Here is a 227,506-nt window from a genome sequence, read left to right on the forward strand (position 1 = left end):
CATATTTCACTCGTAGAGGAGAGAATTTCAGCGGTTAATTAAATAACTTGTTTAATCAGTCTGTGCAAAGGTCCTTCCTTCTGGAAGATGCTTTGTAAACTGAAGGAGCTACTCAACAATACAAAAAGCCATGTAGATAAAAAGCCAACAGCCCAAAACTTCAACCAAACCAACCCCAGTGTGCGTTCAGAGACAGGCTTGGTTTTTACCGCAGGGGCTGCCTTTGCACCGTCTGCGTCTGGTCAGCGCTGAGCACCGAAACGACGAGAAATTGCAGAAGTCCAGCAATAAACAAACACAACTTTTCTAACCTGAATTAGACTATCAGGCTGGTTTCCAGTAGGTTCCTTACCCCAAACAGCATCCTCAGGACTCTTGCAAGGTTTTGCTGGATTTGAATAAAATATCCCACTCTCAGCAGCATTATTCAGAGAATACTGCAGACCCATCTGCGCGTGCCTCGGCGCTGTATCTGGAGCCTCACCGCCTCGCAGCCCCCGGTTATTCCTTTCTGTCACAGACACTGAGACACACCAGCATTGCAGGACTAACTAAAACCTTCCAAGATCTCTCTTCCTTCCTCTTATTTCTCTTTAGAGGTCAGTAAGGTCTCTCCTAAGCCCAACTTCCCATCTATTTCCAATATTGTTTCTAATTTGTTCTTTCTCTTCTGCACTGACAGGCAGATGGACGCTATATTCAAAACATCCTTCCTCGCCAGTCTCTTTTTTTGCAATGTGGCTTTAGTAAATCCAAGCCAAAATCTGTGCGTGCCAAGTTTGTTTCTAGGATTTCCCCCTGAAGATACACCTCGTCCAGGGAAAGGGTTCCAGCTCCTCTTGCATCTTGGCAGAAACAACAGAATCCACCTGCCTGCGTGATTCAGCAAGATATTCGCAATATGTTCCAGCCAGATTCGTGCACCTGGAAACAGGGGGAACGGACAGGTTTCCAGGCAGTGCTCTGAGTCCCCTTGGTAATGCTGCTTTTAATTGAACGGTCACATTTTCCTGCATCCTCGGCAGAGCTGCCTGCTTCACCTCTGCCCTCCCGCGCGTGCACGTGGGAGGGAAGGGCATCCAGCTGGTTTCCTTCCTTTGAATGCAAACAGCACAATCAGCTGCAAAGTCTCCTGAGATACATCTACGTAAACAGGGTGACACAAAAGCAATGTATAGCCGCTAGCGCTCCTGTTCCTTCTGTGAAAAACAAATCCTTGCACAAGGACCTCAGTTAAAGCTGGTGTGAGGGTCTGAGCTATAGCTTATTTAATTCTCCTGCTCCTGCAAGGGACACAAGTCTCCTGACAGCCTGAAAAGGCTTTGCTCTCCCTTAGTGACTTTTCTCTCTTCCCAGAGCATTTCGGCAACAACCCCCTGGAGAGATCCTCAGTCTATGGGAGACTGGTGCTTTCTTGAGCAAGTACATTCCCACGCTGGACATAAGAAGCATCTAACAGGCCTGGATGCCATCTCCTCCTTCTTCTCTTGCCCGAAGCTACTCCCTTGGCTGTGTACCTCGCATCCGCCTTGCCAAGACCTCTCCCTCTTTCTGCTCTTGCGACAGAAATTGCATGTTCCCTTCAGAGCCCCCTTACCCAAGTTCTTTCTTTTTTTCCAGGCATCTTTTGTACTTGTCATCATGTGCTCACAGCAGCTGCCATCCCAGCTGCCCCAAAGGGCCATTCCAGCAGCGAGAGACCGTTATGGCCCCTGCGAACCCTCTTACTCTGGGTCCCACTAGCAGAGCTCAGCAGGCTGGTAAAGCGGCACTGACAGCACTGATTGCTGCCGAGGTGACGCTGAGAAGCTTTAGTAGGTTCAGCATCCTGCTTGTCGCAGGCAGAATTGGACTCAGTGGCGGGAAGCCGCCCGCAGAGAGCCTGGAAATAGCTCCTCTGCAGGCCCCTCGCTCGTGGCCGCGGCAAGACAGGGTGTAGCAACAGTGTGTGTTTCATCAGGGAGGAAAACCAGCCTGAAGAACCCAAACCACAAACTTAGAAAAAAAAGCTGCATCTCGAATCACAGGGAAGATGCTGCAGCATTTCTTGAAAGCGTACTCTGTCTCTTCAACAATAACGTTTGATGTAAAATACAGTGTATTGCAGGAACCAATGAGCGGGAAAAGCTGCAGGCCCTCGAGTTGATTCATGAGTCTTCAGCCTCGGCATCGCCGTGCAGCCGATCTATTTTATTATTCAAACACACCACAAACACGAAGCAATCCCACAGGATAGTTTTGAATACCTTCCGTGTGAGATTGTTAGACTATGTGACATTAAAGACATTTTAGCAGTCTGATAAAAACTAGGCCTGAAGTATTTTTTCTTCATGCCGCTGTTTCATAGCTCAGTTTCTTATTTGACAATGAACATGCGTTCACACGCATGGCACGCTCTGCTGCTTCTAAAACCACCTTTATTATATTGTTCAGTTAGAAATTTCTACAGTTGTGCATCTACTGTCACCAGATGAAACTCAATGTCTCATTAAAATAACCTTGGCTGTTCTTCCTCTTAAGAGTACAATGCAAACAGATCACATTTTCTAATCCTACGTAATACCTTATGTAAAACCACTTAACATTCCTTTTAAGGCTGGGACCCATCCAGACGAAAGATGCTGCATAAAAGCACATTCCTTAACACGCTTGACCAGAAAAGCAACGTGGTCTAGGGTGGAAAATACAGAGTGGGAATCGGTGTGTGTTCAAGAGTACACGCCTGGCAGTGTTCAGTGTTGGGCCATGTCTTGCACCGTACGCTTTGCACAGCTCATTTACCTCCATTTTTCTAATCGTGAAATGGCAATAGTAATACAGTCCCGGTGCTGCTATTATTTATGTACACTTTCCAGCAGCGCTTCCAGCAGGGACTGAGAGCCGGCTGGGGAAGGTGGACTGAAGCTCGGCTCCCGAGGCAAGCTCTGAGAGCTCTCTCTTCACCACTGGCAACGTGGGACGGGAAACTACACCTCCAGGTGGGAAATGAAGCTTAACCCAGCAAGAACAAAACAGTGGTCAATACAGGAGCCTTTGCATTAAATTGCAGTCGTCGGGCGGCCCTTGGATCTGTAAGACGTTCTAGGAGGCCAAGACTTAATGCACCATCTGCTACTAGAAAATGAAACGGCCTCTTTCCTGTGCTGTCATCTGATGGCTTGTCGAGAGCAGCAAATTGGTAGAGTGAAAAGCGGCGTTCGAACCCTCGGCTGAGGAAGAGAAAAGAAAAAGGACGCAAACAGCTCGCTATCAGGAGTGCAGGAAGCTAATTTATGGGGGGAGAGGTAATTGTTTTGTTAAAAACCGCTTGAGGAAATACAGCTCCCTAAAGGGTAAATAGTTTCTTCTTTATTTGTTGGGTGTTCAGGAAAACTTGCGTATTTATTTTGGAGAGAACCTACAGGATGTAGAAGGCTTTCAGAGTACAAGGGGAAATTAAATGTGAATCTCTAAGTTAGCAGTCTGTCTCTCTGGAAGCAGAACAGTTTGCATTTTGGAACCTGCTTCTGACACACACTGTTTCAAATGAGCCCATAAATAAAAACCCAATAAAATCAAATGCCGCTACGCAATTCCCAAGAGTCTGCATATGTTGTCTTTGAGTTTAACCTAAAGCAACACACCGATCCTCATGAGTTATGCTACAGAGCCTGTGTTTTGAAGGAAAAGCTTATGCAATCAGCATCGCTGTTTCAGGTACTTCCATGTGGGATTTCTAAATGTGCTGGAGTAAGCTTAAAACCCAGACTCCATTTTAAACTGAGAATCAGTACCCAGCTACTTTGTCGATAGACTATATTGGACTGCATGGGCTGCCTGACTGCCAAAGAGGCAGAATCTGTTCTTAAATAACCAATCCAGAGCCCTGAACACCAAAGAGACTTGTACATCTGGCATCCATTTAATTTTTTTCTACCTAACTTTTGCAAACGTATTTCCTGCATTGAGTATGTGGTATTTTTTGCGCCTAGAAAATCACACCTCCTTTTAGGCCTTAATGACTTTACATGCAGCGAATACTACTGCTAATTCCAGCATTCCTCTACTCCGTATCCCCACCTTTGGTTTTGCTCAGAATTTCAGCTGCCTTGCTGAAAATAATTGTTCTCCAAAGAGGGAAAGGCAGATGCAGAATAGTTTCCATCTTGCAGTTTCACAGAAGCTTTTTTGACTTTAGGAGCCCAAGGAGACAAGTCCCAACAAGTCCGAGCTAATTCTCGTGTGACTATCATTGCACTGGCTGCCCACAAAGCTAAATACAGTGGTGCGTGATTAGCCCGCGAAAAGGATTACGTGTTGCGGCTGCAAGGTTGCAATCCAGATTGCAAAGGATGAGACTGACTGACCCAGGGAATCCTACCCAGTCCGCGTCCCCGTTCCCCCCAGCTGGTACATCCTCCTCTTCCTCCTCCTCTTGCACCTCAGAGACTCTCTGGGAGCAGGTCAGCCTCCGGCGCTCAGCTCGGAGGGGGGTTTTGCCATGGCAGCTGTGACAACCCCTACCAGGATGTGCACGAAGGAACAGCTCTGGTGTCAAAGATCAAAAGCTCAACCTGGTGTTTGGCAGAAGCATACATACGGATATAAATATAGCTAATATACATGTGGTGTAGGCAAGCTGGGGGCTTTCCTCCTGCCTCAGACTAAGGGGCACAGGCCAAAAGCCATGCCTGCCCCCCGACTTGTCTCTCCACAGTGAAGACATGGACCTGTTGGAGCAGGTCCAGAGGAGGGCCACAAAAATCATCAGAAGGAGGGAACACCTCTCCTGTGAAGAAAGGCTGAGAGAGTTGGGGTTGTTCAGCCTGGAGAAGGGAAGGCTTTGGGAAGACCTTATTGCAGCCTATCAGTACTTAAAGGGGGCTTATAAAAAAGATGGGGACAGACTTCTTAGCAGGGCCTGTTGTGATAGGACAAGGGGTAGTGGTTTTAAACTAAAAGAGGGTAGATTCAGGCTAGATATAAGGGAGAAATTGTTTACGCTGAGGGTGGTGAAGCCCTGGCCCAGGTTGCCCAGAGAGGTGGTGGATGCCCCATCCCTGGAAACATTCCAGGTCAGGCTGGACGGGGCTCTGAGCACCCCGATCTAGTTGAAGATGTCCCTGCCCACGGCAGGGGGGTTGGACTAGATGGCCTTGAGAGGTCCCTTCCAACCCAAACTATCCTATGATTCTATGAGCTCCGTGACATGGCAGCCCCGGGCTCACCCGTAAGTGGAGGGTCACGGTGGGCACCTCCAGGGCAGGCAGCGGGGCCTTCAGCCCTGCCAGGGCCCACCTGCACCCCTGGCCCTGCCTCAACCGGACACAGAGACACACACCCCCCCCCGCCGCAGGGCCCCCGGGGAGCACCCGCGCCACGTCCCGGGTCAGCGCGGGCCGGCGGGCAGAGCCGCGGGGCCACTGGCGCCGGGGCAGCGCGGCCTTGGGGCCCGACCCCGGCCGCCGCGGCTGAGGGCCGGCGGGAGGGCGGCGCACCCCGGTGCAGCGGCGGGCAGCCGCCCGGTAGCAGCCATCATGACACAGGTTTTACTAACGCCGAGAGGCGGCCCGGGCCCGCGGCCGGCGCGGGGCGGGGGCAGGAAGGCGGGCGGGCAGGAGAGAAGGGAGGGGAGGGAAGGGAAGGGCCGGGCCGGGCCGGGCCGGGCCGCGGCGGTGCCGTCGGCCGCGCCGTGGCGCTGCGGCGTCGCGGAGGCCCGCTGCCGTCCCGTCCCGACCCGACCCGTCCCGGCTCGGCTCGGCCGGGCGGTGCGTGCGTGGGGGCCGGGGCCGCGGCGGGCAGCGGGGCCGCGGCCGGGGAGGAGCGCGGGGCCGCGGCGGGAGGAGGAGGAGGAGGAGGAGGCGGCGGCGCTCCCTCTCCGGCGGGACAAAGGGCTGTGGGCGCGCAGGTAGGAGCCGGCCCGGCCTTGCTGCGGGCCTGGCTGCGGGCGGGCCGGCGGCTGCCCCGGCCGGCGGCGGGCGGGCCGCGGCGCCTCCTCAGCGCCGGCGGGACGGGACCTCCCTCCCCTCCTTCCCCACAGCGGCCGGGGCGGTTGCTGCCCGCCGGGTTCGGCGCTTCTCCGTTGCCCCGCGGAGCCCCGGGCGCCGCCGCAGGCTGCGGAGGGCGCTGCCCCCGCCGCCGGGCCGCCAACGGCCGTGGTAACCGCCGGCTGCCTGCCTTTGTCTCGGCAGCCGCGGCCCAGAGCCCGCCCCGGGAGCCCCCCTCAGCAGGCGCTTTCCGCCGCAGGAGCCATGGGCCGGCTGCCGCGCTAAGAGCATCCCCGGCCGGAGGGGCGAGGAGGAAAGCGGCCGCTGCTCCCCTTCCCCCGGCGAGGGCTGCGCGGGGCTGGAGATGGAGCCGGCGGCGCGGCCGAGCGGCGATATCCTGAGGCGGAACCCGCAGCAGGACTACGAGCTGATCCAGCGGGTGGGGAGCGGCACCTACGGCGATGTCTACAAGGTGAGCGGCGTGGAGGGCCGCGCCGGGCTCTGCTCCGGGGCTTCTCCTCACGGCGTGGCCGGGCTCAGGGTGTCAAGGGACCGGCTGGGACATGAGTGGCTCCTGAAAAACTTGTGGACTCGGGGCATCTCTGACAAAGCGTGAGGTTTCCCTCCCCGTCTAACGCTTTTATTTAAAAGGACTGACTAATGCTTGCAGCGTTGGAGAAGGGTCCGTCTTAGCGGTCCCCTCACGGATTTCTTAGGGGTTTGAATTGGTGAATATTGCGGGTGATACTTTCCATGTTACTGCTAAAGAAGGTAGAGGATATCTATTTGCTGTACCTGCTTCCAGAACGTATCAGTTAAAGCACCTGATTAAAAGGGTGCAGGTTTATCCCTGAGGTTAATAATAGCACGCAAAAGACAGAAGCAGATTTAAGCTCTTCAGAAGCTGGAACAGAGTTACAGCTCGCGGTAGAGTTAACGCTGCAAATCCAGTAGGTGCTCTTGAAACGGTGCGGACTGGTGCTCACGTCGCCAGAACCACAGCCATGGCAAACAGAAGGTGTAGGCATGGCACGTTCCTCTCTGTGTGCTTCTCTGGGAGATAGGAGCCCCTTCCCCAAGCGTCAGGGATGCTCAGCAGCTTTAAGGGTTGGGTTACTTACAAAGAAAGCCTTAAAGTTTTTGGCCTGTGTTTGGCAATCTGCATTTTCAGCTGAATGGGAAGGGTGGCTGTGATGTTTTGCTTTGTAATGCTGTTGAGTGTGTTTAAAATAGACCTGACACAACCAACCGTACCAAGAAAAGGTGTGTTACTCTGCCACATGAAAGGCAGCGGTAATTGCTCATGGTGGGGGCGGGCTCTTCGCTAATGTTCAAATTGAAGTTTTATAGATGGATCTTGTTCTCACCACCCCTTTGAAATGGTTACTTATGGCCTCGGGGAGTTATTTTTAAAAGTTTTCATGGTGCATATTTACCTTCCTTCTTTCTTTTTTTTTCTCTCCTAGAGTGCTGTGCACAGATCAGTCAACTTCTTTGCTAGGGAATCTAGCACCAAACCCTTTAAAAGGACATTTCACGTTTCATAAATCTGAAACTCAGCATACCTTGAGGTAGTCTGTTTGGGTATGCCTGCATAGTACAGGGCAGCATGACGAGAAATAACTAGTTGTGTTGCAGAGAAGTACTTTTTTGTCATCTCTTTGTGGAAAAAGAAATATTCTGCTTCTCATTATCCTGGTAATTAGCAGAGAGCTGTGCTGACATGTCATACAGCTTCCGGTTCCGGAGCTGGTTTGAATGCATGGCTCTGCTCTGTGCCATGTAAACATATCCCCTTTAAAAAAAAAAAAACCACAACCCTCCCCCCGCCTCCATTCTTTGGGTTCTGAAAAATGTGCCTTCTATTCCTGAAACAGTTCCAGCTAGGAATAAACCCAAACCTTCTCTCGTAGTGCAACCTGGCAAATTTAAATCAAAGTCTTTGGCAGTCTTTTTAGACGTTGTTATGACTCTAAAACAAGTATAAAGTTAATGAGTTTAAAGTAATTTGAGAGCCTACATTTGTTTCTAGGTCACTGGTTTGCTCTTTGTTTTTATAAAGCCCTGCAACAGGGAGGAACTGTATCGAGGGAATACTGAATTGGATGGCACTGGCTGTTATGACAAATATGCAAAGCAAACTTATTTTTTAAAGTAATTGATGTTATGTTAATTTTAAAAGTAATTTTAAGAGGAAGCCTTTTTTCTTGAAAGGACTTAACGTATAAACATTGTATTTTTATTTTTCTTAGTCCATGGTAAGTCTCTTCTTAGCACAGGTGGCACATCTTGCGCTTGCTGAGGGCTGTCAGTTTTTATAAAATGTGTTTCTTAGTGAATATCCGATTGTTGTTATGTTGCAGAACTCAGGCAAGGTTTGCTAGAGAGCGCTCTTAAATTAAAATGGAATTTTCCTCTCACCTCTTCAAGTGGTTTCTCTGCTCCATCACTACTAATGAGTCACCAGCGTCTCCAGTGCAGTTGTTTTTAGGATGGCTAAATGAGACAGCCTTTCTGATTGTGGGAGATCTGCCTCTTCCTCAAATGCTTTTTGGTGGTGGTGGTTCATGCTTCAAATTCTTCTTGGGGCATTTGGTAGCTTTTAGAGTAATTAGTTCTTTTTTGGATGTTGAAGGCGGAGGTTAAGCAAATATTTGTGTTCACTATTAGGTTACAGAAGAATATTTAAGGCCTTTCTAAAAATCTACCCACTTTGCTTTTCATTACCACTATGGAAGCTTAAAACTGAAATGTGTTTTCTTAGTGTTTGTGGGTTTTTTCTCTTGTCTGTCACATGGCACACAGTAGTTGATTGTAGGGTTGTTCATAAGTACTGGATTGTTGATGGTTTTTTTGTTGGTCCGTCCCCCCCCCGTCCCCCCCCCCCAAAATGCATTTCAGGGTGTGGGAGAAACCATCCATAAATAAACTATTTTCTTATCTGTTCACAGCGTGTGTAAGTAGATCCAAGTTTGGGTCTGCCAATCTTGGAAGTACGCTTTCCATTACAATCCTAATGTGTTAGTTGTCTCATCCATGTTGGGAAAGCTTTCTTTTCTTTTTAATAGAGGATATTACTGTTAAGCCAATTCTAATCCATTGGAATAATTTATCTCTCAAAGTATTGTATCAAGCCCTCTTGAATTGCTGACTTCTGAAAGAGGCTGTAATAACGAAGATTGGGTACTCACTGGAACTTAATAATACGCTGACAGTCTTTTTTTTGTCCCCACTCTCTGTCAAATGGTCAGCATCCTCAGCATCGTATCCCTTAACACTGCAGAGGCGAGGTCTACAAAAGTGAGGTTTTAATTTGGCTTTCCTGGCGAGATTTCTGTTTGCCCTCCTTGGTCATATACGTGAAAGTCTCAAAGCAGTATTTAAAATTGATGTAAGTTTGTTCATGTATCTGCACGGTCGTGCTGAAATAGACTTTGTGTGCGTGTGGTTAATGCAGAAACATCCAGTTGACCAGTGTCTTAGGGCAGAAAATTAAAAAGGCCACTAGAAACTGTAAATGGAATTTAATCTCCAGCACTAGGAAGTGGTCTGTCAGATCCTATCCCATAGTGTGGTTAGATCCCAGGTCTTGATGAGTTTTCATGGGTGCCAGCGTGACCTGTCAGTGAACCTGCAGCTTTTCAGTAGTGCCTTGTAGTCTAATTTGTACAAGGCCAGTTTTGATAACAAGTTCATATCATCGGCTCTGTAAGCGCGTGCTTCTGCAAGTCCGTGATATTTTCTGGAAGTACTTGGGATACTGTAAGACTGGCCTGTTTTGGTGAGCTTGCGGGATTCGGTTGCATCGGAACATCAAGTCATTCGGTTATATGTACTTGTAGATGTTGGTGTCCTGAAGCGACTTAGAAAACAAGTGCTGTATTAGGGCGATAATTTACTTTAGCTGTGTCTTACTGGGATTTCCTGCACGGAGTTTTTATTTGACTATTTATTAATGACTGGGAATAGGTTTGGTGGAGAGATACAGGGGAAAGAATACCCTGTGTTGTGGTGAGAGATGTGGGGTCACCACCCCTCACACATAAAAAGGAATTTAAAGTCTTCTACACGTGTGAGTGCCTTCACCGTCAGCCTGTTGACTCTGCTGGGGAACAAAAGACTTCCACTTACTACTACCTCCACTATCTCTTTCTCCCCCAGCTACACAGGGCTTGGGTTTTTTGTGGTTTTTAAGGCAAATGCCCCAAACAGAATTTTAACTGATCTTTGATTTTGGAGAAGGGGAACAAAAGGATGGTTTATGTAGACTGGCTTTTTGAATGCTCTTGTTTGGCAGCTGAGCTGAAAGATCATGTATTTGCTCAGCCCAGCACCCTCTGCAGGCTGCTTTTGCGGGATGAATAGCTGGATGTCTGTCCTCACTGAGAGGCGATGATCAAATATGACCTTGTGCAGCAATTCTAAAGCTGTCTTGTTTTGGTTTTTCCAAGCAGGGTTGTGAACAGTGCTACAGTGGCTTTCTTTAAAAGTAAGCACAAGGGGAGAGTAATGTACCAAATTAATAGCAGAAACTATCTGTAAACAAGAGATGCATTTTTATTCAATATCATGGAAATTTCATTCCTTCTTGAGTCACCTGCTCAGTCTCTCTTATTCTCTTGGGATTTTTTTTTTTTTTAATCTCCTGCACCAGGTAAAGACACTATCTTAGAAGAAACCTGTACTAGTTTGCCACTGAAGTGGCAGTTTTGCCACACTAGTTTGCTGCAGGAAAATAGTGAGCAATGAAATTGGATCGTGGCAGACAGAGACTCTTTTGCTCAAATATACTTTAAAAAAAAATTTTTTTTTTTTTTTTTAAAGGTTGCCATAAAAGTGGGACTCTGTCCAGTTTGAGTCAGGTTTCAGCCCTGCTTGTGTGGTCAGTGCCTTATTCTCAGAGCTCTGGTGTATAATTCCTGGTGCAGTCAAAGGCTGTTGAGAACCTGTATTTGATATTTTGAAAATAATTCTTAATGTCAGTTGAATTTCACAGATCATTTTGAACTGTGAAACTTACCGGTTAAAGCGTTCTACTACTTAAAGTCAACAGGTTAAGAATGGAGTATTAAGGCTTTGTTTTAATACCAGAGTACACTTATGGCTATGATAGTTTTTGATTGCATACTCCCAACTTTATACAAATATGTTTTGGCAGCTGCAGACCAATTGGATTGGCCATCCCTGATTCAGCACTTCTGTCCCTGGTGAATAGACATTGCTTACACATATAAATTACCGTAAAACATCTGTCACATCGGGGGATTCCACCCTTCCTCTCCAGATCAAAGCCGCCTGGTTAGCAGTGTTTGCTGTAGCCGTGCCTGAACTCTGCGTACTCTTGTTTTTCCATACGAAGGGTGTTTAGAATGGCATCAAACCAGTGCTGTCGAGTTTCTTCTTGTTGCTGTGGAGTTTCTCTTCTGGGGAATCGCACGCTTTTCTTTTAGGATGCAGTCAGTAGGATGTATATATTGCTGAGAACTAAGATGCTCAGTGGCTTATTGACACCCTCTGTTAGGATATTCAGGAGTTGGGGGGAGGCCCTTGCTTTTCCATTTGTAATCTGCAAGTTTTTTTTCTTATTAAGCATTTGGTCTTTTTTGTGGAACATTCAAAGCTGTTTGGCTTTAAATATTACCTCCTATTGCTCATGTTTTCTGTTAATGGTAGGTTATGTGGTGGGAATAGAGTGTTTCTCCCTATGTCTATTTCTCCCTGTCTCTTACTTTCAAAAACAGGTAGTCTCCGAAACCTTAAAAATAAGGTCTGATTTCCAGCTCTTTTGAAGAGAGTTGTCCTCCTGGGTTAGGTCCTCAGAGGAGCCAAAGAAAGAGTGGTAGCAACTTTTCAGTGTGCTTCCATCAGCTAGTACCAAGGCTGTGCCCAGCATCTCTTAAGCCAAGGAGGAACTGAGAGTCTGTTCTGTTGAGTTTAATGTCCTGTTGGCACCAGCCTTGTCTCTGATGCAGTCTTCAGTTGCGGTATTACTGTCTAGTACTCATCCTTCAGGAGACATTCTGCCGGGTAGATGATTTTGTTATTCCTCATTTATTCATGGTACAGTGAGGGAGGCTGAGGTGTCCTGTGGAATTGCACAGGAAGGAGTTAACCAGAACATGTTCTTTTGTTCCCTGCATGTTGCACACATTTTTGGAGACGAGTCTGGAACACGAGAGGTGCTTTATATGAGCTGTGCCTTTTCCGCCTTCCACCCCAAAGCTTCGTTTCAACGCGAGAGATCCATTCAGAGGAAGTGAATAGTGCAGTTCATGCATCCCCTTGAAACACATTCCATTTGAAACACACACACCACCCACCCTCCCAACAGCAGAGGAAATCTCTGAGAAGGAAGAACAGGTCAAAGATCAGAACATTTGCATACCAGTATCTACTTCATCTTTGTCTCCAGAAGATGCACTGGTCGTTTTCATTGCCAACACATTCAGATAACTTTGAATGTGTCCAAGATTTATAGCACGGGGTGTCTGAGTGATTCCCAGTTCCATCGGCAGAGGTGGGTGATAGAAGTACACAGATCATCCATGTCAGAGAGAATAGCTCTTCCTGTTAGCAAGGCCGTCATGGAGTTTGCCAGCATATTTTGCTGACACCAGCAACTGTCCGGACGGCTCTGCAGCTGGAAAAACAAATGTGCTTGCTTACCTTTTTCGTGTTTGGCACCTGGCTTCTTGGTTACGGCTGTGAATGAAAAGAAGAGGCAGCATCAACCCAAGGTGATTCCATTTGAGAACAATGCAAAATGGGTAGGTCTCCATATTCATAAAAGTTGTTCATCAACTCAAGACAGCCTCAATGCCTTGCATTTTAGATTGCCAAGACTTTCTCACACTTTGCCATTTTGTTAGGATTTCAGATTTTATATTTCTTCAAGAAGTTAGAATAGTTCTTCCCCAATTTCTGAAGGATTCCTAACAATAAGAGCACTCAGCAAGGTTTGGTGGATGCAGCAGCCTTTGATTTGTGGTTTGTGGCAGTTTTGGTGGTCCTGAGTGCATTCTGGAATTCCAATAAAAAGTCAATGAGAAGGGCAGGGTATTTCGTTCAAGATTTTGCACCTGTTATATATAAATCCAGATGCTACCTTGCTTTTAATGGGAGTAGGTAAATAAGGCAGACCTGACACTGACAGTAGTTGAAAAACAGCAAAAGACAATCTATTCCACCAGGCCTTCCCCAAATCTCCTTGCAGAGCGTACCTATGGAAGAGGTATTGCAGAGATCATTTATCTGAACTTCCCATTTGGCCTCACCAAGTAGAGTAATCTTTCTGACAGGTTAATTCAATCTGTCTAATTATAATGACTATATTATGTACCACCACGTTTTTCTCTAAGCTGTGCTGTGCTAGACTGGAGAGCATGTTTACACAGGCAGCACCATACAGCGTTATTTGTCATGCATCTCCCACCCCCTTTCCCTTTTCTCGTTTAGGGAATCTGTTCAAGAGTGGCTTGTCTGAAAAATTGGAGTCCCTTCTGTTTATCAAAATAGCAGAGCGGCTCCGCTGACAGTGAAACACCTTTTAACTCCATTCCCACCTAACCAGCTCTGTGAAATCAGTATCTTCATCTGTTGGATAATATTTAGCCTGTTGGCATCATTTTGAGACCCAGACCTGCCTGCTCACGTGTTCACCGGGAGCTGGCCCACAGGAAATGTCTCCATCACGTGAAGGTCTGAGCTGTCGGGAGCTCCTTGCGTATGGTGGCTGGATAAACTGCTTTTCCTTCCTAGATCGTTTTGGGGAAAATTTCAGCGTTTGGTACAGAGAGGTTTCCATTCTGCTCTTCAGCTTTCTAAATTCCTTCACCCAAGCGTTAGAGTAATTCATTTTATCCAGCATGGTGGATAGTGTCTGCAGGGTCCTTCTCAGCTGCTCAAAGAGCTGAAGCTTACCTTCCCCCGTGGCGGATGGAAAACGCCGTGCCAAGAAGCCGAGGCTTGACCGTGTCTCTGGAGCTCTCGCACTCTTTTGGTGAAAAGAGCGCACGGGAGGGAGAGCAGAGGAATTGCTTCCCGGCTTCTCCTTCAGCCGGGACCGGAGGTCAGGGGCAAATCTGTTTTGTGGGTGCTGTTTCCATCCTGCCCCTGTCAAATCCCAAGGAAAGGGATTCAAGAGGGGACTTGCTTACGTGGAAGCATTAGGAGGGCGGGGGGGGGCATTAGGAAAAGGGCTAACATCTTATCTCTGAGTCAGTGACCACTAACAGCCGTCGGACGCAGGACAGCATGTTCCTCTTGGCTGTGTCAAGAGGTAGTCGAATTATAGGACTAGTGCATTTAGCATCACAGATCTCGTGAAGTTGCTCACTTTTGAGACTGCGGGACGCTAAGATATGGTTTGAGCAGATGCTGGTCAGTACATCAAGAGCAGGCAGTAAAAAAACCTGAAATTGTTGCAACAGAGGGAGAAGAAGAAGTGCCAAGGCTTTTGTTCCAAAGCCTTAGCCTCTTCCAGTACTTTTCCCTAGTCTGTTATCCTATGTGTTGCTATATGTGTTTCTGCTGACTTCTCTGCTCCTGAAGATAGTGAAAAGATCATGCAAGATGCAGTCAGGGATATCCCTCAGAGCTTTGAGCTGGCCCGCGGTCCTGGTGGCCAGAACTGCTGCATTTACTGAACTGATCTGTCAAAACGGCATCTTTAATGCCATATTTGATATTTTGGCATGTTGGAATTACTCTTCTCCCAAGTCTATTTTCGTGTCTTCCGCATGAATATAGTGTAGAGAAGGTTCATGTTTTCATAGAGATGAGGAAGATCTGGCTGGATATTTCCAGAAAGCTGAATGAAACATATTTTCAGGTTAGTGTGAACAGCTGGATTTGTAGCCTGTTGAAATGTGAATTTTGAGACATTCCAGAAAGGCAGGTGCTGTTTATCTTCAGAGAGCAAAGAGGTCATTGCAGGGGGACTCTGTTGGCTTATTTGTAAGAAATCGTTCTTGAACTTTCTTTGTGTCGCTCTTTCCTGTGCAGCATTAAAGGCATCATTTCTTCTTATATTTAATGTGATGGTCCACCCCAAGAAGCTGTATTCTTGTTCTGTTCTCAGCTGTGAGTATGGCTGTTCGCTGGTCGTTGCTATTGAAGCAATACAGAATTGTGTTGCATTTGCCGTAACTCGCTCTTTAATGTACAGATGTGCAAGATAGTTGAATTATAATCATTAGACTCCCAAAGATGTTTGGGAAATTTAGTCATTAATCTTAAGGGAAGATAAGTGGTAAAGCACAGGCACGGAAAAGTAAATGTCGTAGGTAGAAAGAATAAAGGTGCGGCCATACCATCTTTTACAGATGTACTTTGTCTTGATAAAACTTAAAGAAATAAAATTTGACAGGAAGCAATGCCTGATGAGTGTTCATTGCTCTCCAGTGATGTGACAGCTTCAGGTATTTGTGTTGTATTTATGAGGGGTTTGAAAACAGTAGCAGCTGAAATTTTTCTTTTGATGCACTTGGTCTATGGTGGGGTAGGGGAGAATATTTGATGTATCACTTGCAGGTATTCACAGTTGTATTGTCTGTCAGAGGGGGGTTGTTAATTTAAATATAATGATAGACTCTCTTAAACAGCTGAGATCCCTTTTCATTTAAACCTGTTTTTGTGAAGGAAACATTGCTATTTTAAATGCCCCCTGCCTTAAGAGGACGATTTCCATTGCAGGGGAGAGGATAATGATACGATACATGGGGGGAGGCAACTGAACTAGGCTCAACTACATGGGCATCGCTTTTGTAGCATTAGCAGCTCACGAGGGGTGAGGGTTTCTGAGGCTGGACAGGGTGTATCTGCATAGTCAAAATACCTTCACCAGGTATTTAGGAGGAGGCTGGGTCAGTAATTAGACAGGATAAGCAGTTTCTGATAATGCTGTTTCATTTTGTCAGGCATGTCTGTGTTTAAATTTAGAGCACTGTTTGAGTTCTGATCCTCTGCTTCTTGGTTAATTGTGAAGAGGCATGACTAACGTTTAGATTAACATAGTGCCTTTAAAACTTTGCCAAACGGTTCCTGTCTAGGGAGTCTGTTTTTAAATTTGGCTCACAATATCAAACTGGGGACAAAGGGAGTTATGAGGATGGGTAGGGAGATCTTGAGAATGTCTTATGATCTGCCATCGCTTCAGCAGTCACAACCAACCACCTGTTTAGGGTACATGAAGATAAATTTTTCCTTCTTCTCATTCTGTAGGTGTTGAGGTTTGTCTAAATCCTACACTGGGATGTCTTGAGTACGGACTGACTGTGCTGACTTGCGCAGCAGAGTTAGCTCCTGTAGGGGTGGAATTTGGAAGGAGGAGGAGGACAGGCAGGCAAAGAGGAACAAGGCAAGATGAAGATGTTCTCTAGTATATTAAAATTGAAAAGAAAAAAATGATTTCTTTTAAAATTCCAGTTAAATCATCAGGCCTAATTTACTGTAATATTATAATTTCTGTAGCATGCATATTATTCGAGCAGCATGTTTTTGGTCCATGTTTTAAGGAAAGTTGAACCAGTAAACTGAGGAAGTCAATGGCCAAGTGCTTGAAACCAGGCTACTGAAGTGAAACCGGTGTTTGACAGCTGTAGATTAACCTGTAGAAAAAATTTGTTTCTTCTTTTCAAGTTACATCATTTAAATGAGTGGATCAGTCAAAATTGAGGGGAAAAAAAAAACCCAAAACACTTACTTTTCTCTCCTCCGTTCTGGCTAAAAATAAGGTGTGAAAGCATAAGATAGCTGTAAAATCATGAAAGATACCATCTGTAATGAAATGGCAGCATATTTCCTCTCTTTACTTAATCAGCGTAAGTGCAAAACATACTTTATACTTAACCTTTCTCATGTATCTAGCACATTTAAAAGTTCTAATTTTCCTCATTAAAAAACTTATAAAATGTAATTTCTGTTTATTTCAACAGAATTCCAGGCTGTGATTTTGAATTGCCTACTGAAGTAGAAATATTACTGATCACTATTTCATCATCATAAGATATAAAATTAAGATGGTGTATATAAATGTTGGGTTTCATTCTAGTAGAAACAGGTGAACAGTGGCACCGTCCCAGTAGCCAGAAAGAAGCAGGCACACTGTAGTATGTATACACATGTACACAAATGAAGCTGAGAGGCAATCGTTATGTCTTACCCATCTTCCGCCCCAAGAAGGTGACAATTGATATAGTACAGGTGCAAACCAAACCTTAATCTTAGGACAGAAGAAGAATCTCACTGCTGCTATTTTTTAACTAATTTTCTTTTAACTCCTTTGCTTTACACAGCTGCTTTTTTATTTATTCTTTCTATTCTGGTCGCTGTTTTATTAAACAATAACGACAGCAAAGAACAAAACACCCAGACCTGTTTTCTTCATGAAGACAACTTTATGGTTTGTTCCTTTTAGTTTTGTAACTGTTAGTTCATCTCTGAGGAATTGAAATTTAAGGAGGCAATTAGTGAACAGCTTTGTTGAAGTTAGATTCCCCCCCCCCCCCCCCCCTACTTAAATCTACATTTTTCACTTGCACCTCTAGATTCTCTCAAACAAATTACAAGAAGGAAAAGGAGTTGATATAGACTTGTACCCTGTGTTTGGAAGGCTTGGTACTGCAGAAGAGCCTGTGTGTGACATGAAAAGCTCGAGGGGTTTGCCCAACCACTGTAGTTAAAAATGAGCTTGCACACACGGCTCAGTTACAGCATGAAGCACTGCAGTTCTAGGCAAAATAGCTTCAATAAAACAAAAACCCCAGCAAAATGCATACACTTGGATATTTTATTCGGAGTAATCTGGAAGTATGTCCAAAAGTATTTCTGGTGTTTTAGGAAGTTGCATGCAGATAGTGATGGTATAAGAGTTGTAATCTCTGAATTGTAGTTTCTTCTCCTCTTTAGAATGCAAACAGCGGTTCCTCAGTTCTGTCTTTCTGAAGAGAAACATCTTATTGTGCGTTAGCTCATGGTTACAAAGCAAAGCAGTAAAAAATTTCTTTTTCGTTGGTGTCAAAAAAGTAAAACGATGGTCTTAAAATTCTTTAATGCAACACAAGTGGCTTAATTAAAAAAAAAAAAAAAAAGGCAAGCCATTGCCTTTTCCTTCAGAAACTTCTTTTTCCTCCCTGCCTAGAAAGCCGGATTCCTTGTTGTGATGGGAAAGCACGGTCCAGTGCTTTGGATCCCAGCCATGGATTTCCTGCGTGACTATGACATATTGCTTAGCGGTTCCATCCTTGTTATGTACAAATAATCATAAGTTCGTCATAGCTTCCCTGAAGTAATAAAATGTTGGTGTCTACCATGTGAGTTCCGTATGCATGAAGTGGGGTTAATAGTGCTGTCTTGACTTGGTAGGGATGTTAGGAGACTGAGTGCTGTGCCTGATCAACTCACTGGTTTTTCTTTTCAGTGGAAAGAAGAGACGTAGATGCTTTGCTTCAAATATTTTGGCTGACGCATCTCTTAGTTCTTTCATCTCTAAGGAATAAATAAATTCCCCTGCAGCTGATAAAATCTGTAATCTTTTAATGTTACTTGAATTTGTACTCCATAATACTGTGGGGTTTTTTCATGTGTCGTAGTCTATGCAGTCAACGTAGGAATAAAATAAAATTGTCTTACATTTATTCTTCCTATATTCTGGTGAATAAAACCTTTTAAAATCCATCAATCAATCTCGGTTTGTAGTTTAATAATAAGTTTGAAGTTTGGGGGTTTTTTTTCTTTTTTTTTTTTCTTTCCCCTGTTTTATGCCCTGGCCAGTAAAGCTGTTAGACATCTGCTCAATTTTAAGTATACTAGCAGTTTCATGGGCATTCTTTCATTTGTGTGATCTTATGTTAAAAAATGTATATGATTCCTCAGGAAGGTAAGCTATTTCTAGTAGCCTTTCAAAACAATCTAATGGACATAGTTGTAACTTGAAAAAGTGCTTTTTTGTTTTGGTTCTTGCCAGCGGTCTGCTCCAACTGAGTCAAAATTGGGCTCTTTTTTTTTTTTTTTTCTCTCATGTGGTATTTGTTTGTATCTTTGTGCTGCATTAGTTGCTAAATAGTGCTTTTGTGGTCAGGGTCTGTTTCTAGCTTTAACTTTTCAACTTTGGAAGGATCGTGCCAAATACTTTGCAAATGATGACCTGCCAAAAAAATTTAATAGGAGAATAACCAACCTTTACTTGGAAGCATATAGCTGACTTCTTTTATTTTATTTTTTCCCCTAAATAAATGTTGTGAAGATGTGCACTGCTCTTTGCTTTGTTATTATTGTTATCCTTATTGCCGTAGGTCTTTGTCCTTCAGTAGTTATTGCTAGGAATGAGAATTAAATGTTTTAGTGGTCGCTGAGATCTGTAGCAGAACTGTAAAGCCACTTTGCTTATACAAATCCTTAGTCTGGTTTTCTGTGCTGGAATAAAAGGAGTTGGCCTAACATCATTAATGAGCTTTTAATCCCTTATTGCTTGAGTTAATTGGCCTTGAGTAAGAAAGTGTCTGAAGTCTGTGAGTGAAAGGTAGGTTCCCCTCCTCCCAGTTTTCTCTGCAAGAGATATACTATCTAAATTTCACCAACTGCCAGTAAAAGTAAATACATTCAAGCCTTATTTGCATTACGGCTGTGCTTAGGAGTGCCAGTCGCCGATCTTGCTGCACTGCGTTTCGGGTTTTAACGTGGAATTTATTTAAACCCTGGTACTTTCGTGTATTCTGGGTTCTGCTCCTTCAGTAAGGGAAACTGCCAGTGCTGTAAACGTGGAAATAGGGAGTAGCAGCTGTGAAGTTTGCTTCCTGCTTTGTACTGATGCGTGTTCCTCGTCTGAAGGACGAAGAGTGGCAGTGTCCATCTGGAGAGCACCCACAAAATCAATATTTGTACAATATTCAGCTCTGATATCCAGAGTGATGGCTCTCTTAGTAGTGCCGCTGCAGTATAAACTAGCTGGCACAGAAATACATACAAAAAGTAAAATTAGTGTGTGAATCTATTTTTGGTTTATCCCGAAAAGTAGTAACAGTGATGGTTGTAAGAGATGGTTCTCTTTTAGTGTATTGAATCTACAAAGTCTCTGTTTTCTGAAACCCTCTGTGCCCTTCGCTATAAAGGAGCCTGGTACTGCTCTCGATCTTGGAAATCCAGCTGGAAGGTTGCGGAGTGAACAATTGCCTCCGGGTGTTTCTGCTTCCTAAAAGAGCAAGAGCCCTGAAAATTAGAAATTGCTGTTAGGTGTCTTTTTCTAGCAGCAAAGACTAGCTGGACATCTGCTTCACATGTGAGCTGCCCTGGCACACCTTGGGTGATGAATGGAGCGTTGTGAGGACTCAGGATGGGAGAGGCAGTTGTTTCTGTCTGGCACAAATCTCAGTCCATTCAGTAAGTTTTGCATTAATATTTGATGGAGTCGTCCCACCTTTTTTTTTTTTTTTTTTTAAGCTGTCCTCTTTTGTTCCTTCTTCTACGTTTTTAATCCATCCATAGACCTTCTCACACGAAGGAGAAAAATGTGTTCAGCATTGGTTAATGGAGATGCTCTCAGCACTGAGCAGGGGGGTCTTTATTCAGTCCAGTACTCTGTTTAGGCCTTCTCAGGATGGGGAATTTTGGTTAGGTTTTGCTTATTTTGTTCTATAGAAAAGAAAAGAAAAAAACCCACAAAACTCTGCAGCAATTGCACCTCTGTGGGTTTGGTACATGCATGCCTCCGAAGGTAAGATACAGGGGGATGCAGGAAAAAAACACATGGGTCGTATACCATTTCTGCGAGTCTTCTGAGGATGCTAGTGGGGTGTGCTGCCTGGTACCGGGACAGGAACCAGCACGCTCTCTGTTCAGTCTAAAACTGGAAAGCAATAGCGGGAGCTACTATTTTTGGCTGGAGCCCAGGCAGAGGAGCTCTGCAGCCGCTCCGTGGCCTGTATAGGTGATTCTCCCGCTTGTGCACCGCCCCGACACCAAGGTCTTCATCTGCTCTGAGCAAACAGCAGCCTTTTACTCTCTGCAGGGTGCTGCTCAGGTGAGCATTTCAGGAGATCGTGTTCAGTGGTGAGCAGTCAGAACTGGCCTCTCTGCTTGGGTTAATCTTTACTTGCAAATTTTCAAGGATTTTTTTTTTTCCTCAGAGCTTTTGGAGAGGTTGATTTCTTTTACAAAAGTGCTTTCCTAATGTTGTACAGGACCGCAAAAGGTTGCGGTATCCTTGTGAAGGATAGCAATTCTAGGCTCACACAGTGGGGATTAACTCCTGTTGCTTTTAAGCTGGGTTTTCTGAGAAGCTTTCCAGTTATGTGTTGACTTTTAATGAATACCCAGCTCTACTGTCTGGGTGTTAAACTCAGCTGGTAAAGAGATGGCGTTTCAGAAGTACAAGCCTCTCCTTTCCATTTATTAAGAGTATGTCCAGCGTTGCTGTTCTTTGCTTTAGCTGCCTGATAGTTTTCCAGCTCTGTTTGCAGAGCATTTTTTAAAACTGACAGACTGATTTATGTAAATCGTAAGAGTAAGCAAAATTGTATAGTTAATTATGATAAACAGTAGGAACGCTTATTTGAACTTCTGCATTAGGATGTAATTCAAATTCTGTTACAGACCAGCAGGTTGCCATCCACCAAGATCAAATTCTTCTCTAACACGTCAGTTGCTGCTTATTTGAGGGATAAAGGGTAAACTAGCAGATCAGAAACCTAATCCCGTCCGGCAGTTCCTGTTAGATTTCTTAATAATTGCATGCTGGGTACTGATTTTTGTGGATGGATGTTTGTGTGTTCACAAAAAAAACCCAAGCAAATGATGAAACCCTCAAAAGTTATTGTTGTGTTAGAGTTACCGAGGCCCCCTGAGGACTTGCTGTCCTTCATGGCAGGTCTCTCTGTTGAGGATGCAGCGTAGCGTGAGACCTCAGAACCCTGGCGTTGCTCTTGAGGGCTTCTTCTTGTGTGCTGGGAACAACAGTGAGGAATCACGGGTCTCGTCTTGAGAAATAAGTCCTTCCTTTGCAGAAATGCCTCATCTCTATGCATGACCAGTTTGAGTGTAGGATAAAAAAGCTGAAATGGGGTTACATACAAGAATGTGGCATGTTCATGGGAGTGTTTGTATCGTATGGGAGAGGGATACTATACCAAGTAGCGAAACCCAAATCCTCATGTAGAAAAGCTCATGGCTGAAGTGCTGCTGAAAGGTCTGGTGGTTGTGCCAAGCTGTGGCAGTTGCTCGCTGAAGTTTTACTCCACAGATGGGCTGGTTGTGGTGGCATCTTCAGGATCCCATCTTCTCTTTCAAGGTCTCTGTGCTCCTGCCTTCTGGTACATATATGCAGTAGTCTTGGTTTGTTCAGGTATCCTGTTCCCTTTTATTCCCCTGATGCCTGTAATGTTTTGGATTTTCTTTTTTAATCACAACTAAAATACTTACTGTGCTTCCTGCATGTCAGAAAGGAATCTGTTTTTATGGATTTAGAGCAGCCCAGGTGAGAGACATTTCTTTGGGTCACCCTAGTTGGCTGAGAGCTCTAGGTAGTGGTAGATGTGAATTCCGAGACGTAGGTAGGTGAATTCAAGGGTCTGTTTGATGATACTGTGACATATGGAAAGAACGATGCAGCATAATGGGAATTTCAAAACCGCATAGATCAGGTTAAGAGTTATAAAGTGTAAGAGGTCGGAAACTAGAAAGCAGGTGAGAAACTTCTATTTCAGTTGCTGGGTAGGAGGTCAGGGTACTTTTTGAAGGTATATACAGTAACTGAGGAGAAGCAGGCAGCACTTGAGACAGCAAAACATCATGGTCACTGATGAGTGAAGCTTGGCAAGGAATAAATAAGATGGGGATGCATGGGAGGGTTGCCACGGGAGCTGCAATTATGATTAGATTAAATGAAGACATGGTTGAACAAACGGCTCTTCTGGTGAATTGGACTGTTGATCCAAGGCTGGAAATCAGACAACTACGTTGGGGCGAGGAGGGGATTTCACCATGGAAATTGAAAACACTAATTTGGAGGCTGTGAGAGTGATACTGCTGCCTGAATCTTCCCCTTCTCTTCCTTGGTGTTGAAGGAGAAAGTGGCTGGACAAGGAGACTGAGCACATAAACTTTCATTCAGATGTCCAAGTGAAATGATTCTCCAATTTTTGTCCATCTCGCGCAGCTTAGTACTCTGGACCCCCTGGGGTGGAATTGTCTGGCTTGCATTCTTAAAAATAAATAAAACAAAACTGCAGAGTGCGTAGCTGGTTCTGAAACAGTTTTCTATGTTATTTCTGGTCATTAGTTACAGAAAGTGTCCTCTCCAAAATGTGTTTTCTCGTGTGCGTTGTTTGGATATACGGTGGGAAGCATCGTACACAGGGATTGCCATGGGTATTACGTTGGGTTCTACTGTACCATGACAGATTTTTGATGGAGTTCTGAGAAGAAAGTTAAGTCTCTGTGGGAAAACCCGATGATTTTTTGTGTGTATTATCATAAAACTCTCCCAACTCCCCAAACCACCAGTCCTACCAATAGTGCACCTCTCATTTTTGAGCGTGGCGCTGGGACACGCCGCTGACGTTGTGCCTCAGTTGGAAGAACGTGTGTTGCTCCTGGATTGACAGCCTAACACAGGCTCTGTCTGCAGCTAGTCCTTGTTGCAGAAGGCACCGTGCAGATCCCGATTCGGTTGCTGGGAGAGTGCATCAGGAAAGTGTCACCATTTGCTTGCTGAGCTCTTAACCACTTTCTGAAGTATCCGCTGTTTGAGACAGGACCATGAGTTTAAAGGAACCTTTAATCTGCTCTGGTGCAGCTGTGTGTATGCTTGAGGGAATCTGGTTTGTGTTGGCTGGTGCTGACATATGCTGGGGGAAAAAAGTGTAATGATTATTGTGCTGTCACATTAAACTAGTGACATGTAATCTCCTAGGTCGCTACAACTATGCAATGGGATATTCAAAAAAAAGAGGAGTACTTGTGTTTTGTTTTATTTTGAACACAGACTCTGTGTGATGTTCTGTAGTATTAGTATTTAGCTGCTGAAATGTTCTGGAAGAGCTGTGCTCGGTGGGATGCCGTCACACATCCTATAGCAGGCTATAGGAGAGCTGAAGAAGAGATGGCCAAAAGACTACTACCTAGCTCTTTTTTCTCAGTAAATAGACTCTGTATATGACATTGAGTGAAATAAATTTGACTGTGTGGCTCACCTCATTCAAATATGCCCTTGTTCTGGTCCCATTCTTGCGTAGGCAAAACTGTCGGAGTTTTGCAATCCTTCTGCCAAAATCCTATAGTTTTAATTTTCATTCTGAGTAGTGTGGAACATAATTTTCAGTTTTGAGTCTCATTAAATAAAATGAAGATTGATACTAACAGATAGCAAAAGCTCTGTCTTCCTCTCGGGGAAAGTCTTACAGCAAGTCCCCTGATCTGCGGAGGAAGTCGGGCTCCACTTCTGTCACGTGGGAGCCGGACCACGTTGCTGACGGGGATGTGGGCTCCAGTGTGGGAGGGAGCTGTGCAAACGCTGAGCTTTGGCTTTTAGCCTTTAGTGTCACGATGAGTTCTTAGGAGACTTCCTTACATATTGAAGGAATCAAGGCCAGCAGAATTAAAGGCAATAAGAAATCTAACAGGTTTTATCTTTCATTAGACTGAAATATTAGAAATATTAGAATTCAGAAGAGATCATCAAATTTCATGATACATGTCATCTTTATGTGATAAACGCATATAAATGATAACTTGCTATGTCAATAATAGCTCATGAGATACTGAACAGCAGCTATACTTGTTAATTGGCAGGTCTGGATTACTTGGCGTGCAGGGGAGAACAGCTCCCCTGGCCTCTGGCTGGTTTCAGCTAATGTTGAATTAAGACTTGAAATACTGAGGAAATTGCAGGGGATGGGAAGGAGGCAGGTATTTTGCTGTTAGGTTTTAAAAATGTAAATCAGGTGACTAGGAGAACTATAATTTCTTAGCTTTACTTCAATTTCCCCCCTCCAATGAAGAAGTGTATCAATAAGACAAATTCATAGATCATTAACTAATTCTTCACATCAGGGAAATTATGGAGAACTTACATTTTTGTCAAATATCATCTGTAGTAAAATTTTAGGTTTGATTCACAAAGCCAGCAATGTTGAGGTAGTGCATTCCTGTCTGTGACTTCCTTGATACTACACAGTCCTTTTTTGAAAAGTAGAACAATGCAAACTGTAGTCACCCATAGGAAATGAGTTGAGAATTTCTTAAACTAACATGTCTCAATGATTTGAGGAATCCTTATTTGACAGTTTTCATATCTAGCTGTGTACCATGGAAAACCAGTTTTTAGCCCTCGCCTTCTTACATTTTTAATGATGTGCAAGGTAACAGTAATTCATTATTGATCAAGTTTTCAGCTGACCGAGAGGTGTGCAAGAGAAAAGTTTAAAAAACAAGAGTGACAGCAGAGAGAGATGTGTGTACCCGTGTAAAGCTGGTGCAATCCAAGATGAAGGAACAAAAGCCATCAGTCGTGTTTGCGGGACGTCTCTTGGGAAGCAGTTTGGGTAATTTGCTGCATGCTTGCAATATGACTGTCTAAACTGAAGATCTAATACAGTTCCTGTATCTGTGAGCATCCGAACAAGGATATTGAGGATTGGGGAATACTCAGCATTTTTGCCTTTGGTGCTGGCATGATAGGCATTAAGTAGCATGTGTGGTCTTGCTGTCATCAACTCGAGGATGTGTTCGGTCGGAAGATTAAACTGTAGGACCAGAAAACCGGTCTTAGGGCAAGTGGCTCAGATAACTTGATGTGTTTAGTTCATAAATACCAGCCCGGTGGAGAGCTTTCCAGTCCAGCAGACAAAGTTTGATGGTTGAAACCCGAAATAGTCCATGTCCAGGCTGTAGATGGTATGCAAAAACTTAATGGTCATATTGGATAGCAGCAGGATAAAATTTGGTGAAGCTCTATGGCCTATCATGTGTGAGAGCTGAGAGCCAGTAATTGAAGTGATCTCCTCCGGCCTGAACCTTCGAGTCCCTGCCAAGCAGTCTGCATATCAAAGACCTTTGGCAGACTACATCCATTCCTTCAGGCTCCAACATAACAGTAGCAGTGGCAGTTATTGCTTATATGGAAAAGGAATATCCATAAGGAATACGATCTTTTTTTTGTACTTCAGAAATGAAGCTGATCTTCTGGAAACTGCAATCTCCTTTATCTGAACAGCTTAGCTGCTTGTGGATAAAAGTGTGGATAGTGGAGGTTCCCTGGCCTCACCAAGATAGAGTGTGTGCTTGGTCTCTGTCCTGGTTTTGGCTGGGATAGAGTTAATTTTCTTCCTAGTAGCTGGTATAGTGCTGTGTTTTGGATTTAGTACCAGAATAATGTTGATAACACACCGATGTTTTAGTTGTTGTTAAGTAGTGCTCACACTAGTCAAGGACTTTTCAGCTTCCCATGCTCTACCGACTGAGCAGGCTGGAGGTGCGCAAGAAGCCGGGAGGGGGCACAGCCAGGACAGCTGACCCCAACTGGCCAAAGGGACATTCCATACCATGGGACATCATGCTCAGTACAGAAACTGGGGAAAGCTGGCCAGGGGGGCTGCTGCTTGGGGACTGGCTGGGCATCGGTCAGCGGGTGGCGAGCAATTGTACTGTGCATCACTTGCTTTGTGTATTCTATTATTATTATTGATGTTGTTGTTGTTATCATTATCATCATCATTATTATCATTATTATTACTATTTTACTTTATTTCAATTATTAAACTGTTCTTATCTTAACCCATGAGTTTTCTCACTTTTACCCTTCCGATTCTCTCCCTCATCCCGCCGGGGGGGAGTGAGCGAGTGGCTGTGTGGCGCTCAGTTGCCGGCTAAGGTTAAACCATGACAGTCTCTTACAGGAACATCTGTGTTTCATAATGGTATTGTTAGGTGTAACAGTACCAGAGAGGTCCTAATCCTTTGTCCATGCTTGGATGCGTGCTCCTTCTGGATGTTGAAGGATGCCAATGATTTTGCTGTGGTCTAAAAATGTGTCTGATAGGAAGGTACTTCAAGAAGTGGTAAAGGTTTCCTTTGTGGTTAGCAGATAACTATCTGTTTCTGTGTTCAGTGATTTGGTCTGTTGGCTTCAGATGTTTGGTTCTGTGGTACAGTTGTTCAGGTTCTCTTTGACTTCAGTTGAGTCGTATTTGTGTCCTTGGCATGCATTTTGACACCCATCTCTTGACTGAGCACTACAGAACTTTGAAAGGCCAATTATTGTTGGGGGTTTTTTTGTTTGTTTGTTTGTTCCCCTGGCTGGAAAGCCTTTCCTGATTTGGAAGCTTGATGAAGTGTTGACAAAACTGAGGGGTTCATCTTTCAAGTTCTTGCTTTACCTGTTGTTAAATTAAGACTTCTTGTCCGTACGCAAGAGAAGTGTTTTGTTCTGTAGTGGCTTCCTTCAGTTCAGTCCACAGGGGCAAATTTGCTTTGCATCCTCATCTTAAGTAACTGCCCAAATCGATTTCACCTAACCCAGTTTTCCCTTGATTTTCTATAATCTACCTCTTAACCAGATTTCATATATTCGGAAGACTCTGCATGTTTGTTAGGGTAAGAATGAAACAGTTGGGTTTAGACTCCTGTAACCTTTGGGTGATCAGCAAAAGGGGAATGCCACAGTGCCTAATTGGATCAGGTTGTGTGTCAAAAATAATATAGTTTAGCTCTGGTGATGGTGGCTGAGTGATTTAGAGCTCATTTTACTAGAGTTAAAAACGTTAATGAAATCCCCTCTTAAAATTTTCTATAGCTGAGGTTCCTGTAACATTTTCCTCCAGTGCTGAATTTTCAGTCTGAAGTTTACAGTGTACCCGGAGAGGACAGTTCTGTAAAAGCTTAATTGGAGCTCCCTACCCCTTCTTCTTCTCGAAGGTCGTGGGGACGACTTGCCTCTGTCAGGGTCTGCTGGAAGGAGTTTGTTTTCAGTGTTAAGTTGTTCAGAGGGAGCTGTGACTCATCCGTGCTGCATCTGCAGTGCTTCTCCCTGCCCCTCCACCTGTCAGTTCCACTTTCAGAGCACACTGAGGTTTAGCACCATGAGATGGGTGGTTGAGCACTGCATGCTCCATGCTCTGACAGTCCGTGTTGCAGCACCGCGCTTTTGTAACACCCCAGCGAGCAGGGACGGCAGAAACTTCTCAGTTTCAATAACCCTTAAAAATGGTGTTTGAGAGGCACGAACTCTCATTTGCTGGCAGATAGCTGGCGTTTTTTAAAGTCTCGAAAGGAACTGCCAGTAACACTTCACAACTCCAGCTAGGTTGATGCTGTGCTAATACCAAAACCAGATAATCTTCACCCAGGTTGCTCTCAACTAATTGCATTGTGCCATATTTGTAACACATGACATCATAGCGTATCTTCACAGTTTGTAAGACTCTGTGAGATGCCTTTGCAGTATAATTAAATATGTCTTAACTCTCTTATTTCAGGCTAGAAATCTTCATACAGGAGAACTGGCTGCTGTAAAAATAATCAAGTTAGAGCCTGGTAAGTTTTAGATTCTTTTCTGTATTTTTGAATTGCATTTTCATTTTTTCCATATGTTTATTTTCACACAGCTGTGAAGCTCCAGACAAAAGAAGTGTTTGGGTTTTTTTCTAGTTTCAGTGGTTAGATGGCAGGAAGCACTGCAGGATGTACCATTACTTTTGGCTATGTCCTGCTCACTATTTCCTTGTTTGTTCATATCTGCTTTATCGATTGTTTCATAAAAAGATGTTGCAGTTACAGTGTGTTGTTAGTACAAAGAGAAGATCAAGGACAGATGGTAAGTTGTGAGCTCTGAGACAGTAGGGAGCTGGTAGGCTGTGTGAGTTGAAAGGGGGAAGGGACCAGGCAATGACGCTAATGCCCACCAAAGGTGCACTGGGAAAAACGAAGCCCTGTGCTTTTTAATGTGTCGTCTTTTTTCTAACCTGTGCTGAGGGAGGAGGATGGCTCGTACTATCATTTCCCCATGCATTTTGTGCCACTCCTCCTAAAAGCAGGAGACGCAGGAGAAGCTCATTTGCTGCCCAAGAGATTTGCTGAGCTGAAGCCTAATCTGAGTCCTGCATAGACACTTGAAATCAGAAGTTGTGTCCTGAGTGGCAATGAGGAGAGGAGCTTTTTATCTCCTCAGTCATAACTCAGTCCCACCTGAGGATCTTGTATTTGTTTGAAGAAGTAATCTCTCATTACTTGGTCGCTGGCATACCTTTCAAATCCCTCCTTAGCGTAGTCCTCCTCTGTGTCTCTTTGCCATGTTAGTGTCCCTGTGGTTGTGGTTTGCCTGAACTGCTGTGCTGTGTCTGTTCAGGGTCCTGGCTCTCTGGGACAGCGGCTGAGGGAGGCTCCTCCTGTGAATGTGTGCTTGCCCAGTGCTTGTGGACTGACGCCTGTAGCCTATGCAGCAATTAAGGGACAATTAAGAAAGTAGTAGGATTTATGGAGACACAATGAGATAGCTTCCATGACTGGAGTGCTGCAGGGAATAAATACAGACTCTTTAGGCAGGAAAAATGGAGGAAAATCTGGAAAGACACATGACATAGGAGAGGCTGGCAGAACTGAGTGTTTTTTACTCTGGGGACAAAAAGGCTGAAGAGGGATCTAACCACTGTCCTCCACGGCGGACTGGCAGAGGAGCTGGAGCCAGACTCTTGTCAGGAGTGCCCAGCGAAGAGGTGAGAGCCAGCCGGCACAGTCTGCACCAAGGGAGAATCCAGCTGGATGTGGGGAAAATTCTTCACGAGGAGGGTGTTTGTGCTCTGGGGCAGGGCCCAGGGAGGTGGTGGGATCTCCATCCTTGAAGATTTTCTGAAGTTGACTGGGCAAGGCCTTGAGCAACATGACCTGACTCTGTGGTTAGCCCTGCTTGGAGCAGAAGGTTGGACCAGAGACCTCTGGAGGTTCCTGCCAACCTGTCTTCTGTGATTCGAGGTTTTGATGACCAGCACTGAAGTGTGTCCAGTCCCTGAACACCAGCATCTATTCATGACTGTTAAAAGTGTGTTAAAAGACTGTAATTTTGATGGGGAGCTCACAGTGTCAGTACATTGCTAGCAAGTGAGGTGGATGTGCTATTTTCCTCTTTCTTGCTTAGGAAAATACATTGGTCTCATTCGCTTGTCGTTGCTTCGTTCTGTTCAGTCACTTGGGTTGAGAGGCATCATGGGTTCTTAAACACAAAGGGTTTGCTAACGTCTGTAGGTCCTTGATAAGCAGAAAGGCTGCCCTCTCTTCTCCCGGTCTCTTCAAATGTGTGTCCCTGAGGAGCTGAGTCCTGACAGATGGCTCTGCCCATCCTGCTGTTGTATTTTGTAGGTCTTCCAGCTTTCCATTAAATCTGGGCTAGCAGAACTTTTCAAATTCTATGGTGCTTACCCAAGACATCTGACCAGCTCCTCTCCCATTGAGGACTCTATGACCAGTGGTATAGATAGTGATCGGAGAGTCAGTCTTAGAAACCAAATGTTATAAAATTTTTATTTTAGCCATATGAATAAAGATTCGGAGAAGACTGTTTTTAAATAGCAGTAAGTATGATCATTTTTCATAAAAGTTTAGTATTGTCCAGCTGACTTCTAGGCCAGCTAAATTTTTCCAACATGTCTGTTACCCTTGAATAATAATTTTCAAACCTTGACAGGAGGATCAATGCTTAATGCGTGTGCCTCACCCCGTATTTCTTGGTTGTGAAATCCTAGATCAAAACTTTGAGGGAAGAGTGATAATGTCTTTACAATTGGGGTTTTTTTGTCTTCCAAAAAATCCTTCATGTTTGTTAAGATAACAATCTTGCATGGAATCTCTCAAATTATTTTTTTTTTTTTTTTGCTATTTCAGCCATTTTGAAATGGTCAAGCAACTATGCATGAATTTGGGTTAACTCACTAAAGTAGTTTTTACCAAAATAAAAATGGGGTGTGGGGGAAAAGGGCTGGGAACATTTCTAAAATGGAGTGCTCTGATGGCTTCACCCCACCCCTTGTTTTCTTCCTCTCGAGCTAGATTATCAGGGAGACTGAAGTGCTGGTTATAGAGTGGGAGGGAAATGCAGCGGGAGCCCCCATCTATCACGTGGTTAGAGAATATAGGGGAAGAGGAGTTCAGGTCCATCTTTGTCTTATTTACAATGAAACCTGGCAGTTGTGTCTCCCTCCTCATGGGATGTTGCTTTCCCTGCTGACCTGTAAGGCATTCCAAGGTGGTTTTAAGGATTTCTGCTGAAACTTTTCATATACTTTTTGCTTTTAGTATAAATTAAACGTGAATGGATTTAGACAGCACATGAGAGCGACTCTGTTGCCTGGTGTTCAGGGTGATGGCTAGTCTCTTTTGTAAAGTGATCATGGAAAAATTAATTTGGGGTTTCCCACGTCCAAGAAAAGTATGTTATCCTCTGGACTGCTTGAAGTAACTAGCAATAGGACAAGAGGAAATGGCCTCAAGTTGCGGCAGGGGAGGTTTAGATTGGATGTAAGGAAAAATTTCTTTACTGAAAGAGTGGTTAAACATTGGAACAGGCTGCCCAGGGCAGTGGTTGAGTCCCCATCCCTGGAGGTATTTAAAAGACGAGTAGATGCGGCACTTAGGGACATGGCTTAGTGGGCATGGTGGTGTTGGGTCGACGGTTGGACTCGATCTTAGAGGTCTTTTCCAACCTCAATGATTCTATGATTCTATGTAAGATTTCCCATGAGCCTAGCTGTTCATTTCCAAGTGATTTTTTTTTTTTTAAACAGTTAAAAGTTCCTGAAATCTGAACATTTCTTTCAGTTGGAAAAATTTGAAAAATTCCAGTGAATAAACGAAAAAAAAGGCTCAGCTTGATTCTTCAGCTTTTCTTTTCCTACTTTCTTGAAGTTTCCACTGAAGTGCACCAGCACAGGTGAACAAGCAAAGAGCAGCCAGGCTGTGCTGGTGGTACCCCTCTCATCTTCTAGAGTCAGCAAGGTCTTCTGCAAATCCAGCTTCATGCACGCAACACAGTTCAGATGTCAGTGGCTGTGGCTCAGTCCCTATTACATAAATGTCTTGAATTTCTGAACCTGCCTGCTCACACCAGAATTAATGACTGTATGACCTAGAGAGTGGTGGTCAGTGGGTGAAACCTCAGGCATGGCCTTAACTCCCACCAGCATGACCTCTGCAAGCCATTTCGACTCCTTCAGCGGTCCTTTCAATCCTCAGCTGTTTGATCTCGTTAGGTGGTAACCTCTTTGGAGCAGAACTGCCTGTTGCCCTGTGGTTATTTGATGCGGTGCACAGCATGGGTTTTCCTCTCGTTTGGGGATCGCTTTTGCGAACTGAAAGGCAGTACACAGCAACGGGCAGGATAGTTCTCTTGGCCCTGCGTGCTTCATCCCATCCCCATGCTACTGCATCCCTTGTACTGGGGTGTGTATTTAGGTGAAAGCAGATGAGGGGACTGAGCTGGCAGCAGGTTTGGAGGCAGAGGATGCAGCGAACGGATGGCAGGTTCCAAGCAACAAGGAAAGTGGTTTTCTCTGCAAGATCTGTGAAACTCCTCGTTGTATTAAGTTGTGTTTACATAGGTGCAAAAAGCAACTGTACAAATTCATGTGAGAGAAAAATACATTAAAGACTATTAAATACAAAGATCCCATCTATGACTGAGAGGTTTTTCTGAGCCATAAATCTCTGGAGGTGGAGAGGGTGTTTGGGGGAAGCATCCCTGTGTGGTCTGTTTTTAAATACTTCCTTGGCATCCTCTGGAGATGGGATGCAGGACTGAAGGGCCCCGTACCTGACTCAGTGCAGGGTTAATTTTTAATTCTGGTTCGTTCTGCGATCCACTTCACTGTGCAGCCAAAGAGATGTTTTTGAAGGCTGAAAGTAGAAGCAGCGTGGGGAGGCTCAGGGGAGAAGCTAAAACCCCACTGCCTTTGGGTGACTGTGACTACTAACCTTTCCTTAGCAAACCGGGGCTGGTTTTATGTACGTGGATTGCAGCGATAAGACTAATTAGGCAATGTTAAATGCAGTGGAAACCACAGCAGGGATCCCTCAGCCCCTGCTCAGCAGCACGTGAAATGCTGTGGCCAGTGTTTGGGGCAGTGGTGCTGGGGAGAGTGAACCGCTGTTGGGGTTGTCTCCCAGCAGGCCTGCGATGGGGCAGAGCAATGCTTTAATGACAGAAAAAGGACAGTATTAACCTATTGCTAAAGTAATGAGAGGCTTCCTCGAGCATTCATGTCGCTGCACCTGATCCAAATGAAGTAGGTCCGTTTTTATTGTGGATTTGAAGAACTGCTTTGAAAACTGAGCTGAAGCAGAGGCTGAATCCTCTGCCATTAGAGCTGAGGGCAGAGCAGGAACTGTCGGAGGCCGAGCAGCCCCTACCTTTGCTTGGTTCTGCCTTAAAAACTACAGTGAAAAGTGCAAGACTCTGGCCCAAAGTCACCACTATTGAGAACCCTATTTTAATTAGACTGATGACCATGTCTTATATGTTTCATTATGTTGTTGGTGTGACTTGCCACAGGGAAGCGATTTCTTCTGGTTTGTTTGGGTTTTTTTTAATACCTCTTCTTTTAAACATTGCCAGCCTGATCTCCATCCATCGTATGTACACCCACAGCCTCTTGGCAGAGATCTTGTTGGGGATTTGTTTTGTTTTTAAGGAAGGTTCACAGCATTTGTTTCCTTATTTATTTATTTTTAGTTCTCTGGGATATCTACTGCCTCTGCAGGGTGGCTGGACTGTGCAGCAGCTTACTGTCTTTGCAGGAAGGCATGGCTGTTCAAAATCTTCCAGATTAAAAAAAAAAAAAAAAATCAGCTGCTCCCCGCTTCAATGTTCTGACTAATTTTAAGGGTTTTGAATAGCTTTGTAGGACTGTACTTGCAGAACACCATCAATTCCTGGACCAGGTCAGCGTCAGAAGCTGTTGCAGATAGCTGTGGCGGTCCCCTGGGGAGTGCAGCCCCTCCGAGCACCAGCACAAGCTCCTGTCAGACCATAGGGCACAACTAGAAAAAGATTGGTAACGAACGTCGTAAGTCAGTCACCAGAGAAATAGGCTTGTGAGTTATATACAGCATCTTTTGGAGAGGAGGAGGAGGTGGCTCATAGATAGGAATTAATTAGCAGATGGAAAAATAAGAGCTCCAAACTCAACATTTGATTAATACATAGATGGGGGAATTGGGAGCAGAAGACAAAAGACTCTGAAGCAAAGAGTGCCCCAGAGGAGGTGAGGAACGCGTTGAATTAAAACTGCAAGAAACGGCACACAATAAGATGGCGGTATTTTGGGAGACCTAGCAAAACTGCTGAGATGGCGGGCGGGGATAAATTGTGGTTTGTTCATGTTACTCCCTCATCTACCGCAGGTAGCGAGTGAGTTGGTAGGCAAAGAGACTCCAACTTGCAGCCGAGACCCCAACATGAATACGTATTTTATTTCATCTGCTATTACCTTCCTTTGTCTGTTCCCCAGATAAAGGAAATAAACTCTCTACTTAGAAGGTTACTGTCATTAATTTATTTGAATTTTTGGGCAGTACTTTAGCTGTGCTGCTAAAATCAAAATAGACGGTGTTTTTCACTTTTTTTTTGGCATAGACTTTGGAGAGCATTAGGCAAAAGTATTATGGCATGCTAATGACATTTCCCAGCATTCACTGAGTACAAATGCTTCAAATAATTTGGGAGCCAATTCTATTTCAGAAACTAATCCAACTGTACTCAGCAGCGTAGAAGCCAAAACCATCTGAAACACTAAAGCCACTTCCTTCTATGGGTTTAGCAGATGAATCGAGAGGAGAGTCAATACAAAGAGGTAACTATTTGCCAGTGCAGTTTTCTGCCACAGAACTTTCACCCTGGGAAAATGTAATAAAATATTTAAAAATTTACTAATGTCTTGTAAATACTGCTGTAATGATAAATAGTGCCCTTGGAGACCTTTGACACTCTGAGGGCTGGCAGTAATCTGTCATGCTCTGTACCTTTTGCAAGGTTACAGAGGGATCTTATTGCTGGTTTTTGTTTGGGCCAATGTTTGTGTCTTCCGTGTGAGATCCCTGTAAAGGCCAGAAGTAGCCAGTTACCTATTTCAGGCTGGATCTTAAACTTGAGGTAGAACTGTTCAAGGGATTTTGTACAAGAGAAAATAGTCATCGAAAGGCGTGTCGTAGTGTGCTCAATACATTCAAAGCCAGGTCTGGTTTGTTATGTTTGTTTTGTATCTCATGGCTCAGATGCGGAGGTTCATATTCCACATAGGAGCACAACTGTGGGGCTGAGTCAGGCTGCGATGGGGGTTTGTCCTCTCTGGACCACGACTGCAGCACAGCGGAGCTGCACTGTCAGTCCAGGGCATTTTGGGGACTGAAGAAGGGTACTGCGGCAATGCAGCCTTGTTCTTTGCGTAGTAAATTCCCTAGAGATGCTTTGAACTATGGAGAAGAACAAGCCTGAGGCTTATTTAAACTAAGCCTGCAGGGGTTGAACCATTGTTGGCAGCCCCGAGGGTTGAAGAAATACAAAAATAACTTCTCAGTACCACTTACACCTTCACTGCCTTGTGTAGTGTTGCCTGGTCAGGCTTGGGATCGTGTCCTTTGTGCATGGCAGTTTAAATAGACACAGGTTTTATGCGCTGAACAGCGGCTGGTCAGACACTGCTGGAAGCCCTTGCTTCTGATTCCTGGTCTCCTTTGCTGGCTGCCACCTCCTGTGGCATCAGGCTGGCATCACCACAGCCTGGGGGACATCAACACCGTTTTGTTGGGAGAGTTGGATGTGCAGCTCGTTACACCGCCGCTGCATCTGTCTAGGAGTTATCCAGGGCTGAACGCTGGAGCTTCCAAGTGTGCTGGAGCTGTTAAAGCCTGGACATCGCCTCCTTGTGCCGTGCCATGTCCTGAATGGTACTGCCGCAGACTCGCACAGCTGCTCAGCCTGCCTGTGGAGCGTACACAAAGCAAAACAGAGACAGCGTGGTCTTCTAATGTAGAGTGCCCAGCATTTTAATGAAATTTAACTTCTTGAAATCTGGTCTGATTTTACTTTGCATACTTATAATGCGTTTATAATCTGCTATTCTTCTTTCAGAAATGTATGTATCCAGAGCGGGTGAGCTCATGCTTCCATGTAGTGTAAGCTTTCACTTACAACACAGAGTTTCTTGGATGAAGAAGGCCAGCAGAAGGGGTTGTGGTGGGGGAAGGAGGTATTATGACTAGGAAGGAAGCTGAAAGATCACACATTTTACTTGGAAGATAATGCAGAGTGTGACACTTGGGGTGAAGGCAGGTTGCAAAGGGGTGAATTAGGAGGACACGTCATTTGACAAAATGCATGAAGAAAAATAGCAATAGTGAGATGGCAGTGGTGAGAAGGGAGAGTAAAGATGGGATCACGAAAGGCTGAGATGTACAACAGTAAGTAGATAAGGCAAGGAGAGAGGAAAAGAGATGAAAGTGTTAAGGAACAGGAATATAGATTATCTGTTGACATGGCTGCTCATAAATAGGATCCAAGCAGGGCAGACGAGAACATACATGGGGAAATTGTTTCTGGTGTTAGACCAGTCACTCCAAACACTTGTGTGCTACTTACTGCAGAGCTCGTGCTGCTGTGGCAATGCATTGCTATCAGTAATACTTATATCAATCGAGAGATAATCAGTACCATTAGTGGTTAGCAGTTGGCAGCTAGATGCCTGGCAATAAAATTTGCTGGTGGAAACATCATTGTTTCCAAATAGCTGTTTCCTCCTTGGAATCAAGTTTCTGAACTTCAAGTTTGGGGAATTTAAATTCTGTCAGACTGCAGGTTTCCTTGAATCCTGAGAAAAGAGGTATGGATAAAACAGCTTGGATGCTTGAGTGCTGTTTAAATTTCCCCCCCCCCCTTAAAGATGTGAAACTTTAAAAGGATCGTTCTCAGTTTTCAAAATGGTTGGTAAAGAGCAATGCAGGTCTGCAGGGTGGTGAAGAAAGCAGGAACTTTGTATGTGTCAGAGCTACGGGATGGGATGCTACAGTAACGTCTTGCATCCTCTCCACCTCCCCAAAAATATTTTGGGGCTGTTGTTCAGTTGTATCATGTGTCAAGCTATCTAAATGGGGATTGGAAACTGTCTCGGGAGTTAAACTTAATGAGGACAGAGGGAAAAGACTGGCAGCAAAACTCCAGTCTAAGCAAAAACCTGTGTTTTGGGAAATCAGCAGAGACTGAACCCTCACGGCATTCAGGAAAGTGGTTTGGAGTGAGTGATTGAGAACTGGGGAGCATGGGGATGTCTGGAAGTCAATGCAGAGGAGCTGATGACCTGTGGATATTGCTTGGCTGTGGAGTTTGTGTAATGGGGCGAATGGTTTCTGCAAAGTTGTGACTCCTGTGGGGCTTTCTCTCCTTGTTCGGGAACTCAGGTTGTTGAAATAAAAAACATTTGAGGAATGGTCCCAGCAGAGGCAATAGTTGCTTCTGCTAACTCAGGAGGCAGGCATCTCTTGGGCGAGTTGTGTGAATACAGTGAGAGCGTTTGGGCTCATCAGCAGTGGTGTGACCCTGCTCTTCGTCCTTCAGCGTCCCGTGCAGCAGTGTCCACCTGGTCCCATTGCTAAACGGCATCTTGCTTTTAAATAACAAATGTTAATTATAGTGTTAAAAACCCCAGGTCTGCAAAGAAAGTATCTACAGTAAAGCTCCCCAGAGAGGCTTGGCGGGTAGGCTTTGGAGTGCACGTCACACCTCCTGCCAGGCAGCCTGACATGTCCGTCTAGCGTGTTGGGGCCTGTGAGGACTGCATGTTGAGGGCACTAGCTTGGGGCAGGAGTGCTGGCAGGCTGGCTGGCACCTTCAAGATCTGGCTTCTTAATAAATGCTTCTGTCCCACCCTTTGGTGACACCGTGAATGTCTCCAAATGCCGTCAGTTCCCTCCTCCCAGTTGCATGCGAGCCCTGGATGCTGCCTGCCCGTCCCTCCCTCTGTTCCCGCAGAGCATCAGCCCTGTGATGCATCACTGAAGTAATGCAGAATAAACCAATCTAAAACAGTAACTATGAACTTCTCCCCTGAGGAGCCTTTTGGACAATAAAGTGATTCACAGCTGACTCAGGAGGAGTTGTGAGAAGTGGCCCTGGGTCTTTTTGCAGGATGGAACCACTCAAAGCAGTCAGCAGAGCACATGAAAATACAACCAGGAGTAAACTTGTTTAAAAACCATCAAGGTCAGGCATGCTCAGAAGACCTAATAGTGCTGTGTGATAGGCACTAGAGCCATCGGAGCCTTCCCACGATGCAGAGTGGGGTATGTGGATCCAGCATACACATGCTCTCCATCTAGGACAACTTGGCAGGACATCTATACATGCCAGTTCCACATAGGTGAGAAGCAGTGTCTACAAGTAGAATAATTCACTAGTGTTAACAGGCCATCAGTTTTCTTGATGATCTCCCATTTAAGTACGGATTTATCATGAATTTACCAGGCCTTACCTTGCTTAGCTTCTGAAATCTGGTCCGATCGCATCACACGATGATACGGCTGCAAGTTTCAGCAGTCTCCTCCCTGCCAGCTGTGCTGGAGGACAGGCAGCTGGTTGTGCCAAGCAGAGCAGCCTCGACGCGGGCTGTGATCGGGGGAGAATATTCCATTGTAACGCTCTATTGTGTCCTCTGTGTCTCACTGCAGAGGTAAAATTACATAATAGTAGCAAGCTGCAGTGACTCACCACGCTGCTCGTGTGATTTACAGCAGCTCCCTAAACGCCGTTTCTGCTCAGCATGCCACATAACCCATAATTGCAAACATGTGAGTAGACAAAAAGTACATTTTTCCAATTCCGTGTTATTTAGCATCAGGCAATCTCTGATGACTAAAACAGATGAAAATCTCTTTGTATGGATATATTGTCACCTTTGATCTAATTCTGTATATCTTGCTGCCTCCCTCTCGATGAAGTATTTTCTACAAATTCTTTGTCTTACTGTCTTCTTTCATGCTATCCAAGGATATTTAATTTTTGCCCTATTCCAGTGTCTCTTGCCAAGATTAATACTCCAGCTGCCTGGAAACTCTGAATTCCTTTGTTTTGAATTCATTCTTGTCGTCTTTGAACGACTATACAGCTTCTCTCCTATCTCTGCGTCTGATCTTTCACAACCATTTTCTACATATTTTAGCCAAACTTTTCTCGTGGATACTTCTCCTTTCTATCTGTCTGCTACTTTTCCGTCAGCTGGCTGTCTATATTCAGCCTGCAGCCCCCTTTCCTCTTCCAAATCCTTTTTTTTTTTTCCTTTTTCTGTAGGTAACCCCATTTTTTGCATCAATTCTCTATTTATTAATTGCAAATCAAGAGATCATCTTTTCTGCCTTCCTCTGCTACAGGCAGGATCAGCCTAAGTCACTCCTGATGGGTACTTGTTGAGTGTTTTCTTCATTTTTTTTTTTTCACTGGTGGGAAATGTCACAGCTTCCCATGCCTTCGAGTTCAGTGCTGCGATGTTACTCTGGTAGGAAAAGCTTTTCATCTGTACAGGGAATGTACAGAGTAAGGCAATTTAAGCCATTGCTAATTGTCCTATCATAAAACCAGAGAACGGATTATCCCTTCTCCCCCCTTCCCTGATACCTTTTATGTGCATATGAAGGTTGTTATCTTTTCTACTGTCAGTCTTTTTCTAGCCCAAATCACTGTATTTCCTTCAGTTTTTCCCCATTAGTCATGGTTCCTGGAACTGACATTCCTGTTGCTCCACACTAGGCAGCCCAATCGATGTGCTATCGACGGGCAATTCTGGCTGCTGCCTATAAGTTTTTGCTGTTATGGGAAAGATTCTTGATCATGATTTTCACATGTGACAGTATCTACTGTTCTGAAATGCTGCTTCTGACATATCAAAGATGGCTTGATTTGAAGATGGCAGTTTAAGAAGAGAGTGTGGGTATTTGGCATTCTATGCTCTGAACTCATGGACAGCTAGTAGCGTTAGAGAGAGACAGTACCTTCTTTGGTGTGGGGTTGGGAGGCTTTTGCCTTCAAACGGGCTTAGATTTGGCTTTCTTGAAAAACTTCTGTAGTTTTAAAATGCTCCAGTTAGTTATCTGTGAGCATTCAACAATTTCCCTTAGGAAGTTTGTCAGAGAGATGGGAGGAATGAATCCGTCTGACACAAACTCAAAAATCCTTTGTTCATAGTAATCGTTTATAGACAGGGTGCATGAATTCAAGCAAAGTTGTAGCTGAAAGGTAACCCATAGAGCAAGCACAGTGTGAAATCTGTGCTAAATTTATGGAAATTGTGTTGCCTTTTCTTTTTTTCATTATTAAAAAAAATACTACTTATGTTTAAAAAAAAAAAAGACTCTTGACATTTGAGACTCTTCTACTAATGTTTTCCTGCCCCGGTGAAGTGTTTCTCCGTACAATTCAACTTCAAGAAGCCCGTGAGGATTTAGTGAAATCAGTCAGGGATGTATTCATACAAGTGTGTTCCCTTCTACCTTTGTATTTCATAGTTATTTTCTCAAGTAAAAGTCTGGTAATCATTGAGGCATAAAGGTTGTGATCATTTGGAAATTGTTATACCAAATTGGCACTTCTTTTGCTATATCTGCAAACACCTACTACGTACCGGTGTATGTGTGGAGAGCTGGGGTTTCCCAAGGGATTGTAAATGCCGTGGGGCTGTACATCAGTATGGGCTGCTGTGGGTCCTGCGGGTGCCAGTGACACCGTTGCTCAGGGAAGCTGCTTCAAAGCACAGCAAATAAAAACCTCTATTGTTAAAGAGGTTATTAAAAATATTAGCTATGCTGTTTCTTGTTAAATAAACACGCAAAAAGTCCAAAGAGCGTTTACAGCAGTGCTTGAGACCTCTTGGACTTGTCAAAATCGTATAAATTAAGGGGAGCAGTTCAAAGCAGTACAGTTTTCCGGGTTGCGCATCCCTGACTTTGATAGTAGGAGATAACTTTTACTAGTGAAACTTTAAACAAAAATAAACACACAGAGCAATTTTTTCCTTGAGAGAACATGGTAGCTACCATACTGTCTACAGCAGCTTTTTATCTAAAACCTAAAGCCTTTATCTAAATTCTAGTCTTTCATGTCTTGCAAGCTGTTACAGAAGTTTTGTTCGTGCCCAAGGAAGAATAAAGGTAATAATGTGTGTATATATGCATGATCACAAAGGAGGCATACGTCTAGGATGGCCTAACAGGCTGATTTTTTGCGATGTTGCTCTTCAGAGGGAGGCTGTCAGGCTGTGCTGATGTTTTTTGATATGTCACTGCTGTTCAGGCTGATCCTCCGAAGCCAGCTGATACGTGCCTCTGTAGGAGCCCCAGCGCTGGGCTGGGTGTAAGCCTGCCCTGAGCTTCAGGGAGGCAGAGCTGCGGTGTTTGAGCTCTAGATTCTGGGGAGAACATCCTCTGTTTGGAAGTTCTCTCAATGGGATTTAATAAAAGTATACCAGTGTTTTTGCTAGCTCTCAGATATTTTAGTTTGCTTCATTGCATCTGTGAAGATGCAGGAACATGCTAGGTTATTGCTCTGGCCATAATATATTTTTCAGTAGAATTTTTTTTTGCAAAGGATATTTAGGATGTGCAAACGTGCTTATGTAGCTGTCCTCATCCAAAAATGCACTCATAACGAGGCAGTCCGTGCTGAGGACTCTGTGCTTCTCTTCTGAGTCAGCGGTGGCTGAGTGGGCGTGCAGGCCATATGCTCTATCAGAGTCGTTTTGAAATGAAATACTTTTAATAAAGAGCCTGTGGTATGTGATCTTTTCTGGTTTCGGGCAGGGGACTCTGGAATTAGTTTGCAGCGATTTTTTCCCTTCTGTCGCTGGGACCCTTGTGCTGCGAGCACCGTGTCCCCGTAAAGTCAGATCGGCTCCAGCTGGGGCTATCTGACGGCTATAGAGGGGCTGCTCCAGAGTTCTCTCACGTGCTCCCATCCTACCGTGGGATCCCTCTGCTTCCTTTTCAAAGCGCTCTCGGTGCATGCTGAGCTGTCTTAACTGATAGATCGTGTTCAGGCCACCAGGCCAGCCCTTCTCTGTTGGTCTTCAAGAAATATTGGTGTCTCACGTGAAGCATGTAATAAAGAATGGAAGCTGAAAGGGTGGTGTATGTAGATAACTCTTGCTGAACGGGCTGGTGTGCTGGAAAGCCCTTGTGAAGGGCTTAGCGATTATCCAGGTCCATGGCTTGTTTTTATGACTTATGTGCATACCTTCAGATCTCTTTGAATGTGCGGTTGTGTGTGATGTAACTGTGGCTGCTTCCTGTTTTTCAGGAGATGACTTTTCATTGATACAGCAAGAAATATATATGGTTAAAGAATGCAAACATTGCAACATAGTCGCCTATTTTGGGAGCTATCTCAGGTAAACCCCACTTTTTATACCTGCATTTCTGCTGGTTCTTTCCTAAGACGATGCTCAGTCTGGTTTAGTACTTATATCCTCTCTCGGTGTTCTTCTCTAGGTTGAATTCCCTTTGGTTCCCAGTTGCCTTTAAAAAAAAAAAAAAGAAAAGTGACTAATACTTTGTTTTCTCTGCTGGCCAAAAGGCTGGAATATTTTAACACTAGGAACAGAAGGAAACTTCTCCCCTAGAGACTCTTGCAACATATCCAATCCTACTCACTTGCGGGGGGGATTTTAAATGTTTATCACTTCTAATATAAAACTAGCTCGTTATTTATCTAGAGCAGAATTGCTTTTAGGTATTTTATTTCATGGTAGACTTGTGTGCTGTGGAAGTATAGTCAGTGAGTTGTAAGAGCAAAACACTAAATCCGAGCCACTGGTAGTAACTTTTTTTTATAATTCTGGGGTAACAGATGCGACGTACTGAGGGACAGAAACAAGGTGATGCCAGCTGGCTGCACACGGTAAATGTTATACAGAAAGCTGGGGAATATTTTCCATTTCTGTGGAACTCTGCCATTTATCAGTTGGCTCTGTGGGAATATATATCACCACTTTGCCTGTTTGGTCTTTTTCTATGAGGCTTCATCTTTAGATTTCTTGGAGGGCTGCGTTTTTTAAGTAATCTGTACAGCCCAAATGGACTTCAACTGGGACGAATGGCTAAATTTCTAAATCCCCAGTACCCTTTTGGAGGCCATGAAGAGTTGTCTAGCTATAAATTAGGTAATTTCAATTTAACACACTAAACTTGCAGTTTCAATCTTATCTAATGTAATCTTGCTGATAGCAGGTAAAGCTCAGCTGTTTCTTCTGCATGTTCTTTATTGCAGTTAGGAGGTCAGGGTTAAAGCAACACCTTTTAGGTCTGATAATGTTTAAAGACTTCTCAGTGACTTTGGCATAAAATTTTCATTTTGGTAGGTGAGAATTTATATTGAGATTATGTAAAACGTGTAACTGCTCGTCATGTATCAGAATGTGTATTTTTAACAAAGAGTGATCAAGACCAATGGGAAATACTTTAAATAATCATTATTAACTCTGTTCTGTATACAGATCAATCAGCTTCTGATGCCTGTTTTAACTTTCTTTTGATAGCCGTGAGAAGCTGTGGATATGCATGGAATACTGCGGTGGGGGATCCCTCCAAGATATTTACCATGGTACTTTGAAACTTATTTTAACATTTGTACCTTTTGGAAGCTTTCTGCAAAGAAGAAAAATAAATAATAAGCAAACTAACGGGGAATGGAATGGTTGCTACTGGCTGGGCACTGCACATGTTTTTTCTTAGAACATGAACAGTGGTTTTTAGCTACAGTCAACAGATTTCATTGAGAGCACTTCTCAAATACGGTGACCGTCATTTTGGGCTAATACCCTGTCATTCTAGGGCAGAATATGCTTTATTTTTTAATCATCACACTGTTTATTTTTCTCCACGATGCTTAGGGGACTCGCCCAAAGAGCTTGAGTTATTCCAGTGGAGAGCTCTTCAGTAGCTGCAGTTGTGTACACTGGGAGCTTGCCTGTGTCTTGGCTTCTCTCAGCCTGTGTCTCTGAATGCCATATGCAGAAGCAGGTTATCTGCTTTCTGAAGGGGTGGAAAAAAGACCTCTAAAAAGGTTCACAACCAGAAATCACGCTAATTGGATACGGAGACTGTACATGGTGTGAGGAAGCAGTTTCTGCTGGGAGATCCCTGCATTTGATCTTTAAAGGGTAGAAATAACTTGTTCTTGCTCCCGTGCAGTACTGTACCACTCTTTTATTATTATTTTCCCCTCTGAGGTTTCATCCAGAGTTGTTGATTCTGCAGAAGTATTTATTGGAGTTGTTGGAAAAGCAGTCTGGGGTCTTGCTCTGCCTTTAAATGATAACATGGAGTTTTGGAATACCAGAGCTCATTCTGCTTTATTTTTCAACCAGTTAGTACAAATAGCTTTAAAACAATTCAAAGTCTCATAGGCTCCTAGTATAGAACATTGCCATTTCTAATATTAAAAAATTAGCAGAAGTCACTTTTATTGTTTTTTACCTTCCTCAGAGTACAGGATATTAAATTACTATGAAGTCACTTGTAAAATGATAATTAGATTTCTGTCAAAACGGGTTTTCTTCTTGCTGTGGGTATTGTCTTCTGTTATTGTGCTGGGTTTTTCATGGAGAGCCCACTGTAAAACAAGTAAACAAACTCCTCTTTTCAGCTCAATGTAAAATACAGTTCATGTAAAATCGGTCTTTAACTTTTTCATGGAGATACCACTTTTTGGCTGCTTCACAGTGTTATTTGTGTGTTGTATATTGTAGACTTACACACTTTTTGATCTTTGTTTTCAGTAACAGGACCTCTGTCAGAGTTACAAATTGCATATGTATGCAGAGAAACTTTACAGGTACTGTACTTCTGCAGGTATACGATAAAGTGTTTGCTCCATGTATAGAAAGTAGATACAGGAGATGATTTCAGAAAGTGCTGCGGTACCATCACTTACATTTGTAAGCATTGGGAATCTAGCTGAAACCAATTAACCAGGGTTAACCTGTTAGTTTCCATATTGTAAATAAAATCTAGCAAGAAATTCCAGTAATGTAGTGCAAATACCTGCTTAAAATCATTGTCAGAGCAGTGCTGCTTCTGTGCTGTAATTTGCAAAGGAGTTTACACAAGAGTAGACGTCTCTCTGGATCCCACTGCAGGAGCAAAATACTGAACCTCAGTCCTGCTCCTGTTTCTTCCGTGAGCCTGTTGGTTTCAGGGAAACTGTGGAAGACAGATCTGCGCAGGTTGTGACCACAGTGTTGTCTGGGCTATTTTCATCCATTGTTCTAATACAGTGATTCAGTGCAGCAGTTGTTTAGGATAAATTTTTGAATCTTGTTGCAGAAAACAGCTAATACCCAGTTAAGCAAGGGTAAGTAGCTGAGTAATGGAGAGAGAGAGAGAGAAAAAAAAAAAGGCACATTTTAAACTGCCTGCTTGATCTGTGGCAGTAAATTCTAATAATTTGTAGAGGGAAAATACTGCAACCAGATGACTAAAATTCTCTTTCATTTTGTGATTGCTAATAACTGTGGAAATACAAGATAAGATGATGCAGGCAGCTTGTTTCTTAAAGGAACTTTTCTTTCCCTGCTCTGTGTATCCATGAATAATTATGTGAGAGAATCAGAGGGATGCACGCCTTTCCCTGAAGCGGTGGCTGAACTGGTCACTGCCAGAGGCGGGGGTGTAGACCCGTGAACTAATCTGCTTGGCAGCTCTGTTCCTGATCTCTTCTTACAGCAGGGACTCGTATTGCTGGAAGGACAGCTTAAAGGCTAAACACCTGCTTGTTGAAACCTTCAGGACTTCAAAAATGTAGTTAATTTTATTAAAGGGAAAAGGTGATACATCTTGAGGTTTGTTTTGAAAATACACGTATATCTATGTAAAATGTTACGCCATGACTGGTTTAAACGAGTCTTCACATGTATTGGCTGGAGCTGGGAGAGATGAGGACCAGAATCCAGTGTACCTCTTACCTGCAAATCTCAAATTTCTCCACTTTCAAATAAAATACATTGAGTAATTTAAATTTGTTAAATGGGACTGGCTTTGTAGTATGTTAACAAATGGCAAAATGATGCGTCGTGTCTCTCTTATTTCCAGGGTCTTGCTTATTTGCATATGAAGGGCAAAATGCATAGAGATATAAAGGTAACTTGGAACTTTGAAAAACTTATCTTAAACTTTCTAGTGCAGAAAAATATTCCTGATAAAGATTTTTACCTTTCTATTTATTATGTTTTAGGGTGCAAATATTCTACTAACAGACCATGGAGATGTCAAATTAGGTAAGTTGCCTGAATTTAATAATAAGACAGAAAGCAAATGGGAACGTTTTAATTTGCTCAGTCAAAAGCTACAGTACCAGCTGGGATACTTTGATTTAGCAAGTTGCCTTTTACTTTTATCATTCCATTGAGACAAAAAATAGCCAGAATGTAGAGACCATGCCTCCCAAGAAGAATATTCAGCTTTTGTAAGGCTTTGTTTTGTGTTGAACAGCACATGCACAGCAAAGATTAAGCTTGCTACGAATGATGAAGCATAATACAGCAGATCTCCTGTACTGTTGCAGTCAATTTTATTAGATACTGTTCTCAGTGGCTTTTGGTGTTGCACTGTAGGATGTTTGCATTCTTATTTGGGGCAATAGTTGACGATAGAAAGTGCGTATCCATGGGCTTGTGTATGTTATGAGATGAGAAGTTTTTCATTCTATCAAGAAGTTGCAGATAATTTCTTTTTTGAACCACCGAGCCTTGAAGCCTCCCAGGTTTCCCCGGCATTTGCCAGGTTGGGGTTACGTGGACATCAACATGTTTGTTGCTAGCCAGAATGGCAGTTCTCCCTCAGACCCTCCAAGGATCCACTGTGTGAGACAGCATCTCCTGAGCCTGGCAGCCTGTGGAAAAGTGGGGTCTGATCCTGGCTGTGCCTCTAGCCCAGTGTATGATGTTGGGCATTTCTGCACAGGTGGAGAAGAGGAAACTCTCCTCCTTTGCAAGCGCTCTGGAGGTCTGCAGATGAAAACTCAGCAGAGAGCTGTATTACTGGCTTCCTCCAGTGACGCCTTGCATTTAGCGCAGCACAAACAGACTGAATCTCTTGTTATCTGAGCGCGCTGCCTTCAAAACCCCTATCTGCTTGTCCGACGCCTCACTTCACAGAAGCCTACATGTAGTTAGGGCTCTGCAGGAAGAAGGGAGCAGACATCCTGGGAGAAGGAATGGGATGCTCATCATTACTGTGTCCAGTGTTGGAATCAGGGCGGTTGTGCATTAGCTGCAGTGCTGGTCTTCAGAAAAGCTGTGTGGTTCAACACATTTACTCCCCTGTGGTGAACCAGGAGTGCTGTGCTAGGAAAGTACGGCTTTTTAAAGAGGGGGGGGGGAAAGGAGTAAAACCTTGAAACTGATAGGAGATTCCACTAACTGCATTAAACTTGGGTTATGCACCGATACCTTCCTTTTGCCTGCTAAGCTAGTTAGATTTGCCCACAATTATCCTCCAGCTATCATACAAATGCAATTAAAAAAAAAAAAAGATTTAAATGATTTTTGGCTCTGCAAGACCACCTGATTATCTGCAGCTCTGAGAGCAAGGGATCATTGTCCCCTAGACAGGGTCTCCAGGAATGAGAACAGATGGCCCCCCGCAGTTCCTCCATAAGTAACAGAAATAGTACCGTTTCCAAAGCGTGATGCTATTTTTCCGCTTGAATATTAAATTGAATATCCACTAAATTTTGTGAGGTTGCTTGGTTGCTGTATTGTGAGATGGAAAAATAGCTAGGAGAGGAACAGGATCATGAATGAGCTGTATGTAGAAACTAAACTTTTCAATTTGAAGTCATGTCAGTGAAGACATTCGCTGATCTCATTATTAATCTTTAGCTGTTGAAGCTTAATGAATTTTTAATTTGTATGAGAAACGTGATTGTTCTTTCATAATATGATACTTCCTAGAGTACAATTGGGGTCTTAAAATGAGATTTCTAAGTCTATGATAATTTTATTTTCCAGCTGACTTCGGTGTAGCAGCAAAAATAACAGCCACCATTGCGAAGAGGAAATCATTTATTGGTACCCCTTACTGGTAATAAGCTACTTTGATTGCTATGATTGTATGCAAAGCTAAGTCTGCATTTATGCCAAGAATTCTAAAATACACACACTGAAGTATACACACATATTTTTAAATATATATATATAGCAATTGCATAAATTCCCTTTCTTCCGAGTAAAACGCCCAAAGGGTAGAAGTCTAAACTAAACTAAAGAAGTCTAAACTAAAAGGGTGATTGTAGCTGATCTGTGGCTGTAACACAAGCTACCTGATATTTGAGGCAGGATTGCTGTTTCTCACAAGTTTATTAATGCAGAACATTCTCCCCTTTTCTGGATACCTAATGGTCATTCAGTTTCGCAGTAGCTTCTTCCACTTTTAGTGAATAAACTAAACGATGTCTTTTCGATTTCTGTGCAGAAAGAATTGTGAAGAAAAACAGATTTTAAACTATCTTTTAATCATCTCTACTGATTAATGTCCGTACAAGACAGCATTTAATATGCAAATATATCATTGTAAATCTTGAGCTGGATTCTATGTGCAAATTTAACTGCTGTTGGTTTCTGGCATTGCTGTGGTGCAGTTGAGATGCCTAGGGCGGTATTCTTGGTATAGACTGAACGCGTACGTACAGCTTAATCCAGACAATGGCTTTTAATTGTTCGCTGCCCTCTTTATCCTGTTGGAGAAGGAGGACTGAGGGCAGGAGGATTATCTGGTCATTAAAGCATTTCACCAGGAATCATGAGACTGATTCTATTCCTAGCGCTGCTGTCCAGCCCATGACCTCGGGCAAAGCATGTCACCTCTGTGTGCTTCTCCGCTCCCCTAATGCTGGGTGAGGGGAGGGGGACGTCAGGCTTTTCCCTGACTTGCGCTCTTTGAGGGGGTTTCTGCTGTAGGGTTACGTGACGTGCTTTGTGCCTCCCGCATGCGAGCACTGTTCATAAGTGGCCGGTGCTCTCATTGAACGATGCCTTTGCTTTTAAAGGATGGCCCCAGAAGTTGCAGCGGTGGAAAAGAACGGTGGATATAACCAGCTCTGCGATATCTGGGCGGTTGGCATAACGGCGATTGAACTTGCAGAGCTTCAGCCGCCCATGTTTGATCTTCACCCGATGAGGTCTGCTGGCTGGGGAGCTTGCTTATCTCCAGGATTCCCTTCAGTCCCAGTAGATAGAGTTTAACCTTCTCCATAGCCCAGACCTAGAAACTCACACTAGAAATCCTTCATCAAACATCTGCTTTCTGCGTGAGCTGTGTCTGGTTTTAAGACATCAGTCTGAAGCTACAGACTTAAATTTAGAATTTAAATTATCATTGAAATTTTTAATTTAAAAAAAAAAAACCAACAACTTTGTATTGTCAGCAACAACTGTGATTAAGAACAGGCGTAGTAAATCACTAGAGAAGCTGTAGCCTTATGTTTAACAGGATTATGCATGGCAATAAAACGATCTTATTTAAAGATAAGAAAATCAACAGCTTTACTGTGTCTGTCCTCTAACACAGTATAGACTATAATTCAGTTTCACCAGTATGATTGTTATCCTGAAGTATTAATTTGAAGTGTTTAGATATTGGAATGAAATTAATTATATTTTACCATATAATAACATTAATCTTCCTTTACCTTTAGGGCTTTGTTTTTAATGTCAAAAAGTAATTTTCAACCGCCAAAGCTAAAGGAAAAAGCAAAATGGTAGGTTAAACCCTCTCCTTTGTTCAATATTTTGCATATAATGTGAAAATAGTACTTGTCATTATTGAAGAAGCGAGGCAGTGAAAAATAGTGTGTGCTAGTTTTAAACTTGGGAACTTGAGAAGTGATTTTGCTTACAGGAAGTTTCACTGAGAAACAACTAGTTGTTTTGTATAGGTGTGAAAGCAAACGAGAGCGGGTTAAGGTCTGGAAACAGGCGTTTTCTGACATGGCAGAAAACAAGCAGTAAGGCACAGGACAGTCCTACCTATGTAAATTTATCCCTGCCCATGATCCAGAGGGAAATGCAATCTCCCTTCTTGGATCCTCTTTGTATGTTCTAGGAAGAAAAATTATTTTTATCCTTTCCCCTTAATTCCTATTACAGGGTATTTGCCACTGTCAATGGGACAGGTAATCGTTTAATCCTCTCATGATTTCTTTAACCTGTGATACCCTCCTAGTGCCTGCGGGATTTTGTACCACACTTACTAACATTTTATTTATGAGACTCAAAACAATCCTGGTATGCAGGATTTTTTGCTCATGATGCTGCTGTACAATCTTTCTATCTTGAGGTGTTTGGGTGGGCAGATGTGCGCTAGAGGAAGGGAGAAAACACTTCTAAGTGCATGTTTTCTGTATTGAAACTGCTCAGTGTAACCCCAGCCGATGCACTTTACATCTCCAGTGCCGCCTTCTCAGATGCTAAGACTAGGAGAGGAAATGTGTTTTGTAAGGTGATTTGAAAGCAAGCAGACTTGGGCTAATATTGTCCCCAGAGAGGCATGCTAACACAAATGCAATTGCAAGAAAAATGCTTGAAAAATTGTAGGTCCAGTCATAACATCAAGTCATAATTCGGATCTAAAAAGACGTGGTATGACACAGTCACCTAAGTTGCTCTGAAAAAAGCAACAAAGCATTTTGAAGAGTAAGTTGAGTCTCTGTCTAGAACTTTGTATTTTATTTTCCTATCTGTAGCCAAGAACAGTGAAATTTGTAGGTTTGCCTAGATTTTGAGGGTTTACTGGGTACATAAGTCACAATTTTTATTTCTGATACCTAATTCTGTAACAATTGAAACTGGAAAAAGTTGAAATAGCACCATACGTGTTTGGTTTATTTTCTGTACCAAAATGTTTTCCACGCAAGTTCCATGAATCGAATGTTTTTTTTCCTATTTTGTTAACTTGGAAATGTATTATTCAATTATTTGAACCTGAGATGAGGTACCTGGACGACATTCTAATTTAGCACACCCTTTTGTAGTCTGTTTAGTAACTGTGTTTAAAACTAAAAAAATCTTCTTGAGAAGTTAAATATAAAACCTCATTTTTCTTTCAGGTCATCAACATTCCATAATTTTGTCAAAATAGCACTTACAAAAAATCCAAAGAAGAGGCCGACAGCAGACAGACTCCTTTCTGTAAGTGATTTGGAACACTTAGTGACATCAATAAGAGATCTCTTGCTTCAAAGTGAGCAACAGACCAATAGGAAACCAAACTGGAACAATTTTCTGTCTCTCATCTTACAACACGGGTGGTGAAATCTGAAGGAAAGAGGCATTGGTCAACTGTAGGAAGTAGCAAGATTTTGTTCAGTATCAAGATTTTTATACAGTTTTTGGTAGGAACAATTACAGAAATTTGCTTCATGTTCTGCCTTCAGCTTTGTCCTTTCTGCAAGTGGGTGTCTCAGCCTCTTAGATATAGCTGCGTAGATGTTGACCCTTCCTGTCACCCAAATAGAAAACGGATGTATTTAGCAGTTGTTCATGTACCTATTTCTGCCTTCCTAAACTTGACTGAACTACTCATGTGAAAAATGAAGTTAAGGTGTAATTGTTTGTTTGACTCAGAGTTTAATTTCCAATTTACAAGTGGCCAAAAGCGTGGCGTTTCCATGCTTACGGAGGAGTTAGAAAGTCTAGCCATTAAGGCATCATTAAAGAAATACTCAGGCCCCCCAAAAGCAGGCAAAATTCAGTAATTGGATGTTTATTAATGAAAGTTAGTATCAGTTGCATATTATAACTTGTTCTTTTCTGCGGTTCTAGCATAGCTTTGTAGGGCAGCCTGGTCTTTCAAGATCTTTAGCAGTTGAGCTGTTGGACAAAGTTAATAATCCTGACAACCATACACACTACAGTGAAGTTGATGATGATGATTTCGAGGTGAGAACATCTTTTGTTTTCTGTCTTTAGGTAAAACTACAGTTTAAATACCCTGCTTTGCCTTGGGAATGTAAGATTGCAGCTTGACAGGGGCACTGCCCCAATGTTTTTAGAGCTCCATTTTTAGCGTTACCGTGCAGGAGAAGCCAGGAAATACTGCCATAGCGCTTGTCACACTTATGCTGTGGGTGTATAGAAGGATCCTGTGCACGGGCTGTGCAAGGCGGTGCATGTGCAGTGTGTGATTGTGACTGCTATTCTTTCTCCCTGTTCGTTTGATTGTTGATTGAGATCCAACAGAAAGCCATGCGACTTTTCTCAGCTTTTCTGTTTATAACCCTTGCAGCCTCACTCCATTATCCGCCATACAATTCGTTCTACGAACAGGAACATTAGGGCAGAAAGAACGGCATCGGAGATAAACTGTAAGTTCCTGATGTGCTTTGCCCATTTTGTGGTGTTGGTTTGCTTCTACCAATGGAGGATGTCGGTGTCGTTCTTTTTTTGTGTACTCCGGAAAGTCTCTTCCGCTGTTGGCACATTTGAGAAACAAACCCAGAAGAAACAGCACATACACACGAATCGTCAATAATATTTTTTCAAAACCGAAATCAAAACTTGCATATTTTTCTGCTGTTTCATTCTATCTCATTGCTGCATCGTAAAGTTGATGTGGAAACCTTGCATGGCCAGCATAGCCTTTCAGCTCTGTGATTTGTCAGACCATCCAGCCTTACTTAAAACAGCAAAACCACTAATAATGTGCAAACATCAAAAAATGAGAGTGAGTTGATAAATAGGAGGGCATCTTTTCACATGAGTACATTGGGTGTCATGGTGTGATGAGAAAATACAGAAAAAACATAGCATTTTGTGTTTGTCTGCACATTGTTTCAAGTTCGTAAGTGAAACCTTTTCTTGATGCTGATGGAGCGCTTGTGATTGCGATAGCTGTCCTGACCGGGGTGCGTGTTGACATAGTGCATTTTCTTTTAATATAACCTTTTCTTTGCTTTTAAAAACAATATTAATACACTACTCAGTTGGATCTAAGTTGAAATTTTGAGGGTAGAAACGATCTTTCTCCAGGTTTGGACAAATGTCTTTTCTAGCGTAAATGCTATCCGCTCCTCTGCATCACGTACATCACACTTTTAGGAAGCTTGCTGTTAAAAAGCTTCCTTCTTCTCTTTCACATGCATTAAAAGTAACATGTGGTTATGTAGTTACGTTTTAGTGTACTTTCATATAATGACTTGGTATTTACTTTTGGTCTGTTTCTTTCTTGTGGGTTTCATATTTGCAAATTTAAGCATTTAGACAATAATGCTGATATTTAAGTGATGGTCATATTTTATAGGCAAATTAAGTGTTGCGTACATAATATTTAGATCTGTTACAACATGCATTTCACTGTAGTAAGCATTGAAAGGGCACTAGCATAATGTTGTGTGTATTAAATTTGAAAATGTAATGTTTTGCAGTTGATAAGCTGCAGTTTGAGCCCCCTCTACGGAAAGAAACAGAAGCTCGGGATGAAATGGTAAGGACAAGTTTGTTTTTTCCTTCATTTATTAAAATCACAGTGTCTTCATTGTTTTGTGGTTCAACTCTAAGTAATATGTCTCTGAAGTATAAAGTCGCGAGAAGACCACTCTTGGTCCCCAGACAATTGCCACATTTTTAAGAAAATGAATTGCCCTCCATGCTTTGTGCGGAGAGTCATGCTCAGATGGAAAAAACGACATGTGCCTATTAATCTGATAATGTGAAGAGGCCGTTCTGCATTTGAGTCCCTGATCTTCCCATCATCAGGGTTTATTTGCTGCTTCTTTCTTGGAAGGCCGCCAGCTCGCATGCAGCCGGTTTTGCCCCCTGTGAGCTGCTGCTGTTTGTTCCAGCCCTCCGCAGTTTACTGCAGATCAGCTAATTAACGTTCTTTGGGATTAGCGTGTGTCTGTGTACACAAGGGCTCCATTTTTTAATAAGTGTTGTGAATAGCAACAGCTGCCGTTAATTTTGATTCGGAGACATCAGTGCTCAGCACTCCAGAAAAATCCCATTCCTGTTTTTTACAGCTGTTCACCAGGTAGGTACAAATTCATCTTTTTTTGAATGTGACTGATTAGATCTGTACATGTTGTTACCGGTGAGGTCCCCTCAGTGCCACGTCTAGTGACAGGAATGCTCCCAGCCTCCGCTGATGGCATCTCAAATGAGTTTGGAGGTGGCTACTGTATGTTCTCTTGCTGGAAGAGTGTCTTGGAAGTGCCCTGAGTGGAAAATAAGAGTTTTCACCATAAATTTTTGCTTTCATGTTACTTATTGCCACTTGATACTGGCGTTATACCATTTCCAAGTGCTGCTTTTAAGTCTGAGAAGAAGAAGATAGCTTTTCAGTAGCTGCTTTATAATTAGATTGTAAAACATTGTTTCACTTTGGAATTTTATTTTACTGCTTATGGGTCATTCTGCAGGGCTTGGGAATCTCCCAGGCCTCTTCATGTGCTGTGGATAAGGTACTTCAGTTTGACAGAGGGGGGGGAAAAATGAAAATTTCTGCATCTTCAGGTTGTGGCAGCTGGCACTGACTTTGCTTCACATTGGAATCCTTTTGTTGATGGTGGAAGCAGCAAGTAAGTACAGAGTTTAAAAACATCTTTTATTTCTGTGACTTAATAAGAAAATACACACTCTGAAAGAAGAATTGAGCTATGGTGGAAAATCAAACCATAAGCCCTAATCCACTTTAATATTCATAAAGTTAAAGGAAATTTTACCCAGTATGCAGTCCTCCTTCTGCAGTTTGTTGGTCATTCTCTTGGGGAATGGGTTCTAATCTCTTTTAACTACGAACAGTCGTTTGTTTTAAATTTGTTGTAGCTCCCCAGTTGTAGATGGAAAGTGAAGTGTAAATGTATGGCCAGCACTCTGAAATAACACAGCCAAAGTCAATTTTCTGAAGCAAAGCTGGTAACCTTGCAAGGGCTGAGTTCAGGATCCTGCGCTGGCCTTGCAATTCTCTTCTGAGCCGTGGCTGTGGTTGTGACATCCTGTGGCAAAGCACATTCGCAGCCCTGAAGTCGGGTCCTTGCAAGAAAGGGAAGGAGAAACCAGTTCTGAAGATTTTAGTTTTACCAAGTTCAGTACGACGGCACGACTGCTTCTGCTGTGGGTGTCTGATCAGTGTAATCTCTGATACAGTCACGTAGTGTTCTGGGGTGAAATGTTTTAGGTAAAGATATGCTATAACTGATTTCCCCTGGGGTAAAGCAGGCCTGAAGTAAGGGAGCACAACTCTGTCCAAGTTAGGACTGAATTTATTAGGTACGTGCCTTCCTTTTGCTGCAAAATACTGGATTCTGCCTTTAAAGGTAGTCTTTGAATTTGCAGTGAAAAATATGGAAGCGCAGTAATACTGACTGATGCACATATGTAGGGAAAGATGGTATTTTGGTTGAAATAATCGCTCAGCTAAAAAAGCCTGTTTCCCATCTTTATTTGGAACTGAGTAGCAGACAGTGAATTTCTTTGGCTTTTTTGCAGATAAAGTCTTGCATAAGCTGTCAGCTGACATTACAGCCCCCTGGAAAGCTGGCCGTGTCATGGAGATTGCCAGTGTTTGGGTCTTTTTAAGTTCAACCTATTTTTCTGTTCTCACTCTCATTGTAGTAAAAGTTTGGGGTGGCTTTCTAGGCCTTGCCTTTCCCTGTCCAGTAATGACAGCGACTGTTTTCCTTCCTCTCGTGGTTTGTTTGTGTGACCCTGATGCGCTGCAGATTGAAAGCCTTTCTCGTGAGTGCTGGCTTTTCTGCAGACAGCTGGAATCTGCGGGGTCGAGGAGCAGGGAGGGAGGGAAGCTCCTCCCGGCAAAGTGACTTATTGATTTGATTCTGGTTTTGTAGCGTTATTAAGATTGTCTATACCAGGCTGTATTACAAACAGAATGAATGTAGCCGTAGCAAACGTTGCTAGGGTTATAAATCGGTAAATAGATACAGATTTAGTATCGAAAGGGGGACAGGCATAAAGTTTCTGGATGGTGAATCCGTGCTGCTTACTTGGAAACCACTTCCAGTTTAAAAAGATAAACAGGAAATGCATAGCTCCTCTGTCCCAGCAATGCTGAGCAATACCAGGGATGTGCAGAGAGGACGTGTGCTGGGGGGTCCTTGCTTTTCATGCCCTTTGGCTTTTATCGGAGTGAATGGCGGTTGATACCTTCGACTCGGGAATTACTTGACTGGAGAGGGGAATACCAGAATGTGTACCTGATGACTGAATTTATTTCTTGTTTTTTCTCATCCTTATCGTAGCATTTTAAAATTACTTTTTTAAAAATTTTCTGTATTGTGGAGGTGGTTTTTGTTGATGGTTGGACTTTTTCTCTTAAATTTTATTAATAGTTCCTGTTGGCAACTCTCTGCTGCTTTCCCTTCAGAAGTAACTTACAGGGAAATTTTACCTTAATCCAAACTTGGCTGGGTTAGTTTTTGTATAATATGCTTTTGTTTTCCTGTTCGTTACCCCTCTGGTCGTTCCTCAGTGGGTGATGTGGTGTGTTGTGGAACGTGGAAGGATGTGTGAGCTGGTGGGGTACGGAGGTGTCTGCTCTGCAGGCAGAGACTTGGACTGCACCGGGCTGTCTCTTCCACCTCGTGATTGCTAAATGCAGAGCCTAGATTTCACAGTATCACCACAGCATACTAAGGGATGCTTTTTATTGGGTTTAGATTTATCGTTTAGATTTTTTTAGATTTAATGCAGTTTAATTTTTTTTTTTTTAAGACACAGCCTGAAAATTGCCATTTTGCAAAATTTTATCAGTTTTTGTTTGTTTCAGGATTTTATTTTCACTGCTGCTTTGATCCTCTGGTCACGATATCTCTTTTGACCCTGGGGTAGCTTTGAAACAAAAATTCCTGCTGTAATAGGAAACAGTCTGTGTCTTTAGCGTATAACACTAAAGGAGGAAACTTCCCTTTGTGTAAAGGCTTTTCTCCATTCGTCTCCCAGTAACTTCCTCTGTTCTCATCTTTTTTTTTTTTTTTTTTCCCCCCTTCTTCTTTTATATTGTACTGTTATTAGGCATTTCAACAATATTTAAAATACCAGGTAGGGAAATGAAAGATGAGTTGATGGTATCTGGTATGGAAGAGAGCTTCAGTGATTATTGGGGGGTGAGGGTCAGGAAAGGACCATACTAAATGAAAAAGGGCTTACGGCAGTGAATAAGAGAGAAATACTTTGTTTTGAAAAGGGCTGGGAGATGCTTGTTATGAAACTAAATGACGTCACCGATCGGTTTAGTTGCACACGTCGACCTAAGAGCAGAGCTCTTAATTTTATAAACATTTTACCTAGGGGACTGCTTACAAAATTTGGCGATGGGAGTGAAGATGTTGAAGAGTGAGTGGACCTCCTTCGTGTACAGTTGTGTTTACTCCGTGCGGCTCTCGCTAAAGCAGGCAGCGTTCTGGCAAAACCTCTTTCCTTAAAATGCTGCAGGCAGCTTTGCCACTCATAAATAAGCGAGGGCTGGTTGCACTCAAAGGTCTAACCCACGCTTGACTGTTTATCTGATCGTCAGGAGAATGTCCGCAAAGCAATGCTTTCTTCCCTTGCTCTTCTTCCTGAGGTTATCTCAGAGCGCATATGGAAGTGCCTAATACTTTAAAGCAGATTTTGTGTTGATTAATCCATCAATCGTGAGCCAGGCCCAGTAGTGACAGGACGTGCAGATATTCTTGCAGAGCTCTGGTGGGGTATATGCAGCTCCTCTGGTGCCCAAATGTTTGTCTGATCCAGAGTGAAAGCTGCAAACTGCACCAAACTAGTCCCTGGAGGTATATTTATTTGCTAATTTCAAATACCCTTCACCACAGAATGCTCTGTAACATTGGCATTTATGAAAGAACATCAGTTTATCAAAAACCACCACTTCTAACAAGATTAATGTGCTTTTTTCCCACTCTGACTTCTAGTTTAACCCTGTTCATGCAAAGCTGTGATCTGTCTTTTCTATGCATCTAGCTTGTCTTATTTACAGTCTGTGTTCTCAAGTAATTCTGTTTATGTTATTGGTTTAACTAAGACGACTACTGCACCTTTTCATTATAGATCAACACTAAAGCGAGCAGGGCCACCTCCGCTACCTCCTAAGGTAAGAGATGGTGGGTTTTGAGAGTTTTAGGCGCAAACCCCACTAGTGCAGCCTCTGCAGCGCTTCCGTCTGATGCTCTCAGTAGGTTATAAATTCTGCTAAATACCATTTGCTAGCAGACTTCGTGCAGCTTCATATTTGATGCTGACTTGCAGTCTGTACCGTCTCGACCTCTTGGGACTCCTGGCCTTGTACACTGACAAGGGGCAGCGTAGTGACTTGTAGGTATTTCCCCTCTAAAGAGAGCGTGCTGCGTGGGATGTCCTCTCGTTCAGCATTCTGCCTGCTGCTGTGATTTTCCATCAGAGAAGGAATACGTCTTTGATTATTCTGCTGTCAAATGCCTTTTTTTCAAAGGCTGACCTTTTTTTTTTTTTTTTTTTTTTTTTGTGTAGAACAGTTTGACTTGAATTCAACTTGTCTGAAGTTTATGTTTCCAGGTGCCACCTCCCAGGTAATCTTCACCTCTTCTGTTTGTTGCAGCCGAGAATAAACAGTTATCCTGAGGAAAACCTTCCAGATGATGAGAAATGTCAGACAATAAAACATTTCCCAGACTCGCAGAACAGAGCCCCACCAGCTCACAGGAGACAAAGTATCCCTGTTGGTGGGCCTCAGACTGATTCTTCCCCCGTTGGTATGACCAGCAGCATCAGTAGCCCTGGATTGCTCACAGCTAGATACAGCGACTTAGGTAAATGCATTCCATTTCCTAAAGGTGACTTGCATCCTGTAAAAGGAAATCAGTTCTAGAGTCAGCTATTTTCAGTAGATAATTTTTTAATACAAGCTGATCACGAGGTGTAGCTTTCCTTTTTACGGGTGGGCTGGTTCTTATTAGAAGAGGAGTTTTAGGTTGGATATTAGGAAAAATTTCTTCACCGAAAGGGTTTATCAAGCATTGGAACAGGCTGCCCAGGGAAGCGGTTGAGTCACCATCCCTGGAGGTATTTAACAAGACGTGTAGACGTGGCGCTTAGGGACATGGTTTAGTGGTGGACTTGACAGTGTTAGGTTTACAGTTGGACTCGATGATCTTAAGGGTCTTTTCCAACCTAAATGATTCTACGATTAGAGCCATGATCTATGGTGGAAATGTTCTTCCCAAAACAAGGACACTCAGCCAGTCAATACCATTCCTGTGTTGCCTGCAGGAATAGCAGAAAAAGAACGAATGTGCAGGGAGGATCATCTGCGAGGACCTTGCCACAGCTTTATTCTCAGTTGTGTTTGGCCCGAGGACTGTTTGGATAATGGAAAGCCTTTATTACTGCATAGCTTAGCACGCAGAAGAGTGGCCAGCTGTCCTCGGAAGGGTTCAGCTACCTGGGATGTGTATATGGAAGTTTGAGAGCTCACTTCTCTGCTCCTGCTGGACACAGGGGAGAAGAGAGAATAGGGTAACAAAATATTTTCTTTTTCACTATGTCAAGTGAGCTACAAAATGCGTCTGGGCTTCTTTTCAGGAAATGGGGATGGCATGCTGAAACTCATTGAAGAAAATGCAGAAGGGTCTGGACAAATCCCTCAGCTGCCACGTAAAAAAGAGAAAAGAGATTTTCCTGTAAGTATTGTGACTCTCAGTCTGATTTCACTGTCATGTTAGCTAGCTAGTCTTATATCAGTGCGTGGGAGGTATTTTATGATCTTTCTTTCTTCCCACAGAAGCCAGCAATCAATGGTTTACCACCAACACCGAAGGTGCTGGTAAGAAATCGCACTTGCAGTAGGAGTTACTGGAAGCCTGCTATCATGGCATCTCTCTAGTGTCAGAAGGTTTATGCTAGAACAAGCCACCAGCTCATCTGGAGTGATGTTCTGCATCTCATAGCCAGTTACTTTTTGTGTACTGAATGCACAATATTTGTTTCCTTTTCTTAAGAGCTTCCTTTCACCGTTCAGTCTGGATGCGAAGGGTTGGAGACTTCACTGGCTCTGTGGGTTGTGATCTCCAGTGGCAGCTTCTGCTTAGTAAAGAGAAAGGGGGAGAGGTGGTAGTGATGCGAGAAGGTGTTACTACTTCAACATTTCTGCTTGTTTTCCCTTCATATGCCATTTATATAAGCACTCAATATTGTTCTTGCCCAGTAGGTACTGAAATTGTTCATATCATTCTGATCCCTCTTTGCATTTCTTAATGTATATGAAGTCTACGAAAAGGTTTGAAAGGCTGCATTGTAGCTTTTGGGGAATATAGAAAAGTGTTGCATCAAAGCGTATTAGAGTAAGTTTGTGTCTGAAAAAAGAGAGCAGTGGTGTGTACTAAGTGACCAAGTGCCAGAAGATAAATGCTTTATGCTGTAAACTTGTTTCAGGTTTCAGTTTTGGTGTCTTTCAGATGGGAGCGTGTTTTTCCAAAGTCTTTGATGGTTGTCCTTTGAAGATTAATTGTGCAACATCATGGATACATCCAGATACTAAAGGTACAGTTGTTTTAGGTTTGTATTTTAAACCTGCCTGTTGCCGAAGTGGTAATGAGCTTGTGAAATAATCAATTTCTCTTAAATTTTTAGATCAGTACATTATCTTTGGCACAGAAGAAGGTATCTATACTTTGAATTTGAATGAACTTCACGAAGCAACAATGGAACAGGTGATTTTTGTGTACTGAACACACAGAATAGATTTGGGGATATTGTGAAGCAAGAAAGTTTGCTATTAGAGGGGGTAGATGGGATGCCAGGCTTTGTGGCATAAACTGCTTCACATCAAAGCAAGCAATGGAAGTTCTAAAATTAATAGTTCCCCTACCTACCTGAATTTTTTGTTGCTGCTTATGTAACATTGCTTTCAAAGGAGTTCTCTACTAAAACATCTTTCTTCTCTTGGAGACAACCGATTACCTGCCCTTTCTCTCTCCATTTTATCTCCACTAGATGGCATATTGCTTCTCCACTGGATGCTACCAAAGCCCTCAACCATTTAATTTAGCTGGCACTGTTATCACCAATACGCGTTTGCTTCTGTTTTCCTGGGCTCTCTAACCCTTTCCAAAGTCACTTCATGCAATCATGGTATTGTTACACTTGCTTTTTTAGAATCAGGAGTAGCAGAGTATTCTTGGAAGGGAAGTGTTGGCGGGTGCTGATAACGAGATTTATACCTGTAGGTTTCTAAAGCAGTTCACAAAGGCACTTCAGGCCTCTAAAAAGCAGAAAATTCAGTCGAGACACGGCACAGGTCAGAAAGCAGAAGAGGTGGCAGGGTGGGTGTGTGTCTGTGAGTAATAGTGAGAGAAAGATGATTTCACGGAAAGGGCACTGCACAGAGATCTGTGCTTAAGAGGATAAAGTCCTCTGTTTCAGGGGCCAAAACTGGAGAGGGGCAAAAGAAAAGGGGGGTTCAGCAAGGTCATGTTGGGGGGTAGTTTGGCACAGACAAAAGCGAGAGAAGATTATAAAGGGCTTGATGGTGAGAATTGGGAATTTGAATTCAACACAATTAGAAGATCCTTTCAAGTTAAGAGAGCTAAGGGTGCACCTGAATGCAATAGGATAGAGTTGAATATGAAGTTGCTTATCTTTTTGTAGCCTCAGTAGACATAGGGAACAACTACTTACTTTTATAATAAATTTCTAAAAATTGTGGTAGCAGCTGTTGGAGACACCCTGGCCTTCTTACCTCAATTTTCTCTTTACTCTGTTAGTCAAAGCAATCTTTCCTTGTACATTTTCTTAAATTATTTCATGTAACAGTCTTCTGGACTCTTCCACGTGCTTTTTTTATCCTGTTGAAAGGTTAGATATGCCAGTGGTAGGTAGAGAGAACTTACTAGTGTATACTTATGACATTCAATGCATGCCAAAATGAAAGTTTCCTTTTCTGTGAGAGCGTCCTCAGTTAGTATGATCCATTACAAACCCCAGAGGCTTTACAACTGTGCTTCTGCTGTGCCACTTGTTTCCTTATTTGGATTTATTCATTTCCTGATTTCTCCCCACCAAAGGAACATTTTTAACTGTTTCTCCAACTTCTAATTCTGATTGCATCTTCCAAAGTGCTTGCTGTCTCTCCAAGGTTAATATCTCCCAATTTCAGAAGTATACTTTTATTCCATTGTTGTTCTATTCAGTATTTTCACTGAAAAACTCAGACCCAGAGAAGATACTGTATATCTACAGCCTGCTTTTTCCTTCTATTAAGTAGCAAATTGCTGATAGATCCTCCGTTTTTATGTCCAATCAGTCATATGTTTGCTTTCTGCAGTTTCTTCTACCCTGTATTTTCTCATTTTGCATGTGGAAATGGCATGCAGGACAAGGTCCTTCACATATGTTTCACATCTTACTGTTTCACCGTCCCCAGCAGGGCAGTTACTCTGTTAAAGAAGGAAATTCAGATGTTCAAATACAGCCTGTTCTGCACAAGTCTGCGCTAGCTGCTGCTCTTATCCCTTGGTAATTAGAAAGTATGTGACTTGTTCCTGTGCTACTCTGGATATACAGTCAGTCAGACTATTTTGCAATTCCCACCGGCCTTTTTATTTGGCATAGGTACTGTGTTTATCCTTCTTGAGGTCCTTGTTTGTCCTTCATCAGTTCTTGAAGATAATCATTACTGAGACCTTGGGGTTTGAGACAGTTTTTAAGTACTGTAAAATAAACTTTATTGGGACCTGCTGACATGAGTATATCTAGTTGAAATAGTGTGTAATGTGTTCTTTTTCTGCTTCTAGCACAAGTTTCTACCCCAGTGCTATTAACTGTGTTAATCATGTAGTCTTTCTTTCCTGTCAAGCAGTGGGCCGAGCCTTTTGTTTTCCCAGTTACCGTATTTATCGACTTCTCGTATGTTGGTAATTTGATTTGCATCTTAACCTTTCTTACGTTTCTTCCTTCAGGCTTATCTTGTGATTGCCTCTTCGTCCTTAGCATTGTGTTCTCGTTTCAGTTTTCTGTATAATGGATTTGTGATACTTCAGGCATGAGGGGGAAATAAGAAATATTTACCCATCTTGGGGTGGCTTAGAGAGGGTTCACAGGGAACAAGTATTCCCCTTCTCTTCCAGTGAGGCCGTTAAATGAAGCTAGTGGGAGCCAAATTAAAAATTAACAATGGATAGCTGGCCTGGGACTTTTTGCTATGGGGAGCTGCAAATGCTAGGAGTTACCTGAGTTCAGAGGGGAGACTGGACAAATTGATGGAGGATAAATCTATTGAAGCTCACTAAATGCATAAAGCCTGCATCTGATTCAGCAGGTTTCTGAGCTGAAGAACTTGGTGCCTGGCAGAGTATTAGGTGCAGTATTAGATACATTTTTTTTTTCCATGGTTTCCACCATTTTTAGGAGAAATTGTGTCACTTTAAGGTGGCCGTTGGAAACGGATATTAGGTTAGATGGACATTTGCATGAACCAGTAAAATCATTCTTTTGTAGAGCCTTGATTCAAGCATCTCGTGCTGTGTTTTGCAACAGCTTCCCTCAGCGGACCAGTCTGCTGTTGTCCTTTTTAATATTCAGAAACAGCTTAATCCTTTGAACTCCTTTTTTTCTTATTGGAAATTTTTTCTTGAGGGAGGACCTTACCTATCAATACCATTCAATAAATTTAGTCTTGTCGTCTTTTTTTTTTTCCTTTCTTTTTCCCCCCTTTTTTTTCTTTTTTTTTTTTTTTTTTTTTTTTTTTTTTTTTTTTTTTTTTTTTGAAAATCATTGTCCTTATTCCTTCCTTCATTGAGACTCCTGAATGCTGTCATTTGCCATCACTTCTATCAGAATTCCCTTCAGGTTGTCAAGAGGTTCGTCTTAACTTTAAAATCTTCTCAAATCTAGATTAGCTGCCCCGTGAGTCACTTCTTCCCTCTGAAACAAAAATAAGTTCCAATGCCTTCCGTGAACGGTCTGTTTACAAAGCAGCATGCTAACACAAATAGCCAGGCAGGTAAGTCCCACAAAATACAGGATTTTGTGGTAATTCAATTTGCTGAGAAACTACTAATGCCTTTTTTCCCCCCTCTTCTGACTTCTGTGGTGTTTAGTAGGTTTCTGAAAAAGTGTTATCTTTCTTTCTCCGGCTGTCATTCCTGAGCAAGCTTTATCTTTCTATATATGGTATTCCAGTCTTGCCAGTTGTCCCACTTTGGCTCTGTGCTGCTGATTAAAAAATAAAGAAAAATTGAAGTTTGAAAGTTTCAGGGATAGAAGAGGGAAGGAATGAAAACTATTTCGGACAGAGAAAAGGGCTAAGCAAGGGTCCAAAGAGTGAATTAAAGGGGAAAATGTAGTTGCAGCTGGGACCTTCTCCAGCGTTGATCCCTGCAGGAACGGTGGCAGAGGTGGAGCAGGCAGAGAAAACCACGGTTAGAAGTTCCTGTATGTTTCTATTAATGGAAACATTTTCTTTCTTCAGTTATTTCCCCGAAAGTGCACCTGGCTGTATGTTATCAATAACACCTTAATGTCCTTGTCAGGTATGTATTTATAATTTTATTATTTTTCCCTCTATTTATAAAGAGAAACATTTAAAGTCATAATTCAGTACCATGTATTTCGATTGTACTGAAGTAGAAAACTGCATTGTTTCTTGTGTTTGTATAGGAAGCTTTGCTTCAAGAGTGTTTTAATGTAAAAGACTTCCAGAGATAAAACAGGACGTTTACAAGTAGTAGAGCCAGTTGTCTGCAGTGTCGCACCGTATTTTTATTTATTTATTTATTTGGTTCGGAAAAGCTCGGCACTTGGTATTTGTCAAACGAGTTGCCTCTGCCAAGGCTGCAATTTGACTGCAAGTGCCTAAAGAATCTAAAGAGTGTCCTCTTCTTTGGTCCCTGAGCTAAGAGAGTCACAATGTGGATGGCTTTCACGTGTCAGAACAAAATTAGGAGAGGATTAACCTAAGTGCATTATCAAAATGTAGATGCAGTGTTTGATCATTCTCAGTGTATGGAAGCCTGGCAGCATCTTCGGTATGAACCGGATTCAGAAAATAAATCCACCCTAAAACAAAACCAGTCTCAGTTTAAAGGAGAGTGAGGTGGCTGTGAAATACTACTAATGCAGCAGATTGATTCTTGGAAAAAATCTATTTTTCAGGAGTTGTCCTGGAATAGGACATTCTAGATAGGAAACAGAGGCACTGCGGCATGCAGACTAATTGTAGGACTGTGCTTTTAAACATGCAAGATTTTGTGTAACACCGCTTTTATTGATTTATAGATAAAGAATATAAAGAATATAATTAATTGTTGGTGTATAATTACAGCCTTCTAAAAATGCGTACATAAAACTAACTTCCAGAGCTGCTTTAGTGTTACTGAAATGAACTTTGAGTTGAATGCCATGTCTTCTCTACATGCATTATTATTGTTGTCTTGTTTTATTTTTCTTCATAACTGGACTTGAAATATCTGGCGCACGTGCTCCATTTCTCTAGAAGGTAATTTTCTACACATACATTTTTCTAAAATGTGCAGTTCTCTGCTGGAGGCATGGGTGTGATATCAATTGTGCTTTTCTCTCTTACAGGGAAAACGTTCCAGCTCTACTCCCATAATTTAATAGCTTTGTTTGAACAAGCCAAAAAAACAGGATTAGCTGCTCATATTCAAACCCATAGGTTTCCTGACAAAATATTACCAAGGTACAAATCTTTCACTTACAGACAATTATTAGCAAGTGAAAGTTCCCATAAATGCTGCGTGTGCTGTTGAATTGGTAGCATGAAGGGCCTTCGGCATCTCTTGTTGATACCTTTTTTCATAATTGTTATTCCAGGAAGTTTGCCTTAACAACAAAGATCCCTGATACAAAAGGATGCCACAAATGCTGTATAGGTGAGTAGGCGTTCAGTTTTGCAATTATTTTTCCTGGCCTTTGTCGTTGGGCATGGCATGGCTTAAACTCGTTTCTTTTTAATGAACTTAGAATTAGTTCATTGTTCAGAAAACAGTATGACTACATTATTTCTTAATGCTGTGCCTAGCTGGTGCGTAGCTTTCCTTTTAATTAATGTGGGGGTCTTTATGCTCTTCAGTGGAAAAGCATTTTTCGTATCAGCTCTTAACCTGGAAATGTTGCTGTCTAGAGCAAGATCCAAAGGGAGACCCTGGAGAATGCCAGTAGCACACAGCTGACGGGTGTTGCACGCTCTCTGAGAGCTGCTGAAGCTCTCAGTGAGTAAGTCGATGTTTGGGGTCACTGGCTTCAGGCTGCCACCTGAGCCAACTAGTTACTGTGACCTGCAGACTGCCTGCGAGCGTAACGCTTGTTACAGAATCCCAGGCTTGTTGCACGTGCACAAATATCCCTTTCTGCTTTGTCAGTTTGGCTCAAGCTTTGACCTAGATCCAACTTCTAGCGATGCTAACTTGAAAAAAATATTTTCCACAAAGAAAAGGCTGGACATGAATAAAAATTATGTCAGCCTGGGGAGGAGTGAAACCATCGCTCAAGTTCTGAGTGCCCAGAAAAGAGTTAAAGCTCGTGGATTTACAGATTTGTCTTTGCCTTCACTGAGTTTCAGAAAGGCTTGGATGTTCTGCAGAATATATGTCCTTTTGAAAACTGGCCCTAGTGCTGTGTGAAATTGTAACTTTACACTCTTAAAAATGCTTAAGCAGAGAATAATGTACCTAGTTTCAAACTTGGATATCCTATTTAGCTCACGTAAAGTGTCTACAGTAGGCGTATTTACAAATGATTCCTGAAGACAGGCTGGTTTTGTATCCAACTGAGGTTAAAAAAACAAACCCCAAACTCTTCATCATATTATTGCATTAGCTGTCAAAGCTGACAAGAAGTTATGGGGCATCTTCACTGCTTGGGAATTTTTTTTTTTTAATTTAAATCACAACTTGACCTGGACCTTTCACTCCCCCTGCTCACACAGCCCCGGGAAGAAGGTGTTACGGCTTTTCTGATGACTCAGCATGTGGCCTCTTTACTGGGACTCAAAGAATGCTAGTGGTTATTAATTATAAGTATAATTGAATTTGTCTGGAATGTAGCACAATATTAATCACTGTGGATATCTGAATGGCAAGCCAGAAGGCCATGATCAGTGTGGAACACACTATTTCTTAAATTATTTCTAAAGATAGATGCAGGGTTTTTTTCAAGTATGCATTGAACTTCCTGGACTTAAAACATGTTGGGTTTTTTTTCCCCCCTGTTTTTTTTGTTTGTTTATTTTATATAGTACGAAATCCATACACAGGACATAAATACCTGTGTGGTGCATTGCAGTCTGGAATTGTTCTACTACAGTGGTATGAGCCAATGCAGAAATTCATGTTAATAAAGGTGAGTATTTCATTTTAGTTTAGAACATTTAATCTTAATCATTATACATTTGTTGAAATAACCTTTCCAGAATTTGTAATGGAAAGTACATCCCAGGCTAGTCCCGTTTGTGGGTTCTGAGCGCTTGAAAATCTGGCTTGACACATTTTGACTAAGAAAATCTTGTGACTGAAGTCAGTCAACTGTTGGACCAAGCCCAGTACTAGCAATAACAGGCTAGCATATACCTCTCCACAACGTAATGTTGCTCGCAGGTCATGCTGTCTTAAAAAAGCACTCTTAGTAGCAGTGAAAAATTCTTCTGTATCTTTTATACTTTGTGCATGTTATTTTAGGCTTCTTATTTCCAAGGTAAAAGGAAACTTTACAAATGCCTTATTATGTTTTTTCCAGCACTTTGATTTTCCTTTGCCAAGCCCTTTGAATGTGTTTGAAATGCTAGTGATACCAGAGCAGGAGTACCCGATGGTCTGCGTAGCTATCAGTAAGGGTACTGAACCAAATCAGGTAGTTCAGTTTGAGACAATCAACTTGAACTCTGCTTCTTCATGGTTTACAGAAATTGGTGCAGGTAAGACTGTTGGTCCATCTTGCACCTGTTTTATTGTCTGGTAACTGTTGATATCCCTTCCTCGGAAGTCATTTGGAAACCCTTTCGGCTAAGCAAAATGATGCAGCTTCTCAACCTAAAGCATATTGAAGCTGATCCCAGGTTCTTCTTGTGATGACCTGCCAACTTCAGTATAAACTATCTTTCTTAAAAGACTTCATTTTTAGACACGTCTTTTATTTTATAAATTTCCTTAAATAGTAATGCAGACCCTGCTGATTGGGTTCTCATTTGTGGTTGCATACTTTTTCCCGGGGTCAGGCTTACTCCTCTTTCCCCTTCTTTCCTGTGTAAAGACTCACGTAAATGCATTCTTGTCTGTCCTCCAGCCCCTGGGGGAGGCTTGTCATCTTCAGCTGGCTATTAATAAGTAGAAGATTTTGTTTTATCTTCAAAAGCTAGTTGATATCTTGCAGATGCTTTTCTCTGCTAGGCTCTGTTGGATATACTTTTTTACATTTAAATACTGCTTTTTAGCAGCTGTACCAAGAACTTCATTAATAAAAACTAGAAAAAACTATTAAATCTAGCTTAATATCACCACAATAATCTTTCCAGATGTGGATTTATGGGAAAAGAGCCATTTTTTTAGGAGCAAAGATTCCCTTGATGATTCCTTTTGTTCGTTATCGTGCCTCTTCATGAAGGAAGCTGACTTGCTGTGCTGAACTGTAACATAAAATGTATTTTATGCCAATAAACAGTAGTGCGTTCATATTAAATACATGCTTTGAACTGCTGGGTTTGTCCTTAGGCCCTGTACTCCTCCCAGAACATTCTGGGATCGTATAGCCTTAAAAAAACTTAAGAGAGTAACAAATATTGTAAATTGCAAAAGTCTCGTAGCATACTGAAAAGGCTGTAGCAATTGGTGAGGGGTTGAGGGGAGGGGAGGCTGAGATCAGTCTTACGATGCGATATAAAATAATCTGTTTTCTTTTTCACAAGGCAATCAGCAGTTAGATGCCATTCATGTAACACAGCTGGAAAAAGACACTGTCCTAGTCTGCCTGGACAGTAAGTAACATGTCTCCGTTGGGCAACTTCCTACACCTTGTGCAAAACTTGTTTTGCCACAGTTGTTGATTTTAATTCTACCACAAGTTAATTTTTCTCCCTTCGTTACTAATTTGTGTTGTATTTCCTAACAGATAGAGTTCAGTTAAGTGGTTTTTCATTTTGACTCTTGTGATTCTACTTCCCATCTTCATGTGTGTATCATTTTTGTTTCTTTTCAAAATGAAATGTAGTGCAGCATTACAGATCAGAATTCAAATATATGCCAATCAGAAATTTTCAAAATTTACTTGGAAAAAGTGGCATTTTCCTGTTGCATATGCTAGCAGGACAAATAGCTAACCCTCCATCATACACAGTAATTATAACCATAACTCTCACGCATCAGAGGTTAACACCTCAGTGGGAACTTTGCAATGACTTAGTCTGCCTAAATTTCCCACCTTTATGTTGAATTCACATTTCTGCGCTGTTTGTTATTTGCAGGAAGGCTGTTAGTAGAGTCTAAAAACATATGAAGTGTATAAGAAGGTCTTCTATATTTATTTTGAGAGAAGGATGCTTTTGGATTCATTTTAGGCAAATACTGTAGATGTTTAGGTTTGGGCATTTTTCTGTGCCTGAAAGATGAAATTAGTATTTCATACTTAAAGACGTCAGTAATCCTTTTCAGCAGTGGGGTTTAATACTTGTTTTTCTGTTTTTCTTGAGAATTTGTGAAAATTGTGAATTTACAAGGGAAATTGAAGTCAAGCAAGAAATTGGCCTCCGAGCTGAGCTTTGATTTCTGCATTGAGTCAGTGGGTAAGTGATTTGCTTCTCTATTGTCCCTCAAGGACTAAGAAGTTAGAGGGAAGAGTGTTGAAGGGTTTTTAATAATCTAGACTGGTCTAGTGCACCCAGTGGGGCCTGACACTAAAAATTGCGTGTGTCAGGATATTGTGAGCTGTCTCTTTGTCTCCACTGACATGCTGAAGAAAGTAAGGCAGTTGCCAGATAGTGTGTCAAATCTGCGCGTGTTTCCACTGCGTGTCACTTCTGTTTTATAAGTAAAATGTATCATGATTTGGTTGAAAAAAAAGGCTGACTAGTTTCTGGTCATTTCCATAGCACTGAGAAAAACCTTTGGGGAGGAAATAATGGTTTAGGAATACATAAATTTGTGTTAATCTTCTAAAAGCTAAGATTTTATTTAAAGGATAGCACATCCATTTTTTAACAGTCAGGGTATTAGTATTTGAATCTAATCCTTACAGGACAGGCTGCTGTCTTTAGGCTACTAGAGGACAGCAGCCTTGCTTCCAAAACTTGAATTGTAATTGTCAAGCAAGTATTTCTGCTGTAATAAGCTCTCAGAAATATCTAATAAGTTTAATAATTCCATATCTCAGAAACTGAACTTCTTTCTGGAATCAAAATCAGTAAAGACACAACTTGTTTTTGTTTTTGTTAGCAGTTCTGTACAACTTGCATTTCTGGGTTCCTCAGGCAGCTTCCTTTTAGAAGAAGATTCTTGACATAGATATTTTGTACTTTAACAGCAGTCGGTAAAGCAGTGCACGTTCTTTTATACAGCATCTCTATTTAGATATGTCAGGCCTGTCCTGAAGGAAGATATTTTTAATCAAGCCTGTGATTCTTTCCTAAATTCTGACATGTTCTAATTAAATGCTGTACTTGTATCATACAATATCTCCTGCTGACGCATGCAGAACATGATTTGACCATTGCCTTTTCCTTGAACTCTGAAGGATTTCATAGACAGAAGCATTTATCCCAAAGTCTTGCACTTACCAGCCGACATTGAATTGAACATGAGCGGTTCTTTACATCCCAAGTCGTCTCTTGGGAATTCAGGGTATTAGACAACTCTTCATTCTCTGATTGCAGGTTGGAGTGGGGAGTAGCAGGTGAAGATTAGTCTAAGGCTCTTGTGACAAACATCGCTCTTAGGATTCTGCTGAATGCCTTTGTTCTGTGTATTTAGGGCATGGCTAATACTGAGCAGATACAAAATGTGACTCGAAGGAATAGGAAAGGAAAACAAGTAGGATTTAGGAAAATAAAACACGGTGTAAAATATGTTTCTGTAACACTGCTTGAATCATAGAATATTGAAGAACTTCATCCATTATTTTCAGCAGTCTGGTAATTAAATCATTCGGAGCTGGTAGCTTTCTGTGTTCTCTCTCTGGCCCTGAATGGAAGACTCCTCCCATTTTTCATACTCACATATATTTTGAAGTAAATACAATAACTCAAACGATCTGTAATTTCCAGCAACCCACAGTATTTTGGTTGGTAGCATGTTTATACACTTCCTGGTGCTTTCTCCAGAATCATTAGGAAAACAAAGATCCAGAAAATAGAATTGAAAGAGAGAAAAGGAAAAACCAGAGATGCCTATCTTGTCCTGGCAAACAGGGAATGTCTGTGTGGTATGTTTTGAATTGCACTTTAAAAAGTAACGTGCGTCTCAGATCCAAATAGTCATTTCAGTCCAGTTTTTCTGCAGTGATTTTGGAGTTTGGTTCTTCTACCAGGAGTCCAAGTCTCACCACGTACTTTTTCCACACACTTCCCAGTATCACTGCTGGTGAGAAACCCAGGTTTCTCTGGTTCAGATAAGCCATGCTCCGGTCTGATTTTGTGTTTCTCCTTTGCAGTGTGCCTTCAAGACAGTGTGCTGGCCTTCTGGAAACATGGCATGCAGGGCAAAAGCTTTAAGTCAGATGAAGTAAGTAACCTCTCAGTCTCTCCAGGTTTAATTTCTTCCTGTTCCTCATTTACCACTTGATCCTTTGGCTCCTATAGTGCTCCTCCATTGCTTCCCTAGTGATAATGCTTGTGCTCCATATTGTCATTGCTTCAGCTTGCTGGTTGCTTTCTCCGACTTGCCTGCATACGTTGCTCTTGGTAAAGCTCACACACATGCTGTAGCCAGCTCTGTTTCCAAGAATATCAGTCAGAGACTCCTGAACTGGTTCTGCACAGAGCCGGTACAGATCTGGTGTAAGCAGCGTTTGGGTTTCTTGGATCTTGGATGAAAAGCTCAAGTTGGCAGCATCCCTTTGGGGAAAAAAAAAAAAAGACGACACTCTTTCTTTCTTTTTTTTTTTTTTTTTTTTTTAAAGTGTCCCTTTAAAAAAAGTGTCCTTTTTTCAAAAAGAGCACTGTCCCTTTTGATGGCATCCTCTCTGAAAATGCAGGGAAAGCTAGTCAGTCTCTGCTGACAAAGATTTGATCAACATACTCCATCTGTGCCACCAAGTCATCTAGACTGATAACAGTCCACGATACAAAAATTATTTAAAATGAGTTGTATTTTATGAAATTTAAAACTCTTTTTTGCTTAGCATTAATTCATCTGATTCAGTCCTGTAATTTGCACTAAATTGTATATGAATTTTTGAAGAGACTGATCTTTTTTTTTTTTCCTTCCAACTCAGACCAATAAATTTCATTTTGCCACTGAAATGGACCTAAATGTCTTCATTTTTCTACAGGTTACCCAAGAGATATCAGATGAAACCAGGGTTTTCCGCTTACTGGGATCAGACAGGTAATCACCTTGAAGAAACATAAAACTTTTATTTTATTTAAACCAGCTTTCTAGCTTCCAGCTGGAACTGGCTTCCAGCCCACCACAGATCTATCTCTAGGCAGTCCTGGGGGAGGCAGTAACACTGTTTCTGCCTGCAATAGCCAAAAATTTAATTAGTGATTGCATCTGCGTCCAAAATTATTACTAAGCGCCTCTGTGACCTCCCCCACTTTCCACTGCAGAGACAGGAGTGTGAACACAAACACAAGCGTATAGGAATACAGTGTGAGGAGATAAGCCGCGGGGAGAGACGAGAGCCGCCTGTGGCGTGTGGTAAGCAGGGTGCCCAGTGCACTTCTGGAAAAGCCTGCTTCTGGCTTGGATTTTCCTGGTGAATTATCTTGGCAGCTAGTTACTTAAAAATAATCTTCGCTGCTCTGGACCTTGAGGTCTGGAAACAGCAGAGCAAACTCGATCGCATACAGGTTTTAATGCACAGTGGTCTAAATTCACCCATAACATCCAGATGATTCCTTTCAGCTACAGAGGCTGCGAAGAGGTGCAGCTGCCTCCAGGTTTGAAACCTGAGCAGAAGCTGCCCCTGTCTCCGAACTGGGACGTGTACTTGCGGTTTCTCAGATAGCCAGAGTGCTAAATGTAGAAGTAGATAGTAATGAGTCAAGAAATTGGTTCTTATCCCTGATCTTCTGCTCCCTCATTTGGCCTTTGGGAAGCCTGGCTCTGACTCGCTTTCTGTAAGTAATCTGTAATTTTGTGTACTTACATTCTTGGATCCCCAGTCCAGGAAGAGAGTGAGAGCGCGCTAGCTCTTCTGAAGAGGAGGGGTAGCCTGTACAAGAAACAGCTGAAGTCTTTGCTTTGCACCTGAGTCACTGAGGGCCCACCGTACTTGATCACTGCAGCTGGAATTGAGGTTCCTTGCCACTGCTGGCTCTGAGATCTCAAAAATATAAACACAGTGCAACCTCTGACAATGCATACTCTGCCTTTTCCGTCTGTTATCCCCCTTGTGCAGACGGGCAGTGGTAACTTCCTTCCCTGTTACTCCCAGCAAAGCAGGGGGCATTTTATTGCAAGAATGAGCTTTTGCTAAGATCCACTGCGGTACAGATGCTGTATTTATTAGTCCAGGTATGTGCTGTGCCACCATCAGTGAATCTTTCTTGCATACTGGAATTGGTACCTTTAAACGGCTCGTATTTCTGCGTTGGGCTGGTGGACACAGGAGCATCCTAAACACACAGAGGGATGGGAAGCAGCGTCTCATCTGGTTCAGCTTGCACTTTTATAGAAGATACGCATATCTGAATAACAACTTAGTACAAAGCATTTTTGGGGGTTGGAGAGAAGGTTGAAGTCCTTCTGCTGCATGCAGTTTTGCAGAGAAGCCATTTTCTCCCATTCTGGTCTCATTGAACTGGCAAATCCTTTGTTTTGTATTTTTCCATCTCTGCACAAATGGAGCAGGAGTCTTTTCTGCCATTCAAGTGAATGAGATGTGGTAGCACCTTTTTGGCTTGGATCGTTTAAGAACTACTGAGTTGCAGAAGTGAAGGTCAGGGGCAGAGGCTGTTAAGAGTGAGGCTTCATTTGAAAACTCTGAGAAATACGACATGGGAGGGGAGAGCGTGCAATGCTAACCCTGAGACAGGCGCCCTTTGAGAAATCTAACTCAGAGTTCAAGTGGCGCATTTGGCTTACCTGATACACAGGTAGAAAACAAAAAGCGGAGAGAAGTTTAATCTTAAAAATGACACGATGTTGTCCCAGGAACTGGTGCAGAGAAACGCAGGAGCTAAGCAGTTGGAAGGGAGAGGGGAGGTCACGGGCCCAACCGTATCAGCTGCTGAGGTGATTGTCAAGGGTCAGCATGGGTAGAAGACACCGGTCAGCGTGCCAAGACAGGGAGAGACAGGCTTTCCAGAGGAGCCTACAGGAACATGATCCAGCAGGACAAAGGCTGAGATGGGGTTGAGTCTTCCCTGCAAACCCGTCGGCTGATAAATATTTAGAAGGGAGGAGAACTGTTTAGGTTAGTGGCTGATGCTTGTCGCAAGATGTAGGAGGTATAAACATATTCGGGCTGCAGATGATGGGAGGGTTGCGCCTCCTCACAACACTCTGGCTCTGAGATAACTTCCCAATAGAAGCAGAGGGCGTAGCTTATTTCAAGGTGGAGGATGTCAGTTTGGAAGAGGTTTGTAGCACATTGCATGTGCCTGTGGTTGAGAGGGGCAGATTCTGGTTCAAGAAGCTGCTTCTAGTCATCTGTTCCTTGTATATCCCGCTTTAGTGTTTTTATCAGAAGCGATGCTGGAAAATGAGGTAACTGATTTAAAGAATAAAATACCCGAGATATTTAGGAGAACCGATATCCCTCCAATCTGTAGAAACCTGTGAGCAACAAGAAGTTTGTTCCTCCTCGGTAGTTATACCATGTCCTTCGCATTTTGCCACTAACCATTTTGGATTCTGTTTGTGTTTGATTGCAGAGTGGTAGTGTTAGAAAGCAGGCCAACAGAAAATCCGACTGCACACAGCAATCTCTACATCTTGGCTGGACATGAAAATAGTTACTAAGCAACAGTAACCTAACGCAAATAACAGAGTGGATCTGCCACACGAGGAACGGAGAAGCATTAGGAAACTCAGTACAAGCGGGACTGTGACTTACTGTTTGTTTTCTTGACACGTGAATGATGTTGGTTTAGGGTGGAAATCAATACATTTTTGCAGCTGGGAACGGCTGGTTCTGTCTCTTGCCACTGTGTGGTTGGTTATATCGAGTTTGCTTAATAAAAGCTATGAGATAAATAGCCCTTTACTCATTAGTTATAGGGAAACAGAGCCTTTTAAAAAACGTTTTGCAGTAAAGGTGCCATAAACGGTTAAATATTTTACTTCCCTTGGATCTTCCTTATATTCTGTAGATATAGATATAGTGCTGGCTGTTTCCCTGTTTTATACTGACTCTTATTCTTAATAAAAAAGATTTGTGTAGGAAGTGAAAGTATCTGCAAAGCTTTTTGGTTTTAAATCTGCCATTCAGTATGGCTTTGTATAATAGACTATTTAATCCTTATTTATTAATCTGCTGCTAGAATGGTGTAATGTATCTAACTTTTAGCAAAGGAAGGTTGCAGAGCAGCTTACAATTTTTTTTTTTTTTTTTTTTTTTTTTACAATTGTATAAAGATTTGATTATTCTTTTTTCTTGTAGGGATGTAGTGCATTATTGAGGGGTATGTTACAATGTTGGTTGATCTTGTAAAAATGCAGTTTTGTACAACAAAGTATTTTGTATTGGATTTTTTTTTGCCTGCAGAATTGCCATAAAAGGGATTTTATTTACTACTAGATGTAGGGTGTGTGTACACAAAATATAATATTGATATTGGACATGTTGCTACTGGGTGGGTGTGTACAATATACGTGTGTGTGCATGTGCGCATGTGTGTTAAGTTGACCGGCAGTGTGTATTTTTTTTATATATATATATGTTTATATATATATAAAAACGTACAAAATATATATGCTTTATTTTCATAAATTAGGGATAAGCCTTGTGACGTGAAATGGAAATTGTACCTGGTCATCATCCTTAATGAATGAAAGTATCATGTATCAAGCTGCCCATGACGTATAGGTTATTTATACTGTTCCAGAGGGGAGCCTATAGCGATAACTGAGCTTACGAGCTTTTTTGGTTCGTACAGCCATCCAACTGTTGTCAGTCAGACAGTCGTTTGGAAATGGTTATTTCCCCAGCTGTGTAGTATAAATAAATATGATAAGAACCAGTATTCTATATTAAAGCTTTCGATCACTTTTTCCCTCTCCCTATTTTGTCACCTGCATTTTTCTTTCTCTTTTTATTTCTCCATTAAAGAGTCACATCGGTTCCTTTTGTCTTCCTCATTAATTACAGTTCTTGAGGTACCATTAAATATAAATACAGACTGACTACAGGATAGCATCTGGTTTTACTACCTCACATTAACCTGCTAGCTTTGATGTCAGTAAACACAGTCCACAGGCAGATACAGTAGCAGTTCATAAACATTTGGATTGAGGGTTTTTTAGACGAAATCCTACAGCATACCGCTGCCTACTCAGTTCCTGTGATCTGCTACCCTAGGGAAGACAGGTTAGAAGCTTCACACGTCATTTTAATCAAGCAGTAAAGGTAAGTGCGTTACAGCGGCACGGCCCATCCTAGGGCTCTGCTGACACAGCGGAGCCGGCGTGGTTTGATCTTTAACTCGCAACCTGAGGAATGGGGCGCTGGGTTGTCTGCTGAGGCATCAGACTACGTGATTCATAATTTAACATTGACGGAATTAACTCGGCACACATGATGACTCGGTAATGCCTGTTTCTTACTAGGTACAGCTGGAGTTTTATGTTGTTCTGAAGGTCTGGAAGGAAAAACAGACTTGCACATAATTTAGCATTTTATCCACTTAGCATTGTCATTCAAAACTAATTCTTGTTATTGACTTGATAGTTAAATCAAGTCTAGCTTTTCAGTTCTGAAACCGTATCAAAGTTTAATACATAGTGTACAGATAAAACTTAAAAATCAGTTCACATTAGCTGTAATTGAATCAGCGGTATTAAAAGAGGGACGTGTAATTTCTGTGTTTCAAAGAAAGCGAGTTCTCTAGAACTGAAATTACTTCTCCCTAGGTAACGGTGATTGGTGATTAACCCTCAAATGGTATAACTCCTAGTCTACAAAGACTTTAAAACGAAAATGAAGACAAAGTGAAGCACCGGGTGTAGATGTTGTAGAGCAAACGCTTTCACTTAATTCACCTCATTCACTGCAGAAGGTAATTTTGGCTTCATCTTTGAAAACGCTTAAAGAAGATCTCTAAAAGACTAGAGAAATCTGTAAATAAAATATGAATATTTATGGAGAATAACTGGAGTAAATAACTATTAGGTCGTGACACTGTCATGGAAAAACGAACTGAAAGTATTTTTCTTTGAATGACATGAATGACTGGTGATTTGCTGAATCATAAAAAATGAATCTAGGAAAGTCCTCATTTAATCAAACCTTTTTTAGCTGTTAAAGCATTTCTAATGGCATATTCTGAAATGCTTTGTCTGGTCTGGTTTTATAGACAGTGGCATTTTTGGCATGATCTGCAAGATACTGTTTCCTAGTGTAAAAACTCACTTATTACTCTTAGTGGAGTATAGCACAACGGATTTGCATGTTTCATAGCCGAACCGGCCAGTCTCAGTGACTCTGACTAGTATAATTTGTATTTGTTAGACTGTTTAAGTTAGTCTGGTATTGTCTGTATCTTTATGTTTTTGTGACATTTCAACCAGGGTTGAGAAAGCCTAGTGTGTGGTTTTGGAGTTTATAAAGCAAGAGCTTGCTCACCCCCTCAGTACTCTTTTGGCAGATATCAAAGTATTAGTTATTTGGTGCACAAGGTTCATGTATTCAACTTGAAAGCCCTAAAAGAGGCTCCCAGTGCTCTTTGAAGTAGAAACGGTATTTGAAGAGCAGCCTGTAGATTGGTCTCTTGATTTCCTAACCAAATTCGTTGTAACTGAAAAATAGTGACTGTAATTGTGATGACATCTCTCTAAACGATGAAAGGTACAACGCATCAGCGAGCCACTATGCCTCTGAATGAAAAGGACAAGACTGGGAGACTTTCTGAAATGTACTTTTTACCTTCTTTAGTCATTAGATTGTAACTGAGACTCTAACTGCACTCGTTCCGGTTTGTGTAACTAGGCTTTGTTCTACGTACATTTCTGTTGCAGTTCATTTCAGTCTATGCCAAATAAACTATGCTTTATTTGATACCTAGATGTGGTGTGGTAGACTTGCTGGGAACAATACGTTATCGGACATATCTCGAAGGCAGTAAGCTGGTCTCCAGGTTTTATGGCAGTCAGTGGGAAGGGCCTGATCCAGGGTTGGCCACTCTTCTCAATCCTACAGACGGCCTGGGAGCCACACGACATCTCCCACGTACAGTGGGGTCGACTGGAGGAAAGGGAGGTCTGAGGACAGCACAGAAATGGGAAATCAGAATTGGCAGTGGCAGCCTCTTTCCAGGTAGCTTCGTGCTACCCAGCACTCTGCTCCAGCACAGCCCTGCCGCCAGTTGCCTGGAGTCACCACGGAACCACTCGTGAGTTGTCTGGCTTGAAAACCAAGGGCTGGCTACCTCGTGCCCGGTTCATCGGGCAGATAGCAAGGTGGCTGGTGGGCTCTAAAGGAGGGTGGCTTAGAATAAGAAAACGTGAACAGGACCCTTTGACACTCCACCCTGGACACAGCTCAGTCTCAGCAGGATCTAGAGCAGTTTATACAAGCCTTGCCCTTGCGCGTTTCCCATCTGCATACTGCGAGTGGTTCAGCCCTTGGTCCGTCTGTACCCCAGATCTTCAGGGATGTGCTGAGGTAGAGGGAGAAGGGGGTTTGTGAATGCGCCTTTAGACAATGCAATCACTAGTTACTGGTAAATAAATACAGATAAATATTCCTCCTCTGCAGAAGATTGTTCCCACTGTGGGTAAATCTCAGCATCAGCCTGTATGTGTAAGTGATTGCCACCATAAAAGACCATCTGTGTCAGGGTGTGAGGAAATGGCTAAGGAGCCACAGACCTAAACGGGTGCACAAGGAAAGTTGATGCAAAGGTAAGAGATGGAAACGCTCGCTGAAAGGGTCTAATTCCTGGTGGAAGCTCATGAGGTGGCAGACGCTTGAGGTGCTCGAACTGCACAGAGGGGAGATGTTCCAGGGAAACGCAACGTCTCCCAGGCCCCACACCAACGCGGAGGCAGGAATGTCTGTGTGCCAGCACTTGAAGCGATGCCTGTCCCCGGGCATCCCAAATACGCCACCCTTCTTACCCTGCGCAGGCACCAAGGCCTCCAGGCCTCCCCGGGGAACAGCGTCCCCGCCTCTCCCCTGCTGCTGCTTGGAGACGGTGCCCGGGGTGCTAGAGGAAAGGGCTGTGCGTGCTGGTTGAAGCCTGACGGCCATGGGGGAGGTGTTCCCTCTTCCTCCCAACCCTGTGGGGAAACCAGAGCCCTCCGTGGAAAAGCAGAGCGCTGGAGACGGGTAAAGGCAAACCGGTGCTGGGTGACACGAAGCCCCGCGGGAGGCGCGGGGTGGGGGGGGCAGGCTCTGCCGCCGCGGCCGGCCCGTGGCACCCCGCAGCCGGCTCCGGCGAAGGGAAGGGTCGACGTCCCCAGGGGCGCGTGTGGCCCCGTGAAAGGCCACGGGGACCCCCTCCCTCACTTGGGGACCGCCCCGGCTGGTTTTAGTGTCCCCAGGGACGGCTCCTCCTCCTCCGCCCTGGCGAGAGACGCCTCGCAAAGGCCGTCCCTCGCAGGGGAGACCCCCCCCTCCCCTCCCCCCCGCCCCGAGGGCCCGCCCCGGCCCCGCCGGAGCTGCGGCGGAGCGCGGGCGCGGCCGTTCCCCGCGCCGCGGGGCTAACGGGGGGGCCGGGGCCGCCGCTGCGGCGCTCTGAGGCGAGGGAGCAGCGCCGGGGCGGCCCCGCGCCATGGAGCGGTACGAGAAGCTGGGCAAGGTTGGGGAGGGCTCCTACGGCGTCGTCTTCAAGTGCCGCAACAAGGACACGGGCCAGATCGTGGCCATTAAGAAGTTCCTGGAGTCCGAGGAGGACCCGGTGATCAGGAAGATCGCCCTGCGGGAGATCCGCATGCTGAAGGTGGGCGGCGGGCGGGCGCCCGGCCCCGCTGGCTCTCCGCGCCCCTCCTTCCACCCGCCGCCTCGGGGGCGCCCGGGGCGGGTGGGTTCCGCCGCGAACGGCACCGGTCCCGGCGCGGCTGCTGTGGCGCCTGCGGGCCGTGCCCCGCCATTGCGAGCCCGGCGCCGCTGCCAGGGGCCCTGGGGAGCCCTGAGGGAGCTGCCAGGGGGAGGGGGCGGGAGGGCGGGCGTGAGGAGACAGGGCGTCGTGAGGGGAGAAGCGAGGAGACGGGGCGTAGCGAGGAGACGGGGCGTAGCGAGGAGATGGGGCGTCGTGAGGGGAGAAGTGAGGAGATGGGGCGTGAGGCAGCGGTATGTAAAGTGCCCAAGTCAGTCAGTTTCTCTGGGAGAAAACTGGTGCCGGTGAAAGTCCAACCCGTTTGGCCAGGGATGGACGTGCCTTGGGACGGAGGTGATCCTCCGCAGCCCAGGCTGTCACGCATCAAAGAGGGTTGGCGCAGGTGGGAGCTGAGACCTGGCAAAGAGCGAGCTGCAGGGTGCCTGTAGATCTCTTCTGCATGGGTAGCGGAGGAGCGTCAACAAAGTCATCACTGTGCCCTTCAGAGAGGGATTCATCCAGTCTCTGTCCCACCAGGGAGTCAGCGATGTCCAGGCCGATACAGGCACAGCTCTGCCCTTAGTGCATGGTTGGCAGCAGCCCCCTCTGCATCCAGAATTCCCCCCAGAGACAAGGACTGTTGGAGTTGGTGTAAAGCACGTGAGCTAAAAGTGATCTTAGATAGCACGAGGTGGGGGACAGCCGTGGGGCACAGCTCTCCTAGCTCCCTGCTTTATAATCTGCTGCAGCTCCTCCTTCAAAAGCCCTTTCCGAGCCCCTGGTTGGGGGGGATCCGCAGTGCCGGAGCCTGATGTGCAGGCGGGATCGAGCCGTGTATTGAATGCCGGGGGCTCTATAGGCTCAGTGGTATTCACACATGGAAGCAACTGCAGAACCGGCACCTGTGAACCACGGCAGCACCTTGCCTGATCCATTCTTGACTTCTGTGTGAGAGCTCATCCTCACATAGAAATGGATCACTCAGCCTCTGTGTTTATTTTCCTGGTGAAATAAAAGCACGGGAACATTTGCAGTGAGTCACACCCCAGGTCCATCAAGCATGCAGAAGTGAGGAGAAACCCAGGAGAAAGAGGGAAAGGATGGGGTAAGGTTTCCTTTCACACACCTGGCTTCTGGGCAAAGTTTCTAGAGCCAGAGCTTGTACCCATTGCTTCATGCTTAGCAGACACCCATAGACTGTTAGGAGTTTGTCCCATCTCTTTTTGAACCAGTGTATTGATTTGGTCTCCATAGTATCCTGAGGCAGTGAGTGCCACGACTTCAGGAATGTGTTGTGTGAAAAAATATTTCCTTTTTTTTGTTATAAACTTGCTGCTGGGTGATGGTATACAGTACCCTCAGTTGTGTGTTACAAGAAGCGGAGACAGTTGTTCAGTTTTCACTTTCTCCAGGGTACTCATGATTTTATACATCTCCATCATCTCCCTATCTTCAGCTTTCTCTTTTCCGTGCAGAAGAGCCATAGCTTTAAAACATTGAACTGATTAAAGAACCATATTAACAGCATATTGGCTTATTATAAATTTTAAAATAATGACTTCCAATAGGAGTCCTTTTTACAAGAAATGTGCTGTTCAGATGACACAATGCATTCTTGCAGACAGTCAATGATTTAGGATTTTGGAGTTAACAAAACCCTGCAGAAATCTGCAGAGAAAGATGTTCCATTTTATTTAAAACTTCTTTCCCCAAATTCATAGTCCCTTGGTCTCCGATTTCTGCGTGGTGCCGTTCCCAGACTTCACTGCCTGTTGGTGTCTGTGTAGCAGCAGTCGATACTCACTGTGCTCGGTGTTCCTTTCCATGGAGTTACCTTAATTTGCTTGCTGGGAACCAAGTAACTTTCAGATTTGCAAAATTTCAGCAGGTTGTGGCATTTCTGATATTTCCTTTCCCCAAATCTCTTGTGCTATCAGCTTGTCTTTTATTGAGCATTTGTATATAAATAAGTGGTGTAAATGTTATTGTCAAAGGAATAGGAAAGCCTGATTCTCTGCCTGCTGCAGAAAGAGGCAGAATAAGCCTGGATGCCATCCTAGAAGAGCCATCATCTAGGAAAAAAGCATATTTATTTTTCAGTTAGATTTTGGGGAGAAGCAGCCTAAGTTTTTCTCTTGTCTGAAGCAAACAGATGACATGTAGCTGTATAATTTTAGTAAACAACGCTGGAGATGCATTAAGATTTAAATGATATTAAAGATCTGAAAAGGAAAATAATCATTGCAGAAGTCACTTGTAATGCAGATGGTAAATGCGTCATCCTTAAGGGTCCAAAGCCGACACCACTGCAGCTAGCCGCGGCAGGATCTGTGTCAGGGCGATGTTGATTTTAGCAAGTGCAGACCTGCTTGACTATCTTTTCAACTTTTTCTCTGTAAATAGTAACAGTTTGTTTGTTTGTTTGTTGAGGTATTTCCTGGCTTAGGCAACAACTAAGTGTTTGTCGAAGATGTAGTGAGATTGTGTTTAATCAGTAAAAAATGTAGGGCCTGATAAATTATTATTCTGCACAGTAAATACCTTGTAGACAAAAGACTTTATATGGCCAGGAGCCATGGGAGGTGGGGTGGGAGAGCGGGGCGGTATGCAGAGTCTTGAAATGCCCTGCGTGATCCCAATTCCTTAGGAAAGACTGGAAATACATGAAAACAGAGCGAGTCTCTTAATCCGTGGCTGTGGAAACCCAATGCCTGCTGTTTCCAGAAGGGTGTTGTCTCCCCAGCCTTCACGTGGAGGCTGACACGGTTCTTAGCTCTAACACTGCAAAGATGAGAGAGAAATGCAATGCAAGGCTGTGTTCATACACAAAACACAAAATACCCCCTGTCATCTTAGCACGGGAGCTTATAACTTTGGGGAAGAGCCCATGGAGGACATCTGACCTGTATGCAGAAGGCAACACACGGCCTTGTCACCCAAGCAGGGGGCAAGGAGGGGAAGCCCATCCTGGTGCTGCCAGCAACCAGCCACCGGCAGCATTGATGGCCTTAGAAACTGCTCTCTGAAGCGCTGTGCCACCAGACTGGGACGTTGTTAGGGTCACTGGCAGGTTTACGGTGGCTTGTGTGCACGTCTGTGGGCACAAGAGACATTGGCCCAGTGAACCTGACTGCCCGGAGAGCCCTGACCGTAGAGAATGGCTGTGAGCAAGGGACAGGCAGATGCCACGGCAAGACTGTGCCCAGGGGTCCCTCTCTAGGCCTTGCACAGGCAGGTTAACCCACTCTTGCATGCACAAGAGCTTGTTCACACAGCTGTGTCCCCTTGCAGCATCCCCAGCTCAGCTAGACCTCGTGCTTCCAAGCCCAAGCTGTCTCCCTCAAGAAACCGCAGCTCCACACACACGTGAGGGTGACCAGGACACAGAGCCTTGACAGACTGCCCCCTGGGCACCGCCTGCTCCTGTGAAGGTCACTCCTGAAGGCTGACTCGTACAACCAACCTGTAACTGCCAGAGGTTTTCTAGAGATCTCCTATTATTGTTGATTTGCTTTCTTGCTTTACAATCAGTTGGCCATTATTTTGTCCTCGCCTGCCTCTGAAAGTGGAGTCTAAGCACTGCAGAGATTGTCTCGTCTGCCTCCTTCCCGCTGGCAGGCTCGGCCAATGCCCGGCAGTTTGTCCATGCTGGCAGGCAGATCTGCTGAGAGCAACAGGGGAATCGGGCGCCTGTTACCCAGCGTAGTTGCTGGAGGCCCAGCTTGCTCTCAGATATCTCCATTATTGCTGATCTCTGAGAACATAGTATGCCAGCACACTGAGTGCATGGAAAGAGAAGGATCCACTTCGCACAGTCTATGAGGAGCTGCTTGACTCGTGAGGGAAGGGGCCGTATGAGGGCCACAGCAGCTGTCTGAATTTTGTGGTGGAGTCTGAACTGGTAGACTGGGCTTTGTCTCACGTGCATGTGGCAAGCAGGTACTTTGCTCGATGTGGATATGCTTAACAGGATGGGTGGCATGGTATGCACACAATTCCTGGGAGAATCGCTATCATTGCTGGGATTTTCAGCAGTCTTGCAGGCCGTTCTCTGTATCTGATCATCTTTTGCAAAGTGGATAAGGAAATGACGAGAATGGAGATGCTACTAGATAAATACCAAGCTTGAGAGGTGTTACAAGCCTCCTCCCTTGTGGTTTAATACTTTCACTAGCAGCCCTGCCATGGGAACTGAGGGTGTGCAGAGAAAGTCTGTCCGTTACGCGAGGTCAGGAGATGTGGCCAGTGCAGAGAAGGTTACGCTGACAGCCCCTGCTGACGCTGTTGGGTACCTTGTGCTAGATAGGGAAGGCGCTTGGCGTACAAGTACTCACCATGCAGGACTGAGGAAGTGGTCAGAAGGTCTTGGTTGTAACCTAGGTTTGATCCAGGTGGGTATGAAGGTCTTTGATGCTGGCAGATGGTTTACATGGTGCGGGCAGGATAGAAGGAACAAGACAAGTATGTGGTAAGAGATGCTGTTTAGGAAGATCAGCTCCTTGCTGCCAGCTTGCAGGACTGGAATAGCCACCTTCTGCACACTAACCCTGTGTGTTGGCATATGGGCTCAGTATAGTTTGGGTTCAGTATAATGTCCCCCAGAGGCAGTGGGCTCCCTGGAAGGTCTCTCTACAAGGAGCTTTTACAGTGACATGCTTGAATAAAGTTACATTTTTCAAAGGGTCCCACAGTGTGCCCATCAGAGCACTGACACGGCCCCTGCCATGTCCCTCCTACTCATGACAGGCTGGCAATGAGGTATGGTAGGGGTCTTCTACTGAACTGCTCTTTTACTCAAGCTCACTGGTTAACCCCAAGATTCAAGTCGTGGATTTCAGTGATCCTTCACCTTGGGGTTAACTGGGTGCTTCCCCAAACAGCTGCATTCCTCGGTTGAGGCCCCTTACAGTTTTCTCTAGTCTTGACTCTCCACTTCCTTCTCCCTTGCAGGCTTTTCCAGATGGCTTAGAGGCACATTAGAAGATGGGGTTAGCATAACTCCTAGGCAATGCCCTTTCCAGCCTCCTTGCTTAGAAATGTGTTTGTTCTAAAGCCTCGGTCCGGCAAAGCCCTGGTGGATACAGGTCCCTGCAAGCAGAGGGGATGGTGCCATGAGTCATCTGAAAAGAAATAACATTCCTGAGTTGGGTCTGGCTTTTCTTTGTTTCCTTTTCTGAACGCTGTGTTGTGCCCCTTGGTTCAAGCCCTCTCCCAGCCCTCCCTCAAAATGTGGGCAAAAGTAATAGAAAATGAGAAGCTCCAGTAATGTCCACCCTCACCTCTTGCAAGGTGCATTTGAGTAACCCTGCTGTGCTCAGGCTTTATGTGTGGTAAGAAGCTGTCTGAGCTCCCCACGAGAGGAAGCCCTGGTGTGAGCACATGAAGTGGATTGAGAGGAAGAGGAAGGAGCAGCAATAAAAATTCTCCTAATTAACCCATCCAGATTCTGACAATAAGCTGGTGAAGCGGAGACCACATGCTTTACTTATGCTTATCAGAGGAGCTCTTGGTTTCTCTTAAATGTGTGTTTGCCTGCTACAGGCTCTTACTGTGTGTGATTTCCCAAGCTATTCTCCAAGGAGAGCTGCTTTTCATTGTGGTGCAGTCAAAGGCTGGATACGTACAATGAAAGGCGCTGCCGGGATAGCTGTGGGCACCGCGATGAATTCTTTATCTATGAGCATCTTTTCTAAGAGGCACTCACTGAAGCCAAGCTGACTTGTTGCCCACGGTCAGTTCCTAAAATAACTACACCACAGGCTGAGCTGTAGCTGAGCTGCTTCTTCACATCGTGCTGTGCCTGTATAAAAGGTTTCAGCTCAAGGAATTGGGACCCTTGTGGGTGAAAGCACCGTCCCCCCCACCTTTACCCCACTCCCCTGCGCAGTAACTAACCAGACCATCCACTGTGTGTTACAGCAACTGAAACACCCCAACCTGGTGAACCTGCTGGAAGTGTTCAGGAGGAAGCGGAAGCTGCATCTGGTCTTCGAATACTGCGACCACACAGTTCTCCATGAGCTGGACAAGCACCCCCGGGGGTGAGTGGCCTGTCTCTCACTGGGAGCTCTGAGCAAAGGAGTCAGGGGGTGTCTATGTCGTTGCTGCTCTGCAGAGTTTTCAGAGGGATTTCATTAATTACAGGGGAGGTTTCTCAGCCCAGTGCCCAGGACTTGCTCTGTTACTGTGGTTTGGCAATGACGTCCAAAAGAATTGTGTATGAGCCTGCGTGCGCTCCTGCACAGTCCTGCTCACCAAGGAGACTGGGGCGCTGAGCCTGAGCGTTTGGGTGATCTTTGGCTGGCTCAGCAGCAGCAAACCCGAGTGGCTCGGGAGCATCTTGTGTCTCACTGTGAAGAGGTTAGGGCTGCTGGGGGGATATGGGCAGGTGGGCTGGGGGCACGCAGCCCTCCTTCCTGCTGCTCCCCAGGTGTGTTGCCCATCACTGTGGGAGGCTGTGCAGAGCCAGGCTGTGGGCACTGGGGCAATGTCATTGAGCACCCAAATACACTGTCTGTAGTGATGTCACTGATGACCCATATGACAGACCAGTGACTTTTAGCCATGCTGCTGCGTTAAGGAGTATGTGTTCGTCGGCAGGAGTTAGCAGGAGCTGTGCCTGCACCTCTCTGCACAGCCTCAGTGAACTCCCAGGTCAGATACCTTCTTCTTTAAACAGGCGCTTGCACAAAGTGTGAGCTACATGGGCAGAAGGAGCATTCTCCAGGACAGCGTTTGTTCTTTTGACACATTATAAATGATACTCCCACTAAATACATTGTCCCTAATTATTCACAGTGACTTGGTGCTGTGGAATTGCTAAGCAGAAGTTCATAAATCATTTTACAGGCCTGGAGCTAAATGAATTGCCTGCAGGAGGATAATTGGAGGTTGAGTAAACAAGAGCCTGTTATTCTCTTTCTCCCTGATGTGGAGCTCTAGAAGGAGAATGGAGCATGCTGATAGCAAATGGCTTTGTGAGCTGGTGAGCAGCTTTCACCCCAGTTTGAACCTGTTCACCTGGAATCTGGAGAGAGGATGGATAACCCTCTTTGAAGAAAATACTTCACATTTGCTTTCTATTCATCAGAACAACTCCAGTGTGAACAAACATGTAACGCCTGGTTGCATACTTTGCTTTTGATCTTTGCTAGGGCAGATGGTCAAGTCTTTTGTGGTCAGGATTAGGATGGGTGGGCACACGCCTCTTTGCACCATGTTTCCAGGTCATTTGACCAACTTCATCCCCTTGTCAGGCTGTCAGTTCATCACTCTCATCATTCTAGGAAGTTTCTGCAAGGAAACTCTAGCATTGCAACAGCAGTGTCAGCACAAAACCTTCAGCACTGACAGCAGAAGGTGCCTTAAAGAAAAAGCAAGGCTTCCTGCATATTGTTTTAGTTTAGTTTTTTGGGGTTTTTTTCTTTATGATGAATCAGAAGCTTTTCAGCATTAAACACATGAAATAAAATTGGATTTGAGCTTGAAAGTGCCAAGATTGTCACCTCTGCCTTTCCTGGGGTTGTTGAAGACCGTTACAGACAGCCAAGGAAGTTTAAGAACTGTTGCACGGTAACTGAAAGAGAGGAGAGGAGGCTGGATCTTTAACAGAGGTTTTCTTTCTCTGAAGTGTTTGCCAGCCATTGGAGGGAAGGAGAGGAGATGCAAACCAAAGCAGAGCTTTATACTCTTGTAGGAACATCCTTCCCCCTCCCATTTTGGTCACCTCTCTACTCTGGAGAGTCAATGACATGACAACGTTGCAAGTTAGAGCATGCATCTATACCATGGATACTCCACCACCTCCAACTCTCTGAGCAGTTGCAGAGGCAGAAATGCCTGCTGGCATTTCAGGAGGATTGCCAGGAAGCGTGGATACTAAGCACAGCCACAAGACAGGATTTGACACGGACTTGCACGCACTGATGTGTAGTCACCAGTTGGCAGGCCTCGTGCTGGCTGTGACTGAGTGGTACCAGACACTCTGGCATGCTCTTAGCTGCCATAAATCCTGGTATCTTGTTGCATTGACTGGATTTGGAAGTGGTGTTGACGTTCCCTTTGATGCTCCTGCGATGTTTGAAGGGTAACCTCACAGGAGGCATTGCTCAGCCTCAGCTCTGAAACATGGGAAGAGGTACAAACAGCCTCCACCATCAGCAGCCCAGCATGACTGGTTCCCTGCAGTGGAAGATCAACGAACTGAGGGTTATTATGTATTTCCTGTAACTTACTTACAGCAAGAAAACGCATCTAGTGTTTTTTCTCTGAGTTTTCTGACTTGGTCCCTGATGGTTTTGCTCAGAGATCCCTGTACAATGTTAGCACTCAAAGGCCTCCTCTTCCTTTTTCCTGTAATAGTGAAGTTATTTTTAATGGCCAAAATAAAAATGTGCTTTTTTAAAACAGGGTGCCGGAGCATCTAGTGAAGAGCATAACCTGGCAGACCCTCCAAGCTGTGAACTTCTGCCATAAACACAATGTAAGTCCCCTAAACAGCACTAACGCTTGCTGTAACATAGCTTTGGAGGAGAAGGAGATTCTGTTGCCGTTTTCCTGATTACAGAGCTTTCATGGGACAAAGTCAGATGAAATTTCCTGTTTTCAACAGGAAACATATATCTGAAATATTAGTGTATACCCACAACAGTTGCATTTACTATCACACAGGTCCCTTGGGTTTGCTGTCAAGGAATGATTTGCACTAATGACCTTAGACAAGCTTCCAGGCTGAACAGGAATATATCTTTGTATGTTCCCTGTGCCACACATTAGAACTCATGTTTAGAAAACTGGCTAACATCTAACATCTAACCAGCTGAGACCTGAGCAAACTGCAACTGATTTCCCAGGAAGTCCTCCTATTGATAGTCATAGGCATTGAATCATGTTACCAGTTAAAAGGTTTCAAAAATTAGGTACAGTAAACCAGTTTTACAACCCCTCCTCTGCTTTCTGGAGGAAAATGTGCGTGGCAAATATTTTGTAGGAAGCAGTTGCGACGCTTTAAGAAGCGGGGAAGGAAAGGAGCCTTTTGAAGAAGTTCTTTAGGCAAACTTAGCTGTCATTGTTTTTGTTTATCTGCCAATATTTGAGATTTAAGAGTCGGGCGGGAGATCGCTCTGGAATGGGTGTTTTGTCATTGCTGGGAGAATTATGTCCAGCTGAGCCACAGGAACTTGGCCATAGGTCTCTCCTGCTTCCAGGATTTGTTGTTTTTCTTCTTTTTTCTGTTCCCCCACTCAATCTGAAAGATTTAATGGAGTTTTAAAGCCAAGGGAACAATGAGATGCTGCAGTCTGACCTGCTGTAGATCACAGGTAATGAGGTTTTATGCAGCTGCCTTTTTTGGAACTCCATGACGCTGGTTTAACAAGCAGCATTTCAGGCCTCAGGAAGAGACACAATCATTTACCACCAGCTTAGCTAGGAAAAGTCCAAGGTGTTTGTGCTGAGGTGATGGTAGGGGAAGGACAACATGAGCTAGACCCTGGTGATTTTCAGTAGAACACACCTTCCACACACGGGCAGAAGAAATGAAGGTCTCTTCTAGTTTGATCAGCAGAAACTCTTTCCCAAGCCCAAATTCAGTTGTTGTGAACCTTCAGCGGGCAAGGTGACTTCTCAAGAATCGCAGAATTACTGGTGTTGGAAGGGACCTCTGGAGATCATGTAGTCCAGCCCTCCCACTCAAGCTGGGTCAGCTAGAGCAGACCACTCAGAAACTTTTCCAGTCAGGGTTTGAATATCTCCAAGGATGGAGGTTCCACAGACTCGCTGGGCAACCTGTTCTGGTGTTTGGCTACCCTCACAGTAAAAAAAAAAAATTGCTTACATTTAAATGGAATTTCCTGTGTGTTCAATTTGTGCCCATTGCCTCTTGTCCTTTCACTGGACATCACTGAGGAGAGCCTGGCTCGGTCTTCTTTACTTCTTCCCATCAGGTGTTTATACACATTGTTAAGATCCACCCTGACCCTTCTCTTCTCCAGGCTGAATGATGGTCCCAGCTCCCTCATCCGCTCCTTGGATGTCAGATACCCCGATCCCTTAATCATTTTAGTGGCCCTTCACTGGAGTCACTCCAGTGTGCCCACATCTTCCTTCTACTGGGGATCCCAAAGCTGGACACAGAACTTTGGATGTGTCTCACCTGTGCTGAGTAGAGGGAATATCAGGCGTGCTCTGGCATCTGCAAGGATCAAGTCCCACATCTAAACCAGAGCCTTCATCTCATCTGTGAGCTTTGCCAGCAAAATCATTTGTTTGTCTACTAGATTATCAGTAAATACAGTTCATGGACTTTGTCCAGGAACTGATCCCAGAGGATCTCATTAGGATCTCCTCACATATTCGTAAAACTGTGTCCCTTATTAGGAGTGTGTTGCACATGTTAGGAGTGTGTTGCACATGGCTGTATCAAGTGAGTTACATTTGCAGAGGGCCAGGTTAACAACAATCCTTGCTATGCAAACCTCTCTCCTCCTGCTAGCGGATTCCCAGCTGGTTCTGGGGAGCTGACTCGGTGTTGTCCAAGTGATACAGAGCTATGCAGCTGAAGCTGGGAGCCTGCACAGTGTCTTATCCCAAAGCTGGGGTATAGGCGGGGTAATTGTCCTGCCCAGCAGGACGTGGCTTTAGCTGCTGTTAAGAAATCCTTTCATCTTCTCTTTCAGCAGGAATGATTGCCTGGCACAATGTGCAAGGGGGATGTGGCTGAATTAAGAGGTTCTTTATCTGAGGGCCAGGTTAAATACTTGCTTCTAACCTTGTTTTTTTCTGTTTCCAGTGCATCCACCGAGATGTAAAGCCAGAAAACATCTTGATAACAAAGCACTCAGTCATCAAACTTTGTGACTTTGGATTTGCTCGCATACTGAGTGAGTGCCAACTTGCTACTTACACGGATTGTTAACACGTGAAAGCTCAAATGAAGTGTAGGATCAGGCTTTCAAACACTAGTAAAGACTCACTTGTCTTTGTCTGATGCACGTGTAAATCATCCTATATAAAGGCTGGCGTGTTTTCACAGAGAAGCTCTGCTAAAGGCTGGGTAGAGATCCCCAAACCAGCTTAAAGGGAGCTAGCCCAGACACCGCGATGCCAAGTGCTTCTGTAAACAAACTCTGTCTGAGCTCCCCGCTGGTGCCACTGAACTGCTGGTGGTGTTGGCGCTGGTAGATGGAAGTCGGCCTTGGGCGTCTTGGAGCTGCCCAGCCGTTGCTTATGCAATACTGGAGACACAGCTGGAGTTCCCTGGCAGGAGGAGCCCCTCTGGCAGAAGGCGCTGTCTCTGCAAACAATGGCTTCACATTTTCCATTGTAAATAAACCCCCTAATCTGTTTTTTTTTTTAGCTCTTGCTCAGACAAATCACGTGGGCTTTGAGAACTGACCACTGGCTGGTGCAGGGCCCTGCTGAGGAGCTCTGCATATTTTCATTTGGAGAAAAATATGGTCTTGATTTTTGCCAAGTCTTAAGTGTTTCCAAAGTTGGGTTCTGCTAGTGGCCAGTGACTCATCCTGTTCCTGTAGCTACTGCCCGCCCAGGAGGTGCCCCAACGTGTGTAACAACTAATGTTGGCTTGTCTGCATCGTTCTGATCCCACATTCCTGTTTGTTTCTCTTCTTCCCGACCCCAACCTAGCTGGTCCGAGTGATTATTACACAGATTATGTGGCTACCAGGTGGTACCGCTCTCCGGAGTTACTTGTGGGAGACACCCAGTACGGGCCTCCCGTGGACGTGTGGGCGATTGGCTGTGTATTTGCAGAGCTGGTATCCGGGGTCCCCCTGTGGCCGGGCAAGTCTGATGTCGACCAGCTGTACCTCATCCGGAGGACCCTGGGTAAGTGTCCCTTCTGCGCCGGTCAGAGCCCTGGTCTTCCCGATGCCTTTGGCAGGACTAGAGCTTGCCCAGGAGGAGTTTCCTCTGTGGTGGGAATCGGGATTGGCCAGGGTGTGAATTTACCCAGTGGATCTCTCTCTTTAGCAGGTGCTGGCTTTATTTGAGGTGTTACTGTCCTTGAAAGGGAGCTGGGTTTTCCTGGCATGACTTACACATGCAAGTCTTTTTAGGAGATTGCGTAGTTGGAGTAACACATGCTGCTGCCGGTCCTGGCAGGACCTGGGGAAACAAAGTTGGCATCCACGTGGGCGGTGACTGTTCTTCTTCAGAAGATCTGTGGGGTAGAATTGGTTTCACCTTGTATGAGCCAGCAGTGCCAGGCTGTGGCTAAAAGGCTCACAATGGACAGGGCTGCGTAAGCAGGACCATTGCCTGCAAACTGCCTGAAACCGTTCTTCCACTTTTCTTTAGCAGTGGTGGCCTCTGGGAAGCTTGGTCTGGTGCTGGGCAGTTTAAGAAAGATGTGGGATGTGTTAGGTGACCACCGGATGCCCCTCCTGGTCCTTTTGGGGTGGCTCAGTGACTACCGGAGTGTGGGGGGCACAGGGCCAGCTCCGCAGGAGGCACAGAAACACCTGCCTCTGCTGCTGTCCTTTCCACATCTTCAGCTGTCACCGCACAGATAGAAAAATGAGATGCCTGTATCAGAAAGGACCAGGAATGTTTAGCATAAAGCTTTGAAAGATCCAGGTATTTTTCAGGGTTTGGTACCAGCTATTGGTCCTTGCTTCTAGGTCACGAATAGTTGGATTTAGTTCATCACAGCTTTGGAGGTCTCGTAAACAAGGCAGGTGCCTGCTGGTGGCTGTGTGCTTGGGAAAGCCAGTGTGAACAGTGAAGTTTGGCTGTTCCACCTGTTTGTCTTTATTCACCAATGAATTTTAGGAGCCACTCCAGATTTGGAACAGAGGTTAAATAAAAGAGCCATTATCTGTGTAACATTTAAATTAATCCAGTCTCATTGATTCTGTTTGATGTTGGTGTGTAACATCTGATTTCTTGAGTGGAAAGGAACAAACCGCCACTTTTAATTAAAATTTGTTGGAATGAATCGAGAATTGTAATTTTTACTGAGCAGTTTATAAAACTATAAAGGTGACTAATGGCTTTAAACAGATAAGCTCCTTAGCTAGAAAAATAGTTCAACGTTGATTGCTTCATCCTCCAGAATACACTTATGCCAGTGTTAGGTAAGTTATAATTTATTTTTAATGATAGGGTTTCAGCCAGAAGAAATTCCCTTGTGATCCAGGTGATGGCCTGAGGCAGTGTTTACAGAGAAAAGCTCCTTGGTCAAAGCTGTGTAATTAGGGTGGTTTGGCTATTGTACTGGCTCTTTTGTTACGGATTTGATTTTAACATTTTGCTTGCTCTGAGCTGCTCTGAGCTTCAAAAAAGGGCCATGGAGGCCCATGCATTTCCCCATTTCCCCATGCATTGGGGAAAAGCTACAGCTTGTTCCTGTTGGTGCTGCATTTCAGCTCTTTTCTATACAACATCCTCAGGAGTGTACAAGAAGAATTTCACCCAATATGAGTTAAATTTGAATGAAGCTGGAACACTTGTGGTTAGCCTGTCCCCTTCCAGCAGTCAGAGGAGACACGACTGTTTATGCAGACAGACTGCCCCCTGGGAACCCTCTTCCTTTGAAAATGCTGCGTGGAGAGCAGGCCAGCAGAGCCCTGCTCACCCTCCCTCGAACAGAGCACACCAACAAAGCGTGCCCACGCTGCCACCTCCAAACCAAACAGTGGCTCCTGCCAGTTACTCATGGGCTGGCCCATCGTGTCTGATGTGTGCAGGGGATTTAGCTGCTGATCTGGTCTTGCTCAACACTTTGGGAAGGATCCCTGGCTGAAGCTCAGTGCTGTGGCATGGCTGGAGTTTCGGATCCTGGTAGGTGTTTGCACAGCACCCTCTAGCTATTATGCTGCACCGACACACAGATCTTGAGTTCGGCCGGCACGCAGCGGAGGTACAGGTGCTGGCACAGAGCAGACGTGTTTGTGCAACTTAGTGCCTTGCCCACCTCATTGCCTGGTGTTCTACCGAGGGGTCTTTTTGCTAGTGCAAATCCAAATTTGCAGTTACCCAAATAATGCAGTGATAGGATCTAGGCATTTGGCATGGGGAGATAGATAGAAATACATATTTTTCAAGGCCCCCGGCTATAGTGGCCACAGTTCATAAAAGCCACTCTGCTGCACAGCAGAGAAACTCAGAGCCTGGAGGAGGCGCAGCAGCTGAGTACTCCTGCTCCAAAAACTGCTCCCACCAGCTGAATTTCTTTGAGCTATTTACAGCATGAGGCCCTGGGCAGTTGTGACTGCGGGCAGCTGGAGCTGCGTGGCCCTGCCTTTCGTTCAGCACAGTCACACGTCTGTGGGATCACTGATGTCCTAGATGGACGTTAGTTTTCACAAAAGAACTTTTCATCGGCTCACTTGATGGTACTCCATCTCTTTAGATGTTCTCACGGATGGTGTCAGCCTTGTAGGGGCTATAAGCTTGTTCAATGCAGGCACTGTAAAAACAGCAAATTAATCTGACTTTGTTTTTTTATTCTTGGTCAAAGGGGATCTTATTCCCAGGCACCAGCAAGTGTTCAGCACCAACCAGTTCTTCAGCGGGGTAAGAATTCCAGACCCAGAGAGCATGGTAAGAGCTCCCTCTAGACGCACTTCCCCTGAGCCTAGCACTAACCAGCAGTCTGTCTGCAGTGCTAAGGAGATAAGGTGTTTGGACAGAGTAATGTTCCTACTTCTTTTTACCCAGAGTACGTGTGCTATCTGCTCTGGAAGTATGGCTGGAAAAGCCTCGCTTGCTCAGCTTGACCAGTCCTTTGCTGTGCAGAATTTTTTCCCTATCCAAAAGCTTTGCCCTCTACTTCGCCGATGTACACTAGAGTGTTATTTGGAGGTGGCTGAACCCCTCTCGTGACGTTTTAACCGATACCCTGTGTAAAAGCAGTCAAACAAATGCTTAATCTCTGCTCCTTCTCCCCCCTTCTGGTGGCACAGCAGCCAACCTACCCATCCTCAGTAATGCCAGGCAGCTCCCCTCTAAGCACGTGAAGTGACAGATGCATTTTGTGAGGTACAGGTCATGTTGCTATGGAAAGCCGGTTCTCTGTACCCTGATGAATGAAAAGCTTGCTAATATGAGTACACTCACTGTTTTTTTTCCCACCAGGAGCCGTTAGAAATGAAATTCCCTAATATTTCATACTCTGCTTTAGCTTTCATGAAGGTAAGAAAATTACAGCTGGTGGAGGAGCTCTGCACTGAGACTTAGCAAATGCGGTCTGTTTTGCTTATCAGCTGGTAAATGGTTTGAGAGTTGGCTACTGAATTATCAGAAATTCATTGAAAAATAGAGCTGGAGGGGATTTGGAGAGGACTTTTAATCCACTCCTCTCTAATCCACTCGTCTTTACCATGGAGGTGGAAAACATATTATTCCCTTATTAAGATGCAGTGAATGGAAACTGTGAGGATGGAGGCACTAAAAAGGAGGTGCAGCTGTGGATAGTCCTAGCTACGCTAAACACTGGAACAACACAGCTAGTGCCATAGCGGATTCCCCCGTTAAAGAAAGTTGTTCTAGTTCAAATGAAAGTTACGGGCTTAACTGGTTTTTGAGGCTTGATGGTTTGCTACACCATACGACTGTTACTGTCCCTCTAGCCGCAGTTTCTGTTACTGCCTTGTGGCAGTTGTTCGGTATTAGCTGCTTTGCAAGCTTCATGCTGACTCTGAAAAGCCACTCTTAGAATCCATTTAAAAAAAAAGATTAACACATCTATCTGTGCAAATACTCGTTGGCTGTGGTGAGTAGCTGGAATTGTGCAGACCTGTTTAACGAGCCTTTTCTGTGATCCTTTTCTTCATCTTTTCCAAGGGTTGCCTTCGTATGGACCCTGCGGAGAGGCAGACATGTGAGCAGCTGCTGCAGCATCCCTATTTTGACAGCATTAGGGAGGCAGTGGATCTGGGGAAAGAACATGAAAAAACGGCTCGGAAGCCGGCCAGGCTGACTCGGAAGCACATGCCAGGGGTAACACTGTCATAGCAGTATTTAATGTTCTGTGCCTAAGGAGGGGACTGGTTCTCTTTGTTTGGCTCCCAGGAGGTGGGCTCATGCTGGCAGTTAACGTTGAGAGAGAGCTCCTGCATTGGACCAATCTTAATTTTAGCCCGAGGAGAAAATGAACCTCCTGGCTAAAGAGTAACTCAGTACAAACTGAATTCTACCTTGCAGCTCCATTGAGTCGCTGGGGATAAGCAGCACGGCGATGCGAAAGATCAGGTTTATCCGGGAATGTGCATTCCCGACAAAGAATAGCAGGATAGCTGAACAAACTGGACGTGCTTGCATGGCTGGTTTAATCTGGAGTTCTCTGGGATCTGTCTGATGCGTTTGAAATCCCACATTATGGAGACGGCAAAAATGCCCAGTTCCATTTGTAACTGCTGCTGGGATGTGATCCCTTACTCGGTTCCAGACGTTACACAATCCACTGGGTGTTTCTGCAGCTGGAGCTGCCAAGCAAATGTCTCCCTGCCATTTCAGTCTTTCCAGACGCCAGCCCAAGTCTCCAGATCCAGCCTCATGATGAGAGTCAGTCAGCAGTTCCTTCTTCCTGTGAGCCCCGTTCCCCATGACAGCTCTAACACTGAACGGGGAACATGCAGGGAAGCTGGAGGGGTAGGATGGAGAACTGCTACAGCATATAAATTCCTGGATCAAACTGATTCGCCTCCTCCATTTCTGTGACGTAGGATGTAACAGGAATATTTTTCTTGCCCTGGACGACTGGAAGAAATACCTTTAATGAGCTGTTCTGGTTGCAGTCTAGTTGTAGAACACCAGATCCATGACTCTTAGTTTGGAAAGTACAGGATTACAGCACGAATAGTTTTGTAGCTTATATTCCTTTTTGAAAAATGAAATGCATGCTCTATTCTCATTTCAAACAAATACACACTATGTAACTTTTCCTTTAGTTACAGTACCTGCCTCAGTTAACCAGTAGTAACGTTCTGCCAGCTTTGGACAGCAAGAAGTACTGCTGCAAAACAAGGAAATCAGACTACCACTTCCCCAACATCTAACCGGATGGCAGGTTAAAAACTGTTTATTGTTCAAAGTTCGAGTCATTCAGAATTTTTAAAAGGAGGATACGTGGTGGAAAACTAAATTAATACATGTTATGACATCTACAAAAGTGGTCTGTCAAGTAATGTATTCTGGGTCACTACTGGAAGGAAAGTGATGCACCAAGAAAGCTCCAAGCTCACGTTAGTCAGTGTTTTGTGTACAAAGGAAAATACATTTGTTTTGCTTTAATTCGTGATTGTATACTGGTTTGGGATTGTATAGTGGTTCAGGAGTACCGCAACCCAGTGTTTACAGGCTGAATTTAAAAACTCTTGCCTGTCTATCACCTGTATTTCAGACTTGGCAGAGGAACTGCAACCTCGCCAAATAAATCAGAGTCCCACCGGGTCAACACAGCAATAGTGCTTTGGGCTGAGGCTAAGTCACTGATCCCGCAGGGAACCGGCAACGTATTGCCTGTGCCAGTAGAAGAGAGATGTACGTGTTTGTGGAGCCGAGCCTGATGAGAGGCTACCGAACCGGTCCAGTTAGTTATAAACCTGCTGAAATAGCACTGCTTTAAAGATAGGTCTGTCTTACATACTGCGTTTCTAGATCACAAAGTATCAGAAGTACTGGTAATGACTTAGACTTAATGGAAGGCTCGACAGGCGCTGCTACCAGGAGAACGTATAAACAATAAAACCTGTTGTTTCTTTAGTCTTTTCAGAGTTTCTCCTGCCTGTTTCTTCCTTGCATTATGAGGTTGTTTTTATTTGCTGTTTCTGTCAATAGTGAAGTCACTTGCCTGTAGTGTTACAGAAATTGTTTTTATCAAAAATAATTCATGAATATAATTTATAACATTGGCCAGACACAGGCGGGAATTCTACCTAAGCATATGTATTAGAATGCTTCTTGGGTTTTGTGTAATCTCAGGATGTAGTATTGTGTTGATTTTGAATAAAATAAATGTAGCTCATTTTTCCAGTTTACTGGATGTGTTTTACTGTATAGAGTTTTACTACTGGGCAAGGAACGCCCTCTTTCTCCTTGAAACCTAGAGCAAAAATGTTTTCTTTTCCCAGTACTGTTCTGTGTTCAACAACAGTAAAAGCAATTTCAATGGGACAGGTGCCATATCCTTACAGAGTGTGCCTGTCTGCCTTTTATTTCATATTACAATTTATTATATTTTAATCTTGAACATTGTGTCCATAGATCGTGTTGGTTGCGCTCAGAAAGCTTTGGCATTCCGGTACTTTCCGTATGGATATTCAGCCATCTAATCCCGTACACGTGCAAGGCACAGCAGCACCCACGCGCCGTCCGTAAGCAGTAGATAGGACACAGCCCTGGGCAGCGCAGGCTGGAGGGAACGTCACCTCTGGACACCGTTCCTGCCCGCTCTGTGCTAGGAGATACCAAGGAGAATCAGCCCCACGACGCAGCTAGTGCACAATGTTGTCCTTTCCGGTGCTTGGCATCATCTCCTTCAGAGGACAAGCTGACCATCGGGGCAAAGAAAAGAGACTCAGTCATGCCGAGGTAGCCGTGTCTGAGACATCACTATGAAATCTGCTTTCTTGGAGTCGTCGCCTACCGCCTTTCTCTCCCCTACCACCGAAGCTAGGAATTTGACTAAAAATGCCATATTCTTCCAGAGGATGAATCATTCTCTTGTTTAGCAGGAGTGATATGGATGCAACTAAAGAGGTACACAGAACTAACTTAGTCCGTGTCAGCATACAGCAAAAATGTGTGCAAGGGCTTATCTAAGAGACCCTGCTTCCCCACAAATACAGCAACGTTCCGTTCCTCGGCTCGGTGTTTATGAGAAGGTAAGACTGCCTGTCTGTAGATCACTCCATTTAAAACAAACAAAGGCTACATGAGTCAAAGCGTGAAGAACAGAAAACAGGCCCATAAGCTATTTTATTAAATCATCACCCATTGACTGGGCGAGATTCTCGGGGAGTAAACGGCTCTCATTCATTCCCACAGCATGGACATCATGCAATAAAAGCGTACAGCGCTGCCGTTTCACAACACTGACGTTCTTCCCACTGTCATTTTGCACAAGAATTGCTGTGCAATAAAGTATTTGAAAACTTCTCATTGATGTATTGACAGCTTCCTATAAAAACAGGAAAAAAATGACCATGCACAGAAGGCTACCTTCTCTGCGGTTGATTCACCGTATAGTTTAAGCTTAGTAAGACTTAATTGCATAAAAGCTTGCATACAGCTTTTGAGGCTGGATCGGGAGATCTGGGCTTATTTCCATACCTGGAAATACAGTAGCGTCTACAACTTAATTTATGCAACACAGGATAAATACTATGAAATCAAATACATCTGTTACGTGCAATTGCGTTTATTCTAAATCCAGCTCCAGCTCTAGGTTTGGCAGTGCCTGCTGAAGGATGCGAACAGTAGTTTCTTTCTCTCTTATTCCAGGAAGGTCACTCAGATACAAATATTCAAGGTTCCTATAAATATTTAAAAAGAAAAGTCAGCAACTACTATTTAACTGTTGACACAGAAATTAGACAAAAGATTATTCTACCATAGTTTTTTGGAGGATTTTAAAAGGTTCTAATGTAAGTTTTTTTCTGAAGTGGGTCCTTAAAAGTTTTTAGCTCACACTAAGTTCAGTCCTTCTACACAGGTTAAAAAGAGATCCTGGACCCCCCACATCATGAAGCTTCCTTTGTATTAAACAGTATTTAATAATTTCAGTAGCAATTTAGTAAAAGTTATTTTAATGTTAATAATAATGTAGAAAGTCCTTAATAATAGCTTTCTGCAGGATGAAATCCAAGTCACCACATCACCCATTTGTAGACGTCTGTTAACTCCGTGTAATACTAAACAGTTCCGAGTTACTTTAAGGCCACGGTTCAATAAGGCACCTACGGATGCGCTGCAGAGCTACAGAGCTGCACGGTATCCCACCCATGCCTGAGCGCTAGAAGACACAGCTCTGCCCTAAGACCTTGCAGGCTACAGTGAGCACGAGGTAACCGAGCGATAGGAAGCAGTGTGAGGTGTAGGAAGACAGTAAGTTGCAGGACACCGTCAAAGCCTGCCCTGAAAAGGGACTGCAGCAGGGGGGGGCAGGAGTAGAAACCAAGGTGATCATTCATTACTTATTCTCAAGCAAAACCCACCTCGTGTGCCAGCGTGAAAGGAAGCTGCACGCATTACTGCTCTTGCAAAGGTTGTGTGTCGGCAGAGGGCACGTGTCCTGCTCTAATTTGCGCAGCAATCAACATTGCGTAAGTTAATTCAAGCGTCAATGGGAGATGCTGTGCTCAGCTCTGAGGACAGCAGCGCAGCTATGGATTCACGTACCGCGGCGGACGATCCTGGCTTTCTCAGCTGCAGGCCTCAGTGCTACACAACTCCCTGACACCAGCCTTACAAGGCTGATTAATATGCGTATGTTAATCCGCACGGCTTTTCAGAGCTATCCACAACACTGTCTTCAACCACGCTTGAAGAAACGTTTCCTGCGCTGGCAGTGCCATCCCTCCCAGGCTGTCATTCAAGTCAGTCCCCAAACCCAGCCATCCCACAGCCTCGCACAGGTCTGAAACAGCCCAGAAACATTCAGACTTCAGCCCTTCAGCCAACACGATCCCGAAACAGCAGGGTGGTAACAGCTAGGGAGCAAGACCACCTCAGCAGCTCACGTACGTCAGCTTGTGCAGTGCAATGATGCCTTTATCTGTGACGTTCCCACAGGAAATTATCTTCAGCTGGAGGAGACTCTTCTGTAGATTCTTCGTCTCGCTGAGCCTCTGCAGACACTCGTCCTGTATGTAAATACACTTCTGCAGCTTGATTTCTGTAACATGTTCAAGACCATCTGGAAAGACAAAAATGAGTACTTGCTTCAGAATACCAGGAACAACCCGTACTCGTTAAGTTCTCACTCGCCAATTTAGTAACTGCCTCCAAAACCACACAGCAACACGCTCCTCTGTATAGCGAGGCTGTAACGCGCAATGAAGCTCCAAAGTCCCTTTATGGAACTTCAAATCTATGAAAACCCCCCGGGTGTGTATCCTTTTGGTAAGATTCTAAGAGCTCTGACATGGGCAAGTAACAAAAAAAGCTCTACAAGTTTGGGAGATAAACAATGGCTCTGAATTAGGAACATAATAATGCAGGAAATTCAAGGTACCCTGCCAATAAAAAATAAAATGGTCTGTTCCCCACTTTGGTTTTTGTTATTTAAAGGAGACCTGAAACTATCTCTTTTTTATTTTGTACGAAACTGAGAGCTTGCTGCTTTTTTTTTTGTCTTTGAAGACATCATAAATGCCTGGAGAACAAGGAGTATTATGACTTCACAGACACCAAAAACGTCCCTTGGTTTAGAAGAAAAAGAATATTTAAAGTAGTGCTTTTTGCTACCAACTATTTAACTATGAACTCAATGAAATAGCAAATCTTTGCCGCACTTCCTTAGTGCTGCTGTCACTTCAGGTAAGGGCTGATGAAGTTCCCAATCTCTTTCTGCTTCACACCACACCTCCAGCAAAATCTCAGGAACTACTGAATGTTTGTAGAGCCATTTAAGGAAAAAAGAAAAAACGAAAAAGATTTGAAAAGATTTCTCCATATCTTACTAAGGAACGAGAAAACGACCCGGTTATTTGTATTTTGATGCAACTGAAAGAACTAAGAGCATTCAGTATAATCTTTGCACGGCTGTGTCTACATTACCCAGATAGTCAAATCCTCTGTACATGATGCAAGAGTCAGTGGCATTAATTGCTTCTATCTTGTACTTCCCCAGGGGCCCCGTTGGGAGGCCGTTGTAGTCCTGCTGCCATTTCTGATAGCCTTGATAGCGCACCAGGGCACCACATCGCAACAGCCATTCTGAAGCTGCCCTGTCAGGGCCAACGGCTTGTATACGTTCGTAGTCCACTCTGCCAAGACAGAAGGAGCATTCACCTGGTTTCTATAACGTGGCAGATTTATTGTCTTTACAATAATGCTACCGCACAACAAATATTTGGGTATATGCATGATAAGATGTCAGAAAAGTAAAAATATGATTTACTGGAAGTGGTTTACGTATAATTATTTGGATTGTGCTGGTTCTTAAGCAGTCTGGCATAAGGTTTTTTAAAACTTGTTTTAAATGGCAGTTACTTTTGGTAAAAAAAGAAAGAATACAAATGCAACTTGACTTGGCACGTGTTAACCCTTCTCATCGATTGTTTCCTTCCATGTCTGTAAGGAGAGATAAAAAAATGCCTTTCTCTACCCAGAGTAAGGCTTTACGACAATTGCAAATTTGTCCCCCAAACATATTTTGATTATATAAAAACTGAACATTGCCTGTCACATGTGTGTCACTCCTGAAGCCTTCTTCTCAACAATTACAGTATTTCAAAAAGACACACTTCGGCAATTAGTTAAAGTCCCTGGATCCGTCCAGTTAAAGGGTATCTTAGTCTGGTGAGCAATGCTGAAGACAGAAGCAGAGACCTGGAAGAGACCCCCGTCTGGTTGAGCTTCCCGCCCCACTACAGCCATCAGCTACACCATGCAACGCTTTCCACAGAACTAGAAGACATAATGCAAAGCTATTAGCTAGTGGCAAAAGTTATGGGCAGAGAAAGTTGCAGAGAAAGGCTTTATCTTTCTAAAAGTACATGCGAAACCCTTGTGTGGCTGAATCACATTGCGAACGACGGGTTGGTTAGATGCTTTTCTGAATAAGTAAAGGGGGCACGGTTGTGCTACTGGCTTAAATGCAGCCGGGGGTCAAAGGAAGACTGGCATTGAGGGACAGAATCCACATCACCAGCTTGCCTCGGCCGCCCCGGGGCGGGGAGCAAAGCACAAACCTTCCCCTGGAAGGCCACAGCTTTGTAACTGGGAACAGGTAAGGAACGACCCCTGCCAAGCACCCACACGCAATCCGGGGGGAAAAGAAGCGCACTGATAATAGAAGAAGTCCTCTCCGGCCCCGGGACGCGATGCTTCCTCCGTCGCGAACCGCGCGGTGGGTAGGTGGGAGCCGGTAACCGACCTGCGCGCACCGGATCACCCTTACTTGTTGAAGACGGCGTTCAGCCATCCCCAGAAGTGCCTGCCGGCGCCCGGCGGCGGCAGCTTGCTTAGGCTGCACGCCGGCTGCGCAAGTTTGCCCAACAGCATCGTGTTCTTGAAGAAAAGGAGAGAGGGGAAACGAAGATGTTATTTGCAGCGTCCGCGCCGGCTCCCGCGGCAGCAGGACGGGCGGCCCGTACCCGGCTTCCCCTCGAGGCCTAACCAGGTCTGTCAGCCCAGCAGGAACGGCGGCTGCAGGGGAAGCCCCGGGGATCAGCGCCCTGAGGGGAGGCCCCACCGACGCCTCAGGGCTCGCCTCGCCCCGTCCGGGGCCCTCGCCGCGCCGCCGCCCTCCCGGGATTCCCTCCCGCCGGGCTGCCTCCAAGGCCCCGAGCAGGTGAACCGTACGCGGAGGCCGGGCCGCCCCGACCCTGCCCGGCCCAGCCCTCCCCCGGCCGCCCCTCACCGCCGCCGCGGAGCGGGCGCGGAGGAGGAGCCCGGCCCGGTGTGTATCACCGCCCCCAAGATGGCGGCAGCGCTGCTGCGGCAGCGGGCGGGCGGCGGCGGGGCCGCGGCGCTGTGGCGGACCCAGCGCCGCCAACGCAGGTGAGGCCGCGGGGCGGGAGCGGGGGGCGGCCCTGCCTGAGCCCCGCCGCCTCCTCCTCCTCCTCCTCCTCGGCGTGTCCGCGTAGGGCCCTGCCCGCGCCCCCTCAGCCCTTCCCTCACGGCGGGAGGGCGGCCACGGCGGGACGGGGCCGGGCCGTCGCCCTCCCTTCAGGGTCGGGGCGGGAGGCGGGCTGTTCCCCGAGCAGACAAACGCGTCCCCGCGAGGAGGCTGTCGGGGTGAGCTTACGGCCGTGTCTGTCTCCGTGCAGCACTTTCGACGTGGCGGTGGTGGGCGCGGGAATCGTGGGGCTGGCCTCCGCCCGGGAGCTCGTCCGGCGGCACCCCTCGCTCGCCTTCGCCGTGCTGGAGAAGGAGAAGGAGCTAGGTATGGTGCCGGTGTGTCTTCCTCGGCCGTGTGTTTGGGGTTACCTGGTGTCAGTCTGTCAGAAATCTTTGCTGAAGCACACACTCGCCAAAACCTCAGTGTTTCATGAACATACATGTAAAGGGAAGCTCTGCTTTTGGGTGGGTGAGCAGCAGTGGAAGAGCGTCTGCCCTTGTTGCTGAGATGGGTGATGGATTCCACATCCCCCCCCCGGGAAGAGCATCTTCAGTTTCCAGGCTCCGCTGGCTTTGCCCTGATGGGGGATTTCTTCCTCCCTTCGCCCAGGGACGCGTCCTTCAGTGGAGAAGCAGAGTTGTCGTCAGTCTGTGCTTCGCTGCTGGGACTTCAAGCTTGGACTTTGAGTTAAGAGAGACTGAACATTGCCGCTTCATTGTTGGAAGGCAGCAGGTCTTACTGGCCTGGGGCTCCAGCAGCAGCAGGGGTTTCAGGGAAAAGGACAAGGAGGGTGAAAGACTCAAGTAAGGAGCAGTGCAGATTGCAAAGGGACAAGGGCAAGTCTGGTTTAGCGCTGCACGGAGCAGGAGGCAGGGAGGATGAGCTGAGAAACGGTGCCAGGATGGCTTTTTGGTGGGATGTGAGGAGAAGAGTAAACAGCAAACAGTGATGCTCGGTGGGTAGAGAGCGAGGGTCGGGAAGTAGAGCTGCTTAAAAATGTCTGGGAGCTGCTGGTCTGGGCAAAGTCTGCACCTGTCTGTTAATTGCCAGAACTGTAAACCACAGTCATTTGCCCCGTGTTTCTGGATATCCCTGTATGTGCTGTGCAAGGTGCTGTCATTTGCATGGCAGGTCGAAGGTAAAGAACTAACACAGGGGTAACCGGGACGATATCGCTAGTTACTGACCCAGCATTAGCCAGAGTAAAATGGCACAGCTCCCAGTGTTGCCTGCTTACACAGGAAATCTTGAGGCACTCTGCACCTGGGCATCTGTTCTGGCTTTGAAATAAGAAAGAACGAGCCCTGTTGCTTCATTGAAAGCTTTTCTGGCTCGCTCAAGTACAAGCACAGGTTCATCGCAAGCGGTCTTTTCACACCAAGTGCTTATGCAGATACGTAGTCAGTTGGGGTAGGTAGGAGCAACCCCAAGGGATCGCGTCAGTGGCTAACTCAAAATAAGACCTGTGAGCCCAAGCTCTCGCTTTAAATAGCCCCATCAGCCAGGCTATACATTGCTCTTGAGATGTTACGTGATGATACGAAGTGGCTTTTTATCCCCAAGATGGGACATACATGAAGTCCTTAACAGTTGTGTGAGTGCAAAGCAGGAATGACCTTTGGGAGTCAATATGTTAAGAGGGAGAATGTGCCCAAATTACTTCAATAAAAATGTTTATGATATTTTTCACCTCTATTTTACTTAGTTACAAAGAGGAAATAGCAACCTAATCCAGTTCACAAATACTTGAAAAGCCTACCAGGCCTGCCAGCACATCCAAAGAAATTGAGGACTGCACAGACATTATGTTAGATGAGGCTTTGAAGGATGCCTTTCATTTTAAAAATTGAATTTCTTAATGAATTTTAACATGTAGAAAATTTTGATTGATTGGCCTGCAGTTGTAGCTCTTGGAGGGAAAACTTGTGATTTTTTTTTTTTCTTCTTTTTTTCTTTCCCCTGTTGATTCAACACATTGCAAGCTGTGATGGTTTATGATTAACTAGGTCTTTTTGTGTCAGTATTTTTCTGGCCTTTTGAGACCAAGGGAGGAATTGTGTTTGCTGTGCAGTTACCTTATTTGAGCGTCTCTTCTTGTAATGCTGATTTAGGGCAGTACCACAAATTGCTCACTCTTCTGACAGCTGAAGTAATTAAGGTATGAACCAATCATGGGAACGTGTATTTTAATAACATATTTTTCTTTCTATTTAGCTCATCACCAGAGTGGACATAACAGTGGTGTGATTCACAGTGGAATTTACTACAAACCTGGATCTCTGAAAGCTAAGCTGTGTGTGCAGGGTGCAGCCCTCTGCTACGAGTACTGTGACCAGAAGGGAATACCGTATAAACAGTGCGGGAAGGTATAGGAACTGCTGTGTGTTCTTACTTTACCTTTGGAAACTGAGACTGTATAACGTGTGTTACAATGCATAGCATAGGCCTGGTCGTGGTCTTTCTCCCAAGAGATTACTTTCTGCAACACTTACTACCTTCAGGATGAATGTGCCCTTTTGTTTTCTTCTCTCCAGCAGCTCAAACCAGTTCCTTTTCTGGGCCTAAATATTAATTCTCCTTATCTGGGGGCTGAGCTGAAATAGCCCAGGTAACAGCGGAAGCCAGGCCCCGTGGAGGGGCACCCGTGTACAGCCACTAGCTCCAAGGACCACAAAAGCTCTCGGGATGCGCATGCCATACTTCTTGGCATATCAGGCTCTGAAAAGACACGGTGACTTGAAAACAGCTTCAGATGTGACCCAGCTACATGCGTTTATGCCATGTTACGTCCAGCTAACACAACCTGAAATGCTGAGGACAGAAGAGTGGCTGTACTGATTCAGCTTGGGGTCTGCCCAACCCTATATCCTGTTTCTGGAAGTGTCTATAAACAGAGACCCAGGAAGGAATGAGAACAGAACAAGCAAATTATTACTTCTCCCAGCTTCCAACTGTTTTCAGCTCAGGTTATTTTCTGAGCCTGATCTGTTCTATCTCTAGTGACTCGCAATGGATTTCTCTTCCAAGTGCTTTTCAATTAAAAGCTTTTGCATCAGAGCATACTTTGACGAGCAGTTCCAGAGATCAAAGACCCACTGCGTGAAGAGTTACATCATTTTGAAACTGGCTCCTACAAGCTTCATCTGATGGCCCCTAGCCCTTGTGTTGGAAGAGGTGGTGAACAGTTGATCTGTGCTCACACTCTCCAAGTTGCACATAATTTTTTATCCCTTCCTCCCCCAAAGTCGTCCCTTCCAGCTGGTGAGTCTTAGCCTGCTCAGTCATTCCTCTTAGAGAAGCTTTTTCATGACTCTCCCCACCCTGTCTTCATTCTCTGAACTGTTTCTATTTTAATGCATCTTTGATACAAGATGAGGACCACAACTGCGCACAGCATTCAAGGCGTGGTCAGGCTCTGGATTTTTGCAGTGAAGTAGTAGAGTTCTCTGTCTTATCCTGTATCCTTTTCCTAGTTGTTCCTAACATTCAGTTTAGGGCTTCTCAGCTGTCACTAGCCATTGAGCTGATGTCTCCATAGGATTGTCTATCCTAACCCCAAGATCTTGGTCCTGAGTGATAACTTTGAACGAGGATTCCGTCATTTTATACGTGAGGCTAAGAGTGCTTTTTCTGTGATCGTCATTTCACATTTATCTGCATTGAATTTCATCTGCCATTTTGTCAGTCGCTCGTTCACCTCGGAAGGTCCCTCTGCAGTTCTTTACGGTCAGCTCTTGTCTGAACCACCTTGAGTCACTTCAGACCATCATCTGACCTTCTCACCTCCCTGCCCCTTTCCAGGTTGCTCATAAACATCTTGGACAGCATGAGCCTTTCTCTTAAAAGTGCGATGCAGACCCTATCTGATGTGACAAGCTCCATTTCAAGGCCTCCTAGCTCAGTGCCCGCTGAGACCTGGGTGCAGATCTCTCCCAGCTCTGGGGCGCGGAGCAGAGATCCCTGGATGTGGCAGTGTTGATGGGCCCTGCACCGGTGCGGGTGGTGTTTGTCCTGGCCTGGCTGCGTGCAGTGCTGTGTTCGTGCTGTGCTCCCTGTGCTGCAGCGCTGGTCACAAGATGGCACTGTGGATTTGTGCAGCAATACACCTGAAGTTACAAGCCTGCTCTCAACTCAAAGCACCAAGGCGTGTGGTGCGCTCTGCAGGACTCAATTTGGGCTCGGGCAGGGCTAGCGCTGACCCAGCAGCATTGTTGGTCTTTTGCTGACACTGAATTTGTGTACTTCTGCATCACCTTCCCCAGCAGTGTTTATTCCAGGGAAGATGATGTTGAGGCTTTACAGCCAGGCTTGGAGAACTTAGTGCCTTCTCAATGCAAAGCTGCCTGTGTTACCAGACCTGAGCTAGGCCTGGAAGCAGTACGGTCTGTGCAAACCTGGCACAGATAATTCACAGTCTGGATAAATCTCTTGTGATAGTTGTGAGCTAACTACGTGGTTAAATGAAGTGAAGCTGGTACAATTCGGTTTAGACACCGTGTCAGAACACGTCCTTACTCTCTTATCAAGACTGTTTGAGATTTGTACATCTTGGGTTAAGTTCAGTTTTATTTTTGGAAGCATCCCAGTGGCTCTTTAAAATCATATTCTCTTCTTTCACATTCAGATTTGTAGGCTCATGGTACTTTTAGCAAATACTATCCATTGATAGTAACTTAAGCTACATTTTAACATTTTTTTTCCACTCAATATATTAGTGCTTTCTCAGTAATAATAGGTGTTTATAGAATCTTGTGCAACTAATGGCACAAACCACAGTTTCCTCCCCTTGAATTATAATTCACTGTTCACTCATTCACTACTGCTTGCTTGTTAGCTTGGCCTTGACACCAAACCTGAACTGGCTTTGTATATTTTGCTCACTGGTGTGCCTTGTTATCTTTTTCTGAAGCTAATCGTAGCCGTTGAACAAGATGAAATTCCAAGACTCAAAGCTCTGTATGAAAGAGGGCTGCAGAACAACGTCCGAGGGCTGAAACTGATTGGAGCAAAAGAAATACAAGCGAAAGAACCCTTCTGCAGGGTAAGGGATTTGCTTATTTTTATTTGGCATGTAAGACCTCAGTTTCTCAGGTGACGTTATTTTTTAATTTAACATAAATATGTTTCTGGCCTTGAGGTAATTTGCGTGGGTGACAAGTTCAAAAGAGCCTGAAAACCCAGAAGAAATATAATTGCCAACAAAAATAAATGTATCCATTTATTTCTGGAACTTTGTAGCTCCTCCCAGTCCTTCATGTGCCTTTGCCATTGCATACACATCAGACCCGATCTAACACAACATAAGGTGATCCTGCAGCATCTTTCTTGGTGACACTTACGTTCACCTCAGGTTTCTTCTGTTCACCTGCTCTCATTCTCTTGCTCGTCAGTTCATAGTTCATCAATTCTCCGTGTGCTGAAGCCATAAAGAGCTGCTGCTGCACTAATTGCAAATGATGGGCTGGCTGTATCATAAGGGCCAGCGTTCAGAAATTAGAGAGCAGGTAATCCATTTCAGTTGCAGCCTACAAAAGGAATCGGAATTATTCGAGTCAAAGTAGGAGACTCTATAGTCCCTTAGCCCCTGTGCAGGCAAATGGACAGAGCCTACAAGTTGTTCAAACTTCATCCTTTTCCCAGCTTTACACAGAGGTGTCATCCCTGATGTATATGCTCAGGAACAAAAAAAACCCCCCCAGTTCTCCCACCAATGACAATGAGTGATTTTTATTTATTTGTTTGTTTGTTTGTTTTAATCTTTAATTTTTTTCCCCTTCTCCTTGCGGGTGCTTACTTGTGTGTTTTTGTGGTTGATAGGCAGATTTTCCTTTGCCCAGGTTAGAGCTGCTATGTCTGAGTTTATGCTGAGATGATTCTGCGCCTTCCCAGTAAAATTATTTAACTTACAGTAAAGCTTGATAGTGCAGCAATGAAAATTCCTTCCCATCTGTAAGTGCGGATTTGGATTGAGCCAATTTCAATCCAGTTGCTTCCTACACATGTGATGGTTAGGTAGCACTTAGGTAGCACTGTGTTTATTTTCACAGCAGGAGAAATGTGAGTAGCTTACGGAATACAGATTTGTTGTTGTTTAGTGTATCTTTGATTGAGAGGAAAATCTGGGTATAAATTCCCCATACTGTTTCATCTCGCAGCTTGCTATTGGTGTAGCTGCTTGACTGATTGTTTATGAGTGGTTGTAGGTACAGACACAAATTTTCTGGAGAGGAGTCTTTTTTATCTTTTTTATCTCATAAATGTTTTGTATCCGCTCCTTAAAACGTTCTTTGCATGTTCAAGATCCAGCTGAGCATTTACTTCTGCAAATGAGTAGATTCAGATGGGTCTTGCTTCATTTGCTTTGGTTTCCTGAGCCGAGTCCTTTCCTCGTAAGCAAAGGGAACTTGAATGGTGTTATAAAACATTGCACTGTATATCGAGTGGAAAGGAAGGTTTTGGGCAAGATAAAGTTTTACCAACCATTCTGGTTGTCTTGGGCATGTAAATGGCCCCTGCTATTGTAGTATCTCAGTGGCTGACAGTCTTTTAGTGTAGTTACACTTGCAGCATCTCTCTGAGATAAAGCAGCCCTACTATCCTTATTTTATAGCCGGAACTAGGAAAATACTGTGATGCCATCTAGCATGATAAAAATTACGTGAGAAACTGAGCCTTTGTGGTATAAAGATAGTAAAACGTCCCTGAAAAACATTAAAAATTCTAGCTACGCGCTGGACTTGAACCTTGCTTTCTGCTAGGACAAGTATAGGCTGTTGTCTAGTTCAGAGGAGACTTTTCTCTCTGACGTGCAATGCAGTAAGTGTTGAGATGATGCCTTTTAGCCTCGCAGGAGGCGTTGGCAACAGCCATGCACCAGGTAGAACTCCCAAGTGACCATTTGAAGGTGGAATTGCATAGTGCATGGTGAAAAATAAGTACATATTAGCTCAAGCCAAGGTTAGGCAACCTGTTTTATCGTTAAGCGCTCTGTCGAGAAGACTTGTTTATGCTGTAGTTACACGATTGCTTAGTCCACCGTAAGTAGTTTTTGCCGTATTAGTTGTCAGCGAACACGAACACTGGAGCTGGCACATGGAGGGACTAGGAACAAGCAGCCAGGGACGGGGAGGCAGCGGTACTCCCTTCTCAGTGGCAGTGCACGTTATTCCAGATGAAATACTCTCTGTATTGAAGACCAAAGTCCACATACAGCCTTCACTGTCCTTCTCTATCTAAATACTGTTTCAGGGTCTGATGGCCCTTGATTCCCCATATACCGGCATCGTGAACTACAAACAAGTGGCCCAGTCCTATGCTGAAGACTTCCAGGAAGCAGGTGGGACGATCTTCACTGATTTTGAAGTTACAAACATGGAGATGGCTAAAGAAAGTTCTTCAGAAAGCGAAGATGGTAAGGCTGGTTTTTGCCCTCCATTTACTACAGTCCTGCCAAAGATTTTGTTCAGAACACATCTGCTTTAACTGAAATCACGTTTCTGAACATTTCTGTTTCATAGGGAAGAGGCAAAAGGCAAAATTATGTTAGAGTATTGAGCAAGCTCACTTTTTTTTTCTCAGGCAGGTCACCCTTCAGCTGAAACATTTAATGCTGATGGAAGAAAATGACAGTAAAAGAGAGGAAGTAGGTTGTTTTCCCCCTATTACAATCAGATTTAGCTGAATATTGCATGTGTATTCTTGTGATAGTGCTTTTTGTTTATCCTGGAAGACAGGTTGGATCAGTGCTGGTACACATATGGAAGAATTAAAAAAACCCAACACCCCTATTAATTCATAAATACAGTTATGTCCAGCAGTATCAGTTATATTAACAGTAGTTCCATAGCTGGGAGATCTTCCAGTGGAAGAACCCTTAATCGTGACAAGTTGCTTGTTCAGTCAGTCTTCTGTTACATACTCTATTAATTCCTTCTCTTGTCTAATTCTATTATAGGACTGAAATACCCAGTCATTGTTAGGAACTCAAAGGTAAGAACTAAGTTGTAGATTTAATTGCTTAATAGGAAGCTATTTCTCCTTTTCTTAAGAATTTTTGTTGAGTCCTTGTAGATTTATCAGCTCTCTAAATAAAGTTAAAAAGCTGCTGTTGAGTAACATGATCGCTGTCATCTAGGACTGCTTTTATAAAACAACAATCAATTCTTAACACAGCATATGAGCATGTTCAGATTTTACTGTGTACTGGGAATAATAATGAAAGTATATCTTTCCGCTGCCTGACTTACGTTTGACTGTGTATGACCCTTATCTTCTTTATTTGCACATTCTTACGCTGCTTGTTTCCAAGGACTCCTTTTATGACTTACTCATTTGGTGACAAACACCTATTTTCATGTTTGCTTTTGGTCTTTGGCATCTATAAAAAAGATAAGGGGGCATTTAGAATCATTTTATCATCAGGAAGCCACAAGCTAATTTAGTAAAGCAGGTGCAAGTCAGTTAATGCCGCACAGGAAATGTAGTTGTAACCTTTTCACCTTCAGGAGAGAATACCTGGACTCTTCTTTGTGTGTGTGGGGAAAGATAAACAAACAAACAAAAAAACCTGGCCTCACTCCCCCCCAATAGTTTTTAAAGTTAGTGCTGCTGCTTTCTTGTTCTGTGTCTGCTCTTTCATTAAAAAGTATCTTCCAAAATCTGTTAGATTCTCTCACCAAATACTGATATTTTTAAAATTATTTTATTATTTTTATGGAAACATACTTAGTTGAAGGAAAAACCCCATAGTGTTTGAAAACAAATACTGTGAGCTAGCTAGATAGTAGTTTGTGATTTTATTTATTTATTTAGATGGTAAGGTGTTTAGATATTTCACAGCTCTCCATAACCGTGTGCTATGAACTTGCGTGGCTTTCTGGATAAACTACCGTTCAGTAGCGTAACCGCTCCCGGTGCGTGGGGTGAAATCCGTTAACAGCCTTATTTAACCAAATGCACTGGGGTTGCTTTGCTACCCCGCCTATCCCGCACCCTCTGGCAATGCAAACCTGGCCAGGGAGCTGCAGGCTAGCCTGGCATCAGGGCCTTGTAGGAGGCAGAGGGGAGGGAGTGCCAGGGGGAGACGCTTGGTTTGCTGGAGGAGCAGAGCTCATCAGCTTTGATGCTGACGCCCTGTACGGTAGGCATGCTTGTGTAATGCACGAGGCTCTGTGTTCTGGGAGTTGAACCTGAAGGTAGTCTGAAATTGATGACGTTTCTTTTTTTTATTCTGGTTTTTTCTTCCCCTCCCTGCCCCTTTTCTATAAAGATTCTTCCAGTCCTGCCTGCCCAATGAATTGCCACTTTAGGATAGTTCTCCTCCAGGGAATAAAGGAGGATATTATAAAGAATTAAATGAAACATTTGATTGTTTCTGCCTCCTTTTGAAAATACAGTTGGTTTTCTTTCCAGTCTTGACTCATTTTTTTTCCAAGGCTTGTAGGTGATGGGTGGTTTTTTTAGTAGATATGTTGAATTTTTGTGTGTTTTGTTTTGTTTCCACAGGGTGAGGAAATCTACTGTCGGCACATTGTGACCTGTGCAGGACTTTACTCAGACCGCCTGTCTGAGATCAGTGGCTGCAGCCCTGAACCTCGTATTGTACCCTTCCGTGGAGATTATTTGGTGCTAAAGCCAGAAAAGTGCTATATGGTTAAAGGAAATATTTATCCGGTATGTTTGTCCGGATTTATCCTCTCTTGTTTGTCTTTCACAGGGTATTCTAAGAACTGCTAAAACTACAGAAATAAGGGCAGTATTACATGGTTATTTCTGTTAGACTGCAGATAGTGATGCACAACACGTGGATGTAGATTCAGTTGCTTTCTGACAGGACAGCTTGTTTTTGTTAATTCTTGAGGAACAGGTAGAAGTACCATGTGGGAAATTATTGCCAGTAATTTTTTTTGTTTGTGGGTTTTTTTAATAGGGAAAGAATAAAACATTTAGCGTGATAGCCACACGCCCACAAATGCCTGGCTTCTTTCATTATGTTATAAAATAAATCTGTAGGCAGGATTCAGAAGTCAATGAGGGACAACAGTAAATAATGAATTACTTAGACGTAGGGTTTAATCTTGTGTGCTAATACCCAAAGCTCGGATTTAGATATTTGCTTCTCAACCTCGTCTTTGAATTAGCTTTACTTTATACAGACAAAAAATAGACATGGGAGGAAAAAGACGAGCTTTCTACCATCTAATGTAGACAAATAGTGTGATGAAGAGGAACAGTTCCAGACAGAAAGTGAAGATAGCAAGCAAGGAGAGAGAATCCCTAGAGCAGCATTTTAGTTAATTCATGCAGTGTGTTGAAATACCGCCTTTCTGAATATGAAATATTCATATATATTAATAATATGAAAATTCATATATGAAATATTAACTTTGCCTGCTAAACACTGGAGCAGGTCGCCCTAGGGAAATTGTGGAACCCTGGGCATTGGATGTTTGTCTGACCTCTTCTCACCTGGGAATGATTCAGGATTCTGTCTTGGGATGGGAGAGAGGAACTGGCTGGGATGGGAGGGTACCTTCCAGCCTTGTTTCATGGCTGCGTGAGGATAGTTTGTACCCTTTGAAATTTTTTGTTATGGCCAAATATGGTAATAAGGTTAGAAAATTGCACCACTCTTAGTGGTAAGTTACCAGAAATGTAATGTAGTTTGTGGAGTGGTTGCACTAAGCTTTGAAAGTATTAAAAGCATATTTTTACAGGAAAAACAGTGCACTGAATACAGAAAAGGAACGTATCTTGAAGCAATTTTTAGTCGTAACAGTACTGTTTTTTGAGAAATACCCAATACTTGCTTATTTTCAGACTATAAGACAGTCACCTCTGTAGTCACCTTTTCTAAATAGCTAAAGATCTTGAAGTGCCAGCTCATGAAGAGATGTGCTTATTTAATACTTATATCTGCATATAGACAGCTTATTTCTGTTTCAGCCTTCGCACACAATTACACTGTATTCCATTCGCAAACAAAAAAGAAACTGCAGATACTTACTATTAGCATTAATCAGGCTTGCTAACTGCATGTTGTTTTGAGCAATACAGGAATGGTGAGGTTTTCCTAATATTTTATAACCTATTTTATTGCAGTATAATTACTACTGGTGAATAGCATTAGTGTGTCGTTGGTTTTGTTGTGGGTTGATTTATATCCTGGGAAATCATGTGTACTTTTTTTTCTGTTGTTTGTTTTGCCTTTACCTAAGATGCAGTCTTACTTCGCCCTGCTCTGTTCTTCAGTGTTTTAAATTAGCTACGTGCTATAACTGCACGATTAACAAACAGAAAAACCAGCGCAGGAGCCAATTGTATGGTTATATGACTTGAATTTTGTTGTAGTGATTGGAAATAAAATGGCAAATTTACTTCCTTTTTCACTTGTTCGTTTAAAAATAGTTATTTCCATTTATTGGGAGGACAACTCCTTTACTGTGTTTTAGTTTGTTTTATTCACTCTCTCACACAATAAACTGTAAACGTCTGTACTTTTCTCCTCACAAATGTTTCCTGGACGAGTTTGTTGACTTGAGTGGTTGCATGGCTGTTTCTCAGGTCTGGTTTGTAACGGCTGTAATAACTGTTGTATCCTGCTTTAGGTTCCCAACCCTCGCTTCCCTTTTCTGGGATTTCATTTCACACCAAGAATGGATGGCAGTGTTTGGCTTGGTCCTAATGCAGTACTAGCCTTTAAGCGAGAGGGCTACAAGTTGTTTGACTTCAGCACTGGAGACTTTTTAGATGCTGTAATGTACAGGTAATGTCTTTTTGTCTGCTGAAAGCAGTTATTTAAATGTCAGCTTGTGACTCCATGGAAGCTAGTTCTTGTCGAAAAGCCTGCTTTTGCCAAGTTTTTGGTGCGTTTAAAGGCAGTTGTGCTGATAAGGGTGGACTTCTCCAAGACACTTGACTTCATGTGATCTAATATTTGAATTTTCATGAACTACCAAGGCATGTCTCAGCTGGTCTGAGAACGTGGCTGCTCGTTGGAAGGTACTGGTGAGCCATGTTGCTACTAGTGGAGGTCTTCCAGGATTGGTTTTGGTCCAATGCAGTGTAATATTTTAATCAACCTAGACAGTGTGATTAAAATACCTGCAGAGGATGCTCGGAAGAGAGAACACAGAGTGGTCTGAATTGCCATGTTAAACTTTATCAGACCGTCAGTATACATTTAAAAAACGTCCAAGTGCAAGGAAATACATTAAGGGCCACGAATGCAGGCCAGGAAGCTGTCTTAGAAAGCGTGTCAGAGGAATTAGGAATCATTGCTAAAACTGCAAACATAAATGAACAGAATACTTGTAGAAGTCGAGAGAAATCTTGCTTCTCTATGAGGGGCTGGACAGACCATTACCAAGTGCTCAATTTTAGAAATTAGACTTGAAAAAGCATGTGAAAATATTGGGGAGGATCCAAGGAGAGGCTGAAAAACAGGTCAGGGAACTGGAAAATAGCTTTCTGGCCAACAGCTCAGCTTAATGCAGTTTATTAAAGTAAAGAGTTGAAAGCATCTTGATCGTTGTCTATAGATTTTTATACTGGAAGACTTGAGGAAAGCAAAGCAAGCAAACAAGATTTGCGAAGACATAGCAAGATTCATTGACTGAAAGCTGAGGGTTTTACGAGTGTGACAATCTCTTCAGAATGATTGTGGACAGAAGTCTCAAGCGGCATGTCTGTCTTCCCTCGTGCACGTGGGTTTTCAGTCTCTTGCCATTTGACTGGACCAGAGAAAAATCCTGGGCATAGGAAGGACTGGAGTTCAGAGTTGATTCTCAAAGAATTTGGACTCGATGATCTTAGAGGTCTTTTCCAACCTTAATGATTCTATGATTCTAAGAAAGAATGTGAATGCAATGCTACAGCTCTGTAAACAAGGTGTGTTGAAGCAGGGAAGGACAAACATGTATTTCTCAAGTAGAAAGCATGATCCGATTACTGATGTTGGGAATGGGAACTTTTGCCATGCAGTTGCATTTGCTACCTTCTTGGACCATGTTAGTTTGACACGGCTGCATTTATTACGGAAGATTTGTTCTTACTGCAGGTATTTTTTCTCTCTACAGTGGGTTATGGAAGCTTGTGCTGAGAAACTTGTCTTATGGACTGAGTGAAATGTACAGAGCGTGTTTCCTTAGCGCACAGGTGAAGCAACTTCAGAAGTTCATCCCTGAGGTCACCGTCAATGATGTACTCAGGTAAAGAAAACTTCATGTTAGCAACACCCAGTGGCCTGTTAAATCTCTTATTTTTAACAGTAGCAAATGTAGCATTAGCTTACTCCCTTCCTCCACCAAAATATGCTACCAAAGCATAGAAGCATTTAGATACTTTCTACAGGAAGGCCTTTTATATTGTGTTTGCTTGTGTATAGGCAAGTTTGATGAATATTTGTGTGACCTTCTACACTCTCCATAGGCTGAAAGTGACAGTTGTGACATATTCATTAAAAAGAAAAAGTCTCTCCATCCTAGTGACACATTCAGTAGCCTGAACGTAATCTGAGTTCACAAAGAAAGCAAAACACTAACGAAATTCAGAGTGGAAGCCAGACTGTGAGTTGCTACTGAGTGAATATTGACTTAGTTTAATCATCTCAATAAAATTGTATTCAGCTTCTTACTGTGTGGAGAGAGAAACTAATTCAAAGGAGTTTAGAAATGCTAAGGAACTGAAGAGACTTGTGAGGAAAGATGAGGCATTTAAGTACATGGAGGTGGGTTTAACTGTCCAAACATTTGCAGGGAGAAAATCCAGAATAAGAAAAGCTCAGGCATGGTAAAAGGGCGTTATCCAGCTCAGGCAGTATACCGTTGGCATGAAATTCGCGTTTGACAAGGCTTGCTATTTCAAAACAAAGAGTTTCCTTTTCGAAAAGACAGGGCATGTGGGGAGGAGAGTAACTTCACAACCAGGAAAGATACAGAAGATCCTCTGCTTGGCTACCTGCCCTTGTTTTACGGTAACGACTGCGAGACATCTCCCACTCTGCCTCACAAGTGTTAAACTTCCCTGTGCTCCCCCAAAAGCCGGACTGGTCTTTGACTCAACAGTCTGCCTTCCTTACTGTTTCCCTGGGCACCTTCACAAGGTCAGAGCAGAATTAATTTTCTGACTTCAGAAAACGTTTTCTTTCTAATGGTGAGCTCCTCCTTTATTTTGCAGGGGTCCATCCGGAGTGAGAGCTCAAGCATTGGACAGTGACGGAAATTTGGTAGATGACTTTGTGTTCGATGGAGGCAGTGGAGATATCGGAAGCAGAATTCTTCATGTCAGAAATGCCCCTTCTCCTGCTGCTACCTCTTCCCTTGCCATCGCAGAAATGATTGCAGATGAAGTGAAGCGAAGATTTGAATTGTGAATGATTGACGGGTGTAGTGCGGTTTTACCCCTCTTGTATGTGTAGCAGCTTGTCTGCATTGAATGAACTCTGCAGCCTTTAATGACAAAGATAAAACAGGCAACGTGTTGCTTGCAAGACCAGCGCTGGTATAGCTGTGCAGTGCAAAACCAGCATTTGAAATGTTTGCCTTTGCCAGCCCACAACTTCTCATCTTCACGAATAAAGGAGTTACGGTGCCTGGTAAGACCTGGTGCGGTACAGCCATCTGCACGAAAGAAGCAAACAGCCCCGTTTGCAGTAAAGGTTCGTTCACCTGAGCAGGACCAGGCTGTGGAGGGGCTGGTGCCAGGCACAACGCGAGGGTCTCCCGGGACCGTAGTGGGCCATTAGGTGGAGCAGGAAGAGCCTCTGTGGTGGAGTTGCCCACGGGGACTTCCCCTGCCTCTGATCTAAACGTTGCCTCCTCCTCGCACTCTGGAGAGGTGGTCGGTCCGCTGAAAAACCACAAGCATGGGGTGGTTGTCTGTGTGCTTTCTCTCTGACTCCATTTAAATTGGAGTCTACGGTCCCCTAGCTTACATTGAAGTGATGGAGATAGAAGGATTAGCCCTGCTTACAGGTTCTGCTGATACGGAATTAAGGGCTTTATCAGAGACTGAAAACAATACTCAGAGCCTTCTACATGAATCTAGAGTATTTCAGAGAAAAATAAGCCTAATGAGGGATTACCAAATCCAAGTCAATTTAGATATGCAATTCAGATACACTATCTGATCGCCATCTCTATTTTTGTATAGACCTGAAATTAAAAGGTATTCATAAACAGTCATTTTTTGTTTCACTTAAATCTGGGAAGTCAGCACTCATCAGAAACTACTTCAGTGGGTTTGGGTTTTTTTTTTTTCCTTTGAATACTGGTAATGCAAAAGGAGCTTATCTTTGTACAGCATGTTGAGCAATCCAGTGGAAATGGTCTTTGTAAAAGCAAACGTGAAGGGAGGGAAGCTACAGAAACCTGTTGTAATTGAGTCATGCTGCTTCCCTTGGAGCCCAAAGAGCAGTGAGTCAGGAAGGCTTCCCATTTCCCACATGGCTGACAAGAGGGGAGCTTAGAAAGTGCTGGTTACTCTTCTGAGCTCTTACTGATAGTTGAAGTTTTATCAAAGGTGCACCTGGAAGAGGATCTGTGTGGAGAAACTGCTTTAAACTATAGAGAGATGTTGAACAAGTTTGGTACTAAGCTAACTGAGTATCTTGGTGTGTTCTGCATAATTGTTACAAAAAAGAATTATGTGGCCCCAGGGACAAAGTACTTGAGAATACTTTTAAAGCAGATGTTCACAGGATGTTGGGTAATACAGATAATTGTGGGTAGTTTGCTACCAGGCAATTTGCCATACTCTTTTTTTTCTTTTTTTTTTTTTTTAAAGTTACTGTCTATTCCTCCGGCATGCGTGAGGGAGTATGTTAGCATAGGAGGTCAGGTGTGCTAGCTGATGATTTTACTGTACAGAGCTGAGCCGCTTTTGAGAGAGAAAGGGCTTAACCTGTCTTTTTTTTTTCTCCCCCCCCCCCCCCCCGGTGACAACTCCTTTACCGGAAAAGTGACTCCCAGATAAGGGCAACCTGAAAATTCAAATAATTATCCCTTCAAAGAAAAGCTTTGGTCATTATTCGTGGCCACAATAACACTAGACAGAGATTCAGATATTCCAAATGCTAAAATGCCATATGGCTGTGTAAAAGTTGTATCTTCACAGTGGAACAATCGTATCTTCACTCCCCGCCAGAAGTGTTGCCTATCAACAGTAAATACTACAAAAGGATTGCAAAAGCCACTTCCTCCCACATGAGGTGTGGCCCTAACATGTATTAACAGAGTAAAGAACATTAAAATGTAAAGCAGTCATATACTGTGGTGAATCTGAAGTCAGCACATTTAACTGTGCAGCCTGCTGTGCTTTTTACTCTCAGGAGGCGTTATTTTGGGGTAGAGTTTAACTGAAGCTTTTAAATTACCAATCTTTATGTAGCATTCTGTGAAATATTTATATTTTTTGAGATAGTTACAAACATTTTTTAAATTAATAACTTCAGAGAATTATGACAGTGGGGTTTCATACATAAATCTTGTTGCCCACAAAGTGTGAAAAGGTATGAATATATTTTCTAAAAGGGTCTAATTCACTTGGATGGCTGAATAACTGTGCCTTTCTCTATTATGATAAAAATGGTGGGGTTTTTGGTTTTGTTTTTTTTTTAATTGCCGTAAGGTCTGTGTATTTCTCCTGATTTACAGAAAAGTTTCACTGCTATTTGCTAATTCTCATCTGAATTAGGCAGGATATAGCTCTATATGACAGGAATTACTTTATTTTAGGGGGGGGGGATACATGACCAAACTTGTCTTCCTAAAGTACCTGTATCTTATCTATGCTTGTCACACTTCACGTTTTTTTTCTCACGCAGGCATGTATGCAGTGGGCAGAACTAGTCTTAAGCCTGATCTGGACCTGTAATGGCATGTGGAATGGTAATTCTTGAAATTCTGAATAAATGCATTAGGACAGCTTTGGACAAACACAATCTGTTCCCCCAGAGTGTCCCGTAAGGTCAGTCCTAAACTCTGGGAAGAGTTACGGCGTATTACATCTTTTTTTAAAATATTGCAAAGAAATGATATAGTGCCCCGTGTCATGGCTTACTGGGTGGCTGCTCTTGGGGAAAACGAGCTCCTTTAGGGCACTTCATTGTGTCCGGTCACCACTGCCACACCTTGGAGCAGTTCAGGCTGTCTGGAGAACAGAGGAATGTCGCATCCTGAAGAACGCGGGTGTTGCGGGGCTGCGGAGGTGGGAATAAAGCGCTAGGTTGAGGGGCTCACCCAAGCTGGAACGCCTGCTTCCAGAGCAGGCATCCTGGCTGTCCGAACTGCAGGTTCGTGGATCTCACCGCGGTTTACCCTGAAGTTGCACTCGGGATTACCTTTTTCTTTTTGCTCACAGTTTGGGTTTGACGAACAAGTGTCTTCCTACAGAAATAAATATTTTGTTGGAAACCTCCCAGGCTGCTCTGATGCGGCAGGAAGGTTAAGAGCACAGAGCAAAAGGAGCTGTCACTGCCTCTGCAAGCGCCTGTCTCCTCCGGGAAATCTGTCATAACAAAGGATCGCACCCTTGCTGGCAGAAAGGCACTTTTTTCTGATTTAATTTATCTACTCCCTTTGTAGACAAGTCTTAAAAGGGGGGCGTTAGATAAGGCGTGTGATTTGAATACAATGCCATGGGAAGGGAAATGAGGGAAAGTTTGGCTGGAGAGGTTGTTCAGGGGTTGGAGGGAACAGTGACAGCCGGCGTCTCCAGGGTAGGGAGGAAAACTGCCTCTAGGCAGGGAGAAAACCAGCCTCCAGGTAGGGAGGCTGCTGTTGGCAGGTTACTGAGCGCCACACCGCAGCTGCTGCTGGCGCCTTCTCCCAGGTTCTGGTTGAGCCTTCCCGCAAGGGTGAGGCTGTTTCCAGTAAGGCGAAAGGAAGAGGGAGGGAAGGAGGGAGCCAGAGGACCTGCACAGCAGGTGGCAGAAGGGACAGGGTGAACTGCTGTCGGCCTCTGCAGCCCCGCATGCTGGAGAGGCAGATGCCACGGGGAGGGTAGCGTCCGGCATCGCTGCAACAAGCGGCTGCCCGGGAGTTCAGGGTCGTAGCGTGGCGCCGCGACTTCGCCCGACTCCGGATAAATTAATTAACCCCCAGCCCGCGCTGGGTGTGGAGAGGCAGCTCCCCCCTGCGGGGCGGGCGGCGGAAGGGGGGTGTGCGGGCTCTCCGCCCCGCGGTGACCGCCCGGGGGCGGCGCGGCCGGCAGGGGGCGCCGCGGTAGTGGGCGGGGGAGGGCAGAATGGTGGCGGCCGCGCATGCGCGGGGAGGGCGGCGGCGGTAGCGGGCCGCAGCGAGCGGGGCCGAGGACGCCTCACCCGCCGCCCCGTCAGCGCACGGCGAGCGGCCCGGAGCCCGGCCCCTCCCGCGCCGGATGTGATGGCCGCCCGGGCGGGGGGGTGAGGAGCGAGCCAGCGGCGGCCGAGAGCCCAGCGCGGCCCGGCCCTGACGAGCGCCGGCGGCGGCTTCTCCTTCCCCTCAGCGCCCCCTCTTCCCCCCATGCCCCGGGCGCCGTAGCCGGCGGGGAGCGGCGAGGCGGGCGGCCCCGATGCGGAGGAGCCGCCGGCGGGCGCCATGCAGCCGCCGCCGCAGCCGTACGAGTTCTTCGGCGAGGAGAACGGCCCGAAATGGCGGGGGCTCTTCGTGCCCGCCCTGCGCAAGGTCAGTCCGCCGGCGGCGGCGGCGGCGGGGGGTGCGGGCGGCACCTGCGCCTCACGCCCGCCCTGCGGCCCCCGGCTCCCGGGAGCGCCCCTTCCCCGCCCGCACGCCCCTCTCCCCGCGCTCCTGGTGCCGGGGCCGCACCGCCGGTGGGTGCAGGTGCACCGTGCCGGTGCCCGCACGGGCTGCGGCCGGGCTCCGCCTGGGGCCGGCTCGCACCTCTAGTGCAGATGCCCGTACCCCCGACAGCCCTCTCGGGCAGAGCAGGGGCGTCTGGCCCTTTGCTTGCGCAGCGCCTCTGCCCTGCCTGGCTCCTGCGGGACCTCCTCCGTCCTGTCCCTTCACCCCGTGAGCTCGGCCGTCCCGGCAGCCCGGTCACGGTGGGGCAGAGGTTGGAAGGGGCCTCCGGAGATCCTCTTGTCGACCCCCTGCTCGGGCAGGGTCATCCACAGCAGGTTGCCCGGGCCCACGTCCAGACGGTGCCCGTGCTCCTGTCTTGCCTTCGGTGCTTCTTTGTGTGAAGATGTTGCCAGGTGACGATGTGTGCCTAGCAGACTCTCCTTCTCCTGCCAGAGGCTTCTTCTCCTCCTTCACCCCTTCACCAGCGCTTGCCAAAAGTCCTGTCCCTGCCTTCTCAATTGGGCCGCTCGGTTTGAGGCCGCTGATAATATTACTGATTTGCTGCTGAGGTGTGCTGTGGAAGGGCAGCCTTCCATCCCTTCCCCGCGGCATTTCTCCAGACAGCTCCTTCAGGCCCTTTCCCGAACCAGACTCCCTTGCTGACCACCCAGCTGAGGTGCCTCTGACACGCTGGCTATTGTAACACCAGGTTGTTGACTAGATTTCTGTGAGAGTAAAACAGCTGTGGCGCAGGGTAAGGTCAGCCTGCGTTTTCTTAAGAGAGAGAAACAACTGCCCACTGCATAAATGAGATGTGGGAAACCGCTTAGCCTGTCATGGGAGAGGAATTTGTCTTTTTATGATGTGTTTTGCATAGCAGGGTAGTCCCCAGCCCATCACCCTTAGGTAGGGCGCCTGCAATAGCGGAGGGAGTGGGTTAAGTTGAGGCTGGTGGGTCGTGGAAGGAGTGATGTTGTTCTGCTGCGTGTCATTTGCTTGTTACCATTGCAGAGGTTGAGGACCATTAGATAGTTTTTAACATAATGGCCTGCTGATCTGGATCTCTGGTGCTGGGCAGTGCTGTGATGCAAGTAATGCAGGCACCCATGTGAGTGGTGTTTTGTCTTTTTTTTTTTTTTTCCCAAAAATAGATTTACTGATGGTGTGGGGTAATGATTCTCTCTCATTTTTCTTTTAATAATAATAAAAAAGAAGAGAATCAAAGATTTGCATTTGGTTTGGGTCCCTGTGTCACTTGTATTAAAAGCCGCTGAAGGCAGCTAAGTAGTCTTGTGGCTGGCATAATAACCACTAATCGCCTGTCTGAAGAATCCTGGATTTTCTACTCTTTACTCTTGGATCTCCTCCTCATAGTAGTTGCTTTCCAGTGTGTTTCGGGAAGCTCAGAGAATGCCATGCTGCTCTCTTCCTGATCACTGGAGGTTGACATAAAACAGCACCTTGACGCCAACCAGCATTCACCCAAACATGAGGTATAGCTATATCAGCTTGACCAAAAGGGTTTCTTTAAAACTTCAAAGGTGTTTTCATCATTCTAAAATGCAAATAGCGTGAAAGTTGGTGGATTAATGCTGCTGTCACCAATTCTTACTGTCTCTGTACATTTGGTTTTGGTGAAAAGAAACGGAGCGCGAACTTAGACTTTCTAAACCAGAGGAAATAAAGTCTTGATACCAGTGACTGCTTGTAAAAATTTGTGGTTCTTATAGACAGTTTTTTTCTTCCTGGGAAAGTTCCTTGTCTGCAGTACCCACCCTTTAGCGTGAAGCAATCGTACTGTAACGTGCATTTCGTTCATGAACATGCAGTATCAGTGAGTCAAAACAAAATTGTATCATTGTTTCAGTTATTGCAGTCAGGCTATTAGGGAGATGCTGTCGGTTTTAATATATTCTTTAAAAGAGCAAATGGCCTAAAATGAACACGGGAGATTTTTAAACCAGAACGTTTTAGAAAATTTATGGGTTGTTTTGTTTACATCTTGCATTTTCACTTTGATAATGAGATGAGAGCATTTCCGTTATTTATAGGAGAGCTGAAAAGTGTGGCACTGAATCCAAAGCGTGCACCAAAGCATCGGATTTTGTCTCAGTTTCAGAACTTATAAAATGTTACCACAGTTTTCAAGTAGTTTGCAATTTTGTTCTGAGGAGATTTAAAAGTCCGCTTGTCAGCCGGTTTAGATATGATCTTTTCAAGCAGGTTGCTTTTGCAATGAAAATTTTGAAGAAAGTCTGAGCTTCAGAAACGTTTTAGTTAAACGCCTGAAATAGAGTTTTTTGAACTTCTCAGCTGGGTTTTCATCACAGCAGCCTACGCTGCAAGTGCAGAGATAGTATTCTATTTCCCATTCTTGAAAGTTTTTCCTTTTAGTAAACACTTCTTGAAGAAGAGAAACTGATAGTAGAAAAAGAGGAAAGGTTTTGGTTTTCCTTGTGTATGTTAAGGTGTGAGAAATCTTAATTCTAAAATACAGAAAGCTGTGGAGCTGGATAACGAGCCAGTACGGTTCACTAACAGCAGATACTATTTCCTTGTTTCTTGACTTTTAAGTCAACATACTTTGAAGAGCTCCAGTCTCTTTCATTATGCGTTCAGCAAGTTTAAGGTCACTTCTTTTTATCAACCCACTTTTAAACCCTTGCATTTACTTTAATTCTATGCAGCTGACACTTAACAAATCATGAGTGGGGAAAAAATGGTAAAATACATCAGTTCTTTCACATATGTGGAAAAAAAAAAGAGTCTGTCTTTTGAACAATATTCTGTATGCATTTAAGTGGTCATACATCTTTAAGATTCGTAGAGAGTGCTAAATTGTACCTACCAGTGTGAGTCTTTTTAGGAAAAAAACAAGGCTAAACGGCAAGACGTCATTAAACCAGATTTTTTAAATAGGTTTTTTATATATTTGTATCACCATATCCTTAGCACTGGCACCTTGGAATCTAGTAAGTTGAAAATTTTAAAGCAGTTTCATGTATTGCCTCTCTTCCAGCTGGTAGATTTACAAGCACGTCCTTATTCTAAAACATTTTACTTTCTTCTGTTGCGGTGCTGGAAACCCAAGTAGGAAGTGAGTATAATGAAGCTCGTTATAAAAGTCCTGTCAAAGTAAATGAATCAGAAGAAAACAGTATTTTTTTATCTGGTCGCTTAGGTTATAGTTACTTGAACTGCTGTTTGTAGCAAGTAAATCACTTCAAACAGATCTACGGTCTAAGCTTTATAAATGCGTTTAATCTGGGAGCTGACTTTAGTTATTAAAGGATCACAATGTCTCTTTGAATAATTCTCGAAGCATGCAGGCAGCTGTTCCAGCAGAAATCACATGCATTTCAAATGCCCCGCTGGCGGGGTTGGTTGGGTTTGAATCCTCGGGGTGTTGATACTGGCAGCGTCATTAAAGCTGGTGCTTGACGGGGCAGTGCTGTTCTGGAGGGCTGCGAGCGAGGGGCTTTTCTGCTCCCCCCCCTCCACGGCTGGCCAGATCCTTCTCCGATGGAACCAGGACCCTCCATGGAGGGGGATTTTTCTCCTGTGGTGGGTGGGTGCTGGAGGGGAAGGTGGTGTTGGGGAGTTTGCTCTCTCCCCCTTTTTCATTTCTCCAGGTGTTTGTTGTTTGGGTTTGGTTTGATTTGTTTGTTTTTTAGCTGTTCCTGGCCCGATGGCCTTTGTGGGGAAAGATGTCAAATTACGAAACCTGTTTCTAAAGCTGGCATTTCAATTTTGTAACTGGGTTTCCTAGCACAGATCCAGTGCCAAAGCTTGTTCTTGCTGACTGTCAACTTTCTTGCAGATGAAGCTTTCCAGAACAGAATCGATTTTCCAGGTTGATATTAATGCTTTGATGTCATATTTGTTAATCTTAGACTGGGATTACAGGGGAGCCCAAGAAAATCATGCATGAATCTCGGTGGTAGCAGCTGAGTGTGGAACTCCCACCGACCTGCTGAAGGTCCCAGTTTTAATGTACTGGACACATGCATTGTATAAGAAGTTTTTGGGAATTGTAATTGCAAACTTCATTAATGCCAAATATCTTCCATTGCTACCTGGAATTAACTTCTGTTCCAACTACTTGGAACAAGTTTTCAAAATGAAACAAGTGACTGTAGAATTAGTGTGCATTTTTAAAAATAATGCGTAATGTGTTGTTGGACATGTATATATGGATTTATTTGCCCTGAAGTACTCTTGTGTGTTCTTAGCGTGCATTATCATTTGTGCGTGCTCTTACAAATCCACTGGCAAATTAAAAATATATTTCTGTAAACAAGAGCTGTGTATTCAGTTGCTTTGTTCTTTGACTTTCCTAAATTAAATTCACAAGCATCTCATAGGTATTACTGTTTTGATTTTCTCCGTTATCTACAAATAGAGACGATTAAACAGTTAATACTCACATTTCTGCAGGCACCAGACATGTTGGTGTAATCATGGCACTGTACAGTATTTGCATTTTCTACAACAATTCCACTATTGCTGTGGACTACTCATCAAATTTCTAGAGCATGACTAAAGGGTTTATTCTTAGCAAGTGTTGCATGCAGAAATATAAAAGACCATTTTGAGGACATTTATGAAGTTTACATTAATTCAGCGCTTCTCTATATTTTAAAACATATGGGAGTTAATGTATAATGACACAGCTCTTGTGTAAAGGTTGCACGGTTAGGGTGAGTGTAGGGGCTGCCCCATTTTCTTTGCTGCTCTGTCAGGGCAGTTTGCCTGCACGTTTTCCATTGCAGGATCAGGCCCCCTTGGGTCATAATTATTTAATGCTTTATTAGTGTCATTATAATGGATTATTTAATGCATTCTAACTTCATTAGCATGCATTATTATGTAATGCATTATAACTTCAACTGTAAAGTTGCTTGTTATGATGTTTTAAAATAATAGTGATATTTAGTTTTCAAATCCGTTAGGTCATTTAGCTTCTAATAAATAATACTTATTTGAGCTCTGAAGCCTGGACCTTTGCAGATTTACAGTTGCTACAAACGTGAATGCCTCTGTGACATTCAGCTTGGGAGAATGGCAAATAAGGGAAGTGCTGGTGATACTTAATTACCTGTGAAATACGTAGACCCCTAGAAGTTTGAAGCGCAGATCCGGTTGTTGCCTCACAACACCGTGTTCACAGTCGAGAGGTGGCTGGAGGTGTGGAAAGGAACAGCAAGTCCCTGTGAAGTGGACGCTACCAAGCCTTCTGTAAAAAATAGGCTGATTCCTCCAGACCTCTTGTATTCCCAGTAGCGGTTGGGTATCGTTATAGGTTGGTTTTAGTCCCTTACAAGTAAGCAGACTGGGGTTTTTTGTTCTTGCATAAATATTCACCATCATAAATAAAATTTGGAACCAAAGGGACTGGTCCTTTTACTTAAATCCCTTTTTTTTTCATACTTTTTTTTTTTTTGCGCTGTTTAGCTTAAGTACTGTCACTGGAATCTGCGGTTGGCAAATGGTAATAGGAGAGTTTTCTCAGCCAGTGGCATGAAATGAAGGTAGTTTTAAATCTGAGGCGTTTAAAAGTAGTCAGAAGAGTGTAATTTCATTTGGCAGCAGTAGCAGAAGGAACGCTAACTACCTGTGTTGTTAAAATGGAACATGGAAATTAGCATTTGCGTTGGCTTAAAGACTTGCCAGGTTAACTAGTCACAGGAAGAAAAAACTAACCGACCCGCTCGCTGCCGTGATTCACCTCCCTCTTGGGCCTTTATTCCCCTCATGTGCGGTCATCTTGCCCCTTTTGGGTACCGTGTAAGCCAGGCGCTGGGAGAGCTGGGCAGCAGCATGTGCTTCTCCTTTTCTCATCCCACCATTCCACACGTGTTCTCCCACTTGAGCCGCCTCACCCGTTGCAGTGTTCCTCTGTCTCCTCTCCACCACCTCTCCTGCTTTCCCTAGTTTTTCACCGCTCTTTTCCTCTTTGCACAGTGCAAGCATTATCTAATCTCCTCCGGAGAAGCTTTTGAGTCTGTTTGCTTTTATAGTTACCTCACCAATTCCCTTTCTGCCAGGCTTTTCAGATGAACTGTGTGCTGCCATTCCTTGAGTTCAGCGGGTTAGTCATGTAAAAAAACGGGCTGAGGACATCTTTTTTCCCACATTTATGGCCTCTTTAGTCTCCTGACACTTCCCCTAATTTTTTAATGTAATTTCAGTGACTGTCTGGTCCACAAAGAAATGACTCTTGACAGTCTTCACTGTTTCCAAATTTAAGGTTTGTCCCTTTTTTTTTTTTTCCTCCCCTTCTAAGCGGTATGTGTCTTTGCTTTTTGCCATTTACTGTTTCTTACTGCATTTCCGCGTCTGTTGACTTGAAATACAATCTCAAAGCTCACTCTGCAGCTCCAAACTCTGCTGGCCTGTGTTGCTCGTGAATTAATTTTTATTTTTAAATCTTCTAAAGACCTAATTGAAAAGTTACTGGCCTGTTTGAATAGTCCAGTCTACCTGAGTGAGCGGTTCTTCTTGGGAAGGGCGTGATGTAAGAAGTGTGGAGAGGGAGCCTGCGGGTGCTGGGTTCAGAGCCCAGAGCAGCGCCCAGCTCTGGGAAGTGATGCGTTGAGGAGTTGGGGGAGAATTAGAAGCTGTTACATTAAAGTAAGACGTGTGCGCAGCATCTCCGCACCGGCCGTGGTGTTTTCCTTCCATATCACAGGGCAGAGGCTGTGCCTAGCTCATTCAGGGTTTATCTCAGTTTAAACAAGGCATTTTGTATGGATGGATGAAGTCCAAACACTTAATTTTCCATCCCTTTTGAAGATTGAAATACAGGTGTTTGTGTACGTATAAACATACACACATGTTAGTTTCTCCTTGACTCTGTATAAAAGGACACAATCAACTGGAGAAAGGAGATTTTGTGTGTTTGGGTAGAAAAGCAGAGACTGTGAAGATGTTGCGAGAAACAAAGTATGAAATGTAGATGAGAGTAGATACAGCAGAAGCGAGGCACGGTAGGGAAGTGCCAGCAGGAGAAGCTGCCGGCGGGCGGCTCTTTGAGGAAACCCATCTGTGCGGTCCTTAGCAGAAGCCTGAAATGGGTGCGGTGGGGGTAGGATGCAGGCAGAGACCGAGCCCCGTGCTGGCCGCCATCCACCAGTCCCTTCCACCAAGTGCCGTCAAGGCGTGTTACGTGCTACAGCTTATTGCAGAAAAAGATGGGAGGGATGGTGGTCTGCGTTTGATTTACAATCTGTCAACCAACCGTGCATCAGCTTAGCAGCATTTGTGCCATTATCAATGTGTTTTTGCTGTCTGCACCAAGCAGCTTCCCAGTAGATCTTAGGACCGTCTTCGACGCCATTTCAGAATGCAGATCCCTGTCTGCACCACCCGTCGCGAATCTCCTTTAATTCACCCTCCCCTCAACTAGAATATACTAGAGGACAACAGTAGTTAAATAGCTAAAGATGGAAAAAAATTACATTTACACTGAAGTGGTGGTGTAAGATGACTGTTTAATTACCCCCCTACACAGTCACTTAACAGCGATCGGTGTTTTTGAGGTCAGATGGCTGACGGATGATCTGCACCTGCGATGCTTTTCATAGCTCAGTTACTGTGTTATGAGCATACTTTATTTTGCTAACCATGCATCAAATGTTTAGAATTGCAGTGAAAAAGCTAAAATGCTGTATGTAGATAAATTACTAAGTTCTGTTTTGCTTAAGAGACTACTTCATATTGTTCCTCTATCAGCATTTATTAGGGTGATACAAGAAAGACAGGCCATCTAGCAATTGCTGTACTGGAAATAAAGTTAGAAATTAGTGTAGTTATTTTTTAAAAGTTGACAGTGCGTTTTTATTTGGGATATCTCTTCAAGTATTTAAATCTTTGTGGTTCCTCCTAAAGAATTATGCTGTAATTATGCTTGAAAATTGGGAATATCAAAGCTGTCCTCTTCCACTGAATAAGAGCATCACAGGCTCTTAAGTTACTACGTCTGGTTCCCCTCTTCCTCTGGAGCATCATCCAGATGAGGGATTAAAAATGCCTTTGGAGCAGATGTTTTATGTTTCTAATGGGCAGTGTTATCTTTAGAAGAGAAAAGATAAGGAATAAAAACCCAACCTAAAGAGAGACATTTGTCAGATTCCTTTTTTCTTCTTCTTCCTGGCTCTCCACATCTTGGTACGGGGCAAGCCTAGTGCTGCTTTGTCAGCGATGTATTTTCATCACCTTGAACACAGCGTATGGAAATACTGACAAGTGTTGGCATGACCGTAACCAGCCCGTGATAGTAAATATTTAACTTTTATGTTCTAATTATTTTTCTTGCTCCCAAATTTATATGCCTTGTTCCTCAAGTAAACAAACAGCCTTGCAAAGTTCTCCTTGTCCGCTGATCTAGTGTCACTGTGGTTTTACGAGGCAAGTAAAATATAAATAATTTCTAAGTTGAAATCAGTTGCTGTGGGAAAAGGAGAATCAGTAGTTTCTGTTGCAAACAGTTTACAAATTTAACATGCAATTTATTTATTTATTTTTATTTTTTTAAATTAGAAACTTCTTGTTCTGAAATCTCAAGTAATATTGGAATTTTGTTTTCTGAAAATCTAGTTGCTTTGAATGTAAGTAGAGAAGTTGGATTTTGTCATCTAGTCTTTCAGGAATATGAATTTATATGTTTGTGGTATACGCTGTCTAAAGACTCTGTGCACATCATGGGTTTGGGGTTTTTCTGTTGGTTTGGGTTTTTTTATGAACAATCGCTTGTTTTGCCTATGTGCTTACTGTGGAACAACTGGAGCTTTCTGAATGTGTTTTTACTACCAAAATACATGTATTATGTAAAAATATATTTAGGCAGTATAGCCAAATGGCTGGTTTGTCTCATTAGTACAGGCTAAAAAGAAGTTACTTGCAGTTTTGACTCTAGTATTTTTTTCCTCAGCTCTGTCGTTTCAGATACAACCCTTTGACCATTGCTTTTATACTCAGGACTTCTGAATTTCCCCAAGTCCAGATATTATTGATATTCGGACTTCATGCCAGATCTCCTGTGGTTCAAAGTTAAGCTTGCCCTTCTATTAGTTCTAAAATGTAAGATCAGTTTTGTTTCTAGTCCTAATACTGTTTATCTCCTTGAAAAGTTTTCATCCTCATCTTCTCTTAACAAACTTCTTCCCAGGGGCCTGTAAGGGCTATTAAAATCTCACTGAGAAGGAATTTTGAGCTTGGCTTCATCTCTGCAGCTGCCTGTTTCCTCTAGAAGCTTTTGTGGCGTGGTGCAGGACCTGCCTCTCGGAAGGAACTAGGGGGAGGATCAATTTACCTTTAAGGGGTTTTTCAGTCTCCTCTTGAGCCCCTGCTTGTACAGATGCGGTCGAGCTCTCAGAGAGCCCTGCCAAATCTGCTGAAGGCTACAGCCATAGGAAGGAGATGCCCCTGTGAAGCTGCCGCTGGGTTTTCATTGAATACACGTGTTGGAGGGGTGCAAGAGTAGGGAGAAGTAAAGAAGAGGAGCAAGGGAAGGAGCAGTTTAGGAACTCCCATCTAAAATAAAAGCATGTGCCCCAGAAAGGCCTTAAGGCCATGTTTAAATGCCACGCTTATGGGACTCATACCTGTTACTTCACTTCTATTCCTTGGAACAGCTCGTGAAGGAATAATCCTATATGAATGACACAGTAAAAAATAATTAGTCCTGCTAATCTTAATCTCCCTCTTTAATGACTTCAAGCACTCCACTTGGATTGTTTCAGAGATAAAATAGGTAAAAAACCCAGGTTTCTCTGATACCTTTTGCTCAGAGTTCTTGCAGCAGAGCTCTTGCTGGTTGGTGCAACACGTTGTGGGTTTAAGTATTTTGACCCTTAAAGGAAGCAGTTACAAGTCAGATCAACATTTAGCCCTGTGTTAGCTATGGTGTGTTATAGCATGCCAGCTAATACAATTGTGCTCAAATATTTCAGTCTGAACCTGAAACCAGTGAAAGTTCCTTCCGTAAGAAACATGTCCTCAGTAATTCCGTCTGCTTTTTTCCGTACTTCAGTGTTTTATCAGTCTCTCCTTGCTTTTCCAGTCCTTTCAGTCAGGGTTTAGGTGAATACTGTAAAGAGTAAGTGTTCTCTCCTTGATACAGCGGCATCTGATTTGATCAGCTGGTGCACAGCTTTTAGAACTATCTTTCTGTTTTTCTGTGAAAAACAGTGTCTTGCTATGGAATGGGTTTTTCTCAGTAACGGCACTTACGTCAAAATAACTTCTCTTAAAGCCAGGGAGTGCATGAGTACCTCTGGGACCTTTCTGCGATGCTGCAGGCAGCATCATTTCAAATGGAAGCTGATTTCTAAACCCTCTGGGAAGAGTTGTCTCAACCAAGAAATGTTGGGCTTCATTGTCGGTTTCGCTCCTTTCAAAGCAAAATTGACTCCAGTGCTTATGTTTGCGTTCATTGTATGTAGCTGAGATTCTCTGCCAGTGTTTGAAGTGTCTCTGCATGCTCCTCTGCTTGTCCTCAACCTTGTTAGATATCCACAAGCTCTTGAGAGAGCTGAGGAAAGTGTGGCATGAGCTGTTTAGACCTGCGAACTGAAGTTAGTTACAAGTGAAGTCATTTTCTTTGTGGCAGCGATGTCTGTTTTTAAAATGAGTGACCCTCGTGAGAGGAGGAGAATGACTGCGATCTGATACAGTAAATGGGAGTTCCCCATCTTCTCTTAAGGGGAGCACAGCTTCCCTTTCTTATCTTCTTACAGCTCCTGTTCTTGTCATTTCTGTGGAGCATCATTAAGGGTTCATTGTGGGGGAAATACCATTTCATCTTATTTCCTAGTTAGCTACCTAACGCTTTTGCTGTAGTAGTGCTCGTGTAAGAGATACGTGGTGGGACCTTAACTGGACACTTCCTGGTTTTCCATTGTTTCGTGAATTAAACTCTCATGTTCAGGAAGAACGTGAAATGCACTGACTATTGTTGAAAACCTGCAGTCTTAAGTGAGTGTTTTCAAGGAGTGGTTTTGGTTTTCTTGAGGTGTTTTTTTTGTTTCCTTCAGTAGTACATGACCTTGTATACGTGTCAGCAGTGCAACAGTTATGTGAAGCAGAGAGAGATTCATGTCTGAGGTGCAGAAAACTAAATGATACCTATAGGGCTATACAAAAACTCTGTAACAAAGCTGGACAGCTGGATTAGAAGCAGAATGTGTATTCCTTTCTCTCTCAGTGTACGACTGCCTTATTAACGTGTTTCTTCACCTGTACTTTTCAAGGAGGGATGCCAGTGCAGAGTTAAGCGCTAGAAATGTGTGTTGTTGCCTGGGAGGGCATCTCTCCCTGGGTATCACATAGGAGCCCCCATGATTGGCAGTCTCTTCACCACCACTGTGTAGTACCTTAATTATCAACTCCAGTACCATCAGCACCAGTGTATGGTTTCACATTTTCAGTGAAAAATGTGACAATTCCCACTCCCCTGAGACATTCGGATTCCCGTCTTTGGTACGTGCGGCCCCTGTCTGTGCTCCCCCATCTTTGAGAAGTGCATTGGTAGACTTCTCCATCCAAGTCATCATCTCTGCTTCTAGGATGTTGAAGGTGTACGGCAGCAGCCCCTTCTAGTGGTTCCCTCCGTGGATCTTCACTTTTTCTCCCTACCTCTTGGTCGTCCTGGCTCTTCCTCTCTTCTCATGTGGAGGTGTGGGGGCAAAGCGCCGTCCTGTTTCCCCAGTTCTTTCAGGCCTTGGCACAGCAGGAGGTGGAGCAGCGAGCGGTTCCTTGCGGTGGCTCTAGCTCCTGGGCAGCTGTGCCCACCTTCCTCTGCGGCCAGCAGGGAAGGAAGCTGGCCAGACACCTTACTTCCTTGTTGGTCTTCTTGTTGCACGACTTAAAAAAGCCTTCAGGGCTGCAAATTGAGTGCCCCCAAGATGTTGCTATGAAATTATTAGTTACTTAATCTGGAGGAAGCCCTCAGAGCCCCCCAGTGTTTGTGGACTCGCCCGTTGTCTTTGGAGGGAGGAGTGCATGTATTTCAGAGGATCAGAATTGACCCAAAGATGTTATTGTCTTCCCCTGAGAAACTACCGATCCGTTTGTCTTGTGTTTGAAACCACGTACAGAATGCCAATGTAAGTATGTAAGATTACTTTTTTTGAGGTGATTAACATATAATTTGTATGGGGAGAGTAGGGAATTTCCCTGGATTGTATTACTTACGAATCTTTTGGCTATAGTTTAAGATCTAGTTACCACTTTCCTGATTGAGAGGCTGCCAGGGAAAACTGAGTATATAGACCAACTCCTGAGTGCCTTTTTTTTTTTTTTAAGGTGGGGTTGTTGTTTGGTTTTGGGGGATTTTTAGTAGGAAAACAGCTACGTTGGACCAGGGCGAGTTAGTTGTGGCCCTTTAGCTTGTGTGGGCACATGCTGAGGTTGCCTGTTTGAGGTTGTCTGGTCTAGCTTAGCCTTGGAAACGAAAGCTGTCATTAATCTCGGTGAAGTGAGATAAAAGGCATTATCCTGCCTTGTGTTAGAGGGAGGTGCAAGTCAGCTTTTCTCACAGCACATTTCCTAGTCTTGACACTCTTGTATTTTGACTCATGCTTTTCCTTAGGTCTCCCTCTCTGTTGTGAGTATTTCATACCGCTTTCTTATGCCTCCAACAGCATTTCATGTTCTAGTTAGTTTTCTGGTTCTGAGGTATCTCAAAGAGTTGTTTAGCCCTCCCCCGGTGTCATGGCCGTGGCTTTTTATTGCCACAGGTTTTAACAGCACATTAATTCAGTTCCCTGCCAGACTGGTTAGTTCTTTTATCCTGGTGTCCTTGCTTATCAAGTCTTTTCCTCTGGTGGGTCCATGTTCCTCCTCTGTTCACAGACACCCAGTACTTGTTAGTAGGGTTAGTAACATAACTGTATGTTACTCATTCTGCGGATGAATAACTGCAGAATTACACAGTGATTGTTTTCACTGCATCGTTGGCAGAAATCTGGCTTGAAATTTCTTCCCCGCCATAAAGGCTAAACACTTAGTTTTTAATTGAATAGAGACACCAACTTTGCAGGAGTAGGAATTGCCATCTTAACTACATAGAAAAACTTGTGGGAAATTACTGGAAGTGTGCGAATTTGCAGCCCTACAGTACAGAGGTACTCTGCTTTTTTCCGATTCATCCTTCTGTACAGCTTTAAATGGGAAAAAAACCTAATTCTTTTAATTCTTTTGGACAGGTTCAGCAACAGGTTCACCCAAACCTTTCAGCAAAAGAAGATTCCCTCTATTACATTGAAGAATTGATACTTCAGCTGCTAAACAAACTATGCATTGCTCAGCCACGGACTGTCCAAGACGTAGAGGTAAGACTAGATACTGGAAAACCAAGTGCTTGCTTGCAGAATTGCTAAGAGGAACGAAGATACTTTGAGCAGTGCAGGTTGAAGTTAAAGCAAGGTGAATCCAAAGAGCAGAGCTTGTTAATACTGCTTTTCTAAAAGATTATAGAGCATTCAGATTTCACAAAGCAAGCTTAATTGGAAACTCATTTTCCTATGCAGGGATTCAGAATAGAAACGGTGGGAATTTTTTCTCACAGCATTATTTTTATAAATGCAGAATACTTTGAAGGATTTTCCACTGCTCGAATGCACCTTGGACTTAAGAATGTAAGGGTGTTGCAAGATTTCCTACTCCTTGTCATAAATATACAGAAGAAAAGTAAATATTGGAATGAAAGGTTACTGTTGTGAGGCCTGGATTGTGCAGCTGAGGGAATAGAGTTGTATGTTCCTAGAACTTTATTGAACTCACTGAGGCTCTTGTATTATTGCAGCTGTCGGCTTTTGTGTCATCAGTTACAAAATGAGGGCTTTAATGGAGTGCGCTTCAGTATACGGTCTAGAAGGAGAAAGTGCTTTCATGTAGCTGTGGCCCATTACAGCTTTGTAGAGTATTAATTTTATATCAAGCTGTATGTCCAGGATTTTCAGCCTAAAACAAAATGAAGTCCTCCTCTAATATTCTATATGTGTGTCATGGAAATAAAGAATATATATGTATTTACAAAATAATTGCCTGAAGGGTTTTAGATTCTTATTAGATGCAGCAATCACCCTTTGTTCAACATTGAGTTAATTCATTAATTATTAATTTTGGTTTATGATTAATGTATTTTGTAATACTGATGCAAAAAGATTATGGTATGCCTAAATAAAAGCAAAACTTAATAGTCCCTTAATAGCTTTCAGAATTGCTACTACCTTGAGTCTGGATTTGAACTTTAGATGTGGAGCTGAGAAACACCATGTTCTTTTTCCAGTTGCCAGCTGATCAAACCCTCCAGCACACAGGACAGTTTGAGGTAGCATTGATTATTCTACACACCAACTCCATAGTTTTCTGCTTCTGAGTCATGAGATGATAAAACTACCCTGTGTACATATGAATTAACAATTTTCATTTGGGTATGTATATGCTCCACAAATTACTGTGTGCAAAACTGCACACAATACAGACAGCCTTCTGAGATAACTGACAACTCTCTGAATTGTGGTTACGAATATCACAGCAGACACTAAATCCTGTGCATTGTATTTTAAATATACCTGGCATTTTAAAGCTGTGAATAATAAAACATTGTTGCGCTTGGCAATATAACAGTTATTTAATTTAAAAACACAGAGCTAGGTCTAAATAGTGGTAACGGGTTCCCCAACATGTTATTGTTCTGTAGGTCAATACATTCAGACTCTTCCAGAGCAGAGAAAGTAGAGTTCAGTTTTGTGTTACGGGTTGTTGGTGAGATTGCGCTGCCAGCAGGCATCTGAGATCCACGAATGAAGGCTTTTGGCTCTGCTCCTCAGCTGTTTTTAGCTGTTAAGACAAAACATGAGAGCTGTGATCTCTAAAGTTTATCATGCAGATATTTACATAACAGCCGGGAGTTAATGGAGCTATTTGTGCATAATATTATACTTCAGTATTTGCAAGAGCAAGGTCTAAAATCTCAAATTATAAAGACTTTATAAATAGAACAGGTCCCTCAAATTGTTCCCAACAAAACACTGGGAACCAGCAAAGTCCGAGCGCAAAAGGCGTGTGTTACTCGTGAAGTGCACTGTTAAGTTGAAGGACAGCTGAATGCCACGTTACGTCCATTTTGCGGGCGATCTCCTGGTAGAATCTCAAGGAAAGTTCATTTCGGTGAACCAGCCCAGAGCTTTAGGCTGCTGTCCAAGAGGAAAGGTCACCGTGTGTTTACCTGGCACAGACAGCTGACGCAGAAAGTTGAGCGTTGAATGGCCATGTGCAAATATTTAAAAGCTGCCTCTGAGAAGACCTCAGGCCTCCTATTAAATTTCAGAATACGTGCAAAAATCTTTTTATCAAAGGGACACATAGATTTCACCATTTTTCTGGGATCATTCTTCAGCTCATCTATAAAACCTCTCCTTTAAGGGTTGTCACCCACCCAGGCCTCGTTGTGGCCCAGCTTACAGGTCCGAAGCAGAGGTCGGGTATGGCACCGCGCCGCACGCTGTGCCTGCCTGGCAGTGCCAGGTGGAGTAAGGGCACGGTAGTGGGCCGTGCAGCAGGAGGTGATCGCTGCTCCCCCCTGAGCTGTCTAACTTAACAAATCTGTTTTTCCAAAGTCACTTAAGAAGCAGTCATCAGAGCTGAGTTTAGACGTGTTCTTTCAGCGTTTTAATTCCCCGGCTCACAGGGGCTGCAGCGGGAAGCCTGGAGGACTTCATGGAAAGCAGGACCGGGGTCTTGCGCGTGTTTAGCTGGGGGCTGCTGAAGTGTGGGACTGCTGCCCAAAGCAGTTTGTTCTGTTGTGGGGGTCATCTCGCCTGTTCCTATAGCAGCTGTTGAAATGTGAATCTATATAAAAGTGACCTGAAACTGCACACAGTTTACCATGGTAGTGGGGGCCATGAACTGCAGCCGCTGTGACTGGCTGTGCAGCGGGGAAGATGCCCCTGTGTGGGCTTGTGGAGTCCGAAGCGTTATAGCCAGCCTTTTTCATGAACCACAGCCCTTCTCCTAGTTAGAAGATCCTGCACTTGTTTTTTCATTTCTGCCATAAACTTGATCTGATAGAGGACAAGTTACGCTCTGGACTTTTATGAAATAGGAACAATACCGACTTGTTTTTGTCATTTAGACTGTAAACTGTTTAGTACTTCCTGATGTTGTTTATATTTTGGGCTCCTGGTCTCAGCTGAGTTTTCTTGCTGCTCTTGTGATGAAAAGATCATAGAGCAGGAGTTGTTTTAGGAGATTTGAAGGAGTTTTTCATGCTTAGGGAAGGGAGGTTGTTTGGGATTATTGAAAAGAGTGAAGCTGAGTTGGGTAAGAAGGAGAGAACAGTTAGGAAAATGTGTTGCAAACACTGAGGAGGAGGATAATTGTCTATACTGCAGGGGAAGTAATTTGCCGTTTTGTTTTTTTTAAACTTCTCTTTGATTACTGCGGTTAATCTAAGTGCACTCTTTATGTTTGGACAGGAGCGCGTTCAAAAGACATTTCCTCATCCAATAGACAAGTGGGCGATTGCTGATGCGCAGTCTGCTATAGAGAAACGAAAAAGAAGAAACCCTCTCCTGCTACCTGTGGACAAAATACATCCTTTATTAAAGGTACTTAAATCAACAACCTGATGACTGCTGCTTCTGCCCACCACACACCCCCAGCTGTATTATTGCCCTCCAGCATAACCTTTAAAGTATTTCTTTAATTTGTGTGAAATTAGGTAAGTTTCTCGCATTGGCTGAAAGAGTAAAGTCACCATAGAACGGGATGAATATATTGTAGTATGTAATAAATGTAGATACCTAAATTCATCATGTTCTAGACATTAGTGTGTTAATGTGTTACTTTACTTTCAAATATGACTAGTTAGTTTTTAACATAAATAAAATCCAAACAAACTCAAATACCTTACCTACTTCAGTAGCACTGTTCTGATGCCTTTATTTGTTTCAAAATGCTGCAGAAGCCAAAACAGAAGAGGGAACAAGTAGATCCTGTTCCTTGTATACTGTCAACTAAGATGTGCATCAGTGTCCTTTCAGTTACTGTTGAATGTCACTGATGCCTTGGATTTAAAATCAATAGATCTGCAAAGGTGTATCAGAAGACTAAATACAGACTTTATTGTTGGTGGGTTTTGAGGAGGAGAGCGGCCATCTCAGTTCTTAGATGTCATGTTACTTACAACAGGTGTAGAGCTCCTTGCTTACAGTCAGGTTTTAGTGTCACGCAGTAAGCATGTATTTATACCGTGCCCCTGTAGAGGTTTTTTTTTTAATGATAAAACAGTGATTTTTAGATCAGTGTTTAATCACTTTTAGATCAGTGCTGAATCAGTAGATTCAGGCTGATTCAAACACTGCTCTTTTTTGGTATTTTTCTTTTGATTTTGCTGTTCGTTCATAGCTTAAAAAATACGTTTCTCCAGTGGTGGCATTGTTGCACCAGAGTTTCCAGCTGCATTGAGAAAACATTATTCAAGCATAAGCAGAAATTAAAGCACTTTTTCAGGTGTAGTCACTGTGTTCTTATATACAGTGTCTCAGTTTGTGACGGTTAATGAGAGGGAAGGAGATGTTAGGAAAGAAAACAGCATTAAATAAGATCTTCCTAGATAACACTGGCTTTCTTTTATGAAGTCTGGTTTAGAAGGGTGCGGACATAGGCACAGAATCTGGTTCTTAGAAGATGCATCAAAATATGATAAGAACAAGACTACCTTATTCAAATGCGTGAACTTAACTGTATTTATTCTTGACGGGCCTGTCACAAATAAGAGGCCGTGTGGTGCATGCTCTGCAGAACATGGAGCCTGTATCACAAGAAGAATGTGCAACGTTCATCCTGGTTTTTTTCTGTTCAGACTTTAATTATTAAAGTTTAATTATTTTATGTAATGCAAGGATGCAGATAGCTTAGTTGTTCAGCCAAATGTAAAGGATGGACTAAAATGGATCGCAGTACGTAACAGGTTGAACATACAGTCTGTGGTTTCATGAAAGAGAACTTTTTCCGTCAAGAACAATTCAAAATGAAGCATGCGCTTTTCTGAAGAGTCCAGATTAGGGCCAGAGTCCTGCAATAAGCATAGACACAGACTAAAATTTAAGTACCAGAGCGGTTCCAGTGAAGTCCCTTAGTTGAAGGGAACCCTATTTTTAGGACTGTCATTTTTAGAGGAAGGATTATGGAAAGTTCTGTAGCTTTTCATCTGTCAGTATATGGCAAAATAGCAGAAGGAAGTATTTGCAAGCATTTCCTTTGAGGCGGCTGATCAAATTTCCACTTGATGTCCTTTGCCCTGCCTATTACGTTACTGTAAATTATCAACACAGACAAGATCGATTTCAGTAGAAAACTCAAATGTGTTAGTTGTCATTCCGAATGAATTTCTGAAGTAAATAGCTTTTTTCCCCTCTTGTTTTCAATTTGCAGGAGGTCCTAGGTTATAAGGTAGATTACCATGTCTCTCTGTATATTGTGGCTGTCTTAGAATACATCTCAGCTGACATTTTAAAGCTGGCTGGAAACTATGTTTTCAATATACGACACTTTGAGATCTCCCAGCAGGACATTAAAGTATCGATGTGTGCTGATAAGGTAAGGAGTTGGGATTAAAAATAGTCTTTTGGACAGATACAAAGGTAGATACTAGAGGTGGGGGTTTTCTTAGAAGATATATCCAAAGTAGGATGGGAGGGAGAGACTGGTCTTATTCAAATGCAGAAGCTTCTCTCCTTATTCATGCCAGACCTGTCACAGTAAAGGCTTAAGTTTAAGTTAAGCCTGTTAAGTTTTGGAACAGTAGTCGCACTTACAAGACAATGTAAGGACAGAAAATGATGTTGTCCTTTATTTCTCAGCTGTGTTACTGTCCTCCTGGTGTCGCTTTGACATGACAGCTCTTTCCTTCTTTATAATACAGAAAAGACATTTAGTTTTCATCCTCATAAAAATGAGAAACATTTTTGTTTAATTTTATCTTTATCAGGAGGGTTTTGTCAAAGGCTTATGCAAGATGCCTTGTTTTCAAAGTTGGTTCTGCATGAATTGTAACTTGTTTTCTAGGTCGTACTAACTTATAAAGGGGAAAATGGCTTTGGCAACTGATCCAGCCTTCTGCTGCCAAAGTTTAAATATTACTCCCTTGTGAAAGTGATCACAGAAAGTATTGTATTAAAAACTCAAAGGATTTCTCTGAACACATTGAAATAGCTGAGCTTGAGCCAAGTGTAAAAATCAGGCTTGCATGTAATTTTTTTAATTTCTTTGCTAGGTTTTGATGGATATGTTTGATCAGGATGACATTGGTTTGGTTTCTCTCTGTGAAGACGAGCCCTCTTCTTCTGGGGAACTCAACTACTATGACCTAGTGAGAAACGAAATTGCAGAAGAAAGGCAGTATCTGCGGGAGTTGAATCTGATAATAAAAGTATTTCGGGAAGCCTTCCTAGCAAACAGAAAATTGTTCACACCTAATGTAAGTACTTTAATAGGTTATTGATGTGTAATGCTAGTTGCTCCATTAGCAGCCATAACATATCAATATTACATTCACTGCATTGGAGGTAAAATTAAATTTGATTCATTGTATGTCAGTGCATAATGAGTGTTGTCTGTATATGAAATAAAACGGAGGAGCTGCCATTAATAGTATGAAGAGAGTTGTTCTCAGAGTGAAGCTTAATGGACACAATTCCCTGTTGGATGCCAGCGACAGCTGGAGTCCTTTGGTCATGTAGGTAATAGTTACACTTTTGCTTAACGCAAAAATTAACAGTTATCTACCTGCATGTACAGTGAATGCAGATGAATGCTTGAACTGACATTTGAAGTCTACCCCAGGGCACCCCTATCTGCAGAAACTACAAGTAAAAAAGCCCTTGGCTCTGGATTCTCTAGCGTGTGACTGGCTGTGAAGGGAATCTCTAATTGATAACGGATTGAAATATTTGATTGAAATTGTGTGTGTGGCAAATTCTGTTTTCAGGATGCTGGAGCCTAAAAAGGAAGCACAGCTCTTTTAAGAGAAGAGTAATAAGGAGAGATTAGTGAATCCTTGTGGGAGGGAGGAGAAGGGGACCAGGCCAGCGGAACCTGAACTGGGATTCATAGGTGATACCAGCAGTTAAAGAGGGGGGCAGCAGGAGACGTTCCCATTACAGCTGGGTGTGGAGGTTCCTCAGTAGCTGATAGGATATGGGAGAATTGTGCAAATGTGGGGACAGAATTCAAACAAAGATGATGGGAGGAGAAGGGAGCGATATTTTGGAGCTGAGGAATATTCTTTTGTTATATGAGAACGGGTATGAGAAATTTTGAGATTGCTTGTTCCCACGAAGAGATTGCCATGGTCTTGGCGCTGGCAGGAGGTCAAGCAAGCTCTGCAGTGTTAGGTTGGGGCAGAGAAGGCTTCCGAGAAGTGTGTTTTGGGGGGTCAGAAGAAGAATGCAGGTCATTGGAAGGGGCTGCCTAGTTGGGTGTGTTTGCGGTGTATGGATTTGAAAAATCTAAAAGTAGAATTTGGAAAAGGAAGCTGCCGATTCCTCCTCTGTACGCAGGTAGTATTCTGCTAAAGTAGCCAAGTAGCTGCTTTAGTTTTACCTGTGGTTTAGAGGATCTGACCTTGGAGCTGCTTTAAATTGCCTCCTTCCTGTTGTGTTCTGAGAGACAAGAATCAGCAGAGGGGAAAATAACGGCTGTGAATTGTGGCTGAAAGGGCCAGGCGTTTCTGTCCAATGCACTGAACAGCCTGTACCGGGACTGCTGCTGCTCCGGCCTGGAAGGATGGTGTGCTTGCTTTTGCTGGGGTGAGAATTGTGCAAGGCTGGATGTGCCCAGACAAGGCTGCAGGGCTGGGAAGACCACGTCATTTAACTTTCTTCCTAGCTTTTCGTTGGCTCCTCTCCATTTACCTCTTGGGTCAGACTTCACGAAAAATGCTCCAATATTTACATAAGCAAAATAAATTCTTCTAAGCACTAAGATATGTTTTATGTTTGCAGGATATCGATGTGATATTTAGCAACATTTCAGATATTCATGAGTTGACAGTGAAGCTTTTAGGATTGATTGAGGATACTGTTGAAATGACTGATGAAAGTAGTCCTCATCCGCTGGCTGGCAGCTGCTTTGAGGATCTTGCAGAGGTACAGTGTTTTGTTGGGTTTTGGGTTGTTTTTTCTTTTTTTAAGTCACTGATTGTTTTATTTTCTCAGTAAACTTTTGGTCATGGCTCTGATCTCTCTGATAAATTTGCAGCTGTAAAAAGTCCTTTTAATAAACTCTGAACAGAGATCTTCCCTACCTGTTCTTTAGTAGGTAAGCTAAAGTGTGTTTTCTAACTGTCACAGAAGCGATATCAAGCAGGTAAGAACAAAACTAAAATCTTATTTCAGAGTGGGAATTAATTGCTATGATCCTGTAGGGATTTGAAAAGTGATTCCCTGGGATTGCTTACCGAAAGAAGGTGGTGCTTCGATTTTTGTAGGCATTGGTGTCAGGCCCAGGGCTACCCAAAAATCATAGCCATTGGAAATAGATCTGCAAGATGAGTGACTTGTATTACTCTGGACAGTGAGCTAACTCAAACAAAATGTGTTCTTAATTCAGGCAAATGCATTGTATATTTCTGGAATGGGAAATGTCTGCAAAGCAGTAACTCTGGGAAGGAATGAAGTGTCAAACCAGATGTGCAACTGAACAGAAGCTTACTGTTCAGTATTGTAGCGAAAGTGCTGTTGATACCCATTGACCTTTAAAATAGATATTAAAAGAGGAGGAATAAGAGAAGACGCTGCACGTGGATTTGGTGTGGCTCGTACTGGAACATTATTAAGTTATTTTGTCAGTTGTTTTTTTTAAATGGGCATTGAAATCCTGGAAGGTCTACAGAAGAGTCACAAAAGTAAAGTTTTTGAGAAAGTGCTCTACAGTGAGATAGAGCTCAGTTTAGTCAAAATAGGGTAGGTATATAGGTACCTTCATGACCTGAAAATAGAGTACAAAGTGACTCTGGAATTCAGCAGAGGCGCACAGAAAAAAAACAGTATCTGAAAGGCAAGAAGACAGTTCAGCTTAGAAATACACCACACCTTTTTAACTGTCAGGGGAGCTAAGTCTTGGAACAAACTACCAAGGTAGGTGTGGAGTTTTTGCTGTCTTTGGACATGTTTAATTTGCATCTACTTTTTCTTGAGAGGTGTATTGAGCCCAATTTTCTGAACCAAAACGTAAGGGTAATCATGCAAACCGCGCGGACTGCATCGCAGAGGAAGTCAAATGAGGTGTTCTGGCCTGAGGGAGAGAGAGAATATCTCAGATGAACCCCACAGTGAATGTGAAGTTTATGCTTTTTATCTTAAAATTACGATGTTTATAAAGAGAATGACAACCAATAACACTTCCATTTCACTTTAATACATGTTCAGTTTTTAAAACCTGAGGACTGCATGAACGCACCAGTACCATTAAGAAAACAGTTACATTTTTGTGGGTGTGAAGAATACGGGTCCTTCAGCCCATGTGCCACTCACTTATGAATTATACCATAAAGATAAAGTTTTGCTGGCGTTACTTCAGTAAGCCACTCATGTGACATATCGGTAGGAAAGTCCAGTTGACTAGGTCTTAGCTCTTAAGATGGTAAAGCATAATTGCTTATATAAAGATAAGGAGAAGCATTTGAACAATGAATTAAAGTAAGTGGCTATTACATTAAAATTGAAAAAAGACTTAAAATTTGAAATAGTACAGCATTATCCTGGAAAACATACATATCTCAATTTATGGCAAAAGCTACTCTTAGGCATCCTGTGCTTTAAGGGAAACAAACCCTTTTCAATGAGTAAAAATACCACTTGATTTTCATTAACTGAGAAACTTAAATAGGAGATGAAGAACAGATTATTCTTCAAACCTTCTTTTTATGCAGGTAGTAAGTTTGAATTTAATAATTCAGTTAATACGGAGCAAGACCTACTTAATAACTAGGCTGTTCATTTGATCACTTCACATGTTGAGATCATCTTTCTGTGAGTATTTGCAAAAGGGATCATTAGAGAGAGATATGAAAGTGAAGTGTTTAATTGCTCTGCCTATCTTACTGCCAGGCTTGTTCGCTTAGTGTTTCCATTATAAAGGTCCTTCAACTTACTTGGAAGGATAATTAAAACCAAACAGTCCTTGCAAGCTGGAATCTTCCTGCTTTGTCTGTTTTCCTGCATCAGTCCTCTGGAAGGTTTAAACATAAATATTGTAGTGTTTTTGAGATAAGGAAGTATGGGGAAAATAAAACAGTTTTTCCTGGTGTGGAAGAAATTCAAAAACTTGATGCCTGACACGTATGAGTGGGAGGTGGATATTTGTTGATATGCTGGTAAAAAAATTTTACTTGGTGGTAACTTTTACATTTCTAACTACTACAGTGTGTTTTAATGATTGCCTTAGATAATCTCTTTAGTGATGTTCAGCTGGTGGCAGGAGAACCTCAGAACTGAGGGCAGGGTGTCTTTGTGCCTAGTTTGAAGTGGTCTTCAGAAGGAAGCTAGTAAAGTGAGGTTATTATCAGTAGATTGTAAATTTGTTATGCTGGTACTTGCGTTTCCATAGGAGAAGTTTTAGGTATCCACAAAGCAAAAAAGGTGGAAACCAGTGTACTACAGCAAAAGGGGCTGAAACGTACAAACGCCAATCCAGAACTGTATGCTGCATTAAGATGACTTACATGGGCATCAAGTTAATGTGTTTCAGTAACTTTTGCAACACTGGAAGTGTAAAAAAACCTTTTTTTTTTTTTTTAATTAGTCTCTTGGGGAAGATAGCTAATGCAGTTTGTTTCAATCTTGTGTTCAAAAAACAAACCCAAAACCTCGAAATACTGATTAAAGTCTGAGTGGAAGAAACTGAAAACACTTCTAAAATGCAGTAAAAAGTTTAAAAAGACAGCACAGAATAAATATGTGTTGGTCTGGCTCCCCCAGTAGATTTGCATGCAAGATTACGTTTTGAGTACTAGGTCCAGCCCTGCTCTCTGCTTGCGTTCCGTGGTGCGGAGGACCGAGCCGGTGGAGCACCTGCAGCCATCTGCCCATTCGTGCTTACTACCTCTGGATGCTGCTGAACCCACACCCCGTGGCTGACTTACTGCTTCTGCGGAGATTTACGTTCATTTTTTCTTGGCCAGTATAGCAAAGAGAAACTGTATATTCAGTGACATTGTTCCCTGTCTTTAATTGGGATGTTTTAAAATAAGACTCCCATATTGTATGCTTGCAGGTAGTGGGCAGGTGTGGAGTAAACAAAAAAACCCCAGGCTGTAAACTGGATTCAGATTCTGCTTAAGAAAACCAGCCTGTTCAGTTAGAGAGTGTCTCATTTCTCTTCAGCTGCTGCTGCTGAAGTGCCAAACCTTCCCCCCCCTTTCATTCCCCCTCCCAAATACAATCTAATGTGAATGGACAGCGGTGATTTGAACTTGACGAGGAGAGTTGAGAGTGATGATTAGAATTTGCATGTGAAAAGAGAGCGCATTCTGTGCCTCTCCTCCCCACAGAGAGTTTAATTGGAGCTGCCCCATGGGTAGGGTAGGAAATCCCCTGGACCCTCTGCAAATGGAAGACTTGAGACTTTACCTGAATGTTCAAACGAGCCTTTGTGGTGTTCTGTACTCCCAAACTCTGCAGCCTGTATTCTGACAAGCACTTCTGCGTTAAGGTGGAAAGAGGTATGTGCTTATTCTGGGCATCGTGCCATCAGCACCGGATAACCTGGTGATTCATGAGTGATTCAGCCCAATGAATCTGCGGAGACTCGGGAACAGCCTGACAGGCTTTGGAGCAGGTGATCTATGAGCAGTCATTAAATTATTCCTGCAAAGATTCATGTACAGTCAGGTTTTCATCCCATCCTGCTGCAGTTGGTATTACAGAACCACAGCCAGATACTCCATCCAGAGTTGTAATTTTCCCACCTGAAACCCTTGGTGTCATTAGAGGACTTTCCTCTGAGACTCTTTCAGACTAGCTGCTTTGTCCCAGAGCGAGGTATTTTCCCAGCCGTACAGCATGGCCAGAAAAGCGTGCAGAAGTCCAGTGCTTATGACCGACCATTCTTACGTGATGTACCCTGAAATGGTGGTGGTACAACAATGCCTCCTTGTGACAGGCTCCAAAGTTCGTCTTCACCTGCACTTCTTTCCGAAGTGTCATTCTTTATTGACAGAGAGGATTCTGTGTGAAATGTGGGTGGACTGAAAGCAAGAACTTTTCTTGGTTCCCGCTGCTTCAGTAAAACAAAGTTTGTGTTAGTGATAAGTATGGTGAGATTGAGGAATGCTGAGAAAATGTTTTGTGCATTTAAAATTTGGAAGTGTAAAAGGTTTGTGGTTTACTTAATATTTGTAAAATTGATCTTTTCTTGAAAAGTTCCGCTTGTGTATCAGCTTATTAAAGGAATTAATTGTGCCAGCTGGGACAGAAATATCTTGCATCCTTCATGTATGTATATAATTCTCTGGTTTTATTTAGGAGCAAGCCTTTGATCCATATGAAACCTTGTCCCAGGATATTCTCTCTCCACAATTTCATGAGCATTTTAATAACTTAATGGCAAAACCTGCTGTTGCTCTCCACTTTCAGGTGAGTGCAAATGAGAAAAACTGAATTGCTTTAGGTCTCATGTTTTAAGGGTTTGGATTTTGTCAGTAACTCTTTACTTTCTACTGAGGAAGAAATCCTCTAGATTCTGACCTTTCTTCTGTGTAAGGTATTCGGACTCTGCCTATTCTTGTAAAAACTGGACACAGATCTGACCCATCCGTGAGTCTTTTGCAGTTTTTTTGTCCTCACATCAGACTCTCTTGCTTAAGAATAGAGGGCAACCTCTCATATCTGCCACTTCTATTTCTGTTCTGCCTTTTAATGCCAAACACAGGCATCCAGGCATGATATTTTCACTTTCTTCCTTACGTATCCCAGGCCCTTTGTTTGGCATTGAGGCTGGGACCTTCTTGAATCGTTTCTTTAATAGGACTGTCCAGCAAGATCATCTGTGATTTTTTTTTTTTTTTTAATTATTTTTTGTCCTGTCCTTCTGCCAGCACGGCAGATCTATTAAAGACTACAATTCAGAAGACTGAACTTGTGTTCAGAAATGCACTTAGAGAAGCTGCTGAGCAAGTGTTCGGTCAGTGGTGCTCCCAGCTAAACCCATGATAGTAGAGCTTAGTTTGTACAGTTCACTGGGGCCCGCATCTCTGCGAGCTGAGATTCCTCCGAGCCATTCCTTCAGGGTGAGTGTTTCCTCTTCAGCTCTGAGCGCTTGGTAAGCTGGATCATCTCGCTCTTAAATATTACTTGGTGAACGAAGTAAGACCCTTTACCCACCTCCCTAGCAAATTTAAAGCCCAAAGCCCTATTCCAGATTAAATTGGTAATCGAGTCATTTGACAGTGAATCTGGCCTCCTTTCTGACTCTCGTCACCGTAGAAAGGTTTGGGCATTCCTAGGGATGTCCCTTCACACTTTTCCAAGCTGTGGAGTGAAGGCGGAGGTCCAAGCTCTGTGCCATGGACGGATATGAGCTGTCTCTGACAATTGCAGAGAGATGCAGCCAGAAGTCTTAAACGGGGGAAGAGATCAGGTAATTCAGTTTCTGTTCAATAGTTATCTTGATACGGGAGATGGCAGGGATTTCACCGTCCTTTGGAAAACCTCTCCTCATCTTACAACTTCAGTTATTGTGTTAGTTAACTGCTGGGAATGTGAAAAGATTTCTAACTCATTTTCGAAGTCATAAACTTGTGATTCTCAGTTTCTGGGGAGAGGAGAGACTAACATTAATTTCTTCAGTACTTGATGAGTCCTCCATATTTCTGTGGTATGTTAGATGTAAATTGAAGCACAGCGTACATAATTGGGAGGAGAGGGCATTAGAGGGAAGTTGGTGACAAGTTTATTAGATTGTATGGGAGTCCTGGCTGGTCTTTAACATTCCGGTGTTGTCTTTAAATTCTATGGCAAACTGTGGCCCAAGGTAAAACATGTTGTTTTGGAAATGGGTATAAGCTTTTTTCAAAGTATTTTCAAGCATTGTCTGCATTCTGGGATGTGGCTGTTGACTGGGGAATAAGGTGTGCAGCTTCGCCATAGACAGTGCATTGTTTTTAGGTGTTGTCACCTTGGACGAATGCTATTAATTGAGTTCTGCAGACAGTGCTGAAATACAAAGGTGCTAGGGATTGCAATAGGAGCACCTCTACGTGAATTAAAGGATGCTTATAAAATGACTTGTGGGTAACTTGGTCCTCTAGCTTCTTATATTTGATTTGCTACTTCTGGCAAAAATATGGACCATCCGACTGGTTACCATTTTAAGGAGGCAGATTGTGCCAGCGTTTGTTGTGGGGGTTAGGGGTGTTTTCAGAGCTACGGGTTCACTGGTGAGTATGCGTCAAAATCCACCCAAAGCTGTTGATGGAAAAGGTGCTTGCAGTGCCTGGAAGAGGGTGTTTACAGGTTCTGTTTGCTTGATATCAGAGCATTTATGTGTCTCTGAATCTTATAAAGAGTCTCATTAGGCAAAAATGTTTTTGCATACTTTATTGTCTTCCTTACTACTAGATGTAAGCATAGGGTAATGTAGATCAGAAGGGACACCCTGGATGTGTCTAGCACAACCATCTTGCTCAAAGCAGTGCTAACTTCAGGGCCTTGTCCAGTCCCGTTTTGAGTATTTCGGTGTAAGTAATCCTGTTTATTTTTCCTTTTCAGTCTACTGCTGAAGGGTTTAAAGAAGCTGTACGATACGTCCTCCCGCGACTCATGCTTATCCCAGTCTATCATTGTTTGCACTACTTTGAGTTACTACAGGTAAATGAAGCCACACTCTTGTTTCCTGCTAAAAACATTTCTTAATGTGGAGAACCTGAGCTTTTAAACAGGCGATCAGGTTTTACTTACTGCTTCTGAAAATTGAAAGATACGAAAACATTAATTTGACACCAGTTAGTATATGTCTGAAAAGTAGAATCATTTAAAAAAATCTGCAAAAGCATCTGTTGCTCTGATATGAACATTTGAAGTAACTGTATTTTATTAAACCTTTATTGAACTTGAGTTCTAATATAGTTAAAAATTCAATATGCAAATCTAATTTCTTTTTTCCTTGAGTTCTGAATTTTTTGTCTGTTCAGAAAAAGCTGAGCGTAATTCAGATCAGTGTTCTCAGTCTCAAGTCACATTCCAGTTGCAGCTCAGCTGATCTTGTTTTGGGGATTGGGGAGGCACTTCCTTTCAGCGGAGTCAGAATAATCTGTTCTTAATGTTCAACCATTTGTCTGAGTCCTAAATTGAAGAGATACAGCAAGAATACCATTTTTCATAGCGTACCACACTTTCTCCGTATTGAGGAGGAATGAAAATAAGCACTATTATTTTCTTATTTTCTATCTTCTAAGAAATGACATTGATGAACTGTCAGGCTTTATGGAATTCTGATTCAGATGATAAAAAGTTATTCCTGTAGGACATATTTCAGGGGTCTTACCAAACAAGTTGTTTGGGTTGGCTTCTAGTCTGTATTTATGAGCGATTCTGCCTATTGAGGCATTACTTACTTTAGAACAGCCTCTATTGGCTTGACCACAGATCACTTGCACATATTTTATTCTGATGTGCACTAGCAAGGTGGTTTACATCAGTAGATATTTCCCTTGGGTATAACAGCTAAAAGCCAAAAAGTAACTGAGCATGTATCTTTTTGCTTACAAGCAAATGTTTTTGCTGTGAGTTATGAGAAGAGAGGCCAGCAGTCAGCAGAAATTTAACATCTGAGATCTATAATAATCATTCTTGAATAAGAAAAAACAGTGTGGCTGTAGAAAATGCAATATCTTGAAAAAGACTTAGATCGGAGCTTTTTTTTAAGTAGCTGAGGATAATGTAAAAAAAGTTTCTATTTGCCCCATTGTGTTGGGAAAGTTTGTAACGTTTATAAGGGTAAGTGAATTATTAACTAACTGGGATATACTTAAATTAAACAGGTGAAATATCCTGTGGCTATAGTTGACATTTTGAAATAGCAACAGAAATCACACTTTTAAGTTCTCAATGTAAAAAGTGATAGTAGCAGTGTCGTACAGGTGTGTTACATGGTCTTCCTTTGTATTTCAAAGGATTTACTTGTATGAAGGAAGAAAAGGAAACTTTGCAACATAGAACTTAGGTATAATACAATATAAAATTTTCTCAAAAGAATCTCAAACGAAAAAATAGCAATTGTTTTAAGACCAGGTCTGTAGTTAATATCTGGCACGTATTCCTTTTTTTTCTTTTTTTTTCTTTTTGGAGTTCAGTCTTGTTTTCGTTATGTCTGCTGTGATTTTTTGCATATCCTGATTTAGATAAGTAAAGATAAGGATGATTTGTTTTGACCCATGAACCACACATCTCCAGTGTATGGATTGCCAGTATTTTGTAGGAAGGTTTAAATCCAAGTGGTCTCAATAAATTTTAAATCTTTAAGCATTTCTACTCATAGTCAGTTTAGAAAACAGGTAACAGGTAACAAAGCTTAACCCCCCCCCCCAAAAAACCAAATCAACCCTAATGGTCAATGAACTTTTCTCTGGATTACTGCACTGTTTCTATTGAGCGCAGAAACTTTACATTGCCGTAGTTTTAATATTTGCCTTCATAAAGCTTATGTTTCTATAAGGACATCTTCCAAAAGAAAATAAACTGATCAAAGAACTAAAGGATGACAGCAGAAGCACGGCGTGGTTCTGCCAGCCTTGCTGTGACGTGAGCACTGATAGCTTCGTAGATGCATCTGTCTTTCATAATAGTGTAACTTCCCTTTCCGTAAGGGTCAGTTGCATATGATAATTCTCTGGAACTTCTTAAAATGTTCTTCCTTCACGTTTAAAAGACCTCATTGGGTTAGTGACCTGTATTATGCTGAAGGTCAGGCTAATTAATGACCCATTGTGCCTTAAAGCTGGGAAATGGAGTGCATTAGTATGAAACTGAAGAATGAAATCGTACGCCACAGCTTTGGGAGAATCTAAACATTTAACTGATTTTACAAGCTGCGTAGTGTTTGTCCGCATTTTAGGGAAACATTAACACATATGCCTTATTGAGCAGAGTTTTGTGTGTTTTCAATCAAAACTCAAGATTACATGCTTTGCATGCAAACTTGGTAGTTTTTTTCTTCAGTGACAGGAAAGGGTGGTTACTATTTATGTTTTAAACCATGGCACAGAGAAGATAATTTGTTTTTGATAGCCTGTCTTAAATCTGTAGTGCTGCAAGAGTTTTCTGTCTCTTGGGGACTCTGAGTCTGCTCGTAACCCCAGTTAGCATTGATAGGATCAGGTTATACATGCACGTTCTTAAAATTGCCACATATCTTTGAAGAATAAAGTCTGGCAGATAGTGCAAAAACATTTAGTTGTTTCTTTTATTTGTTTTTAACTTGGATAATACAGCAGGATGCTGCATGACATATAATATTATATGATACCTTTTTTAACTAGGGAATTTTAGTAGTGAAAATGATGAAATATGACCTTTATCCACAATATACAAGATTTCGGAATAGAATTAGAATTCAGCTGCAGAGGCTGACACTTGGCTGTCTTGAGTCTTTCTAACCTTGTGAGCACAGAGCAGAGATCTTAAATATCACTCTGTAGTGAATAATGATAAATACAGAATCTTTTGTTGTGATCACTTCAGTTGCAGGTTTAAAATTTGAATTTTATGTTGTTTAAACATAATTAATGTTATGTTTGAAAACATCCTAAATTTACAGCAGTGATTTTTAAAAGCAGTGTTTTTAGGGGTAGAGAAAGTATTTATTCAACAATATTAATATATTATAAACTGCTGGTACTGCTTCCCTGTTGCAATTGTGTTTGTCTCTAGGAACCTTGGTTGAAAAAGACCTAACAAAAATGGAAGCAGAAAAGCAACAGAATACTCAAAATATTTTCATGGCTTCAGTAGGGAGGGAAGCTAAGATTGAGACTGTTGCTCCTAAAGAAAGTTACCCAAAAACCCGACTGAATTGGGAGGTAAATAAAATAATGATTTACAGAAGCACAGGCCTCGATGTTTGCTCTTTTACAAAATAGCACAACTAAAATGAATGAAATTAAAGTGTAAAAAGTTTGAAAATTCTTTCAAGCTGCAGAACTTTTCTCCTTGGTGCAAAAACCTGTTTGTGCAGCCTCTGATGCAGGATTTGCGTTAGAGACTCCTCTTTGCCTAAGCAGGAGGCACAAGGGTTGGATGTCGTTTGGAGACCCCCATACTCCATGAATTTGTTTGGTTTGTCTGCTTTTCGTTAGCAGCCGTATAGAGGTCACCAGGAAATAGCCTTTGAACACCTTGAGTCAGAGGGCAGGCCCTGATGTCGCTTTAATGTTGATTGCTTGTTCAGGTATTGACAGAAGATGAACCTGCTGTAGGTTGTTTCGGAATGACTGATGATAGCAAAGGCTGAAGGAAGTCGTGCTAAAGAAATAAAACTGTCTTGTAGGAAAAAATAGTGCTAGTGATCAAAAGTTGTTAGGTCTTGCACACAGGTAACCCCAATATATTCTGCTTGTGACATCTTTGATTATCGGAGTATTCAGGTTTAAAACACTATGCTTGCCATTTCCAAGCATGAACACCTTAATGCTGGCAGTGTGGAGGAGAGCTTAGTGTTTCATCAGACTTTCAAGCTCTGGGTATGTTTTCATAAATATGTCTGTTGATACCAGAGTTCCAGGAAACTTTATTCATTGAATGCAGTGCAAAGAACTCAAGGGGTCATATAATCCATCCAAATCCTGAGCAAGGTGCCAGTTAGATATACCATTAAAATCCTGAAGGTAAGCAGAGGTCTGTTCAAGTCCAAGAAGGTTCTCCTCTGCTGACTGTAGAGTATATCCTTCCTTCTCATGTGGCTTGCAGACAGATTATCATCCCTAATTCTTGCATGTGACTCACTGTGTTGTTATCAAGCAATCCAAAACGTATGAAATTCCGCCTTTTGATCTTTTCCGCTGTTACCTAATCATTGACAGCCATTGGCTGACAGAGAAACCCTGGTCAGGATTCTACAGGATCACCATGATAGAATTTTTTTAAGTGAACAGCGTTCTTCGCTACTATTTTCTGACAGTTTTCTGTACAATAAATTGAACAGTTAATATTCTTGGTTTATCATCACTGGTATTTTAAATACATCTGGCATAAGCAGGACCCCCTTTTTCCCTTTTCTAAAGATTTACATATTTTCTCTGTCTAGCAAGCATGTTACGCTTTTGCATCTGCTGTTTAATCGGAAAGATGCTTGTTAAGAACTGGCATTCGGAAAAGCAGATAGAATCATAGAATAGTTTGGGTTGGAAGGGACCTCTCAAGGCCATCTAGTCCAACCCCCCTGCCGTGGGCAGGGACATCTTCAACTAGATCAGGTTGCTCAGTGATTACAGAGAATGAGATATGCTTCAGATAATCTGCCTGATCTTCAGGAATCTATGCATTAAGGTGTAGGAATGGATTAGATTACTCCCAAATGTGTATATTTTTTTTTCTTTTTTAATACAAAAAAAGCAAAATAGGCCATTTGATGTCTGTTAAGTGCCAAACACAGCTCCCGTTGGAAAGGGGATAGAAGAAATTCTGCTCAGGACACGTGAGGAGAAAGAGTATTTTATCAGACTCGGTAGCTTTTCCCACCTTTAGGATTTTGCACTTGTCATCTTTTCACACCGTTTTTATGTTCTTTGCATTTCTGTGGCTGATAGTAAGGAAAATAAGGGTTTCCACAGAGGTAGACATTTTTCCCTTCCCTGTACTGTTCCTCAGCTCATAAACTTCCCAGAAATTTTTGGCCGTGAAACTTTCATTTCTCTAATATGCAAGATGGAGGTTGTTTGGGCACGTGAAAAATAAAAATTTTAGTAATTTAAATCACATGAAGAGAGTGGACCAATCTGGTCAAATCCTGTTCTCTTAATTACTTTTAGAGGAAGCTACATATCCTTGCTGAGGGAACATAGTGGGGAAAGGAAAAGAAGGCTTCTGCCATGCTGAGTGATTGTAAGTAAGATTTCTTTTAAAGTATGTAGGTAAAACAGAGTTTATCCAAAACTGCGTGGCATATTGTCTTGATTTTGCCGAGCAATCTATTTGCTTGAATTTTGTTTAAAAAACTTCATACGATCTTTAACATGAAAGGGGTTAAAAAGAAAAATCTCTCTTATTTGTATCGGTAGTATTTTAAGAGTGATCACCTTAAAGAACCAAAAAGAGGAACTCTGTGAATCGGCTTTGCTCAAAGCATATTGCTGCCAAGTGTATGGAGATGATACGAAAGCCTGTTGAATTTCCTAATTTGAGAAGTTTCTGCCTAGTGGTAGAGACGGATCTAGTCTTTATAAAAAGGAAATACGCTGATTCTCGCTGTCTTGACATTTTGCTATTAGTAGCAAATCTTGAATTTCAGACTCTTTTTTACTATGTTAGTTTGCACCATGCAAAATTGACATTTCTTCTTGAAATAGATGAGTTTGCTAAAGATGGCAGAATTTAGAATGGTAAGAAGCAGAGAGAGAATCTTGGTCATTCCATCTTTTAAATTTGCTCTGAAATGTTGAGATTAACTGACTCATTGAAGGAATATTACACATAGTTACATAAAACACCATTTAATTCTTGGCTATTTCAAACCTCCAAACTATTTAATAAAATCAGTTGTGAAACAGGACATTGTTGAAAAGATAACAGGAAAAAGTGTCTGACAATTAGCGTTGGCTCTCGGTAAAAGGGTAAAGGGTTATCTTTCTAAACTCCCTCCTGCTGTCTCCTGTTGACTATCTACTGACTTTTCCTGAATATCTGACAAATGTTTTTAGTTACGTGCATAGCTAGTTCTGAGTGTGCTTCTAGTAATAACTCTCTCATTGACTTGAAGTCACTGACTTCACTGCGTCCTGTAGATAACACTGAGTAAGAATGTTTGTCAGTCTTCCTACCCTTCTAAAAATTAGACAAATCTGAAAGGAAAATGTTTGTTATGTCACAGCAATTGCAGGAATGCAGTGAAGATGAAGAGGATCGGGAGTGCTTGAAACAAGCCATTACTGCTCTTCTGAATCTGCAGTGCAGCATGGAGCGCATTTACAGCAAACACTCCCCAAGACGTCGGCCTGGGTAATAATCCACAAAACTTACCCTGGCTTCCCAAAGTCGGCAGAGGAGGAGTTGAGTGATGTGGAAGTGTTGTGGTTTAACCTCAGCCGGCAACTAAGCCCCACCCAGCCGCTCGCTCGCTCCCCCACAATGGGATGGGGGAGAGAATCAGAAGGGTAAAAGTGAGAAAACTCATGGGTTGAGATGAAGACAGTTTAATAGGTAAAGCAAAAGCCGCACACGCAAGCAAAGCAAAACAAGGAATTCATTCACTCCTTCCCATGGGCAGGCAAGTGTTCAGCCATCTCCAGGAAAGCAGGGCTCCATCACGCGTAACGGTGACTTGGGAAGACAAACGCCATCGCTCCGAACGTCCCCCCCCTTCCTCCTTCTTCCCCCAGCTTTATATGCTGAGCATGACGTCCCATGGTATGGAATGTCCCTTTGGCCAGTTTGGGTCAGCTGTCCTGGCTGTGCCCCCTCCCGGCTTCTTGTGCACCTCCAGCCTGCTCAGTCGGTAGAGCATGGGAAGCTGAAAAGTCCTTGACTAGTGTAAACACTACCTAGCAACAACTAAAAGGTTGGTGAGTTATCAACATTGTTCTCACCCTAAATCCAAAACACAGCACTGTACCAGCTACTAGGAAGGAAATTAACTCTATCCCTGCCGAAACCAGGACAGGAAGGAATTGTAATTTTTTTCTTGTTAGATAATGTGTATATTTCCTTTTCAAGGCATGTCTTTATGCCAGTTTTCATTGTGAATGGAGTAGCAGCCCAAAACCGTCACGGTCCACTTCCATCAATAATGTCAATATATTACTCTTTCTCTAGCCAAAGCAGTGCACGTGGCTTATCTGGAACAGTAAACTTGGTTAGGGTATATTTAGGGCAAAGAAATAATGATATAAACAAGTAATTTAGCTGATTTTTTTTGGTCTCTTGGGATGGCAAATGTGGAATGTGCCCATCATGACTTTTTCTTTTATTCATTCAAGGGAGCCAGTCTGTCGCTTCTATAACCGACAAATAAGAAGCAAGCACTTGGCCATCAAGAAAATGAATGAAATCCAGAAAAATATTGATGGCTGGGAAGGCAAAGATATTGGGCAGTGCTGTAATGAATTCATAATGGAAGGTGGCTTGACGAAAATAGGAGCCAAACATGAACGCCACATCTTTCTCTTTGACGGTTTAATGATCAGCTGTAAAACTAATCACGGTCAATCACGGCTTCCTGGTTACAGCAATGCGGAGTATAGACTGAAGGAAAAAATTATCATGAGGAAAATACAGATTATTGATAGAGATGACACGTCTGAATACAAACATGCTTTTGAACTGGTGTCTAAAGATGAAAACAGCATACTGTTTGCTGCCAAGTCTGCTGAAGAGAAGAGTAATTGGATGGCCGCTCTGATTTCCCTCCAGTATCGCAGTACTCTGGATAGGATGCTTGATTCAGTATTACTGCAAGAAGAAAATGAACAGCCACTGAGGCTGCCCAGCCCAAACGTGTATCGTTTTGTAGTGGAAGACTCGGAGGATAACATCGTTTTTGAGGACAACTTGCAAAGCAGGAATGGCATTCCTATCATCAAAGGAGGAACGGTTGTGAAATTAATCGAAAGGTTAACTTACCATATGTATGCAGGTATCCTGTACATTTGTTATGTATATGCTTTTTAAGGTCATGCTTGTAGGGGTGATGAAATTAATCCTTTTATCTTTTGTTTGGTTGGGGTTTTTTCTGCTTATAGTTAAATGTAAAGTAAGATTTGCAGAAAAAATCCCCAGTATCTGTTATTAAATCAACTGGCTTTGCTGGCAAAGCTGTAAGAAAATTTTGGGTATGCAAGCCCTCTCCCCTCCCCCCCAAAAAAGTATCAGTGGTCTAATAGGAGCCACTAGTGTGTTTCCTGAGACCATCGTGGCTAAAGCAGTCGTGCAGTTACAGGCTGTGTGACTGTGGAGGAAGAAAAAGGTTGGAGGTTATATTTATTATGCTTCAACCTGCTGCTTTGTGAAGTCCCTCAGTAGAAAAGGATGCAAATCACAATTGGCATTCTTCAGACTTTCCTGTGAAATACTATCTTAAAGCCACAGAAATTAAACCTTGAAGTAGTTACATGAACCGCTAACGTTGATGAAAATGTTAGATCTTGGGTTTGGGGTGAAAAGCATGCACTGAAAGGGGATGCAGTGAAGCTGACATAAGGATGCTGGTGGAAGTGGCGTGCAGTTTTTGTAAAACTTCTCAAACAGTGATGGTCTCCTTTGTGCTTTTTACAGAACTGCCTGGTGGTCAAGTGACTCTTTTTTGTAAAACTAAGGCTAGATAGTGTGGAGCTGTCTATTAAAAAAAAATAAATTAAAAAATAGCATTTCTCACATTGAAGCTCAGTATTGGTGCAACTGGTTGGTATGCAGGTAATCTGTAGTTGTGTCGTCTGTGAGTCCCAAGTCATCCATTTCTAAAATGTGATGGGTTTCGGTGGCTTGTAAACTTAGCTCTTTTCCTGAATGAACTGGTGTGTTTGAGTATTAGTTTGCTAGCATAACTTCAGTTTTTATAGCGCAAGTACTCGCCACTTTGGCCTTGGGAATCTTCAATGAAAGCATTGCCTCTTGGGTTTCTGCGTGCTTTTTCCAAACAGTGTTTGGAGCCAAGACTAACAAAATCCTCTCCCTCAGCCTCCACAAGGGCATTTCGATGACTAACAGCCTGTGGAAGGACTCTCAGCAGATCTTGGTGATGCTTTTTGTTTGTATTTAGGTCAAGATGTGATTTTTTTTAAACTGTCAGTTTATTGTAGGTTTGCGTTAGTTTCAGATTTGTTTGAAGCAGGCTTTGCTGCAGCACACAGGCTCTGCATTCACAGAATGACCTCTGTCATGTCAAAGAAGTCCCCAGTCGATACCAGGATACCATGGGAGGCAGCAGATGCAGAGTTAATAAACTCTTGAATTTTAATCGCGAGCCACTATTCGTAGCACATTGCTTGTATTTTCTATTTTCTTGAGAATGTCATTTACAAAAATAAGTAATTTTTAAAATAGTATAAAGGAACCTACACAGGTTAGAGAGCAGAGTAGCGGCCCCCATTTTAAGAGAATTGCAGATCTTGTCTGCAGAGCAGACAAGACTACCTGCCTGTTCAGTGGTAAGAGGAAGATTTACTTTTAAAATGTCATAAATAGTACTGAAGAGTGAACGTAGATGTGACGTGGAAGCAGAACAGGCCAGCGCCAGACTAGGGTGCAAACTCAGCAGCATTATCACAGAATGAGAGCACTATTACTTTTAGCTTGCAGGCACGTTCCTATATATGGATCCCTTAAAAATGTTGAGCAGTGCTCTGCAGGGAATTTAAGCCTTCTTAAAAGCAGTGTTTGTCTTAGTCTTTTGTGGGCTTGTTGGAAGAAATTCACTGCCCACGTGTTGAAGACTGCTGGTGTAAGCTACCTGCACCTCGTGCTGACAGATTCAAGGCTATTTACAGAACAGCAGGAAAAAAGAAACTCCCAACAACCCAAAATCCACAAGTCTGAGAGAGCATATGCACATGCACTTCTCTAGGCCTGGTTTTCCTGTATTTCAGCATTCGTTTGCTCCCAGGCAGCTCTGGAAGCTGCTGCGTAGCACAGAGTAGCAGGGTAGTGCCGCTGTTACCCTTGTGAGGGAGTCTGCTGCAGGGATGTCAGGATTAGGACCAGATGATGACCCTTCGTGGCTCACAGTAAAGCGATGTGTTTATCAGCTTGCTTATTCACGATCTAAGAAACTCTGTACAAGAGAGTGGAATTAAAAGAGATTAAAGGAACAATATTTTTTCCTTTAATACTTCTAACATAGCAGAGTGGGCCCAATAAAACGCGTGGTAGCTTGCGGATAGGCACGTCTCATGGTAACACACCTACCATAGCGGTGAGAAACAGCAGGAGAGAGGTGTGGTGGCTTGTGGAGATGCAGCGTCTTGAACTGCTGCAGGTATTTGCTTTGTAAGGCCTCTGCTGCTTGTCATGCTTTCCCTGCTGGCTGCTCTGCGGAGGGTAGTTGTGTGCTGCGGTGGTGTGGCTGGGGCAGGTGTGCAGTCCCCACTGCTGGAGATTTTTTAAGAATAGGTAAGACAAACATTTTGGCAGGTGTTTCTGATGTCAAGAGAGTAGCCTGGTTCCACCATGTCGTCTTTGTCCTTATGAAACCATGGAATAGCTGCACATTCAGAGAGTGTAAGCCATTCCGCATGCCAAGACTGAGACACAGTTTTTGAGAGAACCTAGGATGTGCAGTTGAACACTTTTGCAGGGGAAATGCGTCAAATAACTAAATGAAAACTTCACGAGCGGTATCATTTCTGGTATTTTTCAAATTACAGTGCTTAACTTATAACCTTAGTGTATTTTCTGCACTTTAAGCTTTTTCTGTGAGTATATGTGTATTTTATTTCTGATATTTTGCAATTGGATAAAAAAACCACTCCATCATTTTCTTATTCTGTGTTTACAGATCCTAATTTCGTACGTACTTTCCTTACCACATACCGCTCGTTTTGCAAGCCCCAGGAACTGCTGAGTTTACTGATTGAAAGGTAAGCAGTGGTCATCCTTTCTGAAGACATTGAAAGGCTTTGTGCTCATTTACCTGCTCCTTTTCTGCTCGGGTTGTCAGTGCCGTGTGGCACACGTTTTAGTGAAGCTCATAACACAGTAACTTCTGAAACGGGATACAGCGATGCAAGTTTTTAATGCAAGCTTCCTTTTCCCAGTTTGTTAAATCAGTTACCTGAATTAAGTATTAGCTAGAGCGCTTGGTGTGCCTCAGCTGTGGGGTGGTAGTGTTCTGAACTGCTTCACTTGATCATGAGAGTGTGTTGGAGTATGCCTAAGTCTCGATGCAAATAAGGATGGAAAAGTTCTAAGCAGTTTGTTTGAAAGGCACAGACTCTCGATGTAAACAGCATTTTAATACAGTGTGATAAAGCCGCTCTTAAGCTTTCTTCTAATCTTCACTTAATCAAGCTAGCAGGTAGTTAAAAACCTTATATCCTAGTCTAGACATCTTGTGATGACCAGAGAACTAGCGAATTATCAGGGTGAGAGCTGGGTGTGTTAGCAGCACATAGCCAGGGGAGGAGGGAATTCCAGGCAAACTGGATATTAGATGAGTGCTTGAGTTTCACCGCACTGAATTTTTTTTAAATGCAATTGCTCTTCATGTCCTACATAAAGGGTTTGTGTTTTATCTTAATTGCCGTCAGTTTTTTGGTACTTTTATTCATAGGTTTGAAATCCCAGAGCCTGAGCCTACTGAAGCAGACAGGCTGGCAATCGAGAAAGGAGAGCAGCCTATCAGCGCAGACCTTAAGCGATTTCGCAAGGAATATGTCCAGCCAGTACAACTCAGGTTTATTTGCTTTTAAATTTGTTCTGTTAAAGCCAGATTTTAGTTCACTGATTATATGGTGATCCTGGAGACAGTAATCTCTTCTGGAGACTGCTGTGCTGTCAAGCAGGGACTTATCACTGTCTGCAACCAGACTAATATCCCAAATCATGTTCTGATTAGTCATACTGACTTCTGTTGTTGTTGCAACTGTACTTTGGTTCTCCGCCGCTCACAGCTGTGATCACCACCCACAAGAACACTGTAAGGCTGCTATGTAAAGCGGGTGTGGGTGAGAGATATACAACTGAAAGTGTTTCTGACTGCGTTTTGAATGGATTCCTTGTTAACAGGCCCTATGAAGATAGTTTCTCTGTTTCCATTTTTTTCAGTCCTGCTGGTATTTTACTCCCTTTCCCAGCCCCGCTGATGTATTTGCACGCAGACAGGGAGGCTCTTGTCTGTACTGCACATTGCAACAGGCTGCAGTGAATCTTCAAGGTCTTGCTGACCAAGCTAACTTGGGGAACAATTAAGCGTTTCTAGCATGAATGAGGCTAATTGTTTCCCTGATAGGGGATCAAGTCAGGAGGAGACACAGATCACAACCAATATTTGCTAGAACAACTTTTATTCGTTAAACTGTTTTTATTAGTAGCGTCAAGATGTTACTGTTAATGGCAGATAACGATACGCACAGTACCCTCAGTTATTGCCTTACCACCCGCAGTCATTTGTAGTTACCTGTTTGGACCCTTCACTTACTCAAAGTGAAGGGTCACACTGACGTGCCAGTACCTTCAAGGTCCCATTTTCGTCAGATACCTGTGCGCATATATATAAAAAAATATAAATATGTATGTAATACTGTAGTGTTTGTCAATACATAGCTGCCACCACCTTCTTGGATGGAGTCCAAGTTATACAACCTCAGTGTAACCTTCATACTCGTGTGTGCTCGTGGCCTTGTAGAGATTTGTCAGGCCCTTGGTGTTCTCAGTTTATCAGCCTCTGTGGGTTCAGCAGGACCACTAGTCTCCAGAGTTACCAGTTCTTGGGAGAGCTTCACACGCTGCCTCTCAGCGCATACTTTTCCTGGTTTCAGCTTGCTATTTTCTGGTAACTGTTTCTGCATCCATCCACACAGGTGCCTATAGAGCCCCTTCATAGAAACTCACACAGAATGGGCTTTTGTGACTTAACTGGCTCAAGAGTTTAAATATTGTTGTATTGCTTTTGTTGCTATTTTTTATAGCCTCCTCTACTAACTAGGCTTGGGGACCTCCTCACAGTGCCCCTTTGCATGGTACAAATGCATCTTCCTGCAGCACTGCTGACTGCCATGGCTGAGCAGGACAAGTGGTTGCCAATGAACTGGAGCCTATAGGAAAGTTTGATGCAGCAATTAACCATGTTTCTTGCTATTAATTTCCAAAATCAGTTTAGCACTTTTGCCTCCATACGTTATGTTTGAGCTGTTTGAAACCTGTGCCCCATTCAAAAGTTTCCAGGGTCTTTGGGTTTGGTTTCTGGTTTCTTTCCTTGTTTGAGAGATTAGGATACCTCTTATCGTGACAGCTACTCTTTGCTGTCTAATTTGCTATGGTTGGTGAACTGAGTCCGTTTACGGGTGCCTGCTCGATGAGAGATGTGGTTTAAAGCTGCTATTCAACACACACCCCCTTCCGTGGCTTGTAGTTAATCTTTGAATTTAGGAGAATACTACATGTTTCTAGTAGCTTGAAACTCTTCACTGTGTTACAGTTGAAAATAAGTGTCTGAATTTGAGCTGTTAGGTTGATATGCCCAGCACTCTGTAAATTCCAGTATTGTTAATAGCATTGACCTCTACTTCAGAGAGATCTGAGATTTGGGAAGGAGGTGGAGAATGTGAAGATGCTCATCCCTCCCTCCCTCCCTCCCTCCCTCCCCAGCACTTACTCCCCATCTTGTAGAAAATGCCGTAGACATGCTGTGCAGTGCACAGGCATGGAAACGGTAATGTCTTTGACTAGATTAAATGCATGTGAGGTCATGAGAAAGAGGAGGTGCCAAGCCAGAAATGCAGTCAGTAGAACCAGGCAATCTTTCTTGCTTTTTCAGTATTCCTACCATGATATCTCAAAGGCAAAGACTGATTACATAAGATCCTGCATTACTGTTGTTTGGAACTTGTTTCAAAACATCACTCTTTTGACAGTCAGAAGTTGCCATTAATTTCCAGCCTAAATGATCTGTTTGGGTAGCCATTCTTTCATGGGATAAACCTTATTCTATAACTTGCACGCTGGGAAGAGGAGAACTATTTAATTCTCCATGTATTCACATAGAGTGCCCTTCATTTGACTGAGCTAAACCAGCCAGCTTCTCTAGTGCTCTGACTCACAACAGACTGGCAGATTACAATCAGTTCTCTGCCCTGTCCCCCTCAGATGTTCTTGCCCCCACTCCACAGGGCTGAGCCACTGCAAACAGTAGCCCGATAGACAGTTAGCACTGGTTTACCTTGATAGCCTGAGCTGCGAAGGGTGGGGGAGTTCAGCAGCACTCTGCATACAGCTGAGCCCCGATGGGGCAGGAGTAACCACCTCTCACTCTGTCTCCTCTTCTGAGCCTGAGGCCGTGGGCTCTCCATTAACCCCATCATCCTGTCCCGCCTGTTGGATTGGCCCAGGGAAAATCTGTTGTACTAGTTGATGTAGGAGATTTTTGTTCTCTCTTCAGGTAAGGTGGATACGGTGCACCCCGATAAATCAAAGTTTTGAGGTACGAGCTCAACTTGTTTACTTGAAGAAGAGGCAAACCAGTTTTTTAGTCTGATACATCCTAAGAGTTGAAGGCAGAAGAGCAGATGTAGTTCACTTTTAGAGGCTTGTTTATTAGCGGTCTGCTTAAGAAAGTGTAGAGAAAAATCAAAAGAAAGTTTAGTGTTATCCTTAAAGGAAGTACTGGACCTAGTACGGCCATTTGTGTAATTAAAAAGTTGTAAAAGTAGAGCAGTACACTTGCAACAACTTCTAAGCTGAAATTTGTGTATAGGAAAGAAACAATTAAAATTTGTTTCTTACCAAATGGGAGATCCTAATTAGCTTTTTTAGGTTAAAAAAAAAATTACGTTAGAACTACCAGTTTTATCTGATTTTGATAAGTTTTTTCCTCTTCTGAAACCACCTCAACGCTAGCATTCTTTATATAAGATTTAAAAAAAACACCAAACTATATATATGCTGAGACTGGAAAATTAGGTTTTAAATACCTGGGGACTTCTGTGGTCGTTGGTGCCATTTCTGCCCCTTTGTCCATATGTATTTTGGTAGTCGTCAACTACATGAATCTGTAACTCAGCTTTTGTAGAATTGTTTCATTTAGTGTTTACATGGGATGAGCCTTGGAAGTCCTTAAAAACAAACATAATATTTTATTTTTTCTCTTCTTCCTCAGAATATTAAATGTTTTTCGTCACTGGGTAGAGCACCATTTTTACGATTTTGAAAGAGATCTGGAGTTACTAGAGAGATTGGAGACGTTTATTTCCGGTGTAAGAGGTATGGTAATTGGTGGTCCTGTTGTTCTTCCACATTTTGGTACAACCTGCTGGTCTAATCCTGACAGGCTTTAGGCATGAGAATATCTTTACACACATGAGTAATTTTAATGCCTTTAATTGAGCTGTTTGTGAGACTCTCCTTTACATGAGCAAGCTTTGGCCTGGAGCCTAAACAGCTACCAAAAACTACTTCAAGCATTATGATATTTAACTTAAATGTATTTACTTCTGGACAGTAATGTTCATCCTTGCCTGACTCTACAATAGACTTGTTAGAATTTAGGCTGTCACCTTCCTCCTCCCCATGTTGTATTCATAGAGAAATCCTTCCCTGTTGGTTACTGAGTCTAGTTTTTCCATCTTGTTCTTTTCCCATTTATTGGAAGTTCCAGCTGAAAATCATTATCCTTTTAGGAGAAAATACTTGACCCATTTGGTGTCACTTCTCTGGAGCAAGCCCTTACGAACCAGCAGATTTTTTTGGCAGACTATGTGGAGGGCATTGGTGTTGGCATGTCAGTTTTAATCATTATCCTGGCAATTCTAGACTTTCAGATTGCCAGACCATACATTCTGAGACGAACTTAGAGAACGGTAGTTTATCTTTTGCAGAGGTCTCCACGCTAACTATTGCTCACCAGAGAGGAATAATTCAGTTTTGGTTAGTCTCTTAAAAGGTTTTTGTCTTGAACTGCTGAAGGTACTTCCCATCTTGTCCACTATTTTGTGTACTGTAAATGTTGGGCTGATACTGTAAACATGTATTTCTCTAATCTCTTTGTTCTGCAGTGCACTAGTACAGCATGTTGCAAAGATCTCCCTTGAAGCTTGTTGTTTACTTTTTTAGTTCTTCTCCTCTAAGTGGATGAAGCTAGCAGTCAAAGTGGAGATGGTTGCGGCTGAGGGGAAAAAGTAAAATATAGTGTATACAGGGTCACTTTTTTCCACTCAAAAACTGTCAGTAAATGTGGTTAAACACAACTGGGCACCCAAGAATGCGTTCACATTTGTCTGTATTTGCCAACTGATACAGGTGCAAGAACCCGTAAGAAAAAAAATAGGGAACTACAAACCTAATTAATTTGCATGCAGAAATGCAGAATTTTGCATGCATGTACAAATGTTTGGGGGATTGGTTTTATTAAATTATCAAAAGTCGGTTAAGATGGCATTAAAAAATGGGTTTTTTTTATGGTTTGTGTTTTGCAGGAAAATCCATGAAGAAGTGGGTGGAATCAATTGCTAAAATCATCAAGAGAAAGAAAGCGCAAGCAAATGGAATTAGTCACAACATCACCTTTGAGAGCCCACCTCCCCCAATCGAGTGGCACATTTGGCGTGTTGGGCACAGTGAAACGCTGGACCTCATGACTCTGCATCCTATAGAAATTGCTCGACAGCTGACACTTCTTGAGTCTGACCTTTATAGGTAGGGATTGAACTAATATATGGCTTTTTTAGATTATTTGAGCAAGAAAGAGTCCTAATTCATAGAATCAGTCAAAAGTATGTCCCCTTGACTTTCAGAGTTTATGGAAAGAGGTTTTCTTGCCATCTGTTCGATATCAAAATATGCAAGGCAAAAAAAAAAGGGTTTTTTATCTCCGTATCAGACTTCTGACAACATAAATAAGTACAGGAGGGACACTAAAATATTATGCATAGGTAATACTAACTTGTATTTTCTCCTTGTTAAAAGCAAACTCAGTGTTACATTACTAAGAAATGCTTGTTGCACCATAAGAAGAGAACACGATTGTCTCGGCTCCCTTCCTTTATAGCTGCGTAGCAAAGGCCCAGGTGTGATATGCACCGTAACCGTAGCACTGGTACGTCAAGGTCCTCTAATCTAATTCTGAAGAGTTTTTTTGGTCTGGTACCATGATTACTCTGCTGTTTCCTAGCTCTGTTGTTACCTGTGCTAAACAGAGCTAGCCTTGATGTGAAAGCTAGGTTTTGCTGGGCAGAAATTCTTTAAGGTCTTGCAAAACTCAAAGCTGAAGCATCCTTTTGTGCTTCAGTGACAGCAGGTTTTCTATTGAAATAGGCCACTTTTCCAGCAGGTTGCTCAAAGTACTTCAGCTTCCTATTTTAAAAAAAATTGTAGCTGTCTTTAAGATGCTTTCTTACGCTTTCAGGAAGTTAAACTTACTCCTTTGTAATTTTCTTATCTGAAAATGCTTATTCAAAAATGCAAATTTCAATTAAGATAAAAATGTATTTCCTTCTATAGTCAAATACTCATCAAAAAGTTATTTTAAGTAACTGTTTTGCAGTAGATTAGATTGTGAAAATATCAATTCATGATTAAGGGAAGAAATAATCTTCTAATGCAAACACAGAGCATACAATTATTATTTGTATTGAGCATTCTTCTGCATCTTGCTTTGTCATTATCAGGGCAGTCCAGCCTTCTGAACTCGTTGGTAGTGTGTGGACTAAAGAAGATAAGGAAATTAACTCCCCGAATCTACTGAAAATGATTCGTCATACTACAAATCTTACTCTTTGGTTTGAAAAGTAAGTACAGGTGGTGATAGCATAGCGGCATTAACTCCTACTGAAATTCAGAGACAAACATTTTTCTGCTATTTGAATTCTGTTGCCTTGAATCTTGAGGTGGCTGTAGGGAATTACAGCAATTTCAGGTTTTGGTTCAAGGGTGCGTGCCATGCCAGTCGCATACGCTCCCTCTTCCTGAGACTAGAAGACTTTTTTCCGGCTACGTCCACTTGGTCAGCATGGGTCCTACTTACATTTCCACGGTACGTCAAAAGGTGTTGAAGGCAGTGCAGGACTCGGCGCCGCTTTTCTACATCTCTGATGAAAGCACTGTTGTGTCTGTCCCCTTATCTTCGTCTCTCTCCCTTCTCCTGTGAGATGATTAAGTACTTCCAAGGACATGGCCAATGCTGCAGTCGGAAGGGTGTAGCAGATTGTATACCTAACCTGGCGAGTTTAAAACACCACTGTAGACACAGTGGCAGGAGAGTACCCTACTAATCCTGGATCTTGCTTGGGGTTTGCTTTATTATTTTACAGGATATGCCAAAACCTTTCTTGGCTTTCCAACCTGAACATATGTAAGATGTGATTACATAAATTTGTACTTGAGATTCTTGAGAGAGCGCCAAAATGTGCATATTGGATGTACTGTACAGTTCTTGCTTGGAAAATTTTGATTTAGTAGCTAGCAAAATGTCAGGTTTTATTTATCAGTGTTTCTCAAATTATGTCTTTTGCTTAGGTGCATCGTGGAAACCGAGAACTTTGAAGAGCGAGTGGCTGTGCTGAGTAGGATTATAGAAATCCTGCAGGTTTTTCAAGATCTGAATAATTTCAATGGTGTTTTGGAGATCGTCAGTGCAATGAACTCTGTGTCAGTGTACAGACTGGATCACACATTTGAGGTAGGTTTTGGGCATTGCTCTTGGGGGGGAAAAAAAAAATCAGAATCTAGAAATGTATCTCACACACTTCTGAAGTGAAATTCATAGTATCCGTATCATGCTTGCTTTCATGGAAGAAAACAAGTGTGAAACGTTCAAAGTTATTTATGAGAAAACATACGAGATGGGCTGGGCGTTTCAAAGGGTTTGTAATGGGAAGCGGAGCTTTTCAGCAGGTGTTTTCTCACGTGTGTTCAGCCCGAAAAGGGGAAACGCTATGGCCATTCAATTGTTGTTCGTTAACCTGTATGAAATGAACCTGTTGCTTCAGTCCAGCGTTTTATGGGTATGAAAGAGGAGGATCCCAGGGCTGAGAACCCTGGACTGGAACACTTTAACAGCAGCATTTCCTACCTACGCAAGAAATGGGGGGGTAGAAGGGCATGGGGAGGGGATAGCTAAAACTCAGATTTCAGTTGATCACAAGAACTTCTCTTGGATGAGAGAGTCTCAGAAAATTCAGACTGTCAGAGGCAGAAACAAATAGCTGCTGAAACGGTTTAGATGGACAGTAGGAAGAGCGGCTACTACACAAGTAGTGATTCCGTTTTTCACGTGCCAAGGAAAAGAAATGCCTAGGATTTGGCAGCAAAGCCTCCTTTGACTAAAATAGAAAAAGAAGCATGAATAAAATGTTTTGAGTTCTGTATGTCTTTGAAAGGCAGTATGAGGCCTTTAAGTTAAATTAAAAAATAAATGTTTAATTTTTATTAAAGACCAGAATTATGCTTGTAAGTTGATAGACAAACTAATTGTTTACAGCAGCCTGATGATTCACATGACTCAATTGTTGGACTGATAGTGCTGTAGTCCAGAGCAAACCATTTCCAAAAGAGGTTCTTTCACATCTGAATTTCAGTTCCTAAGTTTTGCTAAGAGAGCTAGGGAAGAGCCTTGTTTTTGCTAATCATGCCGTTGAGAAGATTTGCATCCCTGTTTTTTTTTTTCTTTGACAACTTAGGCACTACAGGAAAGAAAAAAAAGAGTTCTGGATGAAGCAGTAGAATTAAGTCAAGATCATTTTAAAAAGTATCTAGCTAAGCTCAAGTCAATCAATCCACCCTGCGTGCCTTTCTTTGGTAAGTAACACCAGGGCAGGCTAATACTGTGTGTGTTGTCAGTCTTGAGTTTGGTGGAGATGTGTTAATATTGCTTAAAGTGTTCAGGGTTGTGTTTAGCTCTAAAAAATCTGTAATATAATGTGTGACTTTTGACTTCCTAGGTTTGTAATGTTTTTAGACTTCATAGAATGGTTTGGGTTGGAAGGGATCATGTAGTTCCAACCTCCCTGCCGTGGGCGGGGATACTTTCCTCTAGATCAGGTAAAAGACTCAGTGTCTTTTATATAAAATTTATTTTTCTAGTTTAGTGTACAGATTACTGGTATTACATTGGTATGAATATTACCTTACTTTGTTTAACATTGGTGATCTGTTTATGGCAATGACCTGAAGATGGTTTTTTCTAAACTCAGGATCTCATGTGAAGGAGATGAAACATCTTATTTCCATAATATATTGTTCCTATGTAAAATGCAAACTTGATTCATTCTTGCCAGCTAATAAACTGTTGGAGCATGAAAGGGAATGGTCTACCTATGCTCAGGCTTTTTTATCATTCATTAGAAAGAATGAAATCAGCTCTTGGAATGAAAATGAAATTTAAAAAATACTTCTCTTTTTATCAGGAATATACCTAACAAATATTTTGAAGACAGAAGAAGGGAATCCTGACTTCCTTAAAAGACAAGGGAAAGAATTAATTAACTTCAGTAAGAGGAGAAAAGTGGCTGAAATTACAGGAGAAATTCAGCAGTATCAAAACCAGCCTTACTGTTTACGGATAGAGCCAGAAATTCGGGTAATCAAACCTTAAATATCTGTTTTGGGGATAGGAGAGGGAAAAGAATGTACACAACAAAAAATTGCCAAATAATCTTCTAGTACTAGACCTAATCTTGCGTGAACAGTGACCGTCAGAAGAGGGGGCAACAGTGGCTGGTAGACAACAAAGTACCACAGCAGAGGACTAGCCAGAAGTGGGGATTTGCTTACTTGGATTCTGTGTTCTGGGTCTTGTTCATCCCCTTATTGTTCTGCAGCCTGGTATCGGAGAGATTTTTGAGCAACAAAACAGAATGAATAAGACGTACTGACTAAACAGCAGAACTTTTTGGAGAAAAATGGGTTGCCTTTAGCCTGAAGTGCTCTGTACGTGCCTAGTGTGTTTAGTCCTTCAGACGTTCTGTAATGACACCTCTGACCAAAGTCTGCTGACCCCGCGAACAGTCAGAGGGTGTGTAGTTCAGCACAGGTACCAACAGTCATTCAGCGAGGCAGAAGCTAAGCAAATGTGGGGATGCACCAGTGTCAGCCGGCATTTTCTTTAGAAATGAGAGGATGCTCGAGTGGTTACTTACCTAAGACAAAGACTAGTGAATCCCAGTTAATTTAAAGGAAGGTGCTGAAACAACAATGAACCAGGTAAAGGTAGGTAGGGGTTTCTATATGGAGGTAATAATGATTGAAAATAGCAGCTTTAATTACCCAACCGTACTTCCCAAGCGCACGGCTAATTGTAACCTTTCCAAAAAACAGCAGTGTGGACAGCTCTCAATCTCAGCTAGCCAACAGCAGCAGGCAGGAAGCAACAAAGAAGTTGGTTACATGAAGAATTAAATGGGCAATAATACTGCTGCTTAGAATGTTATTTGCATTGTGTGTTTAATGGCTCTGGGCACGTCTGTGAAAGGTTTCGGAGATTTACAGTATTCTTAAGCCAAGAAGTACATTAAGTTCAAGGGATGGCAGTATTTGTGCTGAAAAAAAGAACAAATGGAGCTCACCACCAGACTCCAGCTGCAGCAGGAGCAGCTAACGCAGGACTGTCAGGCGCTCAGAGAGCTTTGTCCTGTCCGGTGCCCTTGGTGCCGGTCCTGTCCTAGCCGTGCCTTCCCTCCAGTCCTTGTGCCGTAGCGCCATACTCTGTCCCTGCCTCTGACCTTCCTGCTTTTGTCCTCCGTCCCTTCCCGTTCTTCGTAGGTAATTGATCACATCCAAAGCACCTCTAAGAAATGGCACGAGCATAACCTTTGCTTTCACTGCTGTATCATCTGTATTCTGCTCCTTCCCCGATCTGTGACGTTAGTTTCTTAAGGCAAGGGTACGCTGTTGCCTGGCCTTTAACACTGCTGTGCTGAGCATGATTCAGTAGTCAAAAATATTAGCAAACAATTTACAGACGACTTCATTTACCGTGTCTAGTCATTTGAAGCAAGGTTATTCTTTCATGTCAGGAAACGTACCGTGAACTTGATTATTGCTTGCATTGGATTGTTTTGTATTTATTTCAGGGAACGTTTTACCCTGTTTTTCCTGGAAATAAGCTTCAGAACAGTGAAAAGCTAGATTTTTAATTGGTGAATTACAAGCATTTCAATAAAATTCTGTGTATGTGCTTATTTTTAAAATATTATTCATGCTTGTTTCATTTAGAAATTCTTTGAAAATCTCAATCCTATGGGGAAGATACCAGAAAAAGAGTTTACAGATTATCTGTTCAACAAGTCATTAGAAATTGAACCTCGAAACTGCAAGCAACCACCGAGATTTGTAAGTCTTGTCCTGCAAATTACATAGCTAAAATCCACTAGCCATTATGAAAAAGAATATGTAGTTAACTCAATAAGCCATATATATTTCCTTCAGAATTCTGTATCGTGAGACGATTTTAAAATACTTTTATTTTGGGCATTTGTCGCTACTAAAACATACTACCTTTGGCTTATTTTAGAATGAACACTTTTTTCCCAAAACCTAAAATATTACAGTTTAAATTTGGGTTTCTTAGCATATAGTAATTTTCTAGAATATGTAATAACATTTAACATTTTTCATTTCACAGTTTCAAAAATCTTACACTAATTGAAATACGGATTTTATACATCATTAATGTGTTAAGTTTTCTTTAAGTAGAAGTTAATTTCTGTTTTTCTTTTGTCTAAATGTTTTGCATTGTTGCAGAAATTGAAGTATACCACAGAACTGATAAGGCGCAACCTTCTCGCTGATCGAAATACAGTTCAATTTAAAGGAGTAGCAATCTTGTTTTTTAAGAAAATAGCTACTGGAGCCCAGAGCTCTTTTTTAAGCAGAAAGATTGCTCTCTAGAAGGCTGGGGGTTTTATACATTGTAATTGTACTTCTGAGTAGCTGGAGACATCTCTAATTTTTGGGACAGCTATAAATCTTTTTAGCAATCACCTGTTAGAGGAATGAGTAAGACGGTATTGCGAATATGGCAAGAAAATGACAGAAATTACTGTTGTGAAAACACTGCTTGCAGTAATTTCTTTACAGTATTTTCTAAAAATGGATATCCATGCTGCCAGTCTCAGTCACCTGGGCATAAATTCTTTACAGTTCATGTTTTCGAAACTAGACATTCCTATTGGAATTTTCAGGAAAGTCCAGTTCTGAGTACTGTAGTGTGGTGGAGTCATGCGTGCCACCGTAGGATGGGAACGTAATTCATCATCAAAGAATCAGCTTTGATCTGTGCTGTGTTACACCTGAGTCTAATGAGGTTTGTTTCACTCACACCAGTGACGTGTCTGTAAGAACTTTGTACCGACTAACCCAGAGGACACAGACAACGTGTGTCTGGGTGTGTCCTTGATCTTGGACGTGTGTAGGGGCCTGGTGACCTTCTGGGGTATAAGCACAAAGCATGTCTTAACGGTGCTGTTACGAGGCTCTTCTGCAGGCCTGTGGGGGCACTTGAAATAACTCTCTCTCCCAAGGTTGTGACTTGCTCTTCCCTGTATTTTGCCCTGATTGGCATGCATCTGAAACTTGACTCTCCATTCTTCATAGCTGTGAGGAAAAGAAAAAAATTAAGCTGGGGAAAAAAGATTTATTAAGCTGCATCCATAACTTTTCTGTAGACTCCTGCTGTATAGGTAACAACAGACTGTACCTCAAGTCAATTGTAGAAAGGCTGTAACACTGTTTAAGGTGTATATGATACGTATTTTTTTTTAAATATCTTACAGAGACTTGGCAATTTTGCTATCTGAAATGTTAACGGTACTAACCAGCTTTGCTTTCTCCAGCCTAGAAGAACGACATACCCCCTGAAATCTCCCGGGATAAGGCCCAATACTGCCAGACACGGCTCCACCTCTGGCACCTTGAGAAGTCATCCATTGCCACTTGAAAAGGAACCGAGTAAGATAAGTTTCAGTAGAATTACTGAGGCAGAGCATGAAGCAACAGTATCGGCACCAACTTCGCCGAACACACCGTCTACACCGCCAGTGTCTGCTTCTTCAGAGTTCATCATGTTTTCAGACATCGATCTCAACAGTTCTTATGGTAAATGTACAATATGTTTTAATAATTGTTGTTACTGTCCCTCAGGCTTCCAAATGTATTGGTGTGTATGCCAGCCTTTTAAAAAAAAGTTGCAAAATTTATTTGTGGACTATGAAGGAGGTTCTTGTGTCAGTGTTACGTGGACTGCAGTTTGGAAATCCCTGTTGTAAGTAGTTAAATAACAAGTGACATTTCCAGTCTTTTTGCCTACTGGAGCTGAGGCAATCTGTTATGGGAGATGTCCCCATGAGGCACTACTGTGCAGGGGCTATGTCTGCTTTACCACATATGGCACATCTGTAGAGAGAAAAGGTGCCGAGGACCTGGCATCCACACCAGTGTGTGTTTCAGGAGTGGTCCTGTGGACTGAACACACTCTAGTCATTCTGGTTTAATTTCCTTTGAAGGGAATCCAGTCTGTGTATTTTGAGATACGAACCGAAGTACGAGAAATGGGGATGGTGAGGGCACTCACTCCAAAACGCTGTCTCGATGAAAAAAATGACACTCTTAGTTCAGATGCAATAATACACCCCCAAGCTTTGCTTGTAGCTGTGAGCAGCTCCTTCGTCTTGCAAGTGGCGTGTGAGAGGTCTCGGCTCTGCTCTAAGGGGGCTGCAGACTTGGCAGGGGGGTTAAGCCTGATAGGGGGCATAAATGACAAACAATTTTTATATGGCAAATGCTGAGGGCGTTCGGGCGGCAGGGGAAGTGAACAACAACGTGGTAGTGTCAGAGCAGAGTAGAATAATGAAGTTTAATTCCCGGCATAACTTAAGATATTCCTGAACTAGAGATTTTACACAGGAAAGTTTAATTCATGTTAGCAGTAGATAAACTTGAAGATTAGGGTGATCTTTGAGGTCATTCACAAGCGTGCATTATGTGCTGTAGTGCAGTTGTTCTGTCTGGAAAGTCTTTAATCGATTTTTCATTTAACAGGTAACAATAGCGTCTTCGCTCCTGTCAGTTTGCCACAGTCGAGTGAGTACCGTAACTCTCTCAAATGCTTCATGTAACTCTGCTTTTTCTGGTTTCAGGAGAGGTGAATAGGAATTAAAATCTGAAATCTGGGATGAAATGTGGGCTGCATTCATTAGAGTTCTGAGAGGATTTTTTTGTACGGGTTTTAGATAAGTGTCCAGTAAAGCAGTCTGTGAAGTCTAAAAACTGTCTGGTTTGGTTTTGTTGTTTTCCACCCACCCCCCCCCCGAGGCTCTAGCATGATTTTGCTTCTATTTTGAATGTCCTTGATGATTATTTTGTTTGGCTAATGCAGCAACCTGATAATTTTGTATTACCACTTAGTGAAAATAATTGTTCTGTTGCTGGGAAAGAGGAGGTACTTTTTGTACCACAGCTGTGAGGGATATCCTGTATTCATCTGTGTTTTCAGCTTCTCTTTTTACTCCCTTATTACACAGGCACATGTACTTTTTCATAATATGATTAAAATTTCAAACTGGAGAGCACAGGTGCCTAATGTATTGATACAGAGCTCTGTGGACTTCTAAGAGAAAAAGCAAAGGTGTGACAAAAGTCACAAATGCAGGTCGGGGGGTTGTTTTGTTTCTTAACTTTGAGGATTTTTTTTCCCCTCCGTAAAAAGGAAGGAGTAGAAATGTCCTAAAATGCCGTGAGAGTTAGTTTCTTCTGTCCTGTTCAGTGTATAATTCTGCTTTAGAAGTGCTGCAGACCTGTTAACGAAGCCTCTAAATTTCTGAATTTGAACGTGTACCCATGTGGCAGAGAGAACAAACCTTCCGCTCCAACGTGTAACTGAGGCATGCGGGCAAACTGCAGGCACTCTGGTAAACAGGGGGTAAATTCTGCAATATAGAGAGAATTGCAGAGAAGGTTATTTAAGTGCTCACTAGGAGTTCACTTTATTTCTTTTTCTGTCCTTTAGCATTGCCTGTTAACTGTCGATGCATATCTTTGATACTGGAAATAGGAGATCATTGTGAGGAGTGTATCCGATTAAAGAAACGAATGAGAATGTCATACAACTGAAGTTAATGGTTCATGTTGCTGTTGAGCACAAAGATCTGCTTATTTGAGTTGCTTCTAGTTTGGCTTAATATTATTCTAGAATATGTTCCTCAGATACTGCACAAGCAGTAATGTATCTGCTTTTCTCTCTCCAGAGACTTTCTTCAGCTCATGGGGTAGCTTTCCTAAACTAAGTGATGAGCCTCAAAATCCTCCTCCACTTCCTCCACGAAAAAAGATGGATCAGGATGCTTCTAATACTAAGGTATTTCTGTCCTATATTGAATAACTTGGATAATAAATCAGGGAACATCTAGCCAAGCAGGACTTTGTTAGTCTAAAAGACTTTCAAATGCCAGCAGCAGACGTCAAGAGAATTCTGCATCTGTCAGAAGATTCTACATTTCTTAACAATGTCTTTTTCTCTGTAATGTTGTAGGGAAGTTTAAAATCGGATGACGATCCTCCAGCAATTCCACCTCGGCAGCCGCCGCCTCCAAAGATACAGCCTCGTGCTCCTGCTTACACTAACCCCTTTGACCAGCCGCTGCACAGTCCTCCTCCTCCACCCCCCCGGGACCCTCTTCCTGATACTCCACCGCCGGTACCGCTCCGGCCGCCTGAACACTTTATCAACTGCCCTCTAAACCTCCAGCCGCCGCCGGTGGGACGCTTGCACAGAGATCCCGACTGGTTCAGGGAGGCGAGCACAGGCCCCAGCTCTCCCGGCACTCCTCCCAGCACGCCCTCTCCCAGGGTACTGCGCCGCTGCTGCGTGATCAGCGCGAGTCACAACAACCTGGTCCACCCACCTGCGCCCCCGGTCCCGCCCCGGCACAATTCGAGCCCTCAGTTACCAAAACTGCCACCAAAGACTTACAAAAGGGAGCTCTCCCACCCTCCTTTGCACAGACTGTCTTTGCTAGAAAATGCGGAAACTCCTCAATGACCTTAGCCATAGTAGTCATTGACACTGGAATAGTATTTGTAAAGTTCCTTTTTTTATTTATTCAAAAAAGGCAGTGTATTCTAGTACTTTCGCAAATTATGCTCTTAAAGTGCTGCTGATCAAAAAAAGAAAAGAAATTTAAATTGGAAAAATAAGACTACACACACTCTAGCCTGCGTCTGCTCGACAGCATTACCCTCAGGTGATCAGCAGCATTGCCTTGTTTCACATCCTCAGTGCCGACAGTTATGCCAGTATACAAAATATCTCTTTTGCACTGTAAACTACACTAAATGAATTTAAACTGACATCATTTAATTGCACTGAGCCAAAAAAGGGTGCGTCTGTGGAATTTTTTCAAATTTGAGCACTAGTGGCCTTTTTTTTTAATTAAAAAAAAGAACAATGGGATGATTACACAACATGAGGATATACAGTGTTACCGATTTTAAACCTCTGGCCACTTGCCTTCTAGCTTGGTGTAAGCTTGGAGGTTCACGAGTGACAGCTACTGTTCCCACATATTTTAATGCCATGTCTTAATTGCCATTGATTTGCTGCTGAAGACAAAAAAGAAAAATGGGTTGAAATCTAAATACCAAAATACTCCGTTGGTCTTGATTATTTTGAGAAAGGATGGACAAGGACTACCTGTCTCGGATGTTGGAAAGGATCCCTAGTACTTAGCATGCATCTTGTTCAGATGTGCCTTTTTGTTTTGGTAGGCGAAGATGTCTTAAGCTAAAGAGTTGTCTACTGTTCTGGAGAACAAAGCTATATGCCATGTATGTACAATTGTTTATATTGTATATTTACAGATAATGCTAATAACCTGCATAAGTTTAAGTGACTTGAGGCCTATAATACAGTCTGCTACTCTTGCAATCTTACACGGTCAGAAGTGTTTCCTCTGGCTTAGGAACAGTCTTGCCTTCCAAACCTAATAACTTCCTTTAGATTTCACTTAACTTAATCGTGAATCCATTTTGGAAATTGGTAGCATTTAAACCAGCAAACACTTAAAGCTTTATTAAACTTTTTAAACTGATAAGTGAATGGAACTTTTATTTGCCAGTTGAACTACTGGTTTGAACTGGTGTGAGAGTGAGTCTGTTTTACTGGTAGTACTGTAGCAGCATTTATAAGGTGGCCAGAAGCCACATTTTATTTACTGGTCTGTGGCCTTTTACTGTGCTTTGTATCAGAGTTCTTAACAAGATTAATAAATCACCCCAGTCTTAATTTTTAAGAGCTTGAGCAGTGCGTGTTCCTTGTAAGGACAAGGTTGGGAATTGGATTTAGTAAGTCTTCGGCAATACAAAATGCACCAATTTTCCATACTGCTATTCTCGGCTTTGGTTGTCCTTCGGTCTGCAGTTGGGCCTGATACACGACAGCTCCCTGGGAGTTTAACCTTTCCCTCCACCTACTAACCCATCGGAAGCCTCAGCCCCTCTAGGTGGAGAAGTGGTTTCCATTTTTTCTGGCTCCTGTCTGGAGGAAGAGCACTGTGGTGGGATTTGCAGCGGCTCAGGCTTCCAAGTTGCACTCTGGCTTTTCATCAGCCTGCCTATATTGCTCCCACCGTCTCAGGCATTCCCTCTGGAAAAGGAGAGGAGATAAGCCTGGGGAAGGGTGCTAATTTTCTTCTCCTGGGAAAATGTGTCTTGCCATCTGCCTCTTGGATGTTCTTCTCCTACTGCCTGTCCCCTCGATGCTCCTTTCCTGAGGAAGAAGAGAGGGGTAGAATCTGTCTCAGAGGTGTCACCCCGAGGGCCATTCGTGCAAGGAGCAGAACACACTTTACAAAGGAGAGCTGCTTCATTTTGCAAAAATAACATTCAAGAAGTCCCAAATCTGAGGTGCATGAACTGGGAGTGCAGGAAATGGACGATGCCTTGATTATGGTTTTTTTCCTCTGCAGAAAAAACACAGCTCGTAACTCTTTTCTGTAAGTTTGGGAAGAACTCTTCTGTTGGTATCTGGTGGTGAAATTCTGCTCAGTGAAGTACTCCCCTAATGCTCTCTACATAGAAAAGGCAGGCTGTCAGGCTTCACCGTTCCAGCGATCTGCAGAATACGCTGAACAAGTGAAATTTTTTATTTAGTTCTTTGTATTAACTCCTTCGAAGTCCTCACCAGCAGCTGTTGCTAAAAGACGAGTAATACTTTTTCAGACTTTTATATTTTGTGTGTTGTTGAAGGGGGAAAAAAACTTCTCCCAAATTTTAGAATATATAAATGTCAGCTTTATAGCTTCCTGTACAGGTGCTTAGACCAGAAGCATTTTCTGGTCTAATTAAAATATATCATATCTTTGTATTTTGGTCCTGACTCAGGAAAGCCCTCACCAGATCACTTTAAGTTGAGCATGTACTGATTAGTAATGGCTTCCATACGTATCAAAGTACTTCCCTCCATCAAGACCTTTGTGAGGTTCTGGTTTGTGATGGACTTTGGGGAGAGTTTAGACTTGTGGAAGCAGGAGCGTACATTTATTAGAGTTAACCTTGAAATGATGCTGCGCAGGGGTGCCATTCTCAGAACAGCCCTTTTTAGGTGCCAACTTACCTTTTATGTTGACAGCCTACAAAAATACCTGGGGGGCTGTGAAACACTTTCTTCTTTTAACTCTTAAACCTGATTGCGAAAGAGTTTGGGCAGCAGTTCTAAATTCCACAGTTGAAGCCGAAGAAATCCGTAACTTTCAGTGGGGCCCAGAATGGTCTGATTAGGAAAAATAGCGATGCAGTTGAAGTCTCAAGCCTTGGTCATTGTTCTCCGTTAGATTAACATGGACAGAGGTAGGCATTCCTGCAAGAGCCTCTCGCTGCTATCTGGGAACGTCCTGGGCAGCAAAGGTGACTGTGGCTCCTGGTGGGCCCTCAAGACCTGTCCTCTGCCAGGGACCAACGGGACAAACATGAGCCTGCAAGTCCATGTTGCTGTTTTGCCAGCGACAGGTCCTGTTAAGCAAGTCCCCGACCCTGCCACCTTCCTCAGCCACTCACCTCTTCTCCCCCGGTGCCCCTTCAACTGTGTGCAGTTGTGCTCTAAACTGGATATGGAAAAAGATCCCGCGGTTTTTTGCAGGTTGGGCTTGGAGCATCACCACGCACAACTGATTAACAGCAGTGCTGGGACAGTAAAGCTCCAGGAGGATGAGGGGAGAGGAGAGCAGGAACCTCTTACGTGAGCTCTCCCAGCGGGGGCAATAATGTGAAAACATGAGATAATTTGCTTGTGCTAGAAGGCAGCAGCTAAACAACGTTCCCAGCCGCATCTCCCATGCGTGAAACATTACTCTTACCTTTACAGGGCCAGTTCTGGAGTTAACCTGAAGTACATAAATCACAGCATGATTCAGAAAAGGGGCCTTGCTTATGGATAACTTACCACACAATTACACTGTCCTCCAAGCATAACAGGAGCTGGAAAATACAAAACCAAAGAACCATTCCGAGGCAGGGCAGCAGCAGCGATGCCAGCAGCATGAAGTACGGCGGGTACAGCAACACACGTTCCCAAAGTAACTATTTGGCCGTGGAAGTGGTCGAAGGCAGTCGGATTCCCACCAGTGCGGTTCGAGGGAATGCCAAGATAGCAATAAATTAACATTTCAGTTACTTCATAATTAGAGGGATAGATAAAAAGAGAAGAAAAAAAAACCTAGAGGGGAAAAATGTGCAATTGCTGGGTTTGAAGTTGGCTTGTGTGGGAAAAGGCAGTTCCCTCAGAAAAGCGCAGATAAACAGATGGGATGTGAAGGCAGTTAATAGCAAAAGAAGCATCTTTCTAGTTGTTTTCTGTGATCCTATTTTGAGTTACTGAGTTTTAGCATTTCCCTCTGCTCTGGAGCCGGAATAACTTCTTTGGGTGCTATGACTTCGCTATAGCAGATCAAAAACAAGAAGGGAAAAAAAAGAACCATCTTTTGTTTCTTTTTTTCCCAGATTTACCCCAGTTTTCAAAAATACGCCACAGGTCTGACTATACTGTTCAGAATCCCTAGCAAATGCAGTAACTCCTCCCTGGGGAAGGGAGTGAGCATTAGTAAGAAATGATAGGAAATAAAGTAATAAAAATTCTTCCCCATGTCCAAGAAAGAAATCAACAGCCTTTGCACTTAAACATGTTGATGCACAGTCAACTCCTATTCAGCTGCTTTTTTAAAACCTTTTTGCAAGTTTAAGTGTTGGATGAGGGTCTACAACATGCGTGATTTCTAGCAATCTTGTGGCTTTAAGTGGGACTGCATGTCCACAGCGCTTACAGGCTGCACTGAACAACTTGTGAAGACGATTTTGAATCGCCGTGTGTTAATTTTCAGCCAGTTCACACGTGGAAAATTTTCTTCACGGCTGTCTTTCCTCTGGCTGGCATTTAATGTCTTCTTTAGTCTGATGGGCTAAATCAGGAAGGTCTGACAGTGCCAGGCGAGCTCCTGCATGTGGCCTCCCAATGGAGGTTTCTCACCTCTGAGCCAAGTCTGACTTTGTGGCAAACGCGCAGAAGGCCGCAGTACCCAGAGGAGCGATGGCCGCTGATGTTCTCTCCTGCGGCAACCAGGCCAGTTAACGCAGCAGCTTTACGTTCGCTCCTGTGCTGCCAGCAAGCACTAAAACCAAGCAAAAGTACGTTTTTCTGTCAAGCACGGGGAGCCCGGAGTATGCGTTCGTGTAATTAACAGTCAATTACAGGAGAGCTGGTCAGGAGGGGTTAGGGAGCGGTTTACATCGAACAGCTTCCTAGGGGATTCGTGCTACTTCAGGAGAGAGGCTGGGGCTGCGGCGCAGCTGCCCGTGCTGGTGGAGGGACGGCGGCATCGATGCAGAGCGCGGCCGGGCAGCCCCGAGCGCCTCACGGGCACCGCTGAGACGAGGGAGCTGCGAAGGACCGCCATTTCCCCTCAGCGTGGCGGCGGGAGAGGCGCGCGCGGGGCGGCCCCGGGAGGAGGGGCCGCGCCGCCTCAGTGCCGCGGCCATGGCGGGCTTCGTGCGGGAGCTGGAGCGGCGGGGCGGGCCGGCGCTGCGGCTGGAGCAGCGGGCGGCGGGCGGCGTGGGCTGCGTGGTGTGGGACGCCGCGCTGGTGCTCGCCAAGTTTCTGGAGACCGGCGCCTGCCCCCTCGCCCGCCGCGACGTCCTCGAGCTGGGCGCCGGCACCGGCGCCGTCGGCATTATGGCGGCCACGCTGGGGTGAGCGCCGCCGTCCGGGGGCTGCGGGCGGGCGGGCGGCCGGGGCCGCGGGCCGGGCCGTCCCCCCCCCGGCCCGGGCGAGGGCGAAGCGGGGACGGCGCTGGCTGCTGGGAAGGGGCAGGCCCTCGCTGCTTGTTTCTCCACCTCTTATCCCCCTTCATTACCTACGTGAAATCGTTTAAATTCTCGCAAAATGCGTGTTTTGTGCGTGCGCGCTGGGGCGAGGGGCCGGGGGCTGGTGCCGGCGAGTCGGGCCCTAACCCCCTCTGTGTTCCAGGGCAAACGTGACGGTCACCGACCTTGAGGAGCTGCAGGAGCTGTTGACGGTTAATATAGAGAACAACAGGCATCTGGTGACAGGGTCAGTCCGAGCCAAGGTACTGAAATGGTTTGTATGATCCTTTAATGTTTCTGTTCGGCTTTAACGGGGCTTCTTGCTTTGTGAAACTGCCAAAAATACTCGAAAACAGTGCTGTAAAAGGGAAGCACGATATAAAAACAGAGTAGTTAACTTTATGCTCAGTCCCGTAGTAGTATGTGTTGTATTGTTACTGAAGCTTGTTTTCACCTTTTTTTTTTTTGCTTCTTTTCAGGGGTGAAGATGTAACAGAATTTCAGCCTCCCCCCGATTATATACTAATGGCTGATTGCATTTACTATGAGGAGGTAAATGAGGACTTTGCAAAACTATAGGAAGTTTCCTTGGGAAGGGTGTGGGTTCAGTGTGAGAAGTGTTCAAATAAATATTGTGCTTGTGTCTTGGTCCCCATGGTTTAGAGGAATACATAGAACAAGACTGGAAAAGGCATTTTTAACAGATTCAAGGCCATAGGAGATTCAACCAGAGACTTTTTTGATGTTTCAAAAAAAAACCCCCCGAACTTAATATTTGTGCCTCCCCCCCCCTTTTTTTTTTTACATTGGGAATGAAGTGTGAAGCAAAACATTGTGACTGATAGTTGTGAACTGTTGAATGCATTGGTAAATGAAATTTAATAGTGCCGCGTCTGCACTGTTTGGGTTCTTCTCACGCTTCCCTTGGGAAGGCAAAAGGAGAAATCATGCTCTAGCTAAGTGGTTGTTGTAGTCTGCCCCATCTCCTCAGCTGGAGCTCTGTAGGACGTGCACACAGAGCTAACAGAAGTTGGAAGAAAAGGGAAATGACCCGAAGAACCCCATGTCCCAGTGCCCTTTCAGTGGTCTTACCAGCCCCTTGCGTTGGCTCCCTGCATGTTGGTCCTGTTTCCATCCGTAGTGGTCTGGATATGAGCCACGTTCCAACAGCGGCCGAGAAAACTCTCACTTTTGAAACACGTCAAGAAACAGTCATTGTTGTGTGCCTCAAGGAAATGCCCACTCAGCAGTGTGGAATGCTTTTGGCTTTGATGCTAGTTCAGTTTTCTTGGTCGGTCTGTGAAACTCTTCTCTTATGCAGTCTCCCTTTCTCCTCTGCTTTCCAGCTTGCCCCCATGTTCCTTTTGTCCCAGTTAAAGTACTAAAAATAACTCCCTGAAAAGCAAAACTGGAAAGTTCTCTCTTGGGTGAAGACTTTCTCTAGTTAGAGGGTATCGTACCAGTAAAATGAACTTGAAATCTAAGTGGGAAATACTTAACCTCTTTTGGGCAGTCATTAGAACCGTTACTGAAGACACTGAAAGACCTTACTGGCCCTGATACGTGCGTCTTGTGCTGTTACGAACAGAGGACTATGGGGAAGAATCCTGAAATTGAGAGAAAGTACTTTGAGGTAAGTGTTTGTAACGTGTGCTTTTTGAACACTAGGAAAATAGGTTGGATATGGGAGGTCTTTGTATTGGAACAGCTGAACATCTATGGCAGTTGCTACACGTACAAATTCAGGTTGACTACACGAAGTAGCGTTTGTAGCAGGAGAAGCACGTTTCTCTTTAGATGGGGCTGAAAATTTGGATGGTGGCTCTTGAAGTTAGTGTCCAACTTACCAGTAGAGACTTTCTGGATACTTACTGAGCTTTCCTTCCCTCAAAAGGTCGAACTAACCTTTCTTGCCTTACTGATCTTAACTGTATCGATGCTTTTGATCCAGGCAGCCAGACTTGCATAGGTTGTTAAAAGCCTCTCTAGCTTGTGATACCTTCCAGATTTGCAAAAGGGCCACCACATGTGAGGCAATATCTGTCAAAATCAAAACAATCATTTTTGTAGGAGCAAGTGAATTAGCAGTCGGTTGCTGCCTTCTTTCTGCGGTGGTTGTCTTGATGTTACCAGAGGCTATTGGGAGGATTAAAAACAGTCTGGTGAAAATTTATTTTCTTTTAGCATGTTCCATTAAAAGCAGAGGGAAAATACAGGTAAAGTTTTCCAGAGTAGCTCAGGAACGCAAGACTCTCTGCTAAGTGATACAGCTGCTTCTGCAAAAATTTCCCCCCTCTACTGAGAGAGCATTAATAGGTGATACAATTAAATAGTCCGGCTGTATCTTCTGTGCAAGTAAAGAAAAGGAACACAGGTAACAGCTGAATCCCTCCTAAGGTTGTGGGGATGACGGTCAGTGCAGGATTTAACTCTGCGCCTGTGAGCTCTGCTGAAAAGCAGCCCTTGTGCAGGAGTACTGGGTTATACATAATAATAATACTACAAAAAAGGGGAAGGGCAAGAATTTCAGGGCGATTTGTACGTGTTAATAAAAGCACCTCTTTGATAATTAGCCATGCCTCGAACTCTTGCGGGGACCTGGCTGCGAGGAGGGTTGCTATAATTGAGATCAGCTCTGATGAGGTGCCGCTCCCACAATAAACACAATAGGTGTAGGTGTTTCTGGATGATTTCTGCTTTCTTGTAATTTATTTCCTCCCTTAGCTTGCCAGGGTGCAGCCGAGTTAATCTGAGCACATTGCAGAGCCGATGCTGGGTGGTTTTAGCCTTTTTTTTTTTTCGCCCCTCCCCTCCAGTTGAGAAGGTTGGCAGACAGGGGCAGGTGCTGTGGTTTGGCTTAGCACTTTGGAGATTGGAGGAAGCAAAATGTTTTATCACAAGCTTTTAGATTTTTCTTTAAACGTTGCAAGATGTCTGTAGCTTTGAATTGGCACAGGAGTAGTTAGAACGAGGGTAAATGTGCTGCACGAGGGGAAAAATAGCTTGCACGTTTGTAGAGGCCTTTAGTGGAACGGTCTGAGCGTGGTGACTCCAGCCTCCTAAGGCTTCTTGCCCTCGTGTGCGTATATCGTGGGACCTTTCTGACTGAACGTGCTTAGTTCAAAAGGGCAGTCAGTGTCATTTGAGTCGTCTCGTGTTTTCTCTGATAACCAGCTGCTTCAGATGGACTTTGAGCTGGAAAAAATTCCCCTGGATAAGCACGATGAGGAGTATCGCAGCGAAGACATTCATATCATGAATATCCACAGGAAACAAACGGTAGGTTAATTGAACTGGCGCAGCAAACGCTGCCAGGAATTCACAGAGCTGCTGTTTACTTGGCATAGTGTGAGCGTTCCAGGGGTGAAGCTCTAAACTGACTGTGAAATACCATCAGGCACCCTGTGAAACTGCAGACCAGAACCGTGCTTGTACAAAGGAGCTCCTTTGTTCCAAAACCCAGCGCTCTGCCAGGTGCCAGCCTTTGTCTTCAGCAGGGCCATCTTTGAGCTGCACGCTGGCTTTCTCTTCTGCTTCCACACTGTAGTGCAGTGGGATCTCAGAACTGGAGTTTTGAGGCACCGAAGTAATAACAACAGCATGCCCGCTGCTGCTTTTAGCACTGTGTGCTCTGCTGTACAGCCCTCTCCCCAAAACCAGTCTCTAGAGGTGGTACTTGGCACCTGTCAGGGTTGGTTAGATCATTTTTTGGTTAATTGATGGAGCAGACAGTTACACATGAAGAAAACATTTTGCATATTGTGCTGACACAACATGTGGGTCCAGTGCTTAAACAAAAACGGGCCACTTAAAAAGCCGTACTTTTACTTTTTAAAATCTCTTCACAGAATTTTCCATCGTGAGATCTTTGACCACAGTATCTGTCCTCTGGCAGCTGATAGAGCTCTGGAGAAGAGGGATAGGGTATGGAATAACACCACAAAGGGACTGTCTCCGGTGTGGTTTGTGACTCATCTACAGAACGGCTTCTCGGTGCTGGACTTGGCGTGAGGCACCAGAAGAAGTGGGCTCGTTAGACTAGATCCACTGGCAGCGCCTTCCAAGAGGACAGATGTGAGCTGTTGATGTCTGCAGACTGAGGCAGGGGAAGGCAGAAAATGGAACCAGAGCTTCACCCGGAGCAGCGCTGGGTGCATCTTCTGGTTACCTCTGCCGGGCAGCCGCTTCTTAGAGCAGCGGGCGGCTTGCCAAGTGCTCACAGAGCAGATCCGAGGACACCGCACCGAAGGCTCTGTGAGGAGACATCTCTGCGAGCGGGCTCAATCACGCAGCCCCGGATAGCCGGTCAATAAAACTTTTGCACTTGAGATGGGTCTTGGATGGTTGGGGTTCTTTTTCAGCCTGTGGTTTCTCTGTCACTCCCGCGTTGCAGAGGTCCTGGGAGTCTCATTTCAGGAGCAGGGGCTGTTGTGGTGGTAGGTGCTGCATAGATACAACACGCAGATGGTCCTTGCGCCTGCGCAAAATTGTTCTTCCTTTTAGTTCCACCTGCGCTTTCCTGGTATAAGGATCTGCAGCGTTAAAGTTTGACACCTTCAGACGATTCTGGTGAGCAGGTTCGTTGTTGCTGTTGGTATTCCTCACCAAGCTGCCTCTTGCTGTTGCGCAGTGATGGCTTTGAGATTCAATTTCAGAGGAAGTCTCACTTCTGCTCTGTAGTGGAAGCGGCCGTGGCTGCCTGCGTCATCCCGCAGCCCTGAGTGCGCGCTGTGAAAGTAGGTCTGCTGCGACAGAGGTGCTGCTCAACGTGAATTGTGACAGCCTGTTCCCTGAGCCTCTCCCCACTCTCGCTGCGCACAGCACGAGTGGTCCCTACTTCAGAAACCTGAATATTTACGCTAAATCTGCTGAATTTTCTCAACACCTCAGCTGTTGGTTTTGGGGGAGCCTTGTTCGTGGGCACCCGGCTGCTTTCGGGACCTGCCCTGAGCCGGGGCTCCCTTTATCTCCAGTGAGAGCGTTCCTTGCAAACTTCGCACTCTGTGAAACACTGCCCTGGCTTGCAAAGCGCAACAGCGATGATTAGTGAATGCACGGCAAAGCGAGAATGTAATTTGTTGTAACCGCACACATTATTTGTTAACTTGTTATGAAAAGAGCTCCTTAATTAACCGGTGGCCTGCAGGAAGATATTTACTGGTGTGTTTACGCCAGCGTGACTTCCCTGGTGGAAACTCTTGGTGAGAGGAGTTGTCCGAAGGTGCGCTGTAAGGATAGTGGGAGAGCTGTGCCCTGTTCTGGTAGCATCTCCCTGCAGACACAGCCTCTTCGCTGACCGCAGACCCCCGGGAGGGGGGGGAGCAGCATTTCTCGGAGGGTTTGGTGCCAACGGAATAATTGTATTTTATCTACAGGGCGTGTGATTTCAGCACTTCCTTTTGTATATGGGCTCGGATCTCTCAGAAGAAAAAAGGGAGGAAGTCGTGCTTTTCTCTTCCCCGCGCACAGCCGCTGGCTGCTCCTCCGTGCCCTCAACTTCATGCCTGCAGTGTTCAAGTTGTGCACGTCGTGGGGCGAGAGGGACCAGGGTGGGGGGGGCCGGGTCCCGTCACCGCCCCGTGCCACCTCCCTGTCGCCGGCTGCACCCGCTGCGAGGGGGGATGTAAAACCCAACCGCTTCTGCTGCCGCTGATCGGTCTGTGAGGAGGAAACCGCCGTTAACCAGGGCAGCGTGGAGAGGGGGGTCACGTGCGTGGCGGCTGCCGCCTCTCTCCGTCTTGTCCCTGGAGCCACCAGATGAAACGGCTGCTTTTTTGGGGGGAAAAAAGGGCTTTCGGAAAGGGGGTTGGGATCCTCCTGCCTGGGCTGAGCTCCGCGGTGGCTGGGGAGAGGGTGCCTGCAGGGCCGGTGGCTGCCATGGTGCGGGGATTACTGCTCTTAACTGGGGGCGGGCATGGGGCCCTCATGGAGAACAGGGTGTGAGGGAGACGCTGGTCCTGCTTGCCGGCCTCTCCACTCCGTCACCCGTCCCGTTTGTCCCCATTGGCTTTTTGTCCCGGCTGTGTCCCCTCAGGGAGAGCGTGTGTCGGCACCGCTCCCATAAATGCGGGGTCTCTTCAGCGAGGTTCGGCCATGGCGAGGTGCCTGGCAGCGCCCGCACGCAGCTTTGCTGGTGTCAGGCTCTGCCCGGCCCCTGGGGCACAGCGGGCGCTTCTGAGAGCAACTCGCATCCCTGCCAACACCGTACCAGCCCAAATCTGCCCCAGCGCTCCCCGCATGGGAGAGCTCATCCCTCCCTTGGCTCTGACGGATGCGCAGCTGCCTCCAAGCTGGCTGCTGTGGGAGCCAGCAGCACCAAAGCCGCAGTGCCCGAGTTGGGTACCCATCCTCCGCATTGTCTTGCCAAAATTTGATTACACCCTTGCAGGAGAGAGCAGTGAACCTCCCTGCGCTGCAGCTGCGGGAGCCACCAGTCACAGGTGGAGACGTCTGGGAGATGGGTGTTGGCCGAACGTCACGCTTAAATAATGGATAAATTTCTGGAATAATTTCAACACCAGCTCGAACGACGGAAAACGCACCGTGTGGGTTGTGGGTGCGGAGGTCGCGGGTGATTTCCCCGGGAGAGCTGTGATGCTCGGGTCAGACCACAGCCTTGGCACCCGGTCCCTCCGGCAGCACGCGCGTCTCGGCGATGCCGATGGCGGTGCCGTCGTCCTGTGGTCCCGCTGGGGCTTTGCAGGGCTGCTTACTCTGCTATGACAGCCGGTGTAGCTTTTCACTTTCACTTCCATCGACGGCCAGGGCGCCTGGATGCAGTCAGGGATGGAGCACAGTGTTTAATGCCAGCTCAGCACCAGCCGCAGAAATCGCCGATTGCTTCTTGTCACAATATTAGTCACGACACAGCTCAGAAACCTGCGGGACCTCGGGAGATTCACCCTTGATGCCCCGTGATTATTTTTTTTTTTTCTTTGCTAGGAAGAGCACGGGACACGGGGCAGCTGCCGCAGCGTGCGCCGGCGTCCGGATCCGGCCATCCGCGAGCGATTCCCGTGCGTCCCCCCGGTGCTGCTGCAGAGCCCCCCGGGACTGCGTGGGGCCGGGACCCGCGCCCACGCATCCCACGGGGCTGGTGGCTTCGCTTGGGAAAGTCTGTCCTCTGCAGCTGTATAATAATTTTCTGTGGCATGTAATCCTGGACAAATGGATTTTCCTCTTAGAAAATGATACTTCTTGCCTGCGGCATTAAGAGATAGTGTTAGAAAAGGCTTTTTATTACGGCGGATCTGCGCCTGCTCCCACCAACTGCAGTGGGTCCTCGGTAAATGGGCAAATAGCTCAGTTAGTTAAACTGTGCCTGGTTCATTTAGAGGGAGCAGACGCCCCCGATCCTGCGGCTGATCGCTGCCGTTTACCATTTCCTGAGCCTCAGCCGAAGAGCTGCTGCAAACGGCACAGCAACGTCGTATCTCGCCCGCTCGGCGATGGGAGATTACGTACGGGGGCTCCCATCCCCAGCCGCGCTTGCCTTCCACCTCGTAGGTCTCCAGAGGTGGGCTATGCCCAGCTAAAGGGGAGAGCTGTTGAGCACAGGATCCCAGTTTGCACGTGCTCTGCCTGGAAAAAAAAAAAAACAAAACACCAAACAAAACCGTAGCAATTTGGTCTATTTTTGTGCAAAAGGGCTGGGCAAGGCTCCCTGGGGACTGTGGCAGGCGCGGCACCGGGGGGTGACGGTGATGCTGGCGGGGAGGATGCGGATAGCGACTGCCGGCCTCATTAGCAGCTTGCTGCCAACGCAGTGCCCTGTCCTCCCTGGGGCGGGGAAGCCGTGGGACCTCCATCGCGTGGTCCAGCCGTTACCTCCTTTCACATCCTGAAACAAAAAAAAAGAAAGTTTATTTTCTGCTGCTGAGCAAACAGTGAGGTTTTTTTGCAACAAAGAGGCCAGCGAGTGCCTGCTCCTACGCTGGTGGGCAACCGCAGCCGTGGTTTTCAGCCGTGAGTACGAGTGTTTGGGCGCTCCCAGCCCTGGGGAGTGACGCGGGACCTCGGCAGGATGATGGTGCAGGTGGTCCATGCTGGCGTCCCAAGTTCAGTGGCCTCTTTTGAGGATGTCTTTCTCTTCCCAGCCACTGTCCCATGGGAAGGGGAGGGAAGATGCCGACGAGCAGAGAAAGCGGTGGCTGCAATTCTGGCAAACGTTTTTTTTGGCCTTCGGAGACATTTCTGGAGGATGCTTCCCGCTGCCCCTTGGGATGGATGGCTGAGTCCACCCCACGTTTGCCGTGGAAGGTTTCTCCCGTCGCTGCGTGCTGTGGGACCTGCGTGCCTGAGGCTGTGTGGTCCAGTCAACATCACCTCTGTCTTCACTCCTGTAATTAGTGTGTGCCAATTATTTCTGCCCTCGTGAGCTCCCACGTGGGACGTGGAGGCAGCCGAGGGCTTGTTGGGGTGACGCGGAGCGGATGGCGATATAGGGCTCCTGCTTTGGCTTGGTTATTTTTTTATTCCTCTTGCACTTCTAGGTTTGCTTTGCTTTTTTTTTTTTTTTTTTTAAATTAGAAGGCCATGTAAGAGAGAAGACAGCAGTGGGCGGGAGGGAGGTGGGGACGCCTTGGGGAAGCAGCTGGGCTGGAGACTGCTCTTGTCGAGCTGGGATGTGGTCCCTGGTACCCTGCCAGCACCAACTGGGAAGTGCAGGCAGCCCCATGCCGGTGGCCGGTCCAGCTGCCGGCAGGACGGGGAGGACGCGTGGCATGGCCCTCTGCACACACACCGCCATGAGTTCACCCGTTTCCTTCCTCTCGCCGTGACCAAGCGAGCAAAAACCACGTTTCTTCCCGCTGCTTCTGCGCCCTGCCCTGGAGGAGGTTTTGCTCACAGCGATGCAGCGCCCGGTGGCCTTGAGGCCCCATCCTGGCATGTCCCCATCCCGGCACGTCCCCATCCCGGCACGTCCCCATCCCTGCTGAGCCCGCGCTTCCCATTGTGCCTGAAACCTCTGACTCATCCGTCTCGTAGCCGGTGGCTGGGGCTGAGCTTCTCCGCTCCAGTGCAATCCTCGGCGTGTGGCGGGGGCAGCCACCGCCTCCCCTGCTCACCGGCGTTTCTGTTCCCCTCTGTGGCGGCAGGAATCGGCCGCTTCTCCTCCCGCTCTGACCAGCCTCCAAAGCCCGGCCCTCCTCCAGCTCAGCTTCAGCTGAATCCCAGCCTGAGGGCCTTGGTGCAGGCGTTTAATCTGCCTCTGGTTAGGACCTGCTCTGCCCTGAGGGGAAAAATGTGCAGTTGTGTCCCTGATGGGGATGGAGATGACCCCAGGCTGACTGGCTGCTCCCCAGCTCGCCCTATGCATCCTTGCCTGCATGCTGGGACCAGTTTTTATGCCTAGGGTGATGCACAGACCTTTTCCCAGTGCAGCCTCCAGGAATCTGGTCTGAAGCCACGGGTGAAGTTGTTAGTGACAGTTTTCGGCACACGATTTGGCAGCAGCTGCACGTTTTGCTCCCCCTGCACAGGCTGGCAGCGTGGGCTCGACCCGGCTGCCATGCGGTGGCCTCCAAGGGCCAGTGAGGCCACGCAGAGGCACGATGTCCCGACGTCCCTGCAGATTCCCGAGCTCCAGCCACCCTTGGTGAGTGCAGGATGCCTTAAATAAAAATAAAGCAGAAAAATAACCCGGCATGTGCTGTGCTGAGCATCGCCCTGAAAAGAAAATCGCAGGTGGAAGGAAAGCCTTCGTGCCTGGCGGGGCATCCCGGGAGGGGCTTCGGGCTCCCCCCTTCCCACTGACACCAGCTCATCCGCTGCTCCCGAAGCAGGGCAGAGTACAAGCTCATGAGCGAGATGCCATCAGGCAGAGGTAAATCTGGCAGCCGGGCACGTGGCAGGGAGGAAGAAGCTCCAAAAAGCCACAACTGGGGAAGCAGCACGTCCCCGCATGCCTGTGCCTTGGGGCTGCCGCCATCCCCTTCCGTGTGCCCCCAAAAACCCTCCTTGTGGTGACATCCATGGCGGAGAGCACGGCTCAGCCGTCCCCCAGCTGCTGCTTCACCGTGCCAAGCATGTTCAGGTGCTAAATCCAACATGGCTGGTTTTTGGAGAGCACATCACTTTTTTGGGTTGTGCATCATTTTTGGGGGAGCGCACCATTTTTGGGAGAGCAGCGTGGGTTCAAGCGTTGCTTTCCTGCCTTGACTCACTGCCTTTTCCACCTCACACAGGATCTGGGGACCTCCAAGGGCTGTGGCACAAGAAGAAGCCGAGTGGGACGGGGCAGGTGGGTGCCGTGAGCCCCACGGGAGCCGGGAGGTCCCCATGGGAGCCGGGAGGGCCCCGCCACCCCCTCTCCGCCGCCCACGCCGTGGCTGAGTCACTCCTGCAGGTTCGGTGCTTCCTGCCCTGGTGTGCGCAGGAGCTCCCCAGGGCAGTTTCTCACCCACCACCCCGTTTCCTCGACCAGCCCAATTTAGGTGCCCAATTTCCTTTTGATTTGAATGCAAAGAAAGAGTTAAGCGGCTACAGGCTCGTGTGGATTTGGGCCAGATATTTAAAGATCCACGGCTGGGAAAGGAAAGGGGAGGTGTGATACTCTCCAAACGCTCTCCGCAAACACCTCGGAGGCTCCCGCTGCCGGCGCCGTCCCTGCGCTCCCGGCAGCGGCTGGTGGGGGAGAGGCAGAAAATGCCTTTCTCCTATTTTTAGCTCTTCGGCAGTGTCATTAGAATAATCTGGGATTGGAAAATGTTGCTGTGCAAAATTGCCTGTCAAGGCAAAACTCAAAATGCGAAGGTCTGGGATGCTGCAGGGTAAAGGTGATGGGGACGGAGAGGAAACACGCGGCCGTGGTCAAATGAGAGCTGCCCGGGGAGTGCGGGTGGCGGTGGGGACGAGCTGCGCCGGTGACACAGAGCAATTTAATAGACATGTCCTTAATAACATCCCAGGAGAGGGGGGTTTAAATAGAGACTAGGTGCCTCCCAGGGCGGGTTATCCAGGCTAGCGGGACATGCTCAGCCCTGTGCCAGCGCCGGGGACACTTTTGCAGCCTTGTCAGCGATGCCACCAGGCTCCTCGCCCTTTCCATGACGATGTCCCCTTAGCGCAGCCCTTGCAAACGCTCCTCTGGAGCCCAGCGTGCCGAGAATAAAATAAATCAGGAACGGCTGAGCGTTAGATGAAGAGCTGAGCTAAATGGAGGAGCTCTGCGAGGCCTTGTCAGCAAACGTCTCCCTGCTGAACCAGGACCAAACTGGTAGAAATTACACCCAGAAATCGCACCCCTCCGAGCCGGAGCTCGTGCAGGAGCCCTGGCCCCAGGCACCACGCCAGCTCGCAGCCACCCTCTGCCCCGCATGGGTCTCCTGCCCTCGTCCTCCTTTGCCCCTTGGACGACTCGGCAAAGTCCAAAGCTAAACATTAGCTCAGGTCTTGGAGCAGCTGCCGATGGCCGATGCACCGCCCTCAGCCGTCCCCTGGCCAGGTCGGACCTCATCCCCTTGGACTCAGCCTCCACCTCCACGCATTTCTACGCTTGATTTAAGGTGCTGCCTGGCACTTCTGTGGCCGCCTGGGGCCAACCACCGTTTATGCACCTTTTCCCCCAGTCTATGTCCGGAAAGGCAGCATCTCCCTGGCAGCACGTCCCTGGTGGTCCCCACCAAACCCCCTCCCCAGCACTGCGCTGCCTTTGCGCCCTCCAATTCCCCTTGCACCGCTCCTCCTTTCTGCCCCATGAGCTTCGGCCATCCCAAAAATACCTGATTTCACGTCCTGATCTTGCAGCTTGAGTTCATCCATGTTGCTGCCCCGACAAAGGCTGCAAATACAAACAGTTGGGCTGTTTATTCGGCTGCACCCTGTTCCTGGTGGGGGTTCATCGGGGCCGTCCTGCATTTGCGGTACCTCCATCACGAGCCTGGGTTGGTTTTTTTTTTTGCAAATCAGTTCGTGGCAAAAGCCGTCGGCGGCCTTGGGAGCGCGGCTGGGTCGGAAAGCATCCTTCCCGCCCCCAGCAGTCCCCCGTGCCGGGTCGGAGGAGGACCAGAGCATCTTCCTCTGCAAGTGGACATGTGAAACGGAGCTCGGAGGCTAGTGGCAGACCCTGTGCAAACAGCTGTCGGGTCTTGGAGGCTGAGCTGGACTCGTGTGGGTGTGATGGCTGCCGTACCACTGCTGTTTGGAGCGGTGCCTTGGAAGCCAGTGCCGCGGCCAAGCCAACTGGGAAAATGGGAAAAAAAGGGTCACCCCAAGCAGACTGATGGCCACGAGTCCCGTATGACCTCCCTTCCCTCACACCAGGGGCTACGCCTTGCCCGGACACACCTCCCGGCTATCAGAAGGTCCTTTTTTTGGGGGGATAAACCCCACTAAAGGGCAGGGATGGCTCCTCTCCAGCCCCAGCGGTGCCACCCCGCAGCACCCGTCCCCGAGGGACCCTGCGGAGGGTCCCCACGCGCTGCGGCCGCGTTGCCAGCTCTGCTTGAACACCCGCCGGGCCGGGAGGGTGGAGCGCAATTGTTGCACGGTTAATTGGATTTGGCCGCTGCAACAGAAGGACTGGGGATTAGGGTGCAGGGGAGGAATTACTGGTGGGGGCGGGAGCTGCCCTCAGGGTTTTTTGTCCCAGGGTATTATTGGTGGGGGGCTGACAGACGGGGTTTGGTGTCATGGTCAGGACAGTCGGTGTAATCGCTTGTCTCAGCGTCGTGGGCAGCCCTCGGTGACGGGTGCGGGGGGCCACGGGGCTCACCCCCTCCATGGACAAACCTCCGGGCTCTGCTTGAGCTGAGGGCTCGGTGCCGGGGATGCTCTGGGCACCTTTGCACGAAGGAGGCTGCTCCGTCCGCTGCCAAGCGATGGGAAGGGGCCGTGTCCCCCCCCCATGCACTGCCCAAACGGAGCGACAGCACCCAATAGCCACTAACAAACGATGGAGCCGTCCTTTCCTGGTGATGTCCTGTGGTATTTAATAGCAGCCCTTTTTTGAGCCTGTTGAGCTGCTGGTGTTCACCATACCCACAGGGACAGATCCTGCCCCACCTGGGGCTGGGGGTGTCTAAAGCAAATGGGAGCCCTGAGAGAAGCCAGAGGGGTGGGCGCTCTCGGGAAGGGGCTGTACTTTTTGCTCCCATTTCTCACTGACAAAGAGCAGCTCGGAGCTTCCCAGTGGGGGGAAACACCAAAAATGCCCCATAAAGGGAACGAGGGGGAAATGAGCTCCCCGAATCCTCTGGGCATTGGCCGTCCTGCTGCTGAGCTTGCAGGGGTGCTCCCTGCAGCAGGAACCCACCGAGGCAACCCAACCCGGGGGGGACACACAGCATCCTGGACCCAGGGGCGCCTAATTTGTGTTAAAATAGCCCCCCAAAAACCCCAAAGCAAATGGCTGCTGCAGTTTTTGGTGCCTAGCATGGATAAGCCCCCCAAAGCTATGCCAAAGGGAGGGGGCTGCATGTGGCCACCCACCATTAACGGCGGCTGTTTCGTTTCCTCTTGAGCAAGGCGAGGGGTTTGCTCTGCCACCGGCGCCGGATGAGATAAACTCGCCTGAGGAAAGCAAATGCCGTGAGCCGCGGCGCGGGGGGCCCAAGACCCCCCCCCGGGACCCTTCTGGGGTTTGCCGTAGAGCGGGGAGACGATGGGCAGCTGCCTGTCCCACCACCCAGGGCACATCCCTCAGCAGGGGCGCGGTGGTACCGGCACTTAGGATTTTAGGCAATGCCGGGCTTGGGGGAGGACACCAGCTCCGCTCCGGCTCAGCCGGGAGCTGATAAACCAGCCAGAGCGTGGCGGCTGGGACAAGCACGGCCGCTCCTCCGGGAAACCGAAATTCAGGAGAAGTCGGTGGAGCCGAGAGAGCAATGTAGTAATGTAGCCTGAAGTCACCAAGGCACCTCCCTGCTCAGAGGCTCTCCGGGGGCATCCCCTGAAATGAAGCATCAGTCAGGCAAACTCAACGTGTTGTGGCAGTGATGAGGAATCCCGGGGGCAAATCCCGGGGACTTGGTGGTGCTGTGGGAGCCGGGTCAGACCGTGTCGCCGGTCACCCCTTATCTCCGCAGGGCACTGCCGTCCTCTCCCACCAGGAAGGTCCTCCCGTATTTATTTTGGGAGACTGGAGAGAGAGCATGGCTCGTCCCTGCTGCCACTGTCCCGCTGCCCGGGGTGGCAAAGCTGCTGTTGGCAGGAGAAGCAGCAGCCGGCACGCTGGCCGAGCAAGGCCCAAATTCATCTGGGGGGGTCTGGGGGATCCGGGGAGCTGCTCGGGACAGCCCGAGCCATGCAGGGCAAGTTTGAGCAGTCTGGGAACAGGTAATACCTGCCGCACCTCATGGCGGGGATTACGGGCGTAGCCGCCGGGGTGTGCACACCACGAGAGCAGCGGCAGGACGGGTAAAACCCCACGGCCAAGCCCGCGCCTTGCTCCCAGCCAGCTTCAGCCATAAAGAAAAAGAGGACGAGTGGCAGAGGGGGTCGGGGGGGAAGCAGAGACGGCCTTTGTACCCGCCACCGGTTTGCTCCGGGTGCTCGGCAAAGCGAACGCGGCAGCATGGCGTTGCCCTGTGGCCGGCACAGCCCGGGAGCAGCGGTGGAAGGGAGTCGCAGTCACCGGCATGCCTGAGGATGTCCGGGGAGCTTCAAGAAATCTCCTTTTACACCCAAATCCCCAGTTCGCAGCCGAACCCCAACGTCAGCGGGGTTTGGCAAAGCCAAGAGCACGATTCACCGGGGAGCAAAACCAGGCTCTCCCATAGGGACCAGGCTGCAACACGTGGCCGCGGTGCCGCACGCCGGCGTGCACTGGCTGTCAGCGTGGGGTCTGCTTTCAGCCTGACAAATGTCTTTCGTCAACAGGTTTTTGACTGTATCGAAACGCGGGAGAGCGGCAGGGTTTTACGCTGCAGAAAGTGGCGCTGGGCGTCCACCGTGCAGGAGTTAATTGGTTTTCTTTATGCTAATTGAGAGGGGAAGTGAAGAATGCCCTTAGTTGGAGGGCAAATCAGCCGTGCAGAACCGGCTCGATTTACCAACCCATGCACAAAAATCCGGGCTCTCACCCTTGCCATAGCAACAGGGAAACGCAGGATATACTGCTCATCCAGCCAAAAAAACACCCGGGATGCCCTCCCCGGGGACATTCATTACCCTTAACCGGTGAACAGGCCCTCCCCGGACACCCCTACGGGGAAAATTAAGACTCAAAGCAATCTTTGCTGGGGTTTAAAAGGCTCCTGGGGAGGTCTGTTTGCGAGGGATGGTTGGCTTCACCTTGTGCTTAGGAGCCCTGAAGGGGTAATGGGGTCTGATGGGACCTGTCTTGGCTGGAGGCATCTCGTGTAAGACCCAACACTGAGCTCTGGGCGGGATGCTTGGTCGAGAGGGGGAACCCGGTTTACCCCAGCTTCTCCCACCCCTCTTCACGCCGGAAAGCGGGGTGGGAGAACCGGGGTCCCCCTCTGCACCACGAGCTGCGGGAACTGGGATGCCAAACGCTTGCTCCGGTTTGCAATCCGTCACACGCCACTGCATCCACCAAAGTGATTTCTTTTTACAGTTCTTGCAGCCTCTGGTCGACCAGCTTTGGATCGAGCCCGTCGCTGGGCCAACGGCGAAGGTCAGGGTAGTATTTGGGATGGGGAGGGAGCACGGTGCAGCAAGAACCCCCTTTTTTTGGCCCTAAACACCAAAAATAGTGGAATAATAAATAATCATAAAAAATCCCTATTGAGAAGCAAACTTCTGCAAAAATCAGCTGGTTTGGGGAAGAAAAGCGCTTGCTGCCAGCCCCGGGAGTCCTCACCCACTGAGCCCATCTCTGGATGAGCCTTTGCAGAGTGCCCCCCCCCCCCCCCCCCCCCCCCCCCGTTTTGCACGGATGGGGAGAGCCCCGTAAGCCCATCGGCTTCACGATGGGGAGTGAAATTTGGGAGCACAGAGGGACTTTGGAGAGACCCCGGGGTTCACCTCCGCAGCCGCTCCCAGGGGAATTTAGATGTTTTTCTCCTCTTCCACTTGCAAGCCCGAAACGTCCCTGCCGGGACGGCTGGTTACACAGGTCAAAAAAAGCCATGTGACTATGAAAATCATATTGAAAAGAGCTGAAACTTAATTAGGTCACATCTTTTAAAAGCAACTTGTGATCTGGTGATGCAAATCACAGTCTGCCTTTGCACACGCACCCGGGCTGGTGAAACCCTCGGTACCGTCGGCCGATCCTTATGCCGAAATTGGGGTTTACTCCTGGGCTAATCGTCTTTCTGCCCCCCCCACCCCCCCCATCGCAGCCTGCCCTGGGTACAGGGAGCTTGCAGAGCCGCATCCCGCAGGCGCTGCTGGCACCGCTGACCTTGCTTGCTTTCGTTTTAGCTGCACGTTATGTGTAAGACATTCTCGAGAGATAAAAGGGGGGAAGATGTAGCGGGGGACGGGTGGCAGCGGGGGACGGGGCATCCCAAGTGCCTCTGCAGGCACTTGGCTGGCCCGGGGCTTGCTGGCACCCTGTTAAATCTAAGCTCCTTAAGCAATCTCAGCTGAGAAAGGAGAATAACTAATTTACAGCATTGCACACTGGGGCTCTGTCTGGAAAATATGACAGCGGTTAATGAGGAAAGCACGCTGGTGTGATTTCCCTCCAAAGCTGAACAGCTGGGGAAAAAATCAGGAAAACTTGGTATCCCTCTGGTTTACTGTGAGGTGAAACCCTCCTGCGGTTGTGTTTCGGGGTGTCAGCCTGGCTGTGCCTAAAGCGAAACAGTGCCCCCCCCCCCCCCCCCCCCCCCCAGGGCTGCGGCATGGGCGATGCTCGTCGGCACCGGGGCCAAAGTCAATCACGGGGTCGGTGCCATCGGTGCCACCAGAGCTTTCCCAAGGAGGCAAACAGGCACTGTCAGTCTCCCAAGTGTGGGACTTGGGTCAATATTGACCCTCTCGTTAATCTACACCCGCCGGCGTCGCGTGGGCGCCGTTGGCTGAGGAGCGGCGCGATTGCGGGCGCCGATGTTCGCTCTCTGGCTTTGCGGTGCTGAGATTTGACCCCCACAACGGCTGCGTGCCGGGGCTGGTCCGCACATCGCAGCACCCTTCTTTTGGGGGGAAACCCAATGTTTTTACACAACATGCTGTCCAGGAGACTGTACGCATGCCGGGTGTAAAACCATGGGGAGAGCTTGCTGCTGCCCTCCCCGTGGGACCCCTTAGGGTTTCCTCACGATCCCCCATATCTCTTGCAGCCTCCTTGATCAAACAACTCTCCACTTCCAACTTTGCAGCTTCTGGAAAAGGAAAAGGAAACCTTCTCCCAACCCCACCAGCAGCTTTTCCACCAGATACCTCTGATCCAGCCTTCTGCAACCCCCACTTCAGACGTGTCAGATATTTGCAGACGTACACATGCTTTTAGGTCTTGGTTTGGGAGGAGAAAGCAAGGCCGCAGCTATATTGCTTGGCAACAGATTTCCTTCCCAAAAAATAAAACCAAAAACCAAACCCTAAACCCGAGTGTTATATATAATTCAGTGGAAAGGCCTGCAGGCAACGCCCTGCAAACGCTGTCGGGGCAGCCTGAGCTGTGAGAGCTTTGTGGAGGGGATATTTTGGGAAGACGGGGGCTAGTTCCGGGAAGACAGGGCTGCTGAGATTGGGGGTTGCTCCCAAGGCTTCACACTCCTGTAAAGAAAGGGCAGAAGCGCCCAGATCCGGTCCCTGAGTCTCCCACAAACCGAGCGAGGATGGCGTGTCTGCCCAGGAGCCACATCAGAGCCTTTTTTTCCTTGCCATGACCCCCCCCCAGCAGCATAAAGGGGCTTTAGCTTAAGCAAAAAAAGGGGTTGCTGTGGCTTGGGCGCGAAGATTTTGCCCCGGAGTAAAAGACGGGGTCCAAACAGGCGTCACTGGCCTCAGGTTTGGGAAGTCCTTGCAGGACCAGGTCGGGCTCTGCAGTCCCGGCTCACAAACGTCCCCATCTCCTCCGGGGTTTAGGCAGTACCAGCTTCCCTGCAGACACCGGCAGTGGTTAAGCATCCCAAGGAGGGGATGCTTTTAGCTGGGGATCCATCGAACACCAATATAGATAAACCTTTGCAATTTTTATATATATTTGCGCATATATATATATATATACCTTTGCAATTTAAGCTAGCAGCAGTCATTGGGGGTTTCTTCACTTTCACTTACCAGCGTGCAAAGGCAGAAAGCAGCATTTGGGCGGCTTTCATGTTTGCATGTTGTTGTCAGCGGGACATTAGGTTGGGAGATGTGAATATAAAAACCAGACGGACACCCACGGGCAGGAGCGGGTGCAGAAAGGGTGTGTCGTTCCCCCCCCCCGCCGCGTCCCCGCTCAGCTGCCCTGCCGCTGGCTTTCCCAGCCGCTCTCCCCAGTTCCGTTTGTCGCCGCAGGGACTGGGTTGGGTCGGGGATGCACGGAGACCCTCCGACGTGCTTTTTGGCAAAAGCAATGCTGGTGCTGCTGTGCCAGGCTCCAGTGGCCGTCTCCAGCGGCGTGATGTTTCGCCGCCGGCAGTGCGGAGCAGGGGGCGGGTGAGATCACCCCCAGCACGCAGAATTAGATCTAGATCTAATTTAGATCTACATTTAAAGGCATTTTGCATCCAGCGCTGTGCCTGACCACGGCTCCACGTGCGGACTGCAGCCAAGCTGAGCGCATTAGATGTTGGCTCTGCTACAGAAACATCATCCCGCTCTTTTTTCCGAGAGCTCCAAGCTGACAAAGCAGCTGGCGTGGAAAGATGCTCGGGGAGCTCGCGCCGCTGCACTGGATCACCCGGCCCTGGCAGCGGGGAAGAGCTGTTGGTCCTCCCGCTCCTCCGCCCCAGCTGGCATTTTCCAGCCACATTTTGGTGGGAGGGAGCGGGCAGCACAGATCCCACCAAAGCTGATGATGGAGAGGTTTTGGACCCGCTGGGGGATGCCGAGCCCCCGACCTGGTGCTTCTCCTGGAATATGGACCAGGAGCCTGCAAACGAACGTGCCACGTGCAACGCCCCCCCTTCCAGCACAGGCAGGGTCTTTGCCAGGACAAGCAATGCCAGCACAGCTGTAGTCTGGATTTCCTTGTGTCTTTGGGAGGCAGCTTCACATCTAGCATTAATTGCTTTCTTAATTACTATCGTCACCCTCCGCACCCTCCCGTGGTGTCTCACAGGGAGCGCTGAATGACATGTTTGTTTGCGACGCTGGATCACCAGGGTGTTTTTTTTCAACCCCGTTTATTTATTAGCCAGCATTACCTTCCAAGCCAACCAGATTTAATATTTTTGTTCCAGTTGGCAAAGATTTTATTGACCGTGGAGAGGCAGAAATCGCTGCCGTGCACCCGCGACGCAGGCGGAGATGCTGAGGTCAAGACGGAGCAGCCCATCGCCTGCCGGATCGACATCCCAAACCCAAAGGGAACTGGGGAAGCAGCAACTTGGGCATCATCTTTTCCTCCGTGCTGCTTGCGAAAGCCTCGCTGTTGGCACTTAACTTACTCCAGACACACTGTATATGCACATACATTCCTTGGCCATGCGATCAGACCGGAAAAGATTGCATTCAGCCTAAGAACCGCAGCGGGAAGGAGGCCGGGGAAAAGCTCTGCGAGAGCGCTGCAGCCTCCAGAAAAGCTGCAATCAACACTTCTTTGTTCTTAGGAGACGTGGTGCTAAAAGAGGAACCGCTGAGGGACGGGCGGTTGGAAGGGCCTAGATGGGTGTGTGGGGGGAGCTCTTTTATTTTGGCAAAATGCTCCTCCCTCTTGCAAATCTCTCTGCAGAAGGACTTTGTGCGCCAGGAGGGCCCGCCTTTGCATTGGCAGCCCCTCCCAGGATCCCGCTCCAAGAGCACTATCAAGATGCCACCGAGCCAGCTTCTTCCACGAGCCTAGACTTTATTAGTCGCCTCTCCCGCCGCGGACCGTCGCGGCTGAGGTGCAAAGCACTGGCGCAGCTTCGGTGCCACCCAGCCCAAGGGTGACCGAGAGCACCTCACCCAGCCGGGACCCGCTCTCTCCCGGGGCAAGGTCAGCGGGGCAATGCCCGAACCATATCCCAGGTCTGAACCGTAGCCGGATCCAGGCACCATCCCCGCACTTGCACCCCACCGCGTATCGGGGCAGGGTGGGGTTTTCAAAGGGGGGCTGGGTTGCAGCCCAAAGAGCAGCCTCGCGGGGAGAGATTTGCTCTGGTCTCTCAAGCCTCGTGCTCCAGCTTCCACTCTCTTGTGCCGCCGAACGGCCCCCCCCCCCCCCCCCCCCCCAAGTCAGCATTGCACAAGCTCGGCCACCCCGTGCCCCCAACACAGCCCCGGACCCCGACCGCCATGGCTTTTGGCAACACCAGGGTGGCCGAGCAACAGTGTCACCGCTCCAAGCATTAGGTGTTTTGGCACGAATGCGGTAAGCTCTGCGCTTTGCTCTGAGCATCGTCGGAGCAGGATCAGCTGCTCGGCGAAGGCGCCGGTGGGACCAGGAGCGGCGGCAGGAGCGGGGCTGAGCCCCCAGCCTCCCCCCCCCCACCGGCACAGGGTTTTCGTGCTAAAACAGCTTCACGTCGGAGCAGTGCTGCGCCGGCATCAGTCACTCGCCGGTGCCGCACCAGCATTTGCATAATTTCAATTATGTTTCCAAAACGGGGAACAGACTTTGACAACAACAACTCTGCAGTACCTTGAAAAAATCAGAGAAGATGGAAAATCGTCGTCTTGGACCTGATGGTCCTGCAAAATGCCTTCCACTGGCATAAACTCAAAGGTGTCATTGCAGTATGGGAAAGGGCGCAGCAATCCAGATTTTTGCCATTGAAACCAATGGAAATAAACGCGTTTGAGGAAGAAAGAGCCTCCCCCCAGGCACTGCTCTGCCTCTCTGCCCGGTACCCGTCACCCTCCCGTCCCCGCCACCCTCCACGCAGCCTCCATCCCCTGCCTCCCCCCCCAGGAGCACCCAGCCATGACAGCTTCTGCCTTTCCCCAGTTTCTCCTACATCTGGAGGCAAAAGAAAGCCAGGGCTGGTGGAGCTGGCTGTGCCCCCTCCCCCCCACCCCCCCGTATCTGCCATCAGTGTGTTGAGACATCGCTGCCTACAAGGAGGGCGCAACAGGATATTTATTCTTCATTAGTCACCTTTCCCTCCCTATCTGTCATCTGCAAGTGCCCCAGCTTGAACTGCAGGTTTGTAAGGAGGCTGGTTCGTACCCACGCAGCTGCGGCGCGGCTGTCCCGGGGCCTTCCTTGGTGCCGCAATGCACATTTTCAGCAACCTGGGGACGCTGGGGAGTTGGCAGATGTTAAACACGTCCACAGATCCGATGCCTTAAATAGCACCTTCTTTTTTAAAGGTGGTCACTGGGAGGTGGGTTAGAGCTCAGGAGTAAGCCTGATTGATTGATTGCCATAAGCCTCCTCTCCAGACTACAGGAACCAGCAGCAAAATATTCCAGGTCTCGGCGTTAAGCAGCCTGCGGTTCATTAGCAATCCAAGAGAGGAGGAAGCTGCGAGCTTCGGAGGAGAGACGTCAATTCATAAACCCCTCAAGTGTTGGGCAGCTCCAGTTTTTCCGAAGGCCCAAAAGCAGCACGGCCGCCGAATAATGCATCAGGCTGCCGAGAAGTTGGCAAACACCGGGCGGAACGAGTTAATCCACAGATCCCGCTCGGGTGCCAGCACTCCTTCAGCATCAACGTGATTAACCAGTTTCACTACTTGGAGCGTTTCCGGGAGGACCGGGAGCCACAGGAGCGTGTGAAAGAGGGGAAGGAGAAGCTGTGGAGCTGCTTCTCCCACCATGGCACAGCCACGGCACAGCAGGGCTGGAGGGACACGGCACGGTGAAGAGGCAACCATGAGCAAAAGCAAGCATAGCATTGGAGCAAGGGGTTTTTCAGGCTGTGACCTGGAGGCCCTGGTTGAAGGAAACCCACGTGCAACTTCAAACAAGGTGAAAAGCTGTAGCTCGTCCTCATGGGGAGATGCACCCCCCTTTGTAAATCATTAATAAGGTCCACGATGGAAACAAAAGCTGGGAAGCTTTGGTACTGTGTTTAAGAGTGTAACTTCATATCGAGGGGAAAATGCAGAAGATCATTTCTTTATTAGGTATCAGCCAAACAGGTAAGGCAGGAGCTGAGATCCTGAGATTGCAGCTGCAAGGCTGCAGACAGCATTACTTAAGGGAGAACATATCACTGCTGTGGTCTGAAACATTCCCATCCCTCCCTAAAGAGGGCCAGAAAGCTGCAGCACAGTGGCCAGAAGCAGGCCACTGAGGCGAAAAGGTGCCGTTGCAGCTGCAGGAGACTGGCAGGAGCAGCCCAGGAGCATCGCCAGCGCCCGGGCAGCAGCCTCCCAGCCCAGCCGACGGTGACCCTGGCTCACACACGCCACATACTCAAGATGCTTGGAGGCAAGGGCTAGAGGACTTTGAATTCATTAACTAGTCCAAGGTTGTAAGATGAGCCAGAGCGAGATCCAGGGACAGCTCGTTGGCAGCGATTCAACACCTTCCACAATGCAGCGCCGGACGCCAGCGACTTTCGCATCGGCCCTTGCTGAGCTTGGCTCATCTTCCAGCTAGCAGGTGCTGGGGAAGTTTGTCCCGAACCTTTGTATCAGGCAGCAAGAAGAAACCAAGTACACCAGCAGCGTCTGTCCTGCCGCTGCCCCTCACCTCCCGCTTGAAATGCTTTTATTTTCAGTCCTGACGTGAAAACCAGTCCAGTGCGGGTCAACAACCCTTTGGATTGAAAACACGAGTATCTACATGATATATAGGATGTAATTTGAACATTTAAACACGATGCAATTTGAACACTTAAACGGACAGACTTGCTCTGGAGGGAAAGGTAGAGCCAAATCACTGCTTTGCTTGCAAAAGCTTCCTGCTCTGCGGTGAGAGACGGACACCGGGTTTGGTTACAGTTAGGGCAGCAGATTGAAAGCCACAAGTACGTGATAGGAAAAGCTTCCCAAAGAGCTGGGTCAGTTCCAGACTAATCCAGCCCCTGTGGGGAAAGGGCGTTCTGGCAGATGTTAAGCTAATGGGCTAAGTGCATGAGCGCACCTCGGTCCGCTGATGGGCAGCAGCTGAAAGTTAACAGCCACGGGGTTAGTGCCTGCTCCACAACAGCCCCCTGTTTTCAAAAGGAAAATGTAGAAAGCTCCTCAGGGCAAAACCAGCAAATATTAACAGCACGAGGACTACGCAATCCAACATTCCACGCGCGCAGTCTCCTTCTGAGAAAGTATGCCAAGCAAGCGTTACTTCCAAGTCAGAAGCTGTCAGCACCAGGCGCCGGGACCGGTGTCAGTTCCACCTTGCAGCCTTACCCCAGCGCTGCAAACCCGTATAACTCCCGCCCTTCAGGTAACGAGTTTGTTCTTTGAATACCAGCTTCAGATGAACGCCAGAGGTATTTCGGGGCTGGTGTCGGCCCTGGACGCTTTCCTCCATTCCTCTCCGTCCCCAGCAGCGACGATCCAGGCAGGTGCTGGAGGCTGGCTGCCTGCCCCTTTCCCCACGATGTACCTTCCTCTGATGGACCCTCGCGGGCTTGGGGACGAGCACCACTGCTGCTCAGGCACGCGAAGAGCGGTATAGTCTTCTCAAATAGTCCTAGTTAAGCCTGGGAAAATGCTTCCCTCGCTACCGAGGTCTGCCAGCCAGCCCACCCCGTCTGTCCTACTCTCCCGTAACTGCAGAGGCTGAGGCCCAGTGTAGGACAGCCGAGTGCAGCGTAAGCTGTCTTGAGGTCTTTCACTCCCCCCCCCCCCCCCAAAACGTGAATCAAGAGTGCCACAGCCAAACAACCGTTGGTGTGCAACGCAGCGTTTTGCTGCAGTTTTCCACAAGTTTTCATCTCCCGCAATGACGAGAGAGAAAACCTCCCCTCCCCTCCTGCTCCATCAGAAAGAAACTTCGGGATGAAGCCGGCGCCTGGCCCAGGCAGCGTTACCCCCATTATATTTCAAACAAGGAATCCATTCTAGGCACAGACACAGAAACAAGTTCAGGAGTTCAGCTTGTTACCCACACCTCGGCTTCCTTCTCTTCTCTTTTAACCACTGAGTGAGTGTTCACCGAGCCTGAAGGGCAGTCGGGGCCCAAGGGGTACCTATACTGAGCCAGGAGTTGCTGGTGGTTGCACTCATCTGAACACTCCTACGGAAAAAAAAAAAAGTGTTTCAAGCGTTATCAATTTTCAAGCGTTATCAATTTCCCTCTCTCACAAAACAGACACCCATTAAATCCTGCCTCAGTATTTTTTTCTAACTAATGCTGTCCTAGAAGATGCGACTAAAGAAACCAGTAACAGAGGAGCGAAGTGCATCCTCCGGAAGGCAAAACATTTCTCTTGAGGCGAAGCAAGGGCCTGAGCCTGTTTAACCGCTGTGAGACTCTGAGGCTGGAGAACTCAGCAGATGACTCACATCTTTACTTCCCCCCCCCCTCCCCTCTCTTTTTTAAGGAGGCCAGAGATACCTGTTCTTAAGCAAGACAAGAGCGACTTCCTGGACAAAACACCGCATACCCAGTTTACCAGTTATAAAAAGCCGCCTTTCACACAAGCTCCCGGCGCTTGACGGGGATGCACCCCTCGCTGCCGAGCACCACGGGGCTCTGACTCACCCGCTTCACCCCTTCAGAACTGACGGCAGGGCTAAAATTACACTGCTCTTCGTGGTGCTCCAAATTTTGAAAGCGAGATGGATTGCGGCGCTCAAGTCATCCACCTCGGCCTGAAGTCCTGAGAGCGTCTGCTTAGACAGAATTCTGAAACTTACAGACTTGAGCAGCGCCGGTGCCGGAGTCAGAAGAGGAACAGAGTTAGTAAGTGGAGCTGCCACTGACTCACCAACAGCCCTTGAAAGCTGACGCTTCCCCCCCCACACCCCGAAAATGCCAGAGCCAAGGTGATTTCAGATTCCACATACTGAGCCCTTCAGGCTGGGCAGATACTAGAAACAAATCCAAGATAAAAAGCACAACCGTGCGTTAGCGGGAGGTCTGAGTCACGGTGCCCACGCCAAGGCTGCTGCCACGCTCCAGAGCAAGTTCTCCGCTGCTGGCGGTCGCTTCTCCCGTTCTCAGTCCCCAGCGACAAGTCCCAGCTCAGGTCCATCGGCAAAGCCACCGGCTAACACAGATGTTGCGGCCAGTTTTGACGATGCAACTAATTTTTTAAACCGAGAGACATTCCTTTGGGAGGACTATCGTATCAGCCGGGTTAATTTCCAATTAGGGATGGCAGGCGCATTTTTTCCAAACCCTGTCCGTGAGGACTGCGGCCCTGTGACTGGGGGAAAAAAAGCCCTGCTGAAGCGTGAGTCACGGCACGGTTCGGGAGGGGTGCTCTCGGGAGTCACGCTAACTGCTGCTGTAACAAAGGTCCGATTTAAAACGATAAGTGCTGACATTTTGAAGAATGACTAACTACTACAATGAAAGAGACGTGAGTTTACTCTTCTGGAGCCTTGTCTCCAATCTCCAAGTAGTTTAATTAAGTCAGAGTAAGTTCATTTACACAGCCACGCCCTTAACTGACATTCAGGTAGACAGAGCCTAGCCTAAACACCCTGGAATAAAAAGGCTTTGCGGAGTATCGCAGCTGCGGTGGGCACACCGCCCCTGCACCCAGGTACTCCCACCTGGCTGAATAACATCTCCTGGCGATTCCCGAAAGCTTTGCAACAAGACAACAGTTCCGAGCGGCTGATGCCCGGCCTGACACCCGCAGCTGTGGGTGCCGGGAGCTACCTCAAAACCTCCGCCATCCCCTCTGTCAGCAAAGCCCCTGCCCGAGCGCGAGCAGCCCGACGGCCCGGTTCAGGCTGGGACCCGTGGGTGGTTCCTGTGACATCGCTGCCTCTCCTCGGGCCCGCAGGACGGCAGCTGTTGCAGTAACCGTAGCCCGCTGCATGCACCCCAGCCTGCTGCGCGGGTGCCGGCCCCCCCACGCATTCCCTGCTGCACCTGCCCAAGTCCTTTTATCAGCTCGCTCGTGCCCTATTGAGGCACCAAAGACGTCCCAGCTTCACATCTGTCACTCCACAAGCACCCCTATTCACTCATCGACCCTTTTGTCCATCGCTGCATTTTCTACACTGGCCCAGTATCTTCCCTTTCCGACCAAGAAATTTCTTCCGTGAAACACGGCACCGTCCTGCCCAGCGACAGTCCCTCCGTGCCCTCTCACGGAGCTGGTCACCTTCCCAAGTTATGTGGGGCTGGCACCATGGCAGTATAAATTTGACCCTAAAGTTTGCTAAAGATTGGTAACTGCAAGTGGGAGTATTAAAGAAGTATCAGCCTTTCCACTTATAATCTAAGTCTCAAAGGAATTACAGACGGGCTTTCAAAACTGTGAGATACGGAACAGAGACCTCTTTATGTCGGCAGAACGCTCTACTCCAGCACCATATTGCCCCTTTCTGTTTCTCTCATAATTAAATATAAGTAACATACCAGGAGAGCTCCGCTGTATAATTGCTTTATTTTCTGCTTATTAGTTCTTTACCAACACTACAGCCATATTGAGAACACAAAATTCCTGTTTACTTTAGTCAGGGAGATCACAGTCTACAAACTCATTCACTTATCAGACACGATTAACGCCATTCAAAACTTACTCCATAAATTCACATGAACACAAATTGATGCACTTAAACTCCAGATTAGTTTTTAAATCATAGGATTTCTTACAGATTGCCACTTTATCCTACAGGCTGTGTTTACTGCCCGATAGCCACTAGTTCGTGGTGAGGTTCAGCTACAACCTATAAAGGACATCTTGAAAGTGAAACCTTTATATTTTGTTCAGTAGCAATGGCCATTTATTTTTGACATCTCTGCCACATGTTTCAGTAACTTTTTCTCCCCCCCCCCCCCCAAACATTAAAAAAAAATTCAGAAGCATAATCAGTTTCCTTTCACCTACAAAAACAGAATAACAAAGTTACTAAGGAAATACAAAATTGTGAATTCAACTTAATGCAAAGTCTAGCAAAGAAGTCTGCCCCAGCACTTGAAAACACAGTAAATCAACTTAGACGAAAAATGAAGTTATTTAAGTCTTCATGTTGACTGAGAATAGATTTAAGAAAGTTCAAGAACCATTAATAGAGCTTCAAGTTTTCCAGTTTAGGCATTTACTTTGTGCTTGGCTATTTTATTTATGCTCCAGAAGAAAACAGTAACCATATTCTTGGATTTTTAGTCTTTATACCACCACGCTATTTGTTAAATTACATCAACAGAAAAAAAAAAAAAAAAAGCTAGAAAATAGAGCAATGATATTCCAATGGCAAAAAGCCTTGAGGGGAAAAAAAAATCTCACCTCCTCTTCTTTAGAGCCGAGATTTAAGAGTTATTCCACATTAAGCTTTTGCAGACTCTCTTTAACTTAGGAAGGCTTATAGTCAATCCATGCTCTATCTTCTAGCATCAAGAACCCATTCAGTCCCATTTGCAACCCACATCAAGATAAGACTTTTGGAACCGTGGTCTAAAGGAACTTTTAAGTGGTCCAAAGCATTCAATTTCAGAAGTGAATTCAGTATTTTTATCTTCCCGTACATCTTTGGTAAGAGCTCCATACACAATGTACTTTGCATGTAGAGTCAACACTGCAGAAATGTAGTGTAATGCCCCCAATTTCATGTAAAACTCATATCCTTGGAAAAAAAAAGAAAAAAAAGCCATTTTCTTCTGGTTTTGTAGCATACATTCCTAGAATTCCCCAATCGAGTTTAACTCCTTGAGGAAATCTGAAGTTAATCCTTAAGGCTGAATAAGAACCAGCTGCTTTAACGTTTTTTGCACCCAGCATTAATACTTGATTGAGGTTTTATACTAATACTTGTTCTGGGTGGGTTGTGGGGTTTTTTTTTTGCCAGCCACATCTGCAAACTGTGATTGGCAAACGAGCTGCTTGCCCTTTAAGAACTAATTATGGAAGTTTACATTCATAGTCATATACTCTCTCTCTCTCTCTCTCCTCCCCGCTCTCATTAGTAGTTACTCAATGGGCTTCAGACATCCAACATAGTTCCCTCTTCCTACAGGACTACAGCAACAACCGGCTACCGAGACAGATGGCGAAGACTGCAACTACTTGCACGAGTTCAGTCGAGTCTTGGAAAACTAAACCAGTGAGCGATTTCCTCAAAATGGCTATTAGTCAGATGCCAGAATTACCGAGCTCGATTAAAGCTTAGCACGGAACTCGCCCCTTCGGAAATCTACAAAATGGAAAAGAAGGAAAAAAAAAAAAAATTTCTGTCTCCACTACATGCATGTTAGAAAGAATCAGAAATCCCTTTAAGATTTAGATGTCTTCAACTGCCTTGAGATGAAAGCAATTTGTCTCGATCGCAAGACAGGCAAGTCGGTGCTAGATTTTTGCCTAAACATCTGTGATTGAAAGTAAAACTAGTTGCAACGCTTACACCTTATTGCTGCATTTTCTGGAAGGAACCCATCTTGCATTGAATCGGAGACTGACACGAGTAGCAAAAACTGCAGCTAAACATCATTTAAGTTTGCAATGCAAGACAAAAACTGAACGGTATCTACCCTGGAACTATTACATCATTCATGTCTTATTTGCTATATGGTTGCTATGTAGTATGGGGAACTTATTTGCATCCCTTCTCATGCATGATGTATGGTTCAGAACTTCACAGCTGACATTTCAAAGCAGTTCTTACATTACCTAGTTAACGTTACGCCTGATATGCACTTTGAACATGCTACAGTGGTATTCTCACTATCTGCCACTGTAGGCAAGAATTCGTTTCATTATTAGTCTGAGATATGAAGACAGACTGAGAGTCACTATTTAGTTACAGATTAACAGAACTTTAAAAAAAAGTCCTTAATATAAAAAGACAGACTGCAGTTTGATTTTAAGCAATAATTTTCAGTTTACTAGATGAAGTAGACCTATCAACATATTCTGCATGAATGCAAAAAGGTAGCAATCTACAGCAAGTGATAGAAGGAAAAAAAAATATATATATATAATCAAAAAAGTAGAACCAGAAAGCATACACTGGAAATGGTACCCCTCCCCCAACCATCCCCCAAAATAATCAAACCATCTTAAGGGCTATCAAGAGGAAAAAAAAAAAAAAAAAAAGTTACTTAGCAAGTCTACAATGTGTCTTTCCCCTGTTTGCTGGAAGTCTGCCATAGCATCTAGTGCTTGTGTTCGTGTCACATTTGGAGATTAGAGCATCCTAACGCCAAGCAAGAAGAGTTAAAACAGGAATCCAGTCAAGTGTGCAGAAGGAAAGGGTGGTAACTGGAGAAAGGTGATCATAATCCTATGGATGCTTTTGTTTTACTTTTCAGTAGAGAATCATTCTTCCGGAAAGCCATGTGGGTTATTTTTTTTTCTTTAATTCTTTGTAGACTAAATAGTTATTCTCTCATTAGGATTTATAATTGGATGTTAACCATGTCAGCCCTTCATAGAGTCCATCCCCTGTAGTAGCACAGGAGGGCTGCACGTACCAATTCCTATCCCTGATTCGGGTCAGGCCCAGTTTCTCCTGGATTTCATGGGGTTTCATGGCATCAGGCAGGTCCTGCTTGTTGGCGAAGATGAGGATGATGGCGTCCCGCATCTCCCTGTCGTTGATAATGCGGTGGAGCTCCTGGCGGGCCTCGTCGATGCGGTCGCGATCGGCGCAGTCCACCACAAAGATCAACCCTTGCGTGCCCGTGTAGTAGTGCCTCCAGAGGGGACGGATCTTGTCCTGGCCCCCGACATCCCACACGTTGAACTTGACGTTTTTGTAAGTAACCGTCTCCACGTTGAAGCCCACGGTGGGGATGGTGGTGACGGACTGGCCCAGCTTCAGTTTGTACAGGATGGTGGTTTTACCAGCCGCGTCCAGACCCAGCATCAGGATCCGCATCTCCTTGTTGCCGAAGATCTTGGACAGCACCTTGCCCATCTCGGCGGCATCCAAGGGGCCCGGCGCCTCCGGGGTGGGGGTTGGGGGGAGCGGAGGGCGAGCGCCGACCCACCCGAGCAGCCCGCGCGGGGCGGGGGCCGAAGCGGAGCGGGTCCGGCCCGGCGGCGGGGCCGGGGGGGGGTGGGGGGGTGTCAGGGCAAGGGCAGGCGGGGCTCAGCGCCGGCCGCGCATGGGGCGGCTGCGGAAGCGGGGCTGGCGGGCAGGGGGGGTGGGAGGCCTGGCGGTGCGGTACGGCCCGGGCGCCGCAGTGAAAAGGGGCCGCGCCGCGCTCCGCTCCTCCGCCGGGCCTGAGGCGGCGGCTCCGCCCGGCTCCTGCCTCGGCTCCCGCCCCGGCGCCTCAGCTCATGGATGCCGGCTCAGGGGCGGCGGCTCCGCGTCCTGCCTGCAAAGGGACGGAGAGAGCGTGAGACAGGGCGGCGACGGCGGGCGGGGGAGGAGAAGGAGCCGCCGGCAGTTACCTCAGGGCCGCCCGCGAGCTCGGGGCCGGCTCGGCTCCGCTCCGCGCCGCTCCCTCGGCCAGCACCGCCGGAAAAGGCGCCGCGCGAGCCCGCCTCACTTCCCCTCCGCCGCCACCGCGCCTGCGCGCGGCGCCCCCGCCCCGCCCGCCGGGCCGCTCAACGGCGCCACCCGCCGCCGCCGCCGCCCGCGCATGCGCCGGCGGCGGCGGCGGGGAGGGCGAGGCAGGGGGCGCGGAGCGCCGCCCCCCGCCCCCTTCCGCCCAGGGCGGTGCGCGCCATCCCGCTTCCCGCGCGGCCTCGGGCGGGGACTGCGCCTGCGCGGCCGGAGCCCCGCCCCTCTCTCGTGGAAAGGAGCATGCGCGGGCGGCGCGGCCCGGAAGGGAAGGGCGGAGGTGTCCCTCTCGCTTGCCCGGGGGGCGCGGTGCGCGTGCGCCATCCCAGCCCCGCCTCCCCCGCAGCGCGGGCGGGGGCGCCGCTTCCTCCGCTGCCGCGCCTGCGCGGCGGGCCGGCAGCACCAGGGCGGGGCGGGGCCGTGTCCTCTGCGGCCGGGACTGCGCATGCGGACCAGCGGGGGGGGCGGGGCCTCGGTGGGGAGAGGCGCCACGCGATCACACGTCAGCAGAAACGCACGGAGGGCGCCGGGGGCGCGTCGTAAGGGGCCGGGCAGCGCCCTGGCGGCGGTTGGCGGAGCCGTTGGGCCGCCGCCCGTGTGACGGCCCCGCCCGCTCCCCCGGCCCCTCAGGCGGGCGGCCCCGCCGGCTGGCGTTGGGCTCGGGGCAGGGCGGCCGGTGGTGACAGCCGCCCGCTGGTGTCCGTGGGTCCTTGGGGAGGAGATGGCTGACAGGGCCGGGGGAGGGGGGGGGGCTGTGGGGACGGCCTGAGCTCTGGGGGTTTGCGCCCCAGTGCTTTGGGGTGTGGAAGCGTATGGGGTGCGGTGCTGGCCTAAGCAGTCCCCTGTGGTGCCCTCCAGCCGGCTGGCTCCTGTAGTGCCACGGCTGGCACGTCCAGCTGGGCTGCGAGGCCTTGGCTCCCTGCCTGCCGATGGAAGGGGCTCAAACCCCTGCCTGTGGCCCTGCCCACGGCGGGTTGCACTGCGCCGAGGAGGGTCCCCCTCCTCGATCTGAGTGCCGCTGTGGGCTCGGTGTGGTATTGGGTCCCGAGTGATCAGGGCAGCGTGATGACAAGTGTAGGGCAGTTGGCAGGGGTAGTGCAGCAGGAGCCGGGGACCTAGGTGGGGGAGTAGCTTTGAGCAGTCCTACCACTGTACCTGAGATCTGGGGTGGGCCCTCATCAGAGCCCTCTGAAAAAAGCCTCCCCTATGCAAAACTAAAACCCTATCTTAGGGTGCTGGGTTTTTTTTACGCTGAGGGTGGTGAGACACTGGAACAGGTTGCCCAGAGAGGTGGATGCCCCATCCCTGGAAACATTCCAGGTCAGGCTGGACGGGGCTCTGAGCAACCTGATCTAGTTGAAGATGTCCCTGCTCATGGCAGGGGGGTTGGACTAGATGGCCTTGAGAGGTCCCTTCCAACCCGAACTATTCTGTGATGTGTAGCGTCATCGGGTTTATGGCTCCTTGTTGTCTTCGGTCACTCCCTATAATTCAGATCAGTGAAATTCAAGCTGTGGCCAACCACTTGGGAAACGCAGCGTTCACATACCTGGCCACAGTCCTCGCCTGCCTTCCCTGGGAGCAGTGCCCCAACACGCCCTGCATGATGCAGAGCAGCACCCTCTGCACGTACATCGCACACACGCGTTTGGCCAGTTTCACAGGCACGACGTGTCGCAACCCTGCGCTCCCAGTGATGTGCCAGCGAGGCCAGTACACGTAAGCGGTATGAGGCTGGTCCTCCAGGCCTGGCATGCTGGAGCAGGGGGGGCTGCCTGCCCTGCAGGCCCTGTGGGGAGGAAGGCGAGGGGAAAGCAAGCTTGTGTTGGTAGTTGCTTCTGAGCTGATGGAGCAGACGTGGGAAGTGGCATCCAGAACACAAAACCAGCAAAATGTGCTGTGGTCACTTTGGGGTCGGCCTTCTGGACTGCACAGCTCTTGGAGAGCGCAGGCGTGCTTTCACTTGGGATTGCGTGTGTAAGCCTGACTTCACCATATCCTTCTAGCCCTTCAAAAATACCAAATTTTGAGTTAATTTTTACGGCAGGCATTTTTGCAATTACGTGGCACATGCAAAGCAATCCCCCTTGGAACAGCAAAAGGGAAATTGTTTGGTGTCTAAAGTCTGGGAGAATGGGAGATTTCCTAGACTACAGATTTATTAAGGGGATGACAATAAGAGTTTACGAGGAAGCCTTGCTCTTTCATGCAGCGAGCAAAGAGGGAGGATGCCAAGGAAAACATACCATCCGCGGTCTCTCCTAATGAGTGCGTGCAGGCTGCACCGGGGGTACAGTCTGCTGACACCAGGGCTCACGAGTGTCCCTGTATGCATCAGGCAGTGCCAGAGCTCATACTCTGGTGTTTAAAGCAGCAGATAATACTGCTAAGTACTGTACTGGCATGGGATTTACAGCAAGCTGTGGTGATCCCGCTGGGTACAGCCAGTTCAGTCTCATCTCACTAGCATGGGAAATTTATCTAAATAGAGTTTACTGCTGAGCAGGGCTAAAATTAACGTCAGGATGTGGACATTAGTGGGTTTCTACTTGGCTCCGTTCCGTGTGACCATTTCCGTGCTGGTAAACACGAGCGGCAGTTTATTAAATTAGGCAGCATTAGTACGACACCATGGGTCTTGACCAAAATAGTTGGGAAAGAAGATGTCAGGAGCTGCCTTTGTCCCTGTGCAGGTATCGATTGCTCTACTCGCTGGCCTCAGAGCAGCATTTTCTGGTTTCAGGAAATGACTGCCTTGTTAGCGTTTTTGTTCTGACTGCGTAAAGCATTAAGGGGAGGGTGCGACCGTACGTGAGGTTTTTCTGCTTTTCTTTTTTTAACGGTTGAGAGTTACCTTTGGTGCTTTCTCCTGGGATCCACCAGTTGAGGAACACGGATCTCAAGCATTAAGCATGTCAGCACCCGGCAGCCAGCACAGCCGGTGAAACACCGAATGGCGTCTGGGACGCTTGTCTGTCTGGGCTGCGGGAGGGGATGGCTGTGCTGCGGCGCTGTGCCACCCGCCGGTGGGTACCACGAGGCACAAACCAAAATGAGTAACTGCAGAGTGGGGAAGTGCCTTTTCTATCATCTTCTCCCTCTGTTTTGCACCCAGACGTATACTGTTCCTTGGGTCTCTCGTCTTGAATCATGGCTTTTTTAGGTTTGTTGGTGACTGCATTGTCCCTCATCCTTGGGGACTGTCTGTGGATGGGGCTTGGCCAGCTTTGGCTTTGCCCACTTCACCTGGCAAACAGCTGGGCTCTTCTGTTTTTCCTGAGCTCCTTCTCTCCTTTCCCTCCTGGTAAACTGGAAGTGATGGGACCTGTGAAATACTTGCGTGCATGCCAAGGCGGGGAGTTGCTTTCAGGGAGACGGCAGCTGCTCTTGCACTGGAGCCGTTGAGGAGCTGATCTCCATGCAACGGGGCCTTCCGCTGACTAAGCGGCAGGGCCACTTCCTGAGCTGCTCCTCTCCCCGCAGGGTTCCTGCGTGCCCGCGCTTGATACCGGCAAACGAGAGGGTGCTCCAATCTGTACTATCCCTTTGCCAGCATGGGCCCGCTCCTTTCCTGGTGCGTGCCCTACCCTGGGTGGGCCTGTGGCCGAGATGAGCCATGCTGCTCCAGGCTGTGGTTGGCAGCTCCTGCTCAACTGCTTTTGCCCCACGGGTCTTTGAGCCTTTAGCAGCTGCGTGTCCTGTCCCTCGGCAGGCTGGGCACCCCCATAGCTCCCTGAGCTCTCCCACTGCTGCCTCTGCTGCTCATCAGCGCTTTTCAGCTTGGACCAGCCCTGAGCTGGAGCACGGTGCTGTATTCTTCAGCTGCCACTGTGTGACCTGCTGAAAGTGTCCAAAGTTGATCTTGCCATCATCCAAGTCTAAAAACCTGACAAAAAGAAGGCCCCAGCTGACTGGAGGTTAGCAAATGTGATGCCCATCTACAAGAAGGGCCGGAAGGAGGATCCGGGGAACTACAGGCCTGTCAGTCTGACCTCGGTGCTGGGGAAGGTTATGGAGCAGATTATCCTGAGTGCCATCACGCGGCACGTGCAGGACAACCAGGTGATCAGGCCCACTCAGCATGGGTTTATGAAAGGCAGGTCCTGCTTGACTCACCTGATCTCCTTCTATGATAAGGTGACCTGCTTAGTGGATGTGGGAAAGGCTGTGGATGTGGTCTGCCTAGACCTTAGTAAAGCCTTTGACACCGTCTCCCACAGCATTCTCCTGGAGAAACTGGCTGCTCGTGGCTTGGACGGGTGTACATTTTGCTGGGTAAAAAACTGGCTGGACGGCCGGGCCCAGAGAGTTGTGGTGAATGGAGTTACATCCAGTTGGCGGCCGGTCACAAGCGGTGTTCCCCAGGGCTCAGTTTTGGGGCCGGTCTTGTTCAATATCTTTATCGATGATCTGGATGAGGGGATCGAGTGCACCCTCAGTAAGTTTGCAGACGACACCAAGTTGGGCGGGAGTGTTGATCTGCTCGAGGGTAGGAAGGCTCTGCAGAGGGACCTGGACAGGCTGGATCGATGGGCCCAGGCCAACTGGATGAGGTTCAACAAGGCCAAGTGCCGGGTCCTGCCCTTCGGCCACAACAACCCCATGTAACGCTACAGGCTTGGGGAAGAGTGGCTGGAAAGCTGCCTGGCGGAAAAGGACCTGGGGGTCAACCAAGAGGTTGACCAGCAGCTGAACATGAGCCGGCAGTGTGCCCAGGCGGCCAAGGAGGCCAATGGCATCCTGGCCTGTATCAGAAATCGTGTGGCCAGCAGGAGTAGGGGAGTGATCGTGCCCCTGTACTCGGCCCTGGTGAGGCCGCACCTCGAATACTGTGTTCAGTTTTGGGCCCCTCACTACAAGAAGGACGTCGAGGTGCTGGAGCATGTCCAGAGAAGGGCAACGAGGCTGGTGAGGGGTCTGGAGAAGAAGTCTGATGAGGAGCGTCTGAGGGAGCTGGGGTTGTTTAGCCTGGAGAAAAGGAGGCTGAGGGGAGACCTCATCGCTCTCTACAACTCCCTGAAAGGAGGTTGTAGCGAGGTGGGGGTCGGTCCCTTCTCCCAAGTAACAAGCGATAGGACGAGAGGAAACGGCCTCCGGTTGCGCCAGGGGAGGTTTGCGCCAGGTTTAAATTGCATATTAGGAAAAATTTCTTGACCGAAAGGGTTGTCAAGCACTGGAATGGGCTGCCCAGGGAAGTGGCGGAGTCCCCATCCCTGGAGGTATTTAAAAGACGTGTAGATGTGGCACTTAGGGACATGGTTTAGTGGTGGGCTTGGCGGTGTTAGGTTAACAGTTGGACTCAATGATCTTAAAGGTCTTTTCCAACCTAAACAATTCTATGATTCTATGATATGCTGCACTACTTCACACAGGAAATCCAAAGCTTAATTGAGGACATGGGGATGTGGCTACATGCCATAGAAGAGAAATGGGATCCAGTCAGGAAAATGCTTTTTCACCTGCGCTGGGCTTTATTTCTGCGGATCCTCCCTGCCCTTCAGAAAAACTTTCTGTCCGTATGGTCTGTGCACCAGAAGAAGATTTTACATAGTTTGGCATGTGTTTTTAAAGTAATTATTACTGCTCTTTAGGATGATATATAGCAAAAGACATTTGAGAACTCAGCACTTTCAATAGTTAAGATCTCAAATTAGTCACTAATAAACTCTGCGCGCGTCAATCCTTGTAGCTCACGTTTACCAATCCCGCAGAGAATGGGTGAGAAGCTGGTGAGAGAGCACCACCTACTTTTGAAACATTTTTATGTAGAGTCATATTAGTTTCTGTAAATGAACAGGAAGGATGGTAAACAGGAAGGAGAATGTAAATGACATAACTTAGTAAAGCAAATAAAGGCTTCGTTGTCTGAGGAACCCCGCTGCTGTGTCCCTGCAGAGTTACTGCATCTTACCTTGGAGAGCCAGGAGACAAAATAGCTTGTGTTACGAGCCTTTAAAATGTGAATTTGTCCCTGCACTACATGTTTTGAAAGACAGGTTCTTAAGATAGCGACTTAAGTAACTGTGGGATGGAAATGTGTCATCAAAGATGAAGGAGTGTGATGGTCTGAGCAAAACAGACTCTTAATCTCAGTGCTCAGCCTGCAGAAAGTTGATACAAATCTACACCCTGTAACCACCCCTGGGGGAAAGAAGTACAGATTAGGCACTATATATACTCAATATAGCGTAGGTTCTTACATTGCTGGTTGATTTTCAAGGTCAAATACTCAACAAAAGCATTTACAATACCCGAACATGTTCTAGATTGCCTGAAAAATGTGACCTCTTAGAAGGGGTTCAGTTTCACATACCTGCTTAAGAATTAAAAACCTTCTCGGGACCTTGGCAACAGCCAGCGAGTTACTGGGTAGCCTGCAGAAGTTAAATATTTTAAAAGTAAGCACTGGCTGACAGTGTGTCACTGGATGGAGTGCCTGTTGTATGCCAGTATGGGTTTACAACCCAGAGAGTAAAAAGCAATTATGGTTATAAAGTGATTATGGGTTAAAGCCTGGGAAAAAGATAGCAAATATCTGTAGGACCTTTTGATCACTCATCTGGGCCTGGCTGCAGGGCCGCCTGTTCCTTATCTTTTCTCTCTCCGTAAGGAACTTACGGGCAGTGCAGGTACCAAGGTTTGCATCTATTGTTTTTCACGGTTTTGTTAAGGCTGTGTTTGCATGTTCTGTCCTCCACCAGTGATCCAAGTGCTGTCACGATAAAGTGGTGAACGAAAATGATACCCCTTCAACTTTACGTAACAGCCATCACATCAGAATAAGCAAACCTCAAGGAAATGGATCGAGACGCCCCTTTGTTTTTATGTCGGTGGATATAACTACCTTCCCAATCAGTTTGGATTATCAGACCAAACCTGTTTTAATATGGTGTAGCTCATCTTGCTTACTTTTCTCTCCTCTTTTGGCAGAGGGAGATGGGAAAAGACTCTGTTGCACTGATCCTTCAAAGACCTTTGTGGCTTTCCAAGGAAGGAAAGGGGAATATAATAATGCTTTGGGTTTAGCATCTATGTTAGATAAATTCTTCTGTTGCGAAAACAAATTACATCCTTGATATTACAATTGCGTTCCACTGGTAGATTTCTTATCATCGAGATCTCTGATACCATGGGCCAAGTGTCCTCCGTTGGGGTGAGTCAGGTTAGAGCAGCACTTTCCATGAGCGATCGGCTGTGGTCATTCCCGCCTGTAGGCAGGGAGTGGCGGAGATGGTTCCCCGTGGGCGTCTCAGCCCTATTTCCTGTGATTCTGCGATGTCTCTGTCTGTGCAACTGCAGCTGGGCTTGGCCAGGAAACTAAACCTGCAGTCTCTGGCAGCGTGTACTTTACTGGCAGCGTGTCATTAAACAGATCATAGAATCATAGAATCATTGAGGTTGGAAAAGACCTCTAAGATCATCAAGTCCAACCGTCGACCCAACACCCCCATGCCCACTAAACCATGTCCCTAAGTGCCTCATCTACACGTCTTTTAAATACCTCCAGGGATGGGGACTCAACCACTGCCCTGGGCAGCCTGTTCCAATGTTTCACCACTCTTTCAGTAAAGACATTTTTCCTCACGTCCAATCTAAACCTCCCCTGGCACAACTTGAGGCCATTTCCTCTCGTCCTATCGCTTGTTACTTGGGAGAAGAGACCGACCCCCACCTCGCTACAACCTCCTTTCAGGGAGTTGTAGAGAGCGATGAGGTCTCCCCTCAGCCTCCTCTTCTCCAGGCTAAACGGCCCCAGTTCCCTCAGCCGCTCCTCAGAAGACTTGTTCTCCAGACCCCTCACCAGCCTCGTTGCCCTTCTCTGGACACGCTCCAGCACCTCGACGTCCTTCTTGTAGTGAGGGGCCCAAAACTGAACACAGTGTTCGAGGTGCGGCCTCACCAGGGCCGAGTACAGGGGCACAATCACTTCCCTGCTCCTGCTGGCCACACTATTTCTGATCCAGGCCAGGATGCCATTGGCCTTCTTGGCCACCTGGGCACACTGCCGGCTCATGTTCAGCTGGCTGTCAACCAGCACCCCCAGGTCCTTTTCCGCCAGGCAGCTTTCCAGCCCCTCTTCCCCAAGCCTGTAGCGCTGCATGGGGTTGTTGTGGCCCAAGTGCAGGACCCGGCACTTGGCCTTGTTGAACCTCATACAGTTGGCCTGGACCCATCGATCCAGCCTGTCCAGGTCCCTCTGCAGAGCCTTCCTACCCTCCAGCAGATCAACACTCCCGCCCAACTTGGTGTCGTCTGCAAACTGACTGAGGGTGCACTCAATCCCCTCATCCAGATCATCGATAAAGATATTGAACAAGACCGGCCCCAAAACTGAGCCCTGGGGAACACCGCTCGTGACCGGCCGCCAACTGGATGTAACTCCATTCACCACAACTCTCTGGGCCCGGCCGTCCAGCCAGTTTTTTACCCAGCGAAGAGTACGCCCGTCCAAGCCATGAGCAGCCAGTTTCTCCGAGAGAATGCTGTGGGAGACGGTGTCAAAGGCCTTACTGAAGTCCAGGTAGACCACATCCACAGCCTTTCCCTCATCCACTCGGCGGGTCACCTGGTCATAGAAGGAGATCAGGTTGGTCAAGCAGGACCTGCCTCTCATGAACCCGTGCTGGCTGGGCCTGATCCCCTGGTTGTCCCGCACATGCCTTGTGAGCGCCCTCAAGATGAACCGCTCCATCATCTTCCCCGGCACCGAGGTCAGACTGACAGGCCTGTAGTTCCCCGGATCCTCCTTCCGGCCCTTCTTGTGGATGGGCGTCACATTGGCAAGCCTCCAGTCGTCCGGGACCTCCCCGGTTAGCCAGGACTGCTGATAAATGATGGAAAGCGGCTTGGCGAGCACCTCCGCCAGCTCCCTCAGCACTCTCGGGAGATCCTTGGGCTCTTCCCATAAGGTCCATGTAACAGCATTGGGGAAGGAGTAGAGGTGGTAAGGGGGTGTTGTATTCTGACTGCAGCAGATTTCTGTTAGCCTGTGTGTGTGCTGAAATGGTGTAATGAGGACCCTGAAGAATCGCTAGAAATCCCACATTTCTCTTCAGGAGAAAACCCTGTCGTGGTCTCCCCGGAATTCCTCCAGCCTCCTGTGGGAGTGGGGCAGAGCTCTTCCAAAGAGGCCTCCCGGCAGGAAAAACAGTTTGCCCTCCAGGCTGTTTGGGTTCTTTTTGTATCTTAAGTACATCGAAATGCCTTTGCAGTTACTATTGGCAAAAAAGCTGGCTTCTCCCTTCACAGGTTATTTTCAGGACCAGACAGAGGAAATGTAGGTGGGGGATACTGCCTGACCAAATTTCCATATGCCGAAATCCTGAATCACCACCATGACAATATCGGCCTAAAAAATCATGAAGCCTTAACAAGAGTAAAAATAATTTGTGAGGCTTTTCCTTCCCTCTCTGATTTTCGCATTTTCACATCCCGTATTGCCCAGCAGCAACAAAGCAGGAGATACACCAGTGACCTCCGGGACTCAGCTGGATGTGCTGGCTGACCCCATGGAGACCTGCACCCCGAGGTTTTTGGACCCCAAGCCAGGCCATTGCTGATGCCCGGATGTTTTGAGCCATCCTGGCATCTTGTAAAGCATGGCAGTGACGCAGGGATGCCCGAGAAGCTCAGGGTGGGGATGCTTTGCAGTCAGTGCTGCGGGCCGGCAGGAATCTGCTGTATTCTGCACCCACACTCTAATGCAGAGGGTTTTTTGCAGGCAGTTCCCAAGGGCTTTTTTCCTGTAAGGTGTGTTTTAGTTGTCATTCAAAGGGTCTCTGGTTCCCAGACACAGTGCGAGCATTGCCTGGCCCTCGTGAGGGGTGGAGGTTTGGAGCTCAGTGGGATCCCAAAGCCGGTTCTTTGGGAGGCTGGAGCCCAGCTTACCCGTAACGCTTTGCACAAAGCCGCAGCTCCTGCGCGTGGGGGAGCTCAGCAGGAGCCTGGAGCAGTTGCTCCTGCTGAGCAAGATGTGGCGACCGGCTGTCGGATGAGCACCATGAGGCAGAGCTGCCCCTGAGCTCCAAACTGAGCAACTGAGGTTTCCCCAGCTCTGAGCGGCCTCATTTTTTATTCTAGGTGTTGCTTTGGCAGCTGGGAGCCACACCAGGGCACACCTCTGTGCTAGCGGGCTGGCACTGCTGTCAGGACTCTCTATCTGTGTCCTGGCTGTGCAATGTCCCTCCTCAGTCTGCCAAGCTCGTTCCCATCAGATTTTCTCAGGCAAACCAGGTAGTTTCATGTCCCTGCTGTCTTGATTCACTCCTGCTATGTTTTTTCATGTGATGAAAAATTTTAGTATAGGAAGAAATAGTCCCCATGTTACTGGTAGGAGGAGGGGACGGGAGAGGGATGCCCAGCCCTGCATTAAGTGTTATTTCTGTTCAGACGCCTTGCCTTTCTCCCCTGTTTGTGGATGTTAAGCCTACATCTCCTCATGCCCATGACCCCTAAGTCATTATCCTAATGCCTTTAACCAAAACTCCAGCTGTCACTGACAGCTCTTCCTTAAGTAGATAATAGGAGCCCAGAACAAGATGTCTCTCTCTCCCGTGCAGCCTGACACCCTTAAGGACTTCAGGCTCGTGCAGCACTGGGGGAAGATCTTATTTGTCTTTTCTGAGATGGGATTGCCGTGTGCGTACTTTAGCCCTGGACTTTGCTCCGCTAACTTGGGTCAGGTAGTCTGGAAGAAATGCTTAGACACCTCCTGAGTGGCTGCTGCTGGGTCTGGCCTTGGGTAGGAGGCGTGCCTGTGCCTTGAGGAGGAGGTATGTCCGTGCCTGGAACAGAAGCACATCCGTGCTTGGGCAGGAGGTACACCCGTGCCTTGACCTCTGCACTTAAGAAATGCAATGCAAAGACGCCATCCTTTGGTGCCTTTAGCCCTTTGGTCAGGGCTAAGCTGGCTGCAGGCTGACTCTGTGCACAGCATCAGCGACAGCCTTGGTGGGGAGAGCCTGGAGGGGGTCCAGCGGAGGCGGAGGCAGCAGCAGGAGGCTCTGGCTGGGCTGGCAGGGCTCTCTGGCAGTGTTTGCGATCTCAGCAGCTGGTTCTGCTCTCCTCCCGGCTGGTGTGGAGTCAGGGATGGTTGCTGCCCTCGGAGGTGGTCTGCATGGCTTTCGTGGATAAACACGACAGTCTCAGGACCCTTGCTCTACTGTGCATATTTGCACCCACCAGAGATTCCCCAGGCTAGTGCTCGGTGTGTCTGAAGAAATAACGTGTATCTGGAGAGGGGGGAAAAAAGGCCGTTTTGGCAATGGCAGTGTGTGGTTTGGGATCAGCTTTGGCTCGCTCTGCTAGGAAAGGGGCAGTGCAGTCTACACTTCTGCATTAGAGCAAAGGCTGCCTCAGCTATCTGAGCATGTTGGCTCTCAGCTTTCCTTGCAGCCCCAGGTCTCCATGGAGCCAGAGAGAGGTGAGGGGCCTGCAGCATCCCCAGCCCCGGCCAGCTGCAGAGTTACTCTCACGGGATGTCTGGGGGAGCTCTCTTGGACAGGCCTCCGCGAGAGGCAAAACACACAGTGAAGATCTCGAATACTCTGTGAAAGTATTTCTAGGCAGCTGTCTATTGCAGCAGTGAATGGATCAAGGCAAGAAGCTCCTGCATTTTGTTCCTTGCATTATGTTTTTGTTACTTTTATATCCTTCTCTGAGAATCAAAACACTTCATTACATCTGTGAGTATTCAATACAGCAAGTAGGTTGCCTCTTCAACTCTCTTCAGCAAATCCTTCTGAGCTCTCACTGGACGTCCTAGAGCAGGACCATGAACTTAATTTTTTGGCCTACAACAGCTTAACTTGGCCTTTCTGAAGCAAAGTATTGTGTTGAATCTTCACTTGAAGAGCTAAATTTTGCTTCCTGTATTTGATGCTCCTTCTCCCCCATGTTCCCACCGAGTTGCTGAAGCATTAATGCATCCCGCTGCCTGAGTTCCTGGCTGCCATGGCAAGGCTGGAGGAGCTGGTCCCCGAGCGCTGGAGAGTGGAGGCAGTGGGAGCTGCAGCCAGCCGGGCACGGTGGCTTGTGCCTGTAATCCAAGCGCCGGGGAGGCTGAGGCTGGTGGACGGCTTGAGCCCGGGGGTTCTGGGCTGCAGCGAGCTGTGCCGAGTGGGCGTCCGCGCTAAGGCCGGCATCGATATGGTGGTCCTCGGGGAGCCGCGGACCACCAGGTCGCTTAAGGAGGGGTGAACCGGCCCAGGTCGGAGACGGAGCAGGTCAAAGCTCCCGTGCCGGTCAGTAGCGGGATGGCGCCTGTGAACAGTCCCTGTAGCACAGCCTGGGCAAGAGAGCGGGACCCAGCCTCTTTTGGCTTCTTTCCCCTGCACGACCCTGCGCTTGTCAGCTGTCTGTGCCGGGGGGCAATCACAAAAGGGTCAAGTAATACTGGGGAAAGGCAAAAGCATCTCCCACAGATGTTGGACCTGAAGACGCTGCCCCGGCCTTGCTCACTCAGGTGTGCTCATGTTTTGGTGGCGCGTGTTGCGATTTCTTGCAGCGGTGAAAGGCCACAATGCAGGACCCAGACAGACCTTTGGGATCCCAATAGCTGTAACTACTAAAATGGGAAATGACGGGCAGCAGACTTTCCCATCGTGTTTCTGGCTCGGAGGCCCTGCACACCTGCGAGTCAGTAAGCATCCCTCATACACTGCGGGCTTTGGCAGCCCGCTCCAGGCCGAGACGGGGCTCCAGCTCCCAGGAGCGTCTCATTAGTCTGCTCCATCGGGTATTTACTGTCACAGCTCATTTGCGTCCTCGGCTCTGAGCTTTACACTCTTAGGAAAACACTGGCGAATCAAGGAGCTTGTCTCTGTGAGGAGTATTTCAAAGCGGGGAGTGGGACATCTCTTATCTGCTCTTCAGTAAATGAAGGGTACTGAGCTGTCCTGGAGATAGAGCTCCCTGATGCGCCTCACTTGGCTTAAAATGAAAATAGAGCATCATGATGTGCCTCTTCTGGCTCAAAACGAGAAGTCTGGGCTTTCTCAGCTGCTCAAACCTGCTTGTGCTCAGAAATCTGTCTATCCATCCACCCATTTTTAAACATAAAATACAAGCAGCCCAAGGACATTCTCTCAGTTCCCCACTGCCACTGTGTGGCCAGGCAGAGCCCCCACAAGACGGATGTCGAGGAATCTGCAAAAGCCTGAAAAACAGCCGGGCACGGTGGCTTGTGCCTGTAATCCAAGCGCCGGGGAGGCTGAGGCTGGCGGACGGCTTGAGCCTGGGGGTTCTGGGCTGCAGCGAGCTGTGCTGAGCGGGCGTCCGCGCTAAGTTCAGCATCGATATGGTGGTCCTGGGGGAGCCGGGGGCCACCAGGTCGCCTAAGGAGGGGTGAACCGGCCCAGGTCGGAGACGGAGCAGGTCAAAACTCCTGTGCTGATCAGTAGCGGGATCGCGCCTGTGAACAGTCCCTGTAGCACAGCCCGGGCGAGAGAGCGGGACCCAGTTTCCTTTTGCTTGGGGAACGGGGCAGCGAGGTATTGGGATGTGTTAATGCTGAGGCGTGAGCAGCACTGACACACCGGGGAATCCCAGCCAGGACAGGGGAGCAGCGACCGCATCTCACGGGGGGGTTTCTCCAGGGGAAGGAAGAGGAACAGAGGGAAAAAAAATGAGGTGTCTTTAAACAAGGAGGGAGAGTGCCCAGAAACACTCTTTTAAAGAAATTCCTTCATCAGAGATGCCCCCGATCCTCCGCTGGCCCCCAGCTAGATCCCACCGCGAGGCACTGGCAGCAACCCCCGAATCACGTAAGAAACAACGAACTGGGGTTTGTGCTGAGGAGGTGCCAGCTGCCCTGCAAGGGGCTCCCCTTCCTCGACCGGCTCAGAGCCCAGCTGCCTCCTCAGCCGGTACGACGCGAGTACGTTCAGGGGGGCCGGGGAAGGGACCGAGGGGGTCCCCGGGCGGCCTGACGGCA

At 45.6% G+C, this 227,506-nt stretch overlaps 7 protein-coding genes across 17 annotated transcripts; 5 read left to right on the forward strand and 2 right to left on the reverse strand.

Moving 5' to 3' along the window:
* The first annotated feature begins 6,170 nt into the window (after positions 1 to 6,170).
* MAP4K5 (mitogen-activated protein kinase kinase kinase kinase 5) lies at positions 6,171 to 78,346 on the forward strand. 2 transcript variants are annotated; one of them, XM_076345787.1, is made up of 32 exons: positions 6,171 to 6,438; positions 28,433 to 28,490; positions 42,274 to 42,364; positions 43,511 to 43,575; positions 44,753 to 44,808; positions 46,065 to 46,112; positions 46,207 to 46,249; positions 47,984 to 48,056; positions 49,021 to 49,152; positions 49,669 to 49,731; positions 51,079 to 51,160; positions 51,794 to 51,910; positions 52,257 to 52,335; positions 53,395 to 53,453; positions 54,482 to 54,546; positions 57,275 to 57,319; positions 58,031 to 58,073; positions 58,557 to 58,767; positions 59,540 to 59,637; positions 59,739 to 59,780; positions 60,412 to 60,496; positions 60,587 to 60,666; positions 64,425 to 64,485; positions 65,540 to 65,654; positions 65,789 to 65,847; positions 67,212 to 67,315; positions 67,709 to 67,886; positions 68,874 to 68,942; positions 69,654 to 69,746; positions 71,609 to 71,679; positions 72,449 to 72,504; positions 75,000 to 78,346. In XM_076345787.1, exons 1-32 carry the CDS (start codon positions 6,331 to 6,333, stop codon positions 75,085 to 75,087), a joined length of 2,637 nt encoding a protein of 878 aa, XP_076201902.1. In that variant the 5' UTR covers positions 6,171 to 6,330; the 3' UTR covers positions 75,088 to 78,346. The 2 variants fall into 2 exon arrangements, with proteins under 2 accessions (XP_076201902.1, XP_076201903.1); XM_076345788.1 differs by lacking the exon at positions 57,275 to 57,319.
* Positions 78,347 to 79,990: 1,644 nt separating this feature from the next.
* Positions 79,991 to 98,312, forward strand: CDKL1 (cyclin dependent kinase like 1). 2 transcript variants are annotated; one of them, XM_076345793.1, is made up of 9 exons: positions 79,991 to 80,225; positions 86,241 to 86,362; positions 88,731 to 88,803; positions 91,111 to 91,201; positions 91,968 to 92,168; positions 94,804 to 94,886; positions 95,421 to 95,477; positions 96,129 to 96,284; positions 97,235 to 98,312. In XM_076345793.1, the coding sequence occupies exons 1-9, from the start codon at positions 80,058 to 80,060 to the stop codon at positions 97,340 to 97,342; spliced, it is 1,059 nt and encodes a 352-aa protein (XP_076201908.1). In that variant the 5' UTR covers positions 79,991 to 80,057; the 3' UTR covers positions 97,343 to 98,312. The 2 variants fall into 2 exon arrangements, with proteins under 2 accessions (XP_076201908.1, XP_076201909.1); XM_076345794.1 differs by having other exon boundaries at positions 94,804 to 94,859.
* A 920-nt stretch (positions 98,313 to 99,232) lies between these two features.
* On the reverse strand, positions 99,233 to 104,307 carry DMAC2L (distal membrane arm assembly component 2 like). Of its 3 annotated transcripts, none has more exons than XM_076345798.1 (5): positions 104,260 to 104,307; positions 103,411 to 103,520; positions 102,066 to 102,274; positions 101,031 to 101,202; positions 99,233 to 99,820 (listed from the first exon to the last, which is right to left on the reverse strand). In XM_076345798.1, the coding sequence occupies exons 2-5, from the start codon at positions 103,512 to 103,514 to the stop codon at positions 99,706 to 99,708; spliced, it is 600 nt and encodes a 199-aa protein (XP_076201913.1). In that variant the 5' UTR covers positions 103,515 to 103,520; positions 104,260 to 104,307; the 3' UTR covers positions 99,233 to 99,705. The 3 variants fall into 3 exon arrangements, with proteins under 3 accessions (XP_076201913.1, XP_076201910.1, XP_076201912.1); XM_076345795.1 differs by lacking the exon at positions 104,260 to 104,307 and adding an exon at positions 103,873 to 103,976; XM_076345797.1 differs by lacking the exon at positions 104,260 to 104,307 and adding an exon at positions 103,607 to 103,799.
* Positions 103,925 to 120,996, forward strand: L2HGDH (L-2-hydroxyglutarate dehydrogenase). 5 transcript variants are annotated; one of them, XR_012995973.1, is made up of 11 exons: positions 103,925 to 104,012; positions 104,282 to 104,397; positions 106,288 to 106,439; positions 108,983 to 109,114; positions 111,322 to 111,484; positions 112,028 to 112,062; positions 113,578 to 113,745; positions 115,680 to 115,837; positions 117,150 to 117,281; positions 118,249 to 118,729; positions 120,896 to 120,996. XR_012995973.1 is itself a non-coding variant. In XM_076345789.1 (10 exons), the coding sequence occupies exons 1-10, from the start codon at positions 103,933 to 103,935 to the stop codon at positions 118,442 to 118,444; spliced, it is 1,332 nt and encodes a 443-aa protein (XP_076201904.1). In that variant the 5' UTR covers positions 103,925 to 103,932; the 3' UTR covers positions 118,445 to 119,255. The 5 variants fall into 5 exon arrangements, 3 of the variants coding, with proteins under 3 accessions (XP_076201904.1, XP_076201905.1, XP_076201907.1); XR_012995974.1 differs by lacking the exon at positions 120,896 to 120,996 and adding an exon at positions 117,962 to 118,174 and having other exon boundaries at positions 118,249 to 118,315; XM_076345789.1 differs by lacking the exon at positions 120,896 to 120,996 and having other exon boundaries at positions 118,249 to 119,255.
* Positions 120,997 to 122,449: 1,453 nt separating this feature from the next.
* SOS2 (SOS Ras/Rho guanine nucleotide exchange factor 2) lies at positions 122,450 to 178,998 on the forward strand. The gene is made up of 23 exons (XM_076345799.1): positions 122,450 to 122,735; positions 136,061 to 136,186; positions 139,337 to 139,468; positions 141,297 to 141,461; positions 142,138 to 142,341; positions 143,867 to 144,010; positions 148,388 to 148,498; positions 150,632 to 150,730; positions 156,945 to 157,072; positions 158,050 to 158,705; positions 161,562 to 161,643; positions 162,336 to 162,458; positions 165,879 to 165,982; positions 167,194 to 167,413; positions 168,385 to 168,504; positions 169,232 to 169,394; positions 170,395 to 170,512; positions 171,121 to 171,293; positions 172,928 to 173,044; positions 174,547 to 174,808; positions 175,751 to 175,792; positions 176,956 to 177,065; positions 177,240 to 178,998. Exons 1-23 carry the CDS (start codon positions 122,649 to 122,651, stop codon positions 177,747 to 177,749), a joined length of 3,996 nt encoding a protein of 1,331 aa, XP_076201914.1. The 5' UTR covers positions 122,450 to 122,648; the 3' UTR covers positions 177,750 to 178,998.
* Positions 178,999 to 182,732: 3,734 nt separating this feature from the next.
* On the forward strand, positions 182,733 to 187,393 carry VCPKMT (valosin containing protein lysine methyltransferase). Of its 3 annotated transcripts, none has more exons than XM_076345800.1 (6): positions 182,733 to 182,944; positions 183,222 to 183,332; positions 183,538 to 183,610; positions 184,572 to 184,691; positions 186,233 to 186,337; positions 186,907 to 187,393. In XM_076345800.1, the coding sequence occupies exons 1-6, from the start codon at positions 182,733 to 182,735 to the stop codon at positions 186,919 to 186,921; spliced, it is 636 nt and encodes a 211-aa protein (XP_076201915.1). In that variant the 3' UTR covers positions 186,922 to 187,393. The 3 variants fall into 3 exon arrangements, 2 of the variants coding, with proteins under 2 accessions (XP_076201915.1, XP_076201917.1); XM_076345802.1 differs by having other exon boundaries at positions 186,954 to 187,393; XR_012995975.1 differs by lacking the exons at positions 182,733 to 182,944; positions 184,572 to 184,691; positions 186,233 to 186,337; positions 186,907 to 187,393 and having other exon boundaries at positions 183,255 to 183,321; positions 183,538 to 183,709.
* Positions 187,394 to 209,494: 22,101 nt separating this feature from the next.
* On the reverse strand, positions 209,495 to 213,025 carry ARF6 (ARF GTPase 6). Its single transcript, XM_076345803.1, has one exon. The coding sequence runs from the start codon at positions 212,980 to 212,982 to the stop codon at positions 212,455 to 212,457; it is 528 nt and encodes a 175-aa protein (XP_076201918.1). The 5' UTR covers positions 212,983 to 213,025; the 3' UTR covers positions 209,495 to 212,454.
* Between the last annotated feature and the right edge of the window lie 14,481 nt (positions 213,026 to 227,506).

This window comes from Aptenodytes patagonicus, chromosome 7, assembly GCF_965638725.1.
Source record: "Aptenodytes patagonicus chromosome 7, bAptPat1.pri.cur, whole genome shotgun sequence".
Taxonomy (NCBI): Eukaryota; Metazoa; Chordata; class Aves; order Sphenisciformes; family Spheniscidae; genus Aptenodytes; species Aptenodytes patagonicus.

Excerpts from the sequence above, each read along its gene's own strand:
- MAP4K5 (XM_076345787.1), top strand. The coding sequence starts at position 6,331 with ATGGAGCCGGCGGCGCGGCCGAGCGGCGATATCCTGAGGCGGAACCCG. Across the intron at positions 44,809-46,064 it reads TATGCAGAGAAACTTTACAG|GGTCTTGCTTATTTGCATAT; the intron begins GTACTGTACTTC and ends TCTTATTTCCAG. Across the intron at positions 58,768-59,539 it reads AGCTAGATACAGCGACTTAG|GAAATGGGGATGGCATGCTG; the intron begins GTAAATGCATTC and ends GCTTCTTTTCAG.
- CDKL1 (XM_076345793.1), top strand. The coding sequence starts at position 80,058 with ATGGAGCGGTACGAGAAGCTGGGCAAGGTTGGGGAGGGCTCCTACGGC. Across the intron at positions 80,226-86,240 it reads GGGAGATCCGCATGCTGAAG|CAACTGAAACACCCCAACCT; the intron begins GTGGGCGGCGGG and ends TGTGTGTTACAG. Across the intron at positions 96,285-97,234 it reads CTCGGAAGCACATGCCAGGG|TTACAGTACCTGCCTCAGTT; the intron begins GTAACACTGTCA and ends CTTTTCCTTTAG.
- DMAC2L (XM_076345798.1), bottom strand. The coding sequence starts at position 103,514 with ATGCTGTTGGGCAAACTTGCGCAGCCGGCGTGCAGCCTAAGCAAGCTG. Across the intron at positions 102,275-103,410 it reads CTGAACGCCGTCTTCAACAA|AGTGGACTACGAACGTATAC; the intron begins GTAAGGGTGATC and ends CTGTCTTGGCAG. Across the intron at positions 99,821-101,030 it reads ATTGCACTGCACAAGCTGAC|GAACCTTGAATATTTGTATC; the intron begins GTACGTGAGCTG and ends AAATATTTATAG.
- L2HGDH (XM_076345789.1), top strand. The coding sequence starts at position 103,933 with ATGGCGGCAGCGCTGCTGCGGCAGCGGGCGGGCGGCGGCGGGGCCGCG. Across the intron at positions 111,485-112,027 it reads TTCTTCAGAAAGCGAAGATG|GACTGAAATACCCAGTCATT; the intron begins GTAAGGCTGGTT and ends ATTCTATTATAG. Across the intron at positions 115,838-117,149 it reads TTAGATGCTGTAATGTACAG|TGGGTTATGGAAGCTTGTGC; the intron begins GTAATGTCTTTT and ends TTCTCTCTACAG.
- SOS2 (XM_076345799.1), top strand. The coding sequence starts at position 122,649 with ATGCAGCCGCCGCCGCAGCCGTACGAGTTCTTCGGCGAGGAGAACGGC. Across the intron at positions 150,731-156,944 it reads ACTACTTTGAGTTACTACAG|CAATTGCAGGAATGCAGTGA; the intron begins GTAAATGAAGCC and ends GTTATGTCACAG. Across the intron at positions 157,073-158,049 it reads TCCCCAAGACGTCGGCCTGG|GGAGCCAGTCTGTCGCTTCT; the intron begins GTAATAATCCAC and ends TATTCATTCAAG.
- VCPKMT (XM_076345802.1), top strand. The coding sequence starts at position 182,733 with ATGGCGGGCTTCGTGCGGGAGCTGGAGCGGCGGGGCGGGCCGGCGCTG. Across the intron at positions 182,945-183,221 it reads ATTATGGCGGCCACGCTGGG|GGCAAACGTGACGGTCACCG; the intron begins GTGAGCGCCGCC and ends TCTGTGTTCCAG. Across the intron at positions 186,338-186,953 it reads ATATCCACAGGAAACAAACG|CTGATAGAGCTCTGGAGAAG; the intron begins GTAGGTTAATTG and ends GTCCTCTGGCAG.
- ARF6 (XM_076345803.1), bottom strand. The coding sequence starts at position 212,982 with ATGGGCAAGGTGCTGTCCAAGATCTTCGGCAACAAGGAGATGCGGATC.